This window comes from Ranitomeya variabilis, chromosome 6 (assembly GCF_051348905.1).
Source record: "Ranitomeya variabilis isolate aRanVar5 chromosome 6, aRanVar5.hap1, whole genome shotgun sequence".
In the NCBI taxonomy this organism is placed as follows: Eukaryota; Metazoa; Chordata; class Amphibia; order Anura; family Dendrobatidae; genus Ranitomeya; species Ranitomeya variabilis.
In genome coordinates this window covers 78,343,651-78,628,986 of record NC_135237.1, presented here as the reverse complement: position 1 = coordinate 78,628,986, position 285,336 = coordinate 78,343,651, and the positions used below count along the sequence as shown (strand labels likewise).

The 285,336-nt window shown below is 44.1% G+C and overlaps 3 protein-coding genes across 9 annotated transcripts; 1 reads left to right on the top strand and 2 right to left on the bottom strand.

The window, feature by feature from the left end:
- Window positions 1-16,944: 16,944 nt before the first annotated feature.
- Window positions 16,945-27,401, bottom strand: LOC143781824 (microtubule-associated serine/threonine-protein kinase 4-like). 4 transcript variants are annotated; one of them, XM_077268693.1, is made up of 22 exons: window positions 27,155-27,401; window positions 25,318-25,419; window positions 24,781-24,874; window positions 24,286-24,353; window positions 23,852-23,937; window positions 23,171-23,379; window positions 22,255-22,384; window positions 22,022-22,154; window positions 21,710-21,875; window positions 21,448-21,549; window positions 21,088-21,210; window positions 20,828-20,940; window positions 20,649-20,740; window positions 20,207-20,292; window positions 19,101-19,181; window positions 18,867-18,947; window positions 18,634-18,714; window positions 18,401-18,481; window positions 18,163-18,243; window positions 17,930-18,010; window positions 17,694-17,774; window positions 16,945-17,463 (listed from the first exon to the last, which is right to left on the bottom strand). In XM_077268693.1, exons 1-22 carry the CDS (start codon window positions 27,380-27,382, stop codon window positions 17,366-17,368), a joined length of 2,397 nt encoding a protein of 798 aa, XP_077124808.1. In that variant the 5' UTR covers window positions 27,383-27,401; the 3' UTR covers window positions 16,945-17,365. The 4 variants fall into 4 exon arrangements, with proteins under 4 accessions (XP_077124808.1, XP_077124809.1, XP_077124810.1 ...); XM_077268694.1 differs by lacking the exon at window positions 18,163-18,243; XM_077268695.1 differs by lacking the exons at window positions 18,401-18,481; window positions 18,634-18,714.
- Window positions 27,402-55,617: 28,216 nt separating this feature from the next.
- Window positions 55,618-210,773, bottom strand: LOC143781825 (mitogen-activated protein kinase kinase kinase 3-like). Of its 4 annotated transcripts, none has more exons than XM_077268697.1 (18): window positions 184,137-184,183; window positions 183,941-184,032; window positions 167,907-167,970; window positions 133,698-133,795; window positions 113,682-113,722; window positions 103,066-103,165; window positions 98,825-98,938; window positions 98,520-98,634; window positions 95,920-96,038; window positions 94,076-94,149; window positions 83,034-83,098; window positions 75,599-75,691; window positions 75,150-75,338; window positions 72,316-72,464; window positions 65,811-65,942; window positions 64,792-64,921; window positions 62,351-62,528; window positions 55,618-60,265 (listed from the first exon to the last, which is right to left on the bottom strand). In XM_077268697.1, the coding sequence occupies exons 1-18, from the start codon at window positions 184,150-184,152 to the stop codon at window positions 60,037-60,039; spliced, it is 1,998 nt and encodes a 665-aa protein (XP_077124812.1). In that variant the 5' UTR covers window positions 184,153-184,183; the 3' UTR covers window positions 55,618-60,036. The 4 variants fall into 4 exon arrangements, with proteins under 4 accessions (XP_077124812.1, XP_077124814.1, XP_077124815.1 ...); XM_077268700.1 differs by lacking the exons at window positions 183,941-184,032; window positions 184,137-184,183 and adding exons at window positions 151,734-152,757; window positions 210,638-210,710 and having other exon boundaries at window positions 55,619-60,265; XM_077268699.1 differs by lacking the exons at window positions 183,941-184,032; window positions 184,137-184,183 and adding an exon at window positions 210,638-210,773 and having other exon boundaries at window positions 113,682-113,719.
- Window positions 210,774-216,182: 5,409 nt separating this feature from the next.
- LOC143781823 (cryptochrome DASH) lies at window positions 216,183-253,446 on the top strand. Its single transcript, XM_077268691.1, has 14 exons — window positions 216,183-216,289; window positions 220,679-220,851; window positions 221,244-221,337; window positions 223,904-224,034; window positions 224,171-224,319; window positions 225,018-225,106; window positions 226,535-226,608; window positions 226,705-226,794; window positions 227,746-227,825; window positions 230,817-230,876; window positions 230,995-231,152; window positions 243,531-243,650; window positions 246,189-246,365; window positions 253,192-253,446. The coding sequence occupies exons 1-14, from the start codon at window positions 216,224-216,226 to the stop codon at window positions 253,297-253,299; spliced, it is 1,569 nt and encodes a 522-aa protein (XP_077124806.1). The 5' UTR covers window positions 216,183-216,223; the 3' UTR covers window positions 253,300-253,446.
- Window positions 253,447-285,336: the final 31,890 nt, after the last annotated feature.

Genomic DNA, 285,336 nt, shown 5'->3' with positions numbered 1-285,336 from the left:
GCTTGCGAGCAGGGACCTCACTCCTAATGTCACTGTTTAAATTGTCTTAACTTGTACGGAGTTTATTGTCTGTAAATGTCCCCGCTTAATTGTAAAGTGCTGCGGAATATGTTGGCGCTATATAAATAAAAATTATTATTATTAAAATTATTATTATTATTATTATTTTCTTGAGCAATTTTAAGAATGCTAACACTTTTGGCCATGACTGTAGGTGTGCTCCTCATAGAGCCTTTTCATTGAGTTCCTTTGACTTATCCTCTTCAGTGTGTACGAGCCCTCCTGATACGATGGTCATCTGACTGCAACTTTGGGATATTCTATTTTTTCATGAGTCGAGCATGAGTGCAATGGGTCCTTTAGTAGTCTGATGTCATGCCATGAGCGGTTCATTTGATTGGCTGCTGCTCAATGGAGTGCTTGTGTATGTGGTAGATCATGTGTGTCTCCATTATACGTGAGGTAACTATTATACACTTACTCATTTTTTGTTTATGTTTATGCATATGCTGATTGGTCACTGACACTTTAAATACCTAGCCCACAGTCCCACAAACCACCCCTGTTGAAGCATTGTGAAACGCGCGTCGGGTGTTTGGTAGGCACTTTGAGCTTTATATTATGTGACCTTTGTATGATTTATATACCTGTACAGGTCCTCCTTTTGTATTTTGTTATGCCACATTGGTGCCTTTGTACTATTGGGGTTCCTTCACTACCTCACCCTCCAATTTGTCCTTTTGTCTGCATTGTTGGATGTCTATACCTGTTTTTTTTTTAAATAAACATTCATCATAGTCGTGACACACATTTGTCTAATAACAGCATGATTTAGGGGCTGAGAGTCTGATTCTAACAATGTATCATGTTCGGAGATGTGAGTTGGAGTTTCAATAAAGTCACTGTATTATCAGCACGAGAATATCACTATAGAGAGGACTAGTTGTCTCATTTATATTTTTCTGTGAAATGCTCCGGTGCTGGAGGCAGAACTGGACTAGTCTCATCTCCGGCTATGTTCCCCAAGTAGATCATCTAACTACAAAAAAAATATTGTAGGGATTGGCTCAGGTGAGCAATGGTAGGGCCGCAGTAATGAGGCAACACACAGGCTTCCACTCCAAACTTCAGTGGTTTTTTGTCACTTTAAACAGTCTGAGACAGAAAGTAAGAGAAAAAACAAACATACTCCAGCTTGGAGAACCACTGGTCTCAGACTCACCCTTACACGGGACGGGCTTAACTAAGCGGCTGCCAAGTCAGCGGCTTCCGCCAGGTGCCATTCCCAGGGTTGCTAATAGTCATATCACGAACCTTTGTGACATGTGTGGGAGAGAAAAACAGTTCAGGCTCCTTCCAGCCTAGTTCCATCCCCAGAATAACATGTGCCAAACAAAAGAAACTCCATTACATAGTCTATAGCCACACCCACAGGTGAGGTATCCATCACATGGGCTGATCACATGACCGTGACATAACTGCAGGTCCTCAACCTTAGGAAAATAACAGGCCAAAACTTATCTTGCTGGGAGAAATATATCTTCCGTCCAGCACTACACCTTTTACTGCACCACATACCTCCCCCCTTTGTTCAACCCTATGGGGGTGGACACATGACATACAGTGAACTCTGGACAGGGCATCTGCATTCCCCTGTAGTCTGCCTGCCCGATGTTCTACTGAAAATTTAAAATTTTGCAGGGACAGAAACCATCTGGTGACTCGTGCATTTCTCTCCTTAGCTTGACTCATCCATGTAAGAGGGGAATGATCTATCACCAAGCGAAACTTTCTCCCCAGCAAATAATAGCGAAGAGACTCAAGTGCCCACTTAATGGCCAGGCACTCTCTCTCCACAATACTGTACCTGCTTTCGGCTGGGGTAAGCTTTCGGCTCAGAAAACTAACGGGATGCTCTTCTCCGTTAATTTCTTGAGACAACACGGCACCAAGACCTACCTCAGAGGCATCGAATTGCACAATGAACTCTCTTTTGAAATCAGGTGTAATCAGAACAGGTGTACCACACAGTACTGATTTTAACTTTACAAAGGCCTCTTCTAACTGATCATTCCATTGGACCATCACAGACTTCCTCCCTTTCAAGCAGTCTGTTAGAGGCGCGGACAATGTTGAAAAGTTGGGAACAAATCGCATGTAATATCCCAGTAAGCCTAAAAAGGCTTTTACCTGCTTTGTTGTGAGGGGACGGGGCCAGTTCTGTATTGCCTCCACTTTGTTTATTTGAGGCTTAAGGACCCCTCTCCCAATGACATAACCCAAGTACCGAGCTTCCTCCAACCCTATGGAACACTTCTTGGGATTGGCTGTTAGCCCTGCTTGTCGGAGTGAATCAATCACCGCCTGTACCTTGGGTAAGTGACTTTCCCAGTCTGCACTGTACACAACAATATCATCGAGATAGGCTGAGGCATAACGGCGATGGGGACGGAGAACAATATCCATTAGCCGTTGGAATGTCGCCGGCGCACCATGCAAACCAAAAGGTAATACCTTATACTGAAACAGCCCTTCGGGCGTTACAAAGGCCGTTTTTTCCTTAGCTGCCTTTGTCAGGGGCACCTGCCAATACCCTTTTGTAAGGTCAAGGGTTGTAAAATACCGTGCCTGCCCAAACCGTTCTATCAATGCATCCACCCGGGGCATGGGGTAAGCATCAAATTTTGAAACTTCATTAAGTTTCCTGAAGTCATTACAGAATCTTAGGGTCCCATCAGGCTTAGGTATTAGGACTGTTGTGGATTCTGTTTTTGGGCTCCCTCTGGTGGTTACAACTGGTACTGGGTGACTTTGGTGGGTGGCGGTCTCTGGTTTCCACCTGTCCATCAGAGGCTGGGTGTTTCCTATTTAACCTGGCTTTCCTGTCATTCCCTTTCCGGCTATCAATGTATCAGTGTGTCTCTGTTACCTGCTCCTAAAGCCTTCAAGACAAGCTAAGTTCTGATTTCCCTGTTTCATGTTTGCTTTCATGTTTTTAGTCCAGCTTGCAGATATGTAATTCTCTGCTACTGGTTGCTCTGGTGGGCTGAAATTACCACTCATGTACCATGAGTTGGCACATGAGTTCAAGTAATTTCAGGATGGTATTTTGAAGGGTTTTTAAGCTGACCGCGCAGTGCACCTTTTGTATCCTCTGCTATCTAGCTTAAAGCGGGCCTCATTTTGCTGAATCTATTTTCATAACTACGTTTGTGCCTTCCTCTCATTTCACCGTCATTATATGTGGGGGGCTGCTATTTCTGTGGGAATATTTCTCTGGAGGCAAGATAGGTCTGTGATTCTTCTGATAGGGGAAGCTAGATCTCCGGCTGGCGCGAGGCGTCTAGAGTCCCCCCAGGAACGCTCCCCGGCTACTGTTAGTTGAGTGTTGAGGTTCAGGATCGCGGTCAGCTCAGGTTCCATCACCCTAGAGCTCGTCCTGTTTTTGCCCATGTTATTTGTTAAATTCCCTGCCATTGGGAACATGACAGTATAGCCGGCCCACAGAGTGTTAATTGTTTGGGCTGAAGCAGGAGGAAAAGAAGTGTTGAAGGGTAATTTTTTTTTTTTTTCCCTCAGAGTTTTGCTGCCTAGCCCTTAATTGCTGTCTAGCTGCTTCTTACCTCCTCTTAACCCTTGAATGGCTCTGACCTTAGCTGTTTAACATGGATGTCCAGAGTTTGGCTTCCAGCCTGAATAATCTTGCTGCAAAAGTTCAAAACATACAGGATTTTGTTGTTCACACTCCTATGTCTGAACCTAGAATTCCTATTCCAGAGTTTTTTTTCTGGAGATAGATCTACCTTCCTGAATTTCAGGAACAATTGCAAATTGTTTCTTTCTTTGAAATCTCGCTCCTCTGGAGACCCTGCTCAGCAGGTCAAGATTGTAATATCTTTCCTGCGGGGCGACCCTCAGAATTGGGCATTTGCATTGGCACCAGGGGATCCTGCATTGCTCAGTGTGGATGCGTTTTTTCTGGCACTGGGATTGCTCTATGAGGAACCTAATCTGGAGATTCAGGCTGAAAAGGCTTTATTAGCCCTCTCTCAGGGGCAAGATGAAGCGGAAGTATATTGTCAAAAATTTCGGAAATGGTCGGTGCTTACTCAGTGGAATGAGTGCGCCCTGGCTGCAAACTTCAGAGATGGTCTTTCTGAGGCCATTAAGGATATTATGGTGGGGTTCCCTGCGCCTACAGGTCTGAATGAGTCTATGGCTATGGCCATTCAGATTGATCGGCGTTTACGGGAGCGCAAACCTGTGCACCAGTTGGCGGTGTCTTCTGAACGGGCACCTGAGACTATGCAATGTGATAGAATTCAGTCCAGAAGTGAACGGCAAAATTATAGGCGGAAAAATGGATTGTGTTTTTATTGTGGTGATTCAGCTCATGTTATATCAGCATGCTCTAAACGCACAAAAAAGGTTGATAAATCTTTTGCCATTAGTACTCTGCAGTCTAAGTTCATTTTGTCTGTAACTCTGATTTGTTCACTGTCATCCATTTCCGTCGATGCCTATGTGGATTCGGGCGCTGCCCTGAGTCTTATGGATTGGTCATTTGCCAAACGCTGCGGTTTTAGTCTGGAGCCTCTGGAAGTTCCTATTCCTTTGAAGGGAATTGACTCTACACCATTGGCTATGAATAAACCGCAGTACTGGACACAAGTGACCATGCGCATGACTCCCGTTCATCAGGAGGTGATTCGCTTCCTTGTACTGTATAATTTACATGATGTACTAGTGCTTGGTCTGCCATGGTTACAAACTCATAATCCAGTCCTGGATTGGAAAACAATGTCTGTGTTAAGCTGGGGATGTCAGGGGGTTCATGATGATGCACCTCTGATTTCAATCGCTTCATCTACTCCTTCTGAGGTCCCTGCGTTTTTGTCTGACTATCGGGATGTTTTTGAGGAGCCTAAGCTCAATTCGCTCCCTCCTCATAGGGATTGTGACTGTGCTATAGAATTAATTCCTGGCAGTAAGTTCCCTAAGGGTCGTTTATTTAATCTGTCAGTGCCAGAGCATACTGCTATGCGGAATTATATTAAGGAGTCCTTGGAAAAGGGACATATTCATCCATCTTCGTGCCCTCTGGGAGCAGGTTTTTTTTTCGTGGCTAAAAAAGATGGTTCCCTGAGGCCTTGTATAGATTATCGCCTTCTGAATAAGATTACAGTCAAATATCAGTATCCATTGCCATTATTGACTGATTTGTTTGCTCGCATTAAGGGGGCTAGGTGGTTCACTAAGATAGATCTTCGCGGTGCGTATAATCTTGTGCGGATAAAGCAGGGTGATGAGTGGAAAACCGCATTTAATACGCCTGAGGGCCATTTTGAGTATTTGGTAATGCCTTTTGGACTTTCTAATGCTCCTTCAGTCTTTCAGTCCTTTATGCACAATATTTTCCGTGAATATCTGGATAAGTTTATGATTGTGTATTTGGATGATATTTTGGTGTTTTCTGATGACTGGGAGTCTCATGTTCTACAGGTCAGGAAGGTGTTTCAAGTCCTGCGGGCCAATTCTCTGTTTGTGAAGGGCTCAAAATGTCTCTTCGGAGTCCAGAAGATTTCTTTTTTGGGGTACATTTTTTCTCCTTCTACTATTGAGATGGATCCCGTCAAGGTTCAGGCAATTTGTGACTGGACACAACCTACATCTGTTAAGAGTCTTCAGAAGTTTTTGGGTTTTGCTAATTTTTATCGTCGGTTCATTACTAATTTTTCCAGTGTTGTTAAACCTTTGACTGATTTGACTAAAAAGGGTGCTGATGTTGCTAATTGGTCTCCTACGGCTGTGGAGGCCTTTCAGGAACTTAAGCGCCGGTTTTCTTCTGCTCCTGTGTTATGTCAACCAGATGTTTCACTTCCCTTTCAGGTTGAGGTTGATGCTTCCGAGATTGGAGCGGGGGCGGTTTTGTCACAGAGAAGTTCCGATGGCTCGGTGATGAAGCCATGTGCGTTCTTTTCTAGAAAATTCTCGCCCGCCGAGCGCAATTATGATGTGGGTAATCGGGAGCTTTTGGCCATGAAGTGGGCATTTGAGGAGTGGCGTCATTGGCTTGAGGGTGCTAGACATCGTGTGGTGGTCTTGACTGACCACAAAAATCTGATTTACCTTGAGTCTGCCAGGCGTCTGAATCCTAGACAGGCTCGTTGGTCGTTATTCTTTTCTCGTTTCAATTTTGTGGTTTCATACCTGCCAGGTTCAAAGAATTTGAAGGCGGATGCTCTTTCCAGGAGTTTTGTGCCTGACTCTCCTGCAGACTCTGGGCCTACTGGTATCCTTAGGGATGGGGTAATATTGTCCGCCGTCTCCCCAGACTTGCAACGTGCATTGCAGGAGTTTCAGGCGGATAAACCTGATCGTTGTCCACCAGAAAGACTGTTTGTTCCGGATGATTGGACCAGTAGAGTCATCTCCGAGGTCCATTCTTCTGTGTTGGCTGGTCATCCTGGAATATTTGGTACTAGAGATTTGGTGGCCAGGTCTTTTTGGTGGCCTTCCTTGTCAAGGGATGTGCGCACCTTTGTGCAGTCTTGTGAAGTGTGTGCTCGGACTAAGCCTTGCTGTTCTCGGGCCAGTGGGTTGTTGTTACCCTTGCCTATCCCGAAGAGGCCTTGGACGCACATTTCCATGGCTTTTATTTCAGATCACCCTGTCTCACAGAAAATGTCCGTTATCTGGGTTGTGTGTGACCGCTTTTCTAAGATGGTTCATTTGGTACCCTTGCCTAAGTTGCCTTCCTCCTCTGAGTTGGTTCCTTTGTTTTTTCAGAACGTGGTTCGTTTGCATGGGATTCCGGAGAATATCGTTTCTGACAGGGGATCCCAGTTTGTGTCTAGATTTTGGCGGACGTTTTGTGCTAAGATGGGCATTAATTTGTCTTTCTCGTCTGCATTCCATCCTCAGACGAATGGCAAGACGGAGCGAACTAATCAGACCTTGGAAACTTATTTAAGGTGTTTTGTTTCTGCTGATCAAGATGACTGGGTTGCCTTTTTGCCACTGGCCGAATTTGCCCTTAATAATCGGGCTAGTTCTGCTACTTTGGTTTCTCCTTTCTTTTGTAATTCGGGGTTTCATCCTCGTTTTTCCTCTGGTCAGGTGGAGCCTTCAGATTGTCCTGGAGTGGACGTGGTGGTGGACAGGCTACATCAGATTTGGAATCAGGTGGTGGACAATTTGAAGTTGTCTCAGGAGAAGGCTCAGCAGTTTGCTAATCGCCGTCGCCGCGTGGGTCCCCGACTTCGTGTTGGGGACTTGGTGTGGTTGTCTTCTCGTTTTGTCCCTATGAAGGTCTCTTCTCCTAAGTTCAAGTCTCGGTTCATCGGTCCTTATAAGATCTTGGAGATTCTTAACCCTGTATCTTTTCGTTTGGATCTCCCAGCATCGTTTGCTATTCATAATGTGTTCCATCGGTCGTTATTGCGGAGGTATGAGGTGCCCGTTGTTCCTTCGGTTGAGCCTCCTGCTCCGTTGCTGGTGGAGGGAGAATTGGAGTATGTTGTTGAGAAGATCTTGGATTCTCGTGTTTCCAGACGTAAACTCCAGTATTTGGTTAAGTGGAAGGGTTATGGTCAGGAGGATAATTCCTGGGTGGTCGCCTCTGATGTTCATGCGACTGATTTGGTCCGCGCCTTCCATAGAGCTCATCCTGATCGCCCTGGGGGTTCTCGTGAGGGTTCGGTGACCCCTCCTCAAGGGGGGGTACTGTTGTGGATTCTGTTTTTGGGCTCCCTCTGGTGGTTACAACTGGTACTGGGTGACTTTGGTGGGTGACGGTCTCTGGTTTCCACCTGTCCATCAGAGGCTGGGTGTTTCCTATTTAACCTGGCTTTCCTGTCATTCCCTTGCCGGCTATCAATGTATCAGTGTGTCTCTGTTACCTGCTCCTAAAGCCTTCAAGACAAGCTAAGTTCTGATTTCCCTGTTTCATGTTTGCTTTCATGTTTTTAGTCCAGCTTGCAGATATGTAATTCTCTGCTACTGGTTGCTCTGGTGGGCTGAAATTACCACTCATGTACCATGAGTTGGCACATGAGTTCAAGTAATTTCAGGATGGTATTTTGAAGGGTTTTTAAGCTGACCGCGCAGTGCACCTTTTGTATCCTCTGCTATCTAGCTTAAAGCGGGCCTCATTTTGCTGAATCTATTTTCATAACTACGTTTGTGCCTTCCTCTCATTTCACCGTCATTATATGTGGGGGGCTGCTATTTCTGTGGGAATATTTTTCTGGAGGCAAGATAGGTCTGTGATTCTTCTGATAGGGGAAGCTAGATCTCCGGCTGGCGCGAGGCGTCTAGAGTCCCCCCAGGAACGCTCCCCGGCTACTGTTAGTTGAGTGTTGAGGTTCAGGATCGCGGTCAGCTCAGGTTCCATCACCCTAGAGCTCGTCCTGTTTTTGCCCATGTTATTTGTTAAATTCCCTGCCATTGGGAACATGACATAGGACTATTGGACTGGCCCAGTCACTTTGCGACTCTTCTATGACCCCTAATTGTAACATTTTCCACCTCCCGGGATATGGCTTGTCGCCGAGCCTCAGGCACCCGATATGGCTTTAATCGGACTTTGGCCTGTGGCTCCGTAACAATGTTATGTTGGATTATGGAGGTACGTCCAGGGAGTTCAGAAAAAACGTCCGTATTTCGGCTAACAAACTCCCGGACCTCCTGAACCTGTTTAGGAGACAACGTATCTGGTATTTTGACTGCAGACCAGGCTTCTTCTGACTCACTCAGAGGTAACGGAGCCTTCTCTACAGAAAATGCAGGCAGCGGGCTATCCCCCCCAAGGTGGTCTCTGTCTTTCCACAATTTAAGCAAGTTAACATGATAAACCTGCTCTGGCTTCCTACAGCCAGGTTGGTGTACCTTATAGTCTACCGGTCCCACCTTCTCCATAATCTCATAGGGCCCCTGCCACCTTGCTAGAAATTTGCTATCCACTGTGGGCACAAGTACCAACACGCGATCCCCAGGACTAAAGGTTCTTACCCGAGCCTCCCGGTTATAGACCCGACTCTGAGACTGTTGGGCTGCCTCCATATGTTCCCGTACCAATGGTAGGACTGTCTCCATACTTTCCTGCATTTTTGCAACATGCTCTATTACACTCTTGTGGGGGGTTGGTTGGTTCTCCCAAGCCTCCTTGGCTATATCAAGTAAGCCCCGGGGATGTCGGCCATACAATAATTCAAAGGGCGAGAACCCCGTAGATGCCTGTGGCACCTCCCGTACTGCAAACAACAAATATGGGAGTAAAAGATCCCAATCCTTCCCATCTTTAGAAACGGTTTTTTTTAGCATGCTCTTTAGCGTTTTGTTGAATCTTTCTACCAGCCCATCTGTTTGGGGGTGATAAACTGAGGTGCGCAACTGTTTGACATTTAACAAGCGGCAGAGCTCTTTCATTATTTTTGACATAAAGGGGGTTCCTTGGTCTGTTAAAATCTCTTGCGGAATCCCCACCCTAGAAAGCATTCCCATGAGTTATTTTGCTATGAGCTTAGCTGATGTATGGCGCAGCGGAACAGCCTCAGGATAGCGGGTGGCATAATCTAGAACTACTAGGATGTGTTGGTGCCCCCTTGCTGACTTATTGACAGGACCGACCAGATCCATTGCCACTCTTTCGAAAGGCACCTCTATAATAGGTAAAGGCACTAAAGGACTCCGAAAGTGTGGCTGGGGACTGGTTACCTGGCACACAGGACAGGAATTACAATACCGTTTAACCTCTTCATGGACCCCCAACCAGTAAAACCGCTGCAAAATTCGGTCTAGGGTTTTCTTTTGGCCCAAATGCCCTCCGAGTACATGCGCATGCGCTAGGTCCATTACCAGTTTACGATAGGCCTGAGGTACCAATAATTGTTCTACCATTTACCCACGTACTTTCTCAACTCGATACAACAGGTCTCGGTTTAGCTCAAAGCGTGGCAATTTGGTGGCTGCCCCAGGTTGTTGGGGTTCCCCATTAATAAACAGAACATTTTCCCTGGCCCGAGTCAAAGTAGGGTCTCGGAGTTGCGCTGTACCAAAATTATCACTCGATACATTTAAATCTACCAATTCAGGTCCTGGCGGTAAGTCTTCCACATCCCCGGCCAACACTTCTATGGGAGAATTTTCCCCCTCCTCCACCGAAGGGGAGGTCACTCCTACCGCCAACTCTTCTTCCTCTGGGCTACCAGGTTCATGCCCCAGTTCTGGAGAATGTAGCCTGGTTGTCACCGGTGTCGGCAGTTGTCCACTGGGTGAGACAACTGTGGGCCACAGTACAGAAAATAAAGGAAAATCTCTACCAAGTATCACTTCATAATGTAAGCTAACCACAACGCCCACCTCGTGGCACCGCCTCCCCGCTGGCGTGTTTATCACCACTAGGGCGGTGGGATAGTCTTTTAAGTCCCCATGTATACATAACACCCCAATTTTCCGACCAGTGTACTCGCTGGACTGAACCAGACTGGCTCGTACTAGGGTCACGAGACTCCCTGAGTCCAGTAGGGCCACAGCTGGGGTACCCTCCACATCCACCTTACACAAATGTCCCATATTGGATCCCTCCTGGATACCTGTAGCGCAAATCAGTTCGGCATAATGGGATTGGCGATACCCAAAGTTTGTCTCCATGGGCTCAGTTAGGTGGGGGCAATCAGCTCTCAAATGGCCAGGCTCCTGGCACCACCAGCAGACTATGGGGCCTCTTTCTCCTCCAGATAAGTCTTGAGTGGCCTTCCTGGGCTCTGCTTGTCGAGCTAGGGGTGGAGATTTAGGGAACCTTCCGGACACCTTCCGGGGAGTTCCTCCCTGGAGCTCTTTGGTGGCCCCATATCGCTCTATCAGATCCATCATCTGGAGCGCATTAGTAGGGGACGCCTGCCCGACCCATGATTGGAGGGAGTGGGGCAATCCCCTCCAAAATTTATCAGTCACTATGCGGTCCAGTATGGCCATGGGAGATAGAACCTCAGGCTGCAACCACTTCTGAAATAAGTGTGTAAGGAGGTTGCTTTCCCTGCTCCTTGCCTGGAACCACTTAGTCAGACAGCTGGGTTGCTGGGGGGAAGACTTTCTGCCCTGGACAGAGGGGACCAGGGGACTGCTGGGAAGAGAGAGGTGTGGTCAGAAAAGAGCGGGAGAGCAGAGAGAAAGCAGCGCGCCAAAGAGAGGGCAGGCTGCAGCGCTCCCCTAAAAGTAGTGCTCCCCGTGAGGGCACTGAGGCTGAGATACCCACCAGAGTGAAGGCTGGATGTGGGGGTGTAGATTTGGAAGCCTCCAGAATCCCTGGTGACCGCAGTGACAAGCAAAGAATCCCTGGTGACCGCAGTGACAAGCAAAGAATCCCTGAGTGTGATAAGTAACTACCCAGTGTGTGTGTGACAGCGTTAATACAGGGAGACTGTCAGCCTGGTGCACAGAGGCTCTTGCAGCAGACGGAGACTGTGCTATTTCCTGGTTTCAGTTTCACTTTGTGAAGAACAGATTGCAGAGAGACTTAACCCCAGACTTTCCAGGAGACACAGAAGAGACTTCAGGATCTCAAGCCCTGCTGGTGACTGTATCCACATTGGGAAAAAGGACCCTCCAGTCAGGACCTCCCTGGGCTGATAAGTTACAAGAACACTCGTTAACCCTTTGATTCCGCTTAACTGTTTACTGTTTTATTTGACTCTATTAACCCCGTTTACTCCCTGCGAGGAGAATTTTACCCCTGTTAATAAATCCCCTTCAACAGTTGGTCTGTCTGTTCCGTGGTGACATACGCAACCCTGCACTCTATTACAAGTGCAACAGGTCATAATATTGGGAGCGAGCTGGCTTGGAGGGGTTAAACTCCCACTGATGTACCCGCTGGGCCCGGACCAACACATTTACCCCAAGACGTGCCAGTATCTCACCCTTGACGACTGCGTAGTCTGCTGCTGTTGTCGCATAGCATCCACAAGCACTTTTATTGTGGCCTCCATTTCTGCAGAGTTCCCCGACTGGGTCTGCGCCACTACTTTCACCCAGGACATAAGCTGGAGTAAAAATATGCAAAAATAGCCTGGCCTCACTTCGTATGCCCGCATTCGAGCACCAAATGTAGGTATTGGCTCAGGTGAGCAATGGTAGGGCCGCAGTAATGAGGCAACACACAGGCTTCCACTCCAAACTTCAGTGGTTTATTGTCACTTTAAACAGTCCGAGACAGAAAGTAAGAGAAAAAACAAACATACTCCAGCTTGGAGAACCACTGGTCTCAGACTCACCCTTACACGGGACGGGCTTAACTAAGCGGCTGCCAAGTCAGCGGCTTCCGCCAGGTGCCATTCCCAGGGTTGCTAATAGTCATATCACGAACCTTTGTGACATGTGTGGGAGAGAAAAACAGTTCAGGCTCCTTCCAGCCTAGTTCCATCCCCAGAATAACATGTGCCAAACAAAAGAAACTCCATTACATAGTCTATAGCCACACCCACAGGTGAGGTATCCATCACATGGGCGGATCACATGACCGTGACATAACTGCAGGTCCTCAACCTTAGGAAAATAACAGGCCAAAACTTATCTTGCTGGGAGAAATATATCTTCCGTCCAGCACTACACCTTTTACTGCACCACAATATACTAAGAAATCCTATAGAGAAACAGCACCACAAGAACCAAAGTACAAAACTAAATTCTTTATTAAATAGCCAATAAAATCACAACGTATAGAGAGGGATGACATAGACGACAAAGATTCACCAAGAAGGTGGCAACGCAGTGCCCCACAGGTACACAGTATTACAAAAATGTACACAAATGAGCGGTCACATAATTAGCTCCAAACCGTGCAAATGCATTGTGCATAATGAAAAAAATATATAGCAGCACTACACTCGTAAGATTTTCAAATGCATTATTCCAAAAGTTTATTAAATTTGTATCAGTGGAAAAAAGGTACTTGGCGAGTTGACGTTTCGGCCAACCCGTGGCCTTGTTCACAAAATCGCCTGTTAGAACTGTGTTGCATACAAGAAAGGGCCCTTTACATTTGGTGAGTCAGATAAAGTGATGAAGAGGCATAACCTAGCAGGAGTGCTAGAGAACATAAGCCCATGCACAAAAGCCGTATCTGCGGCTGGACCGAGACTTGTGGCAGTCCTGTGGATACAGTAAATGATAAATTTCAGGCTGTGTCCGTCCTGTATATTTTGCAGTGTCCCAGAGGTAACATGAAGGTATAGTGCTGTGTCACTAATATATGCAGGGGACCAAACAAGTCCTGGCAAATAGTTGTAGAGGTAACCTCTCCGTATAGTAGGGTATGCTGCCAGTAGATAAAGGAGTAATGTCCGTCTCAGTCGTATGTGCAGGTAAGGGGCAAGCGTTGGTGGCGTAGTGGAGGAAGCCGACACAGTCCTACATCTACTGGCAGCATACCCTACTATACGGAGAGGTTACCTCTACAACTATTTGCCAGGACTTGTTTGGTTCCCCTGCATATATTAGTGACACAGCACTATACCTTCATGTTACCTCTGGGACACTGCAAAATATACAGGACGGACACAGCCTGAAATTTATCATTTACTGTATCCACAGGACTGCCACAAGTCTCGGTCCAGCCGCAGATACGGCTTTTGTGCATGGGCTTATGTTCTCTAGCACTCCTGCTAGGTTATGCCTCTTCATCACTTTATCTGACTCACCAAACTTAAAGGGCCCTTTCTTTGTATGCAACACAGTTCTAACAGGCGATTTTGTGAACAAGGCCACGGGTTGGCCGAAACGTCAACTCGCCAAGTACCTTTTTTCCACTGATACAAATTTAATAAACTTTTGGAATAATGCATTTGAAAATCATATGAGTGCAGTGATTTTTTGGACTTGATGACGTGTGGGATTGAATATCCCGTTCACTAGCACCGTGAACTGTATTGATTGAGTGCTAGCTTTTCATTACTTCCTACATATATAGCAGCACTAAACCACCATATGAGCAAGTGGGTCTGTAAGAATAAAAAGCCTAAAGTGCAAAGATCACCCAAACAAAATTATGCTAGTAATAAGGGGTAACAGAGTGCATGGAGCTAATGTGAACTATCCAATGAGATTACCTGTGGGAACCACGCTTGGTGCCAAGATCTCCATCTGCGTATGTGCCGCCCCCCAAGCGGCCATTTTCCCGGAGTCCACTGCACAGGAGGAAAACACAGAACTGCAGGGGGCTCTGGCCTTTTATGAAATGTTGGCAACCCTCCCCCCCTCGCAGCAGAGGACACCTAAGGGAGCAGCGGCGGCTGGAACCCCCACATCCCAGCCTGCAGTAACGGTACCGGTAAGGTATATGTAACACCCCAGGTTCCTGGTTGTTACAGTGACATTGCTTTCCTCACAGGGAGAGTGATGTCACGCGAGGAAGGATCTCTATAAGGTATCACAAACATGCAACATGTTCATATTCCAGGCCAGAAGGGGGAGCTCTGATCCAGCTTGTGAGTGGCTCCCCTATATATATTCTGGCTGGTGGGAAAGTAGTGAGTCAGTCTGAGAGAGAGACAGAGGAAAGAGGAGCCGTGCAGCCACGTGAGGTGCTGCAGCTCCTCAAAGGAAAGGAAAGAAAGGAAAGCAGAGTAAGTTGTAGATAGTGTGAAGGAGGAAAAGAAGCAAAGGCGAAGTGAAGAACTGGGGAGAAGCTGCGACTGAGCTTCTTCCATGCTTAAGCGCATGAAACCGGTAGCCGGTTGTGGGGGTAACTCTATGCCCCACGGCAGAAACCGGCGGACTGCAGATTGCAAGTTACCTGTCCACCATAAACACTTGAAGACACAATAACACATAGAGCCCGGGTCATGATAGAGATCCTGTAAAAAGGCTCGAGTTACCTGTCATGCAGGTTAGTGTCCTACCTAAAGGGGGACAGAGAGAACATGAGGACCTTGTGAGAGGCCTAAGGCAGCAAGGGACTACAACATAGCGCTAGAAGGAAGGCTTCCAACCCTATCTGCTTAGGCGGATTCCAGAATCGCTTCCAAGCCGGCCGGACCATACCAGTACCTGTGATCCGGTACCCTGGCTGTGGATGCCTGAACCCTTCAGTAAAGAGACTGCAACCCTGTGTCCTCCGTTTCTTTCTACACCACCTACCACCTGTCCCTACTATAGCGGGAGCGTTGGAGAACCAGCTTCACCTGTGGGAAGCCATATCATCCCTGCTGCCACAACATCACCACCCCAGAGGGCCCCTTTAAGCAGCGTTGGTCACCCCTGACCGAATACCTCGGGTGGCGTCACGAACAAACTTTATTTCTCATTTCAAAACCCCTTTTACATGGGCGCCTAGGTCCACGGACCGGGTCGCCGCTGCCGTGACACATCCCTTTAAGTACCGGACCCGGTACTAAGTACCCCACAGCACTGGTGGGCGTTCCATGCATACGCATTGTAAGACGTACCCCCATTTCCCCAAAAAAAATTTTGAGGAAGAAGTGCGTCTTATAATGCGTAAAATACGTTATTTAGTAATTTAGTACCGTATTTGTATCCACATATACATTTATTCACTTTCTTGACTAACCATATTGTTATACCAAACTCGCAGTCTTTATGTAAAATTACATTTGTACCTACTTAATAATAATAATAATAATAATCTTTACTTTTATATAGCGCTAACATATTCCGCAGCGCTTTACAGTTTGCACACATTATCATCGCTGTCCCCGATGGGACTCACAATCTAAATTCCCTATCAGTATGTCTTTGGCATACTGTTGACAGCGTAATTCAGCACGTCTCCCTACCTAACCTTGACATACGTTACTTTTACTAAATACAACTATGTTATGCCCCCTTTTTCTTATATTTGTGTTTCTCCCACACCTTTTATACTTGACAAATGTAATATAATTTTTATATTTTCATACATTGTTCTATTGACTTTTTTTTATCAGTTCTCTGGTGTTTTGCTCCCTTTAATGCTCAGATTAGTCTTTCTTCGGAATTCATATCCTAGACGTATGCACACACATACTTCCTGTATTTATACAGTTATATAATTTATAACCTTGGGTACCTATGTGCATATATAATCATCTAGTCTCCTGCGACTCCTCTTAATTTATGTAATTATATACTTTGTGTGCAAATCCTCTTATAAGTCGTGAGGAGTCATATAAGAAGACATGTACTTTGCAGCTGAGCCCCTAATCTTTTAGGACCCTAGCAACACCTCTGGTCTGTAGTGTAGTGTGTTAATATATTCACCTACCACCGAGTTCTCTGGTATTTAGTGCCATTTGCTCCTCTTCTGAGTGATGTCACCACTCACCAGACAGACCGGGTCACACTGCGCTCTATGTAACCCGAATGTGGCTTTAACACTGTAAGCCTATGGAGCGTCAGAACAAGGCCCCATAGGCTTGCATTATAGAAGAGACTTTTGGTCCACACCAAGAGCATAGAGTGAGCCGAAGTGTCTGAAGAGCGATGACAGGCGATTCCGACAGCTAAATAGGAAAGGGTTATTTACAGTTAGAGCAGTCAGACTGTGGAATGCCCAACCACAAGAACTAGTAATGGCAGACACTACAACAGCTTTTAAGAAGGGCTGGATGATTTTCTCAATACACATAACATTGTGGGTTAAATTTAATGTAGTGACAAAATGGACAATTGCTGGAGACAGTTTAAACTTGATGGACCTAGGTCTTTTTTCAACCTACAGTATGTAATTATGTAGCTACGACATCACACAAAAGAGGAGCCGGACAGAGCTTGATCCCAGAGAAGACGGCAGTAGGGAAGTATATCACCCCACCACACTACAGTAAATACACGTTTAGTGAAAAAACAAAACTTCATGAGGGTGCTTCAAACATGTACGACAGACAGTATTGGTATGCCATATATTTCAGAAATACTCTATTACAAAGGAACATTAATTATTTCAAATTTTGTATTTAATTTTTTTAAATTAGGAACTGCATGGAAGAATGATGTGATGTGCTTGAAGGAGCCTTCATCTTCTGCAGATGCTTTTTTGCTGGTCAGAAGGCCACAGGTAGATGTTAGAAATCTTTCCGCACAGGTATTATTTATTACATGTATTTGTGCGCCATCATATTCCACAGAAAATTCCCTGTCATTATATGTCTTTGGAGTGTGGGAGGAAACCGGAGAACCCGGAGGAAACCCACGCAAACACGGGGAGAACATACAAACTCCTTGCAGATGTTTTCCTTAGTGACATTTAAACCCAGGATCCCAGTGCTGCAAAGCAACAGTGCTAACCACTGAGCCGCCGTGCTGCCCAAGTACAGCTTTGATGATGGACTTGCTGTATTTCTTCAGGGCACTAGATGTATATGGTGCCCTAACGGCAGATTGGAAAAATGCATCTTTTTCTGATGCTGCGAGCAGCCCTAGATAATCCACGCCGGCAGGATGATATAATCCGGCGGAAGATGGAACCTATGAGAAGAGATATAAAACTAATGTAAGTAATGGAACTCCACATTAGAAGATACTGCTTTGGTGTCATTATGGCAGGACAGTAGAGAAATCTTATCTGTGCAGAGGAACAGGATCATTGTCAGTCATCATACATGTGACAATCCCACCACTGACAGATAACATCTTCTCCACGAGAATTATTCTCACTGGCCAACATCAAACAACATAGACCTTATTATCACACTTACGTCTTCTAGGTTCTCGCTCTTCTACTATTTTGGCATTTTGCTCTTCTACCAGCTTTATTGCAGACTTATTTTTATTCTCAACTAGAGATTCATATAAAAAGTAAAAAAAACAAGTCAATGATCATTGTCAGTCATCATACATGTGGCAATCGTACCACTGGGAGTTAACATCTCCTCCTCGTGAATAACTCTCAATCACCGACATCAGACAACATAGACCTTATTGTCACACTTACCTCTGCTGGGTTCTGCCTCTGCTACTATATCTGGGTCTTGCTCTTCTCCCAGTTTTAATGCAGATGTATTTTTTGTCTCAACTGGAAATTCATGTAAAAAAGTAAGAAAACAAGTCAATAATCATTTTTAGTCATAGATGTAACAATCCCACCACTGACATATAATATATCCTCCTCGTGAATCGTTTTCAGTCACCGACATCAGGCAACATAGACCTTATTGTCACACTTACCTCTGCTGGGTTCTGTCTCTGCAACTATTTCTGGGTCTTGCTCTTCTCCCAGTTTTACTGCAGATGTATTTTTTGTCTCAACTGGAAATTCATGTAAAAAAGTAAGAAAACAAGTCAATAATCATTGTTAGTCATAGATGTGACAATCCCACCACTGACATACAGTATAATATATCCTCCTCGTGAATCGTTTTCAGTCACCGACATCAGACAACATAGACCTTAGTGTCACACTTACCTCTGCTAGGTTCTGTCTCTGCGACCATTTCTGGGTCTTGCTCTTCTCCCAGTTTTACAGCAGATGTATTTGTCATCTCAACTGGAAATTCATGTAAAAAAGTAAGAAAACAAGTCAATAATCATTGTTAGTCATAGATGTGACAATCCCACCACTGACATATAATATATCCTCCTCGTGAATCATTTTCAGTCGCCGACATCAGACAACATAGACCTTAGTGTCACACTTACCTCTGCTAGGTTCTGTCTCTGCGACCATTTCTGGGTCTTGCTCTTCTCCCAGTTTTACAGCAGATGTATTTGTCATCTCAACTGGAAATTCATGTAAAAAAGTAAGAAAACAAGTCAATAATCATTGTTAGTCATAGATGTGACAATCCCACCACTGACATATAATATATCCTCCTCGTGAATCATTTTCAGTCGCCGACATCAGACAGCATAGACCTTATTGTCACACTTACCTCTGCTAGGTTTTGTCTCTGCGACCATTTCTGGGTCTTGCTCTTCTCCCAGTTTTACAGCAGATGTATTTGTCGTCTCAACTGGAAATTCATGTAAAAATGTAAGAAAAACAAGTCAATAATCATTGTTAGTCATAGATGTGAAAATCCCACCACTGACATATAATATATCCTCCTCGTGAATTATTCTTAGTCGCCGACATCAGACAACATAGACCTTGTTGTCACACTTACCTCTGCTAGGTTCTGTCTCTGCCACTATTTCTGGGTTTAGCTCTTCTCCCAGGTTCAATACAGATTTATTTTTCTTCTCAACTGGAAATTCATACAAAAAAGTTAGAAAAACAAGTCAATGATAAACTCCTATGAGATTAGATTTATATCTTCATCTAGTAGAGTTATTTTATTTTTGTACCTTACAGTACTGGGATTCTGGCATGGCACCATAAGGCTATGATCACTAGCAGCTTTTTGCAGTGTTTTTGCATGTAAATTGTAAGCTACTTTTTACAGTGATAGCAAAAGCTGTGAGATGTCAGAAATCTCATGCAGACATTTGTTTTTTTTTCCTAGCTAGATCTGAGAGTCTCAGTGTTTTTGAAATCTGCATCATGTCAGTACTTTCAGCATTTTTGCAGTGTTTTTACAACCACAGGAAGCAATGCACATACATGGGGAAGGGCCAAAAAGCGCCGGCGCATGCACACTACAGTATTTTGATCTGCCTTCAGCAGGGCAGAGAGAAGTGTGCCTGTGCAGGAACGTGATGGGGGAACACTGTGTAGATGACATAGGACCCATCACCCACACAAAGCAGAGAAGGAGAACGGCATCGCAAGAAGAGAGTAGGCTCTGGATTAAGACCAGTGATGCCCATTTGTGAGTATAATAAAATGTCTTTTTTTGCATGGCATCTTGGAGACTTATATACAGAAATTCCAGAATGCTGTAACACAGAGCTGAAAGGTGGTGGTCTTAGGTTATATGATAAAAATCTGGTGACAGGATCTCTTTAATATGACATTAGTTGCAGCAGCGTTATCATATAGTCCATTACTTAAAACATCTGTGTCACATTAATGGTACATATGGGGTTAGTTTGAGGCCTGTTTGAGCCATAGGCACAGTATTCATGATCAGTATCAGGCACCAGACTGTATGGTCCTTTATGTCTTTTAATGCACAGCACGAAAGTGTGAGAATTTCATATATTGAAGTGTTGGATTGTTGATTATTTTAAAGGCACAAAAAAGCAGTGATTTTCTGAGCCCTCATGTAACATTCACATTACACTTTTTGATCATTGGCTATAACAAGATGTCCTATAGACCTGCACATACCTGACAATATGGGTGAGGGTGTCTTGCTGTTAGCAGTGAAATACTCACTATCACCATCACTTGTACTAGAAGAAGATTCTTTCTGCCTGTTTGGTAAAAGAAAAATAAATAAATCACAAGTGAAAGCAATTAAAAATAAAAAGTCTCCTTTCTGTATGGTCAATTAGGACACTTGGACAAAATGGAGGGGATACCTTGCACAGGACTGCCTTCTATCAGTAAAAATGAATAATAACTAGTAATAAAGGGCTTTAATGAACTGGAAATGAAAGGCTGGTCACAATGATCAGCTGTTATCACCTGCGTTATCACAAGCCAGACCCTACAGTTATGATCAATCATGGGTTGGTGGGTTCTGGATTTAGTATTGTGTCATATGCGTCTTGTATTTGGTATTCTGAAGATATGTCATTACTATACCCCGTAATAATAATCTACTCACACGTCTGGGTGTTTTGTGCTGGTCTCTAAAGGACAATCTGGAGATGGCTTGTGATCTTCATTGCTCATCATCCTGGTATTGGTTGGATATAGCTAAAATGCACAGAGTAAAATTAAATATATATACAGTATTTTAAATCTATTTTTAGTTATCGTTTTGTGGATTTACAGATCACATACCTTAGAAAGTCTTTCAGAAGATGATACATAGTTTAAGCTTTCTGGCCAGTCACTGACCTTCTCACTTGTGTCACCCTCATCTGAATACATATATTTGGGTCTCCTAATGCTAGCTACAAAATACAAGTATTATCAAAGATTATTAATGTAATCACAGACAGTCACCATCTTATTACTAATAATGATGGGAACATATTGTCACATAAATGAAAGACAAGACAAAAGGCAGCTTTAACCAGATGACGTCTCATTCTACTTACATTGAAAGTAGCGGGTGTCCTCCCCTGAACTAAGATCTGGCCTAAACAATGGCTTCAGATTTTGAAGGTTCTCAAAATCTATCTCACTCAGGAATGGATGACTCTTGATCTCATTTGCTCCTCCTGGAAAAGGAAGACAAGAAAAAAGTGATCCAGACAATGTTAGGAAGACTGTGCATGTTATGTTAATCTAAACTGAAGACACAGCAGAGCTAAAATATACTATAAGTCACAGCATGAAGAATGGGGAATAGACAAGAAGGTAAATCAGAGACCTCAGTTCTGATCCTCATGGAAATTATCTATTTGTCAGGTCACAGAGGAGTAATAAATCATTATTAATACTACTATATACATTACCTGTCCCAAGTCTATGTGTTGGATCTTTTCTGAGCAGCTGAATCATGAAGTCTTGAGCATCAGGATTATCAGTAGAATTTTGAATTTTCAAAGTGATGTCATCTGTTATATAAAAAGTAAATATTACAGAAAAGAAAGTCTCTACATTTACTATCATTAAAAAAAAATGATTAAAAACAACAAGTAAGTAAACCAAAGAAAGAACCTAACAACTGAACCAAATTACTATGGCATCACACAGCATTCAGATTATTTTACTTACCCGCGAGGATACTATAGAAAATATGTTTTTTGTGTCTTCCGTTAAATGGCACATGACCGGTAAGAAATTTATATAAGATGATCCCTATTGCCCACCAGTCAATATGCCTTCCATAGCCCTTCTGTAAGATGACTTCTGGGGCTACATAATGATAAGTGCCAGTTATCTGGAAACCAACAGAACAATGAGAAGATGATCAATGAAAATAACTGTGACAAATAATATCAGTGGAAAAGTTTTCTATGTGAGCAAATATCAGAGAAACAGATATAGATCAGATCTGTAAAGAATAAGTTTTTATGTAAAGCTAACCCCATCATCATGGAACTCTCTGGCGATGTCTTTAGCTCGAGCCTTGTAAATGTCTGATGTTGGTCTCATGAGTCCGAGTCTTGAAATCCCAAAATCGGTGACTTTGATATGTCCAGTTGATGATATCATGAGACTGTGAAAGAAAAGATATTGTCAGCCCTAAGTAATAACCCATACACTGTATACCAGACTATAACTGTCTTTCCCTTTATTATACTGCTGTATTCACTTACTTTTCAGGCTTCAGGTCTCGATGAACCACACCATAGCTGTGCAGATATTCCACCGCAAGAACCGTTTCCGCAATGTAGATGCGGGCCAAGTCGAGGGGTAAAGGACTGGAAAACCTTCCACAGTCTCCTCCTAGAGCAGAAAGCAAATATGACAGGTGAGGGTTTGTTACAATGTAAATTACACATGATGAGTGTAAATGAGAAATAAGCTGAGATATTGGGGCAGGGAGTCAATCATAGAGACACACTGTGTGATGTAGAGCGTATACTGTATACTGCAGAGTAGTCCTATACAGAAAGCGAGCTCAGATCTGCCCCCTGCTGGTAACCTCTTACATTGCACTGTGAATCTCAGACATTGGCATTTACAGCAGGTGACCTGGAGGCGAGCTGCTCTATACACTCATCGCCCCCCATTCCATATCAGTGGTTTGCTATGGCTGCTGAGTGTCTGCGGAAGACTACTATCCTTGCCATTATGGTACTTCTGTGAAGGTCAGTGTGTAGCTTGGCTTCATAGGGGAGCAAGATTTTCACCATATTCTGCAATACCCATGTTGCAGTACATAGTAAATATGATTATATAATTGCAAATTCAGGTCCCTTATGGAGATTTAAAAAAAAAAATTATAATTAAAATATTTGTGGAAAAAAAATTAAATATAAAAATCACTTTTTCTCCTTTCAAAATAAATAATAAAAAAAAAATAAACTCAGATGGCATTGCAGTGTTTTTGTTGCCCCAACTTCATAAAAGTATGCAATAAGAAGCAATGAAAACTATTATCTGTCAGAAAGATGTAATCCTCCTAAACTGTTGTTATGAGCATGTAGAGTAATGAAATATGAATACATTGGGACCTTTATATATTTAAGCAGATATGGGCTGGATATAGATACAATGGATAGGTCTTACCTGCTTCAAAGTCCATGACCATACACAGATGGTGTTTAGTTGGGAAGGAACATAATGTGGAGACAACAAAGGGACAATCGGAGAATATTGCGATATCCCTTTCCACATAGGCCTTTTTAAGAAGGAATGGATCATGCAGGTTACTCCTGGCTTGTTTCTTCATAGCGAATACCTTCTTTGTGGCTTTATGACGCACCAAGTCGACGGCCCTGTAGAGGAGAAAAATCCATAATTTATACAGAATTGTTACTAACAGTCTGTCTATATGTCAAAAGATCTTCTGTACAATAGTTAATAGTAGATGTACGGCCGTCACTAGAAATCAATGTCTGGAAATACACAAAATAACTCAGCATGAATGATCATCTATGGGAGGTTCTCATCCATATCACATCCTAACTGAGCTGAATAGTGTTCAATAGATGTGGACTAGATGACTAGATGTAGATTAGATCTAGTGCAAAGTGGTGTCTATAACAACAACAAATCGCCACACAAAAAACAAAAAATAATCCCTAACTAAGCTCTATCGGGCAAAAAAAAATGTCACAGGTCCTGGAAACCAGTAACATTGACAGTAGATGTGGACTGATATACAGGAATTTCCCTAAGGCAGGACATATAGACAGAGGCATCATCAGAAGGAATTTGGGAAGAATGTAATTTATACATAAAGCTCACCCATAAAGTCCACTGCCGATCTCTTTGATCTGGGTATAGTCGCTCATCCTTGGTTTATTCATAGGGCTCAATGATCTGATCACGGCCTAGAAGAATAAGAAATGACAATGAGACATAAAAGTTGCAGGAAAATAAAAGCTGCAGATGCAGGAACTTCTCTCCATTATGTCCCTGCTGATTACACTGCAGCAGATGTAGAGGACATGATACAAGCAGGACGCTCCCCAGACACTATTATATTATGGGATAGCCTCCATACACATCAATGTACTGGAGGGGATGGTAAGGGACATCACACAGAGGAGACAGGAATAATAATAGGTCCAATCTACATTAACAATAGAGTTAACCCGCTGTCCTATGGGGTGAAACATGTGATGTGTAATTCATACCCCGCTATCGGATGATATACAGATGTCTTCTCTGATACTTACACTGGCAGATTCGGGGATCTCTGGTATCTCAGGTATTCCACCGTCAGCAGTTGCCGGCTCAGTTGTGTCTAAAATAATGATAAAATAATGAGACATCATGTATTAGATGATATCAATACTTAATAACACATCGATATAAGGAAGGAAAGACAAGTAAATGGTATAATACAAGTTATATGGATATTCTGCACATACTGTATGTAATTATGGCACATTCATAGATAGATATACTCTACCATAAATGTGTGATTGTTCGGGATCTGACAAGGACTTGAATGGAGACCATGTGAGGTTCTTTGTGCATTTTGGGGCTGAGAAGATCCCAGAAGATAGAACCAGAGGGGTTTTCAGAATTGCATGAGCTCTCCCCATTATAGTCTATAGGAGGTCCAGGAGCCGTCTCCGGCCTCATACAGAGGGTGAAGAGTAAATTTATATATTCTCTGGTGTCTCCATAATATTAATGTGTGTAGGAATACGAGATGATCAGCTTACCTTCAGTCAGATCAGTTTTTAGCCCTGGCTCACTGGTATTGGGGTCAGCGATATTTCGGTGTTGCCCCTCTTTGGAGTCACCGTCCGGTGTTTCCTGATGGATATAATACGTACAATTAATATAACTCACAAATACTAAATTACCGTACACAAAAGACAGAAAGGACTAAACCTGGATTTACATAGTTGTGGAATTGCGTGGACTATACAAGGCCGCTCCGTCCAGTAAATCCACATTAATGTATAAGGGAGTTGTATATACAACAGTTCTCCAATAACATCTATTACCAGAACTGCAGCATTTACAAGAAGGAAGATAAAGCGAGACAGATATGAAAGGTCCGCACCACTGAGTACAGCACAGACTGTCACCATAGAGGATGGAGCAGAGACAGGCGGCCATAAAATATCCTGTGCCTGCCTGGAGCGGACAGGGAGGCTTCTAAAATGAGAAATGTGACATTCTGCTATATGACTAGTAATCTGGGGAAGATCAGACAAGAAAGACAAGAGATATAGAAGATGACGGATTCTTACCAAATGCTTCAGTGAGCAGGCTATATACTCTAGTACATACAGGAACTTTTGGGCCAGTTGTTTAAAAAAGGCCAGATCTCCACTCTGGGATCTTTCTTCCGCCTATAAAAATGGAAATAAACAAAAGATGAAAATTATGAGAGAAAGTAGAGAATATAGGACGCTATTTATGTCACCATTTTACTCCTGCAATCTACAGCTACAATTAATACATATATGGATATTTCGTATAAGCGATAAATTGCTCTTGGCCAAAATACATATTTCATGTAAATAAACTTTGCATTTTATAAATATTATTCTTTATTATTTTATGTGCTTTGCCCAGTTTGTCTGTTGCTTGCCTGTTGTACTAATGTCCTGATGTTCATCTGTAAATGCTCAAGATATTCTGAGCTTATACGACCTCGGTGGTATTTGGTCAGGCAGTCACTCACTAGCTTCATAACCAGCCGGTAAGTGAAGCTGAGGACGCCATCGGGTAGTGGTAGCACAATGTCAAGGGCATAGGTGGTAAGAATCCCCTTGAATAGTGCCAACACTTGATGTTTATCTGAAGAAATTCCAGACATTTCTAACAAATCGAAGCGCAGTCAGTATATCACCAGCTTTGCAGCCAATCACTGACAACGACGCCTGGGCAGTAAGCACTTGGGTAAGTAGTGGCGGTGCATTATGATGTCATCATGTAATCTTGTGGTGGAATGTTAACATTTCATCAGTGACATCATCATGGAATCCGGGGATGAAATCTTAACTCATTTACAACTTTGAAAGTATAGGTACGTCCAAGGTCGTGTCCCTGTCTTTTTTAGGCAGCGCCAGAGCCCACATCATTACCCGCACATGACAGTGGATGTGATCAGCTGTCATGTCCCGCAAATAGATACAGATGGATTTCGGCTGTCAACTACTAAATGCCGCTGTCAATAACTGACAACGGCATTTAAGACGTGCTGATCGAAACCGTGTCACAAGTCTCGCTCATCAGCGCCCTTGTCACATGATTCTGGGGTTGCGATGGGTGGTCATGACAGCCGGGGGTCTGCAGAAGACCAGTGTGTCTGTCCATTGATCATCTTTTATGAACACCGACTCATGCACGGCGTTCAGATTTTGTTTTTCACCACTTAAGTAAAAAAAGAACCTATACATGTTTGGTATCTGCATTCTCGCACTGACCTGTAGAATCATATTACAGGTCAGTTTTAGCATTTAGAGAACATTTTAAATAAAACAAAATTGTGGAATTGTACTTTTTTGCAATTTCACCGCACCTGAATTTTTTTTCCCATTTTCAAGTACAATATATGTAATCTATGGTGTCATTTAAAATTACAACTCGGCCTGCAAAAAACAAGCCCTCCTAGGCTATATTGATGATAAAAAATGTTATGGCTCTCAGAAGGGGAGAAAAAAACGAAAGCACAAAAATGGAAAATCGCAAGGTGGTGAAGGGGTTAAAGAGGCATCTCACCATAAAATGAAGTTGACTAGCAACATTCTAGGAACAATTATGGTGGCAACATTACGGGCTGAGCATCAGAACCATAATCAGAGAAAGAGGGAAAACTATGGCTTTACTCTTCTGATCAGGATTTTATATCCGTCTTTCCCCAAAAAATTATTAACAGGTTTTGGATGCTAAATATTTTTTACATCTGTAAACATTTACTTTTTTTTACATATTGTGACCAGGGTGGACTGGGAGTAAAATTCAGCCCTGGCATTTTAGAGCACGCAGGCCCACGCTATCACCGCCCCCTTCCCCAGCTTGAATTTATGAATATTATTCATTATTATTTTATGTGCTTTTCCCAGATTGTTTGTTGCTTACCTGTTGTACTAATGTCCTCATGTTCATCTGTAAATGCTCAAGATATTCTGAGCTTATACGATCTCGGTAGTAGTTGGTCAGGCAGTCATTCACTAGCTTCATAACCAGCCGGTAAGTGAAGCTGAGGACGCCATCAGGTAGTGGTAGCACATTGTCAAGGGCATAGGTGGTAAGAATCCCCTTGAATAGTGCCATCACCTCACGTTTATCTGAAGAAATTCCAGACATTTCAAACAAATCCAAGCGCAGTCAGTATATCACCAGCTTCGCAGCCAATCACTGACAACACAGACACCTGGGCAGTAAGCACTTGGATAAATAGTGGCGGTGCATTATGATGTCATAATAACGGAATCTTGTGGAGGAACGTTAACATGTCATCAGTGATGTCATCAAGGAATCTGGTGATGCAATCTTAAAGGGATATCTCACCATAAAAGGAAGTTGCCTAGCAATAATTAATGTGGCAACACCATAGGCTGAGCATCAATTTCAAACTCAGGCATGGAGGGAAGAACCATAGATTTGATCAGTGAGGCCGGCTTTTACATCTGTCTTTTCCCCCATAAAATATGTTAAACAGAGTTTGGACGCTAAATGTTCTTCTCTTATGTAAACATTTACTTTTTCTGGATATTGTGACTTTTGGATGGACTGGGACTAAAATCCAGTCCTGGCGTTTCAAGCCCATGCTGTCGCCTCCCCCTTCCCTAGATTGAGGTCTCTAATACTAATTTTATTCTACCTGGTGAAAATCAATAATTTACTATTATCTATATTTCCAATATAAGATTTCATAATAATAATATTACAGTATATGGTTAAGTTCTCACATTGAGTATTTTCACTACATAAAAAAACGCATCTTCTTACAGTCCCAACAAAGTGGATGGGATTTATAGAAATCTCATGCCCACTGTGATTTTTTATACGCTCTATAAAATGACCTGCTGTGCATGTGTGTTTGAAATCCACAATATACAGGATACATTTTTCTTGCGATAACACTGAGATTTATTTGCAGATTTTATCCATTGAATTGCATAAGATGAGGAAAAAAACACAAACTGCATAAAATCCACACATGACTCTATCAATAAAGCTTTGTGGAAGCCGAGTACCAGGAAGTATCAAAAATAAAGCAGATTTATTCAACAGATAACATAGCAAATAAGCAAAAAAACACAGTCAAAAAGATACAAAAATGTAATAAAAATGCAAGTAGCCTAATTTACCTAATAGGTGGAAAAATGCAGCAGAAAATCTGCAACATCAAAAACTCACCAACTGCTCATCACCGGAACTTAGCCTACCAAACAAATAGCACCAGAGCAGATCAAAATATTACCAGCATATACAGTAGTGATAATACTGCCATACGGATCATTAGCTAAAACCAATGTACTAGTACTGATATCACCACCATACAGTGTCCATATAATGGTGCTATCAGTTTTACACAAGTGCACTGCGGACTGTATATGTGTGTACTGTGCAGGGTCTCACCAAAGACGTTCTCAATAATCGCAGTCTTTCATTTTTCCTTTCATTTTCCATTCAGGCCAAAACAGCATGATCACTTCTTCAATCCATAACTCATCCCTGCAGAATGTAACACAGAGAATTATTTGACTTACAGCTTTTACCCTCCATAGATTCCCCCATTCCTGTACATACCATGTAGTGCAATAATAAGTAATCTAAACAGTAATATTGCCCCTCTGTGTCGTGTTTGGTAATCCTAGCCTCTTTTTGTGTCCCCCACAATAACAGTGCCTCCTCCATGCCCCTACACAGTAATAATGTTCCCTCTTTACACACTTAAAGTAATAATGCCCCGTATTATTATTATTATTATTTATTGTTATAGCGCCATTTATTCCATGGCGCTTTACATGTAAGGAGGGGTATACATAATAAAAACAAGTACAATAATCTTACACAACACAGGTCACGACTGGTACAGTAGGAGAGAGGACCCTGTCCACGAAGGCTCACAATCTACAAGGGATGGGTGAGGATACAGTAGGTGAGGGCAGAACTGGTTGTGCAGCGGTTTGGAGGATCGGTGGTTACTGCAGGTTGTAGGCTTGCCGGAAGAGGTAGGTTTTCAGGTTCTTTTTGAAGGTTTTCTCGGTAGGTGAGAGTCTGATGTGTTGTGGTAGAGGGTTCCAGAGTAGGGGTGATACGCGAGAGAAATCTTGTATGCGTTTGTGGGAAGAGGAGATAAGAGGGGAATAGAGAAGGAGATCTTGTGAGGATCGGAGTTTGCATGCAAGTAAGTACCGAGATACGAGGTCACAGATGTACGGAGGAGACAGGTTGTGGATGGCTTTGTATGTCATGGTTAGGGTTTTGAACTGGAGACTTTGGGTAATTGGGAGCAGTGCAGGGACTGACAGTGGGGAGAGGCCGGGGAATAGCAGGGGGACAGGTGGATTAGTCAGGCAGCAGAGTTTAGAATAGATTGGAGGGGTGTGAGAGTGTTAGAGGGGAGGCCACAGAGCAGGAGGTTGCAGTAGTCAAGGCGGAAGATGATGAGGGCATGGGTTAGGGTTTTTACAGATTCTTGGTTGAATGTACGGATCCAGGAAATATTTTTGAGTTGAAGTCGGGGGAGTGTGGAAAGGGTTTGGATATGTGGTTTGAAGTAGAGATCAGAAATTACCCAAAAACAGCGAGATGAGGGAACGATGATGAATTCTGTTTTGTCCATATTAAGTTTTAGAAATCTAGCGGAGAAGAAGAATGAAATAGCAGACAGACATTGTGGGATTCTGGTTAGTAGGGTGGTGATATCTGGTCCAGAGATGTGTTGTGAATTCCGTTCTCAGGCTCCCTCCTGTGGTCATGAGTGGCACTGTGTGAGTTCTGTTCTTGGGCTCCCTCTTGTGGCCTTTAGCTATACGGCTGGTCTGTAGGTTTCTCAGCTGTCTCGTTTCTTGCTATTTGGATTCCTATTTAGTTCACCTGGACCTTTACTGGTTGCCTGCTGTCGTTGTATTCAGTTCTGGTTCTGATCTTTCCTGGACTACACTGGTTACCTGTCTCCTCCTGGAGAAGCTAAGTCTTGCTAGTTCATTTGCTCATTGTTTCATTGAAAATGTTTCTCACTATATGATGAGTTCAGTCCAGCTCGCTTATATGTGATTTCTCGCTTGCTGGTAGCTCTGGGGTGCTGAGTCGGTGTGGGGGTTCTTGTATTCTCTGCGTGGATAATTTTTGTTAGCTTTTGTACTGACCGCACAGATCCCTCGCTATCTTCTGACTATTTAGTATCAGCCTCATTTGCTAAAACCTGTTTTCATTTCTACGTTTGTGCTTTCCCCTTAACTCACCGTTATTATTTGTGGGGGGCTGTCTAAACTTTGGGGTTATTTCTCTGAGGCAAGTGAGGTCTTTGCTTTCTCTCTAGGGGTAGCTAGTTTCTCAGGCTGTGAAGAGGCGTCTAGGTTTTTAGGTAACGCTCCACGGCTGCCTTTAGTGTGTTTGGATAGGATCAGGGTCGCGGTCAGTATAGTTACCACATCCCCAGAGCTTGTCCTATTATTTTGGTGTACCTACTTGTTCAGTTTTGTGATCCTTACCACCAGGATCCATAACAGAGATGTAGATGTGTGTGTGTGTCAGCATAAAGGTGATACTGAAAGCTGTGAGTTTCTACAACCCCTGGCAAAAATTATGGAATCACCGGCCTTGGAGGATGTTCATTCAGTTGTTTAATTTTGTAGAAAAACAGCCGATCATAGACATGGCACAAAACTAAAGTCATTTCAAATGGCAACTTTCTGGCTTTAAGAAACACTAAAAGAAGTCAAGAACAAAAAATGTGGTAGTCAGTAATGGTTACTTTTTTTAACCAAGCATAGGGGAAAAATTATGGAATTGCTCAATTCTGAGGAAAAAAATTATGGAATCACCCTGTATATTTTCATGCCCAAAAATAACACCTGCATCAAATTAGATCTGCTCATTAGTCTGCATCTAAAAAGGAGTGATCACACCTTGCAGAGCTGTTGCACCAAGTGGACTGACATGAATCATGGCTCCAACATGAGAGATGTCAATTGAAACAAAGGAGAGGATTATCAAACTCTTAAAAGAGGGTAAATCATCACGCAATGTTGCAAAAGATGTTGGTTGTTCATGCAGCGCCCCAGAGTCCTGGTCGTTGCAGTACTGTTGCTCCGCCGCTAAGGGGAGTGATGTTACGTCTGATGGCACTGAAGGAGTTCATCTGACCAGGTATCACAGACACCAATACATTTCACAGTCTGGCCTCCAGGGGGAGCTAAGGGTTCTATGTATTAGGCCACTCCTCACAGTCTGGTAAAACTGGGGGTTAGGCAGGAAGTTAGATTAGAAAGCTGACTGGGTTGGAACCAGGCAACACCTTGAGGCAGAGGGTGTTGTAGGGCAAGATTCGGAGGGGTCCCTGTCAGGGGTGGGATCCTGACAGAGGCCTAGCGAACAGAGAGAACGTAACGGGACCGCACCTGCACGATATAGCGGCGGTACCCCAAGAAAGGATAAGAAGCGAGATTTATTGTGCTGAGTGAGAAACGAGATCAACGCAACAAGGAGAATACCAGTAGGAGTCGTGCTGTAAGACGAGGCAACATCCTACTGAGGCGCGTAACCGGTGGCCGGAACGCCGAGGGAGTATCAGGCTCCAGGCAATACTTCAAACCTACGGCAGGACAGTCAGTTAGAGGCGGGCTGTCTCACCCAATTGACCTAGGAAGACTCAGGGGGGTAACAACAGGAGTGGGGCGACGCTAGAGTCCCGGAAGAGCTCCGAGCCTCCCCGTCATACGGGTGCGTCCTAACCTTAACATCTGGGGGGACGTGGAAGAACATCAGAATCGAGTTGTGAGGGAACACGAGAAACAGACACAACAGTTGTGGGGACTATCCCGTAAGCACAGCAGGGGAGGACCACAACACACAAGCGCTAGAAGGTAGGCACAGATTTCCACCTGCAAAGGGAACTCTGGATGTGCCATCGGACCGGCCGGACTTGCGCAGCCCGGTTAACCGTATTCCGGATTGAGGACCCTGAAGCCTTCAGTAAAGAGGTAAAGAGACTGCAACCTGGTGTCCTCGTTATTTACTGCGACCGGCACTTCACCGCACCATAACATCATCCCATACCTCTACCTTTATTGTACGCCCCTCAGCAGGGTCACGGACCGGGTCTAGCCACCGTGACAACCCTAAAGCAGAGACTCAGAGGCCCGGTACCGGGTACCCCTCGGCCCTGCGGCAGTGGGGGAGCTCCAAACTTGGCGTCACGAACAGGATCTACTTAAGCCTGAAGAATCAGGTCATGTGTGCCTTGGAACTGTGATTTATCGTGCTTGGACTGTGCTTTATTGCAAGGACTGTGTATTGCCATTTACCGCCAAAATCCGCCATTACAGCGGCCTGAAGAGCGCAGGGGAAAGAAGAAGGGCGTGGAAGTGGGCGTTGACAAGCTGAAGAGCGCGAACGACAATGGCCGCCCAGTCTAAATATTTCTGCACCGTGAGGACGTGTCCGTCAGCAGCCGAGATCCGCCTCCTAATCCTCAATGGAGGGCGGAGACAGAGAAAACGAAACCGCCCACGAAGGAGAGAGCGGGCAAAGGATCAGGAAGTGACCCACGTGGAGGACGCCATGGCCAGCAGCTCGGAACCCGAATGTGGGGTTGAAGCAGAAGTCTCCCCCAACTACCCGGATGAGCACCGCAGCCACTTCTCCACGGACAGCACTGATCTCCTGCAGGCTGAGATGGAGGACTTGATCGACCAGCTCCTCCAGCTGAACGTGAAGGCCCAGGCTCCGTACCAGGTGGCGCCGGAAGAAAGTCCTTTGGCAACGGATCCTGTACCGCTACCGGAGTTGCCGCCGAGATCCTCGCCGACGCAGCTAGCGGAACCCGCCGCGGAGTAGGAGCCTACACCGGCTGGTGAGTCCGACGACCCCGTCCCGCTGGCAGAGGACTTGTTAGTAGGTCCTGTCACGGCGCCCCCTCTCCCTGGGACCCATAGACTCCAGCGCCTGTTACCATGGGAAGGGACAACGGGTATGGAACACTTACTGAAAGCCCCGATTCCACCAACTACCCTGCTGTGTGAGGTCCATGCGGAGCGTACAGTGTGCCGCTGGGTGAACCCAGGACCCGACCTCATGGGGTTCCCCGGGGTGAAGACACAGGAAGGAGAGATGGTGCAGGCCCTGAGCTGGGAGGAATACCAGGCCCAGCTAGAACAGCAATGGGAGGAGAAGGAAAAGGAATACCAGGCCGGGCTAGAGGCCTACCACCAAAAAGACTTGGCGGTCAAGGACCGGGCCCGCAAGGACCCCACCGCTCACCAGGCCCCGCGCAGGCAGGGCACCGTCGTCGCCTTCAAGCTCCGCGGAGGCTGGGGCTTTATAAAAGAGCCGGGCTTGTATGCCGAAGTCTTTGTCAACCGGCGGGATGTGGAGTCTCATCTCAGAGAGGGCCACCCAGATCGGGATCTCTACCCGGGGGACGAAGTTACTTACACCAGGCACCTTGGGGAAAAGGGGTGGTTCGCCCTGAATGTCCGAAAGAAGCAGAACCCCGTGACAGCCCCGACTAAGGTGCCGATGAAGCTGTCCCCCGTAGCCAAGGTGCCCCCTTGTGGTCAGCCCGCAATCATCACCAAGACCACCGTGGTCACTCCAACGTGTACTATTGTCAAGACCACGACCTGCAGCATCGTCACCTCAACCACCGTCGTGGCCAAGGAGGTGCCTCCTCAGGTGGTCGGTGCCCCTGCTGCCCCAGAACTGAAGACAGTGGGCACGCAGACCCCCAGATGGGACGACAAACCCCCTTACGCAACACCGGGCGGCGGGTAATATCCAAAGGGGTTGCCTCCGCCGGTGCTGCCTCCTGAGTGGTTCAAGTAAATATCTCAATCTTCTGAACATGTAAATAGTTAACTGTTTCTGCTGTTTTGCTGCTAAAACCCGTCTAGGGTTATTCTTAAAGGGATCCCTTTGTTGACCCGGGATCCCTATTGCTTTTTGTTTGTTTTCTACTTTTGCCCCAGTTACCGAGAAACTGCCGAATCATGGACGGTGAATGATACACAAACTGATGCTGTAAATAGTTTGCACCTTCTTAAAGCTGCCCTCTACTGGTTTTACATAAAGAAAGGACTCTTTGCGAAGAAACTGTTCCTGGAAACAGCACCGGAGTCCTTACTGCAAACAGACTTGCAGCTTGAGAAGTTGCACTACGTCATAGAGACTTGGTCCCCTCTTAAAGGGGATGTTTGCATGTTGCACTTATGAACAGTGTTGCCTTAAGATGGTTAAATGGCAATAATGTCTTGACAGAAGAAGTTAAATGTAGCTAACTAGTTGATTGTAAGAAATGTTTAATAATGTTGATAGAAGAATGAGGACAGAAAGTGAACCCGTACGGGGTTAGTCAGTGAGTCCTCCTAGGAGCCATACAGAGATGGCTCAGTAATCCTGAACTGAAAGATGGATGATAAGTTCTATACTGTGTATAGTAGCAGAAAAGACAGAAGGCCCGGGCGGAAAGGGGCGGTCCTGTAACAGAAAGGAGAGGCAGCAGGCCTGGAGCAGATAGGACAGGCGGTCCTGCAGACGTAAAGTAGGAGAATGCAGAAAAGTTGATTAGTATTATAATGTTTTATGAGTAGGTCTTTAGTGGATTGAGCGTGTACGTCCTTAAAGGCAATGTTAAATTATTGTTCAAAGTTTGCACTAAGTAGAATACCCGGTTGGGTAAAAGAAGTTATTTATAGTATGTTACTTATAATATTTAACCATGTTTGTAACGTTCAAGTGTCCTCACCTCCCATAAAGGGAAGCTCTGTTCAAATTTGCTTATTGTTACTGCATTTCTAAAATTGTATGTCTTTTTGCTGACATGTATTGTTGTTTTCTTCCCAGTCCAGGAGTACTGGATTTAACCGGGGGGGAGTGCAGCGCCCCAGAGTCCTGGTCGTTGCAGTACTGTTGCTCCGCCGCTAAGGGGAGTGATGTTACATCTGATGGCACTGAAGGAGTTCATCTGACCAGGTATCACAGACACCAATACATTTCACAGTCTGGCCTCCAGGGGGAGCTAAGGGTTCTATGTATTAGGCCACTCCTCACAGTCTGGTAAAACTGGGGGTTAGGCAGGAAGTTAGATTAGAAAGCTGACTGGGTTGGAACCAGGCAACACCTTGTGGCAGAGGGTGTTGTAGGGGAAGATTCGGAGGGGTCCCCGTCAGGGGTGGGATCCTGACAGAGGCCTAGCAAACAGAGAGAACGTAACGGGACCGCGCCTGCACGATATAGCGGCGGTACCCCAAGAAAGGATAAGAAGCGAGATTTATTGTGCTGATTGAGAAACGAGGTCAACGCAACAAGGAGAATACCAGTAGGAGTCGTGCTGTAAGACGAGGCAACATCCTACTGAGGCGCGTAACCGGTGGCCGGAACGCTGAGGAAGTATCAGGCTCCAGGCAATACTTCAAAACTATGGCAGGACAGTCAGTTAGAGGCGGGCTGTCTCACCCAATTGACCTAGGAAGACTCAGGGGGGTAACAACAGGAGTGGGGCGATGCTAGAGTCCCGGAAGAGCTCCGAGCCTCCCCGTCATATGGGTGCGTCCTAACCTTAACATCTGGGGGGACGTGGAAGAACATCAGAATCGAGTTGTGAGGGAACACGAGAAACAGACAACAGTTATGGGGACTATCCCGTAAGCACAGCAGGGGAGGACCACAACACACAAGCGCTAGAAGGTAGGCACAGATTTCCACCTGCAAAGGGAACTCTGGATGTGCCATCGGACCGGCCGGACTTGCGCAGCCCGGTTAACCGTATTCCGGATTGAGGACCCTGAAGCCTTCAGTAAAGAGGTAAAGAGACTGCAACCTGATGTCCTCGTTATTTACTGCGACCGGCACTTCACCGCACCATAACATCATCCCATACCTCTACCTTTATTGTACGCCCCTCAGCAGGGTCACGGACCGGGTCTAGCCACCGTGACAACCCTAAAGCAGAGACTCAGAGGCCCGGTACCGGGTACCCCTCGGCCCTGCGGCAGTGGGGGCGATACATTCACAGTCAGCTGTGTCTAAATTCTGGACCAAATACAAACAACATGGGAAGGTTGTTAAAAGCAAACATACTGATAGACCAAGGAAGACATCAAAGTGTCAAGACTGGAAACTTCAAGCAATATGTCTCCAAAACAGGAAATGCACAACAAAACAACTGAAGAACGAATGGGTGGAAACTGGAGTCAACGTCTGTGACCGAACTGTAAGAAACCGCCTAAAGGAAATGGGATTTACATATAGAAAAGCTAAATGAAAGCCATCATTAACACCTAAAAAGAGAAAAACAAGGTTACAATGGGCTAAGGAGAAGCAATCGTGGACTGTGGATGACTGGATGAAAGTCATATTCAATCATGAATCACGAATCTGCACTGGGCAAGGTGATGATGCTGGAACTTTTGTTTGGTGCCATTCCAGTGAGATTTATAAACATGAATGCCTGAAGAGAACATGCAAATTTCCACAGTCATTGAAGATATGGGACTGCATGTCAGGTAAAGGGACTGGGGAGATGGCTGTCATTACATCTTCAATAAATATTTTGGACACTTTTCTTATCCCATCAATTGAAAGGATGTTTGGGGATGATTAAATCATTTTTCAAGATGATAATGCATCCTGCCATAAAGCAAAAATTGTGAAAACATTCCTTGAAAAAAGACACATAAGGTCAATCCCATGGCCTGCAAATAGTCCGCATCTCAATCCAATTGAAAATCTTTGGTGGAAGTTGAAGAAAATGGTCCATGACAAGGCTCCAACCTGCAAAACTGATCTGGCAACAGCAATCAGAGAAAGTTGGAGCCAGATTGATGAAGAGAACTGTTTGACACTCATTAAGTCAATGCCTCGGAGACTGCAAGCTGTTAGAAAAGCCAGAGGTGGTGTTTTTTGTTTGTTTGTTTTTCATGATTCCATAATTTTTTCCTCAGAATTGAGTGATTCTATAATTTTTCCCCTATGCTTGGTTAAAAAAGTAACCATTACCAGGGCCGGACTGGGACTAAAATTCAGCCCTGGCATTTGAAGTCACACAGGCCCACTTGTCGCCTGGTGACTGTATAATATCTTTGTATACTTGCAGGTTACGAGAAGTGAGGGGAGTGTAACACGACTATATAACATATAATTACAGCTGTATCCAGCATTACAGCTCAGTCCCAATAGAATGTAATACAGCCAGCCCCCATAGAATGTAATACAGCCAGCCCCCATAGAATGTAATGCAGCACAGCCCCATAGAATGTAATACAGCACAGCCCCCATAGAATGTAATACAGCCAGACCCATAGAATGTAATACAGCCAGCCCCCATAGAATGTAATACAGCCAGCCCCCATAGAATGTAATGCAGCCAGCCCCCATAGAATGTAATACAGCTCAGTCCCCATAGAATGTAATACAGCACAGCCCCCATAGAATGTAATACTGCCAGCCCCCATAGAATGTAATACAGCCAGCCCCCATAGAATGTAATGCAGCCCAGCCCCATAGAATGTAATACAGCCAGTCCCCATAGAATGTAATGCAGTACAGCCCCCATAGAATGTAATGCAGCACAGCCCCCATAGAATGTAATGCAGCACAGCCCCCATAGAATGTAATGCAGCCAGTCCCCATAGAATGTAATGCAGCACTGCCCCATAGAATGTAATGCAGCACTGCCCCATAGAATGTAATGCAGCACAGCCCCATAGAATGTAATGCAGCACAGCCCCATAGAATGTAATGCAGCACAGCCCCATAGAATGTAATGCAGCACTGCCCCATAGAATGTAATGCAGCCCTGCTCCATAGAAAGTAATGCAGCCAGTCCCCATAGAATGTAATGCAGCACTGCCCCATAGAATGTAATGCAGCCCTGCCCCATAGAATGTAATGCAGCACTGCCCCATAGAATGTAATGCAGCCCAGCCCCATAGAATGTAATGCAGCCCAGCCCCATAGAATGTAATGCAGCACTGCCCCATAGAATGCAATGCAGCCCTGCCCCATAGAATGTAATGCAGCCCTGCCCCATAGAATCATGTAATGCAGCACTGCCCCATAGAATGTAATGCAGCCCAGCCCCATAGAATGTAATGCAGCCCAGCCCCATAGAATCATGTAATGCAGCACTGCCCCATAGAATGTAATGCAGCCCAGCCCCATAGAATGTAATGCAGCCCAGCCCCATAGAATCATGTAATGCAGCACTGCCCCATAGAATGTAATGCAGCCCAGCCCCATAGAATCATGTAATGCAGCACTGCCCCATAGAATGTAATGCAGCCCAGCCCCATAGAATCATGTAATGCAGCACTGCCCCATAGAATGTAATGCAGCCCAGCCCCATAGAATCATGTAATGCAGCACTGCCCCATAGAATGTAATGCAGCCCAGCCCCAAAGAATGTAATACAGCACACCCCCATAGAATGTAATGCAGCCAGCCCCCATAGAATGTAATGCAGCACAGCCCCCATAGAATGTAATACAGCACAGCCCCATAGAATGTAATACAGCACAGCCCCCATAGAATGTAATGCAGCCCAGCCCCATAGAATCATGTAATGCAGCACTGCCCCATAGAATGTAATGCAGCCCAGCCCCATAGAATCATTTAATGCAGCAAGCGCTCCCCCCCTTTACAATCCAGTTATCACTCATTGATAAGTAATAATAAAAAAAACAAACACTCTCCTCACCTCTCCTCGTGCCCCGCGCTGCTCCTGGCTCCGGTCTCAGCAGCTGCAGTCTGCCCGCCCGGTCACACAGCAGGTGCGCGATGATATGACGTCATCGCGCACCCGCAGTGTTAGCGGCAGGCAGAGCGGGGAATGATGGGAGAGGGAGCGTCAACAGACGCTCTCTCCTCCATCATTACATTCAACTGTACTGGTGTCTATGACGCCGGTATAGTTGAATGCGGGGCCGGGAGTGTGCCGACAACGGGGGGAGTGTGCCGACAGCGGCACACTCGAGCGGCCCACTACTGCCACCGGCCCTTCTGCCATTTGCCAGAACTGCCCGATGGCCAGTCCGGCCCTGACCATTACTGACTACCACATTTTTTGTTCTTGATTTCTTTTAGTGTTTCTTAAAGCCAGAAAGTTGCCATTTGAAATTACTTTAGTTTTGTGCCATGTCTGTGATCTGCTTTTTTTCTACAAAATTAAACAACTGAATGAACATCCTCCAAAGCCTGCGATTCCATAATTTTTGCCAGGGGTTGTACTTGCTGTCCCAGGCCGAAGGTGTAAATGGCGAAGAGCAGGGGCCCCAGGACTGAACCTTGGGGGACTCCAACACATAGGGGGCGAGGTGAGGAGGTATTATTATGACATACACCAGGTGAAATAAGTATTTAACATGTCAGCAATTTTCTAAGAAAATATATTTTTAAATCCCAGGCTCCCCCACCTAGTATGATGCTCACTTCACAGCACTTGCCCCTCCAGACACACACAGTAAATTGGTTTCCCCACAGCATGATGGTCCCACTACAGCACAGTACGGTTACCCCCATAGTCCAACATACAATATATTGTGTTCCCATTACAATACGATGGTATCCCCATAGCCCCCAAATAATAATCTTAATACTCACCATATCCAAGCTGTCACGATAATGTGAATATGCCATGTTTGAGTCTACCTAACTCTACAAGACGCTGCAGGCCATTCCGACCCCCCCTCTTCTCTTCTGCCTGCTGCTATGTGTGTAATTCAAACCCTCTGTGGCTTGCATGTGTGTGAATCCTAAACCACTCATTTCCCCTTCCCAAAAGAATTTTTATGGTCCTTGTAGCTGCAGCAGACAATTCCCCCATCTATTACCAACTAAAACTGTTATAAGTCCCTTCCAAACGGCAGGGATTTCATTGTTCTATTATAGTGATATATCGTGCCACCGATCTGGGCTAGAAATATAAGGAGTACATATTACGAATGCCCATCTGTAGATCTGTCAATCACTGTAAGCAATAGCAGCTAAACGCAATGGATTCTCCTTAAGAAATATATAGTACACCGCACACTCTAGATGTATATGATGCAATAGTGATGGATTTATTAAATAACAAAACAACTATGTGATTTGAAAGCGACCAGAGGAAATTATGACATTTCGGCTCTACCAGAGCCTTAATCATACAATCGCTAGGAAAAAAACAGAAACAAAATACATGAATATACAGTATATACAGTTAACAATAAGACAAAAATGGCAAACATAACATAAATAAAAATAATACAGTTCCCATCATGGATAAAGAAAATCAAATGAAAGGGTAAATAAAGTAAAGGAATAAAACACAGTAACTGCGAAAGAACATAATGCCTATTGTGTGGGAGACACCACGTATAACCGCAAAGAAGGATGCAAGCATGTTCATAGTCAAAGGGGTAGAAGGCTAAGGGAGCCAGTTCATATGACTATTATAACAGGAAAAATAAATTCAATTATGGGCAGGGATTCACTCTTTATCAAAACAGGGGTTGCCCGGGTAAGTTCAACAAAATCTGGGATAGATGGAACACCTCTCATCTCACCTTGTGACATGACTAATAGACAAAGACATGGTTTATCTGACTTTTGTTCTGCAAGCACTGCGCAGTGGAGGGGGGAAATACTGTTCTGCTATCGTTAAATGGCGGCTTAATAGTTTCAGAGGCTTGGTTTGTTTTTTTTTAGCTTAAGAGTTGTATGTTTATAACTTTATATTTGACTGTTTTATAATTATACACATGTGCTTTTCCTCTGTGAAATAATTGGCATATGTATGTGCTGTCCTTACCATCCTTTGTAAATGTAACCATGCAGATTAATGACAAGGACAAATATGTATGCTATACTTTATTTGTGTTTGAAAATAAATGAATTTAAAAAAAAATTATGGGCAGGGATTGCAGGGGTACCTTATGTCGAGCTCCTGGATGCCGCATTCGCTGGCACACATCGCAGGTGCGGCAATAATGGGCTACCAACTGCGAGATGCCAGGCCAGTAAAAACTTTGGGTGAGTCTCTTTTCAGTCCTTTTCCTCCCTTGATGCCCAGCCAAGGGGATGTCATGGGCCAGTTGGAGTAGCTGTGCCCTGTACTTCTGAGGGACAATGAGTTGCCTGGTCGTTGCGTCAGGGTTGCCCCTGTCACTGACCTTTGTTATACGATAATACAGTCCGTTTTCTTGAGTGAAGCCATGCCCATTATCTCCCATGTGCCCAGTTTCTGCCCTAAGCCTAAGGGCTGCTAAGGTAGTGTCACCCTCTATTTCTCTCCTAAACACCTCTCTATCCCAAGACTCTCCCAAGGTAGTAGCAGCGAACGTATTGCTTACCAACTCTGATGCAGTTTGTGGTGGTTGCTCCCGGTGTGGTCCGGATGACGAAGTGCTTGAAGGGCCTGTAGTCGGGTGACTGCTCCCACAAATTGACACTGTAACTCCCCAATGTCATTCCCAAGGAGGATATCTGCAGGAAGTCCTCCCATAACTCCAATCCAACACAGTTTTTCTCCACAACCATAATCCAAACGCACAGAAGCTCGCTGTATATATTTGCGGGCACCCCCCGCCAAGACAATGGGAATTCCCGGACCCTGGTAAATTGCCTCGGGTCGAACAACACAGGGGTCAGTGATAGTCAGGAATGCCCCCGTGTCTCTAAATCCTGATACTTTGTATCCATCGATTAAGACGTCCTGCAGGTGGCGTTGCCGTTGCTCTGGGTAGCTAAAGGACAAAGGCCGGAGTCCATACATTCCAAGAGGGGTATCTATGGTGCCGGGGTCGGTGGTCCACTCTGGTGGGGGTAGCTCTTCCTCAGGCAGGATGGAGTGTACAGGATGCACTGGACGAGGTGGGACTGCATGGGGCTCCCTCCGAATCCTTGAGGGACAGCCAGACTGCAAATGTCCAGGTCGCCCACACCCATAACATCTCCTCTCTGTGATACCCCCATGTCGTGGTCGGAACTGTTAGGGCCCAGTATTGTGAGGCGTAATGGTCGTTGGCTTGCAACGGGGTGGAGGGGCAGATATAATTGGAGGGGGGTGGGGCGGCACGGGAGCAGGCCGTGGTTCATTGTCCAGAAGCCTCCTCCATTGTGGCCGGATAGTAAGGGCTTCATCAGCCAGGGCTGCAGCTCTATCCACGGTGCACGGCGTGCGCTCCCGGACCCATTAAGGTACCTCTGCGGGGCACTTGGCAAGAAATTGTTTCATAAGGAACGCCTGTATAACATCTTCCACAGTAAAGGCGTTTCCTGCTTCCAGCCATCTCCGACATGCCTGGGACATCTTATGTGCATACATCCTAAACGATCCCCCCGTGGTGCATGGGAGGTCTCGGAACTTGGCCCTATATGAGTCTGGGGTGATAGCATGGTAATCCAGGATAGTCCACTTTACAATGTTATAATCCCGGTTCCGCTGGGAGTCAATGGTTCGGTAAGCCTCCTCCAGGCTACCGTTCAGGAGTCCCACTAACAAACGCATCCAGCCAGAGTGGGGCACCTCCATCACAGCACACTGCTGCTCAAAGTCCTTGAAGAACCCCTCCACATCTCCGGAAGCCTCATCAAATGGCTTAAAGTCTGTCCGGGTGATCCGATCCGTACAGGCTCCCGGATCGTGGGGTTTACACTCCACATTGCATTACTCCCTATTTCGATCTGCATTGCTTCTTGTCTCCACTGTGCCAGGCGGGCAGCCTCCTTGTACTCCTGAGAGATGCCTGGGCCCAGAACCGCCATCTCTTCTTCGTACCACACCACCTACTGGCTTTTTTGGGGTGAGGATCCCTGTCTCCAGTGCTTGTTCTTCAGACATATGGGAGGAGGTGGCCGGGCTAGTACCCACCAGTAGATCAATTAAGTCTTTTTTAGTCAGTCCCTGGAAGTTCAGGCCCAAGTCTCTGGCTCTCTCCTGTAAACTGGATACAGTCCAATTTCTGTACTCACTCTGTCTGTGGTTCTCCATTAGGTTATGCTCTGTTGATCCCTCTGCTTGCCACCAGTTGTCACAGGTACATTCTCCGGTACCACACAATCAACAGAGCGAGAGATGAGTGAAGAGATCCAAGAATCTTTATTTAGGCAAAAACACGAAAGGTCCATACACGATCCACAACACAAAGGATAAAAATAGTCCAGAACACGAATTCAGTTTGTAACAGGATAAATGTCCAACAATCCAGCACAGAGGATAAAATATTGTCCATATGCTTCCCCTTCTCTCTGACGTGCTGTGTTCACTTCATAGTTTCAGACAAGACTGATCTGTGTCTCACCTCCCCATTCACAGGTTAGGGGGGTGGGTCACAGGACCACAGGGTCACAATATGGGCGGTAGCCCAGGGCCCAGTGGTGTGGGGGGGCCCTGGGCTACCGCACAGATTAACCCTCTGATAATCCCCCCGAGTGTGACTGTGAATGCCCGCTGGCATTTATGTGCCCCCAGACCCGGTGGGCAGAGAGAGGGGGCCCGCATCGGGCCCCTTCTCATCTGCACACCGGGCCCCTTCCGGCGCTGCGGCGGTTTCCTATTGACGTGAGGGCGCGTGCCCGCATGTCAATAGTTAACAACAGCTGCCAGCCAATTGGAGGCTGGCAGCTGAAGTCGGCCGCAGCGCACATGTCGCCGGCGTCTGACGTCATTGCCAGTCGCCGGCGAGTGTGCGCTGCTGAAGGGAGCTCGCCGCCTGGAGCACTGGTCAGGTGAGGAGACTCTGTTTGTTTTTTTTTGTTTTGTTTTGTTTTTTTGATAAGCTAACGGTGGACACACTGGGGGCAATGCTGGAGGACACACTGGGGCAATGCTGGAGACACTGGGGCAATGCTGGAGACACTGGGGCAGATTGCTGGACACACTGGGGGCAATGCTGGAGACACTGGGGCAGATTGCTGGACACACTGTGGCAATGCAGGAGGACACACTGGGGCAGATTGCTGGAGACACTGGGGCAATGCTGGAGACACTGGGGCAGATTGCTGGATACACTGGGGGCAATGCTAGAGGACACACTGGGGCAATGCTGGACACACTGGGGGCAATGCTGGAGACACTAAGGCAGATTGCTTGAGACACTGGGGCAATGCTGGAGACACTGGGGCAGATTGCTGTAGACACTGGGGCAATGCTGGAGACACTGGGGCAGATTGCTGGACACACTGGGGCAATGCTGGAGGACACACTGGGGCAGATTGCTGGAGACACTGGGGCAGACTGCTGGACACACTGGGGCAATGCTGGAGGACACACTGGGGTAGATGATTGCTGGAGACACTGGGGCAATGCTAGAGGACACACTGGGGCAATGCTGGACACACTGGGGGCAATGCTGGAGACACTAAGGCAGATTGCTTGAGACACTGGGGCAATGCTGGAGACACTGGGGCAGATTGCTGTAGACACTGGGGCAATGCTGGAGACACTGGGGCAGATTGCTGGACACACTGGGGCAATGCTGGAGGACACACTGGGGCAGATTGCTGGAGACACTGGGGCAGACTGCTGGACACACTGGGGCAATGCTGGAGGACACACTGGGGCAGATTGCTGGAGACACTGGGGCAATGCTGGAGACACTGGGGCAGACTGCTGGACACACTGGGGCAATGCTGGAGGATTCACTGGGGCAGACTGCTGGACACACTGGGGTAGATGATTGCTGGAGACACTGGGGCAATGCTGGAGACACTGGGGCAGATTGCTGGACATACTGGGGCAGATTGCTGGAAACACTGGGGGTAATATGCTGGAGACACTGGGGCAGATTGTTGGACACATTGGGGGCAATGCTGGATACTCTGGGGCAATATGCTGGACATACTGGGGCAGATTGTTGAACACACTGTCTGGGGGCAATGCTGGAGACACTGGGGCAATGCTGGACACACTGTGGGCAATGCTGGACAATTGGACATACTGGGGCAGATTGCTGGACACACTGGTGGTAATATGCTGGACACACTGGGGCAATGCTGGACATACTGGGGCAGATTGCTGGACACACTGGTGGTAATATGCTGGACACACTGGGGCAGATTGGTGGACACACTGTCTGTGGGCAATGCTGGACACACTGGGGCAATATGCTGGAGTCAGACACTGGGGCAGATTGCTGGAGACACTGTCTGGGGGCAATGCTGGACACACTGGGGCAGATTGCTGGACACTGGGGCAATATGCTGGACAAACTGGGGCAGATTGCTGGACACACTGGGGGCAGGACTGTGGGCAGAATGTAGACACGGGGCATGATTGGAGACACGAGGCAGAATGAAAGACATGGGGCAGGATTGGATTATGGGGCAGGATGGATACGATGGAGACAGATGGGGCAGGATGGGGAGATCATATGGTGTAGAATGGATACTCATGAGTGCAGGATGGGAGAACATATGGCTGGAGCCAGGAATGAGACACACGGGGCCAGGGTGGGGAATATTATTACCATAGGGGCTAATTAAGGGATATTATTACTGCAGTGATGTATTTATTTTATTTTTTGAGTATACTGTTTTAAATGGGGGGGGGGGGCGGTCCTGTTAGGCTACGTTCACATTTGCGTTGCGTCGGGTGCAGGTTCGGCGACGCATGCGTCATGCGCCCCTATATTTAACATGGGGATGCATGGACATGCGTTGTCTTGCGTTTTGTGACGCATGCGTCTTTTTTGGCGCACGCGTCAGGGCGCAGAGGACGCAGCAAGTTGCATTTTTTGTGCATCAAAAATCATGCTAAAAATGGACGCATGCATCACAAAACAATGCGTTTTGCATGCGTTGTGCTTTGCGTCGCCGATGCGTCGCCGACGCAACGCCCAACAACGCAAATGTGAACGTAGCATTACTGTGCAGAGTGACACTATATCGCCTTTTTTTCTCCATGTGGTGTAATGTAGAAGTTGTGAAAAATTAAGTAATGTGTTCTGCAAGCAGAGCTCGAGATAACTGTGTTATTTCCTGCAGAAACGAGTCCTGGCTGGAAGAAATGATGGCGGTCTGTGCTGGATGAAAGATGAAGGACTTCACCTAGAGATGTCACTGGTGAGTCAGTGTTACCTATACACTGACACTATACACTGTATACTATATACAGAGGTCCTGTGTACAATGTCACCGGTGATATCTGTATTACCTATACATTATATACAGAGCTCCTGTGTACAATGTCACCAGTGATCTCTGTATTACCTCTACACAGACACTGCATACTAAGTACAGATCTTCTGTGAATACTGGCACTTATGGTGACAGTATTGTGTTGTTTTTTTTTAATTACTGATCAGTATTGTAGTATTCAGTCACTATGTGGTGGTAATATGTGGTCTGGAAATGGTGTTGTGGTATTTGTCCCTTGAATGTGCTATTTGGTCACCAAGTGGTGGTAATATGTGGTCTTGACATGGTGCAGTGGTATTTGTTCCTTGTATGTGATATAATTGGTCAAAATATACCTAAATTGTATTGCAGATTTTAACAAATATTTAATAGGTTACAGTAGAGTAGGGCCCGGCCATTTTTCTGGAATAATCTGGTTTGGGTATAACATGACCCCCGTCACATGACCCCCGTCACATTACCCCCGTCACATGACCCCCGTCACATGACCCCCGTCACATGACCGGGGGGGCCCACAGTGTCTGAACAGCCCGGGGCCCTGGCTACCCTTAATCCACCCCTGCCCATCATAGGTAGACTCGGCCTGCTGTTCAGTCACAGTCGCACAGTCCTCTCCCGTGGTGCCAGCCGCCATTATTTTCTGAAGAATGGAATAAAACAGTCTTGATTGAGCTACACTTCATACAGGAGTACAAGTCACCACATATTGGAAACTCTGCCCCTATATCACACCCGAAACCATCAACATAACGAGCTGGAATCACATAAAATTAAAAGGAGCCATGTTTCGGTTGTGCTCGAAAAATATGTTTGAGTCTCCATGGCAGCATGTCTCGTGACTGTTAGGCTAAGTTCACATTAGCGTTCGGGGGCTTTGCGGAGGGCTGTGTACATCCTCTGTTAAGTCCCACCTACTTCTGCATGCGTCCTGCGTACCTATCTTTAACACTGGGTATGCAGGACATGTGGATGTATGGGGATGCGTCAATTTGAGGCACCCACCGTCCACACAAAACGCAACTTGTTGCGTTCCGGTGGGCGAGTCAAAACAATGCATCCCCATACATCCGCATGTCCTGCATACCCAGTGTTAAAGATAGGTACGCAGGACGCATGCAGAAGTATGCGGAAGTAGGTGGGGCTTAACAGAGGATGTACGTAGCCCTCCGCAAAGCCCCTGAACGCTAATGTGAACCCGGCCTTTGACAGCCGCAACACATGTAGGGTTAGCCTGTTTGTTAGGCAGTCCATGCATGTGGATCACCCCCACGCGTAAGGGCAATGGGGTACTCGGTACCGGGTCCCTCTGTCTCGGTCCTGGGGATGAGGATGTCACGGTGGCCCGACCCGGTCCGTGGCCCTTCTGAGGGGCGTCAAATTAAAGGTGTAGTTTGTACGGTGTTCGTGGCGCCACCTGTGATATTCGGTCAGGGTGACCGACGCTGCTGAGGGTCCGCTGGGGTGATGTTATGGCAGCAACATAGTATACCTTCCCACAGGTGAAGTATGTCCCCAGGGCTTCCCAAATGTGTAGATGGTGATGGGGAAGGCGCGGTAATAACGCGGACACAAGGTTGCAGTCTCTTTACCTTTTACTGAAGACTTCAGCGTCCACCGTCCAGAGTACCGTTCACAGGGCAGGCTGAGTCCGGCCGGTCCGAAGGCACATCCAGAGCTCCCCTGTGCAGGTGGAAATCAGTAGCCTTCCTACTAGCGCCTGTGTGTTGTAGTACTTCCCTGCTGAGCACCACGGGATAGTCCTCACAACTTTCGTAGATGTTTCTGAAGTTCTCTCTCTGTCCCCCAGATGGTATGGATAGGACGCACCCGTATGACGGGGTAGGCCTGGAGCTATTTTATAGGGACCCTAGAGACGCACCTCTCCCACAATTTGCCTCCGTTGTCTTCATAGGTGTAAAGGTTGGGCAGCCAACTTGGAATTAACTGTCCTGCCATGTTTCAAAGTAATGCGTAGAGCTAATTACTCCCTCGGTGTTCCGGCCACCGGCTACGCTCCTCAGAAGTATGTTGCCGATCTTAAGGCAGAACTCCTCCTGGTATTATCTCCTTGTGCTGTGATCTCGTTTCTCACTCTCCACAATATACTTCGCTTTGTGTCCCTTCTTAAGATGCTGCCGCAATGAGGTGCAGGCGCAGCTCCGTAACGTTTTATCTTGTGCTCTGTCTCTGTCAGGATCCCACCCCTGACAGGGACCTCTATCTGCAGCTCAGATGTTCCTCCTTCTCCCCCTGTCTGCCTGACAGGTCTTCTCTGGGTCGAACCCAGGTGCTTTCTCACTGACTTCCTATCCAACCCACCAGTTTTACCCGTGTGTGAGGAGTGGCCTAGTACATAGAACCTTTGCTCCCCCTGGTGGACTGGAGTGTGAAGTGTAGTGTGTGACTGTGATACCTGGCAGGGTGAACTCCTTTAGTACCATCAGACGTAACATCACTCCCCCTGGTGGGAGAACGACATTACTGCAACGACCAGGACTCTGGGGCGCTGCACATGTGTTGCAGTTGTCGAACTGGTGCGGGGACTCGAACATAGTATTTGAGCACACCAAAGACACTTGGTTAGCACCCGAGCATGCCCAGGTAACACCTTTTCCAATCACATTCACTTATCACTAATAAAATATGTAATTTTACATAATACTAAATCTTGATTTCACATCTGGAATTCAAACACAGTATTACATCTGGTGATCAGATCTTTCTCCTGTTTGTATAGGCTTCTGACACACAAGGCAATGGTCTGCTTACTAGTCATTACATATACAGTATAAGGGCTCATACTCATTTGCGAGAAATACGCTCGAGTGCAATCCGATAAAAAATCGGATTGCACTCAGACGAATGTTATTCCATGGGTGACATCTCATCTGCAATTTTTTTCTCAGCTGACATCGGAGTGAGAAAAAATCACAGCATGCTGGGATTTGCTGCGTATCTCGGACAAGACTCGCCAATACAAGCAAATGGATGCAAGAAAAAAACGCACAGCACTCGCACCATGAAAGTGCTATCCGTCTTTTACGCACCAGTGTCCTGTGAAAAGCCGGCAATTCATGTCCGGCGTACAGTAAAATCACACTGACAGGTTATAATAGAAAATATAGAATGTATATATATATATATATATATATATATATATATATATATATATATATATATATATATATATATATGTGTGTGTATATATATATGTCAGTAACACACACATATATATATGTCTTTATATTGCACAGAAAGTTAGAAGAAAAGCCGGTAATTCGTCTGCCGGCTTCTGTAAAATCACTGCAGGAACCGACAGGATAGAAGACATGGTTTACATACAGTAAATACATATAGAATAGTTTGATATATAGATGTCAGTGACAAATACAATTAGTAAAGTGTGTGTGCAAATTACTGGACATGTATTTAATTCATAAACGATTATTTATTGGAGAAAAATGGTGTGGGCTCCCACTAATTTTCCAAACCAGTAGAGGGAAAGCCAGCGACTGGGGCAGATGTTTATAGCCTGGGAAGGGGGTAAGCCCAAGGAGCTTCCCAGGCTATTAATATCAGCTCACAGCTGTACACTTAGCCTTTACTGGCTATTAAAAAGGGGTACCCCAAAAAATGATGTGGGGTTCCCCCATAATTATTAACCAGCAAAAGCTATGCAGAAAGATATTAATAGCCTAGGAAGGGACCATGGATAGTGCCCCCCTTCCTGGCCAAAAATATCAGCACTCAGCTGCCCTAGAAAAGGCGCATCTGTAAGATGCACCAATTCTGGCACTTAGCCTCGCTCTTCCCACTTGCCCTGTAGCGGTGGCAAGTGGGGTAATAGTTGTGGGGTTGATGTCACCTTTGTATTGCAAGGTGACAGCAAGAAACTGCCCGTGGCTGCATCAGTGACGTTAGCGCTAGTCACTGATGCTGCCACCGGCAGCTTCTCATTCATTCCCCAGTAGTTTACAGCCGGGGCGGTCGCATTAGCACCGCTCCTGGTTGTAAACTGTACATCTCCTAGATATGGATTACGGCGTGGGACTGAACGCTGGACAGGTATGGGTATATTGTTGGTTTATTATTTTATTTTTATTACAGGAGATCGAGGGTGTTGCATGGATTATCAGAAACAATAAAATGGCCAAACTGTGTTGTGTTTTATTTCATTAAAAGACTTTATTCTGACTGTGTCTTTATTTAACCATTTACCAACTATAGGATTAGTAATGGATAGGTGTCTTATTGACACCTCTCCATCAGTAAGCTGGCTTGATGTCACCTTACAACACAAAGGTGACATCAACACTCCAACTATTACCCCATATGCCACCACTACAGGGCAGTGGGAAAAGAGGCTAAGTGCCAGAATTGGCGCATCTTAGAGATGCGCCTTTTCTGGGGTGGCTGGGGGTAGATGTTTTTAGCCGGGGGGTTCAATAACCATGGTGCCTTCCTAGTCTATTAATATCTGCCCCCATTCACTGGCATTCCCTCTCTGGCGCAGAAAATTGAGCGGGAGCCCACACCATTTTTTCCCAGAAAATAATCTTTTATTAAATACATACATGTCCCCTAATTTGGACACACACTATACTAATTGTATTGATCACACACATCTACTGTATATACCTAACTATTCTGCATGGAAACCATGTCTTCTATCCTGTCAGCTCCTGCATTGATTTTACAGAAGCCGACACATGAATTAACGGCTATTCTTCTATCTATATCTCTATGCAATACAGAGATATATATGTGTGTCACTGACATATATATCTATATATATAATTGTCTAAGGGGTACTTCCGTCTTTCTGTCAGCAACGTCCGTCACGGAAATCCCGCGTCACTGATCGGTCGCGCCAGCTGCCTGTCACGGCTGCCGCGACCAATCAGCGACGGGCAGTCCGATTAATCCCTCCCTACTCCCCCCCGTCAGTGCCCCCTGCGTGCTTCACTGCTGACACATGACCCGCACATGGTGCATGAGGTTATAATGGGGAGGAAGAAGCGAGCGCTCACAATGCGGGACATGGACATACAACTGGGAGATCACAGCGGCCGCCATCATCTGACCTGTGCCCAGGGCTCCGGCACTCCCGTGAGCAGCCACGATGTTCTCCTCCAGCAACGGCCTCCGTGCCGGACTACAGGAAGGGCGGACTATCACCCCGCACGTGAACAGCTCTTCGGAGCCAGCCCATGTGCCGGCACTGTGGAGTCCTGCAGGGTGCCCCGTGTGAGCCACACTCCCGGCCGAGCCCTCGACCTCTCCGTCATCTACACACGTGTCCTGTTATTGTTAGGCGTGGGCCGTGTGCTGCTCCTGCATTGCCAGAGATGGCGCCTCCGCCGCTCTCACCACCGCCCGTACATCTGCTCCTCTCATGGACGGGCCAGGGATGGTCTCCAGAAAGCTGCCATACTACTTGGGCTGTTATATACTACGTGGGCTCTGCTATATACTACGTGGCCTCTGCTATATACTACGTGGGCTCTGCTATATACTACGTGGGCTCTACTATATACTACGTGGCCTCTGCTATATACTATGTGGGCTCTGCTATATACTATGTGGGCTCTGCTATATACTACGTGGCCTCTGCTATATACTACGTGAGCTCTGCTATATACTACCTGGCTGGGCAATATACTATGTGCCCTGTGTTATATACTGCGTGGGCTGTGCTACATACTACGTGGGCTGTGCAATATACTACTATACATATTCTAGAATACCCGATGCGTTAGAATCGGGCCACCATCTAGTATATATACAGTATATATATATATATATATATATATATATATACCTATTCTATGTGTATATATCTATTCTATCTATTCTATTAAAACCTAGTCTATACTGTATGCGGCAGATTATTTGCTAGCTTTCAATCTATCTATCTATCTAATATATATATATATATATATATATATATATATATATTTGGTTTTAAAAGGATGTGTACAGTTGTGTATTGCAATGCGATTTTAAAATTTTAACATGAGCTTTTACATACAGGGAACTGCTGTATATAAAAGCTTATGTTAAAATCTCAGATGTAAATTGAATGCTAGGTGTGAAAATCGCATTGTTCTCACATTGTACTTGCATGACACTCGCATGGCACTCGTCCGTTCTTTCGGTCCGGAAATTGTACCGTTTTTTTCCTCACATATGGGTATGAGCCCTAAGAAGTGATGTTCTTCTGTTTTCTTGTCGTGCAGCGCCCCCTACCAACCTGTATGCAGTTAGCCATGAAGCCACTGGCTAGCTGCTGTTAAATCTGACAGGATGTTAGGTGTAAAACAGAAATGTTGATAAAGCGGTCCCCAACAGAGACGTGGCTGAGAGAACTTCCCCTTTTCCACAATATGTCTGGATTAGTCCCACAGACTGTTATTAAGACATCAAATATAATTTGAACGACCGTTAAGCAAGAAGTTTTGCAGATTATTATTTCATATTATATATAAATATAGTAAATTAATTCACATCAGGGTTTATTCACATGCAGCGTTTTGCTGTGCTTTTTTTTTTTTTTTTTTTTTTACAGATTGTCTTAGATCTCATTCACGTTGTTTCTCTTTTTTTAATTGGGCTACAATGCACTTTTTTTTTTAACAGTCACAGTTTGTTAATACTTTCAGCGCTTTCACTGCATTTTTTCCCCATTTAGATTAATGAGATAGAGCAGTAAAGAAGTGCATGTGTAATGGGGCGTTCAGAGTCGCCGGGGCTCAGGGAGCGCAGCATGGCCCGGCAATGGCTGTTTGCAAACACTATGGAGCCTCGTTCTTTGGAGTCTTTGAATGGAGGATTCAGTGGACTTCCGTGGATTCGCTTGGACAACGTCGAATTAAGTGGACTACATTGAACCTCAGTGGCATTTTTTTTTAATTTAATAAAGTGGTTAACTAGGGAAAGTGCTGGGAGTGTTTATTTGAATATAGTATTTTTTTTTTATTTTTTTTTTACTGGGTTAGTAATGGGGGTGCCTGATAGATACCTCTCCATTACTAACACCAGGGCTTAAAGGGAACCTGTCACCTGAATTTGGCGAGGCAGGTTTGCGGTCATATGGGCGGGGTTTTCGGGTGTTTGATTCACCCTTTCCTTACCCGCTAATACTATGGGCGTGATCAATAGGTTGTCCAGACACTGTGCATCACATTTATCTGTGTGAATAGTGTCTTATGCAAGCCATACCTGTGTGCATTTTTGCTACTAGGCAGCCAACCCCTCTAATGTTTGGGCGAGTGGGTGGTTGCGCTCATCAGTAGCTTGCACCTGTGCTGCTTTAGCATTTATTATCGGGGGCCTGCTGCACCCTGCGAGTGCATTTGTCATCTGACAAAAAAACAGACATGTCTACATGTGGGTCACATGGACATACGATCTGTGTGAAAACACGGACATGCACGCAGCCCCATAGATCATAACAAGTGTGCGTGTGTGTCTCCACACGACGCAAGCAGGAGGGCGGCATCGCAAGAAGATGGGAGGAGCCGGACCAAGATCTGCGATACCTATCGGACCGGACCGCCCCGCAGGTGGGTATAATAAATGTTTATTTTTCTTCTCTTGCAGGTTGGGGGAACATATACATGTAACACCCCAGGTAACCGGTTGTTACAGTGATGTTGCTTTCCTTTCGGGGAGGGTAATATCATGCTCAGAGGCAATGGAGTTCTCTTCACCAGGTAAGGCACCCGCATGCAACACATTCTGAATCCAGGCCGGGGGGGGGGGGGGGGGGGGGGCTCAGGACCCAGGTTCAGGGGAGCTTCCCTCAAATATGGACATATGTCCTGGTCTGGAGGAGGAGTTAGCCAGTCTGATAGAGACACTGAAGGAGACAGAAGTCTGAGAGAGCAGACAGAGAGGCCTGGCAGCCACGAGGGAGCTACAGCCTCTGAAAGGACAGATAACCTGAGGGGTTGTATGTGGTGGAGCTTTAGAGGAAAGGAGCAAAGGAGAGGAACAGGGCTCAGAGGGGAACTGTGACCGGGCACCCTCAGAGCCGAAGCGCAGAACCAGGTACTGGGAGCCCGAGGCCTTAGTGGAACTGTAGGACACTTGGCAGAACAAGAGGGCTGAGAACTTTATGGCATTGGTCAACACCACACCTGAGACGCAGCAGAGCAGCACCTGAGGAGTCCGGGGCATGATGAGTCCCTATAAAAAGGCTCAAGCTGCCCGTCATGCAGGTACCTGTCTCAGGACAGGGGGAATAAAGGACTCTGCAGAAAGCTTCACGCAGCAGGGACTTCATATACAGCAAGCGGTAGTTGGAAAGGCTCATGGACCTCGACTGGAAAAAGGGAATCTTCGATTGCCTCCGAGCCAGCCGGGCCATACCATCGCCCATGCCTGGTGCCCTGGACTGTGGCCTGCTAACTACAGTAAACCAGGTAAAGACTTACCACTTGTGTCCTTTACTCATTTTACCAGCCTACAACATCATCGCCATACACTTCAGGACCTCTGGGGACCCCGCTTTACCTGTGGGAAGCGTTACCATGATTGCTGTGACAACATCCCCCATGCTGCATCTGTCCCACAATTGACCGAACACCACAGGTGGCGTCACGACAGACTTATTTACAATACCCCTTTAAAGTCCGTTCCCCTTTTATTGGACACCCAGCACATAGCACAGGAAGACAATATTTCACCAGCAGGGACCATTTTTTACCCGTCACCATCACTGTCTCCTTCCCTGTTTGATAGAAGATGCTTGAAAAGCCTCCAGCATTTTTTTCATCCAAAAAAAAATGAACTCTAATGGTAAAAGCTGACACTGACCTAACACTGATACACGCTGATCCAAAACAGCGATGGAACTGGGACCATTTTTGCATACGAGAAAAATCACTGCTGTCTGGATGAGCCCTTAGGTCAGGGGTGGAGAACCTTTTTTGAGCCGCGGGCCATTTGGATATTTAGACCATCATTCGGGCGCAGTACAAAAGTATCAACTTGAAAGTTTCTGGGCCCTATGGAACTGCTTCTCTTTGGTGAGGCTGTGATGTTAGGTGGTATGGATGATGTTGCAACTTGTAACTGCTTTTCCAAGTTTGTGTTGGTAGAGAGCACCTTCAACTTTTGTAAAGAACTCACAGCAGGAAGTGGCACCAAACACAGATGTATATTACACTGCAGGACTCATCACAGTGCGAAATCGATCACTGCTCACATTACTTTTATTGAACTCAAGCATTGGGCGGTCTGCAGTATATACATCACAAAGGATACACTTGGACTCTGCTGTATATACGTCACATAGGAGACACTGAGACTCTGCTGTATATACATCACATAGGAGACACGGAGACTCTGCTGTAAATACATCACATAGGAGACACGAAGACTGCTGTATATACATCACAGTCACCAATACTGTCGTATACATCACATAGAAGCACCAAGATTTCTTTATATACATTACAGGAAACATGAGACTATGGCACATACATCACAGGAGACATGGGGCTGGAGCATAGACACCACAGGAGATATGGGTCTGTGGTATAGACACCACAGCAGACAGTTTGGTGCTGCAGTATAGACATTGCAGTCCCCAGGAATCTGTCCCGCGGACCGGAGAAAAGGTCATCGAGGGGCCCTGAGCCTGAGGGCCCCCCCCCTTACATTAGGTGTATGTAAACTAATGTACAGTTGAGGTCATAGATATATAAGAACAGCGGCATGAGACCCATTATCTATAGTAAAGTCTTTCAGGTTTCCATCATGGTGTCCTGTATTTTTCTACATAAAACAGAACATCACGCAGCATTATAATATTCTAGGTTTTCGTCAAAATCTGCCATGTAACCTCCAACGCCGATGTGAGTGGAGCCCAAGCTAAAAGATGAAGTAGAAAATACCCTTCTGTACAAAAGATTTTTATAATATCAAATATGATTGGCCTAAAACCACATTTTATATTATTGTGGTTACAACAATACATACATGTACACCATACATGTGATACTTTGACATGTGCAAGAAACAAGAGAAAATGATTGGCTCCTTGAAGCATTTCTGGGAGAGCTACATCCCTCACAACACTACATTACCTTTATTATGGCAGCACGAGAACACTGAAGGGATATCGCTATACTGAATGATCTTATCGCCTACGGGTTTAATACCTGTACATGATGCATTACATTATGACATTCACGGTGGTCACTAATGTATCCAGGCACACGGTCATTAGTAAATGTACTCAATATGCTGGTACTCTCACAATCATCCAAAGCATTTAAATCAAACTTGTACATTCTCATGAGAAAACCTACAGAATTTAATAAGAGGAGGCAGCAATTTTTTTTCAAGAAAACATGGAAGACAAGGATTCACTATTGCTAGTACAAGAAAAAAAAACACAGATTAAGGCACCAGCGTGGATTCTGTACATTAGCCGGAGAACCACAAATATGTCAGCTGATACAATGGATAACAAATATTCTTTGCTGATAACAAGATCATCTATGAACATGACAATAGTGGCCGCACACTTCCATAATAGATTATTGATGAATCCGGATGATCTGAGTGGTATTTATCTTACGCCGACTAAGGACTACGATGTCCAGACCAACCGCGGGTCTCCTGACCGGAACTCAGCCGTCTCATAGGCATACATGACACTCCAAGCTCAGTGGCCATATCCATCTGAGAACATCCAGCCTGAAGCCTTGCAATGGTGAGGTACTGGTGATCAATTGTTAGGTATCATCTTGGTCTCATGATGTCAACACGTGAACAGAATGAGGAGGACAGTTTAAACCCAATTCTAATTCAACCCTGACACATCAAACACCTGTTGTGAATTTTGACATTAAGCTTCTTGTTAGCGAACAGCACGTTGTGGAAAAAATACTGAAGCATTGAACAGATAGACATGTGCATTCAAAGGTTTAGATACGGTCACATTAAGTTCCCCTGGAAAAGTTAAAGTGCATTTTAGGATCATCCTGAAATTTTACCTGAAAGCCAAATATCCCTAACTTTTTGTGAGTCATGTATTTTGTGTAAAATAAACGTTACAGGAGTGTGGACAGATCCTCTTTAAACAATATTATTCTGTTTGAGGCTTTGATTTGCCCATTTTTCTCCAGTGTTGATATAGTTATTCTTTACCGATTTCATAGGAATCAGTTTTGCTTAGAAAATCTACAAACTTTTATATCAATATGGGGACAGTGAATTCTCAGAGTTATCATCCATTACGGTAGTCATACATCCCTATTTATTTTTTCAGAGCAAAACTATGGGAGGAGGTTGGGTCTCAAACTCTGAACGTTATAATGGGTTATACAATATGGTTATCATTAGGCAGGTTTCACAAATCCTATAAAGCTGGACATTAGGAGACATTAGGAGACCTGCAGCTAGTCCTTGCCTCATGGTCCAAAAATCACAGATGTGTAAAACCGGCCTTATGGATATCCTACATTTGTTATCAGACAAGCTCTTTAAAGACTACACGGAAAGAGTCAAAATTACATTACAATCATTGTGGCATATCCTATTAAATATTTTTTTTCATTTTTATTTTTCTGAAAATACTTACTAGTCCACTTTAACGGTTCAGTATTAAATAGTATCAGGATCTGATATGCAATGAAAAAAATTAAAAAACAATACAGCTTTCCACTCTGAGATTTATGAAAAACATAAACTGTCTTCGACACAAGGTAATGTGAATTTCACGCAGTAAAGCTGTGGTGAGCAACATCAAGCCTTTGATTCTGGTTTCGATAAGAGAAAAATTATTTAGACGGAGCTATTTTGAGCTTTGAGGACATTTTTTCATTTTCGTAGCTGCTTAAATTTTCTAAGAAAGTAGCTATTGGGGCTTGTTTTTATGTGGGATATGTTATATTTTTAATGGTACCATTTAGGGGTGCATATGTCTCGAACGTTTTTTTTGGAGTGTGGGAATAAAAAAAAAAGAAAAAATGAATTTAAGAGATTAAGCTGAGGGTATCGGTGTAATGATTATTGGTCTGGCTCCTGCCGCTGAATCCAGAAATGATTATTAGTATATCCCCTGATGGGCACAGAGGCAGTATCCGCATGATAAGCAAGACAGATGCATCAGTCATTGAACGGAAGAACTTAACGAAGAACTCCAGTCATTACATGTTACATCAGTGAGAACTATAGGACACCAGTGGTAATATTATCAATATTAATAGCAATAATAATACATACTCATCTGCTCTGTGAATCCATCACTGGCCGCTCTGGTGGTCTGCAGTTGGACAGGAAGCAACGAAGTCCCATTTTTGGTCAACAACCCACTGAGGTCCATGTGACCACAGTACAAGAAGTCATCGCTAGCCATCTTGGGCATTGGAGCAGCCAGTGCTGGATGTAAGACTGTTATTGCAGGCGAGTATGGCTCATTTTATTATGAGTATGCTTCATTCTTTGACGTTTGGATTTTTATTTTAGAAGCCAGACAACCCCTTTAAGGGGAAACTGCAAGCATTCTTTCTAATGATCATACCATTACATTATCAGCATATCCAACAGAAAAAGTGCTTGAAAAGGGCTTCAACTGGAAAGCTAAGATATTGCAAGATATCGGTGGGTTCGGACAACAGTAGTCTTAATGTGTGTGGGGTCGTAAAAAATTAACGGCTGAAAGATCTTCAATGCAATTTTATTCCTATGGACAATTATAGACAAATAAAGACCACAAATTTGTGGAAGTGTATCCCTTATTATAATTTGGTGGACATACACATGATATAGAAGTGAGTTGATGGCTGAATAACCATTGAACATACAATCATTCCGCTGATACATCCATTTACATTTTAGACCATATTGGCCATTGCAGTGATATACACTGACCTTACATGTTCACTGGCACCAACCAAGGCAAAGAATGAATGATCTTGGAATGTTTTTAACAGTAAGTTCTTTCTTGAACTAGCTGCTATGGGAACATTTAAATACACCAGACTTCTTTCCAGAGGATGATAGTCTGTTATCAGTGGAAAAGTGTAACATTTTTAACTAGTGAATGATTGATTTGTTTGTAATTGTCCGTTGGGATAAATCTTAGAATGATGTGTATGGTCTTGATTGGCTGCAGGTCTTCTGACCTGAACTCAAAAAGCCTCATGAATGCAGATGAGGCTGGTGAGTTCAGGTTTAGAGACCCACGGCCAGTCCGGAAATCACAGTACATACCCAGACCGGCCGAAGAGAACATACTGGATCTGAAGACTCAACATTGCAGGTTTCAGAAGCTGGCATATAGGTTAGGTTTAGGCCCTGGCTGTTGCTCATCATTGCTCTACAGGCACCAACAGTGTTTCATTATTACAATCAAATACTTTAATTCAAAACATACAATAGTTTGGGACGTAATGGTTCTGGTGAGTCCCGTCCGTCCTCCGGATCTGGGATGTTTCTCAATAGATCTTTTCCTAATTGTTGCAGTATGTAGCTGGTCTACTCCAGTAGTGTTTAAGAAGCCGCAGACAAGTCTAGAAATGAATTTTCCCAGAGCTGATCTGCTTGGCCTCTTGAGGAATGCAAGTAGAAGAGACATGGACGTCTTTCAGGGCTTCTCTGTACATTTCACAATCCTTCATTTCGCTTACATTCTCCACAGTGGTAAGTACAAAAAATTAAATACTATGACTAACAAAAGGATGCCTTAAAAGTTCCTCGGCCGTGGGCCTCCTTTTTTCTTCCACAAATATTTGTTTCATGAAGTCCCTACAAGAGTCTGAAACACTGTCCGGAAGCTTTGGTTTAGTTGGTTGTGTAGCAATTTTGAAAATAGCGGCCATTGCTTCATACTCCGCCCATGGCGGTTTCTCTGTGAGCATTTCCACAACTGTGCAGGCGACACTCCTTTAGGATAGAAAACATAGAAAATAAAGGCATTAGTCTGAAATATTCAAAATGGCTGATCACAGTTTGCAACTAGACTTGTTAGAATAATCTTATTAAAAGGAAATCCTACAACATGACTTTGCTATTTAACTAACTTTATCCAAAGTGATGCAATCACCGCGCTACAAGTAAAGAGTATTGATGAAATCACCTAATATGACAACATCCCAGTAGAGAAAATGCAGGTAGTATAGCACTTGGGTAATGGGTTCCGGTCACACTTATTTGTGCTGTAGGTTTATGAATTATCACACCGTAGGTAAAAAGTTGTGGCACACTCGTATGCAGAGAGGTGAGAGCTAGGGGAGCGTCCTCCTGTGGCTGGGGCCCTCACCGGTGCACAGAGATGCCGTCTGGTGGCGGGCTCCGCCGCCAATGCTGTCCCATCCTTCGAAGCGCTTTGGTTTATTGACCCTATAATGCACCCGTCGTTCAGTTTTCATGACGTCGCGTTACACCACGCCCCTCACTCACTTCGCGGCAGTGGAGCCCGCCACCAGCCGTCATCTCTGTGCACCTGTGAGGGCCCCAGCCATGGAAGGACGCTCCCCTAGCTCTCACCTCTCTGCACACGAGGGTTCTGCAACTTTTGACCTATGGTGTGATCATTCATAAACCTACAGCACAAGTAAGTGTGACTGGAACCCATTACCCAAGTGCTTTACTACTTGTATTTTCACTACTGGGATGTTGTCACAATACTGTTTACTTGTAGCGCAGTGATTGCATCACTTTCAATATTCTGCAAGTTATTTAGACAGGAAGAGGCACAGAACCTGTCACATCACCAGCAGCTTCATCCCCTCCTGACACTTGTGAGCGCCAGTGTGTACTTTTTCCTATTCCCACTGTTAATTTATTTTTTAGGGGGGCAATCACTTTTTCACACAGGGTCCTGTAGGTTTGGATTTCTTTTCCCTTAATAATAAAGACCGTAAAGGGCCACTGTCACCCCCTCCAGCCGTTATAAACTAAAAGAGCCACCTTGTGCAGCAGTGATGCTGCTTTCTAACAAGGTGGCTCTTTTAGTTTTTGGAGCATGTATTCCCAAAATAAATCGTTTTATAAGTTCTTCAAAATACCTGTCTTTGGCCAGGGAGGCAGGTCCTCACCCCCCTGCTTGAAACGCCACACTGCCGTCACTCAAATGTTCAGGGGCGCCGCCCCCTCCGCTCTATTTTCTCATGAAATCCGGCGCCTGCGCTGAATATTGATGTCTGGTGCAGGCGCAGTGAGCTCTGGCCGTCTGACGTCACAGCCATGGCTCGCAGATTGCGCCTGTGCTGTCAGTGCGGCCACCCACCTTGTGAATCCCAGCCCCACAGTGTGTTATGCATTATGCAGAGTGCGGGGCTGGGATTCACAAGCAGGGCGGCTGCACAGGCGCAGTCTGCGAGCCATGGCTGTGACGTCAGATGGCCAGAGCTCACTGCGCCTGCACCAGACAGTACTACACAGCGCAGGCGCCGGATTTAATGCGAAAACAGAGCGGAGGGGGCGGCGCCGGGCGCCCCTGAACATTTGAGTGACGGCAGTTTGGCGTTTCAAGCAGGGGGGTGAGGACCTGCCTCCCTGGCCAAAGACAGGTATTTTGAAGAACTTATAAAACGATTTATTTTGGGAATACATGCACCAAAAACTAAAAGAGCCACCTTGTTATAAAGCAGCATCACTGCTGCACAAGGTGGCTCTTTTAGTTTATAATGGCTGGAGGGGGTGACAGAGGCCCTTTAATGTAAAAACGGCATTTTTTGGTGACTTGTGTTATCTTTGTCTAATATTTACATTTGTTTGGTGATCTGAAACATTTAAGTGTGACAAACATGCAAAAGAGTAGGAAATCAGGAAGGGGCAAATACTTTTTAAGACAACTGTATATATGTTTGTTTTTCTTGTCTCTTTTTTGCCATGTATGGGGTCAGTCTATGTAAATATATGTCAGTTATACATTTCTGCTGTGTGGACACACTGTTCTTACTTATGAGCCCAATTCTCACATTACTTCCATAAATCTCTCATCTGGGATTTATCTGCAATACCTACCACACATCCGCTTTCCTCCCATATCCTTCTCCACTGATCACCTCTGGACTCATCCAGTATGGGGTCCCTGTCACAGATTTAATTCCGGTCCCAGACATACAGATGGTTTGGATGCGTTTGCTGGCCCCAAAGTCACCAAGTTTGACATTCCCAGCTGAGTCTCTTAAAATGTTGGCACCTGCAAACAATGGATAAAACATCTGTATGATAAATGGCTCTGAAGATAATCCAGTCTCTTGCATTGTTATTCCGGAGTACATGCTTTGGAAATGCAGGAAACAACCAGGCAAGATGCCATAGATCAACAGAGCTCAGTGAGCCAGGATTTTATCTCCGGAACTCAGCCTTCCTGTGGTATCTCTCTCTTCTTGTCTGCAACAGCTTCTTGTATCTCATCATATACTGTATTTCCACTCTAACTTCAAACTTATTAACTAATGCTGGTTGTTAATTGCAGATTTACCTTTAATTAATAATAATGCACTAATAATGATTCCATAATATAAAAATTTGGTTTATGTAATGAGAAATAGCAATGCTGATAAAAGTGCAGAACAATGGTGGGGACATCTGTATCCCAGTCTGTTAGGGCCTGTCATTTACAGCAGTCTGTGTATTTAAAAAAGGAGGAATGCTTCAAGGAATTCGAATTCGTAGAGTTTTCCCCCAGAATAGATGTTCCTCCAATTCTGATAAGATACGCAGTAGTGAAAAATTGTGCATTAAATTATTGCTGTATTTATTCATTGATTTCATGTCAATGCTCAACATTAAACATGATTTCATTGATTTCTTCCTAAATTGTGATTAATTTTATAACATTTTAACGAATCAGATATTTGTTTATATGAAGGAAAATAGGAAATTGTAATCTCAGTCATATAGTTAAAGCGGAGCAGTCATTAGGGCAAACATGACCAGTTTTTGTTTTCCTAAAAACTGCCACTTGGTCCCAGAGATATTGACCTATTTATCCAGTGATAATTTTTATGGACCATATCTATGGAACCATATGAGAGATTTTAGAAACACAAAAAAACAAAAACAGGATACTCAGGAGAGCAACGGGAACAAAAGCAGGCCAAATTTGACCCAGTGGCAGATCCTTTTTAAATGGAACCTGTCACCTCAAATTGGCGGGATATTTAAATGAGTTTTTACCGGACCAATGGGCAGCATTTCGTCTTCATTTCTCCACCCTGTCCATCCCTGTTGTCCACAATATGTTAGTGAATTAGAGTATGTGAGCGCCATAGTTGGCGCATGCACAATGCAATCTTCGGAGGCGCACACGCAGTATGCTTTGCCCAACTGTGGGCAAAGCCGAAAAGCATTACTGCACATGTGCCCACGCACTAAGTCCCGGAAGTATTTCGCTGTGCTGCGGGACATAGTGCGCGGGCGCATGCACAGTAATGCTTTTCGGCTTTGCCCGCAGCCGGGCAAAGCATACTGTGCGTGTACCACCGAAGATTGCATTGTGCATGCGCCAACTACGGCGCTCACATACTCTAATTCACTAACATATTGCGGAAAACAGGGACGGACCGGGTGGAGAAATGAAGAGGAAACGCCGCCCATCGGACCGTTAAAAACTCATTTTAATATCCTGCCAATTTGAGGTGACAGGTGCCCTTTAAGGATTACGGAAATCTTTGCATCTTTTCTATCTTTACTGCATTGGAAGTAGGATGAAGAAGAAAAAAATATTCATATAATTGAATCTGATTAAAAAATGTGCTTCTGTAGCTTGCACGCATTACAATACACTGCAAGCTGCCTAATGCCATTCAGTGTCATATCCAGACAAGTGGACTCCCTCGGCTTAGCCCATGCTGTATTCTCCTGAATCTAAGCTTTTATTTAATATGAACATATTGGAGCTTAAATCTTTGTTCAAGAGAAGACAGGAGGGGCTGAAGACTGAGTCGGAGGAAAACATGGCTTTCTTGATTAATACTGAACAGCATCAAGCATCTTTCAAGCTAGAGAAACAATATGGGTAAAAAAAATTAAGTTTAAATATATTGCTGATTTTTTTTCACATAATACAGCAAGTAAAAAAAGATACCAAAGAAGGCTGTAGCTTTTAGGACTGCAAAAAAGCTAGTGAAACTTTTGGAATTACCTAGATTTCCCATTTAATACTAGTAAAATGTGGTTTGATTCTTTTCTAAATCCCAATTATAGATATACATCTAATTAATCTAACAAGTGCAAAGTTATACTGTCCATGTCTTTTACTGGGAACAGTGAGTAAAGTAATAACCCTTGAACTTATTGAAGAGCACAAAGACCAGTGCATCGCAAGCTGTACTCACTACTTTGTGAATATTCTACAATATCCCTGAAGCATTGGACTCCCAGGTCCCTTTTTCCCCGATTACCATCTGTTTACTAGCACATTAAGTGGAATCCAAAATTGTGTGCAAGACACTCACCTTTAATATCTCTATGTACAATCATATTGCTATGTAAGTATGAAACTCCTTGAAGAATCTGTCGTGTATATCGCCGGGTAACATTTTCCGTTAGTGCACCATATGCTTTTAGTTGATCTTTAATAGAACCCTATAGAAGAATAAAATAAGGATAAAATAAGTATCATACAAAAATATGCAATAATCACTAGACTCAAAGAAAAAAAGAACATTTCAGATAGTAACACCATGCTTGTAAAGGATTGTTATCCTATAAAAGACTCTTATTCACGTAATATTGAGCGGCCCTCACAACAATACTACTGTCTATAGCGTCCCCGACTCCCTAATAACCAGATTCCTGGTGGGATCTTCAACATCCAGTTTGTTTTCTTTGGATCTAGTACGGTAATCATTTTTGGAAAATATGTGCCTTTGAAGTTCAGCATGTGACCGACCACATAAGCATATTTCCATTTTCACATGACATAAACCTAATAAGTAAAAAAACATTTTCCAAAACCCCAAAAATGGATGATGCTGCTTAATAAAGTCACTGATATTCTACAGATGGCAATTTATTATTTTTATAGATCGGTTGGTAAAGTAAGCAATTGCACACAATATGCCCCAACTACAGAATCTACAATTAAGGGACCCTTTAATGGCATCTTTTTAGTCTGTGGATCTCTTAGTTGTTTCCTCTAAAATAAGAATCTGAGGTTTACCTATTTACTGGTCGAATGCAGTGTAAAAGGGTCAAATTAGCCCATGAACATACCATAGGGTTCTCTGGTGGGCCAAATTTTTGACAAAAATTTGAGAATAGAACACTACAGTATTTCGAATTGACTTGGGTTATCTAATCACTATAGTAAATTTCTTATAATATGATTAATAATGAGCCGTTTCTTGTTACTGGATCTCCATTAAGGACAAAGTTTACGATGCAAGTAAAAGAGGAGGACTACATATGCCAAAATTGGGACTCTTGAATCATTTCGCCTGTTTGACACTGGAGTGAAGGCTTTCCAACTCACCCCTGGCATGTACTCCACAAATATGGAGAGCTTCTTCTCAGTAGGGTCCCGCAAACAACCATAGTACTGAACTATTCTTTCATGTCTATGAATCTTCAGCAGCTGGATCTCACATTCGAGAGCATTCACCTCCTGCAACCAAAGCAGACATTCTTGTAAAGCTTCCAAATAAAGAGGTTTTCACACGGAGACGAGAAGACAGTGGATACATTTTTCCCAGGACTTTTTTATTGAGATTATATTACACAGTTAAATAAACATTTAATTTTTAGAACAAGGAGTTTAACATTAGACGTAATGTACTTCCAAATAGCCAACAAGTGATTGCCCCCATACACATTAGACTAACATTGGCCGGAACCTCCAACATAGACAGGCTTGCCTGACAGTATAATGTCTATGGGGGTCTCCCAACTCTCCACCGACAGGTGATGTTGGAGAAGAGAAGTATCCAGCATGTCCAATTTCAAAAAATAAGCAGCCAAAGGAGTCTGGAAGCCGCTCTCTTGTAGAGGAAACAGGCATGCTCAGCAATGAGAGCGTGTACGGGGGAGTTGGAGGAGTCAGGCGAGACAGCCGCTAGCCAAACCATTGGCCATACATTATCTAAAGTGTGTGGGGGTCTTTAGACTAAGCTCCTATTACACATTTATACTTTGAAGTTTACCCAATGTATGCCAAAAAAGCGTATTTTTGACATCAATAAAGAACTGGCATAACTTTGTTCTGATGTACAGTAGATACGAACATATTCACCCCCTTTTCATTTTTTGTGTTTTGCTCCCTCACAACCTTGAATTTCACTGTTTTTTGGGTTTTTTTAGGGTTTGCATCAGTTCATGAAAAGAACATGCCTACAACTGTGAACATTTGGCTTTTTTTTGTGAAGCAAACAACAAAAAGGAAACAAAATAACTGAAACCTTCAGTGTGCATACTGTAACTATTCTCTCCTGCCAGAAGCCATTTTTTTCATTTATTAGCTAAACACATGTACAGTAAGCTACACGCACACACTGTACGGATTATATATCTCAATGACATCTATCTTACTGTATGTAACACACATTGCATACGCATGTCTAGGTGAGAAAAAAAATGCATGAACATATCCGGGTGAAGTGTCACTGGATGCGCTGCTAATAATTGAATTACTGTAAATGAATATTTTACTTAGAAACTTTATTTTAACAGATTTACAAATTCAATGCGTTTCGAGGTTAACAAAACTAGGTTTTTGTCCTGATGAAGAGGTCCTGCATTGACCTCGAAACGCATTGACTTTGTAAACCTGTCAAAATAAAGTTTCTAAGGAAAATAATTGTTTAATTCAATTATCAGCAGCGCATCCAGTGACACTTTACCTGGATATGTTCTTTCTCTAAGGGTACCGTTACACTAAACGATTTACCAACGATCACGACCAGCGATACGACCTGGCCGTGATCGTTGGTAAGTCGTTGTGTGGTCACTGGAGAGCTGTCACACAGACAGCTCTCCAGCGACCAACGATGCCAAAGTCCCCGGGTAACCAGGGTAAACATCGGGTTACTAAGCGCAGGGCCGCGCTTAGTAACCCGATGTTTACCCTGGTTACCATTGTAAATGTAAAAAAAAAAACCAAACACTACATACTCACATTCCGGTGTCTGTCACGTCCCTCGCCGTCAGCTTCCCGCACTGACTGTGTCAGTGCCGGCCGTAAAGCACAGCACAGCGGTGACGTCACCGCTGTGCTCTGCTTTTACTTTACGGCCGGCGCTCACAGTCAGTGCGGGAAGCTGACGGCGAGGGACGTGACAGACACCGGAATGTGAGTATGTAGTGGTTTGGGTTTTTTTTACATTTACAATGGTAACCAGGGTAAACATCGGGTTACTAAGCGCGGCCCTGCGCTTAGTAACCCGATGTTTACCCTGGTTACAAGCGAACACATCGCTGGATCGGCGTCACACACGCCGATCCAGCGATGACAGCGGGTGATCCAGCGACGAAAGAAAGTTTCAAACGATCTGCTACGACGTACGATTCTCAGCGGGGTCCCTGATCACAGTAGCGTGTCAGACACAGCGAGACCGTAAGTATATCGCTGGAACGTCACGGATCGTACCGTCGTAGCGACCAAAGTGCCACTGTGAGAAGGTACCCTAAGTCCTTTGGGCTCCTGTCTTGGAGCAGCTGATTGTTACATGCTGCTTTGTTGCAGCACCACCAGGTGAGCAGATCCATGTTGGCTTATATGTTGTTTTAACATTTAAAACCCGATTGTGCACTCTTCCTTTTCCCAGTTTGCCTTACTACTAAAAAAATGCATGACACTTGCCTGACATTCTCCAACTTTTCTGGCTGAGAATCTCAGCTACTTTATATACGCAGATGTGAACTTACCCTTATGAAGGGAATTGCTTGCACCAGAAATGTTTAGCGGCTTCATCACAAAAGGGGTGAATACATATCCACATGCCAATTTTTTTATTTATTTCATCCCATAAATTAAATTTATGCCTACATTTTTCACACTTAACATCATCAACTTATACTATTTAGTCAACCTATCAATAGACAAAAATATATGAGGGCTCTCCTACTTAAATATAGCCTACATAAGAAACTAGGAGAAGTATATGTACAACAAAGTATGACAAACATAATAAAAAGGAGATGCTAAAACAGAAATAGACCTCACCAAGGGTATTATTGTTCAAGAGACATATTCATCATGATTTAATTATACAAAAATACATAAGAAATTAGATATATCTCATAGGAATAATGGGAATGTGTGGCAAATGACCACTCCTGCATAGACTACACCAAAAAGTCAATAATTGGTGATAAAAACTTGAGGCAGCAATAAAATGTCAAAATAATGCAAAAACAGATAATGTTGGGCAATAAAATGTATCTATATATCAAACTGAATGCAAAGGTCAGTGCACATAAATGTCCCAGCATAGTAAAAGTAATCAAGCGTGAACAGAATCCTACAGTTGACAATTATTGCACATACTTATTGCCATGGAGCCTGTACGTGGTATAAAACATACAAAAAGTGGACCAAGTCCCAAATATTTAAACACAGGTTGTAATGTAACAAAATAGGTAAAAAGCCAAGAGGGTGAATACTTTCGCAAGCCTCTGTATATATATTAGAAAAGCATTATCCGCTGGTCATCCCGCAAAATATATTATAAATTATATACATATACTAGCTGAAGAGCCCGGCGTTGCCTGGGCATAGTAAATAACTGTGGTTAGTTATAACAAATAATAATGATTATCCTCCATCCCATAGTCCTCCCGTGCCCATATACCCATCATACACATCCTCCATCCCATAGTCCCATGCCCATATACCCATCATATATATCCTCCATCTCATAGTCTCGTGCCTATACCCATCATACACATCCTCCATCCCATAGCCCCGTGCCCATATACCCATCATACACATCCTCCATCCCATAGTCCCGTGCCCATATACCCATCATATATATCCTCCATCTCATAGTCTCGAGCCCATATACCCATCATACACATCCTCCATCCCATAGTCCCGTGCCCATAATCCCATCATACACATCCTCCATCCCATAGCCCCGTGCCCATATACCCATCATACACATCCTCCATCCCATAGTCCCGTGCCCATATACCCATCATATATATCCTCCATCTCATAGTCTCGAGCCCATATACCCATCATACACATCCTCCATCCCATAGTCCCGTGCCCATAATCCCATCATACATATCCTCCATCCCATAGTCCCGTGCCCATATACCTATAATACACATCCTCCATCCCATAGTCCCATGCCCATATACCCATCATACATATCCTCCATCCCATAGTTCCATGCCCATAATCCCATTATATATATATATATATCCTCCATCCCATAGTTAAATGCCCATATACCCATCACACATCCTCCATCCCATAGCTCCATGCCCATTAAACCATTATGACATCATCTTCGCCATGATACATATCCTCCATCCCATAGTCCCGTGCCCATATACCCATCACACATCCTCCATCCCATAGTTAAGTGTCCATAATCCCATTATATATATATCCTCCATCCCATAGTCCAATGCCCATATACCCATCACACATCCTCCATCCCATAGCTCCATGCCCATTAAACCATTATGACATCATCTTCGCCATGGCAACCATTCTAACATCATCGTCGCCATGGCAACCTATTAGGACATCACATCATTGTCACCATGGCAACTATTATGCCATAACCGTCACCATTACAACCTATTATGACATCGTCGCCATGGCAACCATTATAAAAACATCTTCGCCATGATATATATCCTCTATCCCATAGTCCCGTGCCCATATACCCATCACACATCCTCCATCACATAGTCCCGTGCCCATATACTCATCACACATCCTCCATCCCATAGTTCCGTGCCCTATACATACACACACACACACACACACACACATATATATATATATATAGTGGGTACGGAAAGTATTCAGACCCCTTAAAGTTTTTCCCTCTTTGCTTCATTGCAGCCATTTGGTAAATTCAAAAAAGTTCATTTTTTTCACATTAATGTATACTCTGCACCCCATCTTGACTGAAAAAAAACAGATATGTAGAATTTTTGCAAATTTATTACGAAGGAAAAGCTGAAATATCACATGGTCATAAGTATTCAGACCCTTTGCTCAGTATTGAGTAGAAGCACCCTTTTGAGCTAGTACAGCCATGAGTCTTCTTGGGAATGATGCAACAAGTTTTTCACACCTGGATTTGGGAATCCTCTGTCATTCTTCCTTGCAGATCCTCTCCAGTTCTGTCAGGTTGGATGGTGAACGTTGGCGGACAGCCATTTTCAGGTCTCTTCAGAGATGCTCAATTGGGTTTAGGTCAGGGCTCTGGCTGGACCAGTCAAGAATGGTGACAGAGTTGTTCTGAAGCCACTCCTTTGTTATTTTAGCTGTGTGCTTAGGGTCATTGTCTTGTTGGAAGGTGAACCTTCGGCCAAGTCTGAGGTCCAGAGTACTCATCCAGGATATCTCTGTACTTGGCCGCATTCTTTACCTCTCTCACCAAGTTTCTTCTCCCACGATTGCTCAGTTTGGCTGGACGGCTAGGTCTAGGAAGACTTCTGGTGGTCCCAAACTTCTTCCATTTAAGGATTATGGAGGCCACTGTGCTCTTAGGAACCTTGAGTACTGCAGACATTCTGTGGTAGCCTTGGCCAGATCTGTGCCTTGCCGCAATTTTGTCTCTGAGCTACTTGGCCAGTTCCTTTGACCTCATGATTCCCATTTGGTCTGACATGCACTGTGAGTTGTGAGGTCTTATATAGACAGGTGTTTGCCTTTCCAAATCAAGTCCTATCAGTTTATTTAAACACAGCTGGACTCCAATGAAGGAGTAGAACCATCTCAAGGAGGATCACAAGGAAATGGTCAGCATGTGACTTAAATATGAGTGTCTGAGCAAAGGGTCTGAATACTTATGACCATGTGATATTTCAGGTTTTTTTTAATACATTTGTAAAAATTTCTACATTTCTGTTATTTTTCAGTCAAGATGGGGTACAGAGTGTACATTAATGAGAAAAAAAATAAAACTTTTTTGAATTTACCAAATGGCTGCAATGAAACAAAGAGGGAAACATTTAAATAGGTCGGAATACTTTCCATACCCACTGTAGTATATATAAATAAATATAATATATTTTGCTTGATGACCAGCGGATAATGCTTTTCTAATATACATACAGTGGCTTGCGAAAGTATTCACACTCAATTGTATTCAATCTCATATGTATTTAATATATATCTGTAATTGTAAGATTTACAAGTGTTCTGTGATCTGGAGTCACACCTGGTTTTGGCATCCAAATACTGATGAAATACTGATAAAAAATTCTGATGTGTGAATTAAGCCTTACTTAAAATTTTATTGGAGACTCAAATTTCTCATTATACAAAATAAATATCACATCTTGGTTGCAAACTCCTCAACAGGCTGCAATACACATGACAAGCTACACAGGCAGATCATTTACATCTTCCTTCAATATGGGATCTGTTGATCGCAAAGCAATGCCATAGAATGAAATATCTATACTGCAGCGGATACAGTTTTTAATCATTGAAGCCTATGGGCAATGTATAGAGCAGTTAGTCTTGTTTTAGAGGTAAATTTCAGAATATACCCAGCAAACAGACCTCTAATGGAAGGTTTATATTGGATGCAAACAAACAATGGTGGACGGTGACAAGGATGACCAGTCACGGATGCATGTCCTTGAAGGTTTCACTCAGTCCCACAGACAGGTCTCGTCCTATACACACACATAGGAGACCTGTCAGTCTAGGAGAGAATGGTGGGGAGCAGCTGCCGGGGATCGGCCTCCTGGACTAGTCGTTCTAGTCACCTCTCTAATTCATGTGGCCCTTGGTTTGGGGCATCAGGAATCAGCTGACAGATTACCATTAAGTGGCATAATCTTACCTTACTTGTTTCTTGACTGTCTGGGTCAAACGGCACCTGTTTTACAGCAAGTTCTCTGCCAGTGTCCACATCATAACACAGGTAGACTTCTCCAAACGCCCCTCGTCCCAGCAGCTTCCCCAGCCTCCAATTCTCCGGAGCCTGCGGGGCTACAGGGAATAAGTGGGATTATTATCCAGATTGTATATTATGAATTTACCAGATGATTAACGGAAACACTGAGACATTTGTGGGATACATGACAAATGATGGATCATCAATTATTTTTTTCCCAAAAATTTATATCATGAACACATTTTAGTAAAGCGCACATTTATCTATGATCTTTACAACACTTAGATGAAAATATGCAATATATTTTTTGTAGTACACATTTTTATGAATTAGGGTCCAATAGCAGATCGTGTACTGTATACAGATATCTGTGTATTCACACCAGTAATTATTTTCTGCATTATAATATCTGTTTATTATCCCTGAAATACATAATTATTATGTTTATTGTCCGTGTAGTGTGACATCACTGTGTGCATTACCTTTTAGCTTTATCACAGTGATTACTATCTCTGTCATGTGCCATCAGTGTACTGTGGCATCACTGTGTGCATTACCTATTAGCTTTATCACCGTGTTTACTACCTCTGTACTGTGCCATCACTGTGTGCACTACATTTTAGCTTTATCACCGTGTTTACTACCTCTGTACTGTGCTATCAATGTACAGTGACATCACCATGTGCATTACCTTTTAGCTTTATCACAGTGATTACTACCTCTGTACTGTGCCACCACTGTGTGCATTACCTTTAGCTTTATCACAGTGATTACTACCTCTGTACTGTGCCACCACTGTGTGCATTACCTTTAGCTTTATCACAGTGATTACTACCTCTGTACTGTGCCACCATTGTGTGCATTACCTTTTAGCTTTATCACAGTAATTACTACCTCTGTTCTGTGCCATCACTGTGTGCACTACATTTTAGCTTTATCACAGTGATTACTATCTCTATACTGTGCCATCACTGTTTGCATTACCTTTTAGCTTTAGCACAGTGATTAATGCGCTGTACTGTGCTATCAATGTACTGTGCCATCACTGTATGCATTACCTTTTAGCTTTATCACCGTGTTTACTACCTCTGTACTGTTCCATCAATGTACTGTGACATCACTGTATGCATTTACGTTTAGCTTTATCACTATGATTACTACCTCTGTACTGTGCCATCAATGCACTGTGACATCACTGTGTGCATTAACGTTTAGCTATATTGCAGTGTTTACATCTGTACTTTGACATGACAGTGTGCATGATCTTATTATATAATCACATCATTGCTATACCCGCTTGCTTTGCCATTTTTTAGAACTTAGTGAATATTTTTTTTAGAAAATAGTGAATGGAAAGAGGTGTGCAAGCACTGCCACCTCTCCATTGACCCTAGGGTATGACGGGGTCCCATCCTCCAGACAGGTACATGTTGTACTGTGCTATCAATGTACTGTGCCATCACTGTATGCATTACCTTTTAGCTTTATCACCGTGTTTACTACCTCTGTACTGTTCCATCAATGTACTGTGACATCACTGTATGCATTTACGTTTAGCTTTATCACTATGATTACTACCTCTGTACTGTGCCATCAATGCACTGTGACATCACTGTGTGCATTAACGTTTAGCTATATTGCAGTGTTTACATCTGTACTTTGACATGACAGTGTGCATGATCTTATTATATAATCACATCATTGCTATACCCGCTTGCTTTGCCATTTTTTAGAACTTAGTGAATATTTTTTTTAGAAAATAGTGAATGGAAAGAGGTGTGCAAGCACTGCCACCTCTCCATTGACCCTAGGGTATGACGGGGTCCCATCCTCCAGACAGGTACATGTTCCAAGGTTGAATCTCATGGCATTTTCAAGTATTTGCCATACATGTCTGACATAGGAATACCCTTTTAAGCACACATCTAAGCGGCAAAGTTAGACTACTGCGAAGCGTAAATGCTTTGCTTTTTTCCCCACTTCATTTCTTGTTCTGTGTAAAAAGCCACTGTAGTTAACAGTGCAAGTTCTGCAGTGTCTTCAAATGCACAGTGGACATGAGTTTGCATGAAATCTCAAATTGATAGTCCTCAGTGGTTGACACCTTTTATCTGTGGCCAAACATTTTTGTCTCCCCAATCATAACATTATGGACATGAAATTACTTGTATGCAAAGGTAGCTTCAAATCTAAGAGAGACCGAAGAATTTGGAAGTATAAATTTATGGCAACCTTTGTCACACTTAGTGCAGGAATGAATGTGTCGCATGGATTTATGTCTTTTTACATCAATTAAGGAATTTGCACTTCAGACCTTGTGGGGTCATCATAACAGAACCAGACTCCAACCAGAGGACAACAAAACATTCACTCCTAATCTAGGAACTTTCCAATATTTATGAACACAACTGTTTATCACTTATCACTCTCCCATAATGACAGTTCTGTGCTGTGTTGTGTATAAATATGTGATTCTTCAGAATTTGCTTTAGTCTTTGCCTGATGAAGAGACCTGTGTAGTCTCGAAAGCCTGCAATTTGTTACCATCTTTTCAGATAGCCATTAAAAGGTATCAACCACTGAGGACTCTCAATTCTAAACATTTTTCTATCTACTGCCTAACACGGTACCAAGAAATATATCTTTCCTGCATGAAATCTCATTCACTTTTCCTGAACTGTTACACGCACCGGAAAAAGATGTAGTGTTTACTCTACATGGAAACCTGCTCAAATATTCCGAACACTAGTATCGACCATGGCTAGATTGCATGTGCTTACATTTGTTGCACAGGTCAGTCTGTGACGAGTGTAAGAACGGTAAATTTTGCTCCGAGTTGGTCCACCTCACATTCCAATAATCATCAAACTGCATCAGGCTGTCTCCCTTCATACTTCTTTTTCTGCTATTGGAAGCAAACTGGAACTGATGGTCAGGTGAACCGTAACTTCGAGGAAATGTTCTACGACCTTTAATTAAAAGGCAAAACACCCAGTGAGCTTGTAAATGTCAGAAAACTTCTGATTGCACTGCTTTAGTCATCAATAATTGCTATTGATTTCAGATTTGCCCTTAGTATATTTTTCATCAGGACACAGGATAACCCTGGCTCTACATAATCCCATACACCCTGTACAGAAAGGATCATTAGATGCCATAATTTACCCACCCAATATTATAGAATAATATAATTCCATAGACTGTCCATAAGATGACAGCACACACTCACCGTCACTGTAGTCCTTCCGACTCTGCGAAAAATGAAATTGTCGTGGAAAAGTTCCTCCTTTACCAAACCTCTCATATAGGGGGATTTCAAAATCTGTGACATATAGAGAACCAACATTAAGTAACGGCAGGTGAACATTAAGTAAGTACGGTACATATTTTACACTTTCTTATATACATATGTAACTTTTATTGCATTTCGTTCTACTGAAAACACGTTACGATTTGTCAGTTTTTTATTTCTACCAAGGGGATGCCACATGCTACTTAGTGAATATCTAATAAGCTATAAAGATTTGCTTGTAACGTCCCAAAAATAATGTAATGAGAAACAATGACGTCACTCTAGGTCGGCTAAGCCAAAGAGCAGGCAGGAATACTGGCAGGAAGGATGCTGCTCTGGGGGCTCACGTCCGACAGCCACAGATTATGGATGTGGCTGCTGGATTCAATTCTGCAAATTTATTTGCACCATGTCTACTACATATCTTTAATTACCAAATCACACTCATTTTGTCTATGAAGCTAATTACTGTAGTACAATAAAATGGCAGCTGTATTGTTATACTAACAGTAAACAGTAGGCTATCCTATAATGTTGGTAGGACCACACCTTACATACGCGTATAGGGACATGTGACATAATACTGGAGATTACAGGGGTGCCGACGTAAGAAGAAGCTGCTCACACTGCTGTCCACCCTGTCTATCTGATCTAATACTACAGATACCAGAGGTGCTGAGGTAAGAAGAGGCTGCTTACACTGCTGTCCATTCTGTCTATCTGATCTAATACTGCAGATACCAGAGGTGCGGAGGTATGAAGAGGCTGCTCACACTGCTGTCCATCCTGTCTATCTGATCTAATACTGCAGATACCAGAGGTGCGGAGGTAAGAAGAGGCTACTCACACTGCTGTCCATCCTATCTGATCTAATACTGCAGATACCAGGGGTGCTGAGGTAAGAAGAGGCTGCTCACACTGCTATCCATCCTGTCTATCTGATCTAATACTGTAGACACCAGGGGTGCTGAGGCAAGAAGAGGCTGCTCACACTGCTGTCCATTCTGTCTCTCTGATATAGTACTGGAGATACCAGGGTGTGGAGGTAAGAGAGGCTGCTCATACTGCTGTCCACCATGTCTATCTAATCTAATACTGGAAATATCAGGAGTGCGGAGGTAAGAAGAGGCTGCTCACACTGCTGTCCACCCCGTCTCTCTGATCTAATACTGCAGATACCAGAGGTGCTGAGGTAAGAAGAGGCTGCTCACACTGCTGTCCACACTGTCTATCTGATCTAATACTGGAGATATCAGGAGTGCAGAGGTAAGAAGAGGCTGCTCACACTGCTGTCCACCCTGTCTCTCTGATCTAATTATGGAGATACCAGGGTGCGGAGGTAAGAAGAGGCTGCCCACACTGCTGTCCATCATGTCTATCTGATCTAATACTGGAGATACCAGGGTGTGAGGTAAGAAGAGGCTGCCCACACTGCTGTCCAACTTGTCTATCTGATCTAATACTAGAGTTACCAGGAGTGTGGAGGTAAAGGTACCGTCACATTAAGCGACGCTGCAGCGATAGCGACAGCGATGCCGATCGCTGCAGCGTCGCTGTTTGGTCGCTGGAGAGCTGTCACACAGACCGCTCTCCAGCGACCAACGATGCCGAGGCCCCCGGGTAACCAGGGTAAACATCGGGTTGCTAAGCGCAGGGCCGCGCTTAGTAACCCGATGTTTACCCTGGTTACCAGCGTAAAAGTTAAAAAAACAAACAGTACATACTCACCAGCGCGTCCCCCAGCCTCTGCTTCCTGACGCTGACTGAGCTCCGGCCCTAACAGCACAGCGGTGACGTCACCGCTGTGCTTTCACTTTCAGTTTAGGGCCGGCGATCAGTAAGAGTCAGGAAGCAGAGGCTGGGGGACGCGCAGGTGAGCATGTACTGTTTGTTTTTTTACATTTTACGCTGGTAACCAGGGTAAACATCGGGTTACTAAGCGCGGCCCTGCGCTTAGTAACCCGATGTTTACCCTGGTTACCAGTGTAAAATATCGCTGGTATGGTTGCTTTTGCTGTCAAACACGGCGATACACGGCGACCTAGCGACCAAATAATGTGCAGACCTTCTAGCAGCGACCAGCAATTTCACAGCGGGATTCTGATCGCTGCTGCGTGTCAAATACAGCGATATCGCTCCCTAGGACGCTGCAACGTCACAGATCGCTGGCGACGTTGCTTAGTGTGACGGTACCTTAAGAAGAGTCTGATCACACTGCTGTCCCCTCTGTGTATATGATCTAATACTGGAGATACCAGGGTGCTGGAGTAAGAAGACGCTGCTCACACTGCTGTCCATCATGTCTATCTTATCTAATACTGGAGATAACGCAGAGGTAAGAAGTTGCTGTTCACACTGCTGTCCACCCTGTTGTTCTGATCTAATACCTGGAGATATCAGGAGGGTTAAGGTAAGAATAGGCTGTTCACACTCCTGTCCTGCTGCACATGCTTTCAGGCATCTGTTCTAAGATTAAACCAGGTTTCAGTCAGTAAATCAAGATAGCAGCTATTTTAATGCTATAGTAACTACCTCCCTAGACAAAATGAGTATAATTTGCTAATTAAATGTATTTATTTAAAATGTAATTTCCTTTAGTCGTTTATTTATTTTTTCTATTCCCGGAGAACCCCTTTAAACCCCCCAGCTGTGATGTAGTATATAGGTGACAAATGCTACTGGCCAGTATAACTCTTGCACTCAAAATTCCAGTTTTCTGAACTATACAACCTTTATAACTAATGCAGGTTTCCCTTATACAGTTCAACATTAGTTTTCCCTTGATAAAGCGGTGGATTGAACACGCGAAACGCGCGTCGGGGTCATGTAACACCGGCCTGGGGTCTCCCTGCTTGTGCCCGTGGTGAGTTCTCTCCTTCATTAGGGTTTTTTTGACTGGATATAGTGACTTGAATATCCCTTGTTGGAGGAGTTCTCTTACCATGCTCCATATTATTGCACAAGCACTTTAGACTAATACTAGTGGTTATTAACAATCGGGCAGTTGCAATTAGTGGCCCCCTGGCTTTTTTTGTCTCTTTTTCTGTTGATGTGTCATTTTTTATGGTTGTTTTTGGTGATAATTCGTGGTTATTTGGTATATTTTTGAACCTTCAATAAAATATATTTTTACTTAGTGTACCTGGTTACTCTTGTTTCTCCTGATTATATATATATATATATATATATATATATATATATATATATATATATATATATATATATATATATATATATATATATATATATATATATATATACATATATTATATATACACATATATATATGTTTGAGTGGGTATCCAGTTTGTTTCTTCTTAAAAGGCTTACTCATAGCCCTACTTATGGCATTAGAATGTCACTGAGGTATTTGTGCTTGCTATTTAGTTTATAGATCAGCAATCATTTCAACAAATATGTTCTGATATAAAATATTTGAAGGAAGGGGCGGGGTGATTTTTATCATTGCATTGTACATATATCTGTAAATGGTCCTTTACTTCTTGTAATACTGAACTAATAGAGTTATCAAACCTGCTAAATACCCATTGAAAGTGCTGATCTGCCTGACAAAAATACATTGTCATACTACTCTACATTGTTATACAGGCTTATTTTTGTGAATTGCCTTAACCATTCAACATAGTACCGAACGACCATAAAACTCATCACTGCAGTTGAGCAAATACTTTAAAGGGAATCTGTCAACAGGTTTTTGCCACCTATTCTGACAGCAGCATAACATAGGACAAGAGAGCCTAATTCCGATGTGTCACTTACTGGGAAGCTTTCTGTAGTTATGATAATCCATCTTTTATCTGTTGTGGATGTATGTAGCAGTGGTCAGAATGCTGAGACCTGTATAACCCCGCCCACACCCATGATTGGCAGCTTCCTGTGTACACTGTGCATGGTCAGCAAGCTGCCAATAAGTAGTGGGGGAGGAGTTATACAGATTAGCCGGACTGCTGTGCAGGCGAGACCTAGTCAGGATGTGATAATCTTCTGCTACTAAAACATTGACTATATTGAAACTACAGAACACATCCTACTAAGTGACACATCCCTGGAATCAGGGTCTCGTGCCCTATATTATGCTGCTCTCAGATTAAGTAGCAAAAACCTGCTGCCAGATTCCCTTTAAGTGAATGCAATCATGACCACTATTTCAGCAGTGAAAAGCTGACATACAAATACTGCAATTTAAAGGCCCTTAAACACATTAAACGAATATCGTCATAACCTGATGATTTTGACCGAGTTGATCAACAGTCTAAAATGTTTGGGGACCTCTTGACTCTCCCCCAACATATGATGTCAGTGGAGATAAGGATCCAACAATCCTGATTTTGGACTGCTGATCCATTTATTAAAGAGAGAGGGCTCCTGTGAATGGGAAAGTCAAGTGAAATAGCTGCAGGTCGAACCATCAACTACATCACCAAATCAGCTGACAGTTACCTAAGGGTTTTACAGTAACTGGCTAAAGGTACTGTTTGGGGATGACAAGATCTGACAGCCTCTAGGTAGTGTGTCTTCACACAAAGGGAATCTCAGTCAAGCAGGAGGAAGCAGTGCTGGGGAATAGAGCTGGAGAGACAGAGGCTTCAGATCTTCATCCTCATTTGCATATCAATACAAATGCTGATTTCTGAGTAATGGAGGAAAGGATCGGCCATGTAACGGTATTCCCTTTAAAGGTGAACTTGTCAGGTGATTCTCGATTCACAAACCGTGGGCTGCACAACGCTCTGACATTTAAAAGAAAATATACTGTACTTATATACTTTGAAGATCCAGCTTGCGACCATAGCCAGAGAGCAAACTAGTCCAGCGCCACCCCCAGGGCATGGCATGTAATTGACAGTTCTCTCCCTTATGTATTCACAGGAATAGACCAGTCAATCACCTTGAACAGCGCTGGGAAGAGTACCATTGGTGCTGGACTAGTCTCATCTTTGGCTATGGCCCGGACGGATCTTCAGAGTACATTTTCTCTGAAAGGAACTTTTTAGAGAATAATATACCAGCCTGCAATCATGCGGCCAGGCTGCAATTTATTCTGCTTGCAATTTGGGCAGTATAAATTGCCTGGCAGATTCCATTTAAAATGTGAAGATAAAAGGTCGCATTCACTGAGAATAAACTTGTATCTGGTCTCTCCCCGCCAACACTGTCCCTGCTTCATGACTGACAGCAGAGACAGAGGCTTTGCTGCATTATGCCACCTCTGCTTTCCACTGTTAATCAATAAATGATGGCAGCTCGAGCGATGAGACGTGAAAATGAGCCAATACCTTAAAGTGCACTCATATGCCCACCAGTACACTCATATGCCCACCAATACACTCATATGCCCACCAGTGCACTCATATGCCCACCAGTGCACTCATATGCCCACCAATACACTCATATGCCCACCAGCGCACTCATATGCCCATCGGTGCACTCATATGCCCACCAACACACTCATATGACCACCAACACACTCATATGACCACCAGCACACTCATATGCCCACCGGTGCACTCATATGCCCACCGGTGCACTCATATGCCCACCGGTGCACTCATATGCCCACCGGTGCACTCATATGCCCACCAGTGCACTCATATGCTTACCAGTGCACTCATATGCCAACCAATACACTCATATGCCCACCAGTGCACTCATATGCCCACCAATACACTCATATGCCCCCCAATACACTCATATGCCCACCAATACTCTTATATGCCCACCAGTGCACTCATATGCCCACCAGTGCACTCATATGCCCACCAGCGTACTCATATGCCCACTGGTGCACTCATATGCCCACCGGTGCACTCATATGCCCACCAGTGCACTCATATGCCCACCAATACACTCATATGCCACCAGTGCACTCATATGCCCACCAGCACACTCATATGCCCAACAATACACTCATATGCCCACCAGTGCACTCACATGCCCACCGGTGCACTCATATGCCCACCGGTGCACTCATATGCCCAACGATGCACTCATATGCCCACCGATGCACTCATATGCCCACCAATACACTGATATGCCCACCAATACTCATATGCCCACCAGCGCACTCATATGCCCACCAGTGCACTCATATGACCACCAGTGCACTCATATGCCCACCAGTGCACTCATATGACCACCAGTGCACTCATATGCCCACCAGTGCACTCATATGCCCACCAATACACTCATATGCCCACCAGTGCACTCATATGCCCACCAATACACTCATGCCCACCAGCACACTCATATGCCCACCAGCACACTCATATGCCCACCAATACACTCATATGCCCACCAGCGCACTCATATGACCACCAGCGCACTCACATGCCCACCAATACACTCATATGCCCAACAATACTCTCATATGCCCACCAGCGCACTCATATGCCCACCAGCGCACTCATATGACCACCAGCGCACTCACATGCCCACCAATACACTCATATGCCCAACAATACTCTCATATGCCCACCAGCGCACTCATATGCCCACCAGCGCACTCATATGCCCACCAGCGCACTTGTAAAGCCAATTTGCATAGAAATAAAATACGAATTTCAAAGCAAGAAAGCTCCAGAAAGTGAAGAAACCTTTATCCTCGGAAAGGTTTTACAATTCCCTAACCTGCCGTACCTCTGCTTGCCTTTTGGCAAATGTTAGGCTACTTTCACACATCAGGTTTTTGCCGTCAAGCATAATCCGGTGAGTTTTGAAAAAAGGGATCCATTTTTTTCTGCCAAATCCGTTTTTTTCTCATAGAGTTGTATTAGCGCCGGATTGCGCCTGATGGCCACACGTTTCATCTGTTTTTTTGCAGGATCCGTCTAAAATTAGTTTTCTGGCGGCTGGAGAAAACGTTAATAGGAACGCCAAGCGACGGTTCCAGCAATAAACGGATGAAACTGACATGTGAAATGATGAATCTGGTTTTACATGCATTCTCCATACATAGCTCTCTCTCCACCACCCCGGAACAGGAAGTTATCCCAGGGTTAAAAAACAAAAACCGGATCCAGCAGAAAAACTGATCCGTCGCATCAGTTTTTCACTAATTTGCCGGATTCTGCCTGAAACAAAAAAACTGATGTGTTAAAGTAGCCTTAATGATAAAATCACTTTAAGTATTATTAACCTAAAAGCCCTTTTAAGAAACCCCGTGTTCATGACAGATACCTTCAAAACGTTTCTTCGGGGATTCGACTAGTCTAGACTATCACCCTCCATTCTTTAGGAGCGGAATCATGACATCATACTGAACAAAAGTGCAATATGTGAACTCTTAACACTGAAGCAGAGGGATAAGACTCACGGCTGGTGACACTTTTCTAACTTTGGTGAGCTTCTTTACCTAAACAATCGATGCTGTCTTTGAGTTGACCTTTTCTTCCTGGAACCGGCGTAGAAAAAGCTGGGCTGAAAGCCAAAACAAGAATGGTTCTGTTACATGGGGATTCCCCAGAATTAGAATGACTGCATAACTGAAAGAAAAACACTCAGGGAACACGGTGAACATGTCCTGTCTGGGCCTTGACGGCTACGTGACCAGAATTTAAAATGAACATCACAAATTTCTTTGAAGAAGAATCAACTTCCAAATCCCTCAGAAAGTAAACACCTGTAAAAATGTGAAGATATTCTACAATTACGGTGCCTGACACGGAAAGCTAGCTGAAATAAGTACTGGAAGTAATACTCTCAATTCGCTGTTTTAAATGGAACACCAAAGACTAGTAATGAATGATAAAAGATACATCTGACGATTATTCTGCCTGTTTTAAAAAAAAATATTCTTGAAAATATCCTGCAGGACACAGGGGTAAAGTCCTCCTGACCAGCTTATTGTTTAGATGGAACTGGATGATGTGCAGGGATTAGTCAAGAAGGTAGGACACAACAATATTTTAACCAGAGCTGTGGAGTCGGAGTCGGAGAGTCGAAGTCGGTGTCCATTTTGGTGGAGTTGGAATAAAATGGATCGATGCAGGATGTGCTGTAAATGTTTTCATAAGAATTTGGAAAAGTTATGAAATGTGTAATAAATGTCTGTTCCTGATCTAAGGATCTCGGCCTTTAGTTGAGCTGAATCTGTGATGCTCTTTACGTACAGGGACATTGAGGCACTGGAGTCGGTGGTTTGGCTTACAGACTCCACAGCCCTGATTTTAACACTTCAGCAGTGGGGGGAGGCTCCTGCTGCAGCCAAAGGTCTTACAGCCGCACACAGGACATTGACGAGAAGGAGAGGAACATGGCTGAGAGACCTAAAGAACATTTTATTATATACACTGTGTCTTGGTTTTAAATGCCATATGAGACGCATTGGATTAAAAGGATTTAAGAAAGTATGTGTTGGGATATTTATTTTATTTATTCGTGCATATTCCATATTTATTGTTCCTAAAGTTGAGCAGTTTATACTCCTGGGCCCAATATAAAAATTGATAGCAGGACCATCTACCATGCCTCATTTTAATACGTATGTGTCCTTATGTGGCAGAGCGCCAGTGAGACCCCCTCACGCACCACATGAATAGATCCAGGGGTGACTGCTCAATTTCTTAATTTATTGGACCCTGTGTTTCCAAAGAGGAAACATCACTTACTTTTGCCAAATTTATGTATTTAACATTTGAAAATTGGTGTAGTGATTTTTTTGCACATTAGGATCTATCAGATTGTTACATTTGGAATTCACTTTTGCTGATTTATAATATTTTAAAGGAAATGGATTTGTTTATTCTATCATATTGACTCGCAAATAAGGCTACACAACCTATACGATAAGTCAGAAACTCAGGCAGCAACCAGCAGGTGGCACCAATCCAGCACAAGAAAGAACAAAATGGCTGTTGCTGATAGCTATAATATTTGTGTGCACATATAATTATTCTATATACTGTAATAATGATTCTGCAGAAGAATGTTTATATTGTTTATGAACCTTCCAGGTTGCGACATATCCTGTGTACTTAGATCTGTATTACAGCCTGCTCTGGCTGGTCAGATTCACTTTGACACTTTTAGTGCATGTATAATTATAAATTAATTTTGTATTATTCATTATTTGGTGTCAAAAGAAAATATTGCAGAACAATATTTCTGCATTAAATTCGTTGTCTGGGATTTAGATAAATTCTCCAAATAGTCCAGACCTGTAACACCAGCTGAGCAGTAGGGGATGCAGAGGCAATAACTGCACCAAGGTGCTAGTGCTCTGGGGTCCACCGCCATACTGCCACATGAGAAGGCACCAGCATTATAAATGACACATAATAGAGGTATAATGGGGGGGGTCGAGTTACAGATCTTTCTCCAACCAGTAAAAAATAAAGTTAAAAAAAGTAATCAATTTTCATATCAGGAACCATGGAGCCACTTATTTCTGCTTCTCTTCGATCTGCGGGATTTTGACAGTAAAAACAGTCAGATTCTGGTCTGTTTGATGGATTTGACTCTGAGGTTATTCACATGGCTGTATAGCAGACACATTTTATGATTCCTTTTACAACTGCATCTCCTAGCCTTACCGCAGAAACTCCTAGCCTTACCGCAACAACTCCTAGCCTAATGGCAGCAACTCCTAGCCTTACCGCAGCAACTCCTAGCCTTATCGCAGCAACTCCTAGCCATACCGCAGCAACTCCTACCCATACCGCAGCAACTCCTAGCCATACCGCAGCAACTCCTAGCCTTACCGCAACAACTCCTAGCCTTACTGCAGTAACTCCTAGCCTTACTGCAGTAACTCCTAGCCATACCGCAGCAACTCCTAGCCTTACCGCAACAACTCCTAGCCTTACTGCAGTAACTCCTAGCCTTACTGCAGTAACTCCTAGCCTTACCGCAGCAACTCCTAGCCTTACCGCAGCAACTCCTAGCCTTACCGCAGCAACTCCTAGCCATACCGCAGCAACTCCTAGCCTTACCGCAGCAACTCCTAGCCATACCGCAGCAACTTCTAGCTTTACCGCACCAACTCCTAGCCATACCGCAGCAACTCCTAGCCATACCGCAACTCCTAGCCATACCGCAGCAACTCCTAGCCTTACCGCAGCAACTCCTAGCCATACCGCAGCAACTCCTAGCCATACCGCAGCAACTTCTAGCTTTACCGCAGCAACTCCTAGCCATACCGCAGCAACTCCTAGCTTTACCGCAGCAACTTCTAGCTTTACCGCAGCAACTCCTAGCCATACCGCAGCAACTCCTAGCTTTACCGCAGCAACTTCTAGCTTTACCGCAGCAACTCCTAGCCATACCGCAGCAACTCCTGGCTTTACCGCAGCAACTCCTAGCCTTACCGCAGCAACTCCTAGCCATACCGCAGCAACTCCTAGCCTTACCGCAGCAGCTTCTAGCCTTAGCGCAGCAGCTCCTAGCCTTACCGCAGCAACTTCTAGCCATACCGCAGCAACTTCTAGCCATACCGCAGCAACTCCTAGCCTTACCGCAGCAACTCCTAGCCATACCGCAGCAACTCCTAGCCTTACCGCAGCAACATCTAGCCTTAGCGCAGCTACTTCTAGCCTTACCGCAGCAACTCCTAGCTTTAGTACAGCAACTTCTAGCCTTACCGCAGCAACTCCTAGCCTTATCACAGAACTCCTGACCCAAACATTTGCTGATAAGACTTTAAGGCTGGGTGAAAAATTACATTGGCTATATTGCCATAGAAATAAACACTAAACCTCAGATATTCCATTTGAGAGAGGTTTCAAATAAATGCTTTAGAGTTATAGAAAAAGCCCGAAGTTTATTTTAAGCAGCATTAACCCCTTTTAGGACCAGGCCTATTTTTGGCCTTAGTGGCCAAGAGTTTTTTGTTTCATCAGCACCGCTGAATTAGGGCTTTTTTTTCTGGGATGAGCTGTATTTGTCAATGGCATGTTTTCTAATACATAAAACTTATTAACTCTTTATGGAGAGACATAAAAAAACAAAATTCTGTCATACAATAAATAAACATAACAAATTAGCATATATTCACACAGAATAATATATTAATTTATTATTTAAATTAGTTTAAAGGTTAGGAAACCAGCAGAGCTTTAGATAAGTGCTTCCATGTGATTTGATACAGTTTATGTCTTTTCCCTTGCGTCAGACAATAAATGAGAAGCAGTTGCCTCAGTTATCTGTGGAATGTTTACCCAGGAGACACCCAGCTGGGAGCAAAGGTTTCCCTGCTCTACTTCCTTTTTCAAGGAACTTAAAGGAGTTGTCTGATATCTAATACCAAACTAATACTTAATGTCTGAATCCAATCGAAGAAAAAACAGGAGTGCACTCACCGGTCTCTCAAGCGATAGTCCTTTATTTAGAACATGTGCAGGCAAACTTGGGGAGAACGTGGACAAAAGACGACGGCCGTTTCGCGCTGCCGCGCTTCTACGGGTCCCGTAGAAGCGCGGCAGCGCGAAACGGCCGTCTTTTGTCCACGTTCTCCCCAAGTTTGCCTGCACATGTTCTAAATAAAGGACTATCGCATGAGAGACCTCTGAGTGCACTCCTGTTTTTCCTTCTATTGGATTCATACATTCTACTGTTAATGTGCACCCAGTGTCCAGCACCAGGCATATATGGCAGAGCAGCGGCATTAAAGCTGTGGCACTAACTTGTGGAGGCGGGGAACACGCAGGTGTAGCAGTGCTGTGTACTTTTTCTACATTTATACAATACTTAATGTCTAACTATCTATTTCTATAAATTAGGCACTTTTTCAATTTACGTTAAATAAAAATGGAACCTGAAACAGATTGTCATCAAGGGGCTGCGATCACTCTCCTAACTCTTAAGCTGCCCCTGAAACATTGTATCATCAGGGGACTGGCGCTATGGTCACTATAGTGTCTGGCATTGGGGGCCTTTGTGACCCAATTTGCCAATGTATTGACTTTTACCTAAAACCTTTGGTAGAAACTCTGCCATCTTATATACGTGACTCTACGGACGCCCTGGCTAGGGTTGATGGCATTTTTGTGGATCATGACACTCTGTTGGTGACTGCTGTCATGGAGAGCCTTTATACCTGTATTGATCACTGTCATGGCCTTGATGCAGTTCGCCTCTTCCTGGGGGCCTCTGACTGTGATGGCCCTTTACGTGAATTCATCCTCAGGCTGTTGCACTATGTCCTTACCCACAACTTTTTGGTTTATAAAGATCATTTTTATTTACAGAAACGTGGCACGGCCTGTGCGCCCTCGTATGCCAATCTCTTCTTAGGCTCCTGGGAGAGATCCCTCTTTGGCGACGAGGGCTCGCCAGCTGCCTCCCATGTGCTGTGCTGGTACAGATACATAGATGATATTTTCTTTTTGTGGGACGGGACGGTGCGCCAGCTCGAGGAGTTTATGAGGACGCTGAATCAGAACTCATTGAACATCCATCTTACCTATACTTTCAATCCTGGAAAAATTCACTTTTTGGATGTCAGTCTGGAGGTCGACAATACAGGTCGGATCCAGACTGAAGTCTATCGTAAACCGACGTCCATTAACGCATTGATTCACGCGTCCTCAGCTCACAATCCATCCACCATTAGGGACGTCCCGGTGGGACAGTTCCTACGGATGAGGAGGATTTGCTCATCTGATGCCAAATTTGAAGCACAATCCTCTGATTTAAAAGCACGTTTTGTCGCACGTGGTTATTCCAACAGGTGCATAAAACATGGTTATCTGAGAGGTAGGGCTACTCCACGCAGCGATCTCCTTAAATTTTCCAAGGCCCGATCACGTACTACCAATGACGGGCCGATAAGATTTATTTCCACATTCAATCATGGATGGGAGGATATGAGGCAGGTCTTAAAGAAACATTGGTCTATTTTGAGTGTCGAGCCCTCCTTGGGAACAACTCTTGGTGACTGTCCTTCTATGACTGCTAGGAGGTCCAAAAAACTTAATGATCTTTTAGTGAGAAGTTACTATATTCCCACCCCACTTAAACTTTTGTATCTATGGGTCCTATACCTGGATTTATACCATGCGGTCACTGTCTTGCCTGCACAAATGTCCTGCGCTGCACCACATTCTGTCTTCCGATGGTAAAAAACAGTTTGACATTAGACATCGAATATCATGTAGTAGTACAAATGAGATCTATTATGTTACATGTGGCTGCTCTAAAATCTACATAGGTCTTACGTCTAGAGAGTTGAGAATGCGCGTGCGTGAGCATGTGCGGGACATTTGTGCGGCCAAGTCAGTGACCGACTTGTCCCTTCTTAAAACAATCCCATGCCATTTTAGACAATACCATAATAGCGAGCCAACTACCCTCAAGGTCAGAGAGATTGATGATATCCATTTGGGTATCAGAGGTGGGGATTATAAAAGGATTTTTGCCAGGTAGAAGACAATTGGATTGTAACATTAGATACCATGACCCCTAGGGGTTTAATTGAATCATTGACATTTTCATTCTTCCTATGATGTAATCTTAGTGTAGGATCTTTCTATGTATGTATATATAATAAATCCTTTTTTTTTTTGCTACCCTTCACACCCTTTGTCCGGGTGTTTTGTTTGTGTTTTTAATTGTTGCAATTTTCATGTTTTAATTTTGCAGTGGGACTTTATGATTTTCCTCATCCTTCTGCATCCCTTGTGCGATCGACAGACTCGCCTTTCAACTTGTCACCTTTTTTTGTTTGCCTATTATACCACTTTTGGTTATACATGTAATTATTTATGATATAGATACATGTTTCTCTTGAAGTGACTGTTATATGTTCGAGTCTTTAGTGGTATAATTGCTTTTGCTTGCATATTCCATTGGTGACTCAGTCTGTCCATGATCAACTTTTTTTGGTTATGTATTTCAGTATTAAGTCTTTCTGTTATGACATTTTCTACAATTGTCACCTTATGGGTACATTCCTCTCTTAATAGACATCTCGTTGGTGATCTAGTGGTTGTGCACATGCAGGCTGCCACTCACGGTCCCCAGCGTGCATCGGCGCATCTCCTGGCCTTTCTCGCATGCCTGGGGATCTTTGCCCCTCCCCACGCATGCATAGTAATGCTTGACGCTCCGATGTATCTGCCGGGACCTGGGACGAACGGTGCACATGTGCCGCACAAACCATTAATATTGGTTCTTTATGCATCACATGTCGAGTTACATGGCCATAAAAGGTCCTGTTTGCAATATCTACACATTCCCTTTGATAAAGCAGTGCATTTGACACGTGAAACACGTGTCGGGGTCCTCCACACCTGGCCCAGGGTCCTTCTACCTCTGCCCTTGGTAAGTTCTGCCCCTTTTTGTGACTAATTTTTGATCCATGTGATCGTTTGATACTTGTTTTGAGGGGTCCTCTTACCATCCTAATTACTATTGCATCGGCACTTTATACAGTAAAACTCTTTATGCACACTTGGGCAGTTGCAATCGCTGGTACCCTTTTCTTTCTGTTTTCATCTTGCTGTTGTCTCATGTTGTACATTTTTGATTGTTACGTTGAACATATACTTTTTTACTGAACCACTAATAAAATATGTTTTTTATTAGTTACACTTGAGTGCTCCCTTTCTCCTTTCATGCATGCTTCCTGGAGTGGGTGTTCGCCCTTTTCTCTTTAATGGGCTACTTGCAGTCCTATTTTTTGATATTGAATATGTCACTGAGGGTTTTGTGTATACTGCATTGGTATCTGTAGAATAGTTCAATTCTCAAATAACAAGAGTAGTAATCATGTTCCGTTCACAGCTCTGTCTGCATCTTTTATCTAGCTTGTTGCTTAAAGCAGATTTATCACTTGATTTCAAAATGCAAAATGCATATATTACAACATAGATATCTTAGACTTGATAAGGATGTTGTATTTGCTTTGAAAATCCATGTCAAGATAGCTGTATTATCTAAGGAAATTTGAACTTGTTCTCTGCATATCTAGCCTGACTCACAGCTCCTCAGTGTCCCTCCTTCCTGCTGAGATCTTATACTGCCAAGTACAAGCTGCAGGTGTCATTCAGGCTGGCTGTGTGGAGATTGACTACAAGTGAATGCATAAGCTATTCCAATGCTGCTGACCGACCAGAAATATCCAATGCAAATATCCAGTGCAAATAAGAGGTGGACAGGCATATCCAATAATAAAAAATCTTCAAGCTTTATTCCAAATACATATCTTTCAAAATCCATACAAGGATGATGTGGTGTAGGAACCGCTCTGACGCGTTTCTGGCGCCTACTGCGCCCTTAGTCATAGAGGTATGCAATATGTGGTTCCTCCACATCATCCTTGTATGGATTTTGAAAGATATGCATTTGGAATAAAGCGTGAAGATTTTTTATTACTGGATGAGCCTGTCCACCTCTTTTTTTGCATTGGATATGTCATTTTGTCATTTGTTCTACACACCTCCGTGTACAACTCGCCACAAATCTTACTCAAGTCGGAGGCTGGAGTAAGATTTGTGACATAGAGAACACCGCTGCTCATTATGAATTTGACAAGTGAGAGTTGACATGCATCCATTGCAGGTATGCCCACTATATCAGCCATGGACAAAAATTGCATGAACACCAAAAGTCGAAAAATTTTAGGAGAGCCACAACTTAAGTCACAATTTTGCCACTTCACAAAGCTTTTTATGCCAGAAATGTAAAGTGTAAAACCTTCTATGAATTGTACCTATAAGATATACAGCTCTGGCAAAAATTAAGAGACCACTGCAAAATGTTCAGTTTGTCTGATTTTTCTCTTTACAGGTATATTTTTTAGTAAAATATTAATTTTTCATTTATTCTATAAACTTCTGACAACATGTCTCAGAATTTCCAAATAATGCAAAGAAAATAAGTTCATAATCATTTAGAAACAACAATACTAATGTTTAACTCAGGAAGAGTTCAGAAATCAATATTTTGTGGAATAACCATGATTGTTAATCACAGCTTTCATGCGTCTTGGCATGCTTTCCACCAGTCTTTCACACTGCTCCTGGCGCAAAAATTGAAGCAGTTCTTCTTTGTTTGATGGCTTGTGACTATTCATCATCCTCTTGATTACATTCCAGAGGTTTTCAACGGAGTTCAGGTCTGGAGATTGGGCTGCCCATGACAGGGTTTTGATTTTTGCATCCAATTTAAGTTCATCAGCAACAAAAGGTGAAATTAAACGAAAGGAATTGCTGAGAGTTTATTTCTACAGTCTGCTCGAATTTAAAAACGCTTCCACTTGTAGAGTGAGAGCATAATTTTAATTTTAAAGGTACATGGTATAGTTAATCACTGAAGAGATTAAGTGGCTGCATGGAGACTTACCTACAGGCTATGCTCCATGATAAAAAATGGGAGAAGTGAGAACATGCCTTCATATTAGGCACACAAGTCAACTGTTTTGAGTTCCTGCCCCGAATCAGTGCAAAGTTAAGTCAAAGCAGCCAGTAATAATGCTCTAAACTGATGAGTGGCAATAAGTCAGAAACACTCGTCTACACAGTGTGTACAATTATTAGGTATGTGAGTATTTTGACCATAAAATTTTGATGCGGATTTTCCAACTCTGCGCGGTATAAAAGTGAATGGATTCACTAGTCAGTTATACTTTCATTCTGTCTGTGTGTCTCACCCCCTGGTGTGAGTGTGCATACTGTGTTTGTTTGACTGCTTTCCTTGGTTCTGACCTCCTGGCCTGGTTGTTCTGACTTTGTCACCTCGCGTCCCTTTCGGTACTTCATTGCTTGATTTGGCTCTTTGATCTCCGTCTTTCACCTGACTATCCACCCGTAATATCAAGCTTAAGATACCCTCTATGAAGCTGGGCCCCAAGTTTAATGGTCCTTACAAAATTGTGGAGGCTGTCAATCCAGTGGCCTACAGACTACAGTTGCCCACCTCTTTTAAAATTTCGGATGTTTTCCACAGGTCCCTGTTAAAGCTGGTGGGGACAGTTAGGGAGGACTCCTCGTCCAATGCTCCACTAGTATTGGTAGAGGGCCAGCTGGAGTACGAGGTGGGGTGCATCATTGACTCTTGGTGAGTGTGCCAGAAGCTCCAGTATCTGATACACTGGAAAGGGTATTCTCTTGAGGATCGCTCATGGGTCCCAGCCAGTTTGGTGCATGCCGATCGACTGGTGCGGGCCATTCACGCCAGATACCCAGAGAAGCCTGGGGGTCCAGTGGCCCCCCGTTAAGAGGGGGGTACTGTCATGGTTTGGACAGGGTTCATGTACTGCCCTCTCAGGGTTAATTGTATTTGGCCTCTTTTTGGATCTGGGAGAGATATTTATACCCACTCTGAACCTGCATTCCCTGTCAGTTATACTTTCATCCTATCTATGTGTCTGACCCCCCTGGTGTGTGTGTGCATACTGCGTTTGTTTGACTGCTTTCCTTGGTTCTCACCTCCTGGCCTGATTGTTCTGACTTCTTCACCTCGCGTCCCTTTCGGTACTTCATTGCTTGATTTGGCTCCTTGATCTCTGGCTTTCACCTGACTATCCTTCTGTCTCACCCCCGGAACCTCATTGACCTCCCGGTTTTGACCTCGGCACGTTTGACTTCTCTCCGGCGCCGTCCGGCTCCCCGGCGCCCGTCTCCACCCTCAGCCACTCCCCCTCAGTCACGTGGCTCGGGTCCTGCTACCTGCCCGGTGAGTGCTTCGACGCTCTGCTCGTGTCTTCCATACTGCGGCGAACCGCCCGCCTTGCGGCAGGTACACCCCGGGTTCGTGACACACTCATTATGTCATGCCAATTTTAAGTACACCCCATGTCCAATAATGTTTAATGAGACAATTAAAATTCTCATGACAGCAGGAGTACGGTTCTAGTTGAAATGTTAGGAACATACTGCCCAACATCATGATATGTCAACTCTCAATGGACCTCTCCTGAAAACTTCAAAGGGAAATTTAATATAAAACTTTAGTGTTCCTTAGATCTTAACCAATCAATCAAGACAGAAAAACCTTCTTTGGTAAATTAAAGCCATTTTACGCTAAGCTGCAGATTGGGTATGGTAATTTACAAATAAATCCTATATCAGCTGATATTTTTGATGTGTGTAGTCGGAGCCCGACTCATCTGAAGTGGCAGCGTGAACATCATCCTCTTTATGGGTAGAACCAACATAGAGGATTTGTATCTTGAAATATGTTATAAATAACTTGAAATATGTTATATATGTTATTAAACAACATTATTTCGAACAATTTCTCTCTTTTACTAAGTCTGTATTCATCCTTTTACTAAGTCTGTATTCATCAAAATGTGACTTCTTTGATCAATACAATGTCTATCCCACATCTATCCTAAATAAAGGGTTTTTTTTTTGCTAAAAAATAAATAAAAAAAACAAATAGAACATTATTTGTTGTGCAGACCTTTGTGGTCTCAGGTAATATGCAATTTACATAAAAGCGTGACCTTCATACCTGTCCAACGATTGATCTAGTGACTGACAGCTACTTGATAAAGAACCATTTGGGCTGATGAAAGGATCCAGAACCTACAGAAATAGAGTAAAATACAAAAAAAGACATTATGTACACCTTTTATTCTGGAGTACAAATGGTTTTAATAGTGACTAATGTTATATTAGTCAATTTGAGCCTTTTTTATATAAATTTTTACTTGGTTTTGTCTGTGTCCTTCGTTGTTTGACAACGTGAGATTGATTTATTCAGATGTTTTAACCCAATTCATCATTTGTGACTTTTCAAAATGCCACAAAATCTTTGCAAAATTGTAAGCTCATATCCTAGTAGACTACAAATGTATAATTTTATTTTTGTGCATTGAAAACTAATGTGTGCAATTATAAAGAATTCTGCACCTTTTATTTTTGCTTAAAAAAGGCACAAAAAAAATAAAAAACAAAAAAAGAAGTACCGTATCTTTGATTTGGTATAAAACTCATCAGCCTGTGTGTGCCATTCTGAAAAAATTGGTGCAAAAAATAGCAACGAATACCACAAGACAAGAAAGAAACATCCCCCGAGTCATAAACCCAGTAATACAAGGGAATCGGTCACCTCTAAAGACACGATTTATAGTACTAATTTGCAGGTATTTACCATTTAGCTGATGACTGGAGCAGCGGCTACAAGGAGAAAATTAAAGGGGTTGTCCCACTAACAAAGTACCGTCATTTTTATTCAATGGATTTGGAATAATAAAAAAAAGGTTCCTGTGCTGAGATAATCCTATAAATGTGTCCCTGCTGTGTACTGTGTAATGGCAGTGTCTAACTGTGCAGGAACATGGTCTGATCATACCACAGCTCCTGGGCAGGGGAGGAAGCAAAAAAAGAGGATACAGACAGGACAGCACGGCATTATTTATTATGCATTGCTTATTCCGCAGCGCTTTACTGATATTATCATCACTGTCCCCAATGGGGCTCAAAATCTACATTCCCTATCAGTATGTCTTTGTAGTGTGGGAGGAACCCAGAGAACCCAAAGGAAACCCACGCAAACACGTGGAGAACATACAAACTCCTTGCAGATGTTGTCCTTGGTGGGATTTGAACCCAGGACCCCAGCGCTGCAGACCAACAGTGCTAACCACTGAGCGACCGTGCTGCCGGGATCACAGCTGATTATTTCTGTGAGGTAAAACATTTCCCTGTCTGTTTCTACGCAATGTTTTAGGTCGGCGCAGGTTGCGGTTACAGTCACTGCTCACTATACAGTGAATGCTCTGTAATCTCTCCCTGGAACAATGAAAGGCTGCCAATCAATAGGCAGGTGAGTGATTATAGCCGCAGACACTATGCAGCAAGCGGTGACTAACAGACCCCTACACTACTCTGACTGGAGTAACCCTGCCAAGAATGACTGAAGCACTACTGACTTGCACATCACCACTGTAGTAAAAAGATAGCAGTGATGGGGGGCCTTCCGTAAGCCATTGGCTACCATGGTAATCTTATTATCTTCCTTTGTTGCAATCATGGGAAGAGGAGGGGGAATCGGCAATAAAACTGCCCCACCCATCAAATCGAATCTCTTAAATGCCATTATCGGAGAATGACAGCAGTATCTAACCAGCAGTGATTGGAGCTAGCTCTGGTTGCTGCTATTAGAGGCAGATTCTAGCTGTATAAAGCAGTTGGTACCTGCAGTGTATGGAGTGGGCCCAGCTCCTGAGCCCGCTGCATACAGCCACAACCAATAAGTCACATACATGTGCATCACATGTCAGGAAAGGGTTAAAGTTATTTCTTACAAATCTGATTATGCTTTACATCATATAAAACAGCAATGTGTGTTACCTCAGGTATGAATTCTCCCTCACTGTTAATGCTAGTTATAGATTTCTGGCGAGCAATTTGCTGCTGTTCATCGGGGACACTTCCAGGAGGAGGAGAGCTGCGCCCAGTGTGTAAAGACCCTGAGGAAACATAAAAAAAGAGCAACTTGACCCTCTGGGAGCCTGTTGTCCTAATAAACCCCCTTATAAAGGACCCGTCAGCTCTTCTAATATGTCTGTCTTAGTAAATACTTGTGTCTTCCATAAAATAGCAATCATGGGGAGTTTTAATGTGGAACTCTCTGTTGTGCTGTCCCTCTGTTATGTGTTACTTAATGGGTTATTTTCACCTTCAAAAATTATCTTTATAATAGGAGACAACTTGCTGATTGATGTGGGTCCCACTACTGATCCTGAGAATGGAGCTTTGAAATGGCCTATCTGAATGGAGCCATGCCTGAATATGTGCACCATGGCGCCATTCATTCTCTATAGGACTACTGGTGATAGCCAAGGGCAGCACTTGGCTCTTTCCGGAAGTCACATAGAGAATGAGTGGTGCACATGTCTGGACACCACTCTATTCAGATCAGATAAGGCATTTCAAACCTCATTCTTGGGGTCAGTGGGGATCCCAGTGACCAGACCCCCAATCATCAGCAATAGGTGATAAGTTCTAGAGATAAGGTATAACCCTTTAATAGGTGTCACCAGTTTAGGGACTATCCAACTGTACAATCACTGTAATCAGGGTAAGGACACAAACCTACAACAAGAGAAATGGTAACACCACCTAGTAGTAATTTTGTTATCATGAAGTTCTTCTAATAGTATAACAGAGGAAGTGTACGAGTTCTCCAGAATTGTTATTGCATGGGGAAGACAAGTACTTCCTAAAACAGATATGACAAGACCTCTTTAAATAAAATAAAAACTAGATTAACCTGAGTCATTTATATTTTAGATGATGAAACAGTAAAGTAAACAAAAGTTTACTGAGGAAAAGAATTCAACAGAGACTATGAAGATACACAGACTATGAGTCTATTGATCGATTTATCACAACAAAAACCAAGTGGCCTAGATAGTTTCCCCAAGGTTGGGAAATCCTTATGCAATGCTGTGTGGTTGTTACTTGTTGAAAGTTGCCATGTCAGACTAGCAGTGCAATGAATGAAATGCACAAATGTTTGCTTTTCAGCAGCATTGATGGATTATTCATCAGTGATGCAAGACCTATTACATCACTTGACAGGGCAAGGACTTAGGAAGGCTGTTCGAAAACTTGACTTGCTATAAGAAAGATCGATTGGGGAATACAGAATTCAGAATTCTCCATAGGTGTTCTGTTGGTTTCAGATCATGAGATATACTTGGCCACTGAATCACTTTCAACCTGTTCTTCATCAGAACAAATGTGTATTTTGGATTATTCATGTTGGAAAAAATGCACTTCTGCCAAGGGCACAAAGTGATGATAGCATCTGCTTTTATAGAGCAGTGCATCAGTGAAGCACTAGTGTTGGGGAGAAAAAAAATGCAGAAAAATGCATGGTGCCTACAGTGAAACATGGTGGTAGGAATGTGCTTATGTGGGCTTCCTGAATGTTGCTGGTGTTGGGGAGTTACATTTTATTAATAGTATAATGAATTCACAGATGTACTACTCTATATTGAAAGACAAGATTTTGCCATCACTCTGTACCCTTGGTAGATGTGCACTTTTCCAATGATCCACAACACAACAATGATCTGTTGCACTCCTGAAGAAAGACAGGGTGAAAGTGATTTTGTGGGCAAGTATATCTCTTGATCTGAAGTCAACACCTATGGGGAATTCTAAAGAGACAAGTTGAGCATCACCCTCCATCCAGCACCCAGGCTCTAAAAAAGATTATTCTTGAAGAATGGAAAAACCATAGATGTTGCAGTATGTCACCAACTTGTATATTCCATGCCCAGAAGACTTGGTGATGTCCTTAAAAATCATGGAGGTCATACAAAATATTATAGTATTTTTATGTGGGGTGAATTCACTTTTGCAGAAACTAGTTTGAGTAAAACTGAAGATTTTGTATTGAAAGTTATTAGTAATGAGCGAATATACTTGTTACTCGAGATTTCTCGAGCATGCTTGGGGGTCCTCCGAGTATTTTTTAGTGCTCGGAGATTTAGTTTTTCTTGCCGCAGCTGAATGATTTACATCTGTTAGCCAGCTTGATTACATGTGGAGATTCCCTAGCAACCAGGCAACCCCCACATGTACTTAAGCTGGCTAACAGATGTAAATCATTCAGCTGCAGCAATAAAAACTAAATCTCCGAGCACTAAAAAATACTCGGAGGACCCCCAAGCATGCTCGAGAAATCTCGAGTAACGAGTATATTCGCTCATCACTAAAAGTTATATGAGTAATCTTACTTTCATGTTATTGACTAAAAAATGTTCTATGAAACACAGTCTTGTCAAAATTTTGGAAATTGTTCTTGTATTCAGTGAGGTATTGATTAAAATCTCACTTTTCAAAGGGAATGTACTAATTTATGCCAAGCACTTTAAAAGATAGACAGATAGATGGTTAGATAATGAATGCTTCAAGTGTGAAAAGATGGGGGTTTTTACCGGTTGAACGCTTCCTTGCCTTTCCAGCATCCTTATACAGGGAACCCAGAATGTCTCCCATGGACCTTGACAACTTCATGTCGTGATGATGCTTTGGTCCCACAGGTTGTAGAAACTGGAAGTTATGGAATAAGTAAAAGACATTTTCATTAGGACATTAGTTCCTTGGAGTTTTAAGCAATGGCGTCCATCCTAGTTGTTATCCAACTTTTGCAAAACCGGATATAAAAGTCAGAAATAACCAAATTAAATTTCAAGATTCTAACAAAAGATTAAATGGTAATGACAGACGGGACTTTACTTACTATACTCTTAATTGGTGCTTTTGCTAATATCTTCAAGCTCTTGTGAGAGGGATTCATATCCATGTGTTCTATGGCTTTATCCAGGTCATCCTGATACTTCAGGGGTACAATTAACTGCAAATGGAACAGAACATATTACAAATTTTTATTATTTTTAGATAATATACATTGTGGGGCAGATTTCCAAATTCTATCTGGTATGCAGACACTATGAACTTGATATTCTAACTCTAATAATGATAATAATAATCTTTATTTTTATATAGCGCTAACATATTCCGCAGTGCTTTACAGGTTGCACACATTATCATCGCTGTCCCAGTTGGGACTCACAATCTAAATTCCCTAACAGTATGTCTTTGGAATGTGGGAGGAAACCGGAGTACCCGGAGGAAACCCACGCAAACACGGAGAGAACATACAAACTCTTTGCAGACATACAAACTCTTTGCAGAACCATCTAGTAGTTTACTCCATTGTTTGGCACCAAAAAGTTGATGTATGTGGTCGCATTTCAAGCCTGTCAGGTCTGATAACACTATAAATCAGCAATTATAGAGTTAATATGCAGGTTAATAGCATTATGGAAATGCCCAGCCACTGTTCTGAAAGTGCGGCACTCAGGAAAAAATGAACTTTATTTCATCCAGGATCCGGCGGCTTTCAGTAATGCAGGGGTACCCAGAGCAGCTACAGTGGCGTCACACCCCAATTCCGGCCATTTCAGCAAAGCAGGAAGAAACTGGCTTGAGAATGGTGATCGCTGCAAAATTTTATGCCTTTTCAAAGCTTTTATGCGACTTTTTGGGCACAAAAGCTTTGATGATTTCGGGCATATGTCTGCATTAATAGTGTTATCTGACCGGACAGGTTCTCTTTATAGTTGAGTTCAATAACAGGACAAGAGGAACATTAGGTGTTAGTGGGGTCCTCATCTAACACAAATGCTGAGATCAGGACTACGACTGCACATGGTAGGAAAGGCTATATCTTGTGGGACTTGTGCTGATATTATAGCACCATTATTTAATCATGTCCATCACATCAATAAATATCCAACTACCAGATCATACCTGAATATAGGAAATAGATCTTAATCTATAAGTGGGCAATAGGAGCATTGTGACCTCAAGTCATATTTTTGCCAGAAAAAAACAAACAAACTGGTAAAATAGGTCTCATGTTACAGTAGTGAAGGCTTAAAGGGCATCTGTCAGTAGGATAACCCACCATGACCCATCGATATGGTAATGTAGGACATAGAAAGCTGAATAAAATGATACCTTGATATCTGCAATCTGATATCTTATTCTAGGGAAATCCACGTTTTTCTTAATACATACACGGGATGTGAAGATCTATGGGCTTATTTTAAATAAAAGGGGGTGTTACCAGCGAGAGACAATGATCAGAAGAGCAGACTGTCAGTCATTACATGTCTCACACTGGTAACACCCCCTTTAATTTAAAATAATCTCTGGAGGCAGATTCTCAGGGAGATCTATGTCCGGCCCATAGATATTAACAGCTCATATACATATTAAGAAAAATGTGGATTTCTCTGCGCTCGTCTTGTCTAAACAGGCTTTTAAATGACCGCGAATTGGCTTCTAGCGGATTGGTAGGTTGTTGTTTAATGGCCGCCATCAACTAATGCCAAACAGCCAACACTGGATTGAAAGTGGTTGTTTCATCGGTAATTTTTGCACCTGTGTTTTTGCCATCATTAATCGGGTCCGCTGCGCCCTGCTAGTGCATTTGTTTGGAGGCTTCAGCAGGTAATCATCTCTGCTTTTTTCTCTGTGATTTTTTTCAATTTTCTGGAGGATTTTTAAGTCCTCTTTTTGTGTCTGTGAGCTTTTACTCAATGTTTCGCTTTAGGACTGGCAAAATGTAAGGACCCTTGACGCGGGTTGCCAGCTTACGTATTGAGGCCCCAATATAAACTAATACCTTACATACATTGATATGTGTTTTTTTTTTGCACTTTATCTTGCAGGGCGCAGTCGGTCCAAGTTGGCTCTGTAAACTGTAGGCCTCTATTCACACAGCATGCATTTTGTAGCACTGGGCAGCCCGCCTGTATGTGCGTTAGTAATAGGCTGTAAACCAGATGCTCTGCATTGCCTGTGTGAACAATGCCACATACAGACTATTATCGCTTATCTTTTTGTGCACCAATGCCAAACAGCCAACACTGGATTGAAAGTGGTTGTTTTATCAGTATTTTTTGCACCTGTGTTTTTGCCATCATTAATCGGGTCCGATGCGCCCTGCTAGAGCATTTGTTTGGAGGCTTCAGCAGGTAATCATCTCTGCTTTTTTCTCTGTGATTTTTTTGCGCCATCAGCTAGTGTAAATACCGCCTCTTTGACATTAACTAATTCTAAAAACCTGCTGGAGGTGATGGCAGAGAGCACTGTATTACTCAGATGTGGCTGATATTACAGCAGATCGACCATCGTGTAACGGCCAGTATTGTGGATGAATGGGGCACTCCTGAATGATCAGTGTCCCAGGACGTCTATGTGGCTCACATCACTTGGACTTTTGGGTGCACAGCAGACACCACCATCTGCATATTACTGCATCTCATGGATCTCAGTGTGAAACTTGCACACCTTGCATGAACATCTAGGGTACAATAACAAACTTGCGAGACTTGAATTGCATAATAGGTGCATCATGGGATTTATATCAAACAACTTGGTCGCAATGGTAAATCTATGCTACGTATCACACCTAAAATCTTGTTTGCTCTTGTGGCTGCTGCCTGACATTGAGTTCTGCTGCTCAGCTTACTTGTAACCAGAATACCCAGGTCCTCCTCCAGTTCTGTAGTTTCGAGTATATTCCCATTTAATGTATATGCAGCAAATAGGATTACTCCGTCCTAGGTGCATTACTCTACATTTATCTACATTAAACCTCATGTGCCAAGTGCTTGCCCATTCAGACATCTTACAATTTAAAAAAAACAAACGTAGCTCACTTTCTTTTTCTTTAACATCTGATTTGTGGACCTGTATTGAGCCCGGCATTACATTTCCCCCTGATTCTTATGTACCCGCATAATCCACCTTGTTGATCCCAGCATTGCCCACCCACACCATGTACATGGACAGCCAATGTGGATGAGACTGTTGAGGAGAGCCATAAGATCAAATACTTAATTAACCTCAACACATAAGGTAATTGAGGGAAGCAACCTATAACATGTATTGTTTAACCTTACATAAGTTTTCCTCAGACAAAGTAAGACACTTAAGATGGCTGCCATCTCCTATACCAGAGCCATGTGCTCTGGTATCCAAGATGAACAATGAAGACACTGAAGATGGCCGCCATTTCCTGTTTTAGCATGCCGCATGGTCTGGTATCCAAGATGACGCCCATCCTGATGACCTCATGGATCCACCCACAGCGACGCCCACCCTGATGACCTCACGGACCAACCCACCTTGATGACCTCATGGATCCGCCCATGGACTTGCTCATGCCCAACCCACTAACCAATGGAATACATCCGATCACTCCCATTTTAGAGCTAACCGAGCCCCCTTACAGGAGATATATAACATTGTGTTTGACTAATAAATCTCTTCTTGGAGCTGAGCCACACATTGATCAAGGAGAGTTACAGCTGACTGTGTCTGGTGTATTTCTTTAGTGCACATGATCAATATCCATTAGGCCAGGAGTAGGCAACTAGAGAATTGAACATTTATATTAATTGTTCAACCCTAATAAGACAATGAGCATACGCAGTCTCCGCTCTCTGCGCATGCGCAGTTTAGATACAGCACCAGACCCTGCACATGTACACATCATTATTAGAGGAAACAGGCCAGGGTAGATCATGTGCCTTTGATCTACAAGGAAACTGAAGGCAGAGAAACATGGCGTCTACAGGGAAAGCTAAAACGGTAAGGATTTTTAATGAGCGTATTAAAAACTAGTAATACTTGGATTTTTATTAATATAAGAGCTTCTTATTAGACCTCCAATCACCAGAAAAATGCACTAAAAAAATTCTCACATAAAATTAGCACCAAGAGGTCCAAAAATGAAGTCCATGTAGTCCGATAAACCAGCTGCGCCAGATCTCTCCTTAGTGCCTCTCTGGGGTGATACAATGTGATGACAGTATGCTAGCCCTGCAGCATTAACGCAGAGCATGAAGTCATCACATAATAAGCGTTCTGGGACGCACGAATCTATCAAAACAAAGCCGGCATTACCTCATTGTTTGCATAGTGCAAGTCCAATGTTTGGCCAAACACATCAGTAACTTTCTGCAGCACATCCTTAAGTTTTACTGGCCTTCTGAATTCAATGATCCTGGTATAAGGAGAAATAAGTCCAGATATCAGTAACATAAAACTATTTTAGTGTATCAAAATTACAATAAATGACATTCTGTTTAACATCCTTTAAAATTCATACAGAATTAAACTTCATTATTCAGTAAAGAAGGCAAAACTTTTTTTTGCAACATTTTTCACTTTATAAAGATAAGTTCACACTTTTAAAAAGTGAATCTGTCATCAGGTTTTTGTTATCAAACCTGAAAGCAGCATATGGTAGGAAAAGAGACCCTGATTCCAGCAATGTGTCATTTAGGTTACTGGGTGCCGCAGTTGTTTGTAGCTGTAGCAGAGCTCAGAAAGCTGCCCACACCACAGCTGTCTGTGTACATTGTCTATTGACAGTGAGCTGCTTATCAGAGGAGGGGGTGCGGTCAGACCACTTGGCACAAGGGCACTAGCCTGGGCATTGATAAAACATTGTATGGAAACAGTAGCACATAGCCTAATAAGTGACACATCCCTGAAATCTGTGTCTCAGCCCCTACATTATGCTGTCTGCAGATTACATAGCAAAAACCTGCTGACAGATTCAATTTAACTATATAAATGATAAAAATGGGAGCAGATAGACCCCATTTGTTAATATGGGGTCCATTTGGGTACCATTATGTACCAAATTTTACAATAATAAAAAAATACAGCTTGTAGATCTGTTTCTTCCATTCTAAAACCTGACACATAGCGGAACCCAGATACACGCTATAATAATCAAGGGGGCCCCACTGCTTCTGTTTGCATCAGTTACGCAACAGATCTTTTTTTTTTTTTTACATTACTCCATGTTTCTGTTCCACTTTTAGGAACTGACAAATGGAGTAATGTATTGTCAATACGGAAGTGTGAACGTAGCCTAACATAATAAATGGATAATAAATCAATAAAAGAATATCTGCTGTAACCAAGTGCATCCAGAATAAGCACACAGAATTTACATAGAGTCTGGTTGTTACATCCATATCGACATCCATAAATGGGGGCTTTTTAGTTCAAATCCAAATAAACATGTAGTTTGTATGTTCTCCTTTGTACCCCTTCCCCCTACGCTTCCCCAAAAAATGCTAATAGATTAGTAGTCTCCTTACAAAATGAACCCTAGAATAAGAAAACTAAATTGTAAGCTCCTGAGACTGATTAACCACTGTGTACAATGCTGCAGAATATACAACTATCTCTATAAACATTGGTCCACTGGTTATTCTCCATTTTGGGATAAAAAAAAGGGAAATAAAACATTCCAGTACAGGATACACTTATAAGAAAGGGGATGGAAGTGATAAAGTGTCTTCCGTCTGCCTTCTAATATCTGGTATCTCTCCTGGATGTCATAAGACTACTACATCCTCAGCTAAGTGATCAGGTGGACAATCAATAGATTATAAAAACTGTCAAGTTAGATACTATACAATGTGAGGACTGTGAATGTGCTGGAGCCGGCACAAGCCATGCCCCTGATCAGAGCTCCCCGCACATGACTCACATTTGCCTGTATTTCCATCCAGATCGTTTGTAACTAATTCCATAATTCCCTGGAAGTGTTATTAGGTCTTATGTGCGTGAGCGAGACGTATCGCCGTCTGATGGCTGAGACATGTTAAATCTCTTGTTATATTGATGTCCAGCAACAGAAACCTCAAGGGGCAGATTTGGCAAACTGGCTGCACTTTTCCACTGTGACTATTTTAGCCTTTTCCTATTTTCCAATGTAACCAAATACATGTCTCATTTGTTTTTACCAGTTCAGATAAACCACAAGTGTTTGCGTAATAACTCAGCAGCAAAGACTGGTAGGATTGGCTGGGACCTAAACTCCAGCCCCTTTGTCGTGCCCCCTAATATGGCAGCCCAAAAAAAATCGGCTTCAAACGTGCCTGTGTGCACAGGATCAGGATATTAGCACGTTCACCTCCTCTGCAGTGAAATGATGACAGCGAGACGTCTGCCGTCATCTGTACCTTCACCGAGATCAACCATAACCCTGTATCGTCACCGGAGCTGCGGATCAGGCTCGTCTAAGATAAGACGTGCCATATCCAGAGTGTGCAGGGCAATAACGCCTGATCAGGACTGCTACTAATAAAGAGAATTCATCTATACAGTGGCAAAAGGAAAGGGAAATTCATTGGAAGGCAACAATGTGAGATTTTATAATGATTACACTCCTACAGCCCCTCATGCACATTAGACTAATGTCAGCCGAACCCGCTGATAATGACGGTCTAATGTGTATGGGAGCCCTGGACAAATGATTATTGGGGAAGTTTTAGGATCTGGCATATATGATTTTGGAAGTAATTTTTTTTTGTTCTTCCAAAGAGGCCGTACTGGACCTTGGCATAAAAAGGGAGGTCGACATGACAGAGTTTGAGGCGGGAAATTAAGTGAAAAGAGGGATTTGGGGCACAAAGAGTTAAAAACAGTGGCGTAACTTGAAACTCATGGGCCCCGATGCAAAAGCTCCAACAGGGCGCCCAAATATTTAAAATCTTTAATAGCAATAGTCTTTTTCTACAGGCCAAAGGGATTTTTAGGGCCCCCTAGGCTCCAGGGCCCGGGTGCGATTGCAACCCCTGCACCTGTTGTAGTTACACCCCTGGTTAAAAATGAAACCGTTGGTTATTCTTTATTTCATAAATCAATAGTACATCTATATATATAATTGTCTAAGGGGTACTTCCGTCTTTCTGTCTGCAACTTCCGTCACGGAAATCCTGCGTCGCTGATTGGTCTCGCCAGCTGCCTGTCATGGCTGCCGCAACCAATCAGCGACGGGCACAGTCGGATTAGTCCCTCCCCCTACTCCCCTGCAGTCAGTGCCCGGCGCCCGCTCCATACTCCCCGCAGTCAGTGCCCGGCGTCTGCTCCATACTCCCCGCAGTCAGTGCCCGGCGCCCGCATACTCCCCTCCACTCACCGCTCACACAGGGTTAATGCCAGCGGCAACGGACCGCGCTATGCCGTGGGTAACGTTACCGCTGCTATTAACCCTGTGTGTCCCCAACTTTTTACTATTGATGCTGCCTATGCAGCGTCAATAGTAAAAAGATCTAATGTTAAAAATAATAAAAAAACAAAAAACCTGCTATACTCACCCTCCGATGCGCTCGCAGCTGCCACCATCTTCTGTTACCAGAGATGCTTTGCGAAATTACCCAGAAGACTTAGCGATCTCGCGAGACCGCTAAGTCATCTGGGTAATTTCGCAATGCATCCTGGGAACGGAAGATGGCGGCAGCCGCGCGCATAGGGACAGCTTCACTGGATCCCAGTGGGTGAGTATATAACTATTTTTTGTTTTAATTATCTTTTTTTTTAACATGGATATGTGCCCACACTGCTATATACTACGTGGGCAGTGTTATATAGTGCGTGGGCTGCGTTATATACAGCGTGGCTGCTATATACTACGTGGCCAGTGTTATATACTACGTGGGCAGTCTTATATAGCGCGTGGGCTGCGTTATATACAGCGTGGCAGCTATATACTACGTGGCCAATGTTATATACTACGTGGGCTGCGTTATATACCGCGTGGGCTGCTATATACTACGTGGGCAGTGCTATATACTATGTGGGCAGTGTTATATAGCGCGTGGGCTGCGTTATATACAGCGTGGCTGCTATATACTACGTGGCCAGTGTTATATACGACGTGGGCTGCGTTATATACCGCGTGGGCTGCATTATATACCGCGTGGGCTGCTATATACTACGTGGGCAGTGTTATATACTACGTGGCTGCTATATACTGCGTGGGCTGTGTTATAAACTATTTGGCCTGTGTTATATACTGCGTGGCCACTGTTATATATTGCGTGGCCTGTATTAACGCACCGGGTATTCTACAATATGTATGTATCTATGTATGTATATAGCTGCCACATAGTATATAGCACAGGCAACGTAGTATTTGTCTGCTATATACTACATGGCTCCTATATACTACGTGGCCTGTGCTATATACTATGTGGCTGCTATAAACATACCGTATTTTTTTTTTTGTATTTTTCGGACTACAAGACACACTTTTCCCACCCAAAAAAAAGGGGGGAAAATAGGGGATGCGTCTTATAGTCGTAATGCAGGCTTACCCGCAGTGGTGTGGTGGCGGCGGCAGCAGAGTGTCAGGACTCTGAACACTTTTTATTACCTTTTTGTGCATTACTGCCCTTTTCCAAGATGGCGTCTTTGGTGTCATGTGCACTGTGTCTTCCTGCTATAAAACGCCACCCCAGCCTTCAGTCTGTGCTAGAGTATTCTGCCTTGCATCCAGCTTCTGACCTCTGGTGACTCCCTGGCTATATACCTGCTCCTGTGAACCTGTGGGGTTATCCTGCTACTCTGCTCTGAGTACCTGCTGCATACACCAGTTCCAGTAATCCTCCTTCATCTGCTGCTCGTGTTTGCTTCCATCTGCATTTGCTGGACATGTAAGCTGTTTCTGCTCTGCAAGAACCTGAGACTATTACCCAGACCTCCCTAGTTGAGCTAAGATATTATTTGAACTGCCTTATAAGCATATCTATCTGTGTTTTGGACTAAGCAAGGACTTATTCGTGTCAAGTATCCTGAAGAGTAATTGTGCTTCATAGACTTTCTGCATGATTGCATTTTCCTCTGAAGTTTCCTATAGACTGCTGAGCTGCATTTGATATTTGCACCAAGTGTTGTGGACTTGAGTTCTCTCTGCACCTGTTTGAATCACCGTGTGATAATATAGACTTTACCACTTATAAAACTGTGTCCTATAGTTGTCTTGTTCCACGCAAGAGTCTCCTGGTTATCCCCTATAATTATTACAGGATACTCTAGCCTTAAAAAAAAAGGAGACTGCTGGAACAATGACTGCAGAAAGCAGACTAGAGCAGGTGTTTTCCATAATTAGATCACTGCAGAAAGATGTGGAAGGTCTGCAAAAGAAGTTTGGAAGCTTTGAACTCAATCAACAAGTGTTTGGACAGACTTTGCAGGACTTAAGCACCCGCATGGCAGCCCAGGAAAACAAACTTGCTGGCATAGAGTCCCAGTATGGACGGGCTTTTCAGGACATAAGCACGCAAATAGCTGCACAAGCGACTTTTCCCTCTGGGCAACCGCTACCAGCTAGCCCACCTAAGTTGCCCCCATTCAGATTTAATGGTGATCGCGACAAATTTCGTGGCTTTGTGAATCAATGTATGCTATATTTTGATGTGCATGCTGACCGTTTTCCTAATGATAGATCCAAAGTATTGTGTGTAATAATGCTGCTGACCGCACGAGCCCTCGCCTGGGCGAATCCGATGATTGAGTCTCGTGACCCTCGGTTAAATAACTTGGATGATTTCTTGGCCGCTATGGCATTAATGTTTGATGATCCTAATCGCCGTGCAACCGCTGAATCTGCTTTATTGTCTTTACGCCAGGCAAAATGTTCTGTTATTGAGTATGCTACTGAATTCAAGAGATTAGCGGTAGATACCAATTGGGACAGTTATGCACAATTGCCTATTTTTAAAAGGGGTCTGTCTAGTATTGTAAAAGATGAACTAGCTCGCTCTGAGTCACCACAAGAGCTAGAGACATTTATACAGCATTGTGTGCGCAATTGACATTCGCCTTACTGAGCGTAGGCAGGAGAAGTTTCCTGCATATAACCGTATTTCTAACTTTTCCCTTCCTTCCAAAGAGCCTGCAGGTAAAACATCTCGGGAGGTGGAGGAGATGCCCATGCAAATTGATTCCGTTCAGAGGCGTGAGATCAATGAGCGCTGGGAGCATCGCCTTCGTGAAAGTCTATGTTTCTACTGCGGCCAGTCTGACCACTTCTTGATCAATTGTCCTAAGTGTCCTAGACGGCCTAACAAGGTGCTAGCAGCAGTAGGGGAGTATGATAACTGTGATGATGAATCTGACATCTCTGAATGTAGCCTGCCTTTAAACGCTGTATTCCATTCACTATGACTTCACCCCCCAAGGAGCTTAAGGAAAAGAACTCTCACTGTTCTCTCCCTATTAAGATCCTGTGTTCAGGACAGTGGATTTCCAGTGCAGCTATGATTGACTCTGGTGCAGGTGGCAATTTCATGGATATCGCATTTGCCAAGGAACATGGTATTGAAATTCAGCAAAGAGCCTCTCCAATTACCATGGAAACAGTGGATGGGTCACCTTTAATCTCTGGGCCTGTGGATCAGGAGACCGTACCCCTTGAAATTTTGTTGGAGCCTAATCATCAGGAGCAACTTTATTTCTTGCTAATTTCTTCTCCTCATTTTCCTGTGATTTTAGGCATTCCTTGGTTGCGTTCTCAGAACCCAATTATCAACTGGGAGACCAAGGAGATTATCTTTCCAACAAGGAGCAACTCAGCGTTAACAGAAGCTGTCCCTGAGTCCACGGCTACGGAACCACATGTACAAGTATTTTCTTTACCTCCAGCATATAAAGAGTTCTCTGACATCTGTGACAAGAAGAATGCAGATCAGCTTCCTCCACACAGGCATTATGACTGTCCCATTGAGTTGCTTCCTGGGGCAGCTATTCCTTTTGGTAACGTATATCCTTTGGCGGCACCTGAGCTTCAAGCATTAAAGGAGTATACTGATGAAAATCTGGCCAAAGGCTTCATACGTCCTTCTTCCTCACCAGCAGGGGCACCTATCTTTTTTGTAAAGAAGAAGGATGGGACCCTGAGACCCTGTGTTGACTATCGGAAACTCAATAAGGTAACCGTACGAAACCGTTACCCTTTGCCTCTGATTCCCGAATTACTGGAAAGAGTCCACGATTATAAGGTGTTCTCTAAACCGGATCTTCGTGGGGCTTATAATTTGGTGCGTATTCGTCCAGGGGATGAGTGGAAGACAGCATTCAGATGCCGATATGGACACTTTGAATCTCTTGTGATGCCCTTCGGGCTTTGTAACGCCCCTGCAACGTTTCAACACCTTGCTAATGACATTTTCAGAGATTTGTTGGACCAGTTTGTAGTGATCTATTTGGACGATATACTAATCTTTTCTGACTCTCTACAGGAACATGAAGAACATGTCAAAACTGTTTTAAGACGTCTGAAAGAGAACCATCTGTATATTAAGCCGGAGAAATGCGAGTTCCATCGTCCTGAGATATAGTTCTTAGGTTATATCATCTCTCCCCAGGGGCTGAACATGGAATCTGGTAAGATTCAGGCTATCCTTGACTGGCCGGTACCCAAGAACGTTAAGGAGGTCCAACGTTTTATTGGTTTTGCAAATTTCTACAGACGCTTCATTCGAAATTTTTCTGATATTGTCCGTCCCATTACTTCCTTGACAAAGAAGGAAAAGCCCTTTAAGTGGTCATCATAGGCTCAAGAAGCTTTTGATCGGCTTAAGATCTGTTTCACATCAGCACCGCTGTTGATACACCCAGATCCAACACTTTCTTTCATTGTGGAGGTGGACGCTTCTGATAATGCTTTGGGGGCTATTCTCTCCCAAAGAACTGGAGAGAAGGGTCTGCTACATCCTTGTGCTTTCTTTTCCCATAGACTAACCTCAGCAGAGAAGAATTACGACGTGGGAGACAAGGAATTGCTGGCTATTATTGCGGCTTTCAAAGAATGGAGGCATCATCTGCAAGGAGCTGCACAACAGATCATAGTGCTAACTGACCATCGTAATTTAGAGTTCCTTAGATCCGCTAGATGTCTTTCTCCTCATCAGGCTCGTTGGAACTTATTTTTAAATCAATTTAACTTTGTTATCTCGTACCGTCCAGGTTCTCGTAATGGGAAGGCTGATGCTTTATCCCGAATCCATGCTGCGGATTCCGTACCTGGAGCCCTGTCCAAGACCATTCTATCTCATGCCAATTTCATCGGAGTTATCCACGATCAGGTCTTGTGGAAGGAGTGCAGGGAAGCCTATGACGGTGATGTATTTCTGGCCAACCCACCTGTGGATATTAATCTTGTCTTTAAGGGTGGCATGTGGTTCAGAGATCGACGTATCTACGACCCTGAGGTCGTCCGTCTGCAGATCCTCAAGTTGGTACATGACTCCAAGTTGGCTGGTCACAGGGGGGTACAGAAGACACAAGAGTTCTTGAGCCGATTCTTCTGGTGGCCAACTTGCCTGAAGGATACCAAGGACTATGTTCTCTCTTGCGAGGTATGTGCTCGTTACAAGACTCCTCATGTGGCACCTACGGGTCTTCTACAACAATTACCTGTTCCATCCCGCCCTTGGGGGTCTATATCAATGGACTTTATTGTGGAGCTGCATTCATCGGGGGGCATGAATACAATCATGGTGGTAGTTGATCGCCTGACTAAAGCTGCTCATTTTGTTCCGTGCATCGGCCTCCCCTCAGCTAAAGATACAGTGAACTTGGTTATACAGAATGTCTTTCGGTTGCATGGGATTCCGGATGAGATCATCTCTGACCGTGGAGTGCAGTTCACTTCAAGATTCCGGAAGGGGTTTTGCTCTGCACTCAATATTAATGTCTGTCTCTCTTCCGCTTACCATCCCCAGACAAATGGTCAGACTAAGCGTACCAACCAGACGCTGGAACAATATCTAAGATGCTATGTCAGCCAGCTCCAGGATAATTGGTTGGAGTTGCTGCCGTTAGCCGAATTTTCATATAACAATTCTCAGAGCGCCTCCACTAAATTTACACCTTTCTTTGCCAATCTGGGTTATCATCCGTGTATCTTACCTAGGTCTCCAATTAATTCTCCGGTTCCGGCAGTGGAGGAAAGGCTGACTGCGATGAGGCAAAATCTGGAGGTTCTGAAGGAATCCCTGACCACAGCTCAAGAACGTTATTAGAGATCGGCTGATAGATTCCGTAAACCTGCACCCATGTTCAAGGTAGGAGATTCCATGTGGTTAGCAACTAAGAATCTGAAGTCAAACGTTCCTTCACAAAAACTTGGGACAGAAATTCATTGGGCCTTTCACGATCAACGGTATTGTGAGTTCTGTGGCCTGCCGGCTGAAGCTGCCTAGGACTATGAAGGTACACCCAGTTTTTCATGTATCTTTACTAAAGCCTGTATCTCCTAATACCTTCCAGGGACGTGTTGTGCCACCTCAGCAGCCTGTGGTGAGTGATGGGCAAGAACAATTTGTGGTGGAGGAAATTGTTGATTCCAGGATTCGCAGGAATCGGCTCCAATATCTGATAAGATGGCAGGGATATCCCCCTGAGGAAGACTCTTGGGAACCTGTGGAAAACATCAATGCCCAACAGAAGATTTCTCGTTTTCATCAGAGATTCCCTGAGAAACCAGGTCCAGGATCGTCCTGAGTCCACTTCTAAGGAGGGAGTAATGTCAGGACTCTGAACATTTTTTATTACCTTTTATTTGCACCAAGTGTTGTGGACTTGAGTTCTCTCTGCACCTGTTTGAATCACCGTGTGATAATATAGACTTTACCACTTATAAAACTGTGTCCTGTAGTTGTCTTGTTCCACGCAAAGAGTCTCCTGAGTTATCCCCTATAATTATTACACAGAGGTGCGGCGGCAGAGGTGCGGGGATGATGAGCCGTATGGCGTACGCAGGGTTCCTTCCACAGGTGAGGTGACGCAGCGGCCCGGAATGCAATGTCAGCAGCAGAGTCGGGTTAATCACCGGTTTATCGGTGGCGGCGGCCATCTTCCTGAGGCCGCGCGTGCACAGACGGAGATCGCGGCGGCCATTTTCCTGAAGCCGAGATCTAAATCTGTGAACTCAGCTTCAGGAAAATGGCCGCTGCGATCTCCATCTGCGCACGCGCAGCCTCCCGCACCCATTTTCCTGAAGCCCCGGGAAGCAGAGCACTCCATCTGCGCACGCGCGGCCTCAGGAAGATGGCCGCCGCCACCGAGAAACCGGTGATTAACTCGGCTCTGCTGCTCACATTGCATTCCGGGCCGCTGCGTCACCTCACCTGTGGAAGGGACCCTGCGCACGCCATACCGCTCATCATCCCCGCACCTCTGACGTCGCCACACCACTGCTGCAACCCCCCATTGGCACCAGGCCGTGGCGTCGTCCACCTAAGCAGGAAGGGACCCTGCTCAGGTGCACGCCGTACCGCATCACCCCACCTCTGCCGACACCATGCCTCCTGTGACCCTGCTCTGCCACCGCCAGCCCTCAGGTAAGATGCTGTAAATTCGGACAATAAGACGGACCCCCATCTTATAAAAAAATATTTTTTTCTGCAATTTTCACCCTAAATTTGGGGTGCGTCTTATGGTCCGAAAAATATGGTACATACATTTTCTAGAATACCCGATGCGTTAGAATCGGGCCACCATCTAGTATGAAAATAAGCAGCTTTCTAATATATCTCATCAGAAACTGCACCTAATGAAAAACGCTGGTATTGAGTCACACACTGATTATATCACAATGGCTAGATTGTCCGTTCCGCATTTCCTACGGAAAGTACCAGGCACAGCGACAAGGCTTCAGGGCACTGTGTTATTAGCCGAAATGTCTGTACCTAGAATATTGCAGCTCTTACCTTTTCTCTCCATTGTATTCAAACTTGATCCGGGCGTCCTGCTGGGGAAAGATACCACATAGGTTAGTTACAGGTCAAAATTAGCGTTTTTGGAGTAAATAAACATACGGCGAATTTGGGGGAAGATTTTTCCTATAGGTTTGTGTGTGTAAAATCCACACAGGAATATATTAGCGGTCAAGTGGATGGTATCTTACAAATCTCATTCACATGTGGTGAAAATGTTCTGTGTAGACATTGCCTTGTGGTGCGGATTTTGAAATCTTCAGCATCTCAATTCTGTCTCCAAGTTTTTGTTGTGAATCTCACACTTTGCAATTCATAGGAGGAAAGTAACATCTGAGAAATCCAAAGGTATCTCATGCAGATTTGGACAGAAAATACGGTCGTGTGAACGAACCCTAAGGCTAGGGTCACACTGATCACACTGTGATCTGAGTTTGATCAGATTGGGATCATAGTGTGATTCTATTTTCTTGGATGAGGAGAAGATGTATAAAATATTTCTTATTCTTCTACATTCTGTCACTCCATGAAGATGTCATACAAGTGCAGTTTGATTTTTTCCACGGACGCATTGACTCAGTGCAATCTGAATATCGGAGGCAAATCATGCATGCTGCGATTTGTTTTCTTGGACAGACCTAGTCTGAGGAAAAATTCGGACATGTGCACGACCCCATAGAATAACATTGGTCTGAGTGCGATCTGATGTTTTGTCAGATCATACTCAGACCGAAAATATGGTTGTCTGCACCTAAAAAATCCATTATTACTCATACAATTCTGCCTATAAAGCACCCCTCTGGTCTGTCTTTATATTCTATATATCACATTTCTAAAATGAGCAGAGTTTAGCAGAAGAGGAGAGGCACTGGCCAACAGAGTTACCATGATTTACAGCAGACACTTATAGCAGAAGTCTTTAATTTGTGGCACACTGGTTGTTCAAAATTTGTCAAGTTTTATTAAGCCTATGTTTACACAATCCATGTGATTTTTGTTTTTTAATTTTTTGAAAAATCAACAATGCTGTGTTTTTAATGCATCTTTTAGAAAAATTGTGGCAAAAAATACTTGTGTGAACACAGCCTTAAATATTCTCACCTCTAATTTGTCTGCATTTCACTTCAGCAAGGATGGCATATGCAATGCCAGGCTCAGACAAATTCACGTTACTGTCTTTTTCACATATGAGAAAAAAAATGGCAAATTTCTCATTCATGTGCTAGCTCAGATTACATCCGTCTTTAGTGTGTGCCATTTTTTACCATCAGTAAAAATCAGTTTTTTACCATCCATAGATTTAAATGGATGCTGTTGATCCACAAGAAAAAAAAAGGAGGTGTAAACGCTCCCATAGTCTATAGTGAACACGTGTTCTATCAATGAAAACACAGTATACAGATGTCTCCATGAACTCTAAGGCCACAGGGAAACGTTGAATACTGTATTTTACCTCAGTATTTGTAAGCCAAAACAGCAGTGGGACAAATCAGAGGAAAAGTACAAGGCCAGAGTCTCACTAAACAAATGAAAAATCAGACGGAGTCCCATGGCGCTCGTGCTGATGTCACATAGGTGAAGTGAGTTCATTGGCTGTGAACTCGCAGGACCTGTCTGATGGCACCGCGCGCAGGAGAACTTTCTCAAGCTCGTGGTGCCCTCAGACACAGAATAGGAGTTCACAGGGAGACACTAAGCACATGCTCCTCAGTGTTTCCGCAGGATGGCAGGCTGTATGATTGCATCATGGAACCATGCAGCCTGCCATCTAGATGTAGCAGAGCTAGGCCCATCGTGGGACAAACAGATTATCATGTCCGTGGAAAGGTGAGGAATATGGTTGGTTTTTTTAACGCTTTTGCAGAAGTCAATGGCCTCGGTGGAATGGGTGAGGTTGCAAGTATGGTTTAATTAAGATTTATTAAAGGAGTCTGTGTCATTCTTTCAATTAAATGACTTTTTTCTTGGTGTCTGTGTTTTTATACAATATGACTATGGGGTTAGTAATGGGGTGTCTTATTGACACCTCTCCATTACTAACCTCGGGGCTTGATGTCACCTGACAATACAAAGGTGACATCAACCCCCCAATTATCACACCACTTGCCACCACTACAGGGCAAGTGGGAAGAGCGAGGCTAAGTGCCAGAATTGGCGAATCTTAGATATGCGCCTTTTCTGGGGCGGTGGAGAGCTGATTTATTAAACCTGGGGGGCCCAGTTTCTCCTTCCTAGGCTATTAATATCAGCCCGCAGCTGTCTGCATAGCCTTTGCTGGTTATTAATTATGGTTATTAATTATAGGGAGACCCTACGTCATTTTTTTAGAGTCCCCGATTTTAATAGCCAGTAAAGGCTAAGTATACAGCTGTGAGCTAATATTAATAGCCTGGGAAGCACATTGGCTTTCCCTCTGCTGGTTAAAAAAATTATGCGAGAGCCCACGCCATTTTTTGAGGAAAAATAATCTTTTATTAATTAAATACATGTACCGTAAACTGCACACACACTGAACTAATTGTATATGTCACTGACATCTATATATCTATGTATTCTATGTGTATACACTGTATGTAATCCATCTATTCTATCCTGTCAGCTCCTGCTGTGATTTTACACTACGTGACTGCTGAATTGCCAGCTTTTCTTCTGGTATCCATGTAACATGTGTACATATATATATGTGTGTGTCACTGACATCTATATATCTATGTATTCTGTGTGTATATATATCCATAATATTCTAACCTGTCAATCTGTGATTTTACAGTATGCGGCAGATGAACTGCCGGCTTTTCAAAGCACATTGGTGCGTAAAAATCGGACAGCACTGGCATGGTCCGAGTGCTAAGCGATTTTTTTCTCCCACCCATAGGCTTGCATTGGCGAGTCTCGGGCAATATATGCGTACAATCGCAGCAGGCTGCAATTTCACTCGCACGTAGAATACGCCTGTGAAAAAAACAGAGATTAACACTGGGCCGAGTGCTATGCGATGTTTTCTCGCATAGTACTCGGCTGTATTCTATGAAAGTGTGACACCGGCCTAATAGAAACACATTATCACTCCTAATTTTGGCTTAAAAATACTGAGGTAAAAAAAAATCACCAAATCCTTAATGTGTGCATGAGGCCTATGTGTGTTTTCTGTGCCTTTTTTATTTGGGCAAGTACAGTTACTTAACGAAAAAGGACAAAACATCAGCTGACTAAAGGTTTTCAAATAAAAACAAGATTTTTTTTCTTTCTACAATTAAGGGGTCGAACAGACAAGCATTCTAATCAGGTTTCTGCCACGGACCCAATTAGACTCAGAGTGCAATTTCACATAGCCGACTTTCCACATGGACCATACAAAAACTGCCGACGTGACTGCCTGAGTTTCAGTACGGCCGTCTGAATCCGGCCTAACAAAAAAATGTAAGTAAACTGAAAATTAAGGCTAGGTTCACATTTGCATTGAAGACTAAAGTCAATGGGGTCTGTTTTTTAAACAAGTTCTGTTTTTCTAAAGTGAGAAGCAAGCAAAGAAGGTAATGGAGATATGCTAAAAAGATGCTGCATAACATTGTATTGCATCTATAGAAAATGATCTGCCCGAAAACCATGTAGATTTCATAGTGTGGTTACCATGGCCGATGTCGCAGGCCAGTTGCACTGGTTACTTGCGTCTTAGTGACACACCTCAATGTCTCTTGATTGGAAAGTAATCACTGTTGTGTGGGCGGCCTGAAGAATTTCATGTATTTACAACTTGTCTGCAAGCCGAGAACATAAAAGCCTCAAGTTTCCATAATCTCATTCTCCTGATGACGAGGAGAGAGAAAGTTCCTCATATTTGCTCTCAATGAGCGCTGAATAATATACAGCTGTTAAAACTCAAGTCTTAACCCCTGCACTGACATCTCACCACCTTCAGCATGTGTGACAATTCGTAATGGATCTCTATCGTCTTGATTTTTATGCTGATCTTATTAAATGAATGAGATATCACTGATGCAAATGAATTTCAGATACAAACGATAATTGATTTCAGGTCTAAAAATTACTGTATTGCTCTCGTGTAACCAGTTCTCCTGGTTCTTTTTTTGTGTCATATTCATCTTCTTATTTGCTTGTTTTTTTTAAAGAGACTTTTTTATGTGTGTTTTTTCAGTTTGCCATTGTGTGGGGGAGTTTAGGATTTTCAGATGTTTTCTCCTAATCTAATTCATGATTTGCAACTTTTCACAAACATACTCCAGTGTTACCCTCCGACCCTGGACCCTGGAGTAATTTAATGTGCACCAGAATTTTTTGTGCAGTTTTGTAAAATATGCATCTTTTGCATTAAAAAGTCTAAAAATGGATAAAGACATGTAAAAGAAAAAACAAAAAAAAAAACATTTTTGACTGCACAAAAGTCATGATCCATGTGCACTAAGAAGAATTATGCAAGCAAAACAGCAACGAATACTTCAATACATACAAGAAATGTGTCTTAAAAAACTGCAAAAGGATGAATGGAGGCGATAATCTATTCGGTGTATAAAAGCTAGTTCTGCTCCACAGGGAGTAAGTAATAAAATTGATAACGTATAATGCAGTGGTTTTTTATTTTTTTTTATTTTTATATGAAGTAGGACCCGGCCTGCATCCAAAATGCGCTGTAGCCTGAAACAGAATGTTTGCTTTTGATTGGTTGCATTTCTCTTGAACAATCGAAAGATATGTCCTTGTTTCTTATCTCCACTGATGTCAATACTAGTGATAGATCTACAACTGGCAACAGCCACACCAAAAATTACAAAACTATATTTTTGCGCAGATGTTGGGCATCCGACCTGCACAACTTAACGTGTGGGTCATGTCTGACCTATACATTGCTATCTACAGCTGTATTCCCATGCCAGACACTTACGGCATATCACAGGATAAGCCAGAAATGTGTGATACACCAGAACTATCTACCTCCTTCTGCCCCGCACCATTTACATGGATCTGTGTCAAGGGAAGAACAAGGAGAACTGAGTGTCTGTTCTATCACTCCATGAGACTTTCTCTAGAGAATGGAGTCCTATCTTACGCTGCTCTAGAGAATGGGGTCCTATCTTACGCTGCTCTAGAGAATGGGGTCCTATCTTACGCTGCTCTAGAGAATGGGGTCCTATCTTACGCTGCTCTAGAGAATGGGGTCCTATCTTACGCTGCTCTAAATGAAGAGATGGCTGCTTTGTCCCTGACTAGCGGATTCGTTGTCCCTGACTAGGATCCATCTGTATGATCAGTGCAGGGCAGGCATGAATCCTGGACAACATGAAATGCTGCTTCCTGTCGGCGCGACAGGACACAGCAGGCATGACTAAAGGCGGCCAAAACCTTGGATGATGTTGGAGGACCAGAATCCAGTCTGTTGAATTTCCACAGCCAATCATTTTGTTTTGTGTGAAGCGGCTGTAAGAGGGGTCTGGCAGTGGCTCTCTCATAGAGAACAGCCCCTACTAGAGTCCTGGTTGCTAGTGAATCAGGTACCGGTTCTTCTTGTTGCGGTGCCGCTCTGATATTCACTGCGCTAATCTTATCTCCTCTGCTATATACTGTAATTTATAGTTTCAGATATTTTATGTATATTATTAAAGTCCTTTATTTTACGTAAAACCAATTTTCCAATTAAACTAGCCAGAGAAATTCCTTCAGCTATACAAAAATGGCAAAAATAGAAGCAGATCTTCAATTGAAAAAACAGATGGAGACTTCAGCACCAGGGTGATACATTTGTGCCTATTTTTTGTCTTGTTTGAAGCGTCTTTTTTGTGACAAATACTTTATTTTAAATTGCATCTTTTTAAATTATTTTTTCACTGGTTTGTCTGTTGTGGGTTTTTTTTGTCTGTTCACCATTTTGGGCTTGGTTTTTGTAATCGAATGTTTGCCGCTGATTCATTATTTTCAACTTTTAAAAAAGTCACAAAATTTTGAGGCATAAGTACTCTATTTCTTTCCTGAATAAGGTTTAGAATGCAGGAAATTTTAGTGCAAATCTTATAAAGTTGCATGAGACATTTTAACGAATCGTGCAACTTTAGCTTTAAAAAAAAAAAAGTGTAAAATGTAGAAACAATGTGAGCAGAAAAGGGAACCTGTTATGTTGGAAATGTTGTCTGATCTGCAGACAGGGTGTTATGGAGCAGGAGGAGCATTTTTGTGGGAAAAGTTTCAGTAAAATATGTATTTTATTCTTTGAAATCCCTGGTGTTCGTATGCATATCAGTCTAGTGGGCGGTCCTACTCAGTGATTGTCAGCTTTCCTGTATCACTGTGCATGCAGAGATAGCTGTCAATCTCTGAGTAGGACCGCCCACTGGACTCTTATGCATACAGACAGGGATTTCAATGAATGAAATACAAGTTACACGAAATGAAAAAAAAACAAAAACACATCATTCTGCTCAGCTCCTCCTTCTCTACCATGCTGTCCACAGATCAGACCACATGTACAATGTGACAGGTGCCCTTTAAGCCTGTTAGGTGCAGAAACCTAGACACCCAGTATTAACTTCTTTAACCTACACCACCAAGGATCCGGCCATCAACACCTCCACTACTGGAGAGCAACAGGGAAACTGGAATTGACTCTTCCAAAAGAAAACCTAGACCACCAGGAAAGCAAACATTGTTCTCTCCTATTTCGCACAGACATGAACCCCTCCTCTGCTCTGGACCACCAGGGAAGACTGAAGTCTTAAATCTTAGATCAAATAAAATATTTCAATTAAGACTTTAGTTTTCTTTCGCTGGTTGTTTACCGGTTCTGTTCTCCAACTAAGTGTAGCGGTGCCTGCTCAAAACAATAAATGGGAACATACATTCTAGAAAAAGTTCTAAAACTTGCCAGTGCTCATAAGCTTTGTAGGAAAAACACACAAAGGAAAATTTCTGTGACATTTCCCTCCAGCATCGGAAGAGTGAGCAGTGATAGATTCCTTCTGTTTGTGTTCTGCATACATGCCAAAAAACAAAGCCATATTTGCTATATTTTTTTCTCATTCTTTGCTCTGTCCCAAAACTTCCTCCCACTCCTGTCGCTCGTCCAAATACGACAATCTGCGGTGGCCAAGCTCCAAAGAAAATAAACTTGGCTATAGAAATCAGCTCAACGCGCATGTAAACACAAACAGGTATGGAGTATCTGGCCGAACACTTCATTTATAGCGGTACCGGAGAGAGGTGATACATGGAGGGGTAGAAAGTCAAATTTTACAGTAAATAAGTCCTGCAAGACCCAATGGGGATACATTTGTTTCAACAACAACACAACAGCAAAATATTGGATTAGTTTTGCTAAGAATTAGTCCCGAGTCTAGCAATTAGCACTTTCTCACAGCTTTCATATCTATCACATTGATTTATAATAAGTCCTGCCTGATTTGATTTCTTACTCATAACGGTAATATATGAGGAGCACAAAACTCCCACAATCTGTGCTGCCTGCACAGCACTAACTTCAGAAATGAAGACTAAGTTCCATGCTCTCCTAGAGTATTAGAACAGGTGACTCATAAAGCTACTATAAAAACTGTACAACATGGCTTAAAGAGATTGGGAATAATTTTCATACATGAGACTATTTATAAGATAAGGCATAACCTCCCAATTACTGGGGGTCTGACCTTTGGGACCCCCACTGACCACGAGAACCAGGCTCCCTATGCGAATGAAGCTGAGCTCAACATACCGAAGATCAGCCGACAGCAGTACAAGGTTATCTCTGGTGGTTCGATTCAAAATGAATGGAGTGGCAGTGCACATGATCGGAGCCCTAGTTCAACGTTGTCAGACCCTCAGTGATCGGGAAGTACAAAATACAGGCCCCCTAGGTTTGTATAAAAGCATAAAAAATGTTATGTTATTTTTACTAGATTACATACAGTAGAATTGTAGATTGTAAGCTCTCACGAGCAGGGTTGTATTATTTTGCTTTATTACTGTATTGTTAACGTTGTTACCTATGACTGTTGTGTTTGAAACTGTTAAACTGTAAAGTGCTGCGGAATATGTTGGCGCTATATAAATAAAGATTATTATTATTATTATAGAATGCATAGATGCACCAAGGTAACCATGTTTCACAATGAACATTGACCAGTTAGCTTTTGATTTACACCTTTATGTAGCTGCAAAATCCCAGGGCTCCCTGAAAAAGGTTTAGTGGAACATATATCAGAGTGGAAGGCTCCACCTATTGCTGATAGACAGGCAGGCAGGCACGGCTGAAGAGCAGGACAGGTATACAGGATACAAGTACTGGGACCTGGGAACTAGCACGTGTGTTAGGCCGGAGACACACTGGTTCGAGATACGGCCGAGTCTCGCTGGTTAAAAGCAAGCTGTGGCACCGGCACTCCGGAGTGGAGCGTGCAGCTCCATGTATTGCTATGCAGCTGCACGCTCCGCTCCGGAGTGCAGCTGCCACAGCTTGCTTTTAACCAGCGAGACTCGGCCATATCTCGCACCAGTGTGTCTCCGGCCTTAGACATACAAACAAAGGTTGCTCAGGCACATCCATGCTGGAGGAGATGCCTGAGGGTATGTGCACACGTTGCAGTTTTTACTGCGGATCCGCAGCAGATTTCCATGCAGTGTACAGTACCATGTTAACCTATGGAAAATAAAAACCGCTGTGCACATGCTGCGGAAAAAAACGCGCGGAAACGCAGCGGTTTATTTTCCGCAGCATGTCAATTCTTTGTGCGGAATCCGCAGCGGTTTTACACCTGCTCCATATTAAAAAAAACGCAGGTGTAAAACCGCAGTAGAATCCGCACAAAAACCGCGGTAAATCCTCGATAAATCCGCAGGAAAAACGCAGTGTTTTTGACCTGCGGATTTATCAAAATCAGTGCGGAAAAATCCGCACACCAGTCCACAGCGTGTGCACATAGCCTGAAAGAGTGGAAGTCCTCCAACAATTGTCTGAGTACATTTTAGAGAAGAATGTGCAGCCCTTTTAAGAGAGAGGAAACCTGCGCGCGCCCTAAGCACAGTGTGCGCACCTCAGATTATGCAAATAACACTCAAGTCAAACTCGGTCATGGCTTGATCCAAATGTCAGTGCATTGTGCTCTGGTGACTCATATGAGAGAATCTCAGCACAGGTGTCGAGTACAAGGAGAAAGTCATTTCTCCATCTCCTCCATTGCCAGTGTCTATGGTAATGTTTCACACGCACCCATAGACTTGTATGGGTGCATGCGATTCGAGTCTTGGAGGCTCACGCAGCATGCTCCGATTGTTTTTTCATGCCGAATCAGCATGAGAAAATAATCCCTTATCTGCACTGTCACAGAGTATAAGGGTATGTGTCCACGGTCAGTAGACGCTGCGTGTTTGACGCTGCAGCGTCAAACACGCAGCGTCCAGATGTTCCAGCATAGTGGAGGGGATTTTTTGAAATCCCGTGTCCACTATGCATGGAAACACGCATGCGGCGGGCCTGCGACTCCGGACATGCTGCGCGTCTTTTCAGATCGCAGCACGTCCGTGCTACCTGCGGCGACGCTGCGTCGCCGCAAGTAATATCACAGGACCCTATGGCGAGGGGTGCAATGATCCCGGATGTGTACAGTACACATCCGGCATCATCGCGTCCCAGAAAGGGGGCGGGGCTTAGCGCCGAGCGGCTTTGCCGCTCCGGCGATACCGCCGGCCATCCTGATCGTGGACACGCAGCCTAACAGTGTGCCGAGTACCATCTGATAAAACATTGGATTGCACACAGCCATGTAACACGCTCGTCTGAGTGATCCCCTAAAAGGCAGGATCCTATCAGCTTAGTAAAATCCTTGTGCTGGGAGATGCACTGGAGCAATACAACAACCCCCCCATCTGATCTCAGAGTCCACACACAGGAGTCCTTTTCTCCACACGTGTAAGTGAATATCAAAATAGCATCACGCGTTGCTGCCTATAAATAATATTACTTTTTTTAGCTTGGAAAATTTTTCAGCAAATTAAAAAAAGAAAAAAAGGTTGTTTTTAGCATATACATGGCAAAACACTAAAGATAGGATGAGTTTAATTTTCTGTTACTTCTGGTTTTCAAGCTGAAAAGACCCTACAAAGACTTAAAAGGAAGCTGTCATCAGGTTTTTATACCCCAAACTAATACTATCTATGTAAAAGGTGCTGTGATGTGATTACACCTTTACCTTTATTTTTGAAATCTCGGTTTACGTTTTAGAGAAATTTATTATTGAATTGTTAAGCAAATGAGCCACAAGTGTAGTGGATGGCACTGACCGTACAGCTCCGCTGCCTCTCGCCTCTATCCCCCGCCAGCCGCCTGTCTCCTGTCAGTCCTATGTAACAACAGTCGCACTCAATAAGGAGAGTTCTTCTGAGTTTTTTTAGTCAAAAAACGTGGTTTCTTTATTGTGAACAAACACCAAAATAAAGGTATCACCGCAGTGTTTCAAGGTAACGTTTCGACCCACAGGGTCTTTCTCAAACCTTACTTTAAATAGTAGATACCGAGCAGAGGGCACATATCCCTGGAGAGGTGCAGGAGTCCCGTTAGGGGCTGTAGCTAGAGAGTGACTGGCGTCTGCCGCACCGCAGACGCCAGTCACTCTCTAGCTACAGCCCCTAACGGGACTCCTGCACCTCTCCAGGGATATGTGCCCTCTGCTCGGTATCTACTATTTAAAGTAAGGTTTGAGAAAGACCCTGTGGGTCGAAACGTTACCTTGAAACACTGCGGTGATACCTTTATTTTGGTGTTTGTTCACAATAAAGAAACCACGTTTTTTGACTAAAAAAACTCAGAAGAACTCTCCTTATTGAGTGCGACTGTTGTTACATAGGACTATATTCTGGAGTATCCCTCCAAGTTCAGTCTCCACCAACACTAGCGAGAGTGCACGTCTTGTCCTGTACTATGTCTCCTGTCAGTGATTGACAGGTTGCTCTTTTTCAGTAACCTGTCTCTCCTGCAGATCTAGTCATCATTCCCTGCGGCGGTCCATGCTCACTAATGTCCTGATGAAAAAAACTATCTGTGTGATACATCTCCATTAGTATGGGACTAGCTAATAAAATGGCTGATAATATACCGTACTTTATCCAGCATTTAATGAGAATTATTTGTCTTTAATTTTCTTACAGTGACCATATGAAACATTATTTTGAAAGAAAGTAATGACAGTTGTGCTATCACTGTCATAATATACTATTCTGTTGCAAGTTTTGTGGATCCATCATTGTATCTGACATCAAAAGATGAAGCAAGTAGTGAGGAGCATACATGGTCGAATAACGTCTTATCTGAGCATGCTCTGGTGTTATCAGAGTATCTTCGACGTGATCGTATATTATGTTCGAGTCCCTGCGGCTGCATGATTTGCAGCTGTTAACCAGCCTGAATGTGGGGATTCCCTAACAAACAGGCAATCCTCACATGTGTTGCGGCTGTCTAAGTCTACGTTCACATTTGCGGTCTGCGCCACAGCGTCGCCGCATGCGTCATGCGCCCCTATATTTAACATGGGGGCGCATGGACATGCGTTGCACTTGCGTTTTGCGACGCATGCGTCACTGCGGCGCACGCGTCCGGGCGCAGAGGACGCAGCAAGTTGCATTTTTGCTGCGTCCAAAATCAACCAAAAAAAGGACGCATGCGTCGCAAAACGCAGCGTTGTGCATGCGTTTTGCTGCGTTTTTGTTTGCGTTGTGCGTTGCGTCGCCGACGCTGCGGCGCACAACGCAAATGTGAACGTAGCCTAACAGCCACAAACCATGCAGCCACAGGGACTCGAACATAATATACGATCGCCTTGGAGATACTCGGATAACCCCTGAGCATGCTCAGATAGGACGTTATTCGAGCACGTTCGCTCCTCACTAGCAGCAAGATACGATTCATCTGAAGATACCAGTAATGCAGCCATCCATGTAGTTTCACTCCCATAACAAGCAAACAGAAATGAATGAATGCGGGTAGAATTTACATGTAGGCATAGGAGGAGACTGAGCAGGATATAACGGAGAACAGAAGGTAACCCAGTAAGGCAAAGATGCACATTAATACCACGCTCTCTGACAAGTTATGCGTAGGGTTTTTGTCAAAATTCCCAAAAAACTAGATTCCAATGGAAACCCAGACAGATCTATTCCCGTAAATTAAGCCGTAGGAGTCACTGTCTGGCCTGGTCTAACAAGTTTTGTGTAAGTTGGAAAAAGAAGAATTCAGTCAGCACAGAGGCCAGAAAGTGACTGTCTGCTTCATTTAAAGAAGCACTCCTCCTCCCATTAAAGTTACTATCTTCTTAATATATTGCACTCATCATATTATATAGCATGGTGTACTTACAATTGCTCATTTTGCCTTTTTCCTCAGCTAATTCTTCTCTTTTCCATTAGATCTATAACATCATGTGAATAGAAACTGACTAGCTGAATCCTTCTAAGCTCTATGTAGAAACAGGAGGTCAATTTTCCTAGTATGAGTTATAAATCACTGCAAAAGTCTATGTTGGGGGGAGAAGGGAGCAGCTGGGTCAGGAGGTGAAAAGGGGAGTGATTCATGTAGGGCAAAGGGACTTCCTGATTCTACATTTAACTGGGTAGAAAGGCAAAATGAGCAATTGTACGTACACAGCGCTGTATAATGTGATTACTGCAATATATTAAGAAGATAAAAACGTTGATCAGAGTGCTTCTTTAAATGAATGGCACCATAGCTGCTATGATGGGGTTCCCATTGGTGTCCAAATTTTTGGGGATTCTGACATAAACCACGACATAGTGCATGAAGGTAAGTATGGTATAAGTGTGAATCAATCCCAAGGGAGAAGTGGAACACAATAGTGGATGTAAGGTACTGAAGGCTATTTTAGTAAATACTTCAATTTTTATCAAATATCAATCCTGGTCCATCTTTCCAAAGGGAAGCATCCATACCCAGAGTGACAATAACAGTGAATAGCTAGTGTCAGATTTTGACACCAGGACTTATTAAACCCAGGACTAAAAGTATTTCTCTTATAAATGTCAAATCATTCAAATAGTTATTTAATGGGAAATACAATTACTCACTAAATCAGACATGCCAGGAGAGCGGAGAGGTCCACTTTAAAGCCAGATATATATCAAGGTACCATTGTGCACAGCTTCCTATGACCTGCATGCCCATATAGACGCCCTAGTAAGGTTCATCCTACCGACAGGTGCCCTCTAATGTGTGGTCCACAGGCTCATGAGATATAAATCCAATACTGAATGCACCAGTCATCCTACACATTATAACCATAAACACAAAATTTTGCAATGTCAGTAGGACTTTTTGGACAGAGCTATTTTATATATGACGTGGACATAAATGGAAACTTTCCAGGAGCAATAACGGTCACTTGCATCAAGAAAATATCGCAAAGAAACAGGGAAATATTTAGTCTTATTCCTGACCAACGTATTATATAAACACGCCCTTTTGTATCTTGCCAATTATTTCCATTGGGACATATGGGGGAAGGCGATGTGCGTGGACTGGATTAGATTAAAAGAAAATACCAGACTTGCTGCCCAGAATGAAGTGAACGCTGATACATCGCAGAACGTGTAGAGAAGATTTAGAAGAGTTTGGATATAGGAGATTATCCACTAAAATAAGATATTCCCTAAGAACAATATGAAACATTTCTGCAAGTTCATCAAAAATTCTCCCTCAAAAGTTTGTTTTTTTTAATTCACGGGAGATAAATTCAAATGTGCAAAGATTGTGTGATGAGAAAAGGTGAGCTTTAGTAAATTCCCGATATAAGGAATTTGGCCACAAAGAAGTATTTTCCTTCCAACCTTACTATCGAGGATCAACGTCACTATTTAAGGAGGAAGCTTGAGGTCTTCCAGAAGACGACAGCAGCTCAGCTCTGATTGTGAGCAGATATTTATGAGGACGTACAGCAAACACATCAATTATTAAACACTGAGTCTCATGCAGTTGATGCTAGTTTGTTCCTGTATAGACTCTTAAAGAGGTTGTCCACTACTAGGACAACCCCTTCTTGATCTTGGTCCGGGGGATGAAATCCTGCTGACAGTTTCCTTGTAATGTTATTGGTGGACCATAGGTCATTGTTTGTATTCTGCAAATTAAGTTACAATAATGATAATAGTTATATTTTTTTTTATTTCCATGGGGCCAAAGTATTCGACAGCACTTTACAATTTAAAGGCGACAAGTACAGACAAGACAACACAACAAATTACAGAGTAACACAAAATTCAACACATTACAAGAGGACTGACGGTCCTGTTCGCTTACAATCTATGAGTAAATAGCATGGACACAAAGAGTAAAAACATTTGGGTACTTGTCGTACATGGTCCAGCCATCGTTGTAATAAATTGGGGCATTCAAATAATGCTGCATGAACCAGGCACCCGCCAGTATCTGTATAACTACAGATACAAAGTGCTACTGAGTGGATGGAGGAAGTGGGGACAGATGATAAGAAGGACCAGATTCTGAAGAAAAGTTAAGAAGGGAGAAAAGGGAATAGTTATGAGTGGAGGTGATAGACTAATCTACATAAGTACATTTTTAGGATACAGTTAAAACAGTGGATACTGGGAATTACGTGGATCGTCTGGGGTAGTGCATTCCATGGAACTACTGCAACACTAGAGAAGTGTTGGAGACAGGAGAGGGTGGTTAGGATTATACTGGATGTTAGTGTTAGGTCATTAGCATAACTGAGAGCATGTGTAGGGTTCTAGATAGAGATGAGGGAGGAGATGTAGGGCCGTACAGAACTGTGGAGAACTTTGTGGGCTAGAGTGATACATTTATATTGTACTCTATAGTGGCTGGCTAACCAGTGCAATGACTGGCACAGATTGGAGGCGTCTGAAATAAGCCACGGGTAATGAAAGTAATCTGAGCTGCAGGATAATGACAAGCTGTGATAGAAATTGAATAATGGCTTATTGTCAAGGCATTTCAGAGTCACTCCGACTCCTTCAGGACACCCACAATATTATTTTGGAGTTTTTTTATTTTTCTAAGCTGAACGTGTTCAAAATTATTAGCCTCTATTGATATTTTAAAGCATTTGTAGAGTAATATTATATTAGTATATTATTATTTTTTTTTACATCTATCCAAAAAATCTTATTTGCTTTTGAAGTTCTGAATCTCAAAATATTCTACTATACCAAAATAATAATAAATATGACAAGAGTATTTTTTTTCTAAAAATCTAAAGATTACCCGTTAACATAATACTTTATTACGTCTTCTAAAAACTTTTAAAAAATCAGCAAATAAGACCTATAATTTATAAACAGCTGAATTTTCCAATTTTATGGCTAGAAGACAGCAGGTGTTTGTATCTCACTGAAGCACGCAGCCTTTTTTTCTCGTTCTCCCAACATCTGGTTTTACTTGCGAAATATCCATAATAAAGAAACACCCCCTGAAACAGGAGACGGAGGTCTTCTCACTAACCGGCTGCAGGACGCGGGATGTGCTGCAGTTGCCAGGGTACTGGCAGACAACACAAGCAAACAAGTGACACATGTGTCGATGCTCTATGCCTTGTCCCTGCTTCCAATTATTCGCTTGCGGCCTCCATCACATCTTGAACGTGTCATTGCTTTATGGCTAACATCCTTTAGCGCTCCGTGCGCCTCGAAAGATCACTCTGCGGGGGAAGCATTTGTACACAAATAGCGCATCGATGGCTGCATCTGCATCATTCGCCGAGAGGCTATTTACTCGAGCGAATTTAAAAAAAATCATCAATTTTTCATCCAGAAAAAAACGGGCGATTTTTCATCTGTATTGTCATCCGTTTTTAAACTTCGGCAGTCAATAAAATTGACAAGACCAAAAAAGGTTTCCTATGTTAATAAGAGCATCGTATTCATAAAAATCAGACACTACACAGTTAATCTGTATGGGATCCGATCTCTTCTGCGCACCCATAGATTGGAAAAGGCGAAATATGGAAGAGTCTGTGTAAAAAAAAAAAAAAAAAACAAGCAAAAAACGATAATTCGAAAACCTCAATTAAATAACATTGTTATGAGTACCGCAGTATTTTTAGAGTTGGGAAACCTCAGTAAATTGGAGAACTTTAAAAAACAAATTACTTTCCTGTTTCATGTGTCAAGTTCCTTATCCAAGTTCAGATTTTGGCTAGAACTCTCAGGAAAACAACGATGTTGTTAGTGGTATAATACAAAAATAAAGTCAATAAAAATGATATTTTGTTATTTTCGATTGTTTTGGAGCTTTCCCTTTCCTCTCAGCCTCCCGAGTTCCTCCTCATTGCCAGCAGACCCTGTGTTTTTGTTTTGGGTTAAGGTTCAGCAAAGCTTTTCACTTAATCAAAACAAGAAAGCGTTTCCTCTTCTCCTTGTCCCCAGACAAGATGACATCTTTCCGGTGTTTTCTAGTCAGTAGAAAAGTTAATAACTATGTTATTGAACTAGAGAGTCATATCAGAAAACCATCCAGCTGTATTTTTATGTGGAAATGACATTCACAGTGGAGGTGAATAATATCTCATAAACAAAAAAAGTATATAATTTGTAAAGCGCTGCGGAATATCTTGGCGCTATATAAATAAATTTTTTTTTTTTTTTGTTGTTGTTGTTGCTTTTTTTATGGTTATTGAAAATATTCAGTTTATGAAAGTTGGGTGATAAAAGGTGCTAGAAAGGAGTTAATAAGGATTGTACACTTGAATTTAGAGAATATTTCAATACCAATGTGAACACTGAAGAACGTTTTATAAGAACTTCCTTATACCAAGAACTAAATGAAACGAAGTTCCAATATACTGATACATATACTGTAAATCATAATCTTATGGATGCGCTAAATTATTGAGAAATCAAAAGACATGGGCTCTCATGGGAGACATGCAGAATCCCAGGGAGAACAATAAAAGTGCAATGCAACTCCAATATTAAAATCACAAATGTATTCAAACATATTTACAATAAAATTTCATGCAAAGTAGTAACAAGTTCCTTTCAGATGTTACGGCACAGTGGTATCAAAACCAATTAAACATCTATTGTAAATCAATCAGAATAAGAGTAAGGCTGTGTGCACACGTAGCAGATTTTTTGCGTTTTGTTTTTTTCGCGGTTTTTCGCTATAAAAACGCTATAAAACCGCGAAAAAAACCCTAACATTAAGCATCCTATGTAACAGAATGCAATCCGCATTTTTTGTGCACATGCTGCATTTTTTTCCTGAGCGGAATCGCAATCCAGAAAAAAACGCAGCATGTTCATTAAAATTGCGGAATCGCGGCGATTCTGCACCCATAGGAGTGCATTGATCTGCTTACTTCCCGCACGGGGCTGTGCACACCATGCGGGAAGTAAGCAGATCAAGTGCGGTTGGTACCCAGGGTGGAGGAGAGGAGACTCTCCTCCACGGACTGGGCACCATATAAGTGGTAAAAAAAAAAGAATTAAAATAAAAAATAGCGATATACTCACCCTCTGGAGGCCCGACCTTCTCAGCGGCTTCCGAGGTGTGTGTGAAGGACCTGCGATGACGTCGCGGTCACATGACCCGCGGTCACGTGACCGCTACGTCAATGGCAGGTCCTAAACACACAGCATTAGGAATGGACGCCGCTGAGGTGAGTATAACCTTTTTTTTTATTTTTTTTATTATTTTGAACATTCTATCTTTTACTATAGATGCTGCATAGGCTGCATCTATAGTAAAAAGTTGGTCACACTTGTCAAACACTATGTTTGACAAGTGTGACCAACCTGTCAAACAGTTTTCCAAGCGATGCTACGCTAGCATTCTGCAAGCTAATTATGCTTGCAAAACGCTAGTTTTCTGCGGGTATATGCATGCAAATTCTGCATGCGATATACCCGCGGCAGGAGGCGCAGAATTGCCGCGGAAATTTCCGCGGCAATTCTGCTACGTGTGAACTCAGCCTAAAGAAGGTTGAAATCCAAATTTTTAATTTTAGGAACACTCTAGACTAGGGTTGAGCGACCTTTACTTTTATAGGATCGGGTCGGGTTTCACGAAACCCGACTTTTTCAAAAGTCGGGTCGAGTGAAATCGGCCGATCCTATAAAAAAGTCGGGGTCGGGGTCGGCCGAAACTCGAAACCCAATGCAGTGCATTGGGTTTCCAATGGTTCCCAGGGTCTGAAGGAGCGGAAACTCTCCCTCAGGCCCTGGGATCCATATTTAAGTGTAAAATAAAGAATTAAAATAAAAAATATCGCTATACTTACACTCTGACGGGCCCTGGTACTAACCGGGAACCTTCCTTCCTTAGAATCAGCCTTCCAAGACCTTGCGGTGACGTCGCGGTGACGTCGCGGCTTGTGATTGGTCGCGCGGCCCCCATGTGACCGCTCGCGCGACCAATCACAAGCCGCGACGTCACCGTGACGTCACCGAAGGCCCTGGAAGGGCTGATTCTTAGGAAGGAAGGCTGCCGGAACGAAGCCGAGGGTGAGTATATTCCTATTAGGTATATACTCACCCTCGGACACGCCCTGCTTCTTTCCGGCAGCCTTCCTTCCTAAGAATCAGCCCTTCCAGGACCTTCGGTGACGTCACCGAAGGTCCTGGAAGGGCTGATTCTTAGGAAGGAAGGCTGCCGGAACGAAGCCGAGGGTGAGTATATTCCTATTAGGTATAAACTCACCCTCGGACACGCCCTGCTTCTTTCCGACAGCCTTCCTTCCTAAGAATCAGCCCTTCCAGGGCCTTCGGTGACGTCACAGTGACGTCGCGGCTTGTGATTGGTCGCGCGAGCGGTCACATGGGGGCCGCGCGACCAATCACAAGCCGCGACGTCACCGCGACGTCACCGCAAGGTCCTGGAAGGCTGATTCTAAGGAAGGAAGGTTCCCGGTTAGTACCAGGGCCCGTCAGAGGGTAAGTATGGCGATATTTTTTATTTTAATTCTTTATTTTACACTTAAATCTGAATTCCGATACCAATTCCCGATATCTTAAACATATCGGGAATCGGTATCGGAATTCCGATTCCAGATTCAGAAGATCGCCGACCTCATGGCCGACCCCACACAGGGGTCGGGTCGGGTTTCATGAAACCCGACTTTGCCAAAAGTCGGCGACTTCTGAAAATTGCCGACCCGTTTCGCTCAACCCTACTCTAGACTATTAATCATGTATGTATTCAGTGAGTAATGCCAGTGCAAAAATTTGTCATATGGATGATTACAGACATATAGCAAGAGATGGCCTCAAGATTGTCCCAAAAAACATGTATTGATATTGTCAAAGTATGTCACGTGTAACAAAGGAGTAAAAAATCTCCCCAAATAATAGCTAAAAAATAATAAATAAATAAGGTAGAAATGTAAAGTGCTAGTGCAAAATACCTCTATAATATAATATGAGCCTACGCTGCTCATGTTTTTCATCCATGACACATGTATAGAGCACAGCTAAGTCAGGAATAGTGGGACTTTGCTGCTCTGTGAATGGAGCTGCTTTTTTTCATTTGTGACATAGGTGAAAGGCACTACCAGGATAAGCCATTAAATCCCAGAGAATGTTTCAAAGTGTCCTTTACTCCCAATGCACAAGATAAGGTTATACGTCATGCGACCGTGAAATGTCAACATTTCGGCTATGTGCACACGTAGGAAAAGAGGTGCAGAATTTTCTGCACAAAATCCGCATCTCCTGGCAGAGACCGCAGCTGCGGATTTGCCGCGGTTTTTATGCGGATTTTGTGCAGTTTTTATGCGGAACTGATGCAGATTTTGTGCGGATTTTCTGCGGATTTTGCCACTGTGGATTTTTAACATGGAGGGGTGCAGAAACGCTGCAGATCCGCACAAAAGTAGTGACATGCACTTCTTTGAAATCCACAGCAATTCCGCCCTGATTTTTCCGCACCATCTGCACAGCTATTTTTTAATCCGCATTGTGTGCACATAGCCTTTAACAACTGCCCTTAATTTACAATTGGCATTAAAGTAAATAGCAATAAAGAATTACCTGCTTGCTATTTTTGTTGCGATTACTGTCCAGTAATCCTCCACATCTCCCCAGAGCAGCTAGGTCCTTCATTATAAGATTGAGGGCTTCCTCTTCATCTGAAAAACATCCCGAGATAACATTAGCTCCACATACTTCTCTCCATACAAGGGAAACATACAGAAAGCTATAGATAGCTCATAACTCATTAATTGCAGTGTGCTAACGCATATATACACATACTTGTACATTAGCCACAGTATACATGCACCTGTGCATTCATTAATATAGGAACGCTGGCCTTGTCTGTATATATTTTTAACGTTGTGCAGTGAAAGGTATGCCTGTAACCTGGGATGTGCACCCTTATCCAACCATCTTTACTAGACAGCCTTTAAAGGGAACCTGTCATCCCCAAAATCGAAGGTGGGGTAAGCCCACCGGCATCAGGGGCTTATCTACAGCATTCTGTAATGCTGTAGATAAGCCCAAACGACAAGAGGTAGGCAGGCACAACTGTTAGGGATCACCTAAAACATGCTACAAAAACACAGGATAATGAACAGAAGAAAAAGAGTAGCATGCAAACAAAAGGGATCACCAGGACAATGATTTAACCAAAAAGTATATATAAATTTTATTACACCACAATGCTGAAACACTACATACCAAGGTTAAAAACATTTAAAATTTGCAAAGACATAGCAAAGAATACATATGACCAAGACCAGTAATATGATCAAGCCACAGTGCCACCCGCCAAACCATCCAGGGAACCGTGATGAGAGATCCCTGAGTGGCTGTAGATGACCACACTATATAGTGACCTATACTACCTGACAGAATGTAGCAGGCTTCCAAGGTAGCACCCCCATGGGTCAATCAGGGCAATAGAAAATAGTAAGTAAAACAGATGGATGAATAAATGAAGCAGGTGGCACCGGGCACAAATGCATTTGTGCCCGGTGCCACCTGCTTCATTTATTCATCCATCTGTTTTACTTACTATTTTCTATTGCCCTGATTGACCCATGGGGGTGCTACCTTGGAAGCCTGCTACATTCTGTCAGGTAGTATAGGTCACTATATAGTGTGGTCATCTACAGCCACTCAGGGATCTCTCATCACGGTTCCCTGGATGGTTTGGCGGGTGGCACTGTGGCTTGATCATATTACTGGTCTTGGTCATATGTATTCTTTGCTATGTCTTTGCAAATTTTAAATGTTTTTAACCTTGGTATGTAGTGTTTCAGCATTGTGGTGTAATAAAATTTATATATACTTTTTGGTTAAATCATTGTCCTGGTGATCCCTTTTGTTTGCATGCTACTCTTTTTCTTCTGTTCATTATGCTGTAGATAAGCCCCCAATGTATCCTGAAAGATGAGAAAAAGAGGTTAGATTAAACTCACCCAGGGGCGGTCCGATCCGATAGGCGTCGCGGTCTGGTCTGTGGCCTCCCATCTTCATAGGATGACGTCCTCTTCTTGTCTTCACACTGCGGCTCCGGCGCAGGCGTACTTTTTCTGCTCTGTTGAGGGCAGAGCAAAGTGCTGCAGTGCACAGGAGCCGGGCCTCTCTAACCTTTCCCGGTGCCTGCACACTGCAGTACTTTGCTCTGCCCTCAACAGGGCAGACAAAGTACGCCTGCACCGGAGCCGCAGCGTGAAAATAAGAAGAGGACGTCATCGTAAGAAGATGGGAGGCCCCGGACCTGACCATGACGCCCATCGGACCGGACCGCAGCGGGACCGCCCCTGGGTGAGTATAATCTAACCTCTTTTTCTCATCTTTCAGGATACATCGGGGGCTTATCTACAGCATTACAGAATGCTGTAGATAAGCCCCTGATGCCAGTGGGCGTAGCTCACCTTCCATTTTGGGGGTGACAGGTTCCCTTTAATTAGCGTTAAGACAGATGCTATCTCTTACCCATGTTTTTAGGCTTGCTTGGAACATAGAAAGTTGAGTTACTAGAGTTAGGGTCCATCCAATGAAGCACACCTTGTTGCTGGTGGATGGCTTATACACTTTTTATAAAAAAAAAAAAGTTAACAAAGTACCTAATTTATTTTTTTTGCGTATATAGCAATAGTGAAAATCATATGCTCAATAATTGCAGTGTGCTGATGCATTTTGTTAGTATATATAACAGCTATAGCTAAAGAGGCCTTGGTAGCACAAACATTAGGTATAAGACTATGCCTATTAGGCCATACAGACAAGACTCTAAGAGACAGACTGGAGATCTGACACACAGCTTCTCTGGCCCTGTGTGGCTGCCATGTAGTACCACAGTTCTCATGTTGTTACCTCATAGCTGGCTGAATCTTCCTCTGGCAAAATCAGCTTTTTGCCAAGGGTCATGTCTTTCATTTGAAAGAAGCTGTCTATAATGAGACAACCTCTTTAAGCTGACTATGATGTCTGCCAGCAGAATACAAATACGTTCATTTTTCATATCCTCTGTGAGAGGAGAATGTGCAGCATGTGTCATCTGTGTGAGAGGAGCATATGCAGCTTGTGACCTTTGTGTGAGAGGAGTATGTGCAGCGTGTGACCAATGTGAGGAGTATATGCACCATATGTCCTCAGTGAGAGGAGTATGTGCAGCGTGTGACTTCTGTGTGACAAAAGCATATCCTGTGTGTTAGAGAAAAACATGAATTGAAGGTTGATGGAGATAATTTGTATATTCCTGGTGCATTCTGGAAAGAGTGAAGCGTCGCCACGAGTCTGAGGATCTTTGGGTGTAGCTGGATTGAGCTGTTTGGAGGAAATTGGCAAATCTTTACGCCAATTCCACAAATGCGTTTTATTCAACATGGAGAAGAATATTACCCATATGGTGTGCTGCAATGTGTGCTATATGTTTACAGACTTGCCAGAGGAAAAGACAAACTTTACATGTCAAAAATGGAAGCTTGTGACTCTGTTAGAGAACAATGTGCAAAGTCTTCAGGAGAGAATAGCTACACTGAAGCTCATCAAAGAAGTTGAGGATTTTGTTGACAGAGCAGAAGAATCTCTTCAGAATGTTGCAAGAGAAGTACTTTTCAGTACTCCTGCGGATGCTAACCACAGAGTAGAAATAACTTCAGAATGTTCGAAGAGAAGCACCTTTCAATGTACCTGCAGAAGAAGAGAAATGGAAGCATGTGACCCAATTAAGCAGGAGGATGAGGAGGCAGTCAGCACCTATACTGCTGGAGAACCGCTACCAGGCTCTCATGCAGGACAAGTATGAAGATGTATATCAAAAAAGTGCTTTGCCCACAAAGAACAGCCCAGTAAGAAATTGGAAGCCTCTTGAAGGGAGAAAAAGAAGCGCTATGGTGAAGAAGAAAAGAAGAGTGGTGGTCATGGGGGATTCTATACTGAGAGGAACAGAAGCTGCTATCTGCAGACTGGACATTACCTCATGAGAAGTATGCTGTCTTCCAGGTGCCCAAATCAAAGATGTGTCTGATAGGGTAATAAGGCTTTTCAGTGCAACAGATGACTACCCATGCCTACCACATGTAGGAACAAATGACACAGCAAAAAAGGACTTGGAAACTATATGCAGAGACTTTAAAGACCTAGGCTATAAAGTGAAGGAACTAGGAGCACAGGTCATCTTCTTATCCATCCTCCCAGTGGATGGACTTAGACCAAAGAGAATGTTAGCCCCCCCGCGTAAACCTGAAAGAAATATAGCGGGGGTCTCATGGCCTCATGGACCCTGTCATTTAATATGGCTTTCTGTCAGAAGAAAGGTCAAGTAAAGGTCAGGTCAGTCATCTCTGAAAGTGTGAAACTGGTTTTATCCAGTTTTTTCTGGTATGTTTGGCAGCTATTGAAACGGTTTTCTATTGGCTGTAAGCAGCTTTGCCGCTCTTTTTTTGAATATATACACACCTGTTTTGTGGTATCTGGTCATTCTGTCAGCGGAAGAAGATAAAGAAGACACATACCCCAGGATGGAGAATCTCCTGCAACAGCTCCTGACTAGAGCCGACGGCGAGGATGGAGCGGACTGGCTGAGGCAGTGCCTGGCTATGAAACCTATCTTAGCGCCTGCCGATGCTGTCCCTCATCCTCCAGAAGATACCCTTCGGTCGCCGTGTCAAGCCTCTCCGGTCCTGCCGACACCCACCGCTTCAGGGAGGCGCAGGAGGCAAAGGACCCCATACTCTCCTTCGGCGTCGCCGCCTGCTTCCAGCCGCAGTGTCCAAGAAGGAAAAAGAAAGTCACGGCGCCGCCCTCCTCATAAGTCTCGCAGCCCAGCGCGAGACTTCCACCACGAGCGTCATGACAGAGCGCCGACCGCCTCATCTGAAGCGGCCGGGATGTCTTCAACACACAGCAGCCGTAAAAGCGCTGCGGTGTCATTGGATTCTACAACAACGGTGGCTTCTGCTGCTGCGGTCCAGACCACCGGATCGGGAGGATCCCCTGTCGTCACACTCAGAAGAGGATGAAGAAACGCCGCTTACAGCAGCTTCCCATATGAGCTTGCCCAACATGGAGGGCTCGAGCTCCAGCTGCTGTATGGAGCAGAGAAACGACCAGCATTCATCAAGGGGTGAGACTTTCAATGTTTCTTTGTCTGTCCCACACTCACATTAAAAAGACATCATAAAGAAAGTGTTAGCTGAAACTTTAAAAGAAGCTATTCCCCCCCCCCCCTTGCTGTCACATCAGCTGTACACAGTGCTGCAATCTCTGACATTTCATCAGCTAACACCGCCCCTGTTAATTTTTTTAAAGAAGCTCTGACATGTGAGCTGTCTCCCTTAGGATTCCATTTAAGCCCTTCTGTTAAAGAGCTTATTTGGAATAATCATTTTATCCATCTTTAAATCTTTCAATAACTGGGTGCAAGCTTTTTCTGTTTTTGCTGCAGTTTTGGGTGAAAAATCTCCCCATTTCTGCAGCAAGATATTTCAGCACTTGGACATAATCCTGGAAGCTGGAATTATGATGAAGCTTTCAGGCACAAATTATCCGTTCACCCCTTCTAGTTCAAGTAAATGCGGTGTTTGTTTCGCTTTCAACGATTCCTTTTGTAAGTGGAACAACTGTAGATTCCGCCATGAGTGCTCGTTCTGTGGTAACTCACACCCTATGTCTAAATGTTTTAAGTAACAAGCAGCTCAACAGTCCTCACGTAAGGAGCCCAATTCAAAAAGCACAGATGCCAGTGATTCTGGCAAACATGTCAGTATGGCTAAGCAAATATCCCAACCAGGAGACCAGTGAGCTGCTTTTTAATGGTTTTTCTGAATGATTATTTATCCCACAATTTAAAGGGGCGGGTTGTTTTGTTGTTCCTAATTTACCCTCTTTAAAGGCTCACCCTGAGGTAGCTAGGGATAAAATTATTAATGAAATTCAATTAAGCAGAGTTTCAGGCCCTTTTTTAACCCCGCTGTTTGTTAATTTCCATATATCACCATTGGGTATTATGCCAAAAAAAAAAAAAATAGATGAGGGCTCTTTCCGGCTAATTCACCACTTATCCTCAAGAAATTTGGTTTTAATGCTTTAATGTCCAAGTCAGATATTAAGTCTGCTTTTAGACTCCTTCCTGTTCACCCGTGTGGATTTAATTCTTTAGATTTTTATTTTGATGACTGCTTTTTTTTTTTTTTTTTTTGGTAAGTGCCTGCCAATGGGCTTTTCTTTGTCATGTTCGTATTTTGAAAGTTTTTCTTAATTTCTTCATTGGGTTTTACAAACTAATTGTAAGGATGCAGGTATCCTCCATTATTTAGATGATTTTTTGTTTATCGGTTCTTATGGTTCCTCAATATGCGAAGATACCCTCAATAAATTTATCCAAATGTGTGAGCACTTTGGTGTTCCTATTGCTCAAAAAAACAAAAAAAACAAAAAAAAAAAAAAACAGTTAGTCTGCCTAGATCCCTCGAGTTTCTGGGAATCACTCTTGATTATCAAAAAATGGAATCTGACTTCCTGATGAGAAAATTTTTAAACTGCGCATTGCGTTATCAAATTTTTTAGCCAAGAGCAAGGTCACTCTTAAGGAAATTCAATCATTGTTAGGTCTATTGAATTTTGCGGTTCGCGTCATTCCTATAGGTCGGGCTTTTGGCAGAAGTTTATAGGATGCCACTAAAGGTGTATCTTCACCTCATTCGCATGTTAGTATCCATTCTGACCTAAAGGAAGATGCTAGAATTTGGCTCTCCTTTTTGTCAGAGCATAATGGCAGATCTTTTGTCTCTGGCGATTCTTTTCCCTTTCTTTTCACAGCGGATAGCCAGTGTGGCTTCAGTATTTTATTTGACTCTCATTGGATGTCCATCCAGTGGCCAATAAGTTGGGTGTCTAAGAAACTATCTTCAAACGTAATGTGTTGGAACTTTTATTTTCTATTTTTGCAGGAATATTTATTTGGGGATCACTAATGCAGAATTCCAGGATTTTACTCCTTTCCACTAACCAGGCAGTAGTTTTATTTTTTTTATTTTTTATTTTTTTTTCTATCAACACGTTATCTTCTAAAAATACTTTTGCTGACAGAATTTTGAGACAATTGGTCTTACAATGCCTGAAAGCAAAGTTGGGAAAGAGCAAATTTCTTTTCATAACTGACTCTTTACAAAATCGTCAGTGGTCGAATTTTTTCCTGCAGGTTCCCAACGTGGATTCGGAAGGACCCTCTTACCCCTTTCAATTTGGGACATGGTTGCACTCTGATACAGTATTTTATCAAAAAATCGTTATCTAATAGATCATGGGCTGACTATTCGGCTGCATGGCTGAAATGGAACAATTTTTGCAACCTACATTATTTTGACCCAACAGTTTCTAATCCGGTAGCAGCACTAAAGTTTGCTGAATCGATAGTAGAAAACGGTTTGTCTTACTCGGCAATAGCGAAATGCCTAGCAGGAGTTTCATTTTTCCTTTAAACTTTCTGGCAGTATTGCTTTAACTAATCTTTTCCCAGTAAGCAGTTTTTAAAAGGCTTTAGGAAAACCAATTTTATACCTGACTCGAGACCACCTATTTCCCTGTCTTTATTGAAAGAATTGTGCTCCTGTCTCATCCACGTTTATGTAAATTCTGAGGAAGCCTTATTATTTAGCTCTATTTTTTCTCTGTCCTTTTTTGGAGCACTTCGCGTTGGTGAGGTGGTTTCTGTTAAGAAATCGGAGCCTTCGGGACTCATGATTTTGGATGTCCAGATTCATGAGTCGTTTTTTAATTTTATTTATAATAAAATTAAAGACAGATCAATTAGGCAGGGGATCTAGGTTGAACATTAAAGCAATCCATGTCTCAATCATTTGCCCTGTTGATAACATGGCAAATTGGATTAAGGTCAGACCTATGGGACAGGGCCCATTATTCATTCATAGTGATTTTTCTCCGGTTACGTTCTTTCAATTTAATTTTGTCCTAAAGAAATGTTTAAGCTTTTTGGGTAAAAAACACCTTAAAATCACATCTCATTCGTTTAGAATCGGAGCAGCTACGGAGGCCTCTAGGGCCGGGCTTTCTGATTCAGGGATAAAGGAATTGGGAAGATGGAACTCCAAAAGGTTCAAATTATATTTACGACATGATCTTTATGACTATTAATTATTGTTTTTCTTTCAGGTCCGCTAGTCATTTGGATAGTCGGACACTCTTTTATCCTCTGGGCCAGGAAGAGGGCCAGCCAACGATCTTATACTAAATATTTATCCTTCAATCCTTCTGATATTCAGGTCTGGTGGCATGGAGTTCGCGGCTTGAAATGGCATTGCCTGGTTGCTGAAGTGAAGAAATGGCTAATTAAATTTCCTTCCCCTGATTTAATTATATTTCATGTAGCTGGGAATGATCTTGGAAAAATCAGGACTCTTGACTTATTATCGGCCATGCGATCCGATTTTATTTATCTTAAACAAATTCTGCCTGATTCAAACTTTGTTTTTTCAAGATTATTCCCAGACTTTTGTGGCACAACAATTAATTTTCTTTTTTAGATAAAATCCGGAGAAGGGTCAATAAATCCATGGAAAAATTTTTTCTTTTAATTTCAGGGTTTTCATTCCGGCATTTGGATTTGGAGGGTTTTTTACTGGGCCTTTATAGGCCTGATTTGGTTCATTTATCTGATATTGGCCTTGATATTTTTAATTTGGACTTACAAACTATCATTGAAAAATGGCTGTGTGGTTTGGGGGGGGCCATGTCTCGCTGAGTCATGGCCTTGTGGGAAAATCACCCATGTCTGGGTGGATTGGTTTATTGGAAAAGTTTGGTACTTTGGTTTTATAATTTATGGAGTTTATTTATTGGTGATTAATTAATTTATGTAACCCTAAATAAACTACACGGCCATTTTTATCCACAATTAAAGCGTTTGGTGTTTTTATTGTATGAATGGGTTCTATGAGGCCATGTTAGCCCCCCCGCGTAAACCTGAAAGAAATATAGCGGGGGTCTCATGGCCTCATGGACCCTGTCATTTAATATGGCTTTCTGTCAGAAGAAAGGTCAAGTAAAGGTCAGGTCAGTCATCTCTGAAAGTGTGAAACTGGTTTTATCCAGTTTTTTCTGGTATGTTTGGCAGCTATTGAAACGGTTTTCTATTGGCTGTAAGCAGCTTTGCCGCTCTTTTTTTGAATATATAAACACCTGTTTTGTGGTATCTGGTCATTCTGTCAGCGGAAGAAGATAAAGAAGACCCCACCCTCCCTCCCCTGAATTCTTGTAAATTTACTGTCGTGTAGTTTAATTGTGGGAAAATCACCCATGTCTGGGTGGATTGGTTTATTGGAAAAGTTTGGTACTTTGGTTTTATAATTTATGGAGTTTATTTATTGGTGATTAATTAATTTATGTAACCCTAAATAAACTACACGGCCATTTTTATCCACAATTAAAGCGTTTGGTGTTTTTATTGTATGAATGGGTTCTATGAGGCCATGAACAAGATTCTACAGGGGAACAACTGGCTATATTGATGGTGACGTGAGCAACGTTTTGCTTTTTTTTTTACCATGGAGTGAATTACCTGTATGGTGGACTACTTGCTAGAGAAGGGTTGCATCTTGCGAAAACAGGAAACACATATTTGGTAGACCCCTTGCTACACTCATCAAGAGAGCTTTAAACTAAAGCAATATGGGATAGGAAATATACGGCCAGGAAAAAATATGCAGCTAATGAATTGTTTTGAGCACCCTGCTATTTGAAGTGGAAATAAAGAACAAAAACAACAAACCTTGAAAGAAAAATAGGGCAGCAAGAGAAACCTACTACAAACTAAAATGTGTATATACAAATGCACAAAGCGTGGGAAAGAAACAAGGAGAGTTGGAGCTGCTAAGACAGGAAGAGAAATATGAAGTCACAGGCATCACTGAAACTTGGTGGGATGATACACATAATTGGAATACAAATCTTGAAGGCTACAACTCATTTATTAGAAACAGGATTAACAAGAGTGGAGGAGGTGTTGCGTTCTATGTTAGGAAAACGTATACCTCCACGGAGATCCAAGCTTCAGAGACTGGAAGCTCTGTAGAAACGGTTTGGGTAAGAATACAAGGTAAGAAGAACAGAAAGGACACTATTGTAGGTGTTTACTATAGGCCACCTGGACAGACTGAAAATATGGATTAACTCTTTTTACATCAGATGTCTCTGCTCTCAAAAAAGTATGACATAGTAATCATTGGAGATTTTAACTATCTGGATATTTGTTGGGAATCTCTCAGGCAAAAGTAATGGGTACAGAAAATTCTTATCTTCTCTTGCTGACAACTTTATCTTTCAAAAGGTAAAAGAGAGAACAAGAGGATCAGCAATTTTGAACCTAATTCTCACCAACAGGGAGAAAATAAATACCGATACAAATTTGTTAACATATTTTCAGTTAGCCATTAAAAGGTATCAACCACTGAGGACTCTCAAATTTTCATATTTTTCTATCTACTGGCTAACACGGTACAAAGATATATATCTTTCCTGTACAGAATCTGCTCCAAAGACATTGAGGGCACAAGGCCTCTGATCTTGGATATTGGGACCATAAAACTTTCACCTCACTAATCTAATCCAATTAAGGATTCATTCTCTGAGCTCAATTTCTTTATTAAAATGTTTATTGTTTTTTTGCTTGTGCACATATTTCTGCTTCTTCAAAAATTTTGTTATACCATACCTGAGGAAGAGACATAAGAAGTCTCAAAAGCTTGAAATTTGTTTCCATCTTTTCAGCTAGCCATTAAAAGGTATCAACCACTGAGGACTCTCAAATTTTAATATTTTTCTATCTACTGGCTAACACATTACAAAGATATACATCTTTCCTGTATCATAAAGGTGTCTAAGAATTTAGGAGGCAGCGATCATGCTATCCTCAAAATTGGGATTACAAGAGGAGTAAGACCAGTGAGTACTCAGTCTTTATAGTTGGACTTCAGAGAGGCAAATTTTAATAGACTGAGAAAGAGAGTAGGAAAGGTCCAATTTCTGGATGTTCTAAAGCACAGAAGTGTAAAAAAAAGGATGGGAGATTTTGCTTAATGAAATTCTTACTGCACAATCGGTAACAATCCTAAAAAGAAGTTAGAATTGGAAGCATTTAAAGAGACCAGGATAGATGAACACAAAACTTAATCATTTGTTAAAAAGGAAAAAAAATTCCTGAGCGAAAAGCATCATCTCCCTCCTGAAGAAATATTCCGCTATTTACAACTTAAAAATTTTGGCCAATCATTATTAAAAAATTCTACCCCTCCTTATTCCTTCACCCCCTTTGAACAGAGATGCCGCCAAAACCCACATGCTCCGTGCATTATAACTCTTCTTTATTCACACATTAACTCACCCTCCCACAGGCGAAGCCTAGGCTATACATCACGTTGGGAGTCCGATATTGGTTCTACCTTGACAGACTCAGAATAAACCCAAATTTGGTCCTCCTCCACTGGAGGAATGCTAAATACCCTCATGTTGGAAGCTAATTACAAAGTGCTGACTAGATGGTACTTGACTCCAGCCAGAGTTGCAAAGGCAGTCGCTAATTACTCCCAAAATTGTTTTAGAGGATGTAACTCTACAGGAGATATGCTTCATATCTGGTGGCTATGCCCAGCAGTGCGCAGGTTTTGGACCAGGATATACCACCTGATCCTCTCTATAACAAATGTCAACCTCAGGAAAAACCCTTGGGAAGCTCTATTAAACAAACGTATCCCCAATATTTCTAAATATTCCCGAGCCCTCATCACATTTATATTCTTGGCAGCTAAATAAACTATAGCATCGGCATGGAAAAAAACAAACTTAGAACTATCTGGAGTTAAATCACGTCTCTCTTGGTATATGATAAACGAAAAGCTATCGGCCATACTCACGGACAAAGTGGGCAAATGTGAACTTATTTGGCTTCCATGGGCAGGATATGCAAACCATACCCCTTTCGCCATACCAGTATCTCGGATGACGAACTCTGATTCTCAGAACTCCGACTGAACTAGCCATCTGGGTATGGACGTAATACAATTTCTTCTCGGGTCTTCCCCCCCCCTCCCCCACTATCTCTTTTGTTTACTTGTTAGTACGTTAACTGGGTATATTCCCCTTTTCTTTGTTGTATACTGTAATATGTAAATATACCACAGTTTTTTTTTCCTCTGTACCATATTTGCAAATTTCAATAAAAATGTATTGATTAAAAAAAAGGAAAAAAAATGTATATTAAATGGAAAGAGGGGGTATAGCTAAAGAAAAATATCAAGCTGTTTGAAGGGAATGCAGGGAAAGCGTTAGAAGAGCCTAGGCCAGTATTGAAGTGAGGCTTACAAGGGAGACCAAAAGCAGTAAAAAACGACTTTGGGGGTATGGGTATGTCAAAAGCAGAAGAAAAGTCAAAGATGCTATAGGATTTTTACATGATGGAAAGGGTAAAGTGATAAAAAATGATGTTGAGAAGGCCAAACTTTTAAATTCCTATATTGCCTCTGTGTTGTTTAAAGGGAATCTGTCACCTCATTTTTTGCATTTAAGCTGCGGCCACCGCCATTAGGGGCTTATCTACAGCATTCTGTAATGCTGTAGATAAGCCACCGATGTAACCTGAAAGATAAGAAAAACAAGTTAGATTATACTTACCCAGTGGCGGTCCGGTGCGGTCTGGGTCTGATGGGCGTCGCAGGTCTGGCGCCTCCCATCTTCATACGATGTCGTCATCCTCCTTGCTTCGTGTTGCAGCTCCTGAACAGGTGTACTGATTTGCCCTGTTAAGGGCAGAGTAAAGTACTGCAGTGCGCAGGGGCTGGGCCTCTCTGAGCTTTCCCGGCGCCTGCGCACTGCAGTACTTTACTCTGCCCTCAACAGGGCAAATCAGTACACCTGTTCAGGAGCTGCGACACGAAGCAAGGAGGATGACGACATCGTATGAAGATGGGAGGCGCCGGACCTGCGACGCCCATCAGACCCAGACGGCACCGGACTGCCCCTGGGTGAGTTGTGAATTCTGCTCTTGGGCTCCCTCCGGTGGTTGTTGGTGGTAGTGCAGTTGTCTTGGGGTTGTAATCTAGGGCAGGTGTTTCTGCTGATTGCAGCTCTATTAGGTATTTAGCTGTGCAGGATCCATGAGTCCTTGCCAGTTGTCCATTGTTCTTGGAGGGATTGCATCTCTCACTGGTTCCTCATGCCCTGCTGCCAATTCAGCTAAGATAAGTGTCTGTTTTTTTGTCTCTGTGCACACATGCAGTGTGCTTTGCAATTCAGTGCAATTCATTGTGTTTTTGTCCAGCTTAGACTTTGTTTGGATTTTTCAGTCATGCTGGATTCTCAGGAGATGCAGATATACTTTCTATGTCTTTATTTAGATGTAGAATATTTGTATTATCTGCTGTGGATATTTTTAGGATTTTAATACTGACCGCTTAGAATTCTGTCCTATCCTTTTCTATTTAGCTAGAAGTGCCTCTTTTGCTAAATCCTGTTTTTCTGCCTGCGTGTGTCTTTCCTCTTATACTCACAGTCAATATTTGTGGGGGGCTGCCTATCCTTTGGGGTTCTGCTCTGAGGCAAGATAGAATTCCCATTTTCCACCTATAGGGGTATTTAGTCCTCCTGCTGTGTCGAGATGTCTAGGACTTGTTAGGTACATCCCACAGCTACTTCTAGTTGCGGTGTTAGTTTAGGGTTTGCGGTCAGTACAGGTACCACCTACTCCTGAGAAAGTCTCTCATGCAGCTCCAAGGTCACCGGATCATAACAGTGAGTATAATCTAACTTGTTTTTCTTATCTTTCAGGTTACATCGGGGGCTTATCTACAGCAATACAGCATGCTGTAGATAAGCCCCTAATGGCAGTGCCCGCAGCTTATATGCGAAAAATTAGGTGACAGATTCCCTTTAAGAAAGCAATTGTAACATCAACTGATCTTCATGGTGCCATCGAAGGAATAAAATAATCCACACTATCTATAAACAGTGTAGTGCGGCGGTGTTCACACTGTGCAGTAATGAGGCAGTGACCCCGTAAAGTTCAAAGCATAATGTCTTTTAATGTCCAAAAACTGACAAATGAAAAGGCAAAATCCTCTCGTGGCATATGGTATGGAACAGGCTGCCACGAGAGGTGATTTCTCCTTCAATGGAAGTCTTCAAACAGAGGCTGGACAGACATCCGTCTGAGATGGTTTAGTGAATCCTGCATTGAGCAGAGGGATGGACACGATGACTCTTGAGATCCCTTCCAACTCTGACATTCTATGACTCTATGTGCAGTGTGTGTCCTCTGTGTGAGAGGAGTATGTGCAGCATGTATTCTCTGTGTGAGAAGAGTATGTGCAGCATGTATTCTCTGTGTGAGAACAGTATGTGCAGCGTGTGACCTCTATGTAAGGAGTATGTGCAGCGTGTTTCCTCTGTGTGAGAGGAGTATGTGCAGCATGTATTCTCTGTGTGAGAAGAGTATGTGCAGCATGTATTCTCTGTGTGAGAACAGTATGTGCAGCGTGTGACCTCTATGTAAGGAGTATGTGCAGCGTGTTTCCTCTGTGTGAGAGGAGTATGTGCAGCATGTATTCTCTGTGTGAGAACAGTATGTGCAGCGTGTGACCTCTATGTAAGCAGTATGTGGAGCGTGTTTCCTCTGTGTGAGAGGAGTATGTGCAGCATATGTCCTCTGTGTGAGAGGAGTATGTGCAGCATATGTCCCCTGTGTGAGAGGAGTATGTGCAGCGTGTGTCCTCTGTGTGAGAGGAGTATGTGCAGCATATGTCCTCTGTGTGAGAGGAGTATGTGCAGCATATGTCCCCTGTGTGAGAGGAGTATGTGCAGCGTGTGTCCTCTGTGTGAGAGGAGTATGTGCAGCGAGTGTTCTCTGTGTGAGAGAAGTATGTGCAGCATATGTCCCCTGTGTGAGAGGAGTATGTGCAGCGTGTGTCCTCTGTGTGAGAGGAGTATGTGCAGCGAGTGTTCTCTGTGTGAGAGAAGTATGTGCAGCATATGTCCTCTGTGTGAGAGGTGTATGTGCAGCGTGTGTCCTCTGTGTGAGAGAAGTATGTGCAGCGTGTGTCCTCTGTGTGAGAGTATGTGCAGCATGTTTCTTCTGTGTGAGAGGAGTATGTGCAGCATGTTTCTTCTGTGTGAGAGGAGTATGTGCAGCATGTTTCTTCTGTGTGAGAGGTGTATGTGCAGCATGTGTTCTCTGTGTGAGAGGAGTATGTGCAGCGTGTGTGCTCTGTGTGAGATGAGTATGTATAACGTGTGTCTGTGTGAGAGGAGTATGTGCAGCGTGTGTCCTCTAAGAGAAGCATGTACGTGTGTCCTCTGTGTGAGAGGTGTATGTTCAGCGTGTGTTCTCTGTGTGAGAGGAGCATGTCTAACGTTTGTCCACTGAGTATGTGCAGCATGTGTCTGTGTGAGATGAGTATGTATAACGTGTGTCTGTGTGAAAGGAGTATGTGCAGCGTGTGCAGGGCCGGCGTCAGCACCCGGTGCACCCGGGCAAGTGCCGGGGCCCTGGCGAGATGGGGGGGGCCCATTTATGGTAGTAACGTAGAAGTACTGAGTCTGTACACACACATGCGCAGCGCTCCTGGGGGCCCCGCAGCCGGAATACATTCCTGCTGTGTGTGACTCTTACATACACGCAGTCATTCAAATCCCTCTCCCAGCCAGGTCTCGGAGCCTGGCGGAGCACATCCATCATCGCCGCCGCGCCGGCGCCCCGGCAGCAGGCACAGAGCTCTCTGAGGGTTTCGAAGGCACTGCGCAGCTGCAATACTCACCTCCGCCGTCACCATGGATAAGAAGAGAGTCACTTCCAGGCCGGCGGTCATCTGTCCTGTGTCACTTCCGGTCGGTGAGAGTGTCTAGAGCTCAGAGAAGAATTCCACGTCCACCGTCCAGGACAGGTCCAGCGGTAGCGCCAAGCAAAAGATGAGCTGCAGTCAGGTGCGGACGGTGCACGGTCGGTGCATGCACCCTGTCCCTGTGTCCACAACGGGGGCAGCAGCGCCGTGTGAAGCAGTGAGTGAGTCTTCGGTCCCAACACATTGCAGGGGCACGGGGGATGCAGCCTGCTATGGTAATGGTATGTTAGCAATGCTGGGAGTGGGACTTGCAGTTATAGTCATAGACTACTCACTACTGTATATATATGGCTGGCTGTGTTATATACAACATCACGGGGCTGTGCTATACTACGTGCGCTGTGCTGTATACTACGTGGGCTGTGTTATATACTACTGGGCTGTGCTGTATACTGCATGGGGCCATGGGCTGTGTTATATACTACGTGGCTGTGCTATATACTGCGTGGGCTGTGCTATATAATGCGTGGGCTGTGCTATGTAATGCGTGGGCTGTGTTATATACTGCGTGACTGTGCTATATACTGCGTGCTGTGTTATATATTGCGCGTGCTGTGTTATATAATGCACGTGCTGTGTTATATATTGCGCGTGCTGTGTTATATATTGCGCGTGCTGTTACATATTGCGCGTGCTGTGTTATATATTGCGCGTGCTGTGTTATATATTGCGCGTGCTGTGTTATATATTGCGCGTGCTGTGTTATATATTGCGCGTGCTGTGTTATATATTGCGCGAGCTGTTATATACTGCGCGTGCTGTTATATACTGCGTGCGCTGTGTTATATACTGGGCGTGCTGTGTTATATACCGCGCTGTGCTGTGTTATATACTGCGCTGTGCTGCGTTATATACTGCGCTGTGCTGCGTTATATACTGCGCTGTGCTGTGTTATATACTGCGCTGTGCTGTGTTATATACTGCGCTGTGCTGCGTTATATACAGCGCTGTGCTGTGTTATATACTGCGCTGTGCTGTGTTATATACTGCGCTGTGCTGCGTTATATACAGCGCTGTGCTGCGTTATATACTGCGCTGTGCTGTGTTATATACTGCGCTGTGCTGTGTTATATACTGCGCTGTGCTGTTATATACTGCGCTGTGTTAAAGGGGGGGCCCACTGAGACTTCCGCCCGGGCCCTCAAAAACCTGGAGCCGGCCATAAGCGTGTGTTCTCTGTGTGAGAGGAGTATGTGCAGCGTGTGTCCTATGTGTGAGAGGAGTATGTGCAGCGTGTGTTCTCTGTGTGAGGAGTATGTGCAGTATGTGTTCTCTGTGAGAGGAGTATGTGCAGCGTGTGTCCTCTGTGTGAGACGTGTATTTTCAGCGTGTGTTCTCTGTGTGAGAGTATGTGCAGCGTGTGTCTGTGTGAGATGAGTATGTATAACGTGTGTCTGTGTGAGATGAGTATGTATAACGTGTGTGTCTGTGTGAGATGAGTATGTGCAGCTTGTGTGCTCTGTGAGAGAGGAATATGTGCAGCTTGTGTGCTCTGTGAGAGAGGAATATGCGCAGCGTATCGTATGTTTTCTGTGTGAGAGGAGTATGTGTCCAGTGAATTTGTAGAGGGCATGTGCTCTGTGTATGTGCTAGGTGCTGTGTGTATGTGCTATGTGCTCTGTGTATGTGCTATGTGCTATGTGCTCTGTGTATGTGCTATGTGCATTTGCTATTGTGCTCTGTGTATTTGCTATGTGCTCTGTGGGTAGATTTTGTTTTTTATCATATACATGAACACTATTATTCCTGTTGTTTTTCTGGCATTGAAGGGAGGGTCCCCCCCCCCCCCCCCACTTTTTACACAGGGGCCCACTGCGGTCATCGTCCGCCCCTGCATGACCTAATTAAGAACATCTGATTGTTCTCAACTGTTTTAAATGACTAAAAATGGCGAGAGACATTGTACGGAGATGTGTCTGTGTTCTGGCCCTTAACAAATAACATGTACTTGTATCTCAGGGTTACGCAAGCTCTATGAATTTATGACTGTGGTATTAATGAACTTGCTACGTGATTTCTGGTATAGCAGAGGAAAACAAGGCTGAACACTTCCAGGAACAGTCAGGCGGCATTTTAAGTGTATAATCAACTGTCAAACTCACGGCCTTACTGTTAAGGAATAACTGGGGAAACAAAGCCACAGTCTAAATACAAATTATATTAGCAGGGATTCTAATAAACCAGACCCTCTTTATAGTAACTAAATCTGTAGCCACATGGAGAAGTGCAGATGATCCAAAGTGGTTTTTTTTATACCTAAAAAGGCATATGAATTGTTATAGACGTGGTGCCAAGCTAATTCAAAATTTATTTCCACGGAGTAATATTTTTATATGATCCACTGGTCTCCAAAAGTTTCATTGCCCACAAAATTTCAATAAAATCCTAGCTCTGTCTCTTAAAGATGAGTTTGCCATCACAAAATGACTGTTCACGCCAAGCCCATGTGTTTGGTACAACCTTGGCATAGTAAAAACAAATCAGTCCAGCTTTCCAACTAATTGTTTTACCTCTATCTCCACCCTCCCATTCTTTGATTGACAGCTCTGGCTTTACAGGAGCCAGAGGAGGGTGGAGAAAGATGGAAAATGAGTAGTAGTGGGAAGCTGCCTTAGCTTTTTGCCAATGCCAAGAGTTCACCACCAAGCACTTGTGTTTGGCTTGATCAGTCATTTTGTGCTGACAGACTCCCTTTAAAGTGCTCACATACCTTAGAAAGTGGTCCGTCGAGCAGCTATAGGACTGTACAAAAGTTTTAGGCAAGTGTGGAGAAAAAATGCTGCAAAGTAAAAATGTTTAAAAAAATAAAAGTGTTAATAGTTTATTCTTATCAATTAACTAAATGCAAAGTGAATGAACAAAAGAGAAATCTCAATCAAACCAATATTTGATGTCACCACCCTTCAAAAGCATCAATTCTCAGTTTTTGAAGGAGCTCGTCAGGGATCTTGTTTTGAACATCTTGGAAAACTAATCACAGATCTTCTGTGGATGTTGCTTGTACAAATCCTTCTGTCTCTTTATGTATCCCAGACAGTCTTTATGATGTTGAGATCCGGGCTCTGTGGGGCCATATAATCACTTCCAGGACTCCTTGTTCTTCTTTATGCTGAAGACAGTTCTTAATGTTTGCAGTAGTGGCTCTGATGCAGAATACATTTGGAATCAATCAGATGTCTCCCTGATGGAATTGCATAATAGATAAGTATCTATCTGTATTTCTCAGGATTGAAGACACCATTAATCTTGACCAAATCCCCAACTAAATTTGCTAAAATGCAGCCTCAAACTTGCAGGGACCCTCCACCATGCTTCACTGTTGCCTGCAGACACTCATTATTGTACTGCTCTCCAGCCCTTTGGTAAACAAACTGCCTTATGTTACAGCCAAATATTTCAAATGTTGACTCTTTAGTCCAGTGCACCTGCTGCAATTTTTCTTCACCTCAGTTACTATGTTTTCATGCATAGTTTGTCGCTTGGCTTTGTTTTTGTGTCGAAGGTATGAATTTTCAGTGGCAAATACTTCCATGAAGACCACTTCTGAAAGACTTTTCTGATCAGTAGATGGGTTTTGCTGGGTCCCAATAGTTGTTGCAATTGTTCTGACCTGGGCACTGATGGACATCTTCTGATTTTGAAGGGAAGTATAATGTGTTTTTCATCTGCAGTACGAAGATTCCTTGGCCGACCACTGTAGCTACGATATGGTCCTCAGCGTTTTCTTGGTTCTTCTGAAAAAGAGTTTGAACAGTACATCTTGAAATCCAAACCTGCTTGAAATCTTTGCCTTAGATAGACTTTGCTGATTCAATTGATCTACCATGCCATGGTGTATGACCTGTCACATGAAATCGTCTTGCACAACCTCACCTTTGTAGCAGAGAATGGCTGTTCCTCACCCAGTATAAAGCCTCCTACACAACTGTTTCTCTTTCAGTTAATGACTGTGTTTCAACCTACAAAATGATGATCATTATCACCTGTTTGGTATAATTGGTTACTCATACACCTGGCTATAATCCTACGAAATCCATGACGTGTTGATGTTTCGAAGGTCGAGCGATCAGACCAAACATTAATTTGGTTTAGATTTCGCTTTTCTTCACCTTTTGCATTTTATTAAGTGATAAAAATAAACTAGTAACATTTCTATTTTTGACAGCTTATTTGCAACATTTTTACACACCTGCCTAAAACTTTTACACAGTTCTTTATTTCTCCTTAATTCACATGCATGTCTGGCTGGTTACTGGCAGACATTTCTAGAGGTGGGTTATTTCTTGTGGGAAACAGTTGGGTTGTAAATGTAAGATGCGAAATCCATTTGTCTCCTAACATCATCTGTCAGGGGAGAGTTGGGAGATCACCCTCCATGGGGTCCTTTAGTAACCCACACAATCTGCTTAATGCAAGAAAGTTGTGCGATAAATATTACGGGTTCGCTCACACTGGCATATAGTCTCTCATGTGAGAGAATGGGGCCGATTACACGATATAATACACTTTATTGATGCCGGCGTAAGTGCAGAGATCCTAAGGGATTATGCGAATGACACTCGGCTCAAACACTATCAAGAGTTTGAGCAGAGTGTCACATTAGTGTCATCGGATTCTCTAGTATGGGAGAATTACAGCAAAGGTGTGGAGAAGATAGAGAACTTAATTTTTCCATCTTCTCCATTGTCTCTGTGATTGTACATCAGATGAAATTTGAGTACAGTCCGATGTTTCACACACACCCATAGACTTGTATGAGTGCGCATAATATGAATATAGGACCACTCACAGCATGCTGTGATTGTTTTCTCATGTTGAATCGGCATGAGAAAATAATCGCAGAACTGCACTGCTCTATAGTATAACATTGGGCTGAGTGCTATTCGATAAAACATCCCATAGCACTCGGCCCTGTTATTACGTCATTGTGAGCAAGCCCTAAAGCTGAGACTTTTAGCATTCTCAGTTAACGTATTGTGCACTACAAATAATTGTATTATCTTCTGTCAAATGCATAGGCCTCTTTCGCACTTCCGTCTTTCAGCTCCCGTCACAATCCGTCGTTTTTTGAGAATGCAGGATCCTGCAAAAAAATTTGCAGAATCCTGCATTTTCTCATAGACTTGTATTAGCGACGGATTGTGACGGATGGCCATCCGTTTCATCCGTCTTCCACTGGATCCTGCATAAAAAAAGGTCCGTCGGGCAGAGAAAACGTTCAGAGGAACGTTTTTTCTGCACGTCGGAAAATTGGTCAGCGACACTGGCTACAATGGAAGCCTATGGGTGCAGGATACGTCGCTGCCTGTGAAAAGCAGGAATCCAGCGACAGATCCCATCTTTTCAAAGAGAGCATGCATGGAAGAATTTCCCGTCAGGGAAATTGTCTCTTGCTCGCTTTCTCTTTTTACTATTGATGCTGCCTATGCTGCATCAATAGTAACAAGATATAATGTTAAAAATAATAAAAAAAAAAAAATCGCAGTATTCTCACCTACCAACGTTCCCGAGCAGCTAGCGTTACTTCGTAGTAATACACTGCGAAATCTCTTGAGAAGTCGCAATGTATTACTAGGAAGTAACGCTAGCCGCCGGGAGCATCACTGCGCAGGAACGTTGGTAGGTGAGAATACTGCGATTTTTTTTTTTTTTTTTTAACCTGGTTTGTGTTGTGTATGCGTTTTCGCTGCGGAAAACCGCTGCGAAGATGCATACACAACAGGTGCACATAGGCTCGACGGGTCCATCAGAAAGACGGGCCCAGTGCACACGTTTTTCACAATCTGCACAGGATCCATCATTTCAACGTCTTGACGGATCCTGTGCAGATTTGGAAGACGGAAGTGTGAAAGAAGCCTAAAACAACATATAGACATGAAGGACAGGATATAAATTAGCTTACCAAGTGTTTCTTTTAGACTTGGAGCCAAATCTATTCAATGGTATATCTGTAAAACTACTGGAGACCACTGGTGTTGCTTATACATTAATACTGAAAAAGACTTCTTTTACTATCAGTATACATTTACAGTATAGATAAACATATTGAAAAAATATATTCTAAGTGAGCTAATCCTATAACTACTGCGTAGGCAGAATTGAGAACATCATCAATTTCCTTAGGGACACAGAGAAGAGGTCTACTATAATTGTTTTTTTCCAGACTAACAAACCACAAACTCCTCCTGAATTATACTAACCAGATCTACTTCAAGACAATGACCCTTTGGCTGTTTCCATTTATCCAGGAACACGAAGAACTATCCACTTTGCTAAAACTGCTCTTATCTAGATTGATGGTGACTTTAGAAATAACGTAATATTCTGCAGATCACATTCCACTTTAAGGAATTGTCCAGGCTTATGTAAATAAACTATAATCCCTGCATAAATGAAAAGTTCTGAAAATGTCTAATATATTTTGTTCCTGATTTTGAAGATTTGTTGTCAGTGAAAGGGAAAGCTCTTGCACTCATTCACATGCAGTAAACCGGTACATAGGTTGTCCTATGAGAAATCATTTACCACAAATACAGTTGTATGAAAAAGTGTTTGCTGCCTTTATGATTTCCTATTCTTTCGCATGTTTGTCACACTTACATGTTTCAGATCACGGAACAAATGTAAATATTACACAAAGATAATACAAGTAAACACAAAATGAAGTTTTCAAATGAAGGTCTTTATTATTAAGGAAAAAAGAAATCCAAACCTACAGGTCCCTGAGTGAAAAAGTGATTGCCCCCTAAACCTAATAACTGGTTGGGCCACCCATAGCAGCATCAACTGTAATCAAGTGTTTTCAATAACTGCCAATGAGTCTTTTACAACACTCTGGATGAATTTTGGCCCACTCATCTCTGCAGAATTGTTGTAATTCAGCCACATTGGCGGGTTTACGAGCATGAACCGCCTTTTTAAGGTTAGGCCACAGCATATCAATCGGATTAAGGCCAGGACTTTGACAAGGCCACTACAAAGTCTTAATTTTGTTTTTCTTAAGCCATTCAGAGGTGAACTTGCTGGTGTGTATTATGTAATTTTCCTGCTGCATAACCCAAGTGTGCTTCAGCTTGAGGTCACAAACAGATGGCCGGATATTCTCCTTCAGGATTTTTTGGTAGACAGCAGAATTCATGGTTCCATTTACCACAGAATGTCTTCCAGATCCTGAGGCAGCAAAACAGACCCAAACTATCACACTAACACCACCATATTTTACTGTTGGTATGATGTCCCTTTTCTGTAATGCTGTGTTACTCCTACGCCAGATGTAATGGGACATACACCTTCTAAAAAGTTCAACATTTGTCTCCTCAGTCCACAGAGTATTCTCTCAAAAGTCTTGGGGATCATCAAGATTTTTTCTGACAAAACTAAGACAAGCATTTATGTTCTTATTGTTCAGTAGTGTTTTTCATCTTGCAACTCTGCCATGCAGGCCATTTTTTGCCATGTCTCTTTCTTATGGTGGAGTCATGAACACTGACCTTAACAGAGGAAAGTGAGGCCTGCAGTTCTTTGGATGTTGTTGTGGGGTCTTTTGTGACCACTTGGTCTTGCTTGGCGCTTCCTCTATCCCAGCAATCCCCATTCTCATGCACTGCCCCATGTGGATGATGAGACCTATGTTATCCACACATTGCAACCAATCTCGCTTCTGTGCAGACGTACTGCGCTCTCTCCTGCTAAGGGCTGAGCAAAGTACTGTAATGCATGCGACAGCTTTACTTACCAATCATCAAAAGATGATGAAGATGAGTAGAGTTAGAGCAGGAAAACTTTTAAAAGGGCAGACTTTAAGGACACATAAACAACATGGAATGTGATACACTTATCGTCTCTGTGACGTATGAACCACTGCAATTGTTATAACTCTAATATTGTCTCTTCAGAGAGGAAGAGAACTTGAATTCATCCTTAGTCTCATTTGCACATGGAAACATGAGAAGCAATGGAATGAAACAAAAAAAATTTTTGGACAGTGATGGTGATCAATGAGTGGAACAGACTGCCACGAGAGGTGGTGAGTTCTCCTTCAATGGAAGTTTTCACACAGAAGCTGGACAGACATCTGTCTGAAATGGTTTAGTGAATCCTGCATTGAGCAGGGGGTTGGACACAATGATCCTACAAGTCCCTTCCAACTCTAACATTCTATGATTCTATGAACTCCATTGCTGCTTCCAACAGATGGCGCTATCCTACAAGTCACTATCAACCCTTTAACGGGCCTTGAAATGTGACTTAGGAAAAAAGCCAAATCAGAATCTCAGTTTGCAGATACATTGTTTTGGGGTACTGCCCCTCATCAGTATGAGAACCGATTTGGCTAGGTTAGAGGCTCTGGACTGAGGTCTTAGGGTTAAAGTTTCTCACTGCAGAGAGCGACATACTAGCTCTGGCATGCTTATTCGCCGTGCAATGCTTCTCTGGGAAATTTAATATGCAAATTGCCTCTTCAGAGAGGAAGAGGACTTTGTAGTGCCACCCGTAGTAAGGGAGTCAGTGAAAGATGTGTTGCTGTAGCCCAGGCTGGGTTAACTATTAACATATTAACAGAAATCAAAACAAATATTGGCCATGTATCACACACAGTGTAGGAGAGACTAAGTGCAACACAAAGGGGTAAGGGAGCCCAATATTAGGGAATCGGGGACTGGAAATCCCTAGGCAGATCTAACGTCACCCTGTCTGCCCTAAGCATCCCTATATAGGTTCTGCACCTATCGCCCAGCAGGATACCTAATCCCTGCTTGCCCCTAGTAGTAAGCCATGCTTAGAGAATGCTTAGGGAAGGACTGGGTGAATGCTGGTCGATCCCCACTATAACTAAAGACAGATGGGATACACAAACAAGGGGAACACTTAGCTTGAGTAGATTCAGAGAGAATCACAGAAGTCCTCCAAACACTAAAGAGGAAGATAGCCGACTCTTATAGCTCCAAGCCTCAACAGGGAAATGGAAATATCACCGCCAACTTCCAGCAGCAAGCTGGGAGTTATAAACACCCTGGTCCAGGTGTGTCAACTAAAGCAGGGGGAAGGCTGCCACTGGGTCCTAGAGTCAGAAAGACCAGGAAGAAGTCTGCAAAGTAAACTGCTGAGACCTTCTGCAGTCAGATAAAGAGCGACGGTCTGCAGCCTCTGACACACACGTGACACCAGGGCAGAGAAGGTGTTGCAGTAAAGGCCTAGTCCCATTACGGTTTTTGCATAGGAATTAATCTCAACTCTGCGTAGACGCAAGACAGACCCCTGGAATTCCTTTATCAAGTAAACAACAAGCTTGACATGATATCAACAATATGTGAGGAAATTCAAAAGTAAACCATTATCTAAAAATACATGTTGTAAGCCAAAAGGAAGACAAAAATAGCACAGACTGGCACCGAGATGTATTCTTCAATGGCTAAAAACCATGAATCACTATATACTTTATTGATAAAAACCTTCAGAATAATACAAATTTGCACTTATGTTTCATCTTCTTGACCCTTTCCTCGTGCCAAAGTAGTTACGGCATATAATTTCACAAATTTTCTCTACGCATAGTTAATTTTACTAGAAAATGGAAAGGGAATATAAGGCCAAAACCACATTTTTTTCATACATGTTCTATCCACGGTGTAGGGCTTTTCACATATCCTGTTTTATTCCAAACTGTTTACAAAAAAATAAACACATAAATAAAACGGAAACATGTTGGTTTTTTTTTATCTTAGTCTTGGATCAAACTCACCGATACAAGTCCATGTGTCAGTAAAAAATGAAACATCATTATGATAGCATCCTAGTTGGTGCGGTCTGTTTTTCAGTATTTGGTTCATTGGAGAAGCCAGAGAAAAAACATCCATCATTTTTTTACATACAAGAAAACTCTGATGGTGAAAACTTCAGCTGCTCCACGTCAACAGAACAGCTCTTTCTCTTCCGGGTTGCCCTGTTGACGGGGTATGACCGCTGACGTCATACTAATTGACAGTTGGCTCTCCACAGCTAGGCAGCGTGGAGCGGTCTGTCAATCAGAACATCGGCAGTCATGCCCTCTGTCAATAGAGTGGAAAAGTCATTGCTCTGTCAATGTAACATCAGCAGAAGTTTCTGATCCGATGGCAGGAGAGTTCTGTGACTTTTGGAGTTCACCCTCACACACAATTTTTTTGTGTTTAAGGGTAACTTCTACCTGCAGCTCCAGGGTACCGCCATGGGGGCGGCCTTTGCACCATCCTATGCTGGTTTATTCTTGGGGCTGTGGGAGAGGGAACTCTTCCTGTTGGATGAACTGGGGTCCATGGACCGCGTTCCTTTTTGGACGCGGTACATTGACGATATCTTCTTCATCTGGCAGGGCACTCCTGTCGACCTTGAGCAACGGATCCAGACCCTGAATAGCAATGACCTCAATATTCATTTGACATTCGTATATTGTGGTATTTCTTTGGATTTCCTTGATGTGACGATAAGGAGGGACCCTACAGGTACCTTACAGACTGACATTTTCCGAAAAGAAACATCCACTAATACATTATTGCATGCATCTTCTGGCCATCCACGCCATATGATCAGATCGGTGCCGGTTGGTCAGTTTCTTCGCCTCCTCCGGATATGTTCTTCTGATATTGATTTTGAAGATAGGGCGGAGGACTTGAAGGAACGTTTTAGGTCACGCGGCTATAGCAATAGGTCCATCAAGCATGCGTTCAACAGAGCAAAGCATGCTTCAAGCCATGCCCTCTTATATGGGGGTGATGTCTCACCTGGTCACAGTGATTCTCCTAAGATGAGATTTATAACCACCTTTTGTTCTCAGTCCGATAGAATTAGATCTATTCTTGAAGGAGCTTGGCCGATCTTGAGAGTCGACCCTGTTATTGCCAAATTTTTACCTGAGAAGCCATCTTTGGCATTCAAGCGAGCAAAAAATCTCAGGGACCATCTCGTCTCCAGTCACTATTCCTGTCATAAGAAAACTACATTTTTGGATAATTATCCGATAAGGGGTGGATGTGTTCCGTGTGGCAGGTGTGTCACCTGCCCTAATATTGATAGGTGTGACACTTTTGTCAATTCGGATGGCACTAAACATTATAAAATCGGACAACATATCACTTGCACTACTCGATATGTTGTCTACTACGCGACGTGTCCTTGCGGACTAATCTATGTTGGATTGACAACACGTCAATTGAAGGTCCGCTTAAGAGAACATGTTTTGGGGATTCAAGCGGCAGCCTGCGACACGGATGCCTCCACCCTTAAAACCCTACCCCGTCATTTTAAAAAATTCCACAATTGTGATATTACCCATCTTAGGGTTAGGGGCATTGATACCCTTAAAATTGATATTAGGGGGGGGGGGGGGGGGTTATCCAAAAGATTGGGTAGACTGGAGACGAGATGGATTTGGCAACTTAACACAGTCCAACCATTTTGCCTGAATGAAGGCCTCTCCTTTGCGCCCTTCCTGTAGTCTTCTGGCTGTTGTGCATTTTAATTGTGATTTCACCTGTACACTGTTTGGTTGTTTTTAATTATTTTTCCTGTCATAATTTTAATGCTATGTTCCTGGTCCGTGGAGTTCATGTGAAGTTGGGATAGGAAGTTCAATGAGCATCGTGTGTTAATGAAGTTACTTGTTGTGAATTTGGTTTCTGGGCTCCCCCGGTGGTCACTGGTGGTACTGAACGTGGGTTTGTCATCTCCTCTGTTCACCTGTTTCCATCAGGATGTGGGAGTTTCTATTTAGCCTTGCTCCTCAGTCATTTCTATGCCGGCCAACAATGTTACCAGAAGCATTTCTGTTGCATGTTCCTGCTCCTAGACTACTTTCAGCTAAGTTGGATTTTTGTCCTAAGTTTGTTTGCATTTTTGTTCCAGTTCTCTGTGTTTGAATATTTCTGAGACTGGAAGCTCTTGTGAACTGAAATTGCCACTCTGGTGTCATGAGTTGATATTAGAGTTCTAAAGTAATTTCAGGATGGAATTTTGAATAGGGTTTTCAGCTGGCCGTGAAGTCCCCTTTTCTGTCTTCCTTCTATCTAGTAAGCGGACCTCAATTTTGCTAAACCTATCTTCATACTTCGTATGTCAATTTCCTCTAATATCACCGACAATATTTGTGGGGGCTACTGTCCGCCTTTTGGGGAAAATTTCTCTAGAGGTGAGCCAGGTCTGTATTTTCCTCTGCTAGGGTCAGTCAGTTCTCCGGCTGGCGCTGGGCGTCTAGGGATAAAACGTAGGCACGCTACCGGCCACTTTCAGTTGTTGTGATAGGTTTAGCTCACGGTCAGCTCAAGTTCCCATCTTCCAAGAGCTAGTCCTTTTTGTATGCTCAACTATGTTCTCTGTGTGTTGAGAACCATGACAGTTTGGCCGGCCAAGGGTTAAAATAATTGGCTGAAGAAAGGAGAGAATTAGAAGTCTGCAGAGAATTTTTTTTTTTTTTTCCCCCCTGAGTTTGCTTCTCTGCTTATACTGCAGCCTTCGTCTCTCTCTCCTTCTAATCCTTGAATGGCTCTGATCTCACCTGATTAAAATGGATCCTCAGAGTTTAGCTACTGGTTTGAGTAATCTCGCTAATGAGGTTCAAGGTTTGCAGGATTTTGTTATTCATGCTCCAATATCTGAACCTAGAATCCCTTTACCTGAATTTTTCTCCGGGGATAGATCTCGCTTTCAGAATTTCAAACATAATTGTAAATTGTTTTTGTCTCTGAGATCTCGCTCCGCTGGAGATCCTGCACAGCAGGTCAGGATTGTGATTTCCTTACTCCGGGGCGACCCTCAGGATTGGGCATTTGCTTTGGCACCAGGGGATCCTGCGTTGCTCAGTGTGGATGCGTTTTTTCTGGCTTTGGGGTTGCTCTATGAGGAACCCCATTTAGAGATTCAGGCTGAAAAAGCCTTGATGGCCATGTCCCAGGGTACAGATGAGGCGGAAATATACTGCCAAAAATTTCGTAAGTGGTCTGTGCTTACTCAGTGGAATGAGTGCGCCCTGGCGGCGATTTTCAGAGAGGGTCTCTCTGATGCCATTAAGGATGTTATGGTGGGGTTCCCTGTGCCTGCAGGTCTGAATGAGTCCATGACAATGGCTATTCAGATTGATCGGCGTTTGCGGGAGCGCAAACCTGTGCACCATTTGGCGGTGTCTACTGAGAAGGCGCCAGAGAATATGCAATGTGATAGAATTCTGTCTAGAAGCGAACGGCAGAACTTTAGGCGAAAAAATGGGTTATGCTTCTATTGTGGTGATGCAACTCATGTTATATCAGCATGCTCTAAACGTACAAAGAAGGTTGATAAGTCTGTTTCAATCAGCACTTTACAGTCTAAGTTTATTCTATCTGTGACCCTGATTTGCTCTTTATCGTCAATTACCGCGGACGCTTATGTCGACTCTGGCGCCGCTTTGAGTCTTATGGATTGGTCCTTTGCCAAATGCTGTGGTTATGATTTAGAGCCTTTGGAAGTTCCTATACCTCTGAAGGGTATTGACTCCACGCCATTGGCTAGTAATAAACCACAATACTGGACACAAGTGACTATGCGTATTAATCCGGATCACCAGGAGATTATTCGCTTTCTTGTATTATATAATCTACATGATGTTTTGGTGCTTGGATTGCCATGGCTGCAATCTCATAACCCAGTCCTCGACTGGAAAGCAATGTCTGTGTTAAGCTGGGGATGTCAGGGGACTCATGGGGACGTACCTTTGGTTGCCATTTTGTCATCTGTTCCCTCTGAGATTCCGGAATTCTTATCTGATTATCGTGACGTTTTTGAGGAACCTAAACTTGGTTCACTGCCTCCGCACAGAGATTGCGATTGTACAATAGATCTGATTCCGGGCAGTAAGTTTCCAAAAGGTCGTTTATTTAATCTATCTGTGCCTGAACATGCTGCTATGCGTGAATATATTAAGGAGTCCTTGGAAAAGGGACATATTCGTCCTTCGTCATCTCCTTTAGGAGCCGGCTTTTTCTTTGTATCTAAAAAGGATGGCTCTTTGAGGCCGTGTATTGATTATCGGCTTTTGAATAAAATCACGATTAAATATCAGTACCCTTTGCCATTGCTTACTGATTTGTTTGCTCGCATAAAGGGGGCCAAGTGGTTCTCTAAGATTGATCTTCGTGGGGCGTATAATTTAGTGCGAATTAAGCAGGGGGACGAGTGGAAAACCGCATTTAATACGCCTGAGGGTCATTTTGAGTATTTAGTAATGCCTTTTGGTCTTTCAAATGCCCCTTCGGTCTTTCAGTCCTTTATGCATGACATTTTCCGTGAATATTTGGATAAATTTATGATTGTGTATTTGGATGATATTTTGATTTTTTCGGATGACTGGGACTCTCATGTCCAGCAGGTCAGGAAGGTTTTTCAGGTTTTGCGCTCTAATTCCTTGTGTGTAAAGGGTTCTAAGTGCATTTTTGGGGTTCAAAAGATTTCTTTTTTGGGGTATATTTTTTCCCCCTCTTCCATTGAGATGGATCCTGTCAAGGTTCAGGCTATTTGCGATTGGACGCAACCCTCTTCTCTTAAGAGCCTTCAGAAATTCTTGGGCTTTGCTAATTTCTACCGTCGATTTATAACTGGGTTTTCTGATGTTGCTAAACCACTGACTGATTTGACTAAGAAGGGTGCTGATGTTGCTGATTGGTCCCCTGCTGCTGTGGAGGCCTTTCGGGAGCTTAAGCGCCGCTTTTCTTCCGCCCCTGTATTGCGTCAGCCTGATGTTACTCTTCCTTTTCAGGTTGAGGTCGACGCTTCAGAGATTGGAGCTGGGGCGGTTTTGTCGCAGAAAAGTTCCGACTGCTCCGTGATGAGACCTTGCGCGTTCTTTTCTCGTAAATTTTCGCCCGCGGAGCGAAATTATGATATTGGTAATCGTGAACTCTTGGCTATGAAGTGGGCTTTTGAGGAATGGCGTCATTGGCTTGAGGGGGCTAGACATCAGGTGGTGGTATTGACCGACCACAAGAATTTGATTTATCTTGAGTCTGCCAGGCGCCTGAATCCTAGACAGGCGCGCTGGTCGTTATTTTTCTCTCGGTTTAATTTTGTGGTTTCATACCTACCAGGTTCTAAAAATGTGAAGGCGGATGCCCTTTCTAGGAGTTTTGAGCCTGATTCTCCTGGTAATTCTGAACCTACGGGTATCCTTAAGGAGGGAGTGATTTTGTCTGCTGTTTCCCCAGACCTGCGACGGGCCTTGCAGGAGTTTCAGGCGGATAGACCTGATCGTTGCCCGCCTGGTAGAATGTTTGTTCCTGATGATTGGACCAGTAGAGTCATCTCGGAGGTCCATTCTTCTGCGTTGGCAGGGCATCCTGGAATCTTTGGTACCAGGGAGTTGGTGGCTAGGTCCTTCTGGTGGCCTTCCCTGTCACGAGATGTGCGAGGTTTTGTGCAGTCTTGTGATGTTTGTGCTCGGGCCAAGCCTTGTTGTTCTCGGGCTAGTGGATTGTTGTTGCCCTTGCCTATTCCGAAGAGGCCTTGGACTCACATCTCGATGGATTTTATTTCTGATCTCCCTGTTTCTCAGAAGATGTCTGTCATCTGGGTGGTGTGTGACCGTTTCTCTAAGATGGTCCATTTGGTTCCCTTGCCTAAGTTGCCTTCCTCATCCGAGTTGGTTCCTCTGTTTTTTCAAAATGTGGTTCGCTTGCATGGTATTCCGGAGAATATCGTTTCTGACAGGGGGACCCAATTCGTGTCTAGATTTTGGCGAGCGTTCTGTGCTAGGATGGGCATTGATTTGTCTTTTTCGTCTGCTTTCCATCCTCAGACTAATGGCCAGACCGAGCGAACTAATCAGACCTTGGAGACTTATTTGAGGTGTTTTGTCTCTGCGGATCAGGATGATTGGGTTGCCTTCTTGCCCTTGGCGGAGTTTGCCCTCAATAATCGGGCTAGTTCTGCCACTTTGGTTTCTCCTTTCTTCTGTAATTCGGGGTTTCATCCTCGTTTCTCTTCCGGTCAGGTGGAGCCTTCGGATTGTCCTGGAGTGGATGCTGTGGTGGAGAGGTTGCATCAGATTTGGGGGCAGGTGGTGGACAATTTGAAGTTGTCCCAGGAGAAGACTCAGCATTTTGCCAACCGCCGTCGTCGTGTTGGTCCTCGTCTTTGTGTTGGGGATTTGGTGTGGTTATCTTCTCGGTTTGTCCCTATGAAGGTTTCTTCTCCTAAGTTTAAGCCTCGGTTCATCGGCCCGTACAAGATATTGGAGATTCTTAACCCTGTGTCCTTTCGTTTGGACCTCCCTGCATCTTTTTCTATTCATAATGTCTTCCATCGGTCATTGTTGCGCAGGTATGAGGTACCTGTTGTGCCTTCCGTTGAGCCTCCTGCTCCGGTGTTGGTTGAGGGTGAGTTGGAGTACGTTGTGGAGAAGATCTTGGACTCCCGTGTTTCCAGACGGAGACTTCAGTATTTGGTCAAGTGGAAGGGCTACGGTCAGGAGGATAATTCTTGGGTGACAGCCTCTGATGTCCATGCCTCCGATTTGGTCCGTGCCTTTCATAGGGCTCATCCTGATCGCCCTGGTGGTTCTGGTGAGGGTTCGGTGCTCCCTCCTTGAGGGGGGGGTACTGTTGTGAATTTGGTTTCTGGGCTCCCCCGGTGGTCACTGGTGGTACTGAACGTGGGTTTGTCATTTCCTCTGTTCACCTGTTTCCATCAGGATGTGGGAGTTTCTATTTAGCCTTGCTCCTCAGTCATTTCTATGCCGGCCAACAATGTTACCAGAAGCATTTCTGTTGCATGTTCCTGCTCCTAGACTACTTTCAGCTAAGTTGGATTTTTGTCCTAAGTTTGTTTGCATTTTTGTTCCAGTTCTCTGTGTTTGAATATTTCTGAGACTGGAAGCTCTTGTGAACTGAAATTGCCACTCTGGTGTCATGAGTTGATATTAGAGTTCTAAAGTAATTTCAGGATGGAATTTTGAATAGGGTTTTCAGCTGGCCGTGAAGTCCCCTTTTCTGTCTTCCTTCTATCTAGTAAGCGGACCTCAATTTTGCTAAACCTATTTTCATACTTCGTATGTCAATTTCCTCTAATATCACCGACAATATTTGTGGGGGCTACTGTCCGCCTTTTGGGGAAAATTTCTCTAGAGGTGAGCCAGGTCTGTATTTTCCTCTGCTAGGGTCAGTCAGTTCTCCGGCTGGCGCTGGGCGTCTAGGGATAAAACGTAGGCACGCTACCCGGCCACTTTCAGTTGTTGTGATAGGTTTAGCTCACGGTCAGCTCAAGTTCCCATCTTCCAAGAGCTAGTCCTTTTTGTATGCTCAACTATGTTCTCTGTGTGTTGAGAACCATGACAGTTACTGCACTCTACAGCTACTGTTTTATGTTGTTCTTTGTGGTTTTTTCTTCCCTTTTCTATGCTTGTTTATATATGAGATTCATTATGCTATTATGTAAATATGCTATACGGTTTGGGCTGGTTATATATTACACATGCACTTATGTGGGGCTATATTTAAATATTATGTATATCCCTATGTCCTAATGTAAACATCTGTTAGTGCATACACATGGCTGTCATATGATTTTATGGTTGATGGATATTCTCTGTTTTAGGCAGTTGTGGATCTTTGTATGATCCTATAAATTTTCATGTACGGTGATTTATTATTATTATTATTATCATTATTATCTTAATATGGCCATTGATTCTATGGGTTAAATGCCGGTATATACGCCATTAATACCTATTTACTTTATTCATTGTGGCCTTTTACTTTCCAATACCTATGGGCATTTCTTTCCCTGAACTAAGATGGCTGCGTTATGATTCTCGCCCATGCGCCAACCGCTGTGTTTACTTGATCTCCTCCGCTTCTGTCCGCCTCCTGTCGCTTGGTCACATGGGCCCGTGTTACCAGCACTGGTGGGCATGACTGGTTAGCGGTCATTGATTGGTACCTCCATGGACAGGGTAACTATAAATGGACGGGATATTTTAGCTTCGGCACACCCCCTAGAGGAAGGTTTATCCGAAACGCGCGTCGGGGAGGGTGGGAGACGGCGTGGCATACTTCTCACTATTCACCAGGTATGTTATCTTATGCATCGTATGAATGTCTTGTTCACTAACATTTATCCACACTGTTGGATCGCTTCCTATGTGTGTAATAATATTTACTTGTACTTGATACATGGCATTCCTGATTGGGTACGATGCTATACCGGACTATGATTGAGTTCCTATGCCACCCTATTCTCCTGTCATTCAGTGTGCAATTGTTTGCCGATTTTAGCCTCTGCTGTTCTGTTTGAGACCTGTTATATTTATTGAATAAAATAAAATTGATATCATGCATCGTTTTTGGACTAGTACACTGTTCTTTCTTTGTGGTTCCTCTGTCAATGGAAAAGTCATTGCTCTGTCAATGTAACATCAGCAGAAGTTTCTGATCCGATGGCAGGAGCGTTCTGTGACTGCATTGGGTCGGCAGAGATCAGTGTCGGGCACAACAGGCAGGTTGGTAGTAACTACCTGCCTGTTAATTCTAAGGCCCCTAGTAAAAAAAAAAATAGTAGCGGATAACCCCTTTGATGTGTTTGGCCTGATTTAGGGAGCTTTGATCAGTAGAACTATGGGTACTTCATATGAGTGCAATTGACTAAATTTACAACATAATTTTTTCTTTAGAAAGAAGAGAACTACTGCATCAATATCAAATCAATGCAGGTCCAACACTTGGAATCCCTGACCGTTTAGATATTAGCAAGTCTCATTAATGTGAATGGGAGCTGAACCCACAAATGGGGCTGCGACACAGTGCATGTATAAAGCCAAAAGACCACTGCTCTATACACTATTACATTGTAAAATATATATTGCAATTCTTGTGATAACAAAACTTACTCATTTTCAAAATAATGTCAAGCCCACATTCCAAAGGATATCTTTTTGGCAGAGTGCAGGCAATCTGTAAAAGAAAACAAAAAAAACAAACAAAAGTGAATAGATTAATAAGACTTTACAACATTTTGCAAGCAAAGATATTGTTGTATTTTAGACACATTATTGCCAAGTTGGGATAACTGCCTTAAGTGACGTAATATTTAAGGAGAAAGTGCACAAATCACCTGGAAAAAAATCTCTACGTTGTGTGAAGTCTACTAGCAGTATCTCTGACAACTAATCTGAACCCCTTTATAACTACAGAGGTTGTCATTTTTTTGTTCAAATTCTGTGGATCAGAGAGGGCTCGTGAAGGCGACCGTATTTTTTGGTCCAAGTGCAATTGGACCAAGCTTCAGAATTCAAACAATAACAATTGGGGGGCGACCTCCACTAGGAAGAATGAACATGACATTTCTATTACCGGCTTCACAGTTTCACAACCCTGCAGTGGTTAAAAGAAGCAATAAAAGGCAGAACATGTACACAGCAATGTGTGGTTTTGACAATGCTGAGCACGATGCTCATTCTATACTGCACTTTTTCAGCCAGGGCACAAGTAGATTCGTCGTGTTCTCATACCCCAAGATTAACTTTACATTGGATATGATGACAACATGCATTAATATTTTGGTCTGATCATGGGAGTAGAAATCTTTAAATAAAATCTGCAGGTGTCAGGAAATAGAAAGTGCATGAATGTGCAGTTCAGGACACAGCAAAGTGAGACGGCAGAGTGGGAAATGTGCAGCCAGGAAGTCTGTAATAATAGTGACAATGCTGTTAGATTTTGCACTATGGAGATCATTAGTTACTCACTGTTAGGGTGCAGTCAGGCAACCATATAAATTGGACTGATACCCGACAGCAATGCACGGACTCGCCGGTGGGTCTCCTGACACGTATGTGACAAGTTAAAGGGCCACTGTCACCCCCCTCCAGCCGTTATAAACTAAAAGAGCCACCTTGTGCAGCAGTAATGCTGCATTCTAACAAACTGGCTCTTTTAGTTTTAGGTTCAAGTATACCCCCAAAAAAGCGATTTGATACTTAGCCACCATTGCTGCCTCTAGCCAGGGAGGCTGCTCCTCACTCCCCAGCTCGAAACGCTCCTCTGCCGTCACTCACATCTTCTTGGTCTTTCTGCACCGCCCCCTCAGCGCTGTTTACGTTTTCAAACCGGCGCCTGCGCTGTGTAGTACTGTTCTGCGCAGGCGCAGTGTGCAAGCCTGGCTTGGACGGCAGACGGCCAGAGCTTACTGCGCCTGCGCAGAACAGTACTACACAGCGCAGGCGCCGGTTTGAAAACGTAAACAGCGCTGAGGGGGCGGCGCAGAAAGACCAAGAAGATGTGAGTGACGGCAGAGGAGCGGTTCGAGCTGGGGAGTGAGGAGCAGCCTCCCTGGCTAGAGGCAGCAATGGTGGCTAAGTATCAAATCGCTTTTTTTGGGGTATACTTGAACCTAAAACTAAAAGAGCCACCTTGTTAGAATGCAGCATTACTGCTGCACAAGGTGGCTCTTTTAGTTTATAACGGCTGGAGGGGGTGACAGTGGCCCTTTAATGTATTTCTATGAAGCTATCACGTTCAGGTCGGGAGATGAACTGGTGAGTCCATGCATTGTGGTCTGGTTTATATGGTTGTCTTATATTGAATGTTACTTCCTAATTCGGTATACAGAGCAGAATGTTTCTGCAAAGAGCCTATTTCACTCCGGCGGACTCAATGCCACCACATATTACATGGTTGCCTTGTGTGGATTTATGCTTAAAGAGGTTGTCTGGCTTTAGGCTACAAGTTTGCAGTCACTCTGTGTGCAGATTTGTGAATCCTCACATTGGACTGTGCACAGTGAGGATTCTCTGGTATCCAGTATCAGGCGGTCTTGTGATTACAAGAACGCGATTTGCATACTCCCGGCCACATTCCGACTAGACTGTTTCCGGCCTTACTCAATGCACATGTATTGAGAGAGGTTGCGCACCTCTAGTCGGCATGTGACAGCCTGCAAATCACACACTTGCAGTCACACGCCCGTGGCTCACAGTGTGCAGTGTGCGAACTGTGACGATTCACAAGTCCACAGTCATGTAGTGTGACTACAGACTTGTACTCTAAGGCCGGACAACCCCTTTAAAGTGATTGCTCAGAGGGGGCCTACTCTGTAAAGAACAAACAGCACGGCTTATGTACAATATAACTGCAGCTCTGTATAAGGAGTTGCTACATATTTCTAAACTTTCTTGAATCTGGACAACCACAATATTAGGTCACATTTATCAAATTGTGATTAAAGTCCCCCCAAAACACTATTAGCATAACAACCAATCACAGCTCAGCTTTCAGTTTTGAAATAGCTCTGGTAAAATGAGAGCGGAGTTGTGATTGGTTGCTACGAGCAACAAAGCTGGTTGTTCTTTCAAACAGTGTTGATAAATCTGCCCTGTTCTTTTATGTACCCGTTTAATACATAGTTTTACAGGTTACAAAGATACATAAACCACAGACCGCATTACTAATAGTTCAGCGTGTATTATAAGGAGGAATTTTACACATTACTGTATACAAATCATACCATCCATTTTCCCCCTATAATTTTGCTATATCGGAGTCTGAATGTGCAGTTGGCGCTCGGACTCCTTTTTCTAATTTTTGTACTTGTCCTGTTTGCGCTCTGTTATTGCCAAAACAAGGAATACACATAATGGTCCTTTTATGAGCACAGTTTGAAGGAGCAGAATGTACAGTTTTTATGGAAATTTGCCGAAAACCAACATGTACAGTCGTATTTCCCACATCAGCCAACTGGATGCAGAAAGTTTCCCCCGACTGATCCAGGCCGAATACAGTACACAGCTCTGTGGAGCCAGGAACACTGAAGTGCCTTACGTGCGTGCTGTTTAGATACTAATATTTGTTTTCTCTCCAAAAACCACTGGAATAAGATGGAAATTACAATAAAATGTTTTACATTGTTCATTTTAGCCATTTATGTGCTGCTGGGATTTCATTGCATGTAACTAATGGGCATGAATATTATAGGTCTTAGTATACGGCAGATCTACAGGACCCCTCGTATGAAGAATTTATAGATTTTTTTTCTCATTAGTGGTTTCTGTGCTGCTAGATTACAACTATTTTGGTCGGCCGTATATATGTGTTTTAGTCCAGGCAACTAAAACAATTCCATCCAGAGAAAACATAGCCGGCAGAGCCTAAAGGTACATAAGTGGATTTTAATTGGACTACAGGTCATGCTTTTGGTGTCATTTCGGCAGACGATAGGGGAGGGCATTATTGGAGTTGGTGAAAAAAATAGTGGTGGGGGTTGTACATCGTGGAGATGGGAACCTCCTATTGGTTTTGGAATTATGGTAATTGACTGGCAATGTTTGGGGCTCTCGGTGTGGGGTCTCTGGGAGTCTGTGGATAGAAAATGTTTTCCAACCATGAACGGCCCCCGGACATGTGGTTGTGGCTGGGGGTAAGGCTGAATGATATTATATATTTATATATATTGTGGCATAGCGACTGGTCATATGATTGACGGGAGGTATGTATCACAGAGAAGGCTTGTCGCTGTGATGTAACCCGGAGTGTTTTCTGTAATGCACATAAAGCAATAAGGAATTGTTTAGTATATTTGGGTCCGGGTTACGGGTAGCTATGAGAGATGGGAGGGTCTGGCTACCCATATACCTCACCCCTGGGTAAGGGGCATAACCATGCCTATCTATGTTTGTTTCAGGACCTGTGGTGATGTCAGAACCACATGTCTAATCATGTAATGGGTTCCTGGGTGTGGTTTCAGGCTACATAATGGAGGTGTGTGTAGCACATGGTGTGAGTGTGTGGGTGTGTGTCAGGGTGGACACACTTCCAGGTGTCCTGGCTGGACACTGCAGAGTGGCCTGTGTGTTGGACGGTTCCACGTGGGGACAGACGTCCTGAACAACACACAGAGACCATTTAGGCTGGAGAGCCTACGTGCTGGACATAGCACGGTCTGTGAGCCTACAGGTCTGAGAGAGCGGAGCTCTACTATGGACATTGAGGATTAACCTGTCTGACATAAGACTGTTTACCTGTTGTTCCTGTTGCAATGTGGTTTATGGAGCAATAAACCCTGTGAACTTTTAAGGAAACGTGTCTCCTGAGTGTCATCCGCCGCACCTAAGCGAGTGTCCCCTAGACCCGTAGCAGGTGAAATGCTACAATATGTATATATGTATGTATATATATATATATATATATATATATATATATATATATATATATATATATATATATATATATAGTACATATACACAGTGCTGCTCACCATTATTGGCACCCCTTCATTTTATTCATAGACAGTATATCTTCAGAGATAAATGGAACTATGTACCATAGTTATATTCTTAGTGATCCAAAGTAATACAACAATAAAACATTGCTTTGGCGTAATGTTTTTTCCACCATTTGCACCAACCTTCAAAGACATCGCTTGTCAATTTTCCTCTTTCCCCTACGTCCAAGGAGGTTCTTGATGGTATCATGCTTGGCAAACTGATTAATAATATTGCGCACTGCTGAAACTGGGATACCAAGGTCTTTGGAGATGACCTTATACCCTTTGGAAGTCTTATGTTTGCTAGTAATAGCAGTTCTGATGTCCTCAGGCAGCACTGGCAAAATACGGCATCTCCTTTAATGGGCTTACCATAACACATGTCTGTGCAGACCTGGACTAAGTAGGGTTTCTTCTTTCTGCACATTAAAAGGGTTTTCCCATCTCCAACATACTATTCCAATATGTAGTAGGTGTAATAATAATAATGTTAGCCAATACCTCCAATTAGAAATGGAGTATAGTTTTTCTGATTCGCTGTGTCTCATTCCTCATGTGCAGGCACTGCAGGACCTTAGGTAACTATTGTTACGATTACTAGCAACTAGCTAACTAACTGACACTATATCAGTGGTCGTAACCATGGATACCTAAGGTCCTGCAGTGCCAGCATATGAGGAAAAAGACATCAAAGCGAATCAGAAAAACTATACTACATTTCTAATTGGAGGTATATGCTAAATATTATATTTTTTACATATTGGGATAGGATCTTGGAGATGGGAATACCCCTTTAAGTCATACATCTGTATACAAGCAGTGAGATTACAGGGCCAAGGACATCAACAAGTAATTACAGTAAAAGGAAATATCCCATCATCATTACAGTAAATAAGTGTCACAAAGTAACACAGCCAACCTTTGTCACTTAACAAATAACTTGGCTAATGTTCGAAATAAGCTACAAAACAAAACTCAGAAAGCCAAAATCATTTATAAGTCTAGAGCTAATTATTAGACTTTCCTGTAGTGCCCCAAAGAGATAAGAATGGCTCCTGCTCTGGTGGGCCAAGACACTCCATACATTACATGGCCCCCCATTCATTTCACCGGCCTGATGAAATGCTACACTATCCTGATGAGCTTGGGTATAAAAAAATATTGTTTTCATGAGATAATCCTTTAAACGAAATATTTGAATTTTGCCCAATGTTTTCTTTAGATTTTTTTTTTACATTTTTTTAAAGGTGTGAAAAGTCACAACTAGACAGTGAAACAAGTACAACAGTAGTAAGAATAATCAGCTGCACTCAATAAAGTTTTTGGTTGCAGAAAGTGTCTATATTTATCACATGTACAGAAAGTCAATCACCACAGAATATTGAAATAAGTGAAAGCAAGGTTCACGCCTTCACTTATTTCGATATTGTCAGCAGGATTTTGCTAAGTAAACTACAGCCATTGTTAGGTTGATGTTGATATACTGATTAAAATGATACCTGGGGTGAAGACATCTGTCTTGTGGTTCTTGTGTAATAAGTGTTAGAAGTTTTCAGTTAATGATATGCCCATGCTCTGGGGCAGGACTGTAGGCAGAGTCTTATCTTCCTGTTCTAAGCCAGAAAAACCAAGGAAAGACCGGAACACAGACCGCCCCACAGCACAAACAAGCACAAACATGTTCCTTATCATAGAGACAGAGAGAGAGACAGATTGTCCTTCGGGGCGGCCCGTGGGCAGGTCTTTCCTTGGTTTCTCTGGCTTAATGCAGGAAGATAAGACTCTGCCTACAGTCCTTTCCCGCAGCATCTCACTAACTTAAAATTTCTAACACTGATTATTACCACAAGACGGATTTCTTCACCCCAGGTATCATTTTAATCAGTATAACAGTGGTAACATGACGATGCCTGTAGTTTACATGGCAAAATCCTGCTGACAGGCTCCCTTTAATTAACATTGTGATCAGAATGTATAAACCCATTGCCATGTAAGGGGGAAACTCTCAGTGGGTCTATAACCTGATAGGTACCACCGTATGGCCACCACCACCACCACTACCATAACTTGGCAGTGAGCTTTATACATGCTGATAAAAATGTTAACTAAGAGCCTCATACTCAGTTCTTTTGATGGCTGCAATAAATCAATGTGTAATATTCGGATGTGCGGTCTAGGTCTTCTTTTTCTACAGTTATGCTGAACATAACAATAGTGCATGACAATGGACTGATTTAAAGGAACGCACGGAAGTCTTGTGAAATCTGTTGAGCTGACACAAATACTTATTCAACATGTAATCCAGATCTTCTGGTAATTTAGAATCTGAAGAAACACTTGAGACTTGACTGACAACTTGATTACTCGCAGCACAAAATAAAGCAAATACCAAAAATTAGATGACTGTTCCAATCCAATTTTTTTCACTTCTTTTTTATCTTCACTAAATCTGGTCATAATCTCAATACTAGATTCAGCAGCAATATGCCAGGGTTGGTGCAGGAGAATATTACTCTGCCAGTCTACGTACGGGAAGACCATCTATCTGTACTCAGTAATGGTGGATGCAGACATGAAGAGAAGTCTGATCCTGCCAAACTTTAGGTTCTAAAGAAACCATCTTAATTTCTTTGGTGCATATAGATATAAAAAGTATCTCCCTTGCTTGCGTCCCCCCTTTATGTGCCAAAATGGAGAGCTGCACTGTAAAAAAGGGCTCACAGTCTATCAGACCAATTGTCCATGCAATGCACAGAAGACCATTTACTTGAAAAACTGGAATGTAATGATAAATTCCGTATGTGGCTGGTTGCGTCTTCTGGGGGCTAGTGAAGTGAAATCTTAACAACCACTTAAAAAAGTATTTACAGACCTCTTCCAAATCAAAACTGAAAGCTTCCCCCCAAAGAGAACACAGATGTTAAAAAAATAATATAGTATTACACTGAAGCCTATAAATGTGCGCAAAAGGGAACCTACCTGGCCTCAGCATGGGCAGCAGGAATCAGATGCTGGTTGTGCAATTGCCACCAGATATGTTTTACTTTGAAATTCTGTGGTGTTTTAGGTTTAAAAAAAAGCCGTCACGGACTGGAATAAGATTTCCAGGATAAGCCACATCCCATACTCATTTTGGTAGAGCTGATCGAAACAGGAGAGAAAATGACAAAAGTCGCAAACTTTTGTGTAACCTATAGTTGCGCAAAAATTTGGCGACTGATTGCAGAGTTATGGTGAAAAAACTTTGATGAATCGGGGCCTTTGTGTTTCAGCTAACTAGTGTGAGGAAGGTCCCCATTGACTTCTCTCCCGCCCTGCTCCATTTGACCAACAGGTCTCTCCCTTTGTATTAGGTGAGACCTTTCAGTCAAAGTGATCGGGTTAGGGAGAAGCTGCCGGGGTCTGCCGCTGAGTAGACAGCAGAGACAAATAGTCCCTGGCCAACTTCTTAACGGGAACCTGTCACCCCCAGATTCGAAGATGAGCTATGCCCACCGGCATCAGGGGCTTATCTACAGCATTCTGGAATGTAATGCTGTAGATAAGCCCCCGATGTAACCTGAAAGATGAGAAAAAGAGGTTAGATTATACTCACCTGGGGGGGTGGTCCGATCCGATGGGCATCGCGGTCCGGTCCGGGGCCTCACGGAGCCGCGGCATGAAGACAAGAAGAGGACGTCATCGTAAGAAGATGGGAGGCCCCGGACCGCGACGCCCATCGGACCGGACCGCAGCGGCACTGCTCCTGGCTGAGTATAATCTAACCTCTTTTTCTCATCTTTCAGGATACATCGGGGAATTACAGAATGCTGTAGATAAGCCCCTGATGCCGGTGGGCTTAGCTCATCTTCGATTTTGGAGGTGACAGGTTCCCTTTAAAGTATGTTTACTCTGAAAAGGGGTTTCAGAATAAAACATATCTGGCAGCAATTGTGCAGCTCGTATCTGATTCATGCTGCATGTGGGTCAGCCAGCATGAATCTGACTACAGGTTCCCTTTAATGCAAAATATCACTGACACTTGACAACTTTTAGGAGTTATTTCAGGGAGGGTAGTGTCTGTGTGCTACCGCCCCAAAATTTTTTCTCTGATAAACGCAACCACTTTTCATGCCACACTCCCCCAAGCCTTTTTCATGTCGCTTCCACACAACTTCTACATATCCCTGGATTTGCGTTTAGACAAAGGGATGCTCCGTTTGGTGGTGGACAATCCTAATAATTTCGAAAAGAAACCTTCTGGAAGCACTACGCGTCATGGGAAGATTCTGTGGCGTTTGCTGATTTGCTAACTATTGTAGGGTTCTTGGAGGTTTCGCCTTTTTCAGGAGCTTTCAAGAAAATTAAAAAAAGTTGACAAATATCAGTCTGGGGCCCACTTTTCTAGTTGCTCCTTACTCTGGCTAACAGAGGGGGGCCCTGAGTGAGGTTTCTCCTCCACCATGTTTATGATCTAGTTATGATATATGTCTATTACTCTGAATCTAAGAACTTGTGCACATCAATACGCACGTCCATATGATAAAAATCAGACAGGTCCAACTGAACACATGCCCGCCACTATCGACATGAGAAAATAAACTGTTCACCCGCTGCGCTGATCCGCACCTGGGGTACAGAGACCAGATTTTAACACACTATTTTAGTAAAGGAATAAATATACAGATGATGTGCTGCTCCTGATCTAAACATCATACATAATTATTTGATCCACAGGGGGATATAAACCAGCCAGATTTCATAGAGTTTTACAAACTGTACAGCCAGATGCACAAATTAGATGAGGATGGAAAATGCAATTAGGAAAACATTCAGAGCGGGAAGAAATGTGCTGCCAGTGCAGAGCTGGCTCTCACCTGTCTCACGATCCCAATGTTCTCATAAGTTTACAGCGAACCCTTTCCTGACAGATTCATTCCCACCATAACTGATGTAGGTAAGTTACAGTGGGGGAAGTAAGTATTTGATCCCTTGCTGATTTTGTAAGTTTGCCCACTGACAAAGACATGAACAGTCTATAATTTTAAGGGTCGGTTAATTTTAACATTGAGACTAGAAGATCAAAAATAAAATCCAGAAAATCACATTGTATAAATTATATAAATTTATTTACATTTTGCAGTGAGAAATAAGTATTTGATCCTCTACCAACGATTAAGAGCTACAAACCAGTTAGATGCTCCTAATCAACTCGTTAATAGCATTAAAGACACCTTTATAAAAGACTCCTGTCCACAGACTCAATTAATCAGTCAGACTCTAACCTCTACAACATGGGCATGACCAAAGAGCTTTATAAGGAAGTCAGGGACAAGATCATAGACCTGCACAAAGCTGGAAAGGGCTACAAAACCATAAGTAAGATGCTGGGAGAGACGGAGACAACTGTTGGTGCAATAGTAAGAAAATGGAAGAAATAAAACATGACTGTCAATTGATATCGATCTGGGGCACCATGCAAAATCTCACCTCGTGGGGTATCCTTGATCATGAGGAAGGTGAGAGATCAGCCTAAAACTACACGGTGGGAACTTGTTAATAATCTCAAGGCAGCTGGGATCACAGTCCCCAAGAAAACCATTGGTAACACATTACGCCATAAAGGTTTAAAATCCTGCAGTGCCCGCCCTGGAAACCAACCACTTCTCAAACAGTGCTGAGCTGGCCTATAACCTACGATGACCTGTAAACTATAGAATTAAAAATCCCTCCATTCTTGAGAAGGGAGATGATGTTTTTAATCCTGAGGAAGCATTGCGAAACGTGCGTTGGGGAGTGAGATGGAAGAAGAGCAGTGCACTTTGGTACTATGGGTTTGCAGTCCTTTTATTATTCTTACATTGGTGTGACCCTTTATTTATGAATTTAGCACACTTTTAGGCTATTTTTTCTTGGTACTCCATTATTTACTATGAATTGAACTCTATATTATGTATTCTATTATTAATTAAAATCTGCTTTTTTTTATTGTACACTGGCACTTCATTTGTCATATTTATATATTCATAATTTTGTACTCTGCTTTTTTTATTATTATATTCACAGATGGGATATCAAGAAATAAGCAATTTTTGATAATTTCCAAGGTCTGTACAATTTTTCATTTGATTTATTATTTTGAACCCGGTCTCTGGGTCACTCCTTATGATATATTTACATTATAACTTACACCATATACTTTCAGATGGCTTATTTACTAGTTATTAAATGTATGCTATTACCATCTTTTATAAGTAAAGTATTAATGTTTAGCAAACTGTCTGCAAGCGTGATCTCTTTGACTAGGAAGCCGACTACTTGTAAAAAAGTTCTGAGCTGGCCCACAACCGTGGCAATGAGTTGTAAGCTGAAGAATTTAAAATCCTCCATTCTTGAGAAGGGAGATGATTTCTTTAATAAAAGGTAAATTGAAAAGTTTTCTAGTTTGTTTTATTTTACCATTTAATAAGAGAAAATCTCTATTTTACAATACCTTTAGAAACAAACTAAATACAATATGGCGATTTATTGGGTTTGCTACTAATGCTAGTGAATAACAGGGACGTTCACCCGCAACCCAGAGTGTGTGCACTAAAACCTAAATGATAGCACATATTGGTATTTAATTTATTCTCCTCTAACATGAAAATTTTTTCACATCAACTTGCCTAGACTTGTTGCGATCTACCTACATATGATAAAACATGGATAAAACAATAGGGAGTTCACAATCTCATGTAACATACTCATATTTTTTTCTTCAAGGATAACGGATTTCATTGTTGTTCTATCTAGTAACCCACAGATGAAAATAAGTTGATAAGACAGTAACATTATTATTATTTATTATTATCGTGCCATTTATTCCATGGCGCTTTACATGTGAGGAGGTGTATACATAATAAAAACAAGTACAGTAATCTTAAACAATACAAATCACGACTGGTACAAGAGGAGAGAGGACCCTGCTCGCGAGGGCTCACAATCTACAAGGGATGGGTGAGGATACAGTAGGTGAGGGTAGAGCTGGTCGTGCAGTGGTTTGGTGGATCGGTGGTTACTGCAGGTTGTAGGCTTGTCGGAAGAGGTGGGTCTTCAGGTTCTTTTGAAGGTTTCCACCGTTGGCAGAGTCTGATATGTTGTGGTAGAGAGTTCCTGCGTAGAGGGGATATGCGGGAGAAATCTTTATTGCGATTGTGGGAAGAGGAGATAAGAGGGGAGTAGAGAAGGAGATCTTGTGAGGATCGGAGGTTGCGTGCAGGTAAGCACCAGGAGACTAGATCACAGATGTATGGAGGAAACAGGCTGTGGATGGCTTTGTATGTCATGGTTAGGCTTTTGTACTGGAGTCTCTGGGCAATGCGGAGCCAGTGAAGGGATTGACAGAGGGGAGAGGCCGGGGAATAGTGGGGGGATAAGCGGATTAGTTGGGCAGCAGACTTTAGAATAGACTGAGGGGTGCGAGAGTGTTAGAAGGGAGGCCACAAAGTAGGAGGTTGCAGTAGTCAAGGTGGGAGATGATGAGTACATGGACAAGGGTTTTTGTAGATTTTTGGTTGAGGAATGAACATCCTACTGCAATATCACAGATAGCGCAAGTGTATATCCACTACATACTGTTCCTTATATACAGTAAACCAATAGACATTCACATCAGTCATCCAAGGCATATACAGACCAGAATCACTAGTCAGGGAGGAATTTGTTATTTAGGTTGAATTTGTGCAAAAATGTTGCAACTTTTTCCCAAATATGCACTAACTTTAGCACTTCTGTAAAAAGCATTTGGAGCTTAAAGGAGAGGACAGGGACAATCACTGTCTTGATCATTTGTCCTCATTGACTCCTTAATATTCAGCAGTTTATAAGTGAAAACCAAAAATCTTATACACACAAAACAAATGCAGATGTATTTGCAAGTGCAATGTGTCAGAAAATAATGACATCAAACATGAAACAAGAAAAAATAGAACAAAATTCAGTTGGGTAGAATAAAGAAGTCATGTGGGATGTTCAATACCACATCCATGAACCAGAATACACAAAGTGGATCCATGAAGAGGAAGTACTAGTGTCGGGGTCGTAAAACGACAATTACCCTTCCCTCATTCACCAGTCATTCCAAATTAAACTATAAGCATGTGGTACCGGGTAAGAATGAGTCAGGCAGGTAGCTGGTTCAATCTTAGTGCATGCTCATGGATCCACACATCATGTGTGTAACCGTCACAGCAACTGGCTTTATTCTAAAATACACAATACTATAAGGGAATGCAATAGGCGGGGTTTCAGCAGCATACGTCCAGTGCTCAATCTCCTCCTGATTCGCTGGACTAGCAGACGTTGATGAAGATGTCCTTGCTTTCACACGGAATTTTCTGGACTGATTTAATGTCAGGATTAACATGACCAATATAAAAAAATAAAAATAAAAATGACCAATATAAAAAAAACAAAAGGATTTACATGACCACGTAGATTCTATATTTACCACACATAATGTATGTCATTGACCTGAGTCCTACGTCATACATCCAGTGAATAGGAAATACAATTAATTAATAAGATTTGTGCTATAAGATTTAAAATTGGCAGTAGGTATCACAAATTGTGCAACTCCATTCATTTCTACAGAAGCTACAGGCCTTAGGGTATGTGCACACGTTCAGGTTTTTTCGGGATAAAAATGCTATAAAAACTCATTAAAAATGCATACATTATGCATTCTATCATTTAGAATGCATTCTGCATGTTTTGTGCACATGATGCATTTTTTTTCCGCGAAAAAAACGCATCGCGGTAAAAAAAGCAGCATGTTCATTAATTTTGCGGATTTTCTGCGTTTTTCCCGCTATTCTATACATTTGGGAAAAACCGCACAAAAAAACTCACCAAAAACGCATGAAAAACGCGGTAAAATCGCTGTAAAAACGCATGCGGATTTCTGGCAGAAATGTCCGGTTTTTGTCAGGAAAATTTCTGCAAGAAATCCTGACGTGTGCACATACCCTTAATGGGTTTTCTGGTCAGAAAAGCTTATCACCTTTCCAAAAGATAGCTGATAACTTGTGGTTTGATGGTATTCAAACTGCTGGGCGCTCAGATATCTCCAGCAGTCCTGTGGAGATAATGGAGCAATCCCAAAGGATGGAGCGCTGGAGCACAGAAGAGGCCACAGCTCCACCTTGATGGAGCATTTCAAAGCTTATGTCTAGGTATTGATGGAGATCCCAGGGTCAAATTCCCACTGGAGTGACTCCACAAGTCATCACGTATCCTTTAGCTAGGTCAGATCTTTTAATGATGAAATATCACATTAACAGTGGCATGCAAAAATATGCACCCTCCTTAGCATTTTTTGTGTTTTGCTAACCCATAACTTAGAAATTCACTGGCTTGTTTGAGGGTTTGCATCAGTTCATATAAAGAACATGCCTACAACTGTGAACATTTGGTTTTCTTTTTGTTGTGTAACAAACAACAAATAGGACAAAATTACAGAAAACTTCAGTGTGCATTACTATTTGCCACCCTAAAATCAGTACATTGTAGAGCCTCCTTTTGCAGCAATTACAGCTGCAACTTGCTTTGAATAAGTCTCTGAGCTTTCCACATTTTGCCACTGGGATTTTTGCCCATTCCTCAAGGCAAAACTGCTCCAGCTCCTTCAAGTTAGATGGTTTCCTCTGGTGAACAGCAATCTTCAAGTCTGATCACAGATTCTCAATTGGATTAAGGTCTGGGCTTTGACTAGGCCACTCCAAGACATTTACATGCTTCCCCTTAACGCACTCGAAAGTTGCTTTAGTAGTATGATTTGGGTCATTGTCTTGTTGGAAGATTAATCTATGCCCCAGTCTCAAATCACTGACTGACTGAAACAGGTTTTTCTCAAGTATATCCCTGTATTTCGCACCATACATCTTCCCCTCGACTCGGACCATTTTCCCTATCCCTGCTGCCGAAAAACATCCTCACAGCATGATACTGACCCCACCATGTTTCATTGTGGGGAGGGTGTTCTTGGCGGTGATGAGCTGTGGTGGTTTGAAGTCAGACATAGCGTTTACATTGGTGGCCAAAAAGTTCAATTTTGGTCTCATCTGACCACAGTACCTTCCGTCATACATTTGGAGAGTCTCTCACATTTCTTTTGGCAAACTCAAAATGAACCTTACAATTTTTGTGTGTAAGTAAAGGCTTTTTTTTCCACCCACCCTTCCTTATGGGCCACCTCTTTGGAGTATAAGTTTTATTATGATCGTATGGACAGATACTACAGACTCTGCTTGGGAACTCTTTTTGGGTTACCTTCGTTCTCCATGCTGCCTCTTTGATTAATATCCTCCTTGCCCGGGCTGGGAGTTTCGGTGAGCAGCCCTCTCTCTGCAGGTTAGTTGTGGTGCCATATTCTTTCCATTTGATGATAATGGATTTGATGGTGTTCTGGGGGATCATCAGAGATTGGGATTTTTTTCTATAAATATCCCAACCCTGACTTGTACTTCTCAACAACTTTGTCCCTGACTTGTTTGGAGGTCTTCTTGGTCTTCATGGTGTTTGATTAGTGGAGTTGCAGCCTCTCAGAAAAGGTAAAGTGTATATACTGACAGACCATGTGACACTCAGTTTGCACACAGGGGAACTACCTTTCACTAAGCATGTGACTTATCAAGATAATTGCTTCAACCAGAAATTTTTAGGGGCTTCATAGCAAAAGGGGCGAATACATATGCCCATGCCAATTTTTAGTTATTTTATCTCATAACTATAATTTATATCTATATTTTTCCCACTTCACTTCACCAACTTAGCTTATTTAGTGCTGATACATCACACGCAAATTAAAAAATATTTAAACACAGGTTGTAATGTAACAAAATAAGTAAAAAGCCAAGGGGGTGAATACTTTCGATAGTCATGGTATGGGCACCCAGAATTCCCAGCTTGTGACTTTCGAGTCATTTTGACTGTTTACGACTTGTTCAGCGGTAAAATAAATGCTGATTACACAGTTATAACATTCACACTATGGCCCTGATTAACTGGCAATTTGTACACCATGAACAATATGCTGGAAAGGGGAGCGCCAAATTCTTTAAGTGGCTAGTTGATCTTTTTGAATTTGCCACATCTTTCAGCTGCCGTGTATCACTACAAGGAACGTTCTCCAGTCAGGAGAGGACTTTTTGTTGTAATTTATGCTACATTTCTGATGAATTTGCCGACTGCACTCATCCACACTCCTTCACTCTGCTGAAGCTCTGCCCACTTTCTAGCTTGTTTTCGAAGTCTGCTAAAGTGGTTCTTAAAAATGCTAGACGTGGCATCATTTTTGTCCAACTACAACTTTGTATAATATTGGGGCTGGACAGAGGTAGCCAGGACTGTTGTAAAAACGGCAGAAGTTGGAACATTTTTGCTCAATATTGTAGCTGGTTTAAGCTGGCCAGGACTGTCGTAAAAACTGCAAAAGTTGAAACATTTTTGAACAACTTGCAACGTTTCAAACGGTTCTAAGCCAGAATTCTGTGACGAAAACTGTTGGATAAATTGGGGCCTATGACTGTGCGCTTGTCTGTTTGTCATCAGAACCGGAGACAATTCTGGTGTTTTGTCTCAAACAAGGTTTTCAACAAAATCATTTAAAAAAAGAAAGCCGATCCAGCAGCGCACACTGCTTACCAAGAAATTTATAGGTGTCCTTCCTGTCACTGCTTTATACTGTGATACGGCCAGGAAGCAGCGTGAGGACTGGAAAGAGGGATACGGGAGTCCTGTGTATTCGGGTGAACAAAAGCAGACACAAACACAGGAAAATGAGCAGAACATTTAACACTAGGATACGTCTCTTGCGTACTTTAAAACATGTATTACTGACCAGATTTATATACCATCAGAAATAATGATATTCAATTCCAAAACTCGTGGACAAGTCATAAAAGAAAAAGATATAAAATATCCAGTTATATAGGTGTACAGCTATATAGAGCCAGAATTTCTCAGCATCTTTATCTCTGTTCTGTTATTTATCCACCATAACCATATTTTCATCGCTAACCCTTTAGGCCTCATTCACACATCTGCTGTTCACTGGTAGGATATGTACCCATTATAATCTATGGAGCTGTTCACATTTGCATGCTTTTTTTGAACAGTGTGTCAGCAAAAAAAAAATCATAGACATGTCTATTTTTAAAAGGGTTGTCCAGTCCAAATACATAAGTTTCCAGTCACTGTGTGACTGCAGACTTATGAATCTCTCCAGCGGATGCAATGGGCACTGCTGGGATTTGCTGGTTTCTGACCTGGGGCAGGAGGGTATGTATGATATCAGCTATGAGAAGATGTACCCAGTCCACTTTGGACAACTCGGACCACAAAACACAGATGTGTGAATCAGGCCTTTGATATGGGTCATTCAAGAACCTTTCATTTAGCGTTTAGCCAATTCTTAGATATAATGACCCTTATTCATCAAAGTGTTTACGGCACTTTAAAGAGTTGCAAAATTTTGGTGCAACACAAAGTTGTGCCAAAAAAAATACGCTTTTTGGATCTCCACTTACAACCAGTTCTGCCAAAGTTTGTGAAACTGGGGCAGGATAGGACGTAATGGTGACCACTCGACAAATTCACTAAAAGTGGTGATAATTGGGCTGAATTCATTTAGTGGTGTGCACCTCTCAATGAATTTGGTGCATCTTATTCCTGCACAGCTTTGGGAGACAGAAGCATATAAAGTGCCTTGTCACACCCAGAGCACTTAATGCATCATTTGCATATGAATGAAAATGTTAATTGATCAGCAGACCAGCAACAGATAGAAGATATAACGGTGGTGATAGCCTTACATTTCAAAAACCTGAATGCCCATATATCCGGTTTAGAAGAGGTCACTTTTACTAGTTTTTAAGCCTAAAGCTGCAACAGACAGTATTGACATGATATTATTAAAATGCTATATTTCCTTTGTGGATTACAAGATGTTAGTTGTCTAGAGGCAGAAACACTAATAACAGTATAGTCACATGATTCTTCTGAGTATCTCTACGTCTATTACCTTCTGACTGACCCGCTACTGCTAACTTCCAAATATTCATGTGTGCGCCATATCTGAGACCTTCTGCTCCTACTATTACCAACTTCTCCACTTATGCTAATGCTGTAACTATTTACTTCAGTAAGTCCAAGCTAATTCCTCTGATCCCACATGAGAGTATAATTATGGAAGGACAAATCAAGCCGAAATACTGGGGCTTGCATAGTAGTTGTGTGCCCAACACATAATGAATAGTGACTTTCATAGAAACATAGAATGTTAGAGTTGGAAGGGACCTCCAGGGTCATCGTGTCCAACCGCCTGCTCAATGCAGGACTCACTAAACCATCTCAGACAGATGTCTGCCCAGCCTCTGTTTGAAGACTTCCATTGAAGGAGAACTCACCACCTCTCGTTGCAGCCTGTTCCACTCATTGATCACCCTCACTGTTAAAAAGGTTTTTTTTTCTAATATCTGATTTGTATCTTCTCCCTTTCCCTTTCATCCCATTGCTTCTCCTGTTTCCATATGCAAATGAGAATAATGATGATCCCTTTACACTTTTGCATCCTTTCAAATACTTGTAGACCGCTATTAAATTTCCTTTTTCTTTTTTAGGTCTAATTAAAACATTACAAATGCAAGACTCAGTGTTTTATCAGCAGGAAATTATCACTAGGGGACTAGTTGTCTCCTGTCACGTAGTTCTTCTGCTCTGTAGAACCCCGCCTTGACCAGTGATTACCAGCTTTCTGTCTATGCACAGTGTACCCAGAAAGCTGGCAATCAGTGGTCTGTTCAGGGATATACAGAGCTCAGCAGTTTGAGAACTGTTAGATCTGCCCCTACATCATGGTGTGCTCAAGTTACATAGCAAAATCCTGGACACAGATTGCATTTAATCCTCCTTGAGATGACCATATAAAATTGCATTGGAATTTGCTCCTCTCAGAGGGTGGTCTTATCTAAGAGGTGGTCTCTTGTTGAAGCCTCACCGTGTATGGGACAAAACCACCTCTACATCCTTTATATTGAGTGTTACCAATGTTCTCTTGGTTGCAGGATACTGTACCAAATGCATGGACGCAGCATAGCAATGTGAACTGCTCCCTACTACTTCCTGGTAAATGGAAATAGATAAGACACAATCCTATCAGCCAAGATAACAGCAGATAATAGTCAGGTACAAGGAGATATATTACATAACAGAGATAGGAGAGGTTACTCATATGCACTTCCTACTCAGCCATAAGTGAGCTCAGCGGCTCTGCGTGCTCGTGCCATCAACTCAGGCAGAGCTGCTGAGCTCAGTGATTGGCTGCAGCACTGTCGATGTGACGTCAGCGCTGCAGACAATACGAAACGGCAGAGATTCAGCACTGGACCCGGAAAGGTGAGTAAAACAAAACCTGCAGCCGAGAGACATTGGTTTTCCGAAATGACAATATCCATTTAAACTAGACAAAGGCTGTACAAGGACACATACATATAGCAAAATGCTTCAAAGGTCTTCTTGAACACAATGCCGGGTTGTCTGGGACTTTACATTTACGGTCTATCCTTAGGATAGGTCATCAGTGTCTGATTGGTGGGTGTACGACACCAAGCACCCTTGTCGATCAGCTTCTTCATCTGTATAGTGGCTGCGGCCGGGGCTGGGTAATGCACATCCGCTATTTAATCAACTCAACAGGGGGCGGATGTGCAGTACCCGGTCACGGCCACCATTCTGATGATGGAGCTGTGCTGTGCAGAGCCATAACTGAGCAGTACCGGGGCTGCTGAAACTCGCACCCATATTGATCAGACATTGATGACCTAACCTAAGGAGGGGCCATCAATGTTAAAGTCCCGGACCTTAAGTATACTGTCTACAAAGTAGTCTCCAAAATCTCAGATCAAATTTGTAAAAAAAAAAATTATATATATATATATATATATATATATATATATATATATATATATATATATATATATACAGTAGATATAATATACATTTTACAGAATACATACATTACTGTACCTTCAAAAACATTATTTGTCGCAATGCATTTTGTGCATCCCCTCCCCATCCAGTACTTATTAAAGTGATTACATATGGGCTCGTATGTGTCTTTATTACTGTACATAGAGCGCTGCAGAACTCGCAGCTGTATTTTTCTTCAAGATTCATTCATCGCAAGGGAAACGGCTGAGGCATAACCCTCGGCATAATTTCCATTCAGCCTGCGAAGGATCAGATGGCTTTGCCGCAGCCCCAGCATTGGGGTTTCCTGTCTGCAGTTACGTGCACATATCCTGCCGGCCAGGGAGATAACACTGGAGTTTCTTTGTGGGTAAGTGATTTGAAATGGCACAGTCGTTACTAAGCAAAATATAGCTCCCACTCAGGGCTGAATTTAGAATAAGGGGACAATAAGTCACTGCCTTCATACATCAAGACACAAAGAGACTTAAAGGAAAATGAACCCTAGGAACGGTATAAATAGTTTATTTTTAAACAGAGGAAAGCTACGGCTGAAATACAAGGAGTCTGTCTATAAAAGGCGCTTTATATAGAATAGTAGAGTACATTTATGTAGAATTTCAAGGATGTGGGGGAATTGTGGATTGGAGGCCTGTGATGGAGGTTAGTTTCTACTTTTAGCAGTCAACACGTTCTTAGGCTACGTTCACATTTGCGTTGTGCGCCGCAGCGTCGTCGCCGCACCAAAACGCATGCGTCGTGCGGCCCTATCTTTAACATTGGGGCCGCATGGCGCCGCATGTACATGCGTTGTCATGCGTTTTGGTGCGTCGTACGCCGCATGCGGCGTTAGGGCGCACCTGTCAGGGCGCGGCAAACGCAACATGTTGCATTTTTTTTGCGGCGCCGACTTTTTAAAAAACGCATGCGTCGTGTTTGCGTCGCTTTTGCATCGTCGATGCGCCTTTTTTCCCATTGATTTGCATTGACAACGCAGACAACGCAAGTACTTGTGTCGTGGTGCGTTGTACGACGCATGCGTTTTCCAAAAAAAATGCAAAAAATGTCTAGACTTTGGGGGGCGCATGCGGCGCAAAACGCTGCGTTTTTTGTTCATAACGCAACTGCGTTTTTTGTTTGCGTTGTGCGTTGCGGCGCCGACGCTGCGGCGCACAACGCAAATGTGAACGTAGCCTTAGCGTGACTGTAGCCTTAAAGGGGTTGTCAAGCCTTACGGTACTAGTCTGCGGTCACTCTATGTGACTGCAGACTTGTGAATCCTAACAGTGCGCACACTGCCGGCGCCGGGAGCAGTGGGCGCGTGACTGCATTTATGCGATTTGCATACTTCTGATCACATTCCGACTAGACGTGTTTAACCTTGCTCAATACACTTGCATTGAGGGAGTCCGTGCACGTCTAGTTGGCACGTGTTCGCATGTATGCAAATCACATACTTCCGGTGATGCACCTGCACTTATCAGTGCCGGCATCAGAGAATCCTTACAGCACACAGTGCTCACGATATAAGCATTCACAAGTCTGCAGTCACATAGAGAAACTGCAGACTTTTACCCTAAGGCCAAATAAACCCCATTAATAGATACTGATCTATAGGAAAAAAAAAAAGCAATTTGTTGCATTTTATAAAGTATAAGGTACACAAGATAATTTGAAAATTATATTTTAAAGCCTTTGTGCTTCAGCCAAAGAAAAACATTCTACAATTATGTATTGAATAGTAAAACACTGGTTACAACTGCCACTGGAAAAGACTTGGGCGCAATGGTGGACACTGAACTTTACTATAGTGACCAGTGCCAGGCAGCTGCTGCCAAGGCAAACGTAATCATGGGAAGCGACAAAAAAGACATGGATGCTCATGCAAAAATAGTCAGATCACACGAGGAACACTGTGTACAGTTATGGGCTACTCTATGTAAGAAGGACAGTCGGACTGGATAGCAAAGCCAACATAGGTTATCAAGTTGGGATTAATCGCTTTGGAAAAAAGATGGCTTAGGGCAATCTACTTACAATGTACATATATATGAATGGACATTACCGAGATCTCGCTCTAGTCTGTAACCAAATTTTTTTCCACTCTCTACAGTTAGGTTCCTGCAAATCGCTCCTCTGCTCTGATTGGCACTGCGCCAGTCCTATAACCCCTTGACTGGTACAAAGTGTCAGAGCCACGAGACCTCACTAGTTAATATGAGACAGCGCTGTATATAGTATTTACACTGCAGATATCGGTGGACTAGTATATACACCCTGATAACTGATACAGATGAACACTAAGTGCATCACTCTCACAGCAGCGTACAGTGCAGACCACTAGTGCTTTGTGCAGGGTAGGCCATGGCCAGGACACCTGCTTGCTTGGTTCACTATTCATTTATGGCCTTTTCTAACAGCTTTTGTGCATTAAATGGCATTCTTTGATAAAAGGGAATTCTTGGGATGACAGCAAAAAGTTCGAAAAGGCCCTACAACCTTAAAGGGGTTGTCCACTACCAAGACAACCCCTTTGTAAAATATAAATAACATATACTCCTGCACCGGAACTGTTTCCAGTGATGTCGGCATCGGGTCTGCCAGGGCACGTAAAACATTGTTATGCCACAAGAGCAACGCAAGTAATCAGCAGCCACTATTGGGCCACTGTGCTCTTACTTCTTCCGCTGGGCAAAATTCATCAGGGGGAAGTGTGCAGCAGACGAATACCGGCCGCTGACTGGCTGAAGGGCTCACGTGACATTATGCTGGGGGGCTGGAATGGTGCAGGCTGGTGCAAGAGGTGAGTATATGTTATTTTTATTTGACAATACGGATTACTTATTAAAAAAAGGTCTTATTAAAAAGGTAGTGGATCTTTAACTTTGATTATATATAGTATCATCCAATAAGTTCCCTGAAACAACATTCTGTAGATTTGATCTCTAGACTGGCCAGCAATCACCCGAAGAAGAAAAACACTCATTTATTGGGCTTTGTGCTATGAGCCGGAATAACTACTCTGTAGCGACTTGCATCAGACCAGCAAAAGCGCAGTCACAAACGCACTTTGCGCAAGCCACCACTGCTAGGCAAGTCCTTAAGGGCTGGGATATTCTTCATCCACTCCTTTAGGTAGGAAAAAAGGATCATCCCCGCGCTGCTGCAAGAAGAGTGTGTGTTTCAATCAGGTCCTGCACTGACCTGTGGATCTGCAGCAGCCGCCATTAATATATGTCCTTCCTTCAATCTCACCAGGTGAGTAGTTCTCTTGGTGGGCAACTTTGTGTAACGTTTGATAAGACCCTATTTGCGCTTTTGTGTCTCCCTCTTTTCTCTGACTCATCCATTCCTTTGGGTGAGGGAGGCTTTACAGAGCCCTTCCCAGACTCCTGTCGCTGGGTAGCAGGCGTCTGGTGATGCAGATGATGTGGAGTCAGGTACAAGAGTAAATCCAAAGCTAGCAGTATAAAAGCCAAATGAAAACCAAAGGGAAACCCCAAGACAATAGCTAATAAAGAAGAACCAACGACTATTAGAACTACTGAGAAGCAACCAAAACCCAACCGGGAATCACTCACCATACCACTATGCAAGGGCACTGAATAATCAGCACTGAACTGGATTAGAAGGAGGCCCTAAATAGCCAGCTCAAATCTAAGGATAACATTCAGGGGATGCATTCCTCCTAGTAATGTCCAGGAAGCCACTCCGTGCTCACCTATACATCAGGGTGCACACATTCCCACCATTGGCAGAGTCCTGCGTTACCTGGCAACTGGGAGACCCAGTGTCCCATGACTCCCGGGCCACAAAACAAGAGGGCAGCACAACGTCCTGTGTGCCAACATCTCTCACCACTTCCACACGAGGCACCACCGTGTGTTGTCACCAAGTGCGCGCTAGCTCCATCCCCAACATGGAACGACCGCTAGAGAAATCTGGAAACCGGTGGAGGACGATTACATCCACGGCAGGAATTCCTAACAGTTTGATGATTTTTTTAGCTGGCTTAAAAATGTCATCAACAGAACCTCATCCTGTGTAAACAGGAGAGGACATAATAACCGAACACAAATGGGTACACAACGATCATTTTAGCACTCGCTTTGACCACGTGGAATGTTCATCAGCGTGCCTATACAGGCCATTTAATGACCAACGATCGGCCCACGTAAAAGGGGCATTAATCATGTTGCAAGGATTAGAAGTGTCAGACATGGAATGATAGTGTAGCATTACGGTTTGGCTAACTTCACATGAGCATTTAAAGAAATCATCCGAATTTCATACAGAAAAAAACAGACAATTTTTCATCTATATTGTAATCCATATATCGATTTTTATATCAGCAGCCATTCAAATGTACAATGCTAACAATTTGCAATCTGAATAGAGAGATTTTTTCTTACTTGGACATTTGGTCTGTGTGACAAAAACAATCATCTGAACAGCCCTATTGAATAACATTTTTTTCACAGACAGGACTCGGACCAAAAATATGATCGTAGGAACGTAGCATGTTAGTGATTAGGAACTTCAGCTGGCCCGCGTAGATTATTAGAAGTAGAAACACAGCAAAGCTGAATATTTTTTAGATAAAACTAGCAGTCAAACAACCATGAAGAAACTGTTCTTGCATTAAATGCCATCCTACAAGGAATAAATGGAGACTTCACTGCCAAATACATTACTGGGAAAGAACACCAGAGGAAGCTTGAAGGAAACAAAAAATGTTTTCTCGGCTGACTTAATTACCTAAAAGTTGGGAAAGTTTTGATGGGACGAGACTATTTTCCAGTATCACTGCGTGGTCATCGCAAGCATTTCCTACACGGCTGAGATTCCCTGGTATGTTATTCTCAGATACCACAGCTTTGCTTTTTACATCGTACAATTGACAGCTTATTGTGGTCTTCAACATGTTGATTGATGTGGAAAAATGGTTCTTTAAGTGGTAAAGGAAAAAAAAAACAAACATATTAGCACTTCTTGAAATGTTCTAATTTTAGTGTAGGCCCAAGATATTTGCAGAAGGCAACGTCCCCGGAGCCGCGCTGAACTACTGCAGATCCTTAGTCACTTCATAAAAAGGGAAAATGCAGCAAATACATTTCTGGGGAATCCAGTCTGTTATGGGGTGTAACTAAGCAATGAAAATATTATGAATTCAGTCTATTGGGACCAGGATAGTTATTGAAAGTTACTAGAACTATTGCGCTTATCAGAGAATCACTAAAAAAAAGCTGAAAAACTTGCAGAACTACATAAAGTGAAATCACCGTTAATTCACTGATGGCGTCTTCTGTTGTGTTCGCTAACAGAAGGAAAACAGAAGGAAGAAACAAATACTACTTATAATTCAATGTCTAATGTGAACTCTCCTGTAGACATTTTGTGCCACATTTATTGCCAGGTTTATGGGTAAAGTAGCAATCTGACTTATTAGCGGGAATGTTATAAATTGCTGTGATGTAAGCATGACGTAAATATGTCATTTTGGTGCCCCCCTGGTCTCCAGAATATGGTATTGATTTTTTGGGTTCCTGCTCCTCTCTGCTCCCCTGTATATAGTCTATAGATATCGGGGTGTGCTTCTCAACTCTTCGCTGTGGGCCTTGTTATGATAATCACGCTCCCTTGACTAACAAGAAAAGTTTTACATACAGGGAAAATGGGGCCATATCTCAGAAAGAGTTGCAGAACAAAAAAAACAAAAAACACAACATAAAACTGCCAGATATAGAAGCACGCAGCATCTACACTAAGTAAATGAATTGAATATTAATATCATGTGACAAGTCCTCATAAAGGGGTTATACTGAACTATTTAATTGTTTTACTATGGGCCCAAGAACTAACAAGCAGGTAGTTGCTAACAAAGACCTGCCGGCAATTCAGAGGAGTCACCAGAGCGTCACATCAACAGGGCAGCGCCTTGTCTTCCGCTCTGCTCTGTTCATGGGGTGTAACTGCTGACGTCATGCTGATTGACAGCTGGCTCCCTGCTCCCTAGCTGCGGGGAGCCTGCTGTCAATCAGCATGACGTCGGCAGTCACGGCCCGTTGACAGAGCAGCCTGCAAGTAGGAGAGCTGGTTTGCGGACATGAAGCAGCTGAATCACTGGTAGGACCGGTCAGTGACCGCTCTGAGCCAGTAGAACAGGAAGGTAGTAGCCTTTGCTAGCAACTGCTTGTCAGTTTTTAGGCCAACAGAAAAAAATAAATAGTCCTGGACAAACCCTTTAACAATGAGACCTGTTGCCTCTTTTAGAATTCAGGATAAAACTTTTTTTTTTTCACTTCTGCATTTTAAACACAATAACATTGTTTTTTATTTATCTGTCGTTGTCAATCAAGTTAAACACGTGACCTGACTTGGTGATCCAGAGGAAGGTTAAAAAAGAAAAAACATGAGGTAGATGCTATAAGCTCCATATTAGAGAAAAAAATACTTCCAAGCATGGCAATCAGACTGGATCAGGGTCCCAACTCCAAAATCGAGTACCGTAACGTGGAATATTATATTCATCAAGAAAGGTATCCACTCTCCGGGCCCTCCTGAAACTGCTGAGTGAACAACATCATGTGGCAGAGAATTCCATAATCTCACTGCCTGTACAGTAAAGATTCCGCAGTCTCCCTGCTCTTACAGTAAAGAACCACTTATATACCTTCTTTCTTTGAGACGTATAGGATACCCCCTTATCACCATTGCTGGCCTAGGTGTAAAAAAGATCTCTGTAGTGTCCCTTCCTATATTTGTACATTATAATAAGAGCTCCCTTAAGCCTTCGATTTTCCAAATGGAATAATTCAAGTTTGATAACCTGTCATTCTCCAATGCAACCAGACATTAACACAGCTATGAGCCCCAAAACAACAGGGTCTATGAAGGCCAGCAGAGTTCAGGGTGCAGCTAAAGGGCAAGTGCACCTGTTCTGTATGCTTAGACGATGGGCCCCTCTTGGGGTCTTAATAGTGAACCCGGCATTGTGGACATTGTACTGTATTTTTATACTGATGTAATTATAGCCATAGAGGAATACACTTGGTAAGTTATGTACAAAAGTAAATGAAGTACGCCCCGTAAGAAGGGCAATGTCAGGCTGGAACCTACAAGACAAGTATTTTCAGGTTGATGACATCATTATAAACTTTATACAGGAAGTTGGAGCAGTGAGGGAAAGTGTAACTACAAGTTAGTGAATAATGACATTCTGAACTAACACGTCCGGTGGAGGAGATCTGGGGATACGGTTAGCTCAGCTTATAAGTTTGCTATTCACCATAAATATGCAATCAACAGGTAAGCTAATACATTGAAATATAACAAGCCACAAATAAATCAGCAGCAAATAACTAAAAGTGCGGTATGCAACTACTAAAATTAACAGTGGCAATGCACAAATAATTACTAATAGTGTATAATATGATTTTGTTGTCCTTATTATGTAATCTGGGTCCTATGTGCTGAATACTATTCGCTATAAATGCAGCAACTAACAAAGATTTCTCAAAACAAAATTTTTCAGCAAAATTATGACCAGACTAGATTCTTTATATTATCTGAGACCCTAAGGAGAATGAGCTCATGCAGCGGACTGGCAATCAGCAGAAGGACTTATTCAATTCGTTCACTGTAGATGAAGCATAGAAAATGAAGACAGAATCTAAAATCTATGTTATGAGCAATTGGATAAGTCAAAAAAGAAAATCTATCTGGGAATTGCTTAAATATAATGTAATTATCCATAATGTTTCCTTTAGATGTAGGAGGACACCTGCAGGTTCCTCCCAGCTTCAGCTTCCAGCTCACAGCCAGACAGGGCTGCAATATTGTTGCAACACAGCAGAGCTCAGAGAGCTGCAAAACATGTGCTTGCAAGAAGACAAATATAATTTCTCCTATTCAGTGTTAGTTACCGTATATACTCAAGTATAAGCCGACCCGAGTATAAGCCGACCCCCCTAATTTTGCCACAAAAAACTGGGAAAACTTAATGACTCGAGTATAAGCCTAGGGAGGAAAATGCAGCAGCTACTGGTAAATGTCAAAAATAAAAATAGATACCAATAAAAGTAAAATTAATTGAGACATCAGTAGGTTACGTGTTTTTGAATATCCATATTGAATCAGGAGCCCCATATAATGCTCCATACAGTTAATGATGGGCCCCATTAGATGCTCCATATTAAAATATACCCCATATAATCCTGCATAAAGGTTAATAATGGCCCCATAAGATGCTCCATAGACACATTTGCCCCATATAATTCTGCACAAACGTTGATTATGGCCCCATAAGATGCTCCATAAAGATATTTGCCCCATTTGCTGTTGCTGCTATAAATTAAAAATCACATACTCACCTCTCGTCGCTCAGGCCCCCGGCACTCTCAATATTCACCTTTCCTCTATCCGGTGCCGCTCCGTCTTCAGCGTCTTCTGCACTGACATTCAGGCAGAGGGCCCGCACTAACCACGTCACGGCGCCCTCTGACCTGAGCGTCACTGCAGAAGACGCTGAAGACGGAGCGGTGCCAGAACGAGGAGAGGTGTCTATCGCGCAGCGCTCCCCCTCCCCATTATACTCACCATGTAACCGCTCAGTACAGGAAGAAGCTGCGGCGCCGCGGAACCAGGGACCTACAGGGACTGCGCCAGGAGCAGGTGAGTATAATTAGACAGCCCCCGCTCCCCCTCCCGACCCCTGGGTATGACTCGAGTATAAGTCGAGAGGGGGACTTTCAGCCCCCAAAAAAAGGGCTGAAAATCTCGGCTTATACTCGAGTATATACGGTAATTCCCCTTTATATAAAATAATCTCTGGAGGCAGAGTTATTTTCCAGGAAACAGCCTCCCCAGAGCCTGGAAGAGGTCATTTACATATAATAGAAATGTGAATTTCTCATGAATAAGACATTGGATTGCAGATATCAAGGTATCACTTCATTCAGCTTACTATGACCTGTATGTCCATATAGACGGCTTAGGAGCTGATCCTACTGACAGATTCCCTTTAAGAAACGTGTCTATAGTCTTTTTACTAACTGGGCTATTTTAAGCCACAATTTTCTAAAATTTGTCAAAAAAATATACCGTGGCCAAAGCATTTGAATAAAAATAAAAACAGATACTGATGAAAATTATTTTATTTTAATCTGTTTTTATTTCCTGATTGCATTTATAATTCTATTTTCCATACAAGAGTTTGGGGACAAAACGCACCAGAACGGGAATCTTCTGCAGGATTTCACACCACAAACTATATGCGCATGTAGTTCTTTCAAAGACAAATCCAGCAATACCTTTACATGGCGAGTTCATTCCTCCATTACTGAGAAATCAGCATTTTTATATGCAAATAAGGCTGTATATCTGAACCTTTGTCACTCCAGCTCTCTTCACTGTCCAGCACTGCCTCCTCCTGCTTGATTGACAGCCTCAATGTTCTGTGACATCAGACAAAGGAGCAGTCACCCAACCAGAAGGAGGCGGCACTGAGCGGGCAATAGAGCTTTTCAACATAACCAATCCTATGTACCCATTTTCAGTCAAACAGGAGGAAGTGGAGCTCATAGGGGGAATAGAGCTGGAGTGACAGAGGCTTCAGATCTATCTACAAATGGTTCTATAGGCTCATTTGCATATTAATTCAAACACTAATTTCTCATTAACGGAAGAACAGACCGGCCATGTAAAGGTATCGCTGGACTTGTCTTTGAAAGAGGTACATACGTGTATAAATAGTTTGGGGGGTGGAATCCTGTTGAAGACCCGTTCACAGCATTCAGAGTTAGGCTATGTACAAACGTTGCAGATTTCCTGCAGAATTGCAGCTTTTTTATTTCCGTGCAGAAACGCTGCACATCCGCAAGTGATTTACAGTACAATGTAGATCAATGGCAAAAAAAATGCTGTGCTAATGGTGTGGAAAAATCTGCACAGAAAACGCAGCAGATTCAAAAAAGGAGCATGTCACTTCTTTTGTGCAGAATTGATGCGTTTCTGCACCCATTCCATAATAGAAATCTGCAGGGGTAAAAAAAAGGAAGAAAGCCACACAAAACTCTGCAACGTGTGCACAGACCAAAAAAGGCGCAGATTCTGACCTGCGTTTTCTGCCAAGAAATTCAGAATCTGCACAGGAAATTCCACAGGCAAATCTGCAACGTGTGCACATAGCCTTATGCTTTACAGCAGCTACATGGATCCTAAGAAACAAAGCCTGGAGACGTCCATGCGAGAGTTTTCACTTATTGTGAATGTGGTGTGAAAACTGCCATTGGAATAATATAAGCAGACATTTACGTCAGCCTACATTTTTCTTCTCGTGAAGAAGGGAGTGTTGGATTGTGTTGTAAGAAAACAACTGGGAATTTCAACTATGACATCCCTGTGTGAAAACTGGAATCAACTAGTTTATAAAAGAAAGAAAAAAATATAATGGCAGGACAAATCCTGGCACCTGACATATTCTCCATTGTTAGGGGTCATGGATGGACAGAGCAAAACTGTGGACTCAAAGTATGTTTGTTTGGTGCCTAAAGAGGCAGACAGAAATGTATACTCTTTTGGAGAAACACTAATGTGAATCCATAAGAAAAACCTGTGTGCCAACGGTATAATATGAGCACATAGCAGGCATATTACTAAACCTTACAACACAAGTTCCTAACAGGATAATACACAAATGGATGGTAAAATTGGATTACTGATATTAACACTTTGCCGTTGCCCAGGCTCAAGGACCTCATTACTCTGGATGGCATAGTTGTTCGGTTCATTAGTATTGACACTTTCCAATTAATCTTTTAGATGTCATGTTTTTTTATTTCCTGCAGTATTATCATAAAAAAAAACAGTGTGACTCCCTTTTGCGAAGGAACTAATTGGGTACTACCTGATCTGCTTACAAGTAGATTCCCTAATATGTACCCATTCGTTTTCAGTAATTCAAACAATATTACTCGCAGAATTGAGTCCAATCTTGTGTTCTCAGGGAAGAAGCCAGCAGGTTTCAATGTTTACAGAAATTTACAAAAGGTATTGAAAACAAAGAAACAATAAAGTATATGAAAACACATTAACCCACAAGATAAAGCAAATAGAGACAAATAAATAAATAATAAAATAAATAAATAAATAATAATAATAATAATCTTTATTTTTATATAGCACTAACATATTCCGCAGCGCTTTACAGTTTGCACACATTATCACCACTGTCCCCGATGGGGCTCACAATCTAAATTCCCTATCAGTATGTCTTTGGAATGTGGGAGGAAATCGGAGAACCCGGAGGAAACCCACGCAAACACGGAGAGAACATACAAACTCTTTGCAGATGTTGTCCTTGGTGGGGTTTGAACCCAGGACTCCAGCGCTGCAAGGCTGCTGTGCTAACCACTGCGCCACCATAATAAAATAATAGAGACAAATAATAATAATAATAATAATAATTAAAAAAAAGAAAGAAAATAGACAAAGAGCATCGGACTGAATTTAGAAACATTCCAGAAGTCACCGAGCTCATGTGTGTGAAGCTTCTAGCTAAGGTAAAAATGAAGAAAAAGAAAAATACACAACTACAAAAGAGAAAAAAAAATTATGAAGCTCATTTATAAGCTTGAGACACAGGAAGGACACAAAATGCTAGACAGGAGAAAAACTCTTCCCACGTTCAGTATTTGGTCAATACAGTGGCATGTAAAAGTTTGGGCACCCCTGATCAAAATGACTGTTATTGTGAAGAGTTAGGCAAGTTGAAGATGAAATGATTTCTAACAGGGCTAAAGTTAGAGATGACATTTTTCCTGTGTATTTTAGGCAAACAAAAAATATTTTTTTTCCATCTTTTATATTTAATAAATTAAAACGGTGGCAGGACCTCTTTATTATTATTATACATTTTTATAGCGCCATTTATTCCACGGCGCTTTACATGTGAAATACGGGGCAAATATAGACAAATACATTAAACATGAGCAAAAAACAAGGCATACGGGTACATAAGGAGGGAGGACCCTGCCCGCGAGGGCTCACAGTCTGCAGGGGACAGGTGATGATACACTAAGAGAGGGTAGAGCTGGTTGTGTGGCGGTTCAGGATCACTGCAGGCTGTAGGCTTGTCGGAAGAGGTGAGTCTTCAGGTTCTTTTTGAAGGTTTCTATGATAGGTGAGAGTCTGATGTGCTGGGGTAGAGAGTTCCAGAGTATGGGGGAAGCACGGGAGAAGTCTTGGATGCGGTTGTGGGAAGAAGAGATGAGAGGGGAGTAGAGAAGGAGATCTTGAGAGGATCCGAGGTTGCGTGTTGGTAGGTACCGGGAGATCATGTCACAGATGTATGGAGGAGATTGGTTGTGGATGGCTTTGTAGGTCATTGTGAGGGTTTTGAACTGGAGTCTCTGGGCGATAGGAAGTCAGTGAAGGGCTTGGCATAGGGGAGAGGCTGGGGAATAGCGGGGAGACAGGTAGATTAGTCGGGCAGCAGAGTGTAGGATGGATTGGAGTGGTGCCAGAGTGCTAGAGGGGAGTCCAGAGAGTAGGAGGTTGCAGTAGTCGAGGCGGGAGATGATAAGGGCATGCACTAGTGTTTTTGTGGTGTCGCGGTTAAGGAATGCGCGGATCCGGGAAATGTTTCTGAGTTTGAGTCTTTCAACTCAACAGAGCCTGTATAGCATATCGGTCCCTTTGGATAGTTTTCTTTCCCCCAAAAAAAGTAGGACTCCTAACCCAGAATGTCCTAGAAATGTAACCCTACCTAGAGATATATGACGGTCAGCTTAAAAAGCTTTGGAGGCTTATCAAATCATAATGACCAGGTAAAGAAGCAAGTAAGTACCCCCCCAAGATCCTGATGAAGGGGAGCAGTCCTGTGCGCCTCATGTGACTGTAGTGCACATGTGTGACCACTTCTCCTTCCTCTCCTACGGGTCCACTATGGTTGTCGTGATGTCCATGGTGACCACAATTCCCACAGACAGTAAATGAAGACAGTGACGGGGGTCCCAAAGTCCCTTAAAAATGGAAAGGTAGTGTGCATGTGTGACCATAACACCTATAAAAAGAAATAAGCAGTGGTCACACATGTGCACTACATCTCCTTTCTCATGGGGGACACCGGACCCCTATGTTTGTAATCAATGGGGACCAATTAATATACACTTTTCTCCGGTCCTGTAGACAGGTAATAAATGCTGGTCCTGGAACAAATCATTTCAAATAGCAACAGTAATTTTTGATCTTTTAGATGTTAGTGCATCAGCTATAAGTCGGTGAAGCTTATAATCATTCTTTTTTTCAAGCAAAGTAAAACCAGCGTTACAGACTAAAGCTCGGGCCTGGTTCCCAAGAAATATTACTTTTCCCAAAACAAATCGCCTGGCTATGTTAGTGTTTGGCACAACATTAATATTTATCATGACAGGAAAGACCTACATGCGAAGCTTAAACTTTTCCAAAATAACAAACACCATTCTGTGGAAAATAATGTCGGTATTGAGACCTCTGAGCTGAACCTCCGAGGTTAAACAATGCATGGGAGACTGTACTGGTGTGCAAGCCACAAAATAGAGAACTAAAGCTCAGTAAGAAAAATAATGGTTCAAAGTAAAAAAAAAATAAACATATATTACATTATATGGCCACTGAAATAAATATATAGATATATCTACATATATTTCAGAGGCCAAATAGTATAATATATATCCCGGAAAGCACGGTAAGAGGTGTTCATGGGATGACCCCACTAAAGTGAGAGTTTTCTTACACCTAGTCATAGGATAGTGAAATCAGACGGCCGTAATACTCACGAGAAGATCGCATCACAATCCTCGGACTGGCCGTCGGTTCTCCTCACCTGAGCGTGACAGCATGTTTTTCTATACAGCTGTTGTGCTCAGGTCAGGAGGGCCAGTCCAAGGATTGCAATGTGATCATCACGCGAATAATACGGCCATCTTACTGCACCCTTAATCTGAGCTCCTCTCAGCTGATTTATGACCAAAATGTTCAGGTCAACTTTAATGTGGTCATAAGTCAGCTGTGAGGAGCACAGAGGATCAAAGATAAGAGTTATAAACTCTCCTGATGAACAAGCTTACTGATGGATTCTCAGTTAACTCATTTTGCAGCCACAATGCTATAGAGAAGAAAGAAAAACACGGTAGGCCGGCACTAGGTTATTCTGTGATGGCGCTCGTGGAGGAACAGCAATGAATAAAATGAGATCCCGGCACTCGCCTATATTGATGTTCATTTAATGCACATGTGGAAATACAAATCACAGACGTTTCAGCCCATCCCAGGGCTGCAATAGAGAGGCTATAGAGGCCATAAACACAGAGAAGCAATGCCCTGAAACTATCCAGAAAAACACCAGCAGGCTCACTGAACAGACAGATTTATTTTTATTTGGAAGAGGGGAATTAGCCAGAACAGAAACCTCTAGCAGCAGCTTATCTTTTAGAGAACAAAAGATCAGGCATCTTGAAAATAAAGAAGGCTGACACAGGAAGCCTTCATATACATTAGACTGTTGTTATATTGCCACTTAAGATAGGAAGACAGACAGTATATAAAAAAAAAAAAACAAATAAAAATCTTTTTCCATCTAGGAAAGTGGGACGATTTTTTTTTCTCAATTGTTATCGGTGTGTAATCTGCTTTTTTTTTTTTATGTGATATACGCTTCCAATCACGTTATGCAGCAATTTTCTTTTTCAGCACTGCTCCATAGTATAATGTTGGAGTGAGTGATTTCCGATTAAACATCGGATAGCACTCGACTGACTTATACGCTGGCTACTCGCTAGTGTGGGCGAACCCTAAAAGTGATTGTTTCTCCTACGTGGAGGTCATTAATTTCAAGGAACCAGATAATTCTTCATTGAAGTATAGGAGCTCATTGGATCAGTAGAAGTCCTTGTCACCAGACCCATGCTGAAAATACAGAAAAATGGGCTCCGCAGAGCTGTCTGAATGGAGTGGAAGCGCGCATGCACAGATGCTCTTTTCATTGTCTATGGGATTGTTGTAGACAGCCTAGCACTGTACTTGGTTTGTTCAGCAGTCCTACAGACAATGAACGAAGTAGAGTTGAGGTCGATCAATGCACGTGTCTACTCCATCCGGTCAGAGACCCTTTATCTTTATCCCAGTGACTGGGATTCCAAGTGGTGACAATTTTGCCCTATTCTGTGGTGTGGGATTGCTAGTCACTTGAGTGCACGGTGATGCAACCCAGGAACCATTTCCATTTAAATGACCAGGCTGGTTTATTGGTGCTTCAGAAATCATGTCACAAGGAAAGGAAAATAAATGGCCTTACAGAGTAGGGAAAAAAATGTAAACAGGTCCAACAAAGTCACTTTAGAGACAGTCCAGGTCACACATCCAGGATACCGGCTCAGTCTGGAGACATCACACAGGAGGTCTCCTTACCTCAAGACACAGTCCATGTGTCAAACAAAGACTCCGTTTTACCCTGTGAACCACACCCAGGGGTGGGATATGTGGGCTGCCAGACCCGCCCAATCTCAGGCTGCCTGTAAACCTGGCCCAGATGCACAAGTCTCTTAGTAATATGTGCACTAGAGCATTACTCTGATTTACATCACAGAGGACCACCTCTGTGATACATACCTCCCATTAACTATGTGTCCGGCAGCCTCCTTAGGCTGGAATCACACCAGCATATGGCATCGGATGCGAGAGCATAGGATGCGATATGCTAATGACCCTCGGCTCCTGCTGTGCCACAAGTGTGAGCTTAGTGTCAGTGCTCTCATCCTTTCGCACATCTCCTCCATGGCCTGTCTCAGAGTATACCGGACTGCACTGGGATGACATCCGAGTGCAGACCGATGTTTCACATGCAGCCATGGACCTGTATGGGTGCCAGTGAGTCAGGTGTGATCATGCCGAATAGGTATGACAAAATAATCTCAGATATTAGCTGTCCCATAGAAGAACACTGGGCCGAGTGTTTTGCAGTTTTATCGCATAGCACTCAGCCATGTTATGTGGTAGTGTGACTCCGGCCTTACCGTAGATACATAGGATAAGTTTCATTTGTGGGAAAACTTTCCAGAAAACGGTATATACTGTATCTGGACAATTTATTTTAGCGTGTGTAAATAATATAATTTTTTTCTCATCTCATCTATGCTTGTTGCTTACCAACTGAAGAAAGCAGGTAACCTGCAGAGCAATGTCTGGGAGCAAGGGCCGATACATGACTCACTGCTGGGTTCTGCGGTACATCACAGGATAGGGTGTACACGACTCTCAAAGTCTCGGTACCCAAGGACAATGTCCATTCTAAAGAAACACATCCTCCAGAAACTGGAAAGAATTAGCTAGAGAACCTCAAACCTACAGACAATTTGGGGCAAGAGAATTGTTCTACTGCTTACACACAGGATATATTGTATTTCTGACCATTACATGAGAAATTTGTTGCATTTCTTTTCAGGCAAGTAAAATGAATCATCTAATATAAAAAGTCTTATAACAATATCGGATAGTAACATTTACTTGACAACAGCTTCACAACAAAAAACAACAAAGCGTTGATGTTCTGTATATGTAGCAACAAGAAGTAATAATAATAATCTTTATTTTTATACTGCAGATAACATTTAAAAGGGTTTTCTCACTAATCTAAATAAAACTCAGAAATAACGCGTGTCGGGGTCGGGTTCGGTCACCTATCTACCCTGTCTGTCTCGCATATGCCAGGTATGTTCTCATGTTGAGGTGTTACCGTGTCCTATGCTGTGGCATTGTTCCAATATTGTTCTGTTTAGCAGCTATGGTTCTTCCATTATAGAGGCATAGTGTGATATTCAGGCAGGCTATGTATGGGTGACCTTGCCCGTTTTGGCTGTTAGGAGTACACCTTTTCCTCCCCTTATGCATCACTTTACTGTATCTGGTGGTTTTAACACTGTTTAATAAAATTTTGTTTTTTTGTATGGGACTTTATGGCTGCTTTGTCTTTCTTTCTGTCTTTTGAGCTATGTTTGGTAGCTGGCCCCTATTGGTCCTTTATGCATATTTAATATTTATTAGCCCCATTTTTGTGGAGTTGTATTTCTGTATGTTGATTCAATATGCTTGCTTCGATAACATTACTATAGTACATTATAGGTTGCTACATAAGGAGCTGCATTGCCTTAGACCGGGCAGGACTCTCATGCTGACCCCTGTTCACCCCCTAAAGTGATTACATTTGGCATGGGAGCATCATAAATTGAAAATGGAGCAATGAAAGAAGATAGTCACGTCTAAATAATTATCTTCTTTAACATCATGTAGGCACTTTCCTATGGCACCAGGATGCACTATGGTGAATAGGCAAGATGGCGGAGGTGGTGTGATGCTCTGGAAAATCTTGCGTCTTTGAATGCTATATCAGCTGCAAGCCAAATTCAGCTGTTAGGTGGATGCCTGTAAAAGATACCATACAACGGCATCCATCACCCATAGAATTTAATGATAAAAACATATGCTTACAAGATACAATTTTATGGTAAGAGGGAAAAATCCGGCACATCCATCCGATAATAAAATCCAATAAATGTAATACACAAGCATATAGAATTCACCTAGCATGGTGCGTCAACCATAGTCACCATCCTCCGGGCTCACACCCAAGGGGTTTTACAAATGTGCGGGCAATAGGTGCAATGTCTGCCCCTTTGCCGGAAATATAACACATTCTTTTACATTGCCCCATGATGCGGAATGTCACATTGACACATTTATCAATCGTGATTGGCACCATATTGTCTATTGCATTGAGTGTAGCATGCGTCACCTACGCTACATTGGCGATACAAGCAGAGAATTAAAGAAACGGATCGCTGAACACCTTGCTAATATAAAGAACAACAATTGCAGATATTCTTATATTTGCGCCCATAAGGTTGATACTTTACAATTTTGTTTTTACAGCATTGAAAATGTGACACAGACTATAAGAGGTGGTAACCGGCAAAAACATCTCGCCTTACGAGAGGCTTCCTGGATTCTGAAACTCAATACCAAATATCCATTAGAATTAACTATAATGATCTGTTCTATATTTGTTGATTAGTATATAGGCTGATCTACTCATAAAATTCTGCTCCCATGAGTCTTCGCTATATCCTATGACTAATGGCGTCTGTGTGCGCTAGAAACGCGTTTAATGAATTTAAAATAAAATTTCTTGTATTTTATTATAGGATGGATGTACCGGATTTTTCTCTTTTTACCATGACACTAGCTGTGCAGGACGCATCACCGGCAGGATCGGCACCCACCATCCAGATCCCAACCTTACAGCGTGACGAGCTCCAAATCTCCCCTTTTTTTTACTTTCAAGATACAATTTTGCTTAATCCCATGGGATGGACTAGAGTAGTCTACTAAGCTATTGCATATTTTATTCTAGGGGGTAAACTGATGTATAACAGCAAGACTATATTTACTTAAATTGTGACCCCCTGAAAAAGCTGTGTCCATGCAGTGAAACATGTCGGGTGTGCTGTTATTTTGCTATTTAATGAACAGACTGTGAAGAATCCGATCAGAACTGTACTGCAGACAGCTCGGATGGCAGAGAATCAGTAAACTTCACTGAGCCACATTTCTAGGAACAATTACAATGGTGATTACATAAATATTGCATTGTGGATCAACTTGTCTGGACTTTTAAATCCTCTTGTTTTAGGCAGTTACAGATAAGAGTGAAGTTTTATTATTTGGTGATTTAGTACAACATCGAAGTATATAATGTAGTGTGAAAAATATTTAGAATTGAGAGTCCTCAGTAGTCAACTACTGAGGACTCTCAATAAATATTTTTCTATCCACTGGCTAACACGGTACCAAGATATATATCTTTCCTGTATCATAATGTAGTGTGGTAATTTGTGTTTCCAGTTGCTGTAGGGTAAATTGTACCTATAATAACAAGACTGAAGCCAAAAGGACACATTCTTTGGTCTCTGCCTAGCAATAGAGCCCTATGGACACGTTTCGCCTTTACATTGGGAGCTTTCCCAGCAAACGCGCTAAACACAGAACAAAAATGTGGTGTGAACATTGTCTAACTCCACATCTGTTGGTACATAAAGTATGCACTGTACAAGGTAGTGAACGAGCATGGATGTTTCCGACGGACGCCTGACTTTCTCCATTTTACATTGTTTGACTGCTAAAACAAAACAGGCTCCTAGAGTGGACTAACTGGTTCATAAAGGGTACAGCCATGTGTCCATCCCAGTACTCAGCATGGAGCACCCTCACCTCATCTGCACTGAGGCTTTTACATTAACGTATACTTGTCTTTTCAGGCAACTTTCCACAATAGTCTTTTATATGTGTGTACTAGAGGAATAACACTATTCATGGCTATTATGTGACTTGCATTTTTTTATTTTCCAGACTCAGATACCTTTTATATTAATTAAATTTATTAATAATAATAATAATAATAAACTTACTACTTATTCCTGTATTTTGTTTTCATTTTTTTAAACTAATAGGGGCCCGGAGATTGGAGAACATAAAATACATTTCTATTATTTACTATTGTATTTGTAGAACATAAGAGAGATGATGGATTCCTGCTCTTCTGTCTCTATGTAGCACACAAAAGAAAAGCAACAACAGCATGGAGATTACATAGGAGAATGGAGGATAGTATAAAGCATTACTGAGCAGTGTACCTGTGAATCCAGCTCTGAGATTAGTTAATCAGCAGGCTCTGCGTGTGTCTGTTCCTCTCCCTCTTGCTCTATTGATTTCAATAAGAAGCTGTAACCTGACAACTCAGTGAGCTGGCAACATTTCTTGTTTTAACCAAAACTCATATGAGCTGTTTTTCTGATTAATAATATGTTTTGGAGACAGGGAAAGGAGAAGTGACTCATCAGTGGAGAAAGAAGCGTGTTTCTCTGATTTCACAAAAGTGTATAGTATAAGGCTTGGACTCGAGGAGACATTTCTAGAGCCACTAATCTTACTATTAATCAGCTTTGCACCAGTTTGGAGTCTTCTCCAAAAAGTGATTAGGTTTTTGCAAAGGGGTTGCGGCCTGCCAACCAACAAATGCTATCCAATGTAATATTATAGCAGTAATATTACTATAATACATGCTGGAAAACAAGCATGCTTCACCAACTAATAGCTGCAGAATTCATGTTTCTGTATATAGACGATGTCCCAAATCTTCTAATATGGAGGTGTCTAAATAAACTCGGCAGACATTACTGCCTGGAGCTACGTGTCATGTCGGACGCTGTTCACACTAGGGCGTCCGACAGACAGCGGTAATTCCTCATTCGTCCACTATATGCTCAGTGGCGCCGGCTAGATTGATCCAGATTGTCCGGGGTTAATCTGGCTGGTACTCGGGTTGGAGGCTGGGTCACGCCCGTTGCCTTTAAATAGTTTTGCTGGGCTTTGGGCGTTGCCGATTATAGCTTGTGTCTTGTGCCTGGTGATCTCAGTCTGGAGTGGTGGTCTAGGAGAGGAAATATCGTATCTGGTGGTGTATTATCCTTTGTCATATTTCTCCTTCCTATATTTGCATTGTTTTGCCCTGTGCACATTATAGTGTTTTCCTGTGTGTCTGCGGCGTGGTGCGTTTTTTAGTTTTCCCTGTCTGTGCTTTCTGTAGGGGTTGGTGAGAGGTCTTATCACTGGGTGGCGGGTGGAGGTTTTAGCTTAGTACTGAAACAGGACTCAGGGTCAGGCCTGGCGGCCCAGACATGCACCCCTTCAGTGTAAACTCTGGGAGAGGGACAGACAGGGTTTCCCTAGTTTGAGGGATATTGCAGGGGCCCGGGTAACCAGCCTTAGTCTACCCAGTACCCCCGTGACACTACGGGTGCAAGACCAAAGCCCAAAGCGCCAGTTCTCACAAATTCCCCCCACTGCGTTGTGTGCAATATGGTGGATCACAGAAAGTTTTTGTTAAGAGAATCTGCATTTAACTATCCAAGCAAAGTGGCTGTGATTTCATGAGCGCTCATTTCATGCCCACTGTGACTTTGAGGAGATGTGTCCACGTTCAGGAAACGCTGCGTCCAGATGTTACAGCATAGTGGAGGGGATTTAATGAAATCCCGTCTCCACTGTGCATTAAAAAACGCATGCGTTTTTCCCGCAAAAACGCACATGCGGTGCGTTTTTTCGGAACGCAGCATGTTGCTACAATGAGCAAAACACGCAGGAACACCGCAGGTGACCTGCCAGTGACCTCAGGTGCATTTTTGGTCAGGATTTTACCTGCATAAAATCCTGACCAAAGCCTGAAGCAAACCTGAACGTGGAAACATACCCTTATGTTGGAGCATTTTTTTCTCTATAGGCTTCTTTGGGGAACCTGAAAAATTGTATGTAAAAAGCGCAGTTTTGTTTTTAAGTGCAGAATTTTATGTGCAAAATAAAAAAAAAAAAATTCAACAAAAACGGGTTAAAATAATGCCTCAAATAACAGGGAATAGGCATTTAAACAAAATCCAGCAAAAAACAAACAAAACAAAAACATAATTAGAGAACATTTTATTGTGTATTTTGGTGCAGACTCCTGCACAAAAGGTGGATAAAAAGCAGCTGAAAAATTGCTGCATTAAGGCTAAGTGTGAACACATCCTAAGCGACAAACACATTCAGTAAACTGGATATTGATTTTTTTTTTTTTTTAAGTAGTAATGTGAGTATAGAACGGAAATAACGTGGTTACTGCTCGGCGGGGCAGTCACATGGCACACACACCAGCGAGGCACTGCGGAAGGGTCTGCTGCAGGTTGTTTTATGCTAATTTTCAGCTGCGTTTTACAGTACCAGCCCAGCCTATGGGATTTCAGGAATCTCATACACACACATTGTTTTTTTTGTCATCAGTACTTTGCATGGTTTTTTAGACATAGGGCATGTCACTTCTTTCAGGCGTTTTGCAGCGTTTTTCACCAATTGACTTGAATGAGTGGTGCCAAAACTTCATTCTATGGAACAGGACTTTTTTTTTCAACACTAAACTTTATCAGCATGCACAAGAGACAAATCTTACAGGCAACAACCGCTGTAAAAAAACGAACAAAAAAAAGCATCAAAAATGCCGCAAAAGAAGAAAAGCGGGAAAAACCAATGAAAACATGTTTTTTTCTGCAGCTTCTTTCCTGCGAAGAGATCAGGTTTTGCTGCAAAAAAACACTGAAAAAAAAATGCCCAGTATGAACTTACCCTAAAACTATTGTCAGCCCATGTAACAAATAATATAGGCTCTAATATAGAGGAAATGCTGTAATAAATGCAAATAGCGAAGCTCTGCTGTAATACACATGATCCCAAATTACATGGATGTAATCTCTGATGATGGTCCTCAATGGAGTGGAAGGGTAGCTCTCATACAATCTGACCCTCAACTCATATATAGTGCAACCACCACAGTTTAATAGTAGCTCGATAGTGCTAGTGGTCCCTACTACAGTGCTAGTGGTCCCTACTACAGTGCTAGTGGTCCCTACTACAGTGCTAGTGGTCCCTACTACAGTGTTAGTGGTCCCTACTATAGAGCTAGTGGTCCCTAATACAGTGCTAGTGGTCCCTACTACCGTGCTAGTAATCCTTACTACCGTGCAAGTGGTCCCTACTACAGTGCTAGTGGTCCCTACTACCGTGCTAGTGGTCCCTACTACAGTGCTAGTGGTCCCTACTACCGTGCTAGTAATCCCTACTACCGTGCTAGTGGTCCCTACTACAGTGATAGTGGTCCCTACTACAGTGATAGTGGTCCCTACTACAGTGATAGTGGTCCCTACTACAGTGCTAGTGGTCCCTACTATAGAGCTAGTGGTCCACAATATAATACCAGTGGTCCCTACTACCGTGCTAGTGGTCCCTACTACCGTGCTAGTGGTCCCTACTACCGTGCTAGTGGTCTCTACTACCGTGCTAGTGGTCCCTACTATAGAGCTAGTGGTCCACAATATAATACCAGTGGTCCCTACTACAGTGCTAGTGGTCCCTACTACAGAGCTCGTGGTCCCTACTATAGAGCTAGTGGTCCCTAATATAATGCCAGTGGTCCCTACTATAGAGCTAGTGGTCCCTGCTACAGAACATATTCGCTCAACTCTAGTCCCTTCTACAATGCCAGTGGTCCCTAATCCAGTGCTGGTCCCTGCAGTAATTTTCACTTTTAGGCAGAATTCTAGCACAGGACGGTGCAGGGAGCGGGCACACTGAGGCTCTGTGACTTCATTGCTCTCAGGAGCCGGCTGCTGCCAGACTTATTATTATTATTATCATAATTATTATTATTATCATTATTATTATCATTATTATTATTATTAATATCATTATACTTACTGTGACTTGTTGCTTGCTCGCAGACCCGCCTCCCGGTAATCCAGCGCTCACAGAGACCATGCACACAGCTCCGGGGCTCCCGGCAGACGACGCTCCATTCTCGGGTCCTCTCTGCAGTTCTTCTCCCCAGGGAAGTATGCAAACAATCCACAGCGACTGTGCAACCTGGCAGCAAACTTCCCTCTCCCTCCCGACAGTGCGGGCACCAGGTCGGGCACACTGCGGGCACCAGGACGGGCACAGCCTCAGAAAACTTCTGTGAAAGTGCGAGCAGCTGGAGGCAGCGAGAAGTGTGATGTCAGCGATCTCCTGACAGCAGGAAACCGAGCGCAGGCCAGAAAGGGAAGCGGCTGACAGCCACCTGCTACTCTGGCGCCATCTGGCGACCACTTTCTATTACTACAGTATAATAAAGATGGTACACTACATGTGTGTCATCATGCTTCCTAAGTAACAGTGCACTTCCAAATATTGCTCCATACAGTTGTCTTCAGCTTTTCCAGCCAAAAACAGTTTTGAGCCTTATGGAAACCATTTTTTTAACATTTTCTTATTGCTACAATCCAGGACCTCGTTTTGTTAAGTTAGCTGTATGAGGGCTTATTTTATTTATTTTTTTATGTGAAATTAATTTTATTTGTGAGTGCCATTGCTTTATGGTATACAACTTATTTACAAACCTTTATTAACTCTTTATTGCAGGAATATAAACAAAATAGCATTAAAAAAAACTAAACTATTGACTGTGCTTCTTTTTTATTAGGCCGGGGTCACACTTGCGAGTGCAATGCGAGAAATTTGCATCGATACCCGGCACTGCCGTCGGCACTCGGGACCGGAGCGTGCGGCTACATGTATTTCTATGCAGCTGAATGCTCCGGTCCGAACCGCCGGCGGCAGTGTCGGGTATTGATGCGAATTTCTCACATTGCACTCGCAAGTGTGACCCCGGCCTTATACTGACAATTGTCAGTGGAGGCTGTGCTAATAGTTCCAGCTGCTACATGCAATGATGTAGGTTGTGGGTTTGATTCCTTGGGAGACCAGATCCCCCCCAAAAAAGGGAGAAAATTACGTTTTTATAATAGTTTTTTATTACTTTTTGAACTTTAATAGAAACAATAAAATCTGACTTTCTTCACCTCTGGAATACAGGTACATAGAAATTTCTATGTACCTGTATTCCAGAGGTTATGTACAGATGTATCTCTATATACCACTATAATCCTCCCTATATAACACTATCCATAGTCCAATGTACTCCTTATAGTCCTCCATATAGTACAATACACTCCCCATAGTCCTCCATATAGCATAATACACTACCCATAGTCCAATGCACTCCCTATAGTCCTCCATCTAGTATAATACACTCCATATAGTCCTCCATATAGTATAATACACTCCCCATAGTCCAATGCACTCCCTATAGTCCTCCATATAGTATAATACACTCCGTATAGTCCTCCATGTAGTATAATACACTCCACAGTCAAATTCACTCCCCATAGTCCTCCATATAGTATAATACACTCCCCATAGACCAATGCACTCCCTATAGTCCTCCATATAGTATAATATGCTCCATATAGTTGAACGCACTTCCCATAGTACTCCATATATTATAGTGCACTCCCCATAGTCCAATGCACTCCTCATAGTCCTTCATATAGTATAATACAGTCCCCATAGACCAATGCACTCCCTATAGTCCTCCATATAGTATAATATGCTCCACATAGTCCAACACACTACCCACAGTGCTCCATATATTATAATACACTCCCTATAGTCCAATGCACTCTCCATAGGCCTCCATACAGTATAATACACTCCCCATATCCTCCCTATGGTATAATGCACTCCCCATAGTCCTCCATATAGCATAATGTATCTGGTAGTCCCCCACATCATATAATGCACACTCATAGTCCTCCATATAGCACAATGCATTACTCATAGTATAATGCACCCCATAGTCCTTCGTATAGTATAATGCATTCCCCATGGTCCTCAATACAGTATGATACAGGTCCCATATAGTATAATGCAACAACCATATAGTATAATGCACTCCCATGGTCCTTAATAGAGTATAATGCAGCCCCCTCATAGAGTATAATGCAGCCCCCACACACACAGTGTAATGCATACACATACATACACACACAGTATAATGCAGACACACACATAAACAATGCTTACTTCTTCCCGTTCTCCTACTGATCTGGCTTCTGCAGAGCATGTTATCAGCTCCACGGCTGGCACAGTGTAGCACACAATGAAGTGACATCATTGTGCGCGCACTGAGTCACAACCAGAGGTAGAATGATGGGAGAGACGCTCTCTCCTCCATCATTGCTTTCAACTGTATTGGCATATATGATGTCAATAAGTTGAATGCGTGATGCGGGGGTGAGGGGGTCGGCACTGGGCGATCCCCTTTACTCACAGGCCCCATTTCAGCAGCGTGGTATGCCGCTGTTAGCGGCACGCCACTGACTGATGGTCCCTGGGGGAACGGGGGCCCTAGGCAGCTGCCTAGTCCGCCTGCCCCTTATGCCGGCCCTGCCTGTCCTACACGATCCCTTCAGCACAATCTATCTGTATATTAATATGTATTATAATTAGCCCTAAGAAGGAACGTTGTTGTACTTAAAAGAAATGTAAATGTGGTTGAAGCCCTGGCTAATACGCAGCTACAACTCTGTCCATCTTTCACCAACACCTCTCCCTGCTTTGATTGTTTCCAGGTTACAGTGTGACAAGAATGGCGTCACGGGACTTATACAGACCAGATGACGCTATGTGGTCAGCCAATCACAGTAACCAAACTGGCTCCAGCATTACAGTGACTGGCAGCAATCCCCACATGTTCATTGGCGGTCTACAAAGCACCAAACATGTGGGGCAGGGACTCGAGTTCCTGCTGGAATATTAAAAAAATACTAGCCGAATAACGAGCATCCCGAGCACACTGATGCTCAAGCGAGTAACAGTGACGAGCATGCTCGCTGATCACTGCGAATAACATGGCATCCATTCACTATAATGAGGCAGCAGAGTTACTCTGGACTCCGTCTGGCATCTGTTCATCGGTGTCCTTTTCAGAAGTGCACAAAACTGTGGCCGACCGCACGTTTATGCAATCCTAAAAAGACAGACACCGCCGGATCACAGGTCAGATGACGTCCACAGTGCCTCCTAACATACAGACGGGGATTTCCGGGAATATCAGGGCTGCACTGCTACAATGTGAGCGATCAGCATCTACAGCGTTAATAAATTAAAGGGAACCTGTTACCCCCCCCCCGGGCGTTTTTAAGGAAAAGCCTCCTTCAGCAGCATTAAGGCTGCATTCTGTGAAGGTGGCTTTTATGTTTCTTATCCCTAGGAACGCCGAAATAGACACTTTTATAAATTGCCCGCCATGCTTCTATTGTGTCCCAGAGGTCTGTCTTCTCCCCCGGTGTCAACCGCCTCAGAGCCGTCAGTCATCTCCCTCTTGCGTCTGAGCGCCGCCTCCTGTGTTCCTGTTATATGCCTGGCGCCTGCACTCTGCCAACATTTCTGGGGTATGCGCTGTGCGCGCTGCTCGGGAACTTATATCAGGGCATGATGTATTGCTCTGGCGCCTGCGCAGTGAGCACCTATCTCTGCGCCTGTCAGCTCTCTAAGACGCTGCCGAGGGAGGAAAGAGGAGGAGGGAGATGGGGAGAGGCGCAGAGATAGATGCTCACTGCGCAGGCGCCAGATTCCCAGCCCCGCAGTGTGAATACATCATAACGCACTGTGGGGCGGGATCTGTGCGAGAGCAATGCACCATGCCCTGATGTAAGTTCCCGAGCAGCGCGCACAGCGCATACCCAAGAAATGTTGGCAGAGCGCATGGCATGTAACAGTAAGGCTATGTGCACACGTTGCGAATTGGTGTGCGGATTTTTCCGCACAGTTTTTGCAAAATCCGCAGGTAAACGGCACTGCGGAATTACTGTGAATTTGCTAGTTTTGTGCGGATTCCACCTGCGGTTTTCCATCTGCAGATTCCTATTGAGGAGCCGGTGTAAACCCCTGCGGAATCCGCACAAAGAATTGATGTGCTGCGGAACAAACAATGCTACGTTTCTGCGTGTTTTTTTCTGCAGCATGTGCACAGCGGATTTCGGTTTCCATAGGTTTACATGGTACTGTACAACGCATGGAAAACAGCTGCAGATCCGCAGGATCAAATCCGCTGCGTGTGCACATAGCCTAACACTGGAGGCAGCGCAGACGCAAGAGGGAGATGACTGACGGCTCTGAGGCGGTTGACACCGGGGTAGAAGACATACCTCTGGGACACAATAGAGGTATGGTGGGCAATTTATAAAAGTCATTATTTCTGCGTTCCTAGGCATAAGGCTGCCGTCACACTAGCAGTACTTGGTCAGTATTTTACATCAGTATTTGGAAGCCAAAACCAGGAGTGGAACAAATAAAGGAAAAGTATAATAGAAACATATGCACAGGGCCGGCCCGAGAGATTATGGCGCCCTAGGCGAAACTATTTTGTTGCGCCCCTACTACTTTTAACATACCTCCCAACTTTTGCACCGTGGCAAATTTTGTGCTGCTGAAGGTGCCTCTGCCCTCTTTGGGGTCATACTCACTTGCGAGAAACTCGGATGAGTCTCGCACGTCCGTACCCGGCACTGCACTGGGCACTCAGGAGCGGAGCGTGCGGCTGTATGTATTCCTATGCGGCTGTATGTATTCCTATGCGGCTCCATGTATTCCTATGCGGCTCCATGTATTCCTCTGCGGCTCCATGTATTCCTATGCGGCTGTATGTATTCCTATGCGGCTCCATGTATTCCTCTGCGGCTGTATGTATTCCTCTGCGGCTGTATGTATTCCTCTGCGGCTCCATGTATTCCTCTGCGGCTCCATGTATTCCTCTGCGGCTCCATGTATTCCTCTGCGGCTCCATGTATTCCTCTGCGGCTCCATGTATTCCTCTGCGGCTCCATGTATTCCTCTGCGACTCCATGTATTCCTCTGCGGCTCCATGTATTCCTCTGCGGCTCCATGTATTCCTCTGCGGCTCCATGTATTCCTCTGCGGCTGTATGTATTCCTATGCGGCTCCATGTATTCCTCTGCGGCTCCATGTATTCCTCTGCGGCTCCATGTATTCCTCTGCGGCTCCATGTATTCCTCTGCGGCTCCATGTATTCCTCTGCGGCTGTATGTATTCCTATGCGGCTCCATGTATTCCTCTGCGGCTCCATGTATTCCTCTGCGGCTCCATGTATTCCTCTGCGGCTCCATGTATTCCTCTGCGGCTCCATGTATTCCTATGCGGCTGTATGTATTCCTATGCGGCTGTATGTATTCCATTTCCTATGCAGCCGCACGCTCCGATCTGACTGCCGGGTATTGACGTGCGGGACTCATCCGAGTGTAAACCCCCGGGGGTGACAGGTTCCCTATAAGCTCTGACATAGTCCGTGTAGGTCGCCCTCTAGTGGCTGTACTGTGAACTGCAGTAGACTTGTAAGGTAGGCGGGATTTGACAGAACAGCAGCCAAGTGACAAGTTGAGAGCAATGGCGGCGCCGGGCAGGACTATCATCTGTCTGCTGAGGAACGACCTGCGCTATCACGATAATGAGGTACTGATCGCCTGATGCTCCGGTATATCGCCGAGTGCACGACTCTACCCCGAGCTGCTGCAGTTACGAGAGCTGCAAGAGGTTACACAACAGCCGCGCACTGCTGCCGGCTACGGGCACGCTGATTGGCTTGCTGGTGCAGCTTGTATAACACGGGGGCGGAGCTGTGCTACACGTGTGCGGCGGGGGACGGGGCGGAGCGCAGGATGGAAGGAGCGGAGCGCAGGAAGGAGCGGAGCGCAGGATGGGCGGAGCGGAGCGCAGGATGGGCGGGGCGGGGCGCAGGAAGGAGCGGAGCGCAGGATGGCGGGGCAGAGCGTAGGATGGACGGGGCAGAGCGCAGGATGGACGGGGCGGAGCGCAGGATGGACGGGGCGGAGCGCAGGATGGACGGAGCGGAGCGCAGGAAGGAACGGAGCACAGGATGGGCGGGGCGGAGCGCAGGATGGCGGGGCAGAGCGTAGGATGGACGGGGCAGAGCGCAGGATGGCGGGGCAGAGCGCAGGATGGCGGGGCGGAGCGTAGGATGGACGGGGCGGAGCGCAGGATGGACGGGGCGGAGCGCAGGATGGACGGGCGGAGCGCAGGATGGACGGGGCGGAGCGCAGGATGGACGGGGCGGAGCGCAGGATGGACGGGGCAGAGCGCAGGATGGACGGGGCAGAGCGCAGGATGGACGGGGCAGAGCGCAGGATGGACGGGGCAGAGCGCAGGATGGACGGGGCAGAGCGCAGGATGGACGGGGCAGAGCGCAGGATGGACGGGGCAGAGCGCAGGATGGACGGGGCAGAGCGCAGGATGGACGGGGCGGAGCGCAGGATGGCGGGGCAGAGCGTAGGATGGACGGGGCAGAGCGCAGCGGGTTCTATAGGCGCAGACTTGTAACAGAAACCTGTGTGTTCAGAGTTCTGCCATTGTGTGATGCATGTGTGGATAATTATGAGCCCTTTCATTAACCAATTAACCATTAATTAATTTTTTCATACTTTTTCTTCCCCTTCTTCTAAGCTCCATAACTATTTATTTTTCCCATAGCCATAAATAACATTTCTTGTGTTTTTTTTTCTCATTACAACATTTACATTATAGGTGAACTTATTTGATATTTTTATTATATAGATTTAAATTTTAAAGCCATGGTGACACCAACTTGTTTTTTTTTTTGCTTAGGTTTTGAGTCATTAAAGTCCAAAAACCGTAGCAAGAGGGGCCTTTAGTAGGCCTAAGGCCGGGTTCACATTAGCATTCGGGGGCTTTGCGGAGGATTGCATACGTCCTCCGTTAAGCTCCGCCTACTTCTGCATGTGTCCTGCGTACCTATCTTTAACACTGGGTATGCAGATGTAAGCGGATGCATTATTTGGACGCGCCCGCCGTCTGCGCAAGACGCAACTTGTTGTGTTCCCATGTGGTCAGGCGCTTCAAAACAATGCATCCGCTTACATCTGCATACCCAATGTTAAAGATAGGTACGCAGGACACATGCAGAAGTATGCGGAGCTTAACGGAGGACGTATGCAACCCTCCGCAAAGCCCCTGAACGCAAATGTGAACTTAGCCTTATGCAGCTATGGAACCCATCAGTTCCCCACAGTTGTTGAGTGCTTACATGGGCGAGTCACTTAAAGGGATCCTGTCAACACAGAATGACTGTTCACACCAAGCACAAGCGATGCCTCCCAGTGGGGCCAATCACTTATATGCACCTTCCCACCTGCTTGCTTTGCTTCTGTCACCACCCTCCTCTGGCCTATGAAGCCAGAGCTGTCAATCAAAGAAGAGGAGGGATGATTGGCCGTGAATCTCAGAGCGGTGGGACTTAATTTGAGCAGCCATTCTGTACTGACAGTGTCCCTTTAAATGCTGCTGTTAAACATTGACCATGAACCTGACAGCTGATACATGCGGGCCAGCCATAGTCAGCACATATCAGACATCGCTGTATGATCCCAGCCAGGTACGTCTGACTCTGAAACACTGCGGCGATCACAGCTGGTCGTCCAGGCGGATCCTCAGAGCCGTACGTACCTGGCTGAGATCATACAGCGGTGACACAGGCCGCCACAGATCGGGAGCAGTGTCTGCTGTCAGCTTCTCTCTAATCAGCAGGGATTGGATCTAGCTCCTGTCGCTGCTGTCAGTGGCAGGTGTTGGCTGTGCAAGCTTATATCCACACACAGCGTTTTTTTCTGCAGCCTAAACCTGCTGTCTGGCAGTAAAAAAAAATGGTAAGATAAAAACTTAGCTGCACTTTTTGGCATGGATTATATGTGTGATCACGTAAAGTGCTGCAAAAATGCATTGAAACCCATTTGTTGCATTTTGCGCTCTCTCTTTGCTTTCTACGGGTGAAAGAAAAATGCTAAAAAAAAAACATTCTGCAGTCTTTAATTGCCGACAGGAGCAAAATCCATGAGATTTCGGAAGTCCCACTGCAAATGCACAAGTCCCAGGACATACTTGTACTCTCTGAGGCATTAGGCTATGTGCACACGTTGCGGATTTGACGTTGCGGATTTGCAGCCGTTTTCCATGCGTTGTACAGTACCATGTAAACCTATGGAAAACCAAATCCGCAGTGCACATGCTGAAAATACTGCACAGAAACACTGCGTTGTATTTTCTGCAGCATGTCAATTCTTTGTGCGGATTCCGCAGCATTTTACACTTACTCCTCAGTAGGAATCCACAGGTGTAAAAACCGCAGGTGGAATCCACACTAAAACCGTTGTAAATCCCCAGATTCTGCATGGAAAAATCCGCCCACGAATCCGCAACATGTGCACATACCCTTAAAGGGGCTCTTTTGGCAATTGGGTTTCATTAAAAAATATCCATAGTTTGGTTTTACAGGCTATTTCTTTCCCTGCACACTCAACTGTGATGTGGTCATAAATGAGCTCAGAGGAGCTCGGAAAAAGATAGAAGAGTTACAAACTCCCCTTCACACCACCATAGCGGGCTGACTGACGGATTCGAAGGCTATGTGCACACGTTGCGGATTTGCCTGCGAATTTTTCCGCACTGAATCCGCATCTCTTGGCAGAAAACGCAGGTGCGTTTTTTTTGTGCGGATTTGATGCATTTTTGAAAGCTAAATAAAGATCTATTATTGAACATTAAAAAAAAAAAGATTTATGATGTCATTTATTGTCCAACCTCCTCTTTTACATTTGTCCAACCCACACTCCATTACACACAGATCGATAGATAATAGATAGGAGGAATGAGATAGATAGATATATAGATAGAGAGATAGAAGGAATGAGATAGATGATAGATAGATAGAAGGAATGAGAGATAGATAGATCTATAGATACATATATATATATATATATATATATTCATATATCTATAGATATATCTATGGATAGATGTAAATAGATATATGGATAGATATATATATGTATCTATAGATATATCTATCTATAGATATTTCTACAGATATATCCATAGATATCCATCTATAGATATATAGATATATCTATGGATATATCCATAGATATATAATAGCAAGGCTGATGTTTATTAATGAACAATATGTTTAATTTTGAACAAAAATGGGAAAAAAAATGGCGTGGGCTCCCGCACAATTTTCTGCGCCAGAGGGGAAAGCCGACGGCCGGGGGCCAATATTTATAGCCTGGGAAGGGGGTAATACCCATGGCCCCTTCCCAGGCTATGAATATCAGCTCATAGCTGTCTGCATAGCCTTTACTGGCTAGTAATATAAGGGGACCCCCCCAAAAAAATGACGTGGGGTCCCCCTATATTTTATAGCTAGAAAGGCTACGCAGACAGCTGCGGGCTGATATTCATAGCCTAGGAAGGGGCCATGGATATTTCCCCCGGCTACAAATTCCAGCTCCCAGCCGCCCCAGAAATGGCGCATCTGTACGATGCGCCAATTCTGGCACTTTCCCACTTCGGGTATGTGCACACGCTGCGGATTTTGCTGCGGATCCGAAGCTGCAGATCCGCAGCAGTTTTCCCAAAGTTTATAGTATCATGAAACCTATGGGAAAAAAAATCCCTGTGCACATGCTGAGGAAAAATCAGCGCGGAAACGCAGCGGATTATTTTCCGCAGCATGTCAATTCTTTGTGCGGATTCCGCAGCGGTTTTCAACCAGCACCAATAGGAAAGTGCAGTTGAAAAACCGCAGAAGAAACCGCGAGAAAATCCGCAGTGAAAACCGCAGTGGTTTTGCACTGCGGATTTTCCAAATCCGCTGCGGAAAAATCCGCAGCAGAATCCGCAACGTGTGCACATACCCTTAGAATAAGCAATAGATACTGAGGAGCTCTGTAGGGAATAAGGGGGTCGCCTGTGATTTCTGGTGGTCCTATTTCTGTGCAGAAGACGTCCACTATTTTCTTTATGTTGCAGGTGTTGCTCTGGGCTCACAGAAATGCAGATCACATCGTCCCTCTCTACTGCTTTGATCCAAGACACTATTTGGGAACACATTACTACAATTTCCCCAAGACCGGGCCCCATCGCTTAAAGTTTCTGTTAGAAAGTGTGCAGGACTTGAGAAACATGCTCCAGAAGAAAGGAAGGTAAGACTGATTGTAGGACTGTAGTAAAAAGGAAGGTAAACGTATGTTCACACATGGCATTTTGTAGCATTTTTCACCATTTTAATGAATGGGGGAAAAAAGACATAAAAGCGCACGTATTTCACACAATGTTATTCTTCCCAAAACTCTTGCATTTTGATGCAGAAAAAAACGTTGCGGGTGAACAAACCCTTAGGCCACATTCAGTATTTGTTCAGTATTTTATATCCGTATTTGTAACCAAAACCAGGAGTGGAACAAATACTGATGCAAAATACTGACCAACTACTGAACGGTGTCACCATGGTCTAAGGCTGATTGTAGGACTTAAGTTTTTATTTGGGAACATACAATGTAGACCACCACTCTCATCATCCTTTGTATCTTTACAGCAATTTGCTATTTAGAAGAGGTCAACCTGAAAATGTCATTGAGGATCTGATCAAGCAGATCGGTGCAGTGTTCGCCGTGGCTCTACAAGAAGAGGTATGTTCAGTCTGTGACGGCCGTCTCATACAGTAATTTACTGTCGGGTGGTTGGAAGCTCGACACCTGGCTATGTTCGGCTATTAGTAGGGCCCTCATGAGAACCTACTTCTCATCTCTCATATCCTCCCTGTCTCACAACCCTAAACAGTTATTCAACACCTTCAATTCTCTCCTCCGTCCCCCAGCACCTCCTCCCTCCCCACTCATCTCAGCTGAAGATTTTGCCTCATTTTTCAAGCAGAAGATTGATAACATCAGAGACAGTTTTGGTCGACAACCCCAGAGCCTTTCCTCCCAAATGCCCAGCCCTCCACCTCCAAAACCAACTTCTCTACCATTGCAGAAGATCGACTCTACTCTCCTCTCAAGATCGCATCTCACCACCTGTGCACTTGACCCGATCCCTTCCCACTTCATCCCAAACCTCGCCACAAACTTCATCCCAACCCTAACCCATCTCTTCAACCTATCAGTAACAACTGGTGTTTTCTTCTCAAGCTTTAAGCACACCTATCCTCAAAAAGCACTCTCTTTACCCATCCTCTGCATCTAGCTATCGCCCCATATCACTTCTCCCCTATGCTTTAAAACTACTGGAACAACAAGTCCATCTTGAACTGTCTTCCTGCTCCCTCTTCGACCGCTTGCAATCTGGCTTCCGGTCACCCCACTCCACTGAAACAGCTCTAACTAAGGTCACCAATGACCTACTAACCGCCAAGAGCAAGTAACACTATGTCCTCCTCCTCCTGGACCTGTCCTCTGCCTTTGACACAGTGGACCATTCCCTATTACTACAGACCCTCTCATCCCTTGGCATCACAGACTTGGCCCTATCCTGGATCTCATCATACCTAACAGACCGGACATTCAGCGTCTCCCACTCACACACCACCTCCTCACCTCGCCCCCTATGTGTCGAAGTCCCGCAAGGTTCAGTCCTAGGGCCCCTGCTCTTCTCATTTACACCTTTGGCCTGGGACATCTCATAGAATCTCAGTTTTCAGTATCATCTCTATGCTGATGACACACAGATCTACATCTCTAGACCAGATATCACCACCCTACTAACCAGAATCCCTCAATGTCTGTCCACTATTTCATCCTTCTTCTCCGCTAGATTTCTAAAACTTAACATGGACAAAACAGAATTCATCATCTTTCCCCCAACGAACCTATCCATTACAGTAAATGGCTGCCCACTCTCCCCAGTCCCACAAGCTCGCTGCCTCGGGGTAATCCTTGACACTGATCTCTCCTTCAAACCACATAGCCAAGCCCTTACCACTTCTTGCCGCCTTCAACTCAAAAATATTTCACGGATCCGTACATTCCTAAACCAAGAATCTGCAAAAACCCTAGTCCATGCCCTCATCACCCGCCCCGACTACTGCAACCTCCTGCTCTGTGGCCTCCCCTCTAACACTCTCGCACCCCTCCAATCTATTCTAAAGTCTGCTGCCCGACTAATCCACCTGTCCCTCTGCTATTCCCCGGCCTCTCCCCTCTGTCAGTCCCTTCACTGGCTCCCCATTACCCAGAGACTCCAGTACAAAACCCTAACCGTGACATACAAAGCCATCCACAACCTGTCTCCTCCATACATCTGTGACCTCGTCTCCCAGTACTTACCTGCACGCAACCTCCTTCTCTACTCCCCTCTTATCTCCTCTTCCCACAATCGTATACAAGATTTCTCTCGCGCATCCCCCCTAGTCTGGAACTCTCTACCACAACATATCAGACTCTCGCCTACCATCGAAACCTTCAAAAAGAGCCTGAAGACCCACCTCTTCCGACAAGCCTACAACCTGCAGTAACCACTGATCAACAAACCGCTGCATGACCAGCTCTACCCTCACCTACTGTATCCTCACCAATCCCTTGTAGATTGTGAGCCCTCGTGGGCAGGGTTCTCTCTCCTCCTGTACCAGACATGACTTGTATTGTTTAAGATTATTGTGCTTGTTTTTATTATGTATACCCCTCCTCACATGTAAAGCGACATAAAATAAATGGCGCTATAATAATAAATAATAATAATGTGCTGGAAGCAGGGCTGTGGAGTTGGTAAGCCAAACCTTCGACTCCTCAATTTCCATGACACCAACTCCCTCTCCACCAAAATGGGCTCAGACTCCGACTCCAAAGCCCTGACAGGGCTGTGGAGTCGGTAAGCCAAACCTCCAACTCCGACTTCTCAATTTCCATGACTCCGACTCCACCAAAATGGGCTCCGACTCCAACTCCACGACTCCGACTTCACAGTCCTGGCTGGAAGTGTACAGAGCAGGAACACTACAGCTCTGTGCACTGTGTAGTGGCCTTTTCTTTGGGTTCTGTAGCTCCGCTCCCATTCACTTCAGTAAGAGCTGTGCTGCAGTACCTGAGATTGGCCACAGAGCTGTAGCGTTCCTTCTCCGTATGCTCTAGCCTTCCCTTGGCTTCCGGAGCGGCATTGTAGAGATGTTGGGTGTCGGACCCCCACCAAGCTGACATCACCTATCCCAAGGCCTATGTCCTGGACAAGTCGTATCAATGACCTATAACAACTATTCTTTAGGCAACAAAGGAAGAGCTGGATGTCGAGAAGTCCGTAAAACAAGTCTGCACCCAGCACGGTGTCAGGTTTCATACAATCTGGGGGTCCACGTTGTATCATCGGGAAGATCTACCCTTCCGACACATCTCTAGGTAACGTTTTCAAAATTTGCAAGTGTCATGAAAATGACCTTTTTGATGTAAACTTTGGGCCCTGGTCACATGTGGGGGCCCGCTGCGACCACGTTCTGTCTCTACAGGCACCTAATGATTTCATGTTATCTTGTAGTTTACCGGATGTCTATACGCAGTTCAGGAAAGCTGTAGAGGCGCAAAGCAAAGTACGGCCAACATTACAGATGCCAGAGAAGGTGAAGTCTTTGCCACCAGACCTGGAGGACGGCTCTGTCCCGACGGTGGATGATTTTGGGCAGCAAGGTTGTAGCATTCTGCCGGATGGTCATTAATGCTTCCTGATCAAAGCATCTGTGATACAATTACCTAAGCGTGTAAAAAAGGTTAAATGTAAGATCTGCCTTAGGGCCCGTGAATGACAGATTTTCTCATACGAGTGCTATTCGAGTCAGATCAAAATCGGCAATGCAAAAAAAAAATCTGTCTGCGCTTGGATGGCGCCCTATTGTGATCTGATTTTCAGTGACTGACAGAATGGAGAATGTGGAGAAACATTTTTTTTCTCTCTCCATAGACAAGAAAAACTGATGTCACTCTGATGAAACCCTGATTTTAATGATCGGTCTGTTTTTCACGTATGTGGCTAAATCAGTCGTGTGAACCTACCCTCAGGCGCTGTAAACACTTTTATAATTGCTCAATTGTGCAAACTAAAATAATTAAAAAAAAAACTTTATACTTCACCAACATCGGAGGAACGGTGATGGTTTGGGATGTGTGACCGCTGCAGCTGATCAGCGACTGCTGACTGGTGGGAGCTTTCCATTAGAGTGTCCGATGAGCAGAGAAGATGGTTCACACATGTGAAGAGCCTGAAAGTTGTTTTTTTTTTTTGTTTTTTTTTAAACATCTGTGAATATTGTTAGGTCTTTATTATTTCTTGTTTGGTTTGGTGTTATGGTTCTTTATAACATTCCGGATTTATTTGTCATGGTCGACAGAACCTCTAACAGATCCAAGGTCAGCGTTCCCCTGCAGCGGTGGTGAGAGTCAAGCTTTGCAGAGACTGCAGCATTATTTCTGGGATTCGGTAAGTAATGAAGGTACTCTGTACTTCTTGGGACAACTACTGTTCTGCTCGTCAAACGTTCGGCGCATTTTATCATTGGGGGTGCAGAGCTACCAACAATTGTATTAAAACTTGGGAATAAAAATTAAACAATCTTTTTGTCTTGACCACATGGCAAGAAACGAGTACTACTTGCAACTACAGATGTAAACTAGTAATCTGTATAATTTTTAATCCCTTGGCACCATCTCTCATTTTCAGCCGAAGGCACTAGGGGGCGTATTTGCTGAGATTTCTATATAGCAGGAGTCGAGTTGCCCCAGAATTGGCGCTATCTCCAGACCAGCTAGTTAACACCTTACATGCTGTGGTCAGTTGCGACCGCGGCATCTCTTCTGTTAGACTTTAGGGTATGTGCACACGTTCAGGAATTTTCGCGTTTTTTGCACGTTTTTTCGTGATAAAAACGCTATAAAAATGCATAAAAACGCATAGATATGCATGCTATCATTTAGAATGCATTCCGCATTTTTTGTGCACATGATGCGTTTTTTTCCGCAAAAAAAAAAACGCATTGCGGGAAAAGAAGCATCATGTTCATTATTTTTGCGGATTTTTTGCGGATTTCCCATTGTTTTGGAGTATCAGGAAAAAAAACGCAAAAAAATCTGCATAAAATCCGCAAGAAAAAAATGCGTCAAATCCGCGCAAAAAAAAAAAAAACCGCATGCAGAATTCCTGCGGAAAACCTCAGATTTATCTCAGGAAAATTCTGCATGCATTCCGGACGTGTGCACATACCCTTAGGAGTAAGCTCCCTGTATTATCCCATTGGTCTCGTCCACTGTGCGGTTCCAGGGAGTCCATAAATTGTAAAGTCATTCTATTGAAGGATCCCAGGTCTGCTATCTTAGTACTCCTAGTGATCCGTGCTATAGGCGAGGCGAAAAAGGAGAACGCTGACCGGCCAGATTTCTGCAGTACAGAAGTATTATAGGGTGTTGTACAAATGATTGCATGGTCCCTAGTGGGACTAACAAAAAGTTAAAAAAATATTAAGAAATCTAGTAAATAACATAAAAATTAAAACCCACCCATTCCGCCAGAACTACGAGATCATGCCTCCTGACAGTGCCAGGGAGGGATATGGGAAGGTGCTGGCTGTGCCAGGTGTAGTGGGGGAGTCGGAGCATTTATTTACTGGTATGCAGCGCGTTTTCCTTTTCTTTTATAATCCTATTTACAGTGTTTGTATGTATTTTATTTTATATTTTAATGAAAGGTGGGGCGCTACGATATTCCCATAAATTTGATCGCTTGTTTATAGTTATAGTTCCACCTTCAGCTACATACATATATTATAAATCCAGTCTCCAGTCCCGTTGCCAAGAATCATCCCGACTTCTGATCTCTGGTGGTTTATTTTTGTGGCTTTTTTTTATTCTTCAGAATCTGGTTGCCTCTTATAAAGACACTCGTAATGGCCTGATAGGAGTGGATTATTCTACCAAATTTGCTCCATGGTAAGTTTCAGTCCAGGAGTGAATGATGAAACACATAACATTAGTGTGAGGAGCCAGTGACAGTGCAGCGCTCCTGTACTTATTCCTGTGTTTCAGGCTTGCGCTGGGCTGTATCTCCCCCCGATATATATCTGAGCAGATCAGCAAATATGAGCAGGAACGAACTGCAAATCAGAGTACATACTGGTAAGAAGGATCCAGCAATTTCTTTATTGAATTCTTTCTGAACTTTTATAGTCGTAGTAATATGAGAATAATCTTTTATTAGAGAACACAGGCCCAAGACATCCCAAATAAAAGGTGGGTGGCTGATGGCCCAAGGCATTTTCCTACCCTTTTTAAAAAGCTCCTATCACAAATGTAATTTTCATTTTTTGTAAACGCTGCTGTTCTCTTGAATCTGGCATTATTTTTCTCTTGATTCTGCGCCTCTCCATTCCTGAGACATGCCCCCCTCTTCCCTGTACAGTATATAAATCTAGTATTTTAACCAAGTGGGTGTGGCCAACAACTCTTCTATATCAGCATCTTTTTTAGGATCACACCCAGTTGGCTAAAAAGATGAGATTTATATGCAGGGAAAAGAGGTCCATATCTCTGGAACGGAAAGGCTCAGGAACAAAAAATGATCAATGCCGGATTCAGGAGATCAGCTGCACTTATTCCAGGTAAAGGTAACATATTTATGGCAATTGACAGGTCCTCTTTAGAGAGCAATTAAACTTATACAACGTTTTTAATTGTTTGAGTGTACTTGTAATGTCAGATTGGTGGGGGTCTGTGTCCTGAGGCCCCACTGATCCCTCCGGCACCCCCTCGAGGGGTGCGCAGCTCAGGCGAAAGGAGCGCACCGTTTCTTCCTGAGCGCGCACACAGAGCTAAGTACAGATTCAGTACTAGGCTTGTTTTCAGTCGGAACGTTCTAGGCATCTAGAACCTCTGTTGTTACCATGGATCTGAAAAAAAAAAAAAATACATAAAAAAATGTGTTTTTCTATATGGCTTTGAAGGCCAAATTGGTGTACAAAGTGCACAACTCCGTAATCCATAAAATATTTGGCGGGACGCAACTCATCCACGGGTACACGGCCTTACTCCAAAATTTCATAACACAAGTGGTTTCATTTCTGTTTTTAGGGTAATTTTTGAGCTTTTATGGAGAGATTACTTCCGTTTTGTGGCTCTGAAATATGGAAGAAGGATATTCTTCTTGAGAGGTACGTCGGATTGATAAATGCTCTGTTTGCAGTATTGAGAACAGTGTTTGAAGCTTATTTTTCCATAGATAAAAGGGTTATTATCAAGATTGCAACTTATCACCTATTTACATGATCATCGCAGAGTCCCGACTCCCCGTCTGAATAGAGCAGTGGTTGTACATGTGCACTGCGGCTCCATTCATTGTAGGCCTGCTGGAGATAGCCGAAGCCTATTTCCATACTCTTTTTTTTTTTTTTTTTTTTTTTTTTCAACAATAAGTTTTTATTGAAACATTTTCAAATTTACAAATAATGCAATAACTCAGGTATCATTACAAACTGAAAATCAACGTGTGCATAAAAGGCGTGTAAGCAAATAACACGTAGTTCTTTAATCAAACAACTACAAGGGGTAGGGGGGAAATGGAGTAAGGCACAAATGGGGGAAAAGAAAAAAAAAAAGGGAGAGGAGGGGGGGGGGGGAGGGAGACCGAGGGTGAGATTGCGTTGTGTACAGTGATTATGAAGAGTTGTTCTGAATCAGACAGTTCAGGGTTGGTTAGATAAAGTACAGGAACCGCAAAGGGGGTGTGGTTGGTATATTCCGCCCAGGGAAGCCATATTCTTTCAAATTTACTGACATTGTCCATGAGAATAGCCAACAGTTTCTCGTTAATCATATACCAAGAGAGGCGAGACTTAACTGCGGAAAAATCTATAGTTGTTTTTTTCCAGGCCAAAACTATTGTTTGCTTGGTTGCTAGAAATATAAATGATATAAGAGCCTGGGTGTGTTTGGGAATATTAGGGATGCGTTTATTGAGCAGGGCCTCCCAGGGGTTCTTTCTGAGGCTTATATTTGTGACCGAGAAGACTAAATGGTAAACTCTGATCCACAGTCTCCTAACCGTCGGGCATAGCCACCAGATATGGAACATATCTCCAGTAGAGTTGCATCCTCTGAAGCAGTTTGAGGGGTAGTTGGCCACTGCCTTAGCTACTCTCGCTGGGGTCAGGTACCAACGGGTTAATACTTTATAATTAGTTTCTAACATAAGGGTATTTAGGATTCCTCCAGTTGAGGAGGACCAAATTTGGGACCATTCGGAATCGGTCAGGGTAGATCCAATATCGGACTCCCATCGAGATGTATATTTTAAACAATTTCTATGTGAGGGGGAGTTGATTTGCGAATAGAGGAGAGATATAGTACCTGGGGCGTGGGGGTTTTGACGGCATCTTTGTTCAAATGGAGTGAAAGAGTATGGGGGATCAGAATTCTTCAGTAAAGAGCTGATAAAGTTCTTAAGTTGTAAATATCGAAATACTTCTCCAGGGGGGAAACCATATTTTTCTCTAAGGGTTGGGAATGGGATAATCCCATCTATATTGAAGAGGTGGTGGACTTTTCCATACTCTTTTTAAAGGGAACCTGTCACCCCGTTTTTTGAAGATGAGCTAAAAATAGCGTTAAATAGGGGCAGAGCTGGGCGTTACATTAGTGTCTTTGTGTGCCTTTATTACCCACCTATGCTGCCGAAATACCTTTGTAAAGTCGCCGTTTTCTGCTGTCACTCACGCTGGTCTGGTCCTATGGGTGTGGTGACAGCGCTGTTTCTCCCCCAGATCAGGCTCATCATTACGTTGGTGGCGTAGTGGTGTGTGCATGTCCAAAAGGCTAATCCACTGCCCAGGTGATGAAAAAGAGCGCGATCTGCGCTATTCAGCCGTTTACCGGTGGGCGCGGCCATCTTTCCTGTGGCCGCGCGTGCGCAGATGGAGCGCTCTGCTGCCTGGGGCTTCAGGAAAATGGCCGCGGGATTCCGCGTGTGCGCAGATGGAGATCGTGGCGGCCATTTTCCTGAAGCCCGGGGCAGCAGAGCGCTCCATCTGCGCACGCGCGGCCACAGGAAAGATGGCCGCGCCCACCGGTAAACGGCTGAATAGCGCAGATTGCGCTGTTTTTCATCACCTGGGCAGTGGATTAGCCTTTTGGACATGCGCACACCACTACGCCACCAACGTAATGATGAGCCTGATCTGGGGGAGAAACAGCGCTGTCACCACGCCCATAGGACCAGACCAGCGTGAGTGACAGCACAAAACGCCGACTTTACAAAGGTATTTCAGCAGCATAGGTGGGTAATAAAGGCACACAAAGACACTAATGTAACGCCCAGCTCTGCCCCTATTTAACTCTATTTTTAGCTCATCTTCAAAAAACGGGGTGACAGGTTCCCTTTAAAGGGAAGCTGTCATCAGAAAAAAAACACTATTACCTGCAGATATGGAGGAAATCTGAAGATTAATAATGCTACTAACCTGCCCGGCGACCGCACTTAGCCGAATGCTGTGGGGAGAAAATTAACTTTATTGCCCCGGCAGCAGCATTCGGATTTCCGTAATGGGGTGGTGCCGGCGCTGGTTCAGGCACCGCTCTGAGTATCCAGAGTGGTGGGATGACTGGTTCTGGGGCCGGCTGTCTGTCAGTGCCGGAGACGCGGTTACAGATGATGTTCTGTATACTCAGACTGAAACCCGAATGCTGCCGGGGGGAATAAAGTTCATTTTCTTCCAGAAGCGTTTGGCTAAGTACGACTGCTGGGCAGGGTAATAATGTTATTAACCTGCAGATGAAGGTTCTCTTTACATTAAATGGCAGAAACACCTTCCAGAAGGGGAACTTCAGACCTTTGTTCTCCTGATTGGTGGTGCCCCAGTGGTCAGTCCCCCAACAATCACACCCCTATTGCCTATTCTGTGGAAGGTGATAAGTTACAATTAACACCTTAAAAAGTTTCTTACTGTTTAGGTCTTCACATACTATTTTAGTGTTTATAAAGCGAAGTAGCAAACTTTGTGAATTTCAAGCTTTTTTTTTTGTTCCTTTATTCTGGATTTTTTATTTAGCAGTCCCGTAGAGAAGCCTCTAAAAAAAAATCGACAAACCAAAACTCACAGTACTGGTATATGATAACTACTCACGGTTTGATATCTGAATCCCTTTAGGTCTTCAGGATAAAGACGTTCCTTGGAAGAAGGATCTCAAGCAGTTTGATGCCTGGAAAGGTTTGTCATTTGCTTCTGACCCTTTATCATATCTTCAGTATTTTATTGGCAGATTGCTTGTGTCTCGTGTGCCAGATGCACAGATGATACAGATACTTCTTGCTGATCTTGTTTTCAGAGGGCCGTACCGGTATTCCTTTTGTGGATGCCAATATGCGTGAACTTGCCATGACGGGCTTTATGTCGAACCGTGGACGTCAGAATGTGGCCAGTTTTCTAACCAAGGATCTTGGTCTCGACTGGAGAATGGGCGCAGAATGGTTTGAATACCTGCTGGTAAGGTGAATGTCATACTTTCACAGTAATTTGTTATTGAAAGAGTTAATATGAAGCAGTACAGACATTCCTAGGGTAGTAATATTTGCATTACGACACTGATCACTTTGAATAAGATTCTCCTCGTGAAATATCCCAAAGACTTTTCTGCATGGAATTATTGATAGTAATGTAAGGCTTGATGCACACATTGCGGCCTCGGAACGCTAATGTGTCATCTCGTTGAGGATGTCACGGATAAACCACAGTCATATTACAAGAACTTTTCTTTTTTGTTTTTTATTTAATGTCTTGGGAGCAGTCGCTCACTATGAGACCTTGTTCACACGAGCGAATAAAAAAAATATCATCCAATTTTCATCCAGAAGACTTTTTATCTGTATTGTTGTCCATTTGGCATGTTTTGTATACATTAACAATTATTAAAATTTACAAAAAGAAGTAAAAAAAACCTATAAGAACAAATACAGTTTCCTATGTTAGAGAACTGCAATCTATCTGTAAGAATCTGGGGGGCTATACGGTTGATCAGTAATGAGGTTCTGATTTTTTTTATTTTTATTTTTTTGCGCTCCTATAGACTTGAATAGACGAGTCTCATCCAAATTACGTAAGAGAATGGTGCATGCTGCAATTATTTTCATGCAGACATTCTGTCCATGTAAAAAAGAATGGTCCAAGTACTGGCCGTGTTTTCCAGAACAGAACGTGGAGCGAAACTATGGTCTTGTGAACTTGGCCTTCTTACACTAAGCACAAAACGAGTGTATAAAAATTAGTTGATTTTCATCCAGAAAAAAATGGCCTGTTTTTCATCTATGTTGTCATCAATAATATGCAATCAGTGGCATTTGTTTTCTTTATTTTGTTCATGTGAATGTTCCCTTAACTAGATCAGAGAGATGCTTTGTAGAGTAGATTGCACTTTGTAGCACTGTGTAATATTACAGTTCTCATGCAAAAATGTAAGTCTGCCAGCAGCAATGGTTAACAGAAGGCACACAAATGAGGATTGTTCAGAGAACACTATGATCTTCATGTGTATTTTTTTTTTTTATAGTGACAAGCTATAAATTGGGAGAGGGGGGGGGGTGTCTATTATTGTTCTGACCATTGATGCACGTTTCCACTAGTCAGAAGCATGTCTTATACAGCCGGACTGACAATAAGTAGTGTTCGATCTTTATCCACGCTGTGCCCACCGAAAAGGGGAAGTGAAATCCCAGCTGCTGTTTTTTTCCTGTGTCTTCACGTATTCATTCACGGTTCATTTGGTGAACTACTTCTCATAGTAAATGTAGATCCTTCTAAGATTAAATATATTACAATAAATGTGCGGGAAGTTCAGCATATACAGGGTCTCTTCTGTATTACTGATGTACATGCAGCAATATATTAACAAGCTGAAATTAGCTTCTAGTGACACTCAAGATTCTACTGGGAGAATTATTATAATAGGAGGGATTCAGAAAATACCCTCAAAAACCGCAGCAGATGATTGCATTTAGATTTCATAGTCGGAAGTCTTGACCCTGTGACTGCCTCTTTGAGTCAAATTAGAGATATGAAGAAAAACCAATGCTTTCTAGACATCCATAGCTGACAGTTGGACAACACTACATTTTGCTGCAGGAGTAATATGAGGCTGAAAGTAACTACACCCTGCAAAATCAGCTGGTTGACAGCAATGGTCTGAAAGGGCGAGACAACAAAACACACGTAGGCCATATTCAACTGTAAGTGATTGTTCTCATATGAAAAAAAACTATTTTGATCTTCAGTGTTTTGGTTTAGATTTTCATGAGTATTGGATCAGTGCCAGTTTTTACCATCAGAGTTTCATCATTTTTTTTGCGTACAAGAGGTTTTCTGAAGCTTCCCCTATGAGACAAACATGATCAGATAGCTCACGAATTGCATACGGATAGTGCCCGAGTAGGGTTGAGCGACTGTCATTTTTTTAAGATCGAGTCGGGTTTTGTGAAACCCGACTTTGTCCAGAGTCGAGTCGAGTGCAGTCGGCCGATTATCGCTAAAAGTCGGGGATCGACCGAAACGCGAAACCCAATGCAAGTCAATGGGGAAGCATAGTCGGCAGTGAGTGGAGGCCAGGAAAACACCTACAGTGCCCATTTTAATGCCAAAAACATCCATTCTTGTTTTCTGAAGCTTGTCAATCTTAATTAACTTTATAATAATAGTTGGGCATTGGAAATTGGGAGTCTTTTGGCAAAAGTTGTGGGGGGTAGGGCTGGTTCAAGGTTTTAGTGGGCCCAGGAAACGTGGACTACGTCACGGCGGTGGAGCAGTGAGAGGTAAGTATGTCAAGTTTGCAAGTGCTGTGATCCTAAGCAAGCAGGGGGGGCCCACTCGTTGGCATTGGCACTGGCACAGGGCCCCTCAAAGTACAGCGGTGTGTTTGCACGGCGGGGGCGCTTCCCACCAGCAGCGACACTTTTGCGTACTCTGAGGGGCCCTGTGCCAGTGACGTCGCCAACGAGAATGCCCCCCCACCTGATGAAGGAACCTGCACTTTCATCTGCACCTTCCTCTTTGTCCCTGTGTAAGGTGGTATAACATGCGGGAAGGGGAACCTTACTGCCATCAGGGTCAGATTCTGGCTGTGTAGAGTGCAAGGGGAATGTAGTGGTCTAGGTCAATGTACCAGCAGACTCATCTAGCAGTGGCTGGGCAATGGGCAGGATGAAGAGGAAACAGATATAGGGCCAAAGAATAAAGTAGGCTAAATGCAGTTCAAAATTGGTAACAGGACTAAACAGGCGGCATTGCTTTGTTCAGTGGAGTAGCAAACCCAGGAGCAGCAGACACTGTTTTAAGGGCCCAACCACACTAGTAGGCCAAATGCAGTTTAATATCTGCTACTAAAGGCCAAAAGCCTAAAGACTGAAGCTCAGCTTTATACAGTGGAGGACAACACCAGGGAGCGGCAGACACCGTTAGTAGGCCGTAACCAAAGTTGAAGGCCAAATGCAGTTTCAGATCTGATACTATAGGCCGAAAGCCAGAAGGTTGAAGCTCAGCTTTATACAGTTGAGGACAAACACCAGGGAGGGGCAGACACCGTTAGTAGGCCCTAACCACCAAATTTTTTAAAAAACATCACTTAATGAGAGCCAGAAGGTTGAAGCTCAGATTTATTCAGTTGAGGAAAACACCAGGGAGCGGCAGACACCGTTAGTAGGCCGTAACCAAAGTTGAAGGCCAAATGCAGTTTCATATCTGATACTATAGGCCGAAAGCCAGAAGGTTGAAGCTCAGCTTTATACAGTTGAGGACAAACACCAGGGAGGGACAGACACCGTTAGTAGGCCCTAACCACCAATTTTTTTAAAAAACATCACTTAATGAGAGCCAGAAGGTTGAAGCTCAGATTTATTCAGTTGAGGACAAACACCAGGGAGGGGCAGACACCGTTAGTAGGCCCTAACCACCAATTTTTTTTAAAAACAGCACTTAATGAGAGCCAGAAGGTTGAAGCTCAGATTTAGAGAGTGGAGGACAATTTGAATTAGGGACTGCAGACAGACTTAGTAGGCTGTCCCCTGTGGACCATGCATCCACCACATTAACCCATTTCGCCGTAATGGACACGTAACCTTCCTTGGCCATGCCTACAGGTCCATGCGTCTGTTGTCAGGTGCACCTTTGTACTCACAGATTGCCAGAGTGCATGGACAATGCGGTCTTTTACATGCTGGTGGAGGGTTGGGATGGCTTTTCTCGCAAAAGAAGTGTCTACTGGTTAGCTTGTAGCGTGGTACAGCGTAGTCCATCATGGCTTTATTAATATTAAATAAAATATATAAATAGGCTCTATGAACTTTTAAATAGGTTCCAGGGGTACACGGGAAGCATTGGTGTGGTCAGTGGAGGAGTATTGCAAGGAGGGACCGCAGACAGGCTAACGAAGGCCTCAAATAACAAAAATTAGTCTCATGGCAGTTTTAAATCGGTTACATGGATACACAGGCAGCATTGTGGTCAGTGGAGGAGTATTGCAAGGAGGGACAGCAGACAGGCTAACGAAGGCCTAAAATAACAAAAATTAGTCTCAAGGCAGTTTTAAATCGGTTACATGGATACACAGGCAGTATTGTGGTCAGTGGAGGAGTATTGCAAGGAGGGACAGCAGACAGGCTAACGAAGGCCTAAAATAACAAAAATTAGTCTCAAGGCAGTTTTAAATCGGTTACATGGATACACAGGCAGCATTGTGGTCAGCGGAGGAGGATTGCAAGGAGTGTCTGACACAGTTAGTACTCACAAAAAATAAATAGATGTTAATGTCTCGCAAAACAACAACAAAAAAAAGTGTGGCATACTTAGGTACAGGGGTGGGCTCATCTGCTGAGTTTCTGACAAAGTAATTTGGCAGCAAGTATTTACTGGTGTCAATATAGGACACTGACCCAGACTACTTTAACTAGCATCATAGATATCAACAAATTGGTATTGTTTGTCAGTGCCAGGCATTGAATGATGTCAGCGCATAGACTAAACATTGGTGCAGCTGAGTGAGATAATTTTGCACGTGGTAGAGCACAGTTTGAGCTTGGGGGGGGGGGGACTCTCTTGTGGCCGGCGGTACCGTCCCAGGGCCCCTCATGTTACAACGGTGTGTCTGACGTTGGGTGCGCACCACCACTGCCAGAGACACTTCATTGTACTATGAGGGACCCAGTGGCAGTGCCGTCGACCAAAAGCGGGCACACCCACCTCTTCAGACGAACAGCACTGTAACGGGTGCTTGCGCCAAGTGGTGAGACCACGGCCCCGTGGGGGGAATTTTCCCATTGTGGGAGGTGTAACCATGTCGTATGCTGGACAAACAGCTGCTGCAAATAAGAGATTGGAGCACTCAGTAAGACCAGTCCACAAGCAAGACCTTTTTATAGGAAAGCTAGGTGTCAGCCGGAAAAGGTGGGGCAAAATAATTTGAAATCCAGGAGTGGTTCATTTTAATGAAGGTGAGATCAACCACATTTTGGGTAGCCAGACGAGTCCTTTTTTCGGTTAATACTGAACCAGCAGCACTGAATACTCTTTCTGATAGCACACTAGCTGCTGGGCAAGCAAGCTCCTGCAATGCATATTCTGCCAATTCAGGCCAGGTGTCTAATTTGGATGCCCAGTAATCAAATGGGAATGACGGTTGAGGGAGAACATCGATAAGGGATGAAAAATAGTTAGTAACCATACTGGACAAATGTTGTCTCCTGTCACTTTGAATAGATGCTGCAGTACCTGTCCTGTCTGCGGTCATTGCGAAATCACTCCACAACCTGGTCAGAAAACCCCTCTGTCCAACGCCACTTCTGATCTGTGCACCTCTAACACCTCTGCCCTGTAGCCCCCTGCAGCTCGTGTGAGAACCATCACCGGCGCTGTGTGCTGGGAATGCCTGAATCAAACGGTCTACAAGAGTAGCTTGTTTGGTTGCTAATATTTGTTCGAGGTTCTCATGTGGCATAATATTTTGCAATTTGCCTTTATAGCGAGGGTCAAGGATGCAGGCCAACCAGTAATCGTCATTGCTCATCATTTTAATAATGCGTGGGTCCTTTTTGAGGATACGTAAGGCATAATCCGCCATGTGGGCCAAAGTTCCAGTTGGCAAATCTGCGGTTGTGCTGGTTTGAGGGGCAGTTACAGGCAAATCTACGTCACTTGTCTCCCTTAAAAAAACAGAACCTGGCCTTGCAACGCCACTAATTTCTGTTGGCCCAGGAGAAGCTTCCTCATTAAAAAAGTACTCATCCCCATCATCCTCCTCGTCCTCCTCCTCCTCTTCGCCCGCTACCGCGTCCTCTACACGGCCCTGACCAGACAATGGCTGACTGTCATCAAGGCTTTCCTCTTCCTCGGCTGCAGACGCCTGCTCCTTTATGTGCGTCAAACTTTGCATCAGCAGACGCATTAGGGGGATGCTCATGCTTATTATGGCGTTGTCTGCACTAACCAGCCGTGTGCATTCCTCAAAACACTGAAGGACTTGACACAGGTCTTGTAGCTTCGACCACTGCACACCTGACAACTCCATGTCTGCCATCCAACTGCCTGCCCGTGTATCCTCCCACAAATACATAACAGCACGCCTCTGTTCGCACACTCTCTGAAGCATGTGCAGTGTGGAGTTCCACCTTGTTGCAACGTCGATGATTAGGCGATGCTGAGGAAGGTTCAAAGAACGCTGATAGTTCTGCATACGGCTGGAGTGTACGGGCGAACGGCGGATATGCGAGCAAAGTCTGCGCACTTTGAGGAGCAGGTCGGGTAACCCCGGATAAGTTTTCAGGAAGCACTGCACCACCAGGTTTAAGGTGTGAGCCAGGCAAGGAATGTGTTTCAGTTGGGAAAGGGCTATGGCAGCCATGAAATTCCTTCCGTTATCACTCACTACCTTGCCTGCCTCAAGATGTACAGTGCCCAGCCATGACTGAGTTTCTTTCTGCAAGAACTCGGACAGAACTTCCGCGGTGTGTCTGTTGTCGCCCAAACACTTCATTGCCAATACAGCCTGCTGACGCTTGCCACTAGCTGTCCCATAATGGCACACCTGGTGTGCAACAGTGGCAGCTGCGGATGGAGTGGATGTGCGACTGCGGTCTGTGGACGAGCTCTCGCTTCTGCAGGAGAAGGAGGACGAAGAGGAGGAGGGGGGGCGAACGCCTACAGCCAACTCTTTCCTTGACCGTGGGCTAGGCAGAACTGTCCCAATATTGCTGTCCCCTGTGGACCCTGCATCCACCACATTCACCCAGTGTGCCGTGATGGACACGTAACGTCCCTGGCCATGCCTACTGGTCCATGCATCTGTTCTCAGGTGCACCTTTGTAGTCACAGACTGCCTGAGTGCATGGACGATGCGGTCTTTAACATGCTGTTGGAGGGCTGGGATGGCTTTTCTAGAAAAGAAGTGCCGACTGAGTAGCTCGTAGCGTGGTACAGCGTAGTCCATCAGCGCTTTGAAAGCTTCGCTTTCAACTAACCGGTAGGGCATCATCTCTAATGAGATTAGTCTCGCAATGTGGGCGTTCAAACCCTGTGTACGCGGATGCGAGGATGAGTACTTCCTTTTCTTAACAAGAGTCTCATGTAGGGTGAGCTGGACTGGAGAGCTGGAGATGGTGGAACTAGCGGTGGTGCCGGTGGACATGGGTGACTGAGAGAGGGTTGCAGATGGTATTCTTGCCGGTGCCCTACATGCAGTGTTTCCTACTGCAAACCTGGTGATTCCCTGACTGCTTTGGCCTGGCGACGAAAGCTGCACAGATACTGCAGGTGGTGCGGGAAATGGTGGGTTGACAGTGAGGGAAGGGATGTAGCATTGCTGACTAGCTTCATTGGCCGAGGGTGCTGCAACCTTTAGGGACGTTTGGTAGTTAGTCCAGGCTTGCAAATGCATGGTGGATAAATGTCTATGCATGCAACTTGTATTTAGACTTTTAATATTCTGACCTCTGCTTAAGGTAGTTGAACATTTTTGACAGATGACTTTGCGCTGATCATTTGGATGTTGTTTAAAAAAATGCCAGACTGCACTCTTTCTACTATCGGATACCTTTTCAGGCATTCCAGACTGAGCTTCTTTAACCGGATGGCCACGCTGTCCTCCAACTGGTTTTGGTTTTGCCACGCGTTTTTGGCCAGATACGGGCCCGGCAGATGGAACCTGTTGTGATGTTGATGCCTGCTGCGGCTCCTCCTCCTCCGCTTCAGAACTACTGCCGCCTGCACCCTGTTCCCCCAATAGCTGCCAATCGGGGTCAACAACTGGGTCATCTATGACCTCCTCTTCTATGTCGTGTGCAACTTCGTCTGTGTCACCGTGTAAGCCGGTGGTATTGCGTTCGTAACGGGGCACCATAGTCTCCGCTGGGTTTGATTCTGCCTCAGTACACTGCGAGGGCAATGTTCTGGTCTGAGTCAAAGGAACAGCATAGTAATCTGGCTGTGGCTGTGCATCTGTGCACTCCATGTCCGATTCAACTTCGAATGGGCATGGCCTGTTAACTGTTTCACTGTCTAACCCAGGAACGGTATGTGTAAAGAGCTCCATGGAGTAACCTGTTCTGTCGACTGACGCATTCTTCACTGTTGTTCTGGGTGAAGGACACAAGGAAGCGACTTGTTCCTGACCGGGAGCATCCACTGACGATGCACTGCTCTGACATTTTTCACTTTCCGAGGAGGAGGCGAAAGAGCTAGAGGCAGAGTCAGCAATGAAAGCCAATACTTGTTCCTCCTACTCCGGCTTCAAAAGTGGTTTTCCTACTCCCAGAAAAGAGAGCGTTCGAGGCCTTGTGTAGCCAGACAACGAACCTGGCTCAACAACTCGAGACTTAGGTGCTGTACTGCTTTTACCACGACCACCTGATGCTCCACCACCACTACCATCATTACCAGCTGACAATGACCGCCCACGGCCACGACCTCTTCCACTAGACTTCCTCATTGTTTGCAAAACGTAACCAAAGTAACGGTATTTGTTACTGTAAAACAACTTATAAGGTGAACTCAAACTTCTGTAGGATTTATATATACCTTTATAGGTGCCTGACACTGAAAGGAAAATGTTACACACTAGGTTTTCTGTGCCCCAATAATTTGAGACAGATGGCACACACAGGACCAGCACTCAAGCAGAAATGCCAATCTTAATCTCCCACTATTTTTTTTTTTTTTAATGGGGGAATGTAAAAAAAAAACAAAAAAAAATTACACAGTGGTTTTCGGTGGCACACAATGAGAGACAGATGCCACACACAGCAATGGCACGGAGGCAGACTTGCCAATCTTTATCTCCCACTAATTATTTTTTTTTTACAGGGAGAATTTACCCCCCCCCCCCCCCCCCAAAAAAAAAAGGCCAAGTATTACACAGTGGTTTTCGGTGGCACACAATGAGAGACAGATGCCACACACAGGACTGGCACAGAGGCAGACTTGCCAATCTTTATCTCCCACTAATAATTTTTTTTTTACAGGGAGAATTTACCCCCCCCCCCCCCAAAAAAAAATGGCCAAGTATTACACAGTGGTTTTTGGTGGCACACAATGAGAGACAGATGCCACACACAGGACTGGCACAGAGGCAGACTTGCCAATCTTTATCTCCCACTAATAATTTTTTTTTTACAGGGAGAATTTACCCCCCCCCCCCAAAAAAAAAATGGCCAAGTATTACACAGTGGTTTTTGGTGGCACACAATGAGAGACAGATGCCACACACAGGACTGGCACAGAGGCAGACTTGCCAATCTTTATCTCCCACTAATTATTTTTTTTTTACAGGGAGAATTTACCCCCCCCAAAAAAAAAAATGGCCAAGTATTACACAGTGGTTTTTGGTGGCACACAATGAGAGACAGATGCCACACACAGGACTGGCACAGAGGCAGACTTGCCAATCTTTATCTACCACTAATTATTTTTTTTTTTTAAAGGGAGAATTTACCCCCCCCAAAAAAATGGCCAAGTATTACACAGTGGTTTTCGGTGGCACACAATGAGAGACAGATGCCACACACAGGACTGGCACAGAGGCAGACTTGCCAATCTTTATCTACCACTAATTATTTTTTTTTTTAAAAGGGAGAATTTACCCCCCCCAAAAAAATGGCCAAGTATTACACAGTGGTTTTCGGTGGCACACAATGAGAGACAGATGCCACACACAGGACTGGCACAGAGGCAGACTTGCCAATCTTTATCTCCCTGCAGTAATCTCAGGAAAGTATGGCAGGCAGCTATAAAAAGGACTGCTGCACACAAAAGTGGGGACAAACACACAAGATAGCTGTGCAGAAAGGAAGGAACAACAGGATTTGTGCTTTGAAAAAAGCAGTTGGTTTACACAGCGGCGTACACACAGGCACAGCAACGCAGCTATCAGGGAGCCTTCTAGGGCAGCCCAATGTGCTACAGCGCTGAGGAAAAAAAAATGTAGCTTCCACTGTCCCTGCAATCAAAAGGTGGTGTTGGACAGTGGAAATCGCTACAGCACAAGCGGTTTGTGGCTTTATGTACCCTGCCTATCACTATCCCTGCTTCCGAAGAAGCTGCAGCAACCTCTCCCTACGCTCAGATCAGCAGCAGTAAGATGGCGGTCGGCGGGAACGCCCCTTTATAGCCCCTGTGACGCCGCAGAAAGCAAGCCAATCACTGCAATGCCCTTCTCTAAGATGGTGGGGACTGAGATCTATGTCATCACGCTGCCCACACTCTGCGTCCACCTTCATTGGCTGAGAAATGGCGCTTTTAGCGTCATTGAAACGCGACTTTGGCGCGAAAGTCGCGTACCGCATGGCAGACCCCACACAGGGATCGGCTCGGTTTCATGAGACGCCGACTTTGCCAAAAGTCGGCGACTTATGAAAATGAACGATCCGTTTCGCTCAACCCTATACCTGAGTGCTCTGCAATTTTTATTGTTTTTTTTTTCATTTAGTTATTTTATTTCTAACTTTAATAGACTTGCATAGCTGAGTTTCATCCACGACTCCTATCAGAATCACACATGTCTCTGTTATTTGTTGCTGAATACTCAATCTGCAAAATTACATGTGAACACCATCAAACTATAATAGGTACATGTTCTATCTGTGTAAATCTGATTTTTGTATTAAATGTATGTATGTATGTGTGTGTGTATATATATAATTTTTATATTTTTTTTAATTTTCAGTAATTTTTTTTTATATCTACGATGTGTGATGAGTGTCTGCCTCCGTTAGGATGTATGTCAGAGTGCACATTCGCTCTTTCAGCACCACTATAGCTTATGGCCACATATGTTTGAATCCTGTTTTGCGGGACCACTGGATGGGTGCCAATGTGCAATGTGCCTTAACAGAGCCTGTACTTTCTCAGTAATGCAGGTGCAGACTTTCTTAACATAAAGGCCTTTGTCTGCAGTACAGGGAACAGTCAGTACAGCGCTCCGGAGGCTTCAGAGAACACATAAAGATGGCCTATTATGATGAACATTGAAGTCCCAGCACACTGCCCCCCCTAATCTAGAAGGTATCCCCTATCCTATTGGAAGACCCCCTTTAATCATAGAGGGATCTTTAGGTTGTAATATCGCATATAATTCAGTAGGAAAAATTTAGAAAGCTCTTCTTCAAATTGGCATTATTACAGAGCGTAGTGGAAAATCCCCACCGAAGAGGCAATGAACGAAGTAAGACCATCCCTGTACAGATCCAGAACCATCTGTTGGTTTGACAAAACAATACTGTTGATTCAGTTCTGGCTCCGCTTCACTTCTGTTGGTAATAGGGTTTTTGTAGTGCTTCCCCAGTGTTTGTTGTGTGACGAGATTTTTTTTACGGATCAGTGACCAATCCATACATTCAGATGTCCCTGAAGCTTAGTTACTACATTAGAGGCACCGACTATAAATCAATGTCCTAATAACTGGAACATGTTTTATTATCCATACATTAGCGGTCTATAACTTTATGTAGGATATTAGACAGTGAAACCCCCATATATCAGCATAAGATGTGGGTGATTAACGTGCTGGGCTGTCCGTTCTATGTACAGTAAGTGATGATCTGTCAGTACTGATCGATAGACCGTATCCACTCGCCTAATATTATCCTCGCTCTGCACCCCACATATCCACAGAGAAATTTTGGCAATAAAAGTTTATATTCACATGTAGTTCTAAAAGGCACTGGTGGTTCAGGCAACGCATCAGAAGTCTGAATAACCTGCATAAATACTCAGGTAAAACTGTCCTGGCCAGCGCTCCCATCGGAGGTGAAAAGGTAGTTCTGGTAGAGTCCTTCATCCCAGCCATCAAGTACTGTAGATGAAAAAGACTAGCAGAAGGTGACCGCCTGTCTTTGGGTCCGAGATAGTATAAGGGATGCAACAAAGTACCTCAAGCACCCCCCAAACCATTGCACGTACCATACACTGCAGGGAAACGCTCCCCCGCCTCACTCACCCTCACCGACACCTGAAGGAGAGAAGCTAAAGAGAGGGGAATGGAGAACTTGGCCAGGACTCAGAAGAGATGCCACCAAAGCAAAACTGTGCACCGAGCTCTCATCCACATCAAGGGTGCACCAAATTATCCTCATTGGCATGTGAATTAAGGTATTTTCTCTGGTACTTTACCAGTAACAGGTACAGTGATAGTATGGTTGTTACAAGCCTACGTCTACAACACTACAGCCCATTTGAAATGAATTTACGGGGCGATGTATAACCTTTTAAGGAATTTGTTTTTATGATATTTTCGTAGGTTATTTTTTTTTCTAATCCCCGGAGAATCCTTTAACTGTGCACTTCAAGCTGTACTTTGACAAAACACAAAAAAATGTTTTCTGTGTTTGTTTCTAGGTGGATTATGACGTATGCAGTAATTATGGCAACTGGTTGTACAGTGCTGGAATTGGGAATGATCCCAGAGAAAATAGAAAATTCAACATGATAAAACAGGGCCTGGATTATGATGGCAATGTATGTCTCCATGTCCATCAAACCTATGAAAAATAGTTCTAATGTTTAATTCAAATTTAACATGTGCATAGCAAAAAGTCAAAATCCGTTTAAAAAATTGAGCCTCCACCATACATGATGGGTCCCGGCTGTAATATAACGTGCATACTGGTCTGCAACTGAAGGGATTGGAGAAATCTCTGCTTATAGTTCAGCTAAGCGTTTCCTCTGAGACTTCTCTGGGGGCATATACCCTATCACCCGCCTCCCCAGATTGTTAGATCAGCTGCTGAACTGTGATTGGCACCGTAAAGGAGGGATGGGTGAAAGAGCACGCCCCCAGAGAAGACTGAAGAAGTACGCAGTTGACCTAAAGCAGAAATTTCACATACTGTGCTCCAAAAGCAACATGTGATTACCTCTCCAATGGAGCTACGCAGTTCAAAAGGGAAAAAATGGTAGAATAAGGGGAGCTCAGGATTTTTTCAAAGTGCAGACAATCCATATAATGAATTTCGGCACTCTCAGTATAGTTTTCACCAATTACTACAGCGGTGCTTTGCAAGACCAGGAAAAATAGTCCAAATAAACCACAAAAAGGAAAGAAGAAAGTTACAGCACTTGCCAGTCCATTAAACATTGAAAGTCTGTGCTTTTTGCCATTGCACAAGCCTCCCCTCTGTATTTCAAATGTTTGAAATAAAGTCAAGGAATTTGTTAATGACTGGTGAGTGATGTAATTTTCTTCTTTCCTTTTTGTTTATCTTTTTTTTTTAACAAGGTATTTAAAGAGTAGCCATGATTTTAATTTTTGTTTTATGAGTCAATAGTTCACATGAAAATAAGACACCTTTGTAATATATCTTATCAGAGACATTTGTTGCTGTCTCTTCCTGGACTGATCGTTCATTCTCAAAATTCCCAATTCACTGCTAAAAATCTGTATTCGGCGAGGACAGATAGGAGACGAGAGCTGCTACTGATAAGATTTTATTGAGGAGGGAGGAGCTAGATGCAGAGCTCCTCCCTCCTTAATAGGGAGGGGCGAGATGCAGAGCTCCTCCCTCCTTAATAGGGAGGGGCGAGATGCAGAGCTCCTCCCTCCTTAATAGGGAGGGGCGAGATGCAGAGCTCCTCCCTCCTTAATAGGGAGGGGCGAGATGCAGAGCTCCTCCCTCCTTAATAGGGAGGGGCGAGATGCAGAGCTCCTCCCTCCTTAATAGGGAGGGGCGAGATGTAGAGCTCCTCCCTCCTTAATAGGGAGGGGCGAGATGCAGAGCTCCTCCCTCCTTAATAGGGAGGGGCGAGATGCAGAGCTCCTCCCTCCTTAATAGGGAGGGGCGAGATGCAGAGCTCCTCCCTCCTTAATAGGGAGGGGCGAGATGCAGAGCTCCTCCCTCCTTAATAGGGAGGGGCGAGATGCAGAGCTCCTCCCTCCTTAATAGGGAGGGGCGAGATGTAGAGCTCCTCCCTCCTTAATAGGGAGGGGCGAGATGCAGAGCTCCTCCCTCCATAATATAATCTTAGCCGCCATCTCAGTAATGGGACAATCTGTCTTCACCGAATTCAGATTTGATCCGAAAATTTTGAGAATGAATGATCAATCCTGGCAGAGAGAGAAACGGATTCGTCTGACAAAATATATTACAAAAGTTTCTTATTTTCATGTATACTATTGATTTAGGAAATAAAAATTTAAAACGACGGTTACTCTTTAACTCAATTTTTTTAGCAAGTGAAAGCCTCTCTTTAAAGAAGGGAAATTTGATTGTAAAACATTATCACTAGTGATGAGCGAATATACTTGTTACTCGAGATTTCCCAAGCACGCTCAGGTGTCCTCCAAGTATTTTTTAGTGCTCGGAGATTGTTTTCATCGCCGCAGCTGAATGATTTACATCTGTTAGCCAGCATGAGTACATGTGGGGGTTGCCTGGTTGTTAGGGAGTCCTACATGTAATCAAGCTGGCTAAGAGATGTAAATCATTCAGCTGAGGAAAACTAAATCTCTGAGCACTAAAAAATAATCGGAGGACCCCCGAGCGTGCTCTGGAAATCTCCAGTAACGAGTATATTCGCTCATCACTAATTATCACCAATTTTGAGGCATCCATTGGACAAGTGATAGCTGGTAAATTGGTAGTCTTCCGATCACGGTGACGCCCCCATTTATCAGTAGAGGTGGAGGTCCTGAATTCCCTGTGTGAATGAAACCGTGATGAAACATATGCGCTAGTCACAATGTTTGGGTCAGTCGCTCCATTCATGGTTACGGTACTTTTGTAGATGAGTGCTGATTTTGCCTGTCTTGCCTACGCCTTACCTGCCTTTCTAGTTATTAGTTATCCAGTAGATAGGTGAAAATTAATCTGTCTCCGGTTTTTGTTGTTTTTCAGTTATTTTTTCAATACCCTTTAGGAGGATGGTTGGGACATTGTTCCCCTAGTTCTTGTGTACATCGTATGGACAGTTTGTAATGTGTACTGCCAAGTGCCCAAGAAAATGAATTCACCCAGACTTATTTTTTTTCTCTTGTATTCTAATCCTTTCTAATAAAAGGGTGAATACATACGATTGTGGGTTCCGGAGCTGCAGGAGATAAAAGGAGGAGCTGTTCATACACCCTGGGCACTGAGCAATGCTGCCTTGGTACATGCTAATGTTACTCTTGGAGAAACCTACCCACATCCAATAGTCATGGCACCAGAGTGGAGCAGACATGTGAACCAGAAGCCGGTAAGTCTACACAACTGTCACAGTAGCATGTTCGTTGTTAGTGGTTGGGTTTACTGGATGTTTGGCATATTATATGCTGTATATAATGGCTGCTCCTTTCAAAACTCAAAAAAGATTAGAGTAAATAGGGCTGAGTGCAAGCACGACCATCAACTCATGAGAAAAGCTTCCACCAACATGAATCTCCTTAGGGGATCGCCGGACTCCTTTTACCAATTTTTTTTTTTGTAGACAGAAGAAAGACCTTCCCCAGTCAGGCATATATCTTTTTAGGCATGACAAATATTTTGGATGGAAATACACTTGAGTTTTTAAAGACTAGGTCATTTGTTGTTCCGTGAAATGTACAATCTACACCCATTCTCCAGTTTTTATGAACATTTCTTATATCATTTACTGAAATGTATTGGAGACTTGGGGTATAGGAACTTATTCATAATTTTCCTAATAAATTGGGTCCTTTTAGCTTAAAGGGAATTCCCTCCAGAAAATGACTTATTGTTTAAATCAGGTTTTTGCACTAATTGTGTTTGTTTTTCCTAATTTTTGGCAGCTTATTTTTCAAATCACAAGATTTAATGAAAAAAAAAAAAAATAGTAATCTGGGGCTATTTTAGACTCTTTCAGGAAGACTTTTCACCAGGCTCCATATGATCAGAGACAGGATTACAATGACTGATAACACTCTATACACAGCTGATTACACAGGATCCACCCGTCACAATAGGTGCTGACCCTGCTCTTCTTCCGTTTACAACGATTTTGGGACATCCTCATTAGACCGGCGTTTATCGTCAGGTTTGACACCAAAAGCAACGATACCAGCGATGTTTGACGCTGGTAACCAGGGTAAATATCGGGTTACTGAGGCTGGTTTCACACTTGCGTTTTTATCTGCATGCGTTTTTTAAAAAAACGCATGTGTGAAAAAACGCATGTAAACGCGGTAAAACGCATGCGTTTTTAGACGCATGCGTTTTTAAAGAAAAACACAAGAAAACAAGAAAAAAACAAAAAACCCTACCCCTAACCTGAAATGCGTGGCACTGAAATACGTTTATATACGTATATAAGTGCCACGATATTTCAGTGGCCACGTATAAGTGCTACGTATTTAAGTGCCACGTATTTAAGTGCCACGTATATAAGTGTCACGTATTTAAGTGCCATGTATTTCACTTAGACACTTTAGTATAAAAGACAAGGTCAGGATCTGAACATTGTGACTATGTTCATGTGTTGTTTCCTAAAACAGCTACACATTAGGGCAGGTGCAAACAAGCATATTTTCGGTCTGAGTGCAATCTGCCAAAACATTGGATGCACCCGGACCAATGTAATGCTATGGGACCCTGCACATGTTCGATTTATTTTATTTTTTTTCTCTGACAGCATCTGTCCGAGAAAAAATAAAAAATCGCAGCATGCCCGAGTTTGATCCGATAATTGGATTGCACTCGGCAAGTCAAGGAATGAGTGGGAAACATCGGACTGTACTCTGATGACATCTGATTGCTGTCCAGTTTCCACGGCCTCAAAGAATGGAGACATTTATTTTCTCGATCTTCTCCTCATCGAGAGAATCAGATCACACTATGATCAAATTCTGATCAAACACTTATCGTAGTGTTATTACCATAATCAGCCCGATTCTGCCAGATGAGAGAATCTACGGCCGCCTGCACCTGCCCCTACTTCTGTAGCACTGCTCAGCTGCCAGCTATGGATGTCTTCAGTGAGAGTTTCTGTTTTTTTAGCAGTTTGTGGACTTTATTCTCCTGCAAGTATTCACATCATGTACATGACGTGACAGCCCATCGCACTGCGAATACAGGGACATCGTGACACTTTGCATGTTGCACAATGTCATATTTCGACAGTCTGTTTTCACACAGAGTGACTTTAGACTCTTTTCAGCCTGGAAAACCCCTTTAACCTACTGCCATGTCACACCTAGCTTTCACTCAATTTCCTTGTAAGTTGAATGTACCTTCAGGTGACTTGTGTGATGAAAATATTTTTTATTCTTCTTTCCTGGAATAACCTTAAAATTCACAAAAAAAGGAAAATAAAACATTCTACTTCTGTAATGTGACACACAGAATTGACATAAGAAACATCTAATGCACATGTGTTAGTTACAACTTGTATGAACCTTATGCACCTTTTTACAATACTTTTTTGTCTTATGTGTAGCATATGTGCTGGAAAGCTGCAGACGTACACTTCAAACATGTCCATAAGGCTTTACTGCCTAGCGGAGGCCAAATGAGCGTCCAGTAAACAATGTATCAGGTCAAAAATGGTCTGTTTTTGCTCTTATTTTAAACCCGCTGTTACCTGGCTTAAGCCATTATTAAATCTGCATTATGGTTACAGAGATATGGACCTTTTTTTTGGGGTGGGGGTGGGGGTGGATTTTATGGTCTCTACAAGGGGGTAACTCACTGGATTCTCTAGGGATGTGTTGATAGACTGTTAAGCATTATTACACTGTAAGCCATGTCTCCTTGGTGAAGACCATAAAACTTATCACTGAATATAAAGGCCCATAACTCTTGACCCATATGGTGAATTTAAAAAACAACAACAACCCCTTAACGACGACTGACGGGCATAGCACGTCATGAGCTGGGGTCAGTTCCGGCATCACGACGTGCTATGTCCGTCATGCATTTAAACTGTCACTGTGACAGTTCAGTGCCGACAGGTGACAGTGACAGCTGAGCGGCAAGGGAAAGAGGTGTGGGGGATCCATGCCATCGGTCCCCACACTTAGAGGGCTGCGATCAGTCAATCAGTGCAACTGACTGATCACAACATGATCCCGCAACAGGTGCTGAAATATCAGCAACTCCCACACGATCACAGCAGGAGCTCGGCGCTGCTAGTGGCTGAGCTCCTGCACTAGCAGCAAGGGAGGGTGCCAGCAGTGCCCCTGGCTGTTTAACCCCCTAAATACTGCGAATGAGAGCAGTTGGAACATTTAGGAGGGTCCCTCTCCCTTCATATCAACACCATAGTGACCCAGGTCACTATGCTACGGAAAGCTTTAGACCATGCTTCTCAAACCATGTGGTATGCCACATTTTTGTACATCTCTGAAAAGAATGACACCACTGAACAGAGGCCAGGCAGAGTCCAGAGTAACTGCTACCGCATTGTAGTGCGTGGCTCCCTCAGGGGTTTCATCTGAATCTCGTCACTCAGAGATTTAGATGGAAACCCCGATGTGAGTGCTCAGTGTAGAGCGCCGGATAAATGTGATCTAAAATATTATGAAAATTGTTCCCAACAAAAGTTTCAACTCAATCCACAAAAAAAGCTTCCACTTAAGTCGGTCATCTGTTAACGGAAATATAGGGGCTTCCACGTTACTGGTAGCACAAAGGCTTTGGAAAAGCGCTATGGCTCCTCGCCCCACAAAAGAATTCCGGGAACTCCGCACTCCCAGATCCAAATGCCCACCTCCCTTCTGAGCCCCACAATGTGCCTAAACTGCAGTTAGTGTCCACATGTTTGGCATGGGTATAATTTCCAAAATGGGGTCACTTCAGGGGGTATTCTGCTTCTCTAGCACTTAGAGGCCCTGTATATGGAGTACGCAAACTATTCTAGGAAAATCTGTCCTCAGGAGACAAATAGCGCTCCGTCCCTCCCGAGTTTCGCCGTATGGCTAAGCAGTACTGTACAGCCACATATGGGGTATTTTCTACATTCAGCTGAAACTGGGGGACAAATTTTTGTGCCATTTTTAGCCATTTCCCTATGTGAAAATGTAAAATCTGGGGCTAAAACATTTTTGTGGTAAAAATGTAATTACCGTATTTTTCGGACTACAAGACGCACTTTTTCCCCCAAAAAAAAGGGGGGAAAATGGGGGGTGCGTCTAATAGTCGCAATGCAGGCTTACCGTGGCGGCAGAGGTGCGGTGGCAGAGGTGTGGCGGCAGAGGTGTGGTGGCAGACGTGCGGGGATGAGGAGGCCCAGTGAGCGGGGTCCCTTTCCCCGGTGAGGTGATGCAGCAGCCCGGTAAGCAGCAGAGCCGGGTGAATCCTGTTGTTAGCGGTGGTGGCGGCCATCTTCCGGAGGCCGCGCGTGCGCAGATGGAGCGCTCTGCTTCCCGGGGCTTCAGGAAAATGGCCGCGGGATGCCGCGCGTGCGCAGATGGGGATCGCGGCGGCCATTTTCCTGAAGTTCTTGGCTTCAGGAAAATGGCCGCCGCGATCTCCATGTGCGCACGCGCGGCCTCCCGCGGCCATTTTCCTGAAGCCCCGGGAAGCAGAGCGCTTCATCTGCGCACGCGCGGCCTCGGGAAGATGGCCGCCACCACCGCTAACAACAGGATTCACCCGGCTCTGCTGCTTACCGGGCTGCTGCATCACCTCACCGGGGAAAGGGACCCCTCTGACACCATACCTCTCACTGCGCCTCCTCATCCCAGCACCTCCTCATCCCAGCACCTCCTCATCCCAGCACCTCTGCCGGTAACCACTGCTGCAACCCTCCCATGGACACCAGGCCGTGGCGTCGCCCACCTAAGCAGGAAGGGACCCTGCTCAAGTGCACGCTGTACCGCATCACCCCACCTCTGCCGACACCATGCCTCCTGTGATTCTGCTCTGCCACCGCCAGCCCTCAGGTAAGATACTGTAAATTCGGACAATAAGACGGACCCCCATCTTATAAAAAATCTGCAATTTTCACCCCAAATTTGGGGTGCGCCTTATGGTCCGGTGCGTCTTATAGTCCGAAAAATGCGGTACTTTCTTCACTGCCCAGTGGTATAGAATTCTGTGACACACTTGTGGTGTCAATATGATCACTGCACCGTTAGATAAATGCATTGAGTCGTGTAGTTTGTAAAATGGGGTCACTTATAGGGGATTCTAAAATCTGCACTATACTACGGTGCTCCTTACCTTCTGAACTTTGCGATGTGTCTCAAAAGAAGTTCCCGATTACATGTTAGGGTATTGGTGCAAAACAATTTCACAACAAACCGTGGTCCATTTTTCCTATTAGCCCTTATAAAAATTAAACATTTGGGGCTAAAAACAACATTTAAGCAGTAAAAATTTTAATTATTCTTTCTTCACCGCCCAATGGTATAATATTCTGGGAGGCACATGTGGTGTCAACTTGTTCACTGTACCCCTAGATGAATTCATTGAGAGTTGTAGTTTGTAAAATTATGTCACTTATGTGATGTTCTGCTGTTCTTGCACCTCAGGGGCTCTGCCAATGTGACATGGCACCCTCAAACCATTCCAACAAAATCTGAACTCCAATATGGCACTACTTCCCTTCTAAGCTTTGCAGTGTGCCTCAAAAGTATGGGGGATTGGCGCACTCAGGAGAAATTGCCCCAAAAATTGTATGGTGCATTTTCTATTGTTATCCTTGTGAATATAAAAACATTGGGGCTAAAAAAAAAATTTTGTGGGAAAAATGTGATTATTTTATTTTCATGGCTCCACGTTATGAACTTCTATAAAGCACCTGTGAGTTCAAGGTGCTCATCAAACATCTAGGTACATTCCTTGAGGGGTTCTAGTCTCCACTTGTGGAGGGTTTCCACTGTTTCGGCACATCAAGGGCTCTACGAACGCAACATGGCGTCAGCTCTTGATTCCAGCTATTTTTGCGTTTAAAAAGTCAAACAGTGCTCCTTCGTCGTGCCACGCTCCCAAACATGGGGTACTGGCGTACTGAAGAGAAACTGTACAACAAATTTTGGGGTCCATTTTTTGTGTTCTCCTTGTGAAAATAAAAAAAATGGGGTTACAGTAACATTTTTGTGAAAAAAGTAAAATGTTCATTTTTTTCCTTGAACATTGCATTAATTCCTGTGAAGCACCTGAAGTTTTTGAGCACCTGAGGGTTGCAGGTTGAGAATGCTGTCACTTTTGAGTATTTTCTGTCATAGAGGCCCCCAAAATCCCTTCAAATGTTATGTGGTTCCTTAAAAAAAAATGTGGTAAAATTTTTTGGAAAAATCAGAAATTGCTGGTCAACCTTTAACACTCTTCTAACTTCTTAATAAAAAAAATTGTAGTGATGTCAAGTAGACATGTGGTAAATGTTTTTTATTAACTATTTATTTTGTGTGTCATAACTCTCTGGTACAAAAACATAAGAATTAAAGGGTGGAGGGGTGGAGCCGCATATTAATCACTGTAATGAGCGGTACCACGTGACCGCTCACACAGGACAAGCTGCCGGCGCTGAGAAGAAGCATCGCGGGAGCTGGGTGAGTATTTTAATGCAAGCAGGCGGGCGCACAGGGGGTGGGAGGTGACCAGGAACTTTATTTTAAACACAAAAAAAATAACCTTGATTTTTCATTCCTTCTCTCCCTCTCCAGCGAACGCTGCTGGGGAGAAGGAATGAATGCCGGCTTCAGCACCACACGCAGGGGGGACAGTGCTTAACTCTAGCTCTGTCTCCTGCACGGTCCGTGTGGTCCTCAGTCGGCACACGGCTGCCGCACGTGTGCCACATTGATGTGCCACGTGAGCACACGGACACAGATAACTCCTGTACCAGAATTATCTGGACGTGTGAGACTGGCCTATGTTGAGTCTGTTTCATTTTTACTTGACCTCGTTAACTATAACGAACTGTTCCATATATAAGTAACACTATTGCTCTTCTGCTGCTTGCCCAGAATTCTGCGCACATTTCAAATAGAGAATCGCTCATATGTCTGCCCTAGCGGGTTTTTGAGAAGACATGAAAAATATTTCATTTTAAATTTAAAAATACTATGCAGATATTTTATTTTTTTTTATATCTATATAACTACTTTTTTTTTTCTTCTCAGGCTGGTGGTGCAGCATCGTCTAGGAGAGGAAAAGGACCATCACACACTCCAAAACAGCACAAGAATAGAGGAATAGATTTCTACTTTTCTCGAAATAAAAATATGTGACTGCAGCGTACGATATGGCCAGGACAATGCAATACTGTATTAACGTATCCCAACTCCAGTGCAGAAAGACACAGGAATAGGAATAAGATGTAATCGTAAAATAACATAGAATGGAAGACGTGAGAAACACTGCAGTCTAATCAGGTGGATGTCTTCTAATGACATGTAGCTTCAGAATTAAAATAAAAAGGGAATTTTCTTTTTCCTGGGACTCCTCCACACTCCAGATGTACTACTAAAGAGTAATATGGAACTTGCGGCCCCTTGTAATAGTGATCATGGGGCCCCTAAATATATAAGATTTATCACATACTCTTTGATTAGGTGATAAATGCTCTTATTTAAAAAAAAATTCTACAAAAGAACATCTATTCAGCAGAGGCACTAGCAGTTTTGTTGGGGTACTGATTTAAAGGGTATCCTTTTTAGGTTTATTGCCGATAGCATTTTAGTGCCTGAAAAATTTGTTGATTAGTCCACTTGGTGCCTGACCAAGAAACCTCAATCCTATCTTTTGTGAATACTTAAAATTGCTTAAATGGCACCTGCTGATGTATGCATTAGGCCGGCGTCACACTAGGCGTAAGACAATACAGTCCATTTTTTACGGCCGTAATACACAGAAATGTTCCCAAAATAGTGATCCGTATGTCATCCGTAGGCAGGGTGTGGCAGCGTATTTTGCGCATGGCATCCTCCGTATGGCATCCGTACTGCAATATTTTCTCACAGGCTTGCAAAACCGACATCTAATGGATTTTTCGGCTCAAATGTTCGTTAAAACATATATACAGTATATATATATGTCATTGAGATATATATATATATATATATATATATATATATATATATATATATATATATATATATATATATATATATACTGTATTTATATTTAATTCAGCGCTAGATATCCTAAAAGCCGGTAATTCAATTGCCGGCTTTTCATTTCCCACGGGAATGGGAAGAGAGTGGCCAAGTGCCAGAATAGGCGCATCTTCCAGATGTGCCTTTTCTGGGGTGGCTGGGGGCAGATGTTTGTAGCCAGGGGGGCCAATAACCATGGACCCTCTCTAGGCTATTAATATCTGCGCTCAGTCACTGGCTTTACCACTCTGGCGGAGAAAATTGCGCGGGAGCCCACGCCAATTTTTTCCGCGATTTAACCCTTTATTTTACAAGCTACAGCGCCCACATTGTGCACATACACACTACTAACATTAGTAGTGTGGAATATGCAAAAAAAAAAAGGGATATGAGATGGTTTACTGTATGTAAACCATGTCTCATATCCTGTCGGGTTTGTAAAGGAGAAATGAAAAGCCGGTAATTGAATTACCGGCTTTTCTATAGAACACCGCTGCGTATTTCTCGCAGGTCACACTGCTGGTCCGTGTGTAATCCGTATTTTTCTCGCCCCCATAGACTTTCATTGGCAATTTTTTTGCGCAATACGGTGACAAACGCAGCATGCTGCGATTTTCTTTGGCCGTAGAAGACCGTATAATACGGATCCGTAAAATACGGCTGATAGGAGCTGGGCCATAGAGAATCATTGGGCCGTGTGTTATGCGTATTTTACGGATGTATTTTCTGCGCTCATACGTCCGTAAAACTCGCTAGTGTGTCGCCGGCCTTAGAGGTCATTTATTAAATGTTTGCACTTAAAGGGCCACGGTCACCCCCCTCCAGCCGTTATAAACTAAAAGAGCCACCTTGTGCAGCAGTAATGCTGCAGTCTAACAAGGTGGCTCTTTTAGTTTTTCATTCATTTATTACCTCAATAAAGCGTTTTAAAAATAGGCCACAAATACCAGATATTGTACCTGGAGGCGGTCCGAAGCGTCCTCTATGAATCTCCCAACTGCCATCACTCTTCTCTTCAGGGGCGATGGTCGCCGCCCCCTTCGCGCTGTTGCTTCTTAAATCCGGCGCCTGCGCTGTGCGTGCCTGCCTGGGGCCTGCGCAGTGTTCATTGTCAGTCATTGCTGAATCCCCGCCCCGCACTGTGTTATTCATTATGCACAGTGCGGGGCTGGGGTTCCTGGGCATGCGCACTGCGCTTGTCAGACGCTCCCCCGGTCCCCCGCCTTCCAGCGTTGTTCTTTGTGGCTGTTCAAAACGTCGGCAATGAAACCTGTATATTCCGGCAATGCTGGAAGGCGGGGGACCGGGGGAGCGTCTGACAAGCGCAGTGCGCATGCCCAGGAACCCCAGCCCCGCACTGTGCATAATGAATAACACAGTGCGGGGCGGGGATTCAGGAACAGGGTGGCCGCACTGCCCGCACAGGCGCAGTCAGGCACCCTGCGTCTGAGCTGTGACTGACAATGAAGACTGCGCCTGCCCCAGGCAGGCACGCACAGCGCAGGCGCCGGATTTAAGAAGCAACAGCGCTCAGGGGGCGGCGACCATCGCCCCTGAAGAGAAGAGTGACGGCAGTTGGGAGATTCAGAGAGGACGCTTCGGACCGCCTCCAGGTACAATATCTGGTATTTGTGGCCAATTTTTAAAACGCTTTATTGAGGTAATAAATGAATCAGAAACTAAAAGAGCCACCTTGTTAGACTGCAGCATTACTGCTGCACAAGGTGGCTCTTTTAGTTTATAACGGCTGGAGCAGGTGACAGTGGCCCTTTAAAGGAGGAGAATTTCTTCATCTCCTCTGCTGCCAGCGTCGGCAGTGCGATGTTTCACAAGCACCCATAGACTTATATCGGTGCCTGCGATCCAATTCTCGGGTGCAGTCACAGCATGCTGCAATTATTTTCGCATGCCGAAACATTGGGGCAAGTGCAATCCGATTTTTTTCTTCTTTTTTTTCTTTTGGATTGCACGCGTACAATTACATCGCTAGTGGGAATGAGCCCTAACAAGCAGAAACCGTGCTCTCTGTTCCCATCCTAGTAATTACCAGGTGTCCGGGAGGGAGCAGGAGTTCAAATCTAGATCCGCTCTGCTGTGCAGGCAGAGGCTACATTTGCCCTTCACCTGGTGCGAATACGCCTCCCAAGGGAAAACCGGCTAAAACGGTATTTCAATTTTTAAATTACTGCTATAAGGTCTTTAATGGTGGGGTACAATGTTTGAAGTAAATGAGAAAAAAAAAGGAATAATAAAAAAAAAAGATTAAAAAAAATAAATAAATGAGAGTCCCTGCCAATCAGAACAGGCCTGCTGCTAATCAAAATAAAAATATTTCCAATATAAAGTATTAAAAAAAAAAACAAGTGAGAAAAAAGGCATATTTTCATTTTTTTTTTCCATACCTCCTCCCATCTCCGTTGTTAGTAAAACATAAAATTACGAATATCCTGGGCTGAGGTGATATTTTTATTTTGGGGAAAAAAAACAATATGTTTGCCCCTTAAAGAATCGGTGACATTTGACAAGAGGAGACTTCGCAGTGACTTTAAAGAAGATCATTCTTCCATGTATAAACCGTTCTTCTTCTTGAGATATGAAAGGAGTTGTTTCAAGTGCCTATTTTGAGGAGTGCACCGCTCCTCAGCCTGCTGCCTCCCTTCTCTCTCTGGTGGCGGTGCACTCTTGAATATTGACAGTCCAAGGATAGACTGAGACAAATCCTTTAATTTCTGAATCTTATTTCAGTTTCTTGACCTCTTTGGGCTTCTGTGGACCGATGATCATATTTTCAGTGCACAGAGATCACTATTTTCAAGACTGTTACATTGTATATTGAAGCAAAAGAAAAACACTGTTTATTCTGTTCTTAGTTATTGTCAGGCCAAAAATAAAATTAATTTGGAACCTTTAAAGTTTTTTTTAGTGTTAATGTTTTTTTTTTACCTTTGTCCTTTACAGCTTTGACTTATGTACTATCCGTATATCAGTAGATTGTGGATGTGACTGTCGTTGTGGGCAGTTCGGGTGCCCGTCTGGACAGGAGCTGGAGCTGCCTGTTTGTTCTGTAAATTGGACTAGACTAAAGGTACCTTCACACTAAACGATATCGCTAGCGATCCGTGACGTTGCAGCGTCCTGGCTAGCGATATCGTTTAGTTTGACACGCAGCAGCGATCAGGATCCTGCTGTGATATCGCTGGTCGTTGAATAAAGTTCAGAACTTTATTTGGTCGTCAGACCGGCGTTTATCGTCAGGTTTGACACCAAAAGCAACGATACCAGCGATGTTTGACGCTGGTAACCAGGGTAAATATCGGGTTACTGAGGCTGGTTTCACACTTGCGTTTTTATCTGCATGCGTTTTTTAAAAAAACGCATGTGTGAAAAAACGCATGTAAACGCGGTAAAAAACAAAAAACCCTACCCCTAACCTGAAATGCGTGGCACTGAAATACGTTTATATACGTATATAAGTGCCACGATATTTCAGTGGCCACGTATAAGTGCTACGTATTTAAGTGCCACGTATTTAAGTGCCACGTATATAAGTGTCACGTATTTAAGTGCCATGTATTTCACGTAAATGCCACGATATTTCAGTGCCACGTACTGTAAATACTATAACTACGTGGTTATACGTGGCACTGAAATACGTGGGACTGAAATACGCGGCACTGAAATACGCGGCACTGAAATACGTGGCATTTAAATACGTGGCACTTAAATACGTGGCACTTAAATACGTGATACGTGGCACTTAAATACGTGGCACTGAAATACGTGATACGTGGCACTTAAATACGTGGCACTATGACTGTCAGAAAATGTTCATTAAACGGTTAGGGGTGAGGTTAGGGGTAGAGTTAGGGTTTGGATCCCTTTATCACCTTGATGGTGGTGGGTGGCTTTTCAGTGTGTTTTCTGTTTTTTTTTTCTACAAAAACGCATGCGTTTTTAACGCAAACAAACGCATGTGCTTAAAAACGCATGCGTTTACATAGACAGCAATGCATTTTTTTGCCGCTAAAAAACGCATGCGTTTTTTCGCGGCAAAAAAAACGCGCAAAAAAATACAGGTTGCATTTTTGAAAATGAACGCATGCAGAAAAAAACGCATGCGTTTACAAACGCGACCAAATGCGTACAAAAAACCGCATGCGTTTTCAATGTTAAATATAGGGGGGAAAAACGCATGCGTTTTTTGTGCAAAAAACGCTGCAGACAAAAACGCAAGTGTGAAACCACCCTAAGCGCAGGGCCGCGCTTAGTAACCCGATGTTTACCCTGGTTACCAGCGTAAAAGTAAAAAAAACAAACAGTACATACTCACCTGCGCGTCCCCCGCCGTCCGCTTCCTGCTCTGACTGAGCGCCGGCCCTAAAGTGAAAGTAAAAGCACAGCGGTGACGTCACCGCTCTGCTGTTAGGGCCGGCGCTCACACAGTACAGGAAGCGGACGCCGGGGGACGCGCAGGTGAGTATGTAGTGTTTGGTTTTTTTTACTTTTTTTTTTACTTACCCAGGGACCTCGGCATCATTGGTCGCTGGAGAGCGGTCTGTGTGACAGCTCTCCAGCGATCAAACAGCGACGCTGCAGCGATCGGCATCGTTGTCGCTATCGCTGCAGCGTCGCTTAATGTGAAGGTACCTTAAAGTGTTCTGCAATTTTTATTTTTTTTTTCCACACGGACTTGTGGTCCTTGTGAAGAATAGCCCATATGCATTGGCACATAAGCTAACGCTGGTCATCGCGCTCTGTCCGTCCTCCACATGCACAGCACACAGACAAAAATAAGTTAGTGTACCCTAACTGTGGCCAGTATATACATGACATCCTCGGGGTGTGTGGATGGGGCGGGAGGCCCCATAAATATGTTCTCAATGGAGTTTTCCGCTTTATTTCCTCATTATAGAAAATTTCCTCATGACATGAAAGGAATTTTTGTACAGTCATGTGTAATTAAAACCAAAGACAAGACTGCAGCTTTCTAATGTCACATAACAAGAAGGACGCTCACAGTGATCATGGTTACAACGTATCACTCATATAGGGGTAATGTACATCCGAATGACACAAAACTGGAATAACAAAAACATAGTACTTTCCTAAAAATAGGAGTTACATACAACCGTGACTGGATCCATATACAGCTCTAAGGGTTAGTCCACATCATGGAAAAGGCAGGAGCAGTCGGCCATTAACAATAGTTTTGGGTCCTTGTGGAAAATCACTTGTGCACCAACACATTGACAAAATTGGTAAGTGTGTGATCAGTTGTGCACTAGGATAAAACACGGACTGAAATAAAGTTCATGTGAACAACCCTAAGGCTATGTGCACATGTTCAGGATTTTTCACGTTTTTTTTCGCATTTTTTCGGCCATTTTCCACGGAAAAAAACTCTTACTTTAAGCATCCCATCATTTCAATGCATTCCATAATTTTCTGCACATGCTGCGTTTTTTTTCCACGAAAAAACACATCGTGGTAAAAAATGCAGCATGTTCATTCATTTTGCCGATTTTTCGCGTTTTTGACACTATATTATTGCATTGGGAAGCTCCGGGAAAAAAACACGAAAAATACGTGAAAAAAACGCATGCAGAAAAAGTCCGCTTTTGTTCAGAAAAATTCTGCAGACATTCCTGAACGTGTGCACATTGCCTAAAGCTTGGTTCAGATGGCTGCTTGAGAAAAATAATGATCCAATCCCGGACCGGTCAGCGGCTCATTGTTTCCCATAGTGGACGGGTGCAGTCACTGCGTGCATTTACGTTTGGTCCATAAAAGGAATCCAACTAATTATTTTTTTCACATGGACCGTCAATCTATGTGAAACGTAAAAAATTGTTGGTGTGCAGAGGCTTGCTGGTTTTTATTGGATACATGCTACCTAGGTGCACATGGACAACAAGCAAACTGACCGAAAAGAACCCCGGTCTTGGAGGAGTAAGTATGTAGTAGAGTCTTGTACTTTACAAAATTACATATTCCCAATATTTCCCACAAAAAAAACAACTACCCATCTCCAAGATTCTCTACACTTGATGTATTTTTACTAAGTTTATGCAGTCAGTAACTGGGAACTACTGCACTAACCTGTGTTTCCTGTTTTGCAAGACAAAGATCTCTAACTTCTTCCTATTTGCAGTATGTGTATGTACTGTACACATAGATACAGAGCGATAAATACCATTCATTGTCCTGATGTACAAAGGGCATCTCTACTATGAAATGTAAGCGTCTGTGCACATGGTATTTGCAGCAGATGTTGGTGCAGCAAAAAAACAGTGTTGGCAGGAAAAATGCTACATAAAAAAGTGTGTTTTTGGCACATTTTTTATCTGCATTTGTATTCTTTCCCATTAATTTGAATGGGGAAAACACTGCAAAAATGCTGATTCTAAGGCTAGTTTCACATTTGCGTTTAAAAACGCAGCGTTTAAAACGCAAACGCAGGTGGTGAAAAAAACGCATGTAAACGCGTGCAAACGCTGCGTTTTTTAGACGCATGCGTTTTCTCATGCGGTAAAAAAAACACGGCGTTTTGACGCGTTTACATGCGTTTTTCCTGGGTTTGCGTTTTTGAAACGCATGCTGAGAAGTGTGTGACAGCTGCCAATCATCAAAATCATCTAGAAAACCCACTATAAATAGAAATAGTAGAAACAGAAATCCCACATACATAATATAAGCGAAAAAATGGAGTCTGACAAGCGTGCCACGCCTGATGAAACCCCCAACTCGCCAAATCAGCTCCAAAAGATAATGAACACAAGGAGGGAAAATAGAGCAATGATTTGTTCAAAAAATCCTTTAATATTAAATAGTACAAATTACAAGTAATAAATGGCTAAGACACAAGATGAATGCCCGAAAACACTGGTGTAGACCCTCATCAACCACACTCCCCCAGATATAAAATCGGAAAAGAGGCAAGTAAGTAAGTCATTATGCATTCCCCCCTAAGCGGGGGATAAAAACAGCAGGGAAAGGCACACAGGGTGCATAATGGCACCACTGAGCCGAACTAGTCCACCCTAATGGGGACCCAATAATGAAGGCCCTATACTAAATGCATAGAAAAAATATATAGTAAACTTACCACTAGCCGAGTGGGGGGACAGGCGTGGAGGGAACCCCAACGCGCGTTTCGTGGCCACACAGGACCACTTCCTCAGGGGGATAACTAGTTGCTGCTCAGAGGACCTTAAAATAACCCCTAGCCCCGATCACATGATGGCCAGTGGCCAATGAAGGTAGCGCTATCGGCGCATGCGCACTGCGCCCGGCAGGTCCTGACAGTGGATCAAGGCGTCAGGCCAAATGCGCACGCGCGGGGCGCATAGCACCCGGAGCGTGCCCAGGAGACCAAGAGACGCCGATCCACATCAGGACAAGACGGGCAACAGCGCGATGCGCACGGCCACCACCACAGGTGATGCAAAAGTGCGACAAATATAATAATAATACACTAGGAATATCCATCCAATGTATGGATTAGGGAATCAGCTTTATAAATACTGCACACATCATGGCACGGCGTACAAAATAAATAAATAGCTCCAATTCATAAGTATGGTCCATTTTTTGTGCGTTGATACCAAGAAATAGTCTTCATCAGACACATGTCCATAATCATGGTGATTTCCCATCTCATCTTGTACAGGTATCATGTTGATTCCACTTAACCCCAACTGGGGTGGTGTCCACAAAGATGACTTCACAGAGGCTAAAGGTATATCTATAAGGTACATCATTGCAGCATCGGGTAAATAAATCTCACTATAATATAAACAAAATAAAAGTTAAAAATCACGAAGATACATGCACATAAAATAAAAATATAAAAACAAAATCCCGCCTGATAGTGGGGATGAGGACCTCCCAAACGGGGGGGGACCATAATACTAAATTATTCGTCACACGGGAACTGCAGGATGGAGGACCAGATGTCGAGAACATGGAGGATAAGATCATAGATAAGGGACAAAACTTAGCGTCTCATTGAGACCTACTGGTGACATAGTGCCAAGTCGCACTATCCACCTTGTTTCTTTTTGTGCAAGCAGCTTTTTATTGTCCCCACCCCGAACACCCAAATGTAGGGCATCAATGCCCCTCACTTTCAGTAAATTTGCATTGCATTTATGATTTAACAGAAAATGGCGTGGAATTGGTTTCAATTCAGAAATGTCGGTCACCGTCTTGGCCGCACCAATGTCCCGCACATGTTCACGAACACGGACTCGCAATTCCCGTGTAGTAAGTCCGATATAAATCATTGGACACGGACATGTCGCATAATATATAACGTTGGTTGTACTACATGAGATCCGTTCTCTAATGTCAAATTCTTTTCTTCCATCAGCGGACGTGAAATTTGAACATCGAAGGACATTGGCGCAGGCAAGACAGTGACCGCACGGAAAACATCCCAAAATGGGACCCCTTGTGCCGAATGGATTGTTCGGGGTGGGGACATAATGGCTGCGTACCAGTAGGTCACTCAAGTTTTTGCACCTTCTGGAGGTCATCTGGGGAGATGGGCCAAGGAAGGTCGCCAGGGAGGGCTCAGCTCTCAAAATCGGCCAATGTCTGGCGAGGACGGAGCGCATAGCACTCCACTCGTGATTGTATGTGGAGATAAAACGAATAATGCCTGCACCGTCCCCACCAGTACACCGGCCATGTGAATGTAAGAGAGTCTCCCGTGGAGTTTTCCTGGCTCGGTCGTAGCCGTGCTTGATGGAACGCCGGCTATAACCACGGGCCAGGAAACGGTTACGTAGATCCGAGGCTTGTGCCTCAAACCTGGACTCAGAGGAACAGATTCGCCGCATCCTCAGGAACTGTCCGATCTCTAACTTCTTCCTATTTGCAGTATGTGTATGTACTGTACACATAGATACAGAGCGATAAATACCATTCATTGTCCTGATGTACAAAGGGCATCTCTACTATGAAATGTAAGCGTCTGTGCACATGGTATTTGCAGCAGATGTTGGTGCAGCAAAAAAACAGTGTTGGCAGGAAAAATGCTACATAAAAAAGTGTGTTTTTGGCACATTTTTTATCTGCATTTGTATTCTTTCCCATTAATTTGAATGGGGAAAACACTGCAAAAATGCTGATTCTAAGGCTAGTTTTACATTTGCGTTTAAAAACGCAGCGTTTAAAACGCAAACGCAGGTGGTGAAAAAAACGCATGTAAACGCGTGCAAACGCTGCGTTTTTTAGACGCATGCGTTTTCTCATGCGGTAAAAAAAACACGGCGTTTTGACGCGTTTACATGCGTTTTTCCTGGGTTTGCGTTTTTGAAACGCATGCTGAGAAGTGTGTGACAGCTGCCAATCATCAAAATCATCTAGAAAACCCACTATAAATAGAAATAGCTAGGGTTGGGGTTAGGGGTAGGGTTAGGATCCCTAGGGTTAGGGTTAGAGTTAGGGGTAGGGTTAGGATCAGGATCCCTAGGGTTAGGGTTAGGATCCCTAGGGTTAGGGGTAGGGTTAGGGTTTGGATCCCTTTATCACCTTGATGGTGGGGGGTGGCTTATCAGTGTGTAGTCTTATTTTTTCTATAAAAACGCATGCGTTTAACGCAAACAAACGCATGTGCTTAAAAACGCATGCGTTTACATAGACAGCAATAGGTTTTTTTGCCGCAAAAAAAGCCTCTAGAAATTACTACATGTTGCATTTCTGCAACAAAACGCAAGCATAGAAACGACGCATGCGTCATCAAACGCGGCAAAACGCATACAAAAAAAACGCATGCGTTTTTAATGTTAAATATAGGGAAAAAAATGCATGCTTTTTTTGCGCTAAAACGAAGCGGCAAAAAACGCAAATGTGAAACCAGCCTAATTCACACACTGCAGATTTGAAAATACGCTCTCCTGGTTCAAATCCATAAGGAAAAAAATTTAAATTTCTCAAGGAAAAAAGTAGCATGTCCAATGTAAATATATATGAAGAGTAAATAAAACAGTATATAGTATTCTTGACATGTTAATACATAATGGGACTAATATCAAGTGGTGACAAATTGTCTTAGAAATACATATAAGCATGAGAAAAAAAGACAATCGAACGTCCCAAGTAATAATCAAAATACAAAATGTTAAATACCGTATGCTGGATGAAGGAAACAGGAGTTATGCACACGTGTGAGAGGACAAAGGCACAAAGCAAGGGGGCATATTTACTGTATATATTGTGATGCAGTGACCCATGCTGCAGCTAGGGGGCGCTGTGTGTGTGCTCCTCGGGATACACATGGAGGCGTATCTGTAATGGTGATAATGAAACAGTGTCTGGCATGATTGTAAATGGCCGGTATGTGTTGCAGAGGGAGTCTGCGCTGTAAGCCTGAAGTAATGTTGTTCTGGGACCTGTAGTCCCACAAGTATTTTGTATAGTTTGTAAAGGGAGGCTTGCAGGGTTAGTTGGAGAGCTGGGTGGATCTGTCTAACCATACACACCTCCCACCTATGGGAGTGGTTACAGGTACATAATTTGACCATGGTGTGGTCACATGGTCTCTGTGGTAGAGAGTGCGTAGGTCCTGGACGGCTTGTGTGTTGGGAGGCCCTGTGTGTGGATCGGCTCCCTGAATAGCGCACCGAGAGACTTGTGTGTTGGGAGATCCTGGGAGTAGGATCGGATCCCTGAATAGAGCACTGAGAAGCCTTGGATCTGAAGGCCTGTGTTGGAAGTCCTGGGAGTAGGACTTTCTGAAGAGCTAATGGGAAGGCGTGTATGCGGAGTCTGTGATGGCACTGCATTGGGGGAGCTACAGTCCGTCTGAGGATCTGGACTGTCAGGTGGCCTAGTGAGCAAGGCATTGTCCGGGACGGTGATCCCAGTTCGGCAGCTTCCCTGGGAGAGAGTTCTGACAGGAGTCAGCACATGGAGCAGGAGCTCCTGGAAGGTAACCCAGCGTATGGGGAACTGTGTGCACTGACAGGTGGTCAGTTAATGAACTGTGCGGTCACCCATGGTAACTGGACGGAGTAAGGTCCAGCATGTTTAGAGACTGCAACATAATGTTGTCGGTTGGTGCCTATTGTGTTCCATGAAGTGTAATGGACTATGTGTAGGCAAGTGATGTGCAACATGGCCTACGGGGTGGTTTATGATGTCTGAATAAACCAAAATAGACTTTATGTGGAAAAACGTGCCTGTGTGACTGAATCCCGTTGCTAAGCGAGTGTCCCCCAACACATGCAGTAAGCGCTATTTCATAATATCATATACACTATTTGGTATAATTGAAACTGATTATATGACCAGGCAACAAAACTTTTGTCTTGCCAAAATCTGACCATTCTGTATCCATTAACTGATCAATATTTCTGCATTGATGCCAATTACCCTAAACCACATTTCGGAGGGTTTCAGCTTTCAAAAGAATAATTTATACAACTATTTACATAACATGGATAAGCGACATAACTACTGTCAGGGAGTGTATTAGATGCGCCAATTGTGGCGCTTTGCCAGACACTTACCACTTGCCCTGCAGCGGTGGCATGTGGGGTTCATATTTGTGGGGTTGATGTCACCTTTGTATTGTCGCAGCAGCTCATTCACAAGTGTTTCTCAGCCAGGACGGTCGTATCTTGGCACCGACCAGGTTGAAAACTATTTATCCCCAGACATGGATTACGGCGTGGGACAGAACGACGGAGAGGTAAGTGATGTTGTTTTATATTTTTCTTTTCTTACAGGAGATGAAGGATTTAATGGAATGGGTGTTAGGTGAGTGTAACTGTATTTTTTAATAAAAAAAGGAAAAGTGTGTTTTGTTTTTATTTCAAATAAAAGACTTAATTCTGGCTGTGTATTCATTTACAATTAGTGTTGAGCATTCCGATACCGCAAGTATCGGGTATCGGCCGATACTTGCGGTATCGGAATTCCGATACCGGGATTCCGATACTTGCCGCGTATCGGATACCGGAATCGGAAGTTCTAAGATTCAAAAAGCAGAAATTCAGCCAATGAGATTGATTCCAAGTGTGGGCACATCCTGTTTAGCATGGAGGGCATGAAACTACTGGCAAGGCTGTGATTGGCTGGTGTAATGATGTCATGATGCAGTTTAAAAGTCGCTGGCGCCATTTTGCGATCACTCTGCTGTGAATTCAGTTAGTGACAGGACACTGTTTGCTGACTGAGGGACAGTTTAGAGATAGCGATTTGCTTCTTTGTGCTTTCCAAAGGCTAATTTAGCAACCGCTGTGTTCACCTACTATTCACCTTGCTTTTGCCTTGTAGCGCTGTTTTCACAGCGATCTGCAGGGTCTGTGTGTGTGTGTGTGTGAGTGCAGCCCAGTCTCCAGTCTGAGTGCAGCCACATAGGCCATCCATAGTTGGTTGTATTCAGTTCAGGGAGGGTGGTTCATTGCCTCATACTGTTCCTTTTTTTTTTTTTTTTCCCAAGTAGTGTAGTCTGCTGCTAATTTATTCAAAAAAATCCTATTAGTGTCTTTCCACCCGTCTCCAGCTAATTTGTGGAAAAACACTACATAGGATAAAGTAGAGGAGGGTTTTTGGGCCTTGCAGCGCCGTTTACGGCTGTCTGCACGGTCTCCGTGTGACTGCAGCTCGCCCTGTAATCTGTGAGCAGCTGTAGCCTGGTTGTCTCCAGCTCAGGGTTTTTCACTGCGTCATACCGCCAAATCAATTTTCTTTTTTTTCAAAGTAGTGTAGTCTGCTGCTAATTAATTTAAAAAAATCCTATTAGTGTCTTTCCACCCGTCTCCAGCTAATTTGTGGAAAAACACTACATAGGATAAAGTAGAGGAGGGTTTTTGGGCCTTGCAGCGCCGTTTACGGCTGTCTGCACGGTCTCCGTGTGACTGCAGCTCGCCCTGTAATCTGTGAGCAGCTGTAGCCTGGTTGTCTCCAGCTCAGGGTTTTTCACTGCGTCATACCGCCAAATCAATTTTCTTTTTTTTCAAAGTAGTGTAGTCTGCTGCTAATTAATTTAAAAAAATCCTATTAGTGTCTTTCCACCCGTCTCCAGCTAATTTGTGGAAAAACACTACATAGGATAAAGTAGAGGAGGGTTTTTGGGCCTTGCAGCGCCGTTTACGGCTGTCTGCACGGTCTCCGTGTGACTGCAGCTCGCCCTGTAATCTGTGAGCAGCTATAGCCTGGTTGTCTCCAGCTCAGGGTTTTTCACTGCGTCATACCGCCAAATCAATTTTCTTTTTTTTCAAAGTAGTGTAGTCTGCTGCTAATTAATTTAAAAAAATCCTATTAGTGTCTTTCCACCCGTCTCCAGCTAATTTGTGGAAAAACACTACATAGGATAAAGTAGAGGAGGGTTTTTGGGCCTTGCAGCGCCGTTTACGGCTGTCTGCACGGTCTCCGTGTGACTGCAGCTCGCCCTGTAATCTGTGAGCAGCTATAGCCTGGTTGTCTCCAGCTCAGGGTTTTTCACTGCGTCATACCGCCAAATCAATTTTCTTTTTTTTCAAAATAGTGTAGTCTGCTGCTAATTTATTCAAAAAAATCCTATTAGTGTCTTTCCACCCGTCTCCAGCTAATTTGTGGAAAAACACTACATAGGATAAAGTAGAGGAGGGTTTTTGGGCCTTGTAGCGCCGTTTACGTCTGTCTGCACGGTCTCCGTGTGACTGCAGCTCTATCTGTTGTCAGTTCAGCCCCCAAAAAATAAATAAATAATAAAGTTCACCAAACACACCAGTTACACCACTTTACATTTCTGTAGGCCACATTAGCTCATATTTGTGTCTAGTCCACACTTTAGATAATTAGTGCTTCTTATACCTGTTAGGAGGAGTTGCTCAGGAATAAGCACACAAATCCGTTAGTACTTTTCTGCTTATCTTTATCAGTCAACCAAGATGAAGAAGGCAGTGAGTAAGGCACGGGGGCGTGGGAGCCGTCGCGGAGCAGGGAGGGGACGTGGGGATTCTGTGCCTGCTGCGGGCACCGGTGACTCATCAGCACCCACTTTCACCAGGCAACAGTCGTTCATGCGAAGCTTTGTGTCCGAGCGCCGTACACCGCTGCTGCGTGAAGAACAAATTGAAGCTGTTGTCGGATGGATGGCAGCTAATGCATCAACTTCCATTAGTGCCACATCCTCTCAGACACAGAGCACTGGAGAGCAGCCATCTGTCTCTTCACCACCTGCCAAATTGCCCAGGCAGACAGAGAGCCCAGGACAGGAGCCGTCTCTACTTCTGTTCTCTGAATCTCTTGGCTTGGAAACAGGGGGCCAGCCAAGCAGCATTGGAGAAATGGAAGAAGAGGCAGGGTGCAGTGATGCCCAACAGCTTTTTCTGTCTTCCTCTGAAGAGGCGGGTGGGCCAGTGGCTCCGGTCACCACATCGCAGGCCGCATCAGCTGATGATGACACTCAGGTGCCACTTACTGGTGCGTGCTCTGCTGCTGAGACTACCCAGGAGGAGCAGTTGGGGGCAGAGGGTAGTGTAGATGATGAGGTCCTCGACCCATCTTGGCGTGAGGGACAGGAAGGTGGTGGGAGCAGCTCTGAGGAAGAGATTCCCCGTACGGCCCAAAGAGGGAGAGGGAGGGGGAAGACTGCGGATCCTGCAGCCTCCGCTTTGGCACCCGTTAGGAGCATGTCTCTTCCAAAAGCCAAAAAGGGCGCTCCCAAGACTTGCAGTGCCTGGTCCTTTTTTGACACAGTTGCAGATGACATTTGCTATGTCAGATGCAACGTGTGTCATCAAAAAGTCAAAAGAGGTCGAAATGTCAGCAACCTCAATACCTCCAACATGTGGAAACATGTGCGCAACAGGCACCCGGCGGAGTTAGAAAAACACACTGAAGAGGTAGGCCAACCAACAGCGGCAGCTACCACCTCTTCAGCTCGTGTTGCCTCTTCCTCTACCTCACACGCAGCTGGTTCGGCGTCCTCCCAGGATCGCCGTGGAAGAACCTCTGCCCCTGTTGTCCAGAGACCCGCTGTAATTCCACCCGCAGCGCCACTTTCCCAGTCATCCACACACTCCCAGCCCAGTCTACAGCCATCGGTAGTACAGGCATGGGAGAAAAGGCGGCCTTTCTCGTCAAACCACCCACGAGCACAGGCTCTGACTGCAGGCATTGCCAAACTTCTGTCACTGGAAATGCTGTCATTCAGGCTGGTGGAGACTGACAGCTTCCGTGACTTCATGTCATTGGCAGTCCCACAGTACAAAGTGCCCAGCCGCTTTTACTTCAGCAGGCAAGCCGTCCCTGCCCTGCAGAAGCATGTGGAGGGACACATAAAACACGCGCTACTGAACGCCGTCAGTAGCAAGGTCCACCTCACCACCGATGCGTGGACCAGTCAACATGGACAGGGGCGATACCTTTCCCTCACTGCCCATTGGGTTAATGTCGTTGAGCCGGGTACAGACCGTGCGAGTGGCGCAGGACGTGTCCTGCCCACTCCAAGGATTGCAGGAATCCATTCTGTACGCATTGACTCCTCCTCTTACACCAGTTCCTCAGAATCATCGCTGCAGGAGCCGTCACAGTCCACCTCCACATGGACCCGTGATGAACGTGTACCTGTTACGACCGACATGAGCACAGCCGTGGCCAAACGTCAACAGGCCGTCTTGAAATTAATTTTCTTGGGGAATCGTAGCCACACAGCGCAGGAGCTCTGGAATGCCATCAAGCAGGAGAGCGATGTGTGGTTTGTGCCAGCGAATCTCCAGCCAGGCATGGTAGTGTGTGATAATGGCCGAAATCTGGTGGCAGCTCTGGGCCTCGGCAACCTCACTCACATCCCATGTCTGGCACATGTGCTCAATTTGGTCGTGCAGAGCTTTTTGAGGGACTATCCGGATCTTGATGCACTGCTGCACAAGGTCCGCCTAGAGTGTGCTCACTTGCGGCGTTCCAGCACGGCAAAAGCGCGCATTGCGGCTCTGCAGCGCCGACACCGCCTGCCGGAACATCGCATCATATGTGACCTACCTACCAGGTGGAATTCCACGTTACATATGTTGGAGCGGTTGTGTGAGCAGCAGCAAGCTGTAATGGAGTACCAGCTGCTTCAGGCGCAAAAAAGTCGCAGTCAGCGCCGTACAGACTTCACAACCACAGAGTGGGCCACTATGAATGACGTCTGCCAGGTTTTGCGTCCCTTTGATTATTCCACGCGGATGGCGAGTGCAGATGATGCACTAGTCAGCATGACTGTCCCCCTTATCTGCCTGCTTGAAAAATCACTGCAAGCGCTAAGGGATGATGTTGTGGAAGAGGTGGAGGATGAGGATTCACCATTTCCATCATCTTCTGGACAGTCAGCGCCACGTGGTTCCTCACAAACGCGTAGGCAGGGGACCGTTTGTGAGGAGGATGAGGAGGAGTCAATGGAGGAGGAAGACATCCGTCCAGAGGAGGGAGTTACACAATTGTCCAGTACTCAGTGTGTACAGCGAGGGTGGGGTGATGACGAGCGGGCAGAGATCACGCCTCCAGCAGGGGACAGCGTTTCTTGGGCAGTTGGCAGTCTGCAGCACATGGTGGATTACATGCTGCAGTGCCTGAGAAACGACCGCCGCATCGCCCACATTCTCAACATGTCTGATTATTGGGTGTTCACCCTCCTCGATCCTCGCTACCGGGACAACGTAGAAAGCCTCATCACACCGTTGAACCGGGAGCGAAAAATGCGGGAGTACCAAGACACACTGGTCAATTCCATCATCTTCTCCATTCCAACTGAGAGAAGTGCTGCTAGTGCATTCCAAAGCAGCTCAGTGCGTCCAGGCCGTGGTGGAGGCTCTGCACAAAGAGGGAGCAGAAGCAGTGCCTCTGCCCAAGGCAAGACCAGTATGGCCGAACTGTGGCACAGTTTTCTGTGCCCGCCACAAAAGTCTACACCATCACAGACGGCTCCAGTCAGCAGGAGGCAACGGTTCCGTCAGATGGTGACAGACTACATGTCTTGCCCTCTTGCTGTACTCCCAGACGGCTCTTCCCCTTTCAAGTTTTGGGTCTCAAAGCTGGATACATGGCCAGAGCTAAGCCAGTATGCATTGGAGGTGCTGTCTTGCCCTGCGGCCAGTGTATTATCGGAACGTGTCTTTAGTGCTGCAGGTGGTGTACTAACTGACCGTCGCATGCGACTATCCTCCGATAACGTTGACCGGCTTACTTTCCTGAAAATGAACAAGGCCTGGATCTCGCCGGAATTTGCCACTCCTCCTCCTGATTGAATAATTAGGTCACTGTATACGTTATCCAGGTCTCCTGTTGTGTTCATCTTTCTACCACCTGAACTTAAATTCCTGGGCTCCAACACCGCCAGTTGAGGCTCAGACGTGCCGTCTGCACAGTCAAAACATACGACCCAGTGTTATTGGGTTTCAGTAACGTCAGCTGATCCCCAGCTGTGTAGCCGGCAATGTGTCATGCGACCGCCACGCTGACACAACAACTGAAATGTAAGGGAATCTGTCCCCCCCCCCCCAAGGCGTTTGTTACTGAAAGAGCCACCTTGTGCAGCAGTAATGCTGCCCAAGGAAAAGGTAGCTATTTTTGTTTAGCTCCTTGCACACGCAGAACTTAACACTTATAAAATGTGTCCACTGATACCGTAAAACCGTCCTGGAGGTGGGACTTTACTTCGTAATGTGACGCAGCCCAGCCGTCATTCCTACCCCCCCGGCGCCGCGCACCGGCTCCTCAGCGTTGTTTTATTCCGTCCTGGAGCCTGCGCTGTTATGTTATCCCGTGGCCAGGCACACTTAGCGCTGCCCGTCTTCTGGCATCATTTGGTGTCTGGATGGCTGCGCCTGTGCGGCCGCGCTGGCAGAGAGCCCGCCTCGCAGTGTCTTCTGATTTAATCCCACTGGGGGCCTGGGATCCATGGACATGCGCAGTGCATATCTGAACCTCCACCTCTCACTCATTTCCCTATGGCTTCTTCAGACTGTTCGGTGTCAGCTGGTCCCTAACAGCATGCCACGGCCGTGACACCGCACAGTCTGAAGAAGCCATAGGGAGATGAGTGAGAGGTGGAGGTTCAGATATGCACTGCGCATGTCCATGGATCCCAGGCCCCCAGTGGGATTAAATCAGAAGACACTGCGAGGCGGGCTCTCTGCCAGCGCGGCCGCACAGGCGCAGCCATCCAGACACCAAATGATGCCAGAAGACGGGCAGCGCTAAGTGTGCCTGGCCACGGGATAACATAACAGCGCAGGCTCCTTGACGGAATAAAACAACGCTGAGGAGCCGGTGCGCGGCGCCGGGGGGGTAGGAATGACGGCTGGGCTGCGTCACATTACGAAGGAAAGTCCCACCTCCGGGACGGTTTTACGGTTGCAGGGGACACATTTTATAAGTGTTTAGTTCTGTGTTTGCAAGGAGCATGATGAAAAGAGCCACCTTTTCCTTTTGCATCTTTTGTGCTGCACAAGCTGGCTCTTTCAGCTACAAACGCCTTGGGGGGGGGTTAAAGGTTCCCTTTCGACTTTCTCAGGCTTCGGCCTACATTGTGTTCCTCTGCTTTTCCACCTGTCCCTGGGCTCCAACACCGCCAGTTGCCGTCCAGAAGTGCTGTACGCACAGTCAACAGTCCCTCCTCTGTTATTGGGGTTCAGTAACGTCAGCTGTTCCCCTGCTGTGTGTGTGGCAATCCCTCCTACCTCCTCCAACCTCCTCCTCCTCCACCCGTCCCTGGGCTCCAACACCGCCAGTTGCCGTCCAGAAGTGCTGTACGCACAGTCAACAGTCCCTCCTCTGTTATTGGGGTTCAGTAACGTCAGCTGTTCCCCTGCTGTGTGTGTGGCAATCCCTCCTACCTCCTCCTACCTCCTCCTCCTCCACCCGTCCCTGGGCTCCAACACCGCCAGTTGCCGTCCAGAAGTGCTGTACGCACAGTCAACAGTCCCTCCTCTGTTATTGGGGTTCAGTAACGTCAGCTGTTCCCCTGCTGTGTGTGTGGCAATCCCTCCTACCTCCTCCAACCTCCTCCTCCTCCACCCGTCCCTGGGCTCCAACACCGCCAGTTGCCGTCCAGAAGTGCTGTACGCACAGTCAACAGTCCCTCCTCTGTTATTGGGGTTCAGTAACGTCAGCTGTTCCCCTGCTGTGTGTGTGGCAATCCCTCCTACCTCCTCCAACCTCCTCCTCCTCCACCCGTCCCTGGGCTCCAACACCGCCAGTTGCCGTCCAGAAGTGCTGTACGCACAGTCAACAGTCCCTCCTCTGTTATTGGGGTTCAGTAACGTCAGCTGTTCCCCTGCTGTGTGTGTGGCAATCCCTCCTACCTCCTCCTACCTCCTCCAACCTCCTCCTCCTCCACCTGCCCCTGGGCTCCAACACCGCCAGTTGCCGTCCAGAAGTGCTGTACGCACAGTCAACAGTCCCTCCTCTGTTATTGGGGTTCAGTAACGTCAGCTGTTCCCCTGCTGTGTGTGTGGCAATCCCTCCTACCTCCTCCAACCTCCTCCTCCTCCACCCGTCCCTGGGCTCCAACACCGCCAGTTGCCGTCCAGAAGTGCTGTACGCACAGTCAACAGTCCCTCCTCTGTTATTGGGGTTCAGTAACGTCAGCTGTTCCCCTGCTGTGTGTGTGGCAATCCCTCCTACCTCCTCCAACCTCCTCCTCCTCCACCCGTCCCTGGGCTCCAACACCGCCAGTTGCCGTCCAGAAGTGCTGTACGCACAGTCAACAGTCCCTCCTCTGTTATTGGGGTTCAGTAACGTCAGCTGTTCCCCTGCTGTGTGTGTGGCAATCCCTCCTACCTCCTCCAACCTCCTCCTCCTCCACCCGTCCCTGGGCTCCAACACCGCCAGTTGCCGTCCAGAAGTGCTGTACGCACAGTCAACAGTCCCTCCTCTGTTATTGGGGTTCAGTAACGTCAGCTGTTCCCCTGCTGTGTGTGTGGCAATCCCTCCTACCTCCTCCTACCTCCTCCAACCTCCTCCTCCTCCACCTGCCCCTGGGCTCCAACACCGCCAGTTGCCGTCCAGAAGTGCTGTACGCACAGTCAACAGTCCCTCCTCTGTTATTGGGGTTCAGTAACGTCAGCTGTTCCCCTGCTGTGTGTGTGGCAATCCCTCCTACCTCCTCCTACCTCCTCCAACCTCCTCCTCCTCCACCTGCCCCTGGGCTCCAACACCGCCAGTTGCCGTCCAGAAGTGCTGTACGCACAGTCAACAGTCCCTCCTCTGTTATTGGGGTTCAGTAACGTCAGCTGTTCCCCTGCTGTGTGTGTGGCAATCCCTCCTACCTCCTCCTACCTCCTCCAACCTCCTCCTCCTCCACCCGTCCCTGGGCTCCAACACCGCCAGTTGCCGTCCAGAAGTGCTGTACGCACAGTCAACAGTCCCTCCTCTGTTATTGGGGTTCAGTAACGTCAGCGGTTCCCCTGCTGTGTGTGTGGCAATCCCTCCTACCTCCTCCTACCTCCTCCAACCTCCTCCTCCTCCACCTGCCCCTGGGCTCCAACACCGCCAGTTGCCGTCCAGAAGTGCTGTACGCACAGTCAACAGTCCCTCCTCTGTTATTGGGGTTCAGTAACGTCAGCTGTTCCCCTGCTGTGTGTGTGGCAATCCCTCCTACCTCCTCCAACCTCCTCCTCCTCCACCCGTCCCTGGGCTCCAACACCGCCAGTTGCCGTCCAGAAGTGCTGTACGCACAGAGCCAAACACCTCGCCAATGTGTTAGTGGGGTTCAGCACCGCCAGCTGTTCCCCTGCTGTGTATACGGCAACGTGTACTGCGACCGCCACGCAGGCACAACAAGTTAAATGTAAGGGAACCTGACCCCCCCCCCCCCCAGGCGTTTGTTACTGAAGGAGCCACCTTGTGCAGCAGTAATGATGCAAAGGGAAAAAGTGCCTCTTTTCGTGATGCTCCTTGCACATGCTGAACCAAACACTTATGAAATGTGTCCCCACACAGCGTTAAACCGTCCGGTAGGTGGAACTTTCCTTTGTCGTGTGACGCAGCACAGCCATCATTTTTACCCCCTTGGCGCCGTGCGCCGCCTCCTCAGCGTTGTTTTAATCTGTCCCGGAGCCTGCGCTGTTAGGTTAGCCCTTGGCCATGCACACATGTTGCGCTGCCCGTCTTCTGACCTCATTTGGTGTCAGGCTGGCTGCGCCTGTGCGGGTGCGCTGGCCGAGATCCCGCCTCGCAGTGTCGTCTAATGTAATCCCACCGCGGGCCTGTGATCCGTGCCCGTGCGCAGTGCATATCCTCTCCTCTCACTCCCCTCCCTACGGCTTCTTCAGACTGTGCGATGTCAGCTGGTCCCTAATAGCATGCCACGGCCGTGACACCGCACAGTCTGAAAAAGCCGTAGGGAGGGGAGTGAGAGGAGAGGATATGCACTGCGCACGGGCACGGATCACAGGCCCGCGGTGGGATTACATTAGACGACACTGCGAGGCGGGATCTCGGCCAGCGCACCCGCACAGGCGCAGCCAGCCTGACACCAAATGATGTCAGAAGACGGGCAGCGCAAAATGTGTGCATGGCCAAGGGCTAACCTAACAGCGCAGGCTCCGGGACAGATTAAAACAACGCTGAGGAGGCGGCGCACGGCGCCAAGGGGGTAAAAATGATGGCTGTGCTGCGTCACACGACAAAGGAAAGTTCCACCTACCGGACGGTTTAACGCTGTGAGGGGACACATTTCATAACTGTTAGGTTCCGCATGTGCAAGGACCATAATTAAAAGAGCTAAGTTTACCTTTTCCAGCATTAGTGCTGTACACAATGGCTCTTTCAGCTACAAACGCCTGGGGGGGGGGGGTTAAAGGTTTCCTTTCAACTTGCTCGAGTGCAGGCTTCGGCCTACACTCCGCTCCCCCTGCTCCTCCTGCTGACCCTGGGCTCCAACACCGCCAGTTGGGGCCCGGTACTGCTAGCTGCACAGAGAAAAACACCTCGCCAATGTGTCAGTGGGGTCCAGCACCGCCAGCTGTTCCCCTGCTGTGTAGCCGGCAACGTGTCCTGCAAAAGTCACGCAGACACAACACACCCAAAGCTGCCGCCTGTGCAGGCTTCGGCCTACACTCCCCTCCCCCTGCTCCTCCTCCTCCTGCTCCTCCTCCTGCTGTCCCTGGGCTCTAACACACCGCCAGTTTTTGCCCAGATGTGCTAGCTGCACAGAGAAAAACACCAGCCAATGTGTCAGTGGGGTCCAGCACCGCCAGCTGTTCCCCTGCTGTGCAGCCGGCAACGTGTCCTGCAAAAGCCACGCAGACACAAGAACTGAAATTGAAGGGAACCTGTCCCCCCTCCCCCAGGCGTTTTTACGTTATCCAGCCACCTTGTACAGCGGTAATGCTGCATGTGTGCAAGGTGGCTCAGAAACGTATTCTCCTCGCACATGTGGAACTGAAAACACGTCTGCAATGTGTCCTCTGTGTGACCATTTAACCGTCCCGGTGGTGTGACTTTCCTTTGTAATGACACGCTGCAACCCCCTTGGTAGCGCTGCCCGTCTTCTGGCATCATGGTTTGGCTGCCTGCGCCTCTGCGGCCGCCCTGACCCACACAACGCCCCTCGGTGTCTTATTTATTGGGACTGCGAGGGTGTGATTGATGGGCAGGATCAGTGCATCAGTTCGCCTGTCCCTCCTCTCCTTCCGCCTTCTTCGGACTGTGCGGCTTCATGGCCGTGGCATGCGATAAGGGATCAGATGACGCCGCACAGTCTGAAGCGGGTGTAAGGACCCGAGTGTGAGAGGCGAACATATGTGCTGCGCCAGGCCCTGAATCCCAGCCCCGCAGTGTTTTAACAATGTTAAGACACTGCGGGGCTGGGATTCATGGGCATCGCGAACCGCACCGGCCGACATTACATGATGCCAGAAGATGGGCAGCGCTAACGGCGCTAGGCCAGGGGATAACACGACAGCGCAGACTCCTGTACAGCAAATAACAACGCTCGGGAGGCTGCACCCAGCACCAAGGTGGGATTCTTGACACCTGTGCTGCGTCTCATTACAAAGGGAACTCTCGCCTCCATTACACAGTTTGACTGTCTAAAGGGCTGAATGTTATACGTGTTCCATTCAGCGTGTGCAAGGAGAAAAATTACAAGAGCAACCTTTGACTTGCGCAGCACTGCTGCTGCATAAGCTGTGGCTCTTCTACTTTGTAACCCCTGAGGGGGGGTTAAAGGTGACTTTTGAAATCGGTTCAATTAGGCTTCGGCCTACACTCTGCTCCACCTGCAGAGCCCGGGCTCCAACAACGCTAGTTGCTGTCCGGAAGTGCTGGCTGCACAGAGCCAAACACCTCGCCAATGTGTCAGTGGGGTCCAGCACCGCCAGCTGTTCCCCTGCTGTGTAGCCGGCAACGTGTCCTGCAAAAGTCACGCAGACACAACACACCCAAAGCTGCCGCCTGTGCAGGCTTCGGCCTACACTCCCCTCCCCCTGCTCCTCCTCCTCCTGCTCCTCCTCCTGCTGTCCCTGGGCTCTAACACACCGCCAGTTTTTGCCCAGATGTGCTAGCTGCACAGAGAAAAACACCAGCCAATGTGTCAGTGGGGTCCAGCACCGCCAGCTGTTCCCCTGCTGTGCAGCCGGCAACGTGTCCTGCAAAAGCCACGCAGACACAAGAACTGAAATTGAAGGGAACCTGTCCCCCCCTCCCCCAGGCGTTTTTACGTTATCCAGCCACCTTGTACAGCGGTAATGCTGCATGTGTGCAAGGTGGCTCAGAAACGTATTCTCCTCGCACATGTGGAACTGAAAACACGTCTGCAATGTGTCCTCTGTGTGACCATTTAACCGTCCCGGTGGTGTGACTTTCCTTTGTAATGACACGCTGCAACCCCCTTGGTAGCGCTGCCCGTCTTCTGGCATCATGGTTTGGCTGCCTGCGCCTCTGCGGCCGCCCTGACCCACACAACGCCCCTCGGTGTCTTATTTATTGGGACTGCGAGGGTGTGATTGATGGGCAGGATCAGTGCATCAGTTCGCCTGTCCCTCCTCTCCTTCCGCCTTCTTCGGACTGTGCGGCTTCATGGCCGTGGCATGCGATAAGGGATCAGATGACGCCGCACAGTCTGAAGCGGGTGTAAGGACCCGAGTGTGAGAGGCGAACATATGTGCTGCGCCAGGCCCTGAATCCCAGCCCCGCAGTGTTTTAACAATGTTAAGACACTGCGGGGCTGGGATTCATGGGCATCGCGAACCGCACCGGCCGACATTACATGATGCCAGAAGATGGGCAGCGCTAACGGCGCTAGGCCAGGGGATAACACGACAGCGCAGACTCCTGTACAGCAAATAACAACGCTCGGGAGGCTGCACCCAGCACCAAGGTGGGATTCTTGACACCTGTGCTGCGTCTCATTACAAAGGGAACTCTCGCCTCCATTACACAGTTTGACTGTCTAAAGGGCTGAATGTTATACGTGTTCCATTCAGCGTGTGCAAGGAGAAAAATTACAAGAGCAACCTTTGACTTGCGCAGCACTGCTGCTGCATAAGCTGTGGCTCTTCTACTTTGTAACCCCTGAGGGGGGGTTAAAGGTGACTTTTGAAATCGGTTCAATTAGGCTTCGGCCTACACTCTGCTCCACCTGCAGAGCCCGGGCTCCAACAACGCTAGTTGCTGTCCGGAAGTGCTGGCTGCACAGAGCCAAACACCTCGCCAATGTGTCAGTGGGGTCCAGCACCGCCAGCTGTTCCCCTGCTGTGTAGCCGGCAACGTGTCCTGCAAAAGTCACGCAGACACAACACACCCAAAGCTGCCGCCTGTGCAGGCTTCGGCCTACACTCCCCTCCCCCTGCTCCTCCTCCTCCTGCTCCTCCTCCTGCTGTCCCTGGGCTCTAACACACCGCCAGTTTTTGCCCAGATGTGCTAGCTGCACAGAGAAAAACACCAGCCAATGTGTCAGTGGGGTCCAGCACCGCCAGCTGTTCCCCTGCTGTGCAGCCGGCAACGTGTCCTGCAAAAGCCACGCAGACACAAGAACTGAAATTGAAGGGAACCTGTCCCCCCTCCCCCAGGCGTTTTTACGTTATCCAGCCACCTTGTACAGCGGTAATGCTGCATGTGTGCAAGGTGGCTCAGAAACGTATTCTCCTCGCACATGTGGAACTGAAAACACGTCTGCAATGTGTCCTCTGTGTGACCATTTAACCGTCCCGGTGGTGTGACTTTCCTTTGTAATGACACGCTGCAACCCCCTTGGTAGCGCTGCCCGTCTTCTGGCATCATGGTTTGGCTGCCTGCGCCTCTGCGGCCGCCCTGACCCACACAACGCCCCTCGGTGTCTTATTTATTGGGACTGCGAGGGTGTGATTGATGGGCAGGATCAGTGCATCAGTTCGCCTGTCCCTCCTCTCCTTCCGCCTTCTTCGGACTGTGCGGCTTCATGGCCGTGGCATGCGATAAGGGATCAGATGACGCCGCATAGTCTGAAGCGGGTGTAAGAACCCAAGCGAGAGGCGAACATATGTACTGCGCCAGGCCATGAATCCCAGCCCCGCAGTGTTTAAACTATGTCAATACACTGCGGGGCTGTGATTCATGGGCATCGCGAACCGCACCGGCCAACATTAAATGAGGTCAGAAGATGGGCAGCGCTAACGGCGCTAGGCCAGGGGATAACACGACAGCGCAGACTCCTGTACAGCAAATAACAACGCTCAGGAGGCTGCACCCAGCACCAAGGTGGGATTCTTGACATCTGTGCTGCGTCTCATTACAAAGGGAACTCGCGCCTCCAACACAGTTTGACTGTATAAAGGGCTAAATGTTATACGTGTTTCATTCAGCGTGTGCAAGGAGCGAAATTAAAAGAGCAACCTTTGACTTGTGCAGCACTACTGCTGCATAAGCTGTGGCTCTTCTACTTTCTAACCCCTGAGGGGGGGTTAAAGGTTACCTTTGAAATTGGTTCAAGTAGGCTTCGGCCTACACTCTGCTCCCCCTGCAGAGCCCGGGCTACAACACCGCTCGTTGCTGTCCGGAAGTGCTGGCTGCACAGAGCCAAACACCTCGCCAATGTGTCAGTGGGGTCCAGCACCGCCAGCTGTTCCCCTGCTGTGCAGCCGGCAACGTGTCCTGCAAAAGCCACGCAGACACTTGCTCTTGTACCTTCTGCTCCACATCCTGGTTCCAGTACCGTCAGCTGGTTCCGGGCAGAGCCTTTGGCTTAGGTGCCTCCCTCTGGGTATCCGAGTTCCACCAACGTCAGGTGGTCCTTGGTAGTGCTTTCAGGCACGGGTACCTCCTGCTTAGTAACCGGGTTCCAGTAACGTCAGCTGGTCCTCGGTAGTTCCATTGGCTCTTGGACCTTCGGCTACCCATCCGGGTTCCAGCACCGTCAGCTGGTTCTCGGCAGTGTCTTTTGCTCTTGTACCTTCTGCTCCCCATCCTGGTTCCAGTACCGTCAGCTGGTTCCGGGCAGAGCCTTTGGCTTAGGTGCCTCCCTCTGGGTATCCGAGTTCCACCAACGTCAGGTGGTCCTTGGTAGTGCTTTCAGGCACGGGTACCTCCTGCTTAGTAACCGGGTTCCAGTAACGTCAGCTGGTCCTCGGTAGTTCCATTGGCTCTTGGACCTTCGGGTAGCCATCCGAGTTCCAGTTCCATCAGCTGGTTCTCGGCATTTTCTCAGCCTTCTTGTACCTTCTGCTACATTTCCAAGTTCAAGAGACTAAACACGATGACCCGGAAGAACACCCCTAAGATGACGACGACACCAGAGACGACAACCACCGTGATGACGACGACCCTGGAGACGATGACCCTGAAGACCACCCCGATGACGACGACCCCGGAGACCACCCCGATGACGACGACCCCGGAGACGACGACCCTGGAGACGACGACGACCTGGAAGACCGAGAAGCAGAAGAACAAGAGGCTGCAGAACAAAGAGCAGAAGGACATTAAGCATAACACAAAATATCAGAGCAAAAAAATATTATGTAAATTATAAGCAGAAGAAGACTAAGCAGTGTATGGGGGTGAGTCCGTTCCTCCTCGTGGTGCCCCTGGATAAAGCCTGATGCTGCAGGCCAAACTGAACGCGGACAAATGTAACTGGTTTGTGACAGGCAGAACGGAAGGTGTAATCTTCAAACTTTTATAGATAACAACTACGGGAATGCCTGTCACAAATAAGAATATGATGAAGAAGTTGAATATGATGAAGATAATAGTAAAATAAAAAGAATATGAACAATGTAACCCAAAAAATAATAGGTAGAAGATGAAGAAGAAGATGAATAAGGTGAAGAAGTTGATGTCAAAGAAGCTGATGATGAGGATAATTAAGAAGAAAGCGTGGGAGAAGTAAAAAAGAAGGTGAAGGGCGTGGAAGTAGTGAAACATCAATATCTGACATAAAAAAAAAAAAAAATAACATAGTCAAATTCTTTCTAACGCCGAACTTCATAAAAAAAAAATAAAAATCCTGCTATTCTATTACATTGGGCTAAACCTCTGTCCCTTTAATATCTCCGCCACGTCCCCCAATACATCCTACATTATTCTTAGTTGTTTTCCTTCATGTAGAATGAACCTACAAGTTTATAAAGGGTTTATTTTAATTCCGATATTTTCGTCCCATTGACTTGCATTGGGATCGGGTATCGGTATCGGATTGGATCCGATATTTTGACGGTATCGGCCGATACTTTCCGATACCGATACTTTCCGATATCGGAAAGTATCGCTCAACACTATTTACAATACAACTATAGGATTAGTAATGGACTCCTCGCCATTATTAATCCGTGTGCTTTATGTCAACGGACAATACAAAAGTGACATCAACCCCACAAATATGAACCCCACTTGCGCTATAGTGGGCAAAGCGCCAGAATTGGTGCATTTAATAGATGTTTGTTTTCTGGGCGGTGGCGGGCTGCTAATTTCAGGCTGGCAGGCGGTCAATATATGTGACCCGTTACCAGCCTAAGAATACCAGCCCCTAGCTGTGAGTTTTGTCTGGCTGGTTATCAAAAATACAGGGGAACCTACGACGTTTTTGTTTTTTTATTTAGAGCGCAGGCGCCGGCTGAAGAATACTCCCATCAGCTGCTCTCACTATTATTAGCGTCAGCATGTGTAGGCTGATGGGAGCAGTAGTCCCATCAGCACGCACCAGTGACCGGAGGTAAACTTTATACCTCTGATTACACCTGAGCGCTCACGCTGTCATTTGACAGAGTGGGAACACCGCGGCTGTCTGACCAGCTGTAATGATTTTACCGCTGATCAGAAGCAGTGTTGGCCATGGTGTCATGCACATGACAGCGCTACAAACACCTGGTGTTCAGGGGGCTGAGCCTGAACAGTAAAAAGGACTTCCTGGTGAAGTCCCTGTTCAGTGTCCGTGCCAGAACATTAGGTGTTTGGTATGGACGCTGAACTTTACTGTTCGGGTTCGCCATCTGTAGTTGGGTTCAGAATTAGATGAGCACATTTACATTCATGTAAAATATTAGTCAGCACACAGTTGTCATCATTTACAGTGATTCTAATTAATCCCATATAAACTTTAGCTGTTATAGGATTTTCCTGCCTTTTCTTAGTTTTATTTTACAGAAAAAGCCTTGGTCCGTAAACCGCTTACAACACAGCAAAGGGATCTCATTGTTAAAAGGTATCAGGAGAAAAGTGCAGAAAAAATTCCGGCATGAGCTATACCATGGATCACTATGAAGACGGTCATCAAGAAGTGGCTTAAATTTGGCACAACACTGACATTACCAAGAACTGGATGTCCCTTAAAAAATTGATGAAAAGACAAAGAAGACAATTAGTCCAGGAGGCTGTCAATAAGCCAAAGCAACCTTAAAGGAGCAGCAGAAATTTCTGACAAGTCCTGGTTGTGTATTGCATGTGACAACAATCTCCTGTGTTCTTCATTAGTCATGAGCACAAGTGCTCGTTTCTCGAGTTTGCCTAGGGTGCTGGTGTATGCACCGAGTATCTCTGGTGATTGACTGACATGTTTCAGTCCCCACACCCGCATGTTTCACGGCTGTTAAGCCGGGGTCAGACCCAACGTATAAAATTACGGTCCATTTTTTACGGCCGAGATACGCAGAAATGTTCCCTGAACAGTGATCCGTATGTCATCCGTTGGCAAGGTGTGGCTGCGTATTTTGCGCATGTAATCCTCCGTATGGCATCCGTATAGCGCTTTTTTTCTTGCAACCTTCCAAAATGTATATTTAACGGTTTTGAGGCCTGAAATTAATTTAAATCATCATCAGCGACCCTATTTATTGCCTCTACAACTGGTGGCAGCCTCCAATCTGGCCATTTTGTTGCTGTGCTTGTGTTGGTGGTTTGTTGGCAACATGTCAGACCTACTTCATTTCACCCCAACTGAGCGTGTGTTATACAACTAGGTTTTGTCACGCCGCTTTGGCCAACCATACCGAGTGATAGTGGATCCGAGGGGAGGAGATGAATGTAGGTCCATCCGCTTTTGAAGCCACGCCTCACTAAAGGCCATTTCCACCGTCTCTATGCATCTTTGCGGACACATCCCGACAAATTTTTCCAATATTGTCTCATGAGCCTTGCCACCTTGAATATCTTGTTGGAGACAGTGCGCCCTGGGATAACCTTTCAGGACACCAGGATGTGTAAATGTATGTCTGCAGAGGAGCGTCTTCTCCTTACGTTACGGTATGTATTCCTCCTCCTCACATACTTTGTTGATGATCTGTCTCTAATAAATGTGTTATTTAGTTATGCTTACCAGCTGATGTTAATTTATTATTAATATATGTAACAACTCTACTAATTAGTACTAAGAATATGTTATTACTGTTAAATTCACATAGCCAGTGTTAATTTTTTAATGTACTGCTAGCCTGGCTTGTTAGTTCCACGCAGTACTTGTGGCCTATATGAATGTTGTAAATCATTCAAACATTTTAAATGGGTTTTTTTTGTGCTTTCGGCTTCCTGACAACTGCACTTTCGTATGTAGCACTCCATCATGATTTTTGATTGGGAGGTCTACGATCTCAGGCATAGTCTGAGCTACCTGTTTTGAAATCTGGTCCTGACTTCATCAAGTGGTCATGCCTGTGCCCAAGATGGAAGACTGGTTGCGGATTGCCTGGGGATTTGAGGAGCAATGCCAAGGTAAATAACAGGGTCCTATGTATATGGTGGGGCGATTCTGGATTTGTGCAATGAACCTATCCGGAATCACCACTCGTACAGAAGGGGCGGCACTTTGGGCGGAACGGGTTTCCACTTCGTCCAAAGTGCCGTCAATCTGGACACCCTAACTCCTCCAGCACTCCTCAAACCAAGTTCTCCCACTAATATGTCTTGCAGCAATAGTAGACAAGGACTAGGTAATAGAGCCCAAATTTTATAGGAGAAGAGTGGCTAACTGAGCACAGCAGAATGCAGGAATTTCCAACATGACCGATTAACCCCAGTTCTGAAAGAAATAAACACATTTAATACACTGGAGAAGTGCTTCTCAGCGGCGGAGTAGGAACTACCAAATGGTGCGGTCTTCTGGCTCCGCTCTATTGTGGTAACCCCGTGACGAGTCTATGTGGGGGCTCATATTGTATATAGGGGTCTATGTGGAGGCTCATACTGTATATAAGAGCTATGTGTAGACGCCTACTGTATAGAGGAGGCTGTGAGGCCTCTTACTGAATATAGGGGGCTATGTGGGTCATTTTACTGAATATAGGGGCATGTGTGGATTCATACTGTATACAGGTGCTGTATGTGTGCTCATCAGTATATAGGGGTCTATGTGGAGGCTCATACTGTATGTAGGAGCTATGTGTAGACGCCTACTGTATAGAGGAGGCTGTGAAGCCTCTTACTGAATATAGGGGGCTATGTGGGTCACATACTGAATATAGGGGCATATGTGGATTCATACTGTATATTAGGGGGCTCATACTGTATATAGGTGTTGTGAACTCTGTTTTTAGGCTCCCTCTTGTGGTCACAACTGGTACTGTGTGAGTGCTGTCTTTGGGCTCCCTCTGGTGGTTCTTTGTGTCATTCTGCAGGTCTGAGGCAGGATCAGCTGTCTCGTTATCTCTTAGCTGGTTTCCTATTTAGTTCACCTGGACTCTCAGTTGTTGCCTGCTGTCAATGTCTTCAGTGCTATTTTGGAGCTCTCCTGCAGTCCTTAGTTATCAGTCTCTTCAAGAGAAGCTAAGTTTGGCTTGG

Bases quoted from the DNA above. Each gene is read 5' to 3' on its own strand.
- LOC143781824 (XM_077268693.1), bottom strand. From the start codon at position 27,382: ATGTCTGGAATTTCTTCAGATAAACGTGAGGTGATGGCACTATTCAAG. The intron at 25,420-27,154 runs GTAAGCAACAAA...CCATTTTTATAG, and splicing joins TGAGGACATTAGTACAACAG to GCGGAAGAAAGATCCCAGAG. The intron at 24,354-24,780 runs GTAAGCTGATCA...TCATTATTTTAG, and splicing joins AAAAACTGATCTGACTGAAG to ACACAACTGAGCCGGCAACT.
- LOC143781825 (XM_077268697.1), bottom strand. The intron at 98,635-98,824 runs GTAAGTAAAGTC...CATAACTTCCAG, and splicing joins AAGCACCAATTAAGAGTATA to TTTCTACAACCTGTGGGACC. The intron at 96,039-98,519 runs GTAAAAACCCCC...ATGTTTCCTCAG, and splicing joins GGCAAGGAAGCGTTCAACCG to GGTCTTTACACACTGGGCGC.
- LOC143781823 (XM_077268691.1), top strand. From the start codon at position 216,224: ATGGCGGCGCCGGGCAGGACTATCATCTGTCTGCTGAGGAACGACCTG. The intron at 216,290-220,678 runs GTACTGATCGCC...TTTATGTTGCAG, and splicing joins TGCGCTATCACGATAATGAG to GTGTTGCTCTGGGCTCACAG. The intron at 230,877-230,994 runs GTTTGTCATTTG...TCTTGTTTTCAG, and splicing joins GCAGTTTGATGCCTGGAAAG to AGGGCCGTACCGGTATTCCT.